Source organism: Lepidochelys olivacea (assembly GCF_965140295.1).
Source record: "Lepidochelys olivacea isolate rLepOli2 genome assembly, chromosome: 8".
NCBI lineage: Eukaryota > Metazoa > Chordata > Testudines > Cheloniidae > Lepidochelys > Lepidochelys olivacea.
The window spans coordinates 64,324,628-64,612,985 of NC_140418.1; the positions used below are offsets into that span (position 1 = coordinate 64,324,628).

Sequence of the window (288,358 nt, forward strand, 5' to 3'; positions counted from 1 at the left end):
TATTAGAGATGAACCGGAAGACCTGAAATTCAAGTCCCAGTGTAACTGACTAGGTCAGGACTTTGTCCCTAAGTATGGATAAGAGAGTGCAAAGTTAAATAAACAAATCTCATATTTCCCTCACCGGGGAAAAATAGGAAGCTCAGAAAGATACTGATTCAGCTACAAAACAGGTGCCTCTACTGGAGTCCTGAGGAGCTTTTTCACTGAACTGAGTTCAGCTCTCACCAGTAGATGGAGATTAATGCTGATGCTTTAGAATGCATTGGGAGAATTCACACAGATGAGAATAGTTGAAAACTTGTAAAATCCTTGACTTGGACACTTTTTCTTACCATGGGACTGTCTGTGACAATCAAAATACTGTAGACGTGGCCTACAGACAGACTGATACTGCGCGAAGAACAGAGTAGAACTGCGCTGGCTGGAGATATCAGAGTTGCTATTCTATTTGATAAATTTGGCATGGTTAACTGGTTTTTTTGTTGTTGATATGGAAGATGCTTGGTAATTTTGTATGTTTAAATAAGGCACCAATATTAGCCTTTCAAAAAGATCTTTGATATCAAGTGGTAAAGGATCTAAAAATGTGGCTAAATTTAAATTAATCAAACATAAACAACGAGGCTATATTTTAAGGTATTTAGGGTTCGAAAAGAAGGAAGACACAATAGTCAAAATACTGTAAACATTCTACTAATCACATCAGCAATATGCGAAGGATTTGACATTAGTGTGCAATCCTAACACATTCATGGCTATTGCAATAAAAAATGATTCAAAAAGTTGAATTTTACCAGCCATCTTTTAACTTTGTACTTTAGCAATTTCACTTATCAGATACATGAATATTACTTATAAAACAATGACCCATCAAGGCATCAATGTTGTACAATTCCCAAATCATTTTTTTCAGTGCTATACTCCTAATAATCATTAAAGGGACATTAGCAACCTGGTATGGCTTCCAAATTCTCCTCCACTGAAGTGCCTAAGGGAGTCAGGTGCCCAACTTGTATCAAGTCAGTGAAAGCTGATCCATTAGATGTTTTTGAAAACCCCATTCTTAAATCTCATGCTGCATTCCTGAAAGATGCTTTTATAGATTTAAAAGTAAACATCACTAAAATTTCTGATAAGCTTATTTTTTTCTCCGAGACAGAAACTGATAAGTCTATAAGATATAAAAGCATTTAATATATATTAAACATCTTACAAATGTGCATAGCGCATATTATCCTAGTAGATTCCTAATGTCTTTTCACATTATCTCATTCTGATTCCTCGTAGTTCTACCCAAGAATTCACTTCACCTACTATGATAGGGTGCGCGCACCACATCAGCCCTGATTGGGTTAATGAGGGCCTGAGAAGCTAATTAGGTCACTTGACATCACCTGAGAGAAGGAGGGCCAGGGTAACTGAGAGGGAAGTCCCGCTTGGGGAAGGGCTGGGCCAGCACTAAAAAACCAAGAGGCTGAAAGCAGCAGGCCGTGTAAGGAGTCTGGAAAGAGGCTAGGAGGGGTGAAGTAGCCACGGGAAGTAGAGTAGGCTCCAGTGGTAAACCGAGAACCAGGAAAGAGAAGATACAGAAGTTTGGTAGGAAGGAGACTGGGGAAACAGTGACAGGGAATGGGAATGAGGACCTGGATTGCTGGTTATAAGGTCCCTGAGCTGGAACGTGGTAAAACAAGTGGGTCCGGGTTCCCCTGCCAGCCTCTGGTATATGGAATTAAGGTTAGCAAAATGCAGTTACACAAATAAGAATGCAACTGAGCATTTCATGTTTCTAGTGTTATCAGAGTAACAATCAAACAAGAAGTGCTATGAGATTGGTAGGACTTTTCTTTTTCCTGTCTTATCCTAAACGCACCTAACAGCACAGCATAACCTACTTGGGTACTGATTTAGGACCAACAAAGCAGCATGCCACTTCCTGACTCCCTGAACCACCTCCTGCAACATCTTGTGTTTTCCTTGGAGCTCCCCCATCTAAACACTGTTCAGACCTGACACTTCCTATTTCTTGATATCTGATAACCCAGCTAAAATGTTTAATAGTTTATGGGTTAATAATAATTTTGGTCCTCAGTAACTCAAACACAGTTTTGCCAAGTGCCCCTTTTTGGGATAACACAAATAAAGATGCCACCTGAATCTCAGATACTATGGTGATATGTACTACAGAAAACCCTAAGGCAGATCAGGATGCAAATCTTACAATCATCCTCAGCACCAATAAGCTGCTGAGGTCCTCTTCAGAAATATATACTGAACACACCTATAAAAACTTTCCAAGGTCATTATATTATGAATTGTGAGTCCACAACCTGACCTTTTCCCTTGCACGTAAAACGGGGCACTTTGGTGAAGGGGCCTCATACCATTACCCAGTAATGTGGCCCATCCTCACCAGTGGTGTGGCTGAAATCTGCCTCCCCGCTCCTTTTCTCCTATTCAGAGTCTGTAGTTTGGGATACAAGACCTTCTTTTACAACGCCAGGGATATTGCCAACAAAGTTATGTGAAATGACAAGATAGTATTAGACACTAAATCTCATGGGCAGAGCATCAAACAGCCACCCCTCCCCCCACAACCTCCCTAAAGGGATCACACACGAATTCCCTTGAGCCACCTGACATAACCAATTGCCTGATGCTCGTGGTGATAAAACGGGAAAAGAAAAGCCAAATCGCTTTAGTCAAAAGGAAACTTCTTTTGTAAACCCAAACATGGCAACTGGTGTTAACCTGTGTAGTGATCCACTACCAAAGTACTGCAGCCCAACCTGCCTCAACCCCTGACTTCAACTTGCTCTCCCTGGTCTGTGCTGAGGATACCACTAAGCTGTCTTTGCCACAGAAGAAGATTCCTGCTGTTGGTGAGGAAGAGTGGGAGAGCATTCCTCGCAATGACAAATCCTGTTACTCCTTGCTTTGTGTTACACATGCCAATAGACAGTATTCAAAGTTGCCATTTTTGGCCTAGTGTGGTTCACCCCAGAATGTACTCATTCTGATCTACAGAGGGCAGGGGAAGAAGAGGGGTGGACAAGGAGAATGAATAGATGTGCTCTACTCAAAAAAATACTTTTTGAATTTTAAATACTGAAATATCCTCTAGGAATGCTATGTGCTCGAAAGGGGATAAATGTTTATGCCTAAATATAGTACATGCAGCATCCATTTAATTCCTTTCCTTGTAATTGCAAAAAGATTCTCTTGTATACATGAGGGTGGGGTATTTGTGTTCTTAATTGCTGAACCAATTACTTTAGATGTCTAGTGTTATAAGTAATCTTCATTCACTGCTCTTTAAAATACTGCACAGCTCAACAAAACAAAACTCCTAAGAAGCAAAGTGATAATTTAATGTTTCTTTTAAAGGTGGCTTGTAAAAATCAAATGGTCATGTTCAGCAGTGGCACAAATTAATGTTAGTACAGAATTATTAAATTGTAGAAATTTTAAAAACAGCAATAAAATCTATCAATTTCACTTACAGTTTCCTTTCTGAAAATTCCTAGATGAAAACATCTACATTGGGACACTGGATAATATGTCTTTAAAGTGCCTTAGTTGTAAACAGAAGTTAAGTAACTTCACATTATCATTCAGCACTTCACAAGAAAAAAGTATGCACCACCTTTTCAAGGTCTAGAAGACATGGCCACAGTTTCTGTTTATAACAAGCTCCCTATTATTCACAAGAGATCCTTTAGTTTAGAAAAGATCTTTTCCCCCTTTGCTCAAGCAGATACCTGCCATGGAAAATCATTATTACTCTTCTGAACGTTTGCAAGTCACCTTCTAAGATATATAAACCTTTCCCCCAAATGATTAAGGCAATTAACTCATTACAAACATCGATATTTGTAAGTTTCAGACAAATCTAAACTGTTTTGTTCATTTCACGCCCAACAGGATTAATACAGTACCTTCAGTATCTGGATATATGCAAAGATGATACACTTCCTGCTGCACAAAGGAACATTAGTAAGCACCATGCACCAGTTGTATATTCCACATACATACAAACTAGTACCTGATTTAAGAGTGCATTAGTATATTTAGTTCCATCTTGTAGACTTAAACACAGCCAACAAATTAACTGAGAAACATATAAGCAGATGTCTAAATCCATGTACTAATCAAAACACAAGGATTTTAAAACGTAAAAGTAATTATTCCTTTGGGATCTTTTGGTTATCATGTATTACATGGACTCCTGAGTAGTCTCTCTTTAACCTCCCATGGAAATAGTTTCAAAGTTCCTTTATGCTTTATTTCCACTGCTATTACTGGAGTAATTATCCTCTGAAATGTTTAAACTGTGGTGAAAAGCAGAGGTCACTTTACATAATGATACAACTTCATGAAGAAGCCCACTTTCTTCTGGGGTTTCCTTTCCTTCATCCCCGTCTTTTTGCCAAGGAATTAGAATGGATGGATGTTGACAAAGGTTCACAGGGAGCTGATCCTCTGAGGTATTGCTTAGTGTTTCATTCGGTTTTATCTTCCTATGGAAGGAGTCTTCTACTTGGGAAAATTCCAGAGAAGCAAGTTGTGCAACTGATCGTGTTGGAGAAGCTGACTTTACAAAATCTTTAGGGAAATCCACGTGGTCAGCACTAAGGGTTTTGTCACTGTTTTCTTCCTGCAGCACAGAGACAGATTCCATATGGTCACTAAAATCAACTTGCTTCCTTGGTGATGGAGGGAGCTGTTTCCCATGGAGAACACTATCATCCTGACCAAGATTCCACTCCACTGGGTCATTAGTACCACTACAGAGCAGAGCGAGGTTGCTCTCACTAGGTGCACTAGACTTGTTCTGAAACAAAGAACATGTGTTTTTACAGTTAATCTTACAAGAAGAACCCTTCCTCTCGCATCACTGAAATAAAAATCCTGTTTTCATGAAAGGATATACATCCCCTGAATTTCCCTAGATACAGAATGGCATAGCTGGGAAATTGCAATGCAAGCTTTTTGACACTGCCTCATCCCGACATTTAAAGATCACCTCTAGGAATGACAAAAGAGTTCAGTCTCCATTGCCCATTCAACCTTGACCACAAAGGTATAGCCTGTGTCAGTTGCAATTGTGGTTTTGCATTATGAGATAAGAAATTGAGATTCAGACCCCTGGCCACTGTTGGCAGTGTTGGTCCCAGGATATTAGAGAGACAAGTGGGTGAGATAATATCTTTTATTAGACCAATTTTTTGTTGGTGAAAGAGACAAGCTTTCAAGCTCCATGGAACTCTTCTCCAGGTTTGGGAAAGGTATTCCCAAGGTCACAGCTAAATGCAAGGTGGAACAGGTTGTTTAGCATAAGTAGTTAAAACACACTGTAATACCTTTCAAGGTGAAGTGGACAGTTAACTCCTCTCTAGTCATAGGACAAAAAAGGGGGGTTAGTGGGTTACAGATTGTTGTAATAAGCCATAAATCCAGTATTTTTATAAGACCATGATTTTTAGTGTCTAGCACAGCTATGACTTTAGATCCTGGGCTCATCTTTTGAAAGTGCTGTGCAGGTTTCCTTTTAGAATGAGGACTGACAGGTCAGATATAGAGTGATGACTTTGTGAAAAGTGTTTGCCCCTAGATGATAGGGTGTTTTTGTCTTTTATCACTTTTCTGTGTGAGTGCATTCGAGAGCGTAGTGACTGTCTGGTTTCACCTCATAATTGTTATTGAGCCATTTAGTGCACTGGATGAGGTACACCACATGTTGTGATAGGCATGTGTAGTACCCACAAATCTTGAAAGGTGTGTTGTGGGGGATATTGCTCATTTTAGCAGCAGAGATATGTCTACTGGTTTTGCATGATGTTCTGGCAGGTCTGGTGCTGCTTTGAATTGGTATGTCTGATCTCTGGAGAGCTTGCATCTGATGATGATGTTGGGGGTTGTTTGAAGGCCAGAAGAGGAGGTTTGGGAAATTCTTCTTTCAGGATGTGGTCCCCATGGAGTATGGGTTTTAATTGTTTAATGATACCTCACGTGGGTTTCAGAGTAAAGTGGTAGGTGACAACTAGGTGTGTGGTCAGAGGTTCTCTGCCCTGTACTGAAGCAGATTTTCCCACGGTATATCTACTTCCACCTTGTATTTAGCTGCGACAGTCTGAGTACATTTCTCGGATCTGAAGAAGAGCTCTGTGTAAGCTCAAAAGCTTGTCTCTTTCACCAGCAGAAGCTGATCCAATAAAAGATATCACCTCACCCACCTTGTCTCACCCATAATCACTGGGATTTCTATTCTTCGTTTCAGTAATCAGTTCCACACACATTTATTATTAATCTTTTAGTTCACAAACAAAATGGATATTTTATTAATGTAATCCTTGTATGGTGCTTATAACATCAATGTTGATCTGGATTAGCATCAGAGTTAATTGTTCCAGCAAAGGATCGCTAATATGGGAGTGCTTTTGACAACAGCAAATCTTAAGCACCAAACACAGAAGTTGAAACTTACAGATACAAAAGTCTTTTGACAGTGGTCACCAACACCAGGGAGCTGATCTAATGAAGATTTTAAAGATTTAGCAAAAGCTCTGATCCTGCAAAAGAATCTGTGCCCTGGGTCCAATGGGACCGTGAATTAGAAGCCTTGAGTGGACAGACCCATTTGTAGGGTGGAGCCTTAGACTGCTAAACTGAAAATGAAATCGTTTGTAAAGCAATGACTCCTTGGATCCCATGACTTAAACAAGCTGGGAAACTTCCCCAGAGTGATATACTTACCCCTATTTTCAATTGGGGAGTCCAAATTATTATCAACAGCCTCTAGAACGATAACTGAGACCAATTCCTGCCCAGGGGATAGAGGGAGAGAACATAAGACCCCCGTGCAGCAGCAGGGAGGATTCCCAACAAGCCCCAGATGTGGTTACCGCATCTAATGGCACACCACTGATAAACTGGAAAGGAGTATACCCAAATCCTCAGCTGAGGAGCATTCATACTGTGGCTAGCAGCATGAGTTTGTTAGAAAAACATGCTTCTGGTTTTTGGAGCAGCAGCAAGGCACAGTTGTGATGTGTGAACCATTCTTCCATATACTGGGCCATGCATGCAGTTTCCACCAGCGAATGCCAGCTTCTATTCTAAATTAATGAGGTTGTTTTACACATGAAAAAGATGACTAACCATAGCCTTATAATCAATATCATCTGTTGATCTAAAGAAATCCAGGCTCTTTGCTCCTGAGAGCTTTCCTTGATCTGAACTGTGTGTGCTCAGCGTGTCCAAAATCTCTCCCAGCAAGTCCATTTCTCCTGTGTGATAAGACATTACTCCTGTTTCACCAGAATCGTCACTATCATAAAAATAAGCGGAAGCTTCCTCGCTGTCTTCAGATGATAACCTAAAAACAATAAACTTTCCATCAGCTAAAAACGTAAAATATTTTATGATGTCAGAATGGCCACTTCTGTAAGTAAATAAGGATAGCTTATTCAGAGGCCATTTGAATTTGAAAGTGGACTTAACCTGGCGTTTGTTCCAACAATTTCACCGGCAAATAAGAACATGCGGACAGATGCAGGTGCAATCAGGGAGTAGGTATCTACATGCCCCAGTAACATACAGAAACAAAAAAGGAGGCCAGGTCTTGTAAAGCCAGCATTAAGTAGTGATGGATTTATTTTATGTGTAGCATTACGAAAATAAAGTCCACAGAGTACAAACAGCCTTTTCGAATATGGTCTACATATTAACAGTATTTGACTGGAAAATGATAACACAGACACCATTAATAAATAAGGAAAAAAATCATGTTGCTACTGGTAGCATGTAGATATTTTTTCTATTCATCAAAGTAAAGGAGATCAGCACTGACTGTAACTTCAGTCTCAATGCTTATTACCATTCTGGTTAAGAAGTACAGCAGGATGCAATAACTGTAGCCAAGCGGCTGGAAGGAGAGAATGAAAGTCAGCGACTCCCAGCAGCACAAATATAGGTCCCACATCTACTTTCCTCTTAATTTAGGTCCCACATTTACCCCAGTCCTAGCCCTCCCACCCTCTCCACCTCCCACCCTCATCACCACCACCATTTCTACACTCGTACTCATTCCCCTTCTTCCCCATTCCTTTGTTTCTCCTTTTCTCTTACCAACTCTGGAATGCTTACTCCATCTCTAAAAAGATCACAACTTCTTCATAGCTGGCTACCTCCAGCCCCTGACTCTCAGAGGGATCTGGATCCCTTCCTCTCACTTTGTCTTTGCAGCTCTCCTCTCTTATGGAGGCCTCTCCTCCTCACAAACTCCCTGCTTTGGATCGTGGCAGGGGTGTTGAGATTCTCCTCTCCTGTTCCTGACACTTCCTTCACCCTCCTCCTTCCCTTCTGGACAGCACTGCATGCAACCTTTCCCTCCTCTCCCCAACTCCCTTTGTTGCTCTCATCTATCATCCGCCCAACTCCTCCTCATCAGTCTTCCTCTCTGATTTTGTCTCCTGACTCTCTCTCTATTCTCCTCACAATCTCCCTCGGTGACTTCAACTTTGATGTTGATGTCCCACCTGACCCCTTAGGCACAAGTTTCAGTGCCCTCACATCAAACATATGCTGCCTGATTTCACTTCCATGACCCCTCATGATGTATCCCCATCCTATTTATCATCTTTCATTCACTATTGAGATGTTGACTTATGTCTCCGGTTAGCCCATGATGCCAGCCTTCATTGCCCACTCATCATTTTTCCAAACAAATACCTTTATGCTTTCTCCCATGATGTTCCTCCTGCTCGGAAAAAGCCCTTATAAACATAGAAATGCAGGGAGGCAAGGGACCTTGAAGGGAGATCACCCCTGACAGGTGTTTGTCTAACCTGTTCTTAAAAGCTTCCAGTAATGGGATTCCATAACCTCCCTTGGAAGCCTGTTCCAGTGCTTAACCGTCCTTATGATTAGAAAGTTTTTCCTCATATATAACCTACATTTCTGTTGCTGCAGATTAAGCCAATTACTTCTTGTCCTACTTCAATGGACATGGAGAACAATCAATCACCATCCTCTTTATAACAGTGCTTAGCATATTTGGAGACATTTATCAGGTCCCCCCTCAGTCTTCTTTTTTCAAGACTAAACATACCCAGTTTTTTTAACCTTTCCTCATAGATCAGGTTTTCTAAACTTTTATCATTTTTGTAGCTCTCTTCTGGACTCTGTCCAATTTGCCTTGCTTAAAATGTGGTGCCCGGAATTGGACACAGTACTTCAGCTCCTGGGGCCTCACCAGTGGAAACTAGAGCAGAACAACTACCTCCCAGGTCTTACATACAACACTTCTGTTAATACACCCCAGAATATTATTAGCCTTTTTTGCAATAGAATCACATTGCTGACTCATTCAATTCATGATCCACTATAATTCCCAGATCCTTTTCAGCAATACTATAGCCTAGCCAATTATTCTCATTTTGTAGATGTGCACTTGATTTTTTCCTTCCTATGTGTAGTACTTTGCAGTTATCTTTATTGACTTTCATCTTATTTGAGTTCAGATCAATTCTCCAATTTATCCAGGTTCTTTTGAATTCTAATTCTGTCCTCCAAAGTGCTTGCAACCCTCCAGCTTGGTGTCAACCGCAAATGTTATAAGAATACTCTCCACTCCATTATCCATCATTTATGAAAATATTGAATAATACTGGATCCACGACAGACTCCTGCTGGACCCCGCCAGATACATCCCATCACTTTGACAGTGAACCACTGATAACTACATATTGAGTAAAGTCTTTCAATCAGTTGTGACCTCCCCTTATAGTAATTTCATGAAGACCACATTTCCCTAGTCTGCTTATGAGAATGTTCATTCCCCATATGCCTTACATTTGTGTATAAAGATCCACAAAACTACCTCATTATTCTTCTTCAAAACCCTCCTAAAAGCTCTCCATTGCTGTGATGCCTTAAAAAGACTTGACAATGGTTAGGCTGGTTGTGCACTGAGATCACTGACTTTCATGCTGACCAATATTATCTCCTTGTTTCCTTGTCTCCTTGCCTCCTACCTCATCTACTTGTTTGTATCAGTCTGTTGTCTCGTCTTGCAGGTATATATAAGCTCTTTGGGAGAGGGACCATCTTTTTGTTGAGTGTACGGTGCCAAGCACAAAGGGGTCCTAGTCCATGACTAGGGCTCATTGGTGCTATAATAATACAAATAAATAAAATAATAATAATAATATGCTGCCCTTGTTTCTCTGCTACTAAAAGTAGGATTTTATTTCCATATTAGACACTAGAACATGTAGCAATTTTTAGGTCAGGAGTCACACTGGCAAAATATTCACTCACATGAACTCAACTGGTTTAAAAATCCATTTGTGGGACAGACTGACATACATATATTCTCTCTCTCTGTGTGTGTCTCTCTCTCTCTCTCTCTCACACACACACACACAGAGGTTGCTTACTTGCTTGTTCTGTCCATTTCATCATCATCGTCATCATCCAGGACAGAATCATGATTGCTGACATTGGCGAGGTGTTGGTTGAAACGCGTCTGGAGAGGAAAAATCAACACTGTGATCTTTCTTTATTTTCTTGCCTTCTGATCACTGTTCATTTGGGGTCAGACCACACTCTATTCATTTATTTCAATGAGAGCAGAGGCTCTGAGCACCTACAGGAATTGAGCCCTTGATGGGCAGCATTATGTATTGATAAGAGAGGTCCTTTAGGGATTCTCACAGGAGGACCAAAAGAACTCAAACATCACCGATAAAAGAGCAAACAGCACAGTACATTTTTCTTTATGGACATAGATAGCCGAATAATTCATGTAAACCCTTAACACCAGTTGAAGACTGACCATTGAAGATGAAGAAACTGCACTGGAGAGCACGGGCTATTTTTTCTTGCAAGCATCTTGGACAAAGAACTGTGGTTCAATGTCTCCAGACATGTATTTGTGTGAAGTTCTCAAGTTTAAGTGGCCAACTGTGTATGAGAATAACTCATTTCTGGGAATAGCGACTATTAAACGAAGCATGAGGCTCTTTATGTATCTTCTTTACCATGTAGAATGCAGTATTCTGTTGAAGTGTTTTACTCTACTTGAACAAATGTCTCAATTACCTTAATAAAAACTATGGGACAGAAATTTTGGTGGTTTGTACAATCGAAAGGGCAGAAACCTGCTTCAAAATTCTATGCAGCTTTAATATTTATGTGACAATTAACCTATGCAGAAGAGCCACAGAAAAGATCTTCACAAATCGGAAAACTGACCATTGTGAAATGTATGGAAAGCCAAAGTACCTATGTTAGCTAACTTAAAAAAAACAAAACCAAAATAAACCAACTATACACTACTATAGAGAAGTGCTACTGCCAGAAATCCATACATCATTATGGCAGATGGTTCAGGGAATGTCTAAGGGCTAGTCTACACTATGAGTTTATGTCAGATTTAGCAGCGTTAAATCGAATTAACCCTGCACCCGTCCACATAACAAAGCCATTTTTTTCGACATGAAGGGCTCTTAAAACGGATTTCTGTACTCCTCCACAACGAGGGGATTAGCGCTGAAATCTACATCACCGTTTCGAATTAGGGTTAGTGTGGATGCAATTCGAAGGTATTGACCTCTGGGAGCTATCCCACAGTGCACCATTGCAACCGCTCTGGACAGCGATCTGAACTCGGATGCACTGGCCAGGTGTACAGGAAAAGATCCAGGAACTTTTGAATCTCATTTCCTGTTTGGCCAGGCGAGCTCATCAGCACAGGAGACCATGCACTCCCAGAATCGAAAAAGAGCTCCAGCATGGACCTAATGAGAGGTACTGGATCTGATCACTGTATGGGGAGAGGAATCTGTGCTATCAGAACTCTGTTCCAAAAGACAAAATGCCAAAACATTTCAAAAAATCTCTGAGGCCAGGAGGGACAGAGGCTACAGCAGGGATGCAACACAGTGCCGCGTGAAACTTAAGGAGCTCACACAAGCGTACCAGAAAACCAAAGAATCAAACGGACGCTCCGGGACAGAGCCCCAGACATGCCGCTTCTATGCTGAGCTGCATGCAATTCTAGGGGGGGCCTCCACCACTACCCCACTCCTGTCCATGGACTCCGATGATGGTGTACTCTCCCCCATGCCTGAGAATTTTGCGGACGGGGAAGATGAGGAGGAAGAGGATGAGCTTGAGGACAGCACACAGCACACCATTCTCCCCAACAGCCAGGATCTTTTTATCACCCTGACTGAAATACCCTCCCAACCCAACAAAGCCTGGGAAGGGACCTCTGGTGAGTGTACCTTTTTAAAGATAATACATGTTATAAAAGCAAGCGTTTTTTAATGATTAAGTAGCCCTGAGGACTTGGGATGCATTCGTGGCCAGTACAGCTACTGGAAAAGTCTGTTAACGTGTCTGGGAGTGGAAATCCTCCAGGGACATCTCCATGAAGCTCTCTTGGAGGTACTCTAAAAGCCTTTGCAGAAGGTTTCTGGGGAGAGCGGCCTTATTCCATCCTCCATGGTAGGACACTTTACCACGCTTTGCTAGTAGCAAGTAATTTGGTATCATTGCGTGACAAAGGCTGGCAGCGTACGGTCCCGGTGTTAGCTGGCATTCAAGCAACATCCGTTCTTTATCTCTCTCTGTTATCCTCAAGAGAGTGATATCGTTCCTGGTACCGTGGTTGAAATAGGGGAATTTAATTAAGGGGACATTCAGAGGTGGCCGTTCCTACTGGGCTGTTGGCCTGTGGCTGAAAAGAAATCCTCCCCGCAGTTAGCCACGCCATTGGCGCTGAGCTGTTTGCGTTTGGCTAGCAGGGATCTTCCCTGATACCAGCCACACAGTGGGGTAAAGCGATCATCCCAGAGAATTGGATGGGCGGGGGGGGTTAGTTTGGTTTCTGCTGCTGCACGTTAACACGAAAACTGCAGCACTAAATGGCCAACTCAACGGGCTTTGCTTGGTATTGGAGAGGAGGGCGCTGCTGTTATGAAGGTTGCAGAAGCCAAAAGACTATGGCTTACCATTGCTGCCTGCAAGCTGAATTCTGTTGCCTGAGACTGCGTGTGTGATCTCTAATACCAAAGCCACAGGCACTCAATATAAGATGCAAAATGCGACCTTGTACCGAAATCATATGTGCTATGTAATGTGAATAGTGTTGTTCACCATGAAAGAGTATAGCCATTGTTCTGTAAAATGTATCTGTCAAAATACTTCACTCCCTTTTTTCCCTCCAGCAGCTGCAGATGTTTCAAGCCTCCCTCCTCTGTCCCAAAGGCTATCTCAGATAAGGCAGCGAAAAAACAGCACGCGTGATGAAATGTTCTCTGAGCTCATGCAATCGTCCGGCACTGACAGAGCTCAGCAGAATGTGTGGAGGGACACAGTAGCAGAGTACAGGAAAGTGGCCGATGAACGTGAGGAGAGGTGGCGGCAGGAAGATCAGAGGAGGCATGAGGCAACGCTGGGGCTACTGCGGGATCAAATGGACATGCTCTGGCGTCTGGTGGAGGTTCATGAACGGCAGCAGGATCAGAGACTGCTGCTGCAGCCCCTGTTTAACGGCCCTCCCTCCTCCCCAAGTTCCATAGCCTCCTCACCCAGATGCCCAAGAACGGGGGGGAGGGGTCTGGGGGGGAAGGCTCCGGGCACCCAACCACTCCATCCCAGTGGACAGCCCAAGCAACAGAAGGCTGGCATTCAAGAAGTTTTAAAGTGGCCTTTTCCTTCCCTCCTACCCTCCTCCACACCCCACCTGGGCTACCTTGTGAGTTATCTCCCTATTTTGTAATCAATTAATAAAGAATACATGTTTTTTAAACGATAGTGACTATTTCCTTTGCAAGCAAGCTGTGATAGAAGAGGGGAGGGCGGGTGGCTTACAGGGAATTTAGAAGCAACCAAGGGGGCGGGTTTTCATCAAGGAGAAACAAACAGAAGTGTCACACAGTACCCTGGCCAGTCATGAAACTGGTTTTCAAAGCTTCTCTGATGCACAGCGCTTCCTGCTGTGCTCTTCTAACCGCTCTGGTGTCTGGCTGCGCGTATTCCGCGGCCAGGCGATTTGCCTCAACCTCCCACCCCGCCATAAACATCTCCCCCTTACTCTCACAGAGATTGTGGAGCACACAGCAAGCAGCAATAACAATGGGAATATTGGTTTTGCTGAGGTCTAATCGAGTCAGTAAACTGCACCAGCAACCCTTTAAACGTCCAAATGCACACTCTACCACCATTCTGCACTTGCTCAGCCTATAGTTGAACAGTTCCTTACTACTGTCCAGGGTGCCTGTGTATGGCTTCATGAGCCAGGGCATTAAGGGGTAGGCTGGGTCCCCAAGGATAACTGTAGGCATTTCAACATCCCCAACAGTTATTTTCTGGCCTTCTTCTATTTCTAATATACCTTTTCTGAGGAGGTATTACTTATTACTGAGTTTTCTATTTTATGGGTGAAATCAGGCAAAGAACCCAGACTAAACTTTACAATGAAACCAATATTTGAGCGTGGAACAGAGTTCTGTACAGTCAATATCTAATGAAATAGTGGACAGCTGACTCGTCAGTGACTAATGCTACTGAACGTATCTTTTGAAACATATCCTCTTTATGGTTAGCAGCAGTGACACTCAGTTGTCTAAGCATTTATCTGTGTTGGGGCCATTAAAATACTTTGATTCCATAGGGAATGAACTAATTCTCAATGGAGATTCCCACTGATGTGTCGATTCTGGATAAATTTCTCATTTAATACAAATAAAGGCCCCTGTCCAGCAAGTGGCTCTGCAGAGCCCAGTCCTGTAGACACATCAGATTTAGTTGTTGCAACCATAAATCACCCCAGTGATGAAACAAGAAGTCTTCAAGAGAAGAAGGGCTATTTCAAAATGAAGAATTCATTCCATTTTTAAAAAATTTAGATGCTCTAGCTCACCAAAAATACAAATTAAAAAGAGCAACTGCAACAGGCTTTTTATACGGAAGCATTAATTCTATCAACAGAATAAACTGCCATGGGATTACACTGACTGGCTCCTAGAAACAAACAGTAAAAATAGTTGCAAACAGTGAATGCATCAGGTTAAAAAAAAAAAAAAGGTGTCTTTGGGAAATAGGAACTGAACAAACTGATTACAACTGGTAAATGCCACAGGGCTTAACAATTACCCTTGCCTGGGCTCTTTTGAGAGGTCTTCTGAAAGTATTACAGTTTGCCATTACTCTGCACATTAGTGGATAACAGCAGCAATAGAATAGTACATGAGTATGACACAACATATGCCGATGAAGTAAATAAAAATAAGAGAGACATTTCTGCCTTTCCCCTTGACTTTCACTCTCTCTTTGGAGATGGATTTTTGAATTTTTATGGGTGTGAGGAAAATTTTTTTTTACGTCCAATTGGTGAATGCTAACACAAATACAATGAGATGTACATAAACAATATTTAAAATCCTGATTAAAAATTTTAAAAGAAAGAAATATACTATAGGCACATTGCCAGGACTAAACAAGCACATTCACAATCATTTAAGGCACCATGAAATAGCCACTGAGACAAAATGCAACATATGTTTTTTTGAATAGATGATTTTCCTCTCAGAGTTGCAATAAAAATGACGAGGAGGGAGGAGTATGTCCAGACTGCTTTGCAAAAAAGAAAAAAACCCTCTTAATAAATTCTAAATGGAGAGCCATAAATCTTTTTCAAAGCTCCACTAGATGAAGTGACATAGTATGTGCACCTGCAAAAGCTGTCAAAGACATTTAAGAAAACCTTCCATTACTGATGAACCCTGCTGTTTGGAGTTATTTAAGCTTTTAATTTCTGTCTTTTCTGCATTTTGAAGTGTGCACACTTTTTATACCATTTCATAAAAAAAGGGACAGACCTTTGTTTCCTTCCTGATCCGAGTTCTAATAAACAGACCTCTTAAATTCATTACCACAAAAAACAAGATCGTAACCCTCCTTTCTTGCTGCACCAAAACTTTATAAAGACTTAATAAACTGCTGTCATAATTTGCTTTATAAAGTAAAACTTCCCACAATTACTAAACTCATATGGCTTCTTCCAGTTGGTACTGTTTATATAATAAATTTAATAATAAAATATTCATAAAATATATATATATACACACACACACACAAACACGTTTCATGAATTCTACATTTTTCTTAACTTACTTATAAGAGTAAAGTGAAGGTTTCTCTGATAGATATCCCCACCTCTTCTGGCTCACACAGATTATTAGCTATGTTATCTTTTCCTTGCTCTCTGTGAAATATAGTGTAAGTTCCACAAAGAAACAATTTAAGAAATGATTCGTTGGTGGACTCCATAAGCCATTTCACTGAACCACCCATCAAGCTTAACTGGCCTGTACAGGAGCTATGGGGAAGGTCTAATTGTAGCCAGCATGGGGATGAGTTCAGAGACCCATCTCCAACTCCCAGATGGCATCATGGTGCCAGCTGATGCCACGATAGCTTGAGCCATTCACCCATCCTGGAGCCTCTATGGAGCACTGGAATTGGTGGGCTGGTGACATATCTGTGATGTTGTTGCTTCTTCCCTACTGTCAAGACATGTTTCCTTTCATCAATAATGTATGTTATTTTAATAAAGTTATGACTGTTTAGCCATAATTTTCACAACTCTGTCTTTTCTGGTTTCTGCTTCTTTGGAAAACCTCCATCTTTACAAGGTTTGCTATCTAGAGGACTGAGGTGGATGCTGGCAACTGTGAATAAAGTGAAGATTATAGCAGAAACTATAAATATGGACAGAACCAAATAAAATGAGGAAAGTTACAAAAGGAAAAAGGTTCTCTTACATATGGCAGTGGTTTCATAAACTTGCTATGATGGCCCAAAAATCTCAAAAATGTAGGAGAAATACATAAATACTAAAGGATTTAAAAGTTAAATTGTTACGTTTTTGATTGGGCATGAAAGCCAATGTTTGAAATGTCAGCTTTTTAATTTAATATTTCAACTTTCAGGATCATAACTTTCAGGTAATGAGCCCTTGTTAATCAGTACAAACACAGGAAGTTTGATAAGGCTACTGCCATTAATTGTCCTCAACGTGAGAAACAAATAAACCTTTGAAAAATGGCAGCTCATATATAGTTTCACATTGACTAACTATTCAATACATCAGCATTTAAAGTTTTCAACTGTGTTTAAAATAAAATATGTGAAGTAAATTTCCTGCTGGTTTATGGTATGAAAGTTACTCATTTAATATGAGAAAGCTAGCTAAGGAAAACTCAGTCATCAGAAATTCTATTTCTCTGAGTCCCCTCCTTCTCCCATCCTATCCAATAGCAAGAATTACAGACAGAACGAAGGAGGCAAAAAAATCAGTTAGTTCAGGGTACTATGTAAGCACTAAGCTACCCACTCCTTTCCAGTTAGAGACTTCCAGGCTATAGTAAAGGACAATGAGATCATAGGGAAAATACTTTTAGTTACACTCCTCAACAGCAGACTAGAATGATGCAGGAAATGGGAGGAAAAGAGAGGACTATGACAAATAGGATTACAGTTGAGTAAATTTTCTCTCGTTCAGTGTTCCTCTTCCCCATTATACCAAGCAACCACAATTACAGGCAAATGATATCATAAGAAGTGAGCCAAAGGAGTTATGCTTACTTGACAATAGTGTTCAGAGCACCTAATAGCTAATACATTTCAGTAGGCAAGGACTGATCCAACTGGAAATGGCAGATGCAGAGGGGAGGAGATGAACAAATGGCCACTTCACAAATTTCAGTATCGTGTACTTCTGCTCTGAGAGTCTGGAACAGTCCAGGCTTCGTACAAAATGGCATTTGGCTGTTTGCTCTGGACATAAATTAATAGGATATAGTCTTTAATCAGCCAAAACACTGTAGTTTTGGTACCTTTTGCCACTTGTTATAACCATCACAAACAGGAAACTTCTAAAACTATGAGTGCAAGATAGAAAATGACTTCAAAGCTGTGGGAAAAGACACTTTCTCTGCAGCAGCAAATACAGATAAGGGCACAACCTAAGTAAACCAATAGGCTCGTTAACATACAACTCTGAATTAATCCCCAGAACAAACTCAGTGGGAAAGTCAGTGAACTGTCTGGTTTTGAAAGACGCAAACCACCGAAGGAGAAATAATCAGTAAGTTTAATTCCCCCCTCTCTGTGGGATATCTTGACAGCAACTGAAATGCTACCTTAAGAGAACCGTACTTATAATTTCAGGGATATGTCTCTCAAAGTTTGAATGTGGTTCCATGAACCACGGGAAATTTGAAAACTACTTGCTGGTATTTAGGTTTCTGTGAAGAAAGGGAATAAAGAAGCTTTGGGGCATAACGATGAGAATCAATTTCTCTACTTTTAATGGGACTATGAATAGTTCAGAAGGCTGAAGAATGGACCTGGAGAGAATCAATTTAAAGCAGATGTAAAGGTCTTACAGACCTTTCTTGAAATCAGACAGAATTAAAACAATACTAGTCTGGGAGCTGTAGCCCAGGTATTAACAAACCTTCTGAAAAACATGAGGACACAGGTTCCTTTCCCAGGGATGATTACTGTTATAGTTAATAGTGGCTCATGCTAAACTAGTTCTCTGTGATGATGTCCTTCCCTTAAAGGTAAACTACTCACCAAGTAGAGCAAGGAATTAAATAGAGTGAAGGATGTGTGTGCGCCAGGGAATGCGGGCGACAGGAGAGTGACACTGGTATGTGTGTAGGGAAACACGGGGAGGAAGACGAAATTTGGGGATGCGGAGGTCAGGAGATTGGGGAACCTGGGATATACAATCTGGCTGTTTTGTGCTACTCTGATGATACAAAACAGCTGTAAACCCAGTTTACATGGCCAGAACACTCGGGTTGCTTTGCACTGCTGCTAAGTAGGGTGAAGCAGCCAGAACATATCAGTTAATCTGATCCTAAAATGTTAAAGTAAAGAAAAATGAATTTCAAGTTGATACACCGTATCTTCAAATCATTAGAAATATCACATGATAACATTCTCTTTGGGATTTCTGTTAATAGTTCATATACAAAATTATTGCTAAAGGGGAAATTACCAAACCAAAACCTATGTGAAAATAGAGCTAAGGTTAAGGGTACATATGAGTAATTTGGAGTAAAAGAGATTACAGGGATGTTGTAATGATTCCCAGAAAAGCAAAGAGCCAAAGAGCCAAAGGGACCCTGTTGCCTCTGCTGGCTAGAATGTGGGAGGAGGAAGATAGCCTATCAGCTTCAAGCTCCCTCCATGAGGAGAAGAAGGACATCAACCCCAGGAGTGGGAATAACTCTTCCAGAAGGATCATTGCCATGAGAAGCTGGGCAACAGCCTGATGGTGGGAACAGATTTCATCCAGTATACATAAGCCCAAATTGGGAAGCATGGAGGCTCTGAAAACAAAGAGGGCTCATATGCTGGTAGTTTTGGCATTAATATTACCGATCCCAAACATACAAAAGTCATGATTTTTGGAGCCCAATGTTTGCAATTGGCTAAAAAACCATTAAGGTTGTTTCCCCCCCACAAATAATAAATGTTGAGTTCTTTTTATTTCCCCTCTGATTTTTGAAACCTGCAGAGGGTTCATGTTTTCAAGCTTTTCTATACAACCATGAGGACTATAAACTTTTTTAAAAATGAAAACTGAGATTTTCACATCAATCACAGGATCACAGCTTTAGGAACAGATTCAAATAAGACTCACAATAAACCAGGAGAGTTGACAACATTGCATCAGCTGCAACTCTGTCACACAGACCTACAGGCTCTGTTAGAGCCTATCCAAGTGAGGAATTCTCAGGCTGACTGTGCAATCTAAGAAGCAAATCTGTGTTGCGGGGCAATGGAGTTGAGCCTTAGGGGTGATTCCAACATCATCTCAGTTCAGAGTCCATGAGCAGAAGATTTAATCATGAGGAGGAAATCTTCCTGCTAGTTCCATGTACATTTATCCCTTCCAGCAGCCAACTCTACTAGCTGTAAGGTCTGGAAAGGATTTTTCCTGTTGCTCTTCTTCTCCCGGCTTTTTCCATCAGCCATATTCATTGTCCTATAACTGAATCACTTCTTTTTTTCATTGCTTCCCTCTAACGTACAGGAGGTTAGAGAATAGACAGAATGAGAGCTGAAGCTGGAGCCTTAAGGCTGCTCTCTCCGTGCTTCAAGGTCAGGAGGCAAAATTAAGTTGGAAAGGAAGCAGATGGATTGGTGTCTTGAACTGACGGAACTTTTGACTCCTTCCTTCTGCTAGGTGGAGCCATAACACTATCTGTAACTGCTGTTCTTAGGTAGGATGGGAGAAGAGGGCTGCATGGCAAATAAAAGTAAGATATAAATATCAATGTAATTTATCTCGATTAGTAGTCTACCCCTAGTTACTTCAGTTAATTATCAAATATTAAAGAGCTTCTTCTGATTCTCTACAGCATACTCAGCACAACAGTGTTTCTCTTTCAGACCCTTAAAAGAATCCTTTGTTTGTGCAACACTAAGGTTGTTTTTGTGACAGACTCACAGCTGAACTGCCTTTTCATTCATTAGTTCCAGAAGTAAAATAGATTGCATATGTCAAAAGAATCCACCTGCCAAGCTTTCACTTTCTAGGTTTCTCATTTGGATAAAGCTGATGCAGTATGTGTTGGTGCCTTTGCCATGAAAAGGCCAAATACTCATCTAAATGCCACAAAAGCCAGCAAGAGCTTCTGGACCAGCTTCCAGGCCCTCCTTTTTTTTGTTTGGAAACTTGATGACTGACAGAGATGGCTCTCAATTATGGTTTTCCACTGGGGAGGCAAAACCAGAGAAGGGCAGATGTCTTCGATGGAATACAATGAAATATAAGACTACAAGTCAACACTGAGTAAAGGAGAAACTTGCACCAGTAATGCAGCTAGTACCATAAGCGTTCTTTCTGTTTTGGTAAGACCTTAACAGGAAGAAAAAATGAATGGGCTGAGAATAGAAGAGAAACAATCAGAGATAAAAATAAAAAGCTTTATGATATCTGCATTGTCTCTTTTTTGTTTTAAATACATCAATTTGCTAAATAAATCACTGAAATGAGGTAGTCCCCCTTCAATATTTTTCATAATTAATTCAATAGTATGGTTATGCCAGAAATATTTTAAGTAAAATAAGGAAACTTATAGATTGTTACTGTTCAGAGAGTACATCTACAAAAGATTGTTCTGTTTGAAGGACATGGATATGACCAATGTCTATAAGTCTGGATACTCTTTTAGATAAGAATTCTATTGAGATAATGGTTACTGTTTTGTTTCTAAAAGATCTTTTGATGTAAAGAGCAAGCATTCACCATATGAGATTTGGCTACATATATGCTTGTAGTATATGGGAAGACATCAGGACCACCAGAGGGCAGTCTTGTAATCTATAATTTGAATTTTTTGTTCTCTAGGTTTTTCATTTTTAATTAAAAGAAAAGCTGAACAATTTGCAGAATGAAGAGATTTACTTGACATACAAAGACAAAAAACCTTCCCCATAAATTAAAAAAAACTAAAATTGCCCACAATATTTTCAAATTATGCCCTCTTTTGTTCAAAATACATCATTTACTAATTGACCAAACTTTATTGCAGAACAAATATTTTACAGGAAAATTTTCCCTAAAGATGAAGCACACTCTTATTTATGAATTCAAAACTGTTAATTGTTACTGTATATGACATCTGTCAATTGTAATATTTTATCTACATTAATTTAATTATTCAATGAGGATTAAAGCTACACAAGCTCCATGGAGGATTTTCAGTAGATATGAGGCATGTGGACAGAAGCTGCTATTCTGTTTCCCAAATGTGATCTCAAACATTTCAGCTGAATCCAAATAAAATAGAAAGCATAGAACCACAACTTTTATATTTTTTAAATTATGAAGATGTTTGGTTCGTGTTTGATAGTGGGACTCTTTTGCAGTATTTATATTCAGCAGCACTCCAATGGCCCAATTTTGCTCCAGTCTCCTCTTCTCCCATTTCCTTTCTATTCCCACCATGACCCGCCATAATCACCTTTTGCCAGTTTTGGAGGGTAGTCAGGCACTGGAGGCTCTTTGCAGCTAATATTTATGTCATTTTTTTGCTAGCCATTGGAGATGGTATTAATGTATGGGGCATTCGGTATTCTCCTGAAGATGCCAAATACTGCCTCCTCCAGCAAGACTTGCTATAGCTGTTGAGGACGAGCCGAAGTACACATTCTTTCACTTGAACTGTGTGTGTTCTATTTATTATGATATATTGTACTACGTATCTGAAATTCACCTCTATGTTCTGCTTTAAAAAGAAAAGAGGAAAATACTTTTATTTGGTCAATTCACTTATGGGGAAAGCAAGATAAAACGTTTAATCTCAACTGGTTTTAGTTATACTTGTTACATAAAGAAGTTTCAATTATAAATGAGATTTTTAAAACATTATATTTAAAATACTGCACAGTTGTGACAAGTAGTTCACCTGGTTGCTTCGATATATATGTAGTAAAGTAGCAGGGACACATTGGGATTCCCAGTAAATCCACACTTACAGTCCAAATTCCCTATTTTTTATTATGGCTACAAGTTACTGCATGCCTATAAGTCTTACGTCTATTTCCTTTGAGACAAGGGTGCATTGGTAGCTTATTAATTATCAAGTGAGCTCATAGCCATTACACAGTACTCTGCAAACCTGCTAGCATGTTTTATAAGCCACTGAATACATAAGGACTATTTAAACCCAGCAATGTTCCCTTTTAAATAAGCCACCAATCACCTGGGATAATGGTTACATATGGTAAAACTACATAGATCATATTCATGAAAACAAACAGATCTTCCTGGTATTCCTCCTTTATTCTTATTGAAACTCCTTTTTTGGGGGGGGGCGGAGGCGGGGGGGGTTGTATTTTAAGCAATATGGTAGAAAAATAGTTGGGTCTGTGTACACTCTCCCCCACCCAAAATCTGCACTGCATCAATGCATGTAAAGAAAAGGAATCAAAATGAATTCTGAAAAACTGAGTTCTCAGTAGTTTAATTCATGCATTACCAAAAAATGTTGGTAAATAGTAAAAAGACAGTCAACACAGTGTAATTTGCTAATAATATGTGGCACAATAATGTAAACATGGGCTGAAACAATCTCATGTTTTGCTTTAGTTTGTCGTTCAAAACATTTAACTAGAAATTTCTCATACTATCTCAGGTACCTTGTCCACTTAGAATATAGAAAATATCAGAGAAATGCTATTAGTTTAAGGCATGAAACAGTTAACAGCAGTGTACATGCCAAGGTTTTAATAAGGCTTAACAATAAAAAGCTTCAATCCTCTACTTTCACTAGATTTTGTTGTTGTGGTTTTCCCTTGCTTAGGGCAATCCATCTGTTAATGTTGACTTGCAATACAGCTAAGCTCACGCACACACAAAAAGCCCAGAATAGCTAACCTAAGCAAGAGTGGGCTCAAACATATATGAGAAAGAGAGAGAGAGAGAGAGAGAACAATTCTTCTAACACTATCTTACGTTAAGTTGAATTGTGGGGTTTTTTGTGTTTTGTTTTGCTTTCTTTGGGAAAGATTTTCCAAATGCTAATGAAAGGAAACCAATATAATCACTATAGTTTGTGATAACAGATTTAATTATTTACCCTCTGATTAAGCTTCAACGGCTATTTTACATATCATAATTCATTCTGATTTATTATTTTTTTAAAAGTCTAATTTTTTTTAAAAACAACCACAAGAGCAATGATAAAGATCAGTAAATATTCATGGTTAAAAATGGCTCTGCATTGTGACCAGTGCTGGTATTCTCACTGGGCCAAACTGGCCTTGTTTTCAATAAAACCAGAGAAGAATCCTTTCCCTGGAGCCCTGTTAGGCTGAGGCTGCAGTTGGAACTGTCATCTTCACACAAAAGCAGAGGGGCTGGGTTTTACAAACGCAAGGCCTAATTGGAAGATCTTCATGGCTGTACCCTTGACATTTATTTAAGCCTCATCAACAAAACAGGAAATAACCGTACTAATTAGTAGACCAGCATACAAACTACTATTTGTTGGAGTAAAAAGCAGATTCACATTCTATTGTACAAAATCTCCTGGTAATGAAACAGTCATTAAACTGATCACTAGAATCAAGAGAACTTCAGCATTATACACTATTTTATAAAAGTTTTTTTTAAATTATCAACAATATTTTTGAATTAATTTCAAATGACTAATTTGACATTTATGATTTACTGGAAAGCAGCAATGGGGAAATAAAAACTCCCATCCATAGGCCTGACATGAAACAGAAAGTGCAACATTAAATTCTTTATGTTGCAGTACTTTAAAAAGACTTACTGTGAGATGGTTAATAATGAGGGGGTTGGAGGTGGGGGAAGCCCACATTGTCTTGAGGTAAGAAGACGTAAAAATCTAAACTGTCTGGGATTTTAGAAGTATTCTGATAGTTGATTTTTCAATGAACCAATCTTTATCCATTATTTAAAATGTATATTTAAATGAATAAGCTACCGTATGACCATTAGCACTATCTTATTTTTCAGTTACTACACTGAGAGGACAGTGAGCGGTGCCATTTTAGAAACCTGGACAAAAAGATTTATCAGCAGGAAGGAAAGCTCCAGACAGACAAAGTCCTACAATTATGAAGTGTAGTTATGAATGCAATTCACTTGCTTTTAATAATAAGTAATATAATTTACATAGATGCAAGCTTTCAAAGCCAGCAGTTAGTTCAATGGATCTTGCATTATTGTTAGCTGATGCTAATAGCATCCATGTTTAAAAACCGCACCAGTTATAACACATAGGACAGCCTGAGACTCCATATAGATAATGATGTTTTGGGACCACAAAGCCCAGTTTGCATTTTTTGGAACTGTACAAGACCAAACTTCTTGGTCAGTGATTATAGCCTGTTGTTTCCTGCCCACTGAGTGCATGTGACATTCAGGGTGAGGATGGGGTGGGGACATAGGTCATGCTGCTCTTTCAGCTCGGCACAGATACGGAGCCCTTAGTAAGAGAGCTTGTCTTGTAAACAAACCCCTGCTTTTTAAAGCACATTAAGATTTTCCTTGCTCTATATAGGACAAAAAAATCTCTGCTGTTCTGACCTGATACACTGTATCATTCAGAAAGAAGTGTATGCTGTTTCAAAAATAAAAAGTTGGCTAGTTGGCAGAAAAGATGTACTAAATCTCAGTAGTATACGATTGTATGAATGAAAAATCAGATAAATGTTGAAGTATTCTGCAATAACACAGTCCTTCAGAAGAAACATTAATATCTAATAATAAAATTTACTTTGGTACAATTTATTGATGTAGACTCCAGTACTAAAATTAAACAGTTGAAGTGGAACAGCAGACAGACCTGACCATGAAGTAAATTAATAAACTCACAGTTTTTGTATATGTGCAGCATTTAAAAGCATCTGAATGTGCAGACACATATTTTAGCTACATTTGTGTTGTACATTTGCATAAAAGTTTAAGTGAACATATAAACAGATTTGGGTATGTGTTTCTACTGTGTCCTGAAAAAAGCAGTGTTATGCGACACAGATGTGGTTAAAGAAAAAGTTTCTGTATATTAGAATGACAGTTACCAATTAAAAATAAATATGTTAAGTATCAATTTCTGTTATAAATACTACATTTTTAAAATTCTAAATGTATCTGCATATCTTCTGTCTCAACAGTCAAGATAAGAAATTTAAACTATACAAGGTTCTTGAAAGAAAGGATGCACTGTGTTAGTCTAGGTGAAATACACTGCAGACTTTAGTATTACTGTATTTAAAAAGAAACCTGAAAAACATGTTACAGAAGAGAATCCGCCTGCATAATTAAAACAGATATGCCTAAATTATTTATACCACTGAAACAAATGGCTTTAGTGTTACCATATATTTTCTAACATTCTACTGAGCAAGTCATTGATCTACTCTAATTGTATATTAGTTTCCACAAACACTTTCTTTTTTATCATTCAAAAAACCTGAATGCATGGGCTTACAAAACTAGAATTTTATCATAACATTATTATTATTATATATAAAGTAAAATAATGTCAATAGTCAGGTAAATACAACTGTCAATTCGAAGAGGTACTCATTTGACCTACAGTACACCCATCTTATCTAAGGAAGAAACATTTGTGGTATCAAAAACAGGAGTCTGTATATATTATTAAAAATATATATTCTTATTCAAAAGAGATCACAAAACCCCGCAAACTGTTCATTACTCTATACAGAATAAAGCAATAATTCAAATAGAATTTGGACATTTGGGAATTAGTATTGGGTTAAAATTGAGATATTACACCTGTTACAGAGAATCAGACCCATTAAAGGAACTGAGAACAGAAAGACAAGACATCTGACACACTGTTAGCTAGTTGACTTAGTAGTAAATTCACTATATGATAATCAGCTTGAGCAAGGTCTGAATTAAAGGCATGCCCTCTCTCAAAATCAACTGGCTTTAGGTAAAGTATTAACACATGCCACTATATTTTAGGGCTGTAAAAAGATAGCTTAGCAGTGAAAATCGGCTTGGGTATATATGAATATACCAGAATTCCTTTATTCAAAAACTAATATTCAAGCCTGATCTGAAATGTGTGTTTTATGCCTATGAAATTATTTTATCTAATGGAAGTCCATAAAAGATACAGACTACTAAGTAAACTTTTCAACAGATCACACCGTCAATATGCCTAGCATTTATCTAACTGTTTAGTACTGATTCTTATAGTACTTTTAAACAGTAGTTATTAAATAATTTTAAATATTTTTTTGAAAATAGTCCTATTTCTAAGAATCAATTGAGATTTCTTTTCCTGGAGATGTACCTGGCAATCTCATCTCCCCTGTTGAATTTCCTATTTTTTTCCCTCCAGGAGGATGATATATGATAAGCCATTCTCTCTACGCTCAAAACAGCATATTATGCAAGCAATATTATTGTGAATACTACTTATCATATTTCCTGAATACAGATGGTAATAAAGGTATTTACCATAATATTTTAACACACTACTGTAACAGGAAAACAGTTTCCCCCCATATTTTAAGAAAGTGAGCACAGATTTCAGGTGACTTACCTGAGCAAGCCTTCGTTTTTCTGAGTTTCCTCTTTTCTGATTGTGTAATGTGTACACTGGCGCACACTGTAGTACACCAGAGCTACAAGTTCCATATTCTTCATCACTCTCCTACACAACAGAATAGATTTAAAATCCCATGTTTATAATATTTATCTACATACCCGGTGTATACTTAAGAGTACTAAAAATCATTGTTAACACAGATCATTTGTTATTAAATATCTGTCATAAGATCGTATCTATTAACAAAATGAAATACAGCATTCCAAAAAGTTAATAGTTACCAAATGCATCTTTCCCAGTGTGAAGTTTTCAAATTAAGCTTTTAGAATGTATATAAAACAATTTAAATCCATTCATGTTTATGACATATTTTTTAAAACTTTATATTTGAGAAAAGTATAAAATAACATTGTAGTTAGTTCCCCCTTCCCACAAGGAAAATCGTAAGTGAAGAAATAAAACTCATTAGGAAAACTGTCCTTAAATGCCTAAATCAAGCTTCATTCTGATATTTCTGTGTTACTTTTCAAAGTTGAAATGTTTCTCTATTTTAAAAATTAACATTGTGCTTGGATCTTATAAATCCTAAACAGACAACTACACCTTCTGAATTACATTGTACTGCAAGACTATCCTGTCTTAAATTCTCAGCTTGAAGCAAAGGCTTCAATTGTGATATCAAAGCAATCAACTTTATGAAAACATACATCCTGTTAATGTATCTTTGAAGAGCTCTGTTGTTCTATGATAAAATATGCAAACAATAAAGAGATTATTCAGTGGATGCATAGAATGACAGATAGTTGCCAGAGGGCTCGTTATGAAAAATGTATTCTTGAACAAAGGGCTAAGCATATTTCAAAAGTCATTAAAAACACAAATCTCATGTGATTTGTAAAGTATAAGCTTCAAACTGATACAAGAAGCAAGGTAAGAAAGTAAAATTGTATTACATACCTTGTGTTTTAACTTACTCCTCACTTCTTTTATTCCCTGCTTTGCATGACTTTTTGCCTAGAAAATTAAAACAAAAGGACTTAACTGGTGGTGCAAGAGATAGGCTTTGTTCAAAGAATATGCTGCGTAAGGCCTACTTAATGAGAAATTATTTTTTTTAATTCTATGTGATATAAGGATAATACTCTCTATCACTAATTTCACATGGGCTGTCCCAGTTAGCTATACTAATAACAGTCAGTTAGTAAGAGATGTACATACATGCCAATGTTGTGAAAACACATTAATTTAGCCAATGTATTCTCACCTATTGCTAAAAATGAACCGTCCTGCTGGTCTCTTGTGTCCATCCCCTTATTTGAGATGGTACTTTAAATCTGAAGTAGTATTTTAATAGCAACTCATGTTGGAAAACTGTTAAGATTTTCAAGCTCACTGCTGTAGTGTTCCAGTGTGGTAATTTGCAAGGCAACATCAATCTTAAAAGAAATGAAGTGGTTTTATATGCAGATGGAGAATTTCTCCAGCGCTGCTGAACAGCATAGTGTTGATAGGAGGAAACTGTGTGCATTAAAATAGACAGCCAAGTCCCATGATTGTTCATGACAATAATTTGCACAGAAAATGGACCCAAGGGCATCCCTCTATTTAGAGATGAATTACCATTCTAGATGACAAGTAATTATATTCTTAAGTTTTCTACATTTTATTTTTGCTAGAAAAAATGCTAACCGGTCTTAAGAGAAATAGGAAAGTTTTCCTTACACGAACCGAGTTAGACTCAAGTTAACTTTTAGAACCAAATTTTCAAAAGTAGCCTTGAAAATTATGCCCATGCCTTTTCACATTTAAGGGCCATATATAAAGAATTTCAGAATCTACCCATGAAAATCACAGACATACACATCTCAATTATTGATTTTGCACCCGAGGAGATGTAGTTTGTGGGGAGAGTTATGAGTGTTTCCATATACAACAACTTGGGACAGTTTTGAAGGCCAGATTAGGGAACTTTTGAAAATGTGACCCTGAAATCATAAACTCAGTAGCTCAATAACAAGCAACAGGGTGCCATGTAGTAGATGCATGCATGTATGGAAGGTGAAAGGAAAATAGAGGACATATAGACCTGCTCCTGCACTTTGTTCCATGCCTGAACATGCACAGATTCCCACTGAAATTAATAAGGCTTCTTGCACACAAAGGCGTCTGCCGATGCAGAAAAAGTTGTAGGATCAGGGACACAATGGGAAAAATGGGTGGCTGGGAGGAAATCATGAAACTTCATCTAAGATCATGAAAAACAGAGGAGGAGAATAATTTCCTGCTAGCCTGTTAATGAACCATTTTTAAATTATAAATGAGTGTGTTGATATATAGTACCTTTAATTTATTTACCTGTTTCTCTCCTCATGACTTTTGTGAGGGTTTGAATTGATGTATAATTAAAAATTCTCTTTTAAAGTTTTATTTAAAATCTACTAGCATCACACTGTAGCATTGATTTATTCAGAACTACTGTACTATGCATCAATCTAAAGAGCCCTTGGAAAAGCCAAAAGGAAGGCAGAGAAGATTCTTCCCCTGTGTGCTTTGAACCCAATCTTAAAATACTTAATCATTGTGTCATTTCTTATGAGCTACCACACTGTTTCTATACCCTGGATAATATAATGTAATTCACATTCTTTATAATCTAGGGATATTTAAAGATAATTTAAAAACTGGACTGCTTGTCAGACTGAAGACATAAAACTAGTTAAACAGCGTGTGGTGAGCTGGGGTGTAAATTTTCACTACACAAGCCTGCTGCGCACTGCCAGTGTGGACCCTGCTACCATGCACTAAAAGTTCCCTGGAACACTTGGATCCTATTCCTGTTTCAAAGCGGGCTAGATCAAAATGCATCAGGTAACTTTTACTGTAGCGTGGTTCATGTGGACAGTTGGCATGTGGCATGCTAGAGCAGTGCAGATTTACACCCCAGCTTCATCTAGATAAGCTGTAAATCAATGGCCAAGAGTGCAAGTCCATAACTTTTTGAATTAGTGCTATTTTATTAACACTATAGCAATAAGTTTAAAAGATGCTCACAACAAAATAAGTAATAGCTTGCTTATGGTGGAATTTTTGGACTGCAATCGTTCCCTGCACACAATATAAATGCTTCCAAACCTACTTTGGATAGGTTACTACTTAGTGTCAAAGTGGAGTTGTTAGGGTCTTATTGTTATTTATACAGAGACTCCTTTACACCACCTAGAACTGTAAACATTTATACTGACTTTTAATTTACACTGCCAGGGAGGAGTAAAGGGGCCTTAGTGTAAATGAGATTTAGTATTTTCAGAGTCCGTTTTTAGTATCATCAGCTAAGTAGAGGTTTTCAGCTGTATTTCAAATATGTAACAGGTATTCAAATAAGAATCTACTGTATATTTTGAATGAAGCCAGAAATAGCATACTGAACCACTCAAAACAGTAACATGGAGTGGTTACTGTTCTCCACAAGATAGGAATAAAAGCTGAAAACAATTTCTTAGGCTGTAATGTTTTTCTGTAATACATATCGGAAGGATACAGATTTTTCAGTTTTTGACAATAACTGGAGATTGTAGGTGGTTTCTGCAATTTTTTATGCACAGATTGTGTTGATCTTACAAATTTGTATGCTGTCTTCACAGCAGGGCTGGCTTTGGTCATCGCTGTGTTGATTAGTGCACCTCCTTTCTGAAACATACAAAAGCATATTTTAATAACCCTTATAACACAGGTTAAAAGTTAAAACATTAGCAAGAAAAATAGATGACAGGCTGACATAAAATAAAGTACAAAAATAATAGCCCTCTTTTTAAATTAGGAAAAATTTCCACAGCTGCATTCTATCTACAACCTACTGTCTACATCTACACAAGGGTTACAGTATGTCATTATCATGGCTGACACATATTTATCAATGCATTCTAACATAATGACGTATTCTCATACCCATGCATGAACCGTTACCATATTACATGTCATATTGGAAGTTTTCCTTGGCTTATTAATGTATATATTGTATCATTTTAAAAAATCTATTTCTATCACATTGAGGTAATCAGGTCCTATTTAATCACAAGAGTTTTGTCAACAGTACTATCTTTTACTAATCCTGCCTAGTAACAACGTTGTGCAACACAGGTCCTCTGTTTGTCAGACTATGTAAAAACATTAATATTAACCAAACTGCTGTTTACTAGAAGTGATAAAATTCCTATCAAATCCTAGTGCCACACCTAACTCACAGTTATGGAATTTAACACAATATAGCATACAGAAAAAACCTTGGCTAGATAAACAGAAAAACATTCTGTGCTTTCCAAAATTTGGCATTTATTTTGTGCATGAGACATTTTCTCATTTTTAAACTAATATAAACATATTGTCATGACAAAGACACTAGTTTATGACAAAAATATTTGGGTAAAAATAACTTCCTTACTAATGTAATATACTTTCTCTGTTACAATAATACAAGGAACACTGCAAAAATTTAGAGATTGCGGCTAATTGACCATATAAAGTCAAATATCCTTTTAAAGCTCGATGTTCAGTATGCTGACTTTTTCAAAGATAAATAAACTAGTCAAATAAAAATAAAATTGTTATACCTTTACTGTATGCACCCACTGCTGATAAGATCTTGAATTTCCTAAGATGTGAATGTAAAATAAAATAAAATAATCAGAAACACATTCAGCACATTTTTGGGTGTTCCTGCCCCCTCCACAATACAGTTTGTATTAAAAAAAAATCCCCATAGATTGTTAAACATGAGTTTGAGCCTTCCAATACTGTGAAGGAGGGAAATCCATGTACACAAAAAGCAAAAATGGGGCTACCCTATTATGAACCCCCTTGTTTTCTTTCTAATAGTGCTTCTTTTTCACCATACCCAATCGTTTTCTCTGAAGAAAACTGCTAACTCTGACTCAAGTATGATGAGAAATTAAAGTCGCCATCAAATATTCAGACTCACTAAAAACGAAAGGAAAAAATTATAAAAAAAAGTCTGAACGAGGGGTGTGTATATATTGTGCTAAGAATATATTTTGTATTGGATATGGTGATTTCCCCCTTTTTACCTAGAACTGGGTTCCTTCCCCTATTCCTCTGGGCAAAAAGAAAAACTTGCAGTGAGAAAATGAACTGTGCTACAGACACTACCATCTTAATATCAGAGGGAAAAGGACTAGCAACAGGCATAAGGACTTTAATATCGCTTCACATCTCCTTTGCAGGGAAACCCACTGTGATTGGAAATGTAAATTACATGTTCTTTCCTTCACAGTGTAGAAGGCAAGTGGATGAGTAAGACAACTAACAACATAGATAAAATCATTGGGTGCTATTATATTATTAAATTGGCTACAGAAGATATGCTAACATTTGATAAGGTGGTTGAGGTAGAACTGAAACATCAGTTTCAGAAGACACTTCAGTTGAACATGCAAGACTGACTTTCTTACCTTTGAGAAATGTTAAGAGTAGCTTAATCACTTGAATTTACTAATATTGTGAAGTACAACGACAGTTACTATGAACGAATGCTTCCAAGCAAAAAATCTGAGATCACAAAAATCATGTTGCTCAAAGAGAGAATTTATCAACTTTGCAAAGAACACACTGATATCCTTTGACAAAACATCAGCTTTTTAATAGGAGATTTCACAAGTTTAAGCTCTGAAATAAATCTAATAACTAGAACCTGGATTGGCTGGTGGAAAGCCAAAACACCAACAATCTAGCTCTCATAGAACATGTCTGAGGACTAACTGGATAATCGTAAAAGCTAATACAGCAATTTCTGAGGGAAACAAGTGAAGGGATTTAGCTGTTTGGACTTGTAGAAATGCTTTCATTTAAACGTTCCATACCATTGCACTAAATTCCTTGCAAGCAATTCTGCAATACCCAAGTTCTCAGAAACAGTGCAGTGAGTGAAAGGGATGCCAAGTTGGAAAAGAGAGCTTACTAGAGTTGACTGTGCACTTATCCACGGCACAAGTGCCTTAACCAATATGCTACATTCACAAAGACTGAACAGTTATCTTTTTAAGATTGACTAGGCTCACTAGTTTCAGAGTAGCAGCCGAGTTAGTCTGTATTCGCAAAAAGAAAAGGAGTACTTGTGGCACCTTAGAGACTAACAAATTTATTTGAGCATAAGCTTTCGTGAGCTACTCACTAGTGTTAGTGGAGGACACATAATATACATACAAAAACTATTTCCTCACCATAAAGTAGAATGTAGCCACTATTCATTCACTAATATAATGAACTTGAGAACGTAACAATTTATTGCTCAGGGTTATGGCAAAGTTAACCAAATAATGATTATGGGCTTGATCAAAAACCCATTGAAATAATGGACTACCATCGGCTCTTGCTTAAGAAAGAAATTTCCGCACTTGAAGTGTGTTTATCACGGCCCCTCTGAATTCCATTTGTTACAAGAGATTACAGTAGATGAGATTTTGTAATTTAATAAGAGGTTTATTAGACCAGTACACTGGTGGGGAGGCTTGCAGATCACAAAGTCTTCCGAGTTCTACCATTTACTTGTGAAGAAAAACAGATACATACTCAACCAGGGAAAACATGAAGCAAACACCATTTATGCTGAGCCAATATCTGAACTACCTCAAATTTAAATAGGAAAATGTTGAATTCTTATTATAAATCTCACATTCCCAACAGAGGTTCAAAGTCTCTTGACTTCTTTACTGTTAAGTAGAATCTTTTTCCACCAGTAGCTCCAAGGTTGTCACCACAACTAAAAAAATTAGTGTACTGATAAAATACGAATGTTTGCTGATATTTTCTTCACTAAATTTGCCAATACGTTTGGGTTATGAAAAAAACCCTCTCTGGATGAGTAAAATGCATCTGTCAAAATTATTACCAAGCCCCAGTCCAAGAAAAAAATAGCTGATAGGTGCAAAGGTGCAGATGGTTTGCTCTTATAGAAGCAGGAAAAATTCCTAGTTAAATTTCTTACTAATACTTATTTATGTATGAAGGCAATTTGCTGGGAATTACAAGACTTGTAGTTTGTATTTCTGAGCAGCCAGCTGTGACCAGGGGCAAACAAGTTTAAATAACTGTGCGTAAAGTTTTAATTGAACAGCAGCAATGCAACACAAACTGACACTGGGTTTTAGCCTGTTTTCCAATATGACCATATTAAAGAAAGCTCTACGGATGAAATTAATTTCATAGGTTTTGGGAATAAACATGAGATACTTTTTCCATCAATAAAAAATGTTTTTCCATTGTGAAAGGGAATGCAGTGAAGCATAGTGTGAAAGTGTGCAAGAGAAAAAAAAAGAAAAAGCAGACGGCCCAAAGGGAACATTAAGATGATTAGCAATCCTAATACCCCTGCAATTGGTAGGCTTCTGGGAAGTAGGGTGTTGAACACCTGATTCTCAACATTATTCCCAGGCCTTTGACTGCTATGGCATATCGTTCCCCATTCCCTGCCTCTACTTTACATTTACCTTGGAAAAAAATTGATTGAAAAAGGTTTTGCAGCAGGTGGGGATCAAACTTTCTACTAGCTAACAATTGTTTTTTCATGTGGCACACTTAGAAGGTACAATAAGGACTCAACAACTCTGCCCCTCCAGCAGAGCTAACACAGAGTAGAAGAAAAAGGCCACAGGGTGTACTATCAATAATCCTAGCAGTGCACTGAAAATTACATTCGCACTGATGATTCTTATATTTATCTTTGCAGGAGAATGCATGTGACGGAAGGTGTAAACTTGTGAAAAAGTTTTAATGGGAACGGTGCATGATACAGAATGCCATTTTGATATGGTAGACAATTTTTTTCCATCCTTCAGACTAAAAATTGTAGTTTCAAATCACTATATTTAAAGAAAACTCTATTTATAGATATAGAACGGATTAAATGCAAGCTTGCTTCAAATTTTCAGTTAAAATTTCTACATAGTTTAGCTATGTTTGTATTTGTTGGAAAATGCAATAAAATATTAACGAAAATGGAGAGGCTGAAAGAAAGTCCTTTCTTTTGACTCAATAGCATGAAAATCTTATCACTGTTCTTCATGATGTGTTCACCTGCCCCTTCAACAATGCATAGGTTACTTTGACTTTTAGTAACCTTTCTGAAAGCTGGTCTCCACCCAGTTGTGTAGTCTTCAACCAATGGCAAAGTTGATGGGATTTAACTATGAAAAATACCACAGTTCTATCCCATTACTGTCACAAAATGTCACCCTCAATTCCATACTTGTTGCTCTGCCTGCACCTCATAATGACGATGAGACAGCAGCTATGTAAATATTGAATATGTGCCCTAAGCAATTTGTCCACAATGTGGTACAGCTTGTCTGACTTGAAAAGTAAGGATACAATAAATTCTAACACAAAACTGCTAGTGAAGGTGAACATTCCCTCCTGAGCATAGCCAGATAAGACATGTAGTTGACAAAACATATCAATGTAGAGCCAAGAACCTAACTTTATCCAAGTTCTAATGTTATTTCACTGCACCCTTTTGACCTCTTAACTGCAAAGAGCAAAGGAACTTTAAGCACTGACATTACCTATCTGAATGGACATGTCCACTGCATAAAAGCTATTCATAAAGTTGTATGAGTAAGTTGCCCTGAAGGGCAGGAGTGAGAGGGGAACAGACTAAATCTTGTTGTTACTTCCATTCTCTCCTAACCTCTTCAGGAAAAAATAGACTGCAGGCCAGATCTCAGCAGAAGGCTAGGAAGATGGGAGAAAGCAGGGAGCAAGGCCACTTTATAGTCAGACTCTAGACAAGTAGGCTTCTATGTCGAGAGTCCAGGGGACATGGCACAGAATCTCTTACGGTGGCTCTCCAGGACAAATCCTCCATTGGCCAGATCTGCTAGCTTGAGGGTAGCTTTGTAGCAGAAGACTGTCACAAAGCTGCCCTAAGAGACATGATTTGGTTCAACTCACGCAATTCACATTTATACAAAAAACTGAGGTTCTGCTATGAAAATTGACTGTAAAAATGGCATTCTGGGGGATCACAATTATTGAAGGAAATAGAGCTGGTTTATAACTAAAAAGGTATAACTAACTTGCCATGGAAATGGTTAGACAATCCTGTTGGAAATGCAGAACATGGAATTGTATCCACCTTATGCTTTCTTATATGTACTGGCTTGGCAAGGCTAGCAGGAGTTAAAAGTAGTACAGGTAAAATTTATTTCAGTCACTGAAGTCAATGGATATGACTGAATACAAGCAGGAAATAGTAGATATGCTTAAGAAGAAGATATATTTTTATACTGTCACTTTTTAGACTCGAACTGCACATTAAGATTATTTATTTAAGCACAGTGCATTTTGCTTGAGATAGTAATTACTCATATTTTGGAGAAATTTGACTTCGGTATATTGCAGAACTACATGAGATACATGAAGGAATTTTTAAAAGAGACATTAGAAAATAACTAAATTAACCGTTATTAAAAAGGAAGGGAACTAGGGAACTAAAGTCTTCCAATTATTACAAAAAATATACTTTAGCCAGTAAATATCTAATCAGTTATTGAGCAAGCCAATATTTTAAAAACATCTAATAAAATCTCATCTGATCTTGATTTTATAAAAACTAGTTTATTACAGTAAAACAATTCCATTTATTTTCATTTAATGCACTGCAAATGTTTGGCTAAATAGCTAATTCGCTATTCTGCTACCGATATATAACAGACTGAAACCCTGCTAAGAATGAATCAGAGGCATTTAAACTGGATAAGTGCTTATCTGACTATGTTCAAGTCAATATGATATCGTCCTCAACAGCTCCTGTGGAAGAGGCAATGATATATCGAAACAAATGTTCCTAAAATAATTCTGTACCTCCACAGAAGCCTCCAGAAGTGATCTCTTCTTCAAAAACATCCGAGAACCCTCTTCCTGCATTTAGCTTTGATAGTCGACCATCAATAAACTGCAATATAAAAAACATGAGTCAAAACTATGTTGGCCTTCCTTAGGTTTCACAATATTAAATTAAAGTATATATACGTTATATGTAAAATATCTATGTCAACAAGAATATAACAGATCACAAGAATGCTGTAATAATTTTGGATAGATATTATAACAATGGATATACATACAAGTGGCAGAAATATTATCACCATTTTACGAGTGGTTTTAGTATTCTTTTCTAGTGTTGTTTGTTGTGTGTGTGAACAAATATAAAACTTAATATATTTTAAACTAACAAGGTTATTCCTGGAATGAAATTCCAAATAACTTGTTGCTTTGAAAGTATTTTAATTTGCTTTCTAGCTCATTCTTTTTCACAGGAGATGATGTGAAAGTTTATTAAATTTATTTCATAAGAAATGTTTAATTTCAAGTTTAAAATTATAATCACTTATGGATATTGAGACATTCACTCATGTCGTGTTTGAAAGATCATGAACTGGCCTCATGTCATGTCCCTGATGCCTTTCCAGATAAGTATCATTGAATCAGAAGAAAAAGCTAGTTGAAAAATGAGGAAGATTTGTAGTTGAAATTTGGACACATTTTGACCATCTCTAGTTCAAAGCAAGGCTGAGCTGGGATATCTGATGCCCACTGACTGTGCACTTGAGAATTCTGGCTGAGGATTGAAACTCTTCTGGGTGAGGAGTTATGCAAACTGAGAAGAGTTTGGATCACAATCATTTTATATGGATGGAGAGAAGCTGGTAGTTGCAGCCTTTAAGGAACAGTGGCAACAGCAACAAGAGGGATGGAAGGATATTTTATTTAAATGTAGGAAAACTCAATGCACTGAACTGCCAACATAGAAGCACTGTGTAATACAGAACCATATTTTAAGCTTGACCTCTGCCAGTCTACACCTGACTGTGTGCTCATACTGGTCCATACAGCCACACTTTTCAGGTGCAAACACATACATGCCTGCATGTTTGAAAATTCTAATACCTGCACGTTTGTGTGTATGTGCATGAATCCATGGAAGTGTCAGAATTTTCACCCACAAAACAACTTTCACTTAATGGGATTTGCAGATACAGATTCTAACACATGTCCATATTCAGGTGCATATGCCCAAACATGTCAGAAACCAAGAACGGTGAACATAAAATAAACGATCATCTACTATAACCTCCCAGAAGAAATGAACACATTCTTTTAAAGATTCAGTTTGCCTTTCAGGATTAAGACTAGTAATGCAGGCATTTCTAATATGCTTTCAAGAACTAATCTATGCATTTTAGTTTGAGTAAGCAAGCTCAAGTCTGTACAGAGATAAATTGAGAAAACATTTTACTGATTATTTGTTTTCTAGCAGGAGTTACTAGATATTCCCAGTTACTAAAATAGCACATAGAAGCTAACAGAAATTAATTATTTGGCTGAGTGTCATACAGTATCACAGATTATCCAAACAGTACTGTCAGTGACAATCTGATGCTTGTCAATGGATAGACTGATGACATGAAACAAACACCATTCTTCAAGTACAAAAAATTCCAGCAGCAATAATAATAGAGCACATGCTGTCGAAGATAATCATTCCATGTTCTTTCTTGGCTAAACTCTGTTTTATTTTTTCATTCTGACTCCAAGTAGGCTTCTTTCCAAATGGGTTTGGTTCATGGTCAGACCACTATGGGATCACTGGATTATTTCACAGTAAGAAAAAGAGATAAGAGCAATAAGAGCATCTTTAGCTACTGCTGTGCAGAAAACAGACTTTGAACTGCAAGACATTATCTCTTCGGGGAAAGTTATGAATTCATTCCATGCCATAAACCAACCCATGATTTATGGGCACTCTCATCATTTGGTAAAATATCAACAGAAAATGGAGAGGCTGGCTTTTAGTTTTCAGTGCACGGATTAGTCTAGCAAAACATTTAAAAGTAAATACTGCCAAATATAATTGTTAACAGAAATGATAGAAACTTATTTGAAGGAAGTAACAGTATTATTATTAATTATATCGAGTATCAGAAGTGAGAGTAAAGCCATTCCAGTTTTTGGGGTTTTTTTTGTTTTTTTAAAAGCAGTACATAGCGGAAAGCTTGGGTAACGTTAGTACAGCCCAAGTATAACCAGCATGGCTCTCTGTCCCCTTCTGTAGGATGGACCTCAGAAAGGCTTCTGATTCTGTCTGGTCTTTGAGCTATTAGATCACGGTCTTTTAGTTAAGGTAGTAGAAGCTCATGCTTTTAGATCCACAGAACCTGAGTTTGATACCCACTATTGACAAACCACTCAGTGGCACTGCATAATTAACTCAGAAGGAAAAATACTTATCTGCAATGTTGCTTCTCTGAAGACATCATTCTGATAGGATTCTTCCTTTGGGTCTTAGCTCCTCAGTAAAAGAATAGCAGGACTCCCAGAGTTCTTTAAGCATTTTGCCCTTTGAGGATAAAATATGAGCCAATTCCCTTGTGAAACTTTGTGTGCCACTGCCTGTAGCGAACAGGAGACGCCAGCCAATTCATTTGGTTGTGCAGAAGACAGAGCTCCCATGATAAGCCAATTCAAAATTAGGTAATGCAATCTAAAAGCATGCTTCAGAGGAGAAAACAATCAGGTATGAGAAAGAAATCACTTTAAAGAAAATAATTTCTGAAGTGATGTAGGAGAATGAATGAAAATCCTATCGTAAATCGAAAAGGAGGACTTGTGGCACCTTAGAGACTAACCAATTTATTGGAGCATGAGCTTTCGTGAGCTACAGCTCACTTCATCGGATGCATGCAGTGTGAGCTGTAGCTCACGAAAATTTATGCTCAAATAAATTGGTTAGTCTCTAAGGTGCCACAAGTCCTCCTGTTCTTTTTGCACATCCAGACTAACATGGCTGCTACTCTGAAACCTATCGTAAATTGTATCTTCAGGAAAGCAGAATTAAAGGTAAGTAATTTCCGCTTCTCTGTAGATATAATCTGTGAGTATTCTCATTTTCGAGGAGGAGGAAGCTTAAGGAGTGACTCATAACAAAAAAATAACCAAGGTTTAACAGCTTCTGCAAAATCTGGAGGAAACAGTTTCTTTTCTCATGAAGTTGCTGTCTTGGTGCCCCTTCAAAAGGATATGTATCTGAGTCCAGACAGCAGTCCTTATCACCCTGAACTTCTGCCTGCTCTGACTCAAGCAGCTAGAATTCTGTAAGTGAAGTGGGGGCCTGGAGCATCAACAGAACATCATAAAGCATTCACGCTGATTTTGCTAGAGCCGTTAGGGAGGGTGCTAGCACTGCGTTCCTGATGCTCACTGGTCTTGGCTGACTCAAGCTTTTTCTTTCAAGGGTTTACACTTTGCTCTAGCTGGGTCATTTCGTGGTAGACTTATAGGCGTTTTCCTGGGATGTTCCAAAGAGGCTTGAGAGGTGCTGCCCATGTTTCCTTATCAAATAGGGTGATATCTGAATGCAAATCTAACACGTGTGCACTGGGGTTGACTTCTAGGCACAGTGCAAAGAGTATGGTTGTCTATACTGAATATAGTTCTGCTGCATGGCTTTAAGCTGTGGAGCAGAGCTCTTTCCTCCTTTGAAGATGGGGTACATAAAGAGAAAAAAGATGCTGGAAACACTAAGAGGTTGCTGATGCAACGAGAAAGGAAAATGTACATTGGAACCCCAAAACAATAAACACCAACACACTAAAAAATGCATCTGAGTGCTCAGGCAAAGGTCTCACAATTCAGGCAACTTGCCAAGCCAGCTGGATGTTTGTAGAAAGAATGAGAAAGATATAAGCAGTGGGAAGAACTGGAGGAAGGCAGAGTTCAGCGAGGAAAAATACCAATATGTTATATAATGGGAATTTATAGTTAACAGTATGTACCTTAGAAAATCTCTATGCTGGTCCAGATATTCCTTATGAATGAGTTATTATTTTCACTGGACACCCATCAAAAATATTTAAGGTCCAAAATACAACGACTTATAGCTGGTGTTTGAAGCTGGGAACAAGCAGTAGCTAAACTCCAGACTTCTAACATGAGGTTTAACAACAGTAATATTACATCATCCTAATAAAAGGAGACTGGACTGGAAAAAAACCCAAAATTAATAAGTCATCCCAAAAGGCTGAAGAAAAGCTGGAAAAGGAGTAACACAGCCGTCAAATCTAAGGAAATACAAGCTGTTGAGCCTGAAGGAAAAATTGGCATATCTGACTTATTTAATTAAAATATGGACCTCTTCTCAGGCACAAAGCTTTATCTACTGAAATTAAATCTCCTCTCAGAACTAAAGAATAAGGCTATCTTGGTTTTAAACATGAAAAGTCTTGATCAGGGCTGAGGGAAACTCTAAAAATCCACAAATGGGTTATAAAAAAGGGCACCAAATGCCGCAGGGGTATAAACCCTGTTCCATATAACATGCTTTTAGTTAAAATATTGCCATGTCAATGGGGAAGTATAGCAGGAGGAAGGCCAGATTCTATGCTAAAATTATACAACTGAGAGGACTTTAATGATTTCGGTACGAAGGCAGCAGTCTTCTACGGATATAATAAAAAACATTCTAGTGGGTCTTTAAAAATAAATTTAATCTGATCTGGGACCACAAACCCTACTATGCATGAATCATAATTGTATTCTTACTGCATAGTGTCACTACAGGGCATAGTGAAGGTGGTTAGATTTCTTTTAAATTTAACCTAACCTGTGAATTTCCAGGATTTATTTATGCTTGATTTGGGTATCATTACAAGACTCCTGTAATGTGTACCCTAATCAAGCTTACTGTATTTTTGTCTTGAAAATATCAGTTTTTAAGCAGACAGACCAATTTCCACCTATGAAATTTTATCCTGGGATTTGAAATCTGTGTTATCTGTGGCTAATGCAACATCATCTGTAACACAGAATATGTCAGTCAAAGTCTGCCATCCATTACACCAATGCTACACTATTGACTTCAAGAGACTAATGCTAATGAGTCTGTGGGTAAAAGTTTGCCCTGCAATGGAGTGTAGTTAATGTCTCTGATGATGAAATAATCCAACTGCCTCTACAACAGATGCAAGGCCAACAGGAGGAAAAAATAGTTTAAAAAAATGTTTTTGTCACTAAAGTGAAAAGATCTGACTTTGGACATACATAAGGAGCAGATCTGCTGAGTAAGAATGTTAAATTTGTACACAGTCACTTCTTAGAGTCAAAGCAGTCAATACATTAATAATCTAAGAAGCTTTAGGAAAAGAAAAAAGGCAACTAAACACAGAATGCTTGCCCTTTTTAGTTTACTTAATTCCAATGGCTTCTTCTTTTACTTCCCCCTTCTTCCTTTTCTTTTCCACAAAACAAATATAGGTATGTCTTGAACTTGTTTACAGATTACTGGTTAAATGTCAGTGTTTGCGAAGTTATCCACTGCGGTAACATAATGTTCAGATACACTTTTGATATGAAGGAACTGCAGTATCTGAGACAGTTTATGTGCTAAACAAAAGAAAGAAACTAATTACAACAAAAGATAGCAGAGGTGTTAAGTGCAACATTACAGTCTATAGATTCTTCCCCAACCAACCTCAGAGATCTTGAAAAACACACTTCATAATCACTCAACAGTGGACAGGCCATCTTTGATAATAAATGTCTATTACAAAGCTTAATAATTCATATTATTATTCAAATAGTATGTGGGATATAGAATAAGTTTGGTCAAATACATAATAAAGTAAACAACAGACAATGAAGACAAGTGTTTGTTCTGGATAACAAGGAGCTACAGATAATTTAGGTCAGCTATCAGAAGATGAACTTTCCTGGGAGTTAGTATAGTCATGTAATGGTTCTTGATTTAGCTATTCCGTGGTGCAAATCCACCATTGAAAGTACTGCATCCATTGAGAAGTGTTGCAGAGTTTGGTGGTAAGAATGGACCTCAGTTGCAAAAACAAAAAAAGAATAAGTGCCAGGGCAGCACTTCTGAAAGTGGCAGACAAAGCTCATATGCAGCAAAAAAACTGCAGTTAAAACACCTCCAGGCAGACCAGCCTAGGTGTCTAGGCTGCTTTCAAGAATTATTTTCTGCTAAAAATAATGCTCCGTATCAGGAACCCAGTAAACTCATGTTAGCCTTTGAAAACACAAACAACCTTGAAAGCAGCCCAGTTGTCAGTGGGGAACTGCTGGAGATGAGGCAGCTGCGCTGTGGATTAATTAGAGAAGTGAGAGGAAACACAGCAGATCATAACTAAAGAAAAGGCAACATATTAGCTATTAAAAACATTTAAAATATAATAATTTTAAGATATTCTCATCTTCAAAGGTATATTACTTCCTCGGTATGAAGAAATGTCAGAAAAATAATAAAATTGTTAAGTGTTCTTTAAAATTACATATAAATTACAATTGAACAGCCAGATGGAAACTGACAGAGCTCTAATAACTTCAGTGGAACTACTCTAATTTACTCCATCTGAGGATCTGGCCACAATACTCATATCATAATTCAGACTCTTCGGCATGAGCAGTAGCCTTTTATTGACAAATATCCCTGATAGCTGAAGATACTCAGAAACATGTAACACTGGATCACAGCAATAAAAATAATGATGTTTCCATGTTATATTACTTTCTCTACCACCAATCTTAATCTGGTAAACACTTATAAATGTTTAAAATACCTCTTTTAACACTTCATATAAATGAAACCTTTGCCCCTGCAGATATAATACAGTTAAATAAAATAAACTGGATTCTAAGAGTTGATCCCTGGAGTACTCCATCTATTATTCTATTATTTTTAAAGTCTGTATTTATGTTATTTATTTGTAGGTATTTCCATAATGTTGTCCAATTAGAAAAGTGTCTACCTATGACTACTACAAGCTAGCATCCTTGTAGTTTATAAATCTCTACCTTAGCCATTAATCTTTGATACAGAAACTTGTCAAATGCTTTTTGAAAATCAAAGTATTCTACATCCAATGAATTTTCCTTATCTATTATGATAGTATATCTTCAAAGAACTCTAGCAGATTAGTTAAGCATTTACTCCCCTGCCTGAATTCATTCAGGCTAGCTTCAATCAAACCATGTTTTTTCTAGAAGTTTTCCCACCTTATCCCAGAAGATGTTTTCTCAGATTTGCGCGCAAACAAAGATAAGCTTACTGGTCTACAAGTTTATGGTCGGTCTCTTGACCCTCTTTCAAACAACTAAATTACATAAGGGAATCGAAAGGGAGGACAAAGAGAAAAGCCAGGAGAAAATAGCATGAAAAAAGTGTATCATGGATCGTGCTGAAGCCATGTTGTGTAATACTACAATAGTTATTACTGAGCTGTAAATCCTCCATAGGAAATGTTGTTTTGCGGTCAACCAAACTCAATACGGAGGAATTTTCATGAAACTATTAATTTATTTGTTTGGCTGAGGTCCTGATTTTGAAAAATTCTGTGTAACAAAGTGTTAAGTGCTTTGGTCCTTTGTCCGTTGACCAATAGAGCCTGACTATACTGAAGAGGCTGAAAAGTTCAGCTGCTAAAGTTCAGGGAGCTCCTTGCTTTTTCCTTTTCAAGGGAGTTCTTGATTGGCTCCAGAGGCAGACACAGCCAGTCATTTGCGGGTAAAAGTGGGGACTGTGTTTGTGCCTGCACTGAGATACAATGGGATTGGGAAGATTCTTTCCACACTTATAGGAGTTAAACATTTGCCATTCCCCCCTCTCTCCTATATTTCCTCTCAAAATGGTCTTCCTGAGAGCTTTCAAAAGCTGACAGGCAATGGATACAGAGGCAGAGAGGACAACATATACGTCTGATATCTGTTAGAAGGAAACTGTTAGATCACGAGGTCAATTGGCCTGTCATACCTGTTTAAAAAGTTGAAGATTCACTGCAGTTTCCAGGAACTGTTTGGTAGTACTTGAACGATGCTTCACAAAACTGTCCTCACAGAAAGTGATAGGCTCTCCCTAAATTTAAACAGAGCGAGTTAGAAGGTACTCCTAGCTATAACCAGTACTGGCACATTTAAAATTCTCCTTCATCAATTTTTCCCCCTTAAAAGTTAGCACGTACAGTTACTGCCCTTCAATCAAAGAGGTATTTACTGAATTCAAAAGGAAAGTAGGCAGAGACAGTGTAATAAAACACTGCAAACACTTTAAAGTTTTCACCAAAATGCATTTTGATGGTGACAATGTTCTGCTTGAGTTATGAATCTTAACTACTGTACAACATTACTCTGATTTAACTGCACTTAAACCAACGGCAGAAGCAAGCAGAAACTCTGAATGGACACCAACATGTTAAGATTATCACCAGATTATTTGTCTATTTGTTGTGCTAAATATAACATTAATGTGTGTGCAGCTAAATTTGATTAACCAGGAAATAATTAAGAAAACATAACTATTTTCTGTCACCAATTTCACTGTCAAATTAAAGACTCCTCCTGTCATTTCTGGGAGTTATTACATAGTCATACAAAAGGTTTAAAAGAGGTCAGATGAATTGTTAATGCAGTAAATCGTGCGGCTTGTGGAAAAGAAGGTAAGAATAATATGAAGAATACTGAGTAGACACGTCAAAAACATAAAGTGATGAGACAAGGTAAATATATATAGTCTTTACTGCAAGCTAATATATGCTAATCAAAGTAAATGAAAATAGTAAAATTATATTGTAACTCCTGTGTTATCCCTTAACTGCCTAAAAGAGTATCTGTCTCTACTGTATAGTGACCAAATCAAATTACAGGAAGAAGACTCCCTTAAATTATATTATTCTGCTGTTTAATTTCCATAAACTCCACTAGCACAGAGAAGGTTCTAAATATTTTAATACATCAATGTATATTCTGCATATTATTTCCATGATAATGATTCAGAGAGATATACTGCAGGGAGTATTGTCATGCAGGCAAAGGACCTACCCGTCAAGAGCATATGCCTTCATGGTTTAAAAAAAAAAAAAAATACACCAGGTTGGAGGAGTTTACCCTAGATTTAGGTAAATCAGACAATTTGAGGTCCTGCATAAAATATTAGAATGCACAACTGACTCAGCTAATAGAACATTTTACTACCATGGACTTTTACACATGGTAAAAGCCCAGAATGGGGTAAAAGATACCCCTTATGTGGATCCCTACCATAAAGAAACAGAGGAACCTTTCAAACACAAACTGCAGGCCACTTTGAAGACAAACATATTTCTGCCAATGATCACTGCCTCCTCCTGCTCCTATTCCTATTAACTCTGGCAACCTTAGGTGCTGCTTTACACAAATTGTCCTAAATTCTAGTTTACAATGTAATTCAATGCTTAAGGATTGAGAGAATGAGTTTCCCTCATGTGATCTGTCAGCACTTTATTGAGTTTGTCCAAAAGTATCCCTAAATCATCTTCAAATGATCTTTATGTTATATTTATTTGTAAATGGTAAGAGTATTATCTAAAGAGATGTTACATTAAAGCCACTGATGTCATTTTAAAACCTTGTTTTGATATTTCCAAGTGCTCCCTTCCATATTGATTTTTCAAAGACTAGATCTTGGATGCCTTAGGCTCCAGTTCATCAAAGCACATAAGAACATGGTTAAGTTCATCCCTATTCAGCACAGCACTAAAGTACATGCTTAATTTTTATTGTACAATCCTCCCTTCTTTATGGGATGTATGGAAGCTGTGGTGCACGATCCCTTTTCAATGCAGTACTTGGAAGCTCACCAGCTATACCACATCTCAGGGCAAACAATTTAAGTTGCCGTAGCTGCTAGGCTGTAGTACATATTAGATCTGAATAAGCGATCTACCAAATATCTTCAAAATGCCACCCTCCCCCCAGGCGCCCCCAATCATCTGCCTCTCTGACCAACTCATCACCAACCAGCCCCCCAATTCCACAGAACCTTTCTTTGTTCAGTAGATTTGTCACAAAAGATCACAACAGCTGAGATAGCAGAAATGCTTAAACTGAATCCTCAGATTTAAATGGCTGCAAACTGGAAGCATGATGTCTTTGAGAGAGCATTTCTCATCTAGAACTTACTTCCCCCATTTGTTCAATACATCACAAGTACACTGCAAGGTCCACCTCTTTACATAGGCCTTTACCTGAGGAACTGACCTGTGGCACACTTTTGGGAATGGAAAGTTGTTGATTCTTTTCGAGACATTGAGTCAGCTTGTAATGATTACTCTTTAAATACATACGTGCACCTAGAAATTTCAAAGAGGCTTATTTTATAAATAAAAAAAGCATCTAAAGCTGCATGTAGAGAACAGATAGACCCTCTGATGTTACCAACATATACCAGGGAAGTACCCTAGAACTTCAAACTCAGGGCATGACAGGTAAATAACGAAGAAAATTATTTTCAAATATTTTGATTTGAAAATATAAGGTCTAAACTATGCCCCCAATGTGTAAGAGTTCTGAAGAGAGGAAGTGAGCACAAATGAATTTTTCCCTTCCAGTGCATCCATATACAAGAGGCTAGTCCCAGTATGTGGCAGTGTAAAGCATGGATGGGGTGGCGGCGAGCAATACTAAAGGCATTAGCAGCCTAAGAGATGTTGGCTCTAAGGCACCATGTACCTTTGTGATGTGATGACCCCGTTGGGAGCGTGCTTCATCCATATTTTTAAAGCACAGAGAGGGATGTTCCCCAGCAGGCTTTTTCTAGCATCCACGGGGACATCATATTTCCAGTAAGCACTGTTCTATCTGCGCTCCCTTTGCAGTGCAACTCAGATTCACAAGCAGAACAACTGCATGTTAAATGTAATTTTATTTAGATCCATAAACAGTTTACATTCAAAAACAAAAGCCTTTAAGACTACATTAGTTTATTGTTATTCTTACCTGTATAAAGCAGGCTTGCTTGAAAAGTTTTACCGTTTGAAAGATTCTGCTCAGGAAATCAAAAATACAGAATAAGAATTCCTTTAGAACCAGCAGAATTTTTCAGATCAGTGCAATTTTTTCGGGGCATCCCTTGTACTTCTGAAACTCCATCTAGCAACTGAACTCACACCAAAGTTTTTCAAACCCTTATGTCTTATATTTTATTGGGTAAAATATTTTGATTAACATAAGATTGCATTAGGAATAACCCTGAAGTACTGTAATTATAAAAGGACTCTGAAATGCTTGATTACAAAAAGTAGAGTGAATTACCAATTATGAATAAAAATATTTATATCAGTTTTCTGATATGAACTGCACATTTCTAACAGATTTATTTTTACAAATACTATTAAATAAATTCAGAAACTTTGAGTTTTGGAGGAATGTTTCACTGATATTTAACTAGCACACAGTCCATTAGCCCCTTTAGTATTGATCTACAATGTACTTTCAAAGCAAGTTCGATCAAAACCCAGTAGGGATTCTATATTGAAAAGTAGACAGCTAATACTCAGACCAAACAATCTATGCCCATACAAGATATCTGTCCTTTTAACAACAGTTGCTATAGAATTTTTTTGCCCTTCTATGGGTTGCCGCACACAGCAGGAATCAGTTCCTCTAATTGCATTCACATTTTCATTAAGCTATTTATACAGACTCAGATGAAACATTCAAGTTAAACATAAAACATTAAACTAACCCTATATGATTATACTAAAATCAAAATCAATCTTGGTTAGCAGAGATATTGTTGCTTTCCAAATCTCGTAATATTTAACAACAGCAATAAACACATTTCAATTATTTCCATGCACAGAAGTAGTTCAGAAATTTCTTATTTGGTTTTCTTTTCCTACCAAAAAAGTCTGACACTTGTGTCAGTTACTCATTATTGTTAATATTAAAGTTTATTTAACATATTTAATTCCGTTTTGGTATACAGTAGCTCTATGCTGGTTGCATTATGAGAACAAGGGGAACTGTAGACTCCAACTCTGCATTGACCAAACTCTGAGTCTTTAAAAACCATCTCTACTTTTACATTAAACCATTGTGCTTTGTAACAAGAGTGCATCTAATAGTACCAGGATGAAAATACCACAATTTCTAGCATTCTTAGCAGATAAAGATCCAGATAGTAACCAAGAACAAAGCAGGACTTTATTGTTGTTTCCACTTACGATGGTGCCAATAAAATTTACAAACAAATGTCTGAGTTGAAAGTCCTCTGTCATCAATGTTATTTACCTAAAGCAAAATCTAGATTACCTGGCACCTCCTGGAATCACAACTAAGCCATACTGAAGACCCTACAGGCCCAAAGTATGTTTTCCCTGTAAATGAACTTGTGGCCCTTAATACACTCCTCAAGCTAAAAACCTTAGTGTGGTGTGTGAGAGTACTGCACCTAATCAAAAGGCCTATTCTTGCATCAGATTTTCTTTCCTCCAAAAGTGCCTTAGCTGCACCCACTGCCAAAGCCATGCCCAAATTCTGGGAGAAGGGTTAAGGCAAATCAGATCCCATTGCAAGGTACTCTTGCCCTCTAAACTATAACAATCAAATTCTGAAACTTAAGCCTAAATAAACCATAAGCAAATATTTCCCCACAGATAAGTGAACCTGTATGCCATGCTGAAGGTGTAACCAGATAACCTGGCTGCAGATCCTAACAGAATGCCATGGAAGAAGGCATGGTACACATACACTTTGCTGGTTAAAACCAGGGTATAAGAACAGGAATCACCAATCCCAAGCATTAAATATACCCTAATACCAGTCAGCTAATACCTCTTTTCAGGGTATACAAACTTCTTGCTTAACCAGGTATGCCTATCCCCAGTCTGTGTTCAGAACAGGAAAGGTTGTGTAAGCAAAACAGGTTGATCCTGGCAAAGAAGAGGGTGAATGTTTGTAATGAATGGGAGTGGAAGTCTATGCTTGTTAAAGACTAAACATGACATCATAAAAATAAGCAATGGAGAAAATCTGTTTACGAATTTGTTAAAAATATTGGAGGGGAATAAACACTTGTGTGATAAAAGTGTAATTCATCATGATAAAGTAGGGGGGGGATAATCTATTTTACATAAAATAACAAAACAAATCATCTTCCTTAAAAAACATATCTCATTAAAAAAAGAGTTAAGAGTATAAACTGGCATGATTTATTTTCCATGCTAAAAAAATTCTGGCTTTCTCTCAAAAAGTTAGGCAGCACAGAAAGATTAAGTCATACAAAAGAAAAAATATATTGAAGTTACCTCCCCTTTGGGCGGGGGTAGGAGTGGGGGGAGAATAAACCACCTAACATTAAAACAGAAAGGAAATTGACCCAAACAAAACTTTGAGTAATGATAAGGCTCAGACATCATTTGTGAAAAGCAAATTAAAAGAAAGGCTAACTGTTAGGCTATAGATATTCAGGCCTGTCTGTAAAGGCCTATACTCTAAGAATTTAGGTGTATTCTTATCACTTGGCTAGTGATAGAGGTATAAAAGAAAGAATCAAAATCACTGTCTGCTGGTGTAAGGGCCTTCTCTTACTGTGACAGTCTGAGGCCCTGTTCTTAGGCTAAGGCCTTTGGCTAAGCAGCAGAGGCAGCCATAAGCTGGAAAGCGACTGGTCCCCTCCTCACATTCCAAACTAGTCACATTGAAATAAGGTGCTATTGGGCTGTTAGGCACTATCAGGACAGGACTGTATTCCTATCACCTCCAGACAAAGGGAAGTGCCTAGAAAATGTAAAAGGAAACTTAGTTTGACAGCATCCTGTCTGGCAAGAACTCATTTATCAATAGCTGGGATGTGAAATCCTCACTTCTGTATTGTTTTGTCATTATAGTTCCCACTTTGCTGTTGTTTGTCTGTAGAATCTCTGTCTGGTTCTGTGATTGTTCCTGTCTGCTGTATAATTAATTTTGCTGGGTGTAAACTAATTAAGGTGGTGGGATATAATTGGTTACATAATCATGTTACAATATGTTAGGATTGGTTAGTTAAATTTCAGGAAAATGATTGGTTAAGGTATAGCTAAGCAGAACTCAAGTTTTACTATATAATCTGTAGTCAATGAGGAAGTGACTGGGTGTGGGTGGGGGTGGGCATGTGGGTGTGTGAGATGGGAACAGGGAATGTGGGTAAGAAAATTGGAATCATGTTTTGCTGAAGGCGGAGATGGGAACAGGGAATGGGGGTAAGAAAATTGGAATCATGTTTTGCTAAAGGGGGAAATGGGAGTAAGGAAAAGGGTAGGAATGGGAACAGGGACACAGGTGTAAGGCTCTGTGGTGTCAGAGCTGGGAAGGAGGATACTAAGGAAGGAAACTGGAATCATGCTTGCTGGAAGTTCACCCCAATAAACATCGAATTGTTTGCACCTTTGGACTTCGGGTATTGTTGCTCTCTGTTCATGTGAGAAGGACCAGGGAAGTAAGTGGGTGAAGGAATAAGCCCTCTAACACTAACAGATTGCTCAGTTTCTGAAGACTAGGTGTTACAATTCTTAAACTATACCTGTGTCCTAGTGCTGCCAAGGAGATAATTTGCAGCTTTGGAACAGGATATCTTGGCAAAAACTGAGACCTGGTCTAATTGGATACCACCCCATAGGAGTCTTTGGGTCAAATTCAGCAGTGGCATAAATAGTGACATCAACTACATATCTGATGCAAACAGTCTAGCAGTATGCATTGCATAAAGTAAGTTTCAAGTGTTGAGGGAAATGATTGCAATGTTCACAGGGTGGGATAAAAGGGCCTGTAGCATAAACACAACATAACAAGAAAGTGAAAATAAAGGGGAGAGAAAGAATACCAATTTTGCACACAAATTGAATGACAACACCTTTATGCTAATTACGCTCATATAACCTTTGCATCTGATGTGTAACTCTCATCTCAGTTTACGTAACTGCAATATTTGAACCATTATGTAAAGTTATGGATTGGTATTCCTAAAGGAATATATTCATAAATGATCTGGAAAAAGGGGTGAACAGTGAGATGGAAAAATTTGCAGATGACACAAAATTACTCCATATAGTTAAATCCAAAGCTGTTTGCTAAAAGTTACAAAGGGACCTTACTAAATTGAGTAACTGGACAACAAAATGGCAGATGAAATTCAATGTTGATAAATGCGAAATAATGCCCATAGGAAAGAATAATCCCAACTATACATACTAAATGATGGGGTCTAAATTAGCTGTTAACACTCAATAAAGCGATCTTGGAGTCATTGTGGACAGTTCTCTGAAAATATCCACTCCATGTGCAGCGGCAGTCAAAAAAGTTAACAGAATGTTAGGAACCATAAGGAAAGGGACAGATAATAAGACAGTGCCACTCTATAAATCCATGGAATGCCCACCCTTTGAATACTGCGTGCAGTTCAGGTTACCCCATCTCAAAAAAACTATGTTAGAGTTGGAAACGGTACAGAAAAAGGGCAACAAAAATGATCAGAGGTATGGAACAGCTTCCATACAAGGGGAGCTTTAAAAGACTGGGGTTGCTCATCTTAGAGAGGATATGATAGAGGTTTATAAAATCATGAATGGTGTTGAGAAAATGAACAGGGAAGTGTTATTAACCCCTTCATATAAATACACGAACTAAGGGGCACTCAATTAAATTAATAGGCAGACAGTTTTAAACAAACAAAAGAAAGTACTTCTTCATACAACACACAGTCAACCTGTGAAACTTGTTGCCATGGGAGGCTGAAAGGCCAGCAGCATAACTGGGTTCAAAAAAGAATTAGATAAATTCATGGAGGATAGGTCCATCAATGGCTATTACCCAAAATGGTCAGGGATGCAAACCCATGCTCCTAGTGTCCCTAAACCTCCGAATACCAGAAGCTGGGACTGGTGACAGGGAATGGATTACTTGAAATTGCCTTGTTCTGTTCATTCAAAAACATCTGGCACTTGCTACTGCTGGAAGACAGGATATTTGGCTATATGGACCACTGTTCTCATGATAAACGTTCAAATATTATGGAACCTAATCTGAAAAGGAAGACTTGAGAATGGAAGGCGGGAGTCTGGGTTACACCTGTACTGAATAACAAGTTGGGTTTGCATGTGCACAAGTGACTTAAAACTCACCTTCACAATCCCCCAATCCTAGCAATGTCTCTGGGCAGGGATGGTCTCCTGTGCTGAACTAGAGCAATACACCTGTCATAAATATAAAGGGAAGGGTAAACCCCTTTGAAATCCCTCCTGGCCAGAGGAAAGCTCCTCTCACCTGTAAAGGGTTAAGAAGCTAAAGGTAACCTCGCTGGCACCTGACCAAAATGACCAATGAGGAGACAAGATACTTTCAAAAGCTGGGAGGAGGGAGAGAAACAAAGGGTCTGTGTGTCTGTCTATATGCTGGTTTCTGCCGGGGATAGACCAGGAATGGAGTCTTCGAACTTTTAGTAAGTAATCTAGCTAGGTATGTGTTAGATTATGATTTCTTTAAATGGCTGAGAAAAGAATTGTGCTGAATAGAGTAACTATTTCTGTCTGTGTATCTTTTTTGTAACTTAAGGTTTTGCCTAGAGGGGTTCTCTATGTTTTTGAATCTAATTACCCTGTAAGATATCTACCATCCTGATTTTACAGGGGGGATTTCTTTATTTCTATTTACTTCTATTTTTTATTAAAAGTCTTCTTGTAAGAAAACTGAATGCTTTTTCATTGTTCTCAGATCCAAGGGTTTGGGTCTGTGGTCACCTATGCAAATTGGTGAGGCTTTTTATCCAACATTTCCCAGGAAAGGGGGGGTGCAAGTGTTGGGAGGATTGTTCATTGTTCTTAAGATCCAAGGGTCTGGGTCTGTAGTCACCTAGGCAAATTGGTGAGGCTGTTTACCAAACCTTGTCCAGGAAGTGGGGTGCAAGGTTTTGGGAAGTATTTTGGGGGGAAAGACGCGTCCAAACAGCTCTTCCGCAGTAACCAGTATTTGTTTGGTGCTGGTAGCGGCCAATCCAAGGACAAAGGGTGGAATATTTTGTACCTTGGGGAAGTTTTGACCTAAGATGGTAAAGATAAGCTTAGGAGGTTTTTCATGCAGGTCCCCACATCTGTACCCTAGAGTTCAGAGTGGGGGAGGAACCTTGACAACACCTCTACCCCGATATAACGTAGTCCTCGGGAGCCAAAAAAATCTTACCACGTTATATGTGAATCCGCATTGTATAGAACTTGCTTTGGCCTCAAGCATTTCCGTTATTAATAGTCACTTCCCGCCCCCTGACTGACCCCTCAGAACCCCCGACCCATCCAATCCCCCCCATTCCTTGTCCCCTGACTACCCTCTCCAGAGACCCCTGCCCCTAACTACCCCCCCAAGACCCCAGCCTCTATTTAAGCCCCCCTGCTCCCTGTCCCCTGACCACCTCCTCCAAAGACCCCCCAATCCCTAATCACCCCCATGACCCCACCCCCTACCCAACCACCCTGCTCCCTGTCCCCTGACTGCCTTGACCCCTATCCACACCCCTGCCCCCTGACAGGCCCCCCGGGACTCCCAAGCCCCTGTTCCCCTTCCCCTGACCGTCCTGCCCCCAAACCTCCGAAACATCCAACCCCCTCACTCCCTGTCCCCTGACCACCCCCCAAGACCCTCTGCCCCTTATCCAATCCCTCAGCCCCAGCCCGGCACCCTTAACACGCCGCTCAGAGCGGCATCTCTGAGCCAGACACGCTGACCCGCCGAAGTGTGCAGCCCCACCCCCCAGAGCGCTGCTTTACCATGTTATATCTGAATTCGTGTTATATCGGGTCGTGTTATATCAGGGTAGAGGTGTATATGGGTATTTCTAGCTTACAACAGTTGCAAACAGCCCAAAGGGTCAAAAATTAACAGCTGAGAATTGGCATGGCACAGGGATATCCCAGCCACCCCCTTTTCTTCTTATGATGGTTGTTTTCATGGCAGCAAAAAGGGGGAGTGGCCTAACTTCCCCTACATCAGCTCTACTCTAGTAGAGAATCACCCTTATAGTGGGGTAATTCCTGATGGGCCAGGTAAGTAAATTTTATGGCCAAATTCCTCTGGCATAAAGAATCTGACTCAAATCTTGCTTGTGCAGGAGTTGTGTACAAACTCATCATTATTCAGTGAGCCAATTAAGAGGTTTAGTTTTGATTTCATTTCCCATTTTCATAGCCATTTACCCAATAATAGGGAAGAAATAAAGAGAAATTAAGAACAAAATCAATTTTATTATTTTCTCTTAGGGTCATAGAATCATAGAATATCAGGGTTGGAAGGGACCTCAGGAGGTCATCTAGTCCAATCCCCAACTAAATCATCCCAGCCAGGGCTTTGTCAACCCTGACGTTAAAAATATTTAAGGAAGGAGATTCCACCACCTCCCTAGGTAAAGCATTCCAGTGTTTCACCACCCTCCTAGTGAAAAAGTTTTTCCTAATATCCAAACTAAACCTCCCGCACTGTAACTCGAGACCATTACTCTTTGTTCTGTCATCAGCTACCACTGAGAACAGTCTAGAGCCATCCTCTTTGGAACCCCCCTTTCAGGTAGTTGAAAGCAGCTATCAGATCCCCCCTTATCCTCCACTTCATTGGAAATATTGGAAAGGCAATGGTAAATATGGGGAAGTTGTAGGTTTTAAAGTTGTAGGGTTACAGAGAGAGAGAGAGAGAGAGAGTCTGTCTGTCTGTCTTTTTACCGTTACTGAAATTACCAATGTTTGGAGCAGTATCAATGTGATTGTTTTATATTAGTTTGTTGTAGTACTGTATTAAGTGAGAGCAATGGATTATTATTGCTTTTACAAGGAATAACACCAAAGTAAACTTTTATGAGCAAGAGTGTATTTCTTACAATTATTCTTTTCAAATGATATGAACTATCACCTTTATAGATGTCCTGCCTTTAACAGGACGGTCCCAAGTTTTCATATGATGTGCTGGTGTCCCAGAACTTCTTTCAGTATTCCACTTTTCCATTTCATCAATCTATTTTTTTTAATAACCATAATATGTATGTTCAAGGCATACTGTTATGCTGAGGAAACTTTGTTCTCTGTTTACTAGAAACAAACAGTCCCATGAAATAAGCGTTTACTGTGAAGAACAGTGTTTGGAGTGAACGGGAAAGTTGAATGAGTGCAAACCCAACAAAGCTGTTCTTTTACCCAAAGTGAATATTCCATGTTTCAAGCTAAACTCATTCAGTGCATTAGGATATTGGAAAAAAATCCACCAAACTGAAAAATATGCTTTTGAGTCAAAAGCAAACAGTAGTAACCCCAACATACAATTAAAAAAGTGTACTTTTGTATGGCTGTTTTGTGACCATAAAAATGGTGCCACAAAAGCACTCCAGGTTTTGATTCTGAAAATATGGTCAATTTATATCATTATAATTGTTTTAAAATTATAGAGTGAAGCTTCTCTTTTAAGTATATCCCTTTAAAATGCCAATGTGAAACATTATATGAACCCCAGTATGAAAGTAGATACTGTCTGTGACTCATATTTGAGTTTTCATACTGCACCCATCACTATGGTTTTCTGGAATGAGAGAGAGTACGTTCTCTATACCCATTCAGTACAGGACACATCTCTTCTGAGAATACTCCCAAATGGTGCCAATTAATTGTGATGAGGTTTTTTTGTGATATAGATCCACATCCACTAGCTTTTGAACTGATATCAACTCATTTCATGTAGGTCTTTGATCAATCATTAGACAACAACTCTCAGTCACTATTAACCTGGACAAAGTTCAAATTGGTAATCCAGAGATAAAACCTGTGACAGACCCAGACCAGGTACAGGAGTCTGGTCAAAGGCAAATATACTGGCCACTGGATGAATAGTTTTCTGTTCCCTGAGTAACCAGAGCAGGGGCTGCCCGAGAGCAATCAGGAACTTGCTAGAACCAATTAAGACAGGCAAGCTAATCAAGACACCTGGAGCCAATTAAGAACTTTCCAGAATCAATTATGGCAGGCAGGCTAATCAGGACACCGGGTTTAAAAAGGACCTCCCATCAGTTAGGAGGGCATGTAAGGAGCTGAGAATGAGAGGATGTGCTGCTGGAGGACTGAGGAGTACAAGCGTTATCAGACACCAGGAGGAAGGTCCTGTGGTGAGGATAAAGAAGGTGTTGGGAGGACGCCACAGGGGATGTAGCCCAGGGAGTTGTAGCTGTCACGCAGCTATTACAGGAGGCACTTTAGACAGCTGCAATCCACAGGGCCCTGAGCTGGAACCCGGAGCAGTGGTTGGGCCTGGGTTCCCCCCAAACCTCCCAACTCCTGATCAGACACAGGAGGAGTTGACCTGGACTGTGGGTTTCACCAGAGGGGAGGTCTCTGTTCCCCAACCTACACGGTGGATCAGCAGAGACTGTGGGGGTTGTTCTTCTCTTTTTCCCCATGAGGGCCAGTGATGAGGTTATCTGAGCGAACGGCAGATTTGAGCCACAAAAGTGCTTATAGCTTAGGTTGTTTAGGCCAAACTGATCGCTGCCGTAAATCTCTGAGGCAAGCAAATCCACCAATAAGCACAGGACCCACCAAGGTAGAGGAGGAACTTTGTCACAACTGTAACAACATACTAAGAATCCTGTAAATCAGAAACCTAAAGAAATAATATATGAATTTCATAAATAAATACTGTGTACTGCATTTCTATCTTATACAGCAATTTAGAAGAGGTCAGATTTATCTCCAAGGAAAAATAGCTTCTGGGCATGGTGGGACCTATATTAGTTAAAACAATATGAACAGCAACTGACATCGAATATTAACACTTGGAAAAAATGTTAAGTTTTAGCTATATTAGGTATTTCTTAAGTTATATTTTTTCATTTTTAACTGGTATCTGCCGACCTAAGACAGGCTGACAATGGCCAGCAGGCTGAGAAATTCCAAAATGGTGCCCCTAATTAGACCCTTTTCCATAGTGATTCCACAAATACATTTCTCTTATATATGACCACTGGATTAAAAAAAAAAGGGGGGGGAGGGGCAAAAGCAAATAATCTTGAAAGGAGGAGCTACACAGGTTATTATTAAAAAATGTTTGCCAACTTGTATTACAATTTCATATTATCAGTACAATGGAAAACATGGGTTTCTCAAATTGCAATGGAGCAACTGATGAAAAATTGTAAACTGAAAATTGAAAAATTGTTACTTTTTAAAACCACCAAAGTAAAAAGGGACCTCGTGCAGCATCTTGAAGACAGTTATAGATGAACTCCAACAGACTTACTGAACCAAAAAGGACCTGTTCCTTGGTCATTTCCAGGACCAAACATCAGGTCAGAACGTAAGGAGAGCCTCCTCCACCTCAACAACACTGTCTTAATCTACATCTGATATATGTGAACGAGACACTGAAATTTAGTTGTTTGCTCACCAACAGTCAATGCAAACTGCAGAGAATCAACGCTAAAGACTCCCTTAAAGGCCACTCTTATACCAATGAGCAGATGGGCAACCCCATTCTGCAACGGCTGCAGCTTCCAAAGCAATTTCATATAAATCTCATTTGGAACAAATTACATCATTCTATCATGGAGACAGCAAAAATAAATAACTGTGAAGGTCTGTAATGGGGAGAACTTTGGGTGTCTGAAATGCACTCATAACTCGAGTCCTGCACTGGATTCTACAGGATCTTGAAATTTTGCATAGCCATTTTAGATACTATTGCAACGTGGACTTTCAGGTCAAATAGCAATTACTTTAACTCTAAAATTCTGTAGTTGCCAGAGGCCAGCCACTGAAAAAAATAGCGCATTCACACATTCCTTAAAATTGCTTATCTCGATTGCTTATACCTGGTACACCATTTCAGTCTTATATGGGTTCAACTTAGTCAGTTGTCTTTCATCTAAAGAAAAATGCCTGCCAGTCAGAATGCAGTGTAGTTGTAGTTATGTCGGTCCCAGGACAGTAGAGAGACAAGGTGGTTGAGGTAATATCTTTTATTGGACCAATGTCCGGTTGGCGAGAGAGACAAGCTTTCGAGCCACACAGAAAACCTGAAGAAGAGCTCTGTGTGGCTCGAAAGCTTGTCTGTCTCACCAACAGAACTTGGTCCAATAAAAGATATTCCCTCACTTGCCTTGTCTCTGCCAGTCAGAATGACAGTGAGGGGTCAATACGAAAAAGGTCAACAACAAACAAGACAGCCTGCAACAAGAAGGCACCCATCATTACTTCTGATATGTCACATCCCAGAATGAGTGTAATCAGAGGTCAACAAACAATTCTGCCTATTAGTATCATGAACCACAGCCTACCCTCTTACATCTAGTGATCATCTGAATCGGAGATTGTCAGATTTCAAAGGACAGATCCCTCATGTCTATCATAAGATCACTAACAATTCTGTTAACTAGAGCTGAATCCAGGACATCAAGCAGGCAGAATTTAGACAGAAGTGTCAGAAATATCAGATCATGATAATACTGGAGTTACCAAACCAACATGATCTCACTATCCTTCCCCAAACGGAGAGACCAATCAGTAGTTTGCAAATAAGTCAGTGTTAGAGGAAAGTATTTTAAGTAGGCTGCTTCTCTGAAGATCTACTTGCAGCTGTGAAAGTGCCATCTTTTGATAGGCATTAACCACATCTGTCAGCAATAGGCTCAGCATTATTCCACTAGCATTAACAAAACAGAAAAGACAAAGATCCATGCTAGCTCCAGTCTATGAAGCACCAATTGAGCCTCAGAAACACACACATTCTGAAATTTTGCTAAGACAGACTGGGCTTTCATCCCTTCCTGCTCTATTACTGATATCAAAGCAGGAATGTCACAGGTCATGAGCATGCTAGATTCACCAAACAGCCTGTCAGTGACCAGGGCATGGGCGGTTGTACCGAGTGGTTAGAGCAGGAGCTGGTAGTCAGGAATTGGAGCCCGGTGTCAAAGACCGAAGCAGAGGCCAGATGCCAGAGAAGAGAATCAGGAACTGAAGCCAAGAATCAGGAGCAGGTTATCTGGAGTTAGGGAAGGCGGGCACAAGGCTGGGGCCATTGGCAGGCACTAACACAAGCCCATGGCAAATATTTTGAGCAACTGCTGAAGGGCTTCTGCTGCAGAGCTGAAGAGCTGGTGTGCTTCCTCTTCTAACCAATCAGTCAGTGTAGCCAATCAGGCAGCCTACTATCGGCCAGCTGTGCTCCTTAATTTGCCAGGAGACTGGCTCTTCTGCAGGCCCTGCTTCCTGACACAGCCAGACCTAAAACAGTTCCACTAGATGATTCCAAGCCTTTGCTAGGAGGTAGTAAAAGATTCTTGGCTTCCACCAAGCTCACTTTTGGTGGATTCTAAGTAGAGAAAATGACCAACCTCCAAATTAGCCAGCCCCTTTCCCAACTTTGTCAGTTCCTGCAGTCCATCAATAATCCTAAGTGAGTCATACAAGTAGTTTCTTTATTAGAGCTCCATTTAGTTGTTTCAATGAATGAGACAAAGGGAAAGTAGTTTGCTGGCGGGCAAGTACCTACTGTAAGTAAAACACAGATCATTCAGATGCTCAAGGTTCAAAAGTCAAAGAAGCAACTTCTAGATTACCACCTTATTATCAAGTTTAAGATAACATTTAGGACATTTTATTTTTTGAAACCCTTAAGATTGTGATAAGACTTTAGTACTTTTCTTCCAGATAGCAAAATAATGAGTTTCTGTTCTTATGAATAAAGGAAAACAAATTAAAATAATAAAAAGCCTTACAGGTTTGTATCTTAGTGCATCTCTGTAGGATCCAAACAATGCTGCCTGTGTCCTAAGGAAGGCCCTAGCTACTCCATCACCTGTAGCTGTAGACTGCTTCTTCAGTTTATTTTTCAAGGCTGAGACCTGTATGACAGAGAGGAACAGTTAAATTAACACCTCAGAAATTGGTACAGCAAGGTATGAACCCAATCAGCAGGCAAACCACAGTGTCTACAGGTCAGCCAAAAATTCATCCTCCTCCTCGATAGCTTATCTTTTTAACTGCAAAGAGCACCTGCTGGTCTGTTAATTGAAACGAAAGCAGGGGATGATGGTAAAGTGCTAATGTAAATTGGTTTATGCTCTCTTTTTTTTTTTCCCAAGGCCTCTTGACATAAATAAGCTTTAATTATTTTACAGTAAACTGCTTGTGAGCCACTTTTCTGCAGATTTTTTGCAATCATAACATGTGTCTGCTTGTCTGAGATGAAGCCAGTTGGGCATCTTTCATTTATGCTGTGGAGGGTTATTTTTTAAGGGCACTTCCAGCTCACTTACCTCTCAATTTTAGTTTTTTTGTTGCCAACTTATTAGCATGCATCATTTTTCATGCATCATGGGAGCTGTTGCCACTATTGTTTGCTAGTTGGGGAAAGCCTGTATAAATTCAATAGTGCAGTGTCTTTAGAATTGGCCTAAGGAATAAAACATCTGAATGGGGTGGAGGGGGTGAAAGGGATGGAGAAGGAAGGGGATAGCACCCTTTTATTAGTGATGAGGCACCTGCATTAAGAAAAACATTAATTCCAGCATCTGATTTCTGAAGATCTACCCTGTTTTATGTGGTAAACAAGTTCTGATTGTACAATTCTGGAAGGCATGAGTAACATTAGATTAAAAGGCCATTCTTTAGTTAAGGAAGCTTTGGAGCAAGATCATATATTTTGGAATTATTCTGATATTCCTAAAAACAAGAAAGATGTGTGAATGCAGTTAATAAGAGCAGTTCTTCCACTCTTGTTTTAAGAAGCTGAATACCAGACAGTTGGAGAAAAAAATCTATTGCAATTATTATGAAGATGTATTTCCATATTAATTTTTATTGCAAAGTGCCTTGCAAAACAATACATAAGTTATCAGATTCTGTCCAAAGCATCATTTATTTTCAGTTGGGTTACTCTTTAACCAGAACATTTAGGCTACCCTTATAAGCACAAAGTATCACCAAAACAGGTTTCATTCTTTTATAAATGTATGCAAGAATGAATATCTTTTTGTTTCTTTATGCAAGCAGTCATGACTGTTCTTGTAGATGATGATTGTAATTGAAGTGTCAACCTAATTAACAACTAAACTTTGAATAATGCTAATGAGAACTGAACATGGCATCAGAGAAAAGACCAGCTCTACAGGTGATAAACCTTCACAGTAGTGACATTTTCCACTGTAAAGTCACAGTTACTATGATCTGATCAAAGAGAGAGACCCCCATTGGGTCCAATTATAACTATAGTTTTGAAAAAAAATTATTGAGTTCTGATGTTCATAATCTATGCAGAAAGGCCTTTACAGTATAGGTCTTCTCCCCATAGCTGTGATCTTTTCAATTTATATCCAAGCTCCATAGATCCAGATAAAAGTTTAGAGTCTGATTCAGTTAGCCCATGGAGAGCACACACCAATGCTCATTTAAGTATTTTTACTTACACCTCAAAAGAAAAAAAAAAGGAGCGAGTACAAGAAACAGTTACACAGTTCAAGGCTGCAAAAATAAATGCTTGTCATTTCACTTTCTTTGTTCTGTAGTTTGATTATTTTGAAAGTTATTAAAATTGAAGCTTATTTAATTCAAGGGTAAAAACATGCATAAGTTCTTTTAAACGGAGAGATGTGTCAGCAATTACAGTTATATTTCACTAATGTTGAAATAAGAGAGCAGGGGTCAGTGTATAGAAACCTGGTTTGTCAAAAATGAAAACCAGATTTCCACTTTTTTAAATCCAGTAGAACATTTCCTAAATGCAAGAGACAGAAGTTTACCCCCTTTCCTCCTTAAAAAGAAAAATTTGCATTCATGTAAATTATATATTATAAATAGGGCTGTGAAAAAAATTGTGAAAAAATGTTCATGTGATTCCAAGCCATCTTTGGACAGCAAAATTTTGCATATTGAATTTAATTTTTTTTTGTATAATGTCATGTCTTGTGTGTTTTCATATGAAAGCTGATCCTCATCAAATTGAAATTTCACTCTTTAAAACAGAGTATTTGGTCTAATTTTTTAAACAAATCTTAGGGGTTCATTTTTTGAGCAAAAGCAATAACAGAAAATAAACACAATAAAAATCTGGCAGGTTTTCACAAAATGGAAACGTATTACAAAAAGCTCAGACATTTTAAAATGTAATTGAAAATATTTCTCACCTCCCAAATAATGAATTAGGAGACTTTTGTTTTCAACATAATTATGTCAACTGAATTCATTGGTTTATGGTAAAAATGGTTATTGAGACAGGACCTTTTTAAAGAATGCATTCTATTACATACTGGTGAGAAAGGTGTAATTTACCTTACTGCTTGAAATCAATAGAACTATGCATGGTTTTAAGCTATTTATGTGCTAAAATGTTTTACTGGATAAGTGCCAGAATGCTGAGCACCTTTCGGGCTCAAGCTGCCATATACAAGAACCAGGAGTGTTTAGTGCTGGCAGTGAACTTGACGATCAGAGGAAATAAGACCTCAGGCTTACTCCCTATACATCAGCCTGCAAAGAAAGGTCAACAATGGAGGACCTTATGCTGCACCCATCTGAAATGGTGTTACAGCTCCCTTTCTGTCACATATGCCTCTCATCTCTCTGAGGCATTCTGGGTGGTGAGCCAGAATCCCTTTGTGGACTGCCACTTAGGCAACTCCTTCCTCATCCCAATGTAAGATCCAGCTATCCAAACTAAAGGACAACCCTTAATGTTCTAATGTAGCTTCTGATGGACTGATACTTATTTTTTGCCCAGAGTCCTAAAGAAGTATTGCTGCAAGAAAAAATTGAGCCACATGGAACAATTAGCACCTGACACAAGTGTCTACCTCACTGATGAAAAAGGGATAAACCACACTCTGTTGATGCATCACCAGCTTCACCACAAGGTTAACCAAGTAATAAATTTATCTTAAATATGATTATTACTTCTGCAGTGCCACGGGTGTGCTCTACAGACATTTAAAAATAATAGACCACTCCCCTGAAGCGCTTACTATCTAAGGCCCCCATCTTGCAAACATAGTATAGTTACATGCATAAGCACTTGCATAATCAAGCTCCAAGTTTAAAGATCACTAATGATTAAATTAAGCAATGGAAATGTCAGAAGAAGGGAGAGCATGGATTATTAAAAGGGAGGGCATGTTGCTTTGGCATGACATACATGGATCTTGATGTCTCTATTTATTTTTTCATATGGATGGATGGGAGAGCTAGAGATTACCGATATATGTTGATGATTCACCCACCCAACTATCTTTGTAAGCAAGGACAAAACATAGAGTCAGCAATGACAGACTGAAGAGCACGGGAAGGTACATTTTCTGTTGAGAGGAGAGACAACGTTGCAGTGAGTACAGGAGAAAGAGTTGGATGGGAGATAAGGGAGCTTGTGGGAAGAGAAGATGTGTAAGGGTAGAGGTGAGGGAGGAGAAAGGATGTAAGGATTAAATAAAGCTTGGTGAGGGAGGGACCAGCCTGTATGTTCAGTCAATCAGAGACATTAAAGATAAGCAATCAACATGGTCAAAGCCTTGTATGGTAAGAAGTAAGCTAGTAAGCTATACACATGGGAGAACTTCACCATCTCGTGGATCTATCTGGTATAAATAAGAGCAGGGTGTGTCAGCATAAAGGCAAAGGTACTCCCCTATAAAATATGGTAAGAATTCTACTCACTCCAAGACAAACTGTGCTCTAGCCGTAAGAGTTGGGTTAACAGCTCCCATACAGACTGCTAATGAAGGCAAATCTATCCTCCAAAAGATTATTTTATAGTTCAAGGGAAGCTCCCACAAGTTCCCACCTTCCCCAAGAACACTGGGCTACAGGCAAGGGGTAGCTCCACCAGATCATAATGGACTTCCCACTCTTGGCAATTATGGTTTGCCAGTAGTTCAGGTCTTTCCCACAGACCATATGCAGTGGCAAGAGCTTCTTTAGCAGTGTCCCCACAAGAACTGTGTCATTGGTGTGGTATCGGCACAAGGTTCTCCAAAAAGAACCTAGCTAAAGAAAGCAGTGGTTAAAACAAAGGAGAAGCTTGAAAGTAAGCCAGACTGAACTAGGATAGATCAGTACTTGTGGAGTGATTCAAGTGTGAACAGAGGAGGGGAAAGGTGCTGTGAAGTGCTCCTGAAAGGATTAATTTCAATTACTTGGCTGTGGGGTGGAATCTTGGAGCATGTTAACAGGGAAAGGTGGAAAAATAATTTGCGAGAGGTGGTAAGCCAAAGAGGGGAAATGTGAATCACCTGGGGTGACATGATAGTGGCAATATTAGTAACACAAATGGATAAAACAAAGATTAACAAATTTCAAATGTATATTTATACAATGTCAGTAACAAAATCAAACATGTTATAAGGTTGAAAGTGAATTGTTATGTAGCTTGTATGGCAGTTGGTGCTCAGGAAGCCACAAAAGCTAAAACTGGAATCAAGCAATTCACAGGAGGCAGGAATAACAGTCAAGTTTGCTTCCAGGAGACACTAGTGATCCATTAGGACAGTCAGAGATGGGGTTCTTAAACTGCACTGAAAGCAAAATGTTTATCTTTATCTTGCCCTGACCATTCTTGGATGCTCTTGGGAAGGTCACTTCACTGACTGTTAAACACTAGCAAGCAAGGGTAAAGCAGAGATGTGGAAAAGTTGGAACTAATAGGATATCATCAAGAGACTGTCGGGGTTTCTGGTTGGTTGGCTGGTGCTTTTTACCACATGCTGGGACATTCTGAAACGTAAAATCTAGACATATTAAAGAGGTAAGCAAAGAATGTGTCACAACTTTGGAAATAATCACTGTATTTCCCTGAAGATTTTAAACTTTCAAAAATGCAACTGACTCAGGATAAAATATCATCAGTTTAAATACATGTGACTTGTACCCTGATTGCTTGATATATGTCAATGAACCCTGTAAAGGTGACTGAAGCCAAAATTCACCCTTCATAAGAAGAATAAATAAATATTTTATGATCAATATAAATAATCATTTATATTTAATATTCCAATGGAAACATTTTGGGAGGATTTTTAATTGAAACATTCCCTTGGGGTTCTTGCAACCCACATACTTTGGGCTACATAGTGCATGAGGGCAAAAAAGTAAAGATGACAAGAAACTGACTAGAAATAAAAGTGAAACAGATTAGTTTTTTTTTATTGCCCAAGTAGAAAGAAATATAAAAGTAAAAACAGAATGAATGATGCAAAATAAATTCATAAAATTTTCTCAGTTTTCATCATTTAAATTGTTAACATAGTTTAAAACGCTTATTTTTAATCTCACTGTGGACCCAGTCCTGCACCAAAATTTACAAAAGTTTTCACAAGTTTACTTTAGAGAATTTACAAACAAACTTTAAAAGAATACGGGATCCAATCTTTGTAGTCTGTAAAACTTCAATCCTGCAGGCCAAATTCATGCAAGTGGTCACTCTGAAATCAATGGGATTACTCACCCAGGCCTTGATCCTGCAAACACTTATACATGTGCATAGCCCCTACTCCATAGTACCTAAGTAAACCAAGTGCTCAAATGTTTACAGAATCAAAGTTGGGTGAATAGTCCCACTGATTTCAGAAACCACCTGCATGAATTTGGCCTGCAGGATTAGAGCTTCGGAGACTGCCGGACTGGATCCAGTATTCCTTTAAAGTTTGATTGTAAATTCTCTAAAATAAACTTGTCACAGGCCTCTTGACACAAATCACATGTTTGTTTCTCTACAAACCTAAGCACAGAGTTCTCAAATCTCCCAGGTGGATATTCAAGATATTATTCCAGTATGAGTGGGAATTGCTTATGTTTCAATCAGCATTCCTATTAAATCAGGCCACTGTAAGAATAAGACAAGTGACGAGCAGTGAGAAAGTGGATTGGCTAAAGAACAGAAGTGGAGGGCAGATTAAAACAAATTTACTTAAACAAAAGATAACCTCAGAATATGGAGATCATTATTTTAATTAAGAGTTTCTCTACGCACAGACTTTGGACATCTCAGCCCTTCATCATCAAACATTAAATATCCACTTATTTTTAACAATGACAGGTATCTGCTTAAATGTAGATATTTCCAAAACCAAATAGGGTTCAAAGAATGCTGTAATTTTTAACCTAATATTCTAAATTCTAAACGTATACCAAGGTTCACTGTGATGCCAAATGACTGTAAAAATCTCTGCACGTAAGCAACTGGCTCTCACAATATTGCCTACTTTGCTAGCCAGCCATTCTGAATTTCTAATGGATTAATAATTATTTTTATAATACATTTTTCTACTCACACTTCATAAGTAAAAAAATTTAAATATTCTGACTAATGCAATCAGTGTCACAGTTAGGAACTAATCACACTTTATTTTACAACAGAACTAACTTGTACTTTGAGGAACAACATTCACAAGAACTACTATTCAAAGCAAATACTCAGTTTTCTGAATAAATTAGCGTCTACTTATCAAATATGGAGTGGATTTACGGTGTTGAAACAGGTTTACGTATCTAAAATATAATTCTTGATGAAAAGGACACATATAGGTACTGTTCTGCATTGTAGTTTCTAAATGCTATACAGACCATCTCTCTTTCAGTTGCTCTATAGTTTTTTAGTACTTGACACCATTATTTAACAAAATGCAGAAAATATTAAAGAAATCATAATTTTCCACAAGTCATATAAATATTTCGCAAAGCATTGACACACAGCAAGACAAGCAGAGGGCCCAATCCTGAGGTCAATGGAACTGCTCATGGTATTAAACACATGACATCAGTCTTGCAAGTCTTTATGAACATGCTTAGAACATGCTTAGTACATGAGTAGTCCCACTGACAAAGTTAAGCATGTGTGTAAGTCACTGCTGGATTGGGCACAGCATTTATAATTTTGAGGTTCTTGGAGTCTCAACCACCACTGAAAACTTATAAGGCCTTACAAGAAGAAAAAATGGTGTTCTAAGGACTATTGTATTAGAAAATTTACTCTTACTGAAATAGCTGCTTATTTTTCTTTAAAGAAATGAGACAAATCTATAGTGAAATGATGAAATCTAAAAACAAGTGTTCTTGTTAGAAGACAGGAAGAAGGCTTTTTCCCCCCTTAAGGAAAACAAAGGATTCCTGAAAGTCTTGCATTGATTTATTTTTCCAATTTTAAATACCTTAGGAATAGCGGAACTGCTACTGGCATGGTAGTATTTCTAACAGTCAATAAATCTAGAATATTATGTGTGAATATTGGAATGAAGCCATTAAGAAGATTACAGCATGCAACGCAGCAGAGGGTCCACATGAAAAAAGGACTGGTAATTCAGGACAACTGTGACCGCTGACCTTTGAACAGTCAAGACCACTGGTCAATCTGACAAAATAATAGAGTTCACATGCACAGAAAGTTATTTAGCCTGTAAGTATAATTTAAATGCTTAAGTGAATGATTTTAAAAGGTCCTTTAAATCTCAGTTAATTATAATGAATTAGACATAATATCAAATAGTAATTTTTTTAGATTTCATATTATATTTTTTTAAGAAATCCATTCACAATACAAGAAATATTAACATTTTAATAGTTGTATTACTAGACTTTGCTAAACTGTTATATGCCTCGCCACTGAAAACATTATCTTCAGGCTTATTGATTAAGAAAGCTGTTATCCAATTTCCTTTTAGACACAAGAGACAGTTTTAGAACATCCTTTGAAAATGTTAAATTTATTATGGTGGCTTGTTAATTTGTCTGAAATCAGTTTTTGGAGGGGGATGGTAAACTTAAAGCTGCCTTTATACTTTCAGCAGTTTGTTCTGGTTTAACACTCTTAATTGCTATTCCTGATTATATATTTTTTCATCAAAAGGTTTATTATCCTTGTCTGTACATTTGTGGGTTTTATTTATATGTATTTATATGTTTACATCTGCAAATATATGCTGTGATCTTTTCAATTTGATCTATCATTTTTGTTCTATATTGTTTATAATATACTTGAAATATCAAAATCCATATATTAGCAATTGTAATTTCTCTTACGAATGAAAGACAGTTTGCTCTCCCCGGTCATGTTATATGCCAAATCTGTATACTGTCTGTACCCTTTGTTTAGGATTTTTCACTCACATTTGTACGTGTTTTTAATTAACAAATTAGTTCCACACAGAAAACTGTTTCACTGCTCAAGTCAGAAAGAGATGGGGAGACTCAAACAAAATATAAAGTAACCTACTAAAACTTGTTTCATCCAGAAAAATATGTTCCAATAAAATCTGGCAAGTGAGACATCTATAAAAACACAGTTTCCCTGTTTTGTTCCATACTGTATATGGAATGTTGTATTTTATAAAAAGTCCATTGTGCACTCTATGTGCCTGGGTAACCCTTATTAACATTAACAGCACTTACACGCACACATCCTGGGGGACAGCATACCTCTAAAAGTATGGGAGTTTGTGTTCACTAATTTTATTTTAATCCAGCCTGCCTAATCAGAGTATTTTGATAAGCATGTTTAAAAACAAACAGATTTCCTTCAATGTGTGCACTCCTTTTTTACAATTTGAAATCGTTGTCACTTACAATACTGGTCTATAACTGAAGATTACGCTTAATTCTGAATTTCACATCTAACTATCACGTCACAAAGGACATATGCTTTATGGCATATATTCTAACCTCAACAAAATAACATTTTTCACTTAATGCAAAGTCAGCCAGACTTACTGACACAACAACGAATGACTGGTAGTTTTTGATTTAACTTGTTATTCTTATAAAAAATACAATACATTTTAAATGACTGACAAATATACCACAATCAGATTAAATATAAACAATATCAAATTCTTTTATTAGATCTTGGAGATTGCTGTATTTGACACTTTATCTGGTCAAACTATGCCTTCATTATCTCAAAAAAGTTAAGAAAGTAATATTAAAATAAACTATCTGTGACCATTAATGTATGCATCGGGATTTTGCTTTCTGTTACATTTGTACTCAGACAAATTACCACTGAGAGAAAGATAGGGCTCATCAGTCACTGTAGTGCCTTAGTTTGGTTAAAATACTGAGTTTTAAAAAGATTGCTATTTTGGAAACAGGCTACTATTTGATTTCACTCCTTTCTATAAAATACTTTTTGTTGACACACATTTAAAATAGCATACTACTATTATATCTTGAATATCTAAAACCTGAAATACACACATTGGTATCAAAAGGGTATCCTTTCAGCACTATATTAAGGAAAAGCAAGGTAAGTGTAATGCATTTTTGAGAGTATTTAACATGAAATACAGAATATGTTCCATTATAAGCAGCAGGGGAAAAAAAAATCTTTGCAAGATCAAAGTCCAAAAAGAACTGGCACTTAATTTATCATCCTTTACAGACAAAAGACAGTTTTCGTCATTTCAAAAGGATCAGATGTCTTTTATGACAAACTGGGTTAGCAGTTTAATTTACAAATAGAATTCTAAGTAAGCAGTCTTTGCTCTGCCAGAGCAAATGACAAACAGTGTAGGTTTTCATTCATGCGACCCTCAGCAGGATAGAAGAGATTAAAATAAAACTGAAATAATTTAGAGAAAACAAATAAATGTTTCAGAAAGTTGAAGTTGATCAAAGCCTGAATTTTCTGACCCCAACTGTACAAGCATTTCTTATTATATTGACCAGTGCCATCAGATCATTAATTAAAAGGAAAAGTGCTGGCAGGTGGCAGGGAAGCAGAAGCCGATAATTGGCCCCCTTCTTCTTTTTGCCTTCAAAAACTCTCTCGTTCTTTTGCAAGACATGCCACTAGGCAGACAGAAATGCCTACTTTGTAATATAATGATTAAGATGAGATGAAGAGACTCTTGCGTTTAAAGCAGCAATGCCTAATGAATGCAGCTAGCTTTATAATTATGATCCTGCTTTTACAATAAGGAATATGATGTTCCATTCAACATCTCCTCAACTGTCAAAAAAAGTTAAAATCTTAAATATGGGGCCACAGCTGGTACTTTTTTTCCTTATTCCTTTTATTTCAGTTAGCAAAAGCAGGCAAAAATCACTATTAGTAATTCAAGCTACTAGAAAAGAAAAAAACAACAACAACATGAAATACCCATCAGACTTACCACTTCACTAGGTAGGTTGTTCAGGTCATTAAATGGGTTTTCTAGAGTGTTTGTGTCAACATTTAGCATAACCACATCCTCCAGTGATCTATTTTTTACTCTCTGTTCAAGAAAAAATGCAAGAGGGTATTCGTATTTTAATACATTGTCCTCAAAAATTACACAATTTTCTATGCTTAACTGAGGATTATATGAGGATTATAACAATTTACAAATAAATGAAAAAGTAACATTTTCATGTTTTGGATCAAGGATATCATTATATGAAGTTTTAAAAAGTACTTTCCTCTTCAGTGAACAGCAACAGTGCAAAAACTGCATACACTTTGAAATAGCAGAATGTACTGTATGGAACCTCAAAATTAAAATCCGTAAGTTTATTCAGATATTTTTCTAAACAATTTCTGTCCTCAATTTACATCCACGCAATCCTGTTGCTGGCAATGGGGTTGCAGAGATATAACTGAAGGTGCGATTGGATCCTTCATGCTGAAACTGTTTGGATAAATATTAATCAGTTCAAAGAGTTTTCATTTGTTTATTTTCACCCCAGTACTAAAATAATGTGGGATGAAACTATGAATGGGCACTTAGGGGACACAGCATTATACTTTAACAATTGGTTGATGATATTTACGCCTAGTACCTATCTTTATGTGTTTCAAAGTTTTCAAAATCACAAATGAATTATGTAGCCCCAAGTAGTATGGAGATTGTGAAAGTGGCAAAATTGGGTTTAAAAAACAGTACACAGTCACCATTTAATTTCAGGGAAATTATAAAAGGTAAAATGAATATCCTGTAATCTGTGACATAATATATGCACCCAGTTTGCCTTTTATTTTTAAAGAAAAAAATTAAGCTTACAATGAGGACAAAATGTGAAGATTTGCCTAATAAACTCTATCACGGGAGCCGAACAAATGATTTGGGTGACCATAATGCTACAGCAGTTCGACGTCTTTTACATCAGTATGTCAGAATAGCATTGTCTGCCAGCCAGCCAAAGAGCATGACGATTGGTGAGACAGCTGCAGCTACAATTCATTTACTACTGAAACAAAGGAAGGTGCTGAATAGCATTTGAACTATAGATGGGAAGGGCATGGCATAAAATATAAAGAAGAGGAAAGCAAATGATCTCAAAATCCTTACTGTGAAAGGACTAGTCAACAGGTTCAGCACTAACTAAATATCAAATTAAACTGTTAGCATTCTTTTAAAGTAAAATCAAAAACGTTAGGTATCATCATTATTTGAAATCTATAAATGACAGGAAGCAGATCAGGTGAACTTGTAGTTGTTTCTATCATCAGGAGCGATGGAACAGGGAAGTCAACGAGGCACTAGTGCCACCACAATGGAAATATTGTAGGGGCTGATGTATGTTTCTGTCCTGCCATGTCTTCTGCCACACAATACCTCATAGAGGCAAGAGCAGAATCCCGGTGTGTTTCTAACCCCTTGCACACAACAGGAAGGAAGGGGGAAATAAGAGTGGGCCTGGAAGAAGAGCTGGACTGGCTGCCATGGGGCATGGGATCAGGCCCACCACCTGTTGGGGAGTATGTAGGAACAATTATCCTCTTCCTCTTTTATTTCACTTGACTAGCTGTAGAGGCTGTGGCATCCAGGGTTGGTGGGCAGCGACCACACAGGGGTGATACAGCTTATGCCCTGAGCTGGCTGGGGGAGCTGGCTGCTCATGTGACTCCCTGGCCAAGCCAGGTCAGTCTTTGGGCCATCAAGGGTCCTAGAGGAGACACTAGGCCCAGGAGCACATGTGTGTGCCACCAGGATGGAGTGGGAGACAGGGCACCAGCATCTAGGCAGGGCGCATCAGCATACAGGAGACCAGCCGCCGATGGAATGTGGAAACACAGGGCACCAGCGACCAAGGAACTGCCATAGGACCAGAAATAAAAACTCTTCCCCTATCCAGTCTGGAGTAGGCTATGGAACTGCCCTTGCTCCCCCTCTCATCCCTTTGCCCCAATTCTCAGCGAGTGTCTGCCCTCCCCACTGCCTCCTGACATTGCTTTCCTTAAACAGTTGATCTTGTTGGTAAAACAGTACAACTTAGGTTTTCCAATGTCTTCTGCCCCAATTAACTACACTGACAGACAGTGTCTGAAACCAGAGATTTGTCTGCTGTTCATTTTACTAAATGTACACAACCTAGCATGTGACCCTATTATTAAATACTTTAGGACATGAATCTGCCTCTTTATTTTTTACTTATTTTCACAAACTCCATTATTATGCAAGAATATGGGAGAGAGAAGCTGGTCCAATAAAAGTTATTACCCCATTCACTTTGTCTCAGAAAGATACACATTCGGAGAATTCTTGTCTCACAGATTAGCAAACAGGGAACATTATGAGGTGAGCTAATGAAGGTTACTTAAGGAAAAGTAAATGTGAGATTGCACTATCAAAATTCTCCTTCGAATCAATGCACTAATGTCTCCACAAAGTATGCCTAGAACTCTGCAAATTTACTCAAATGGAACATGAAGTTCCATTCTACATTAATTCTACATTAACCATCCTAAAATTAACCTGAATCTTCCATGACTACTGAATGACAGTTTAATTTACTATTATCATTATTTTTGTTATCAGAAAAAACTTAAGCATTCAGGCACATTTGCAATGTCTACAGCACTAGTGAACCAGTTTTTCTAAGTTTTTTTAAAGGTTAGAGATTCCATAATAGTTTATGGGATGACAACTGTATACAAGGAGATGAAAAGCAGCAGTTTCTTCAACCTTTTTTCTCATTCTATTAAATGAAGTATTGTAGCCTGAGGGTATGTCTACACTGCAACAAAATATTTGTGGCTGGTCTATGTGATCTGACTTGGTTTGCAGGGCTATAAAATTGCAGCATAGACATTCAGATTTGGGCTGGAGTCCAGGTTCATGGGCAGGGACTCCATGAGGGGGGAGGGCCCCAGAGCCCAGGCTACGGCCAAAATGTCTACACTACAAATTTATAGCTCTGCAGCCCGAGTCCCGCAAGCCTGAGTCAGCTGACACTGGCCAGCCATGGGTGTTTTAGGCAGTGTAGACATATGTTAATTAAGTTGACTTTCCACTAAAGACTAGTAAAGCAGGTATACTCTATTTTACACAGGAGGTCAAATACACCTAACATAATGCACAAGAAAATTCATACAAAGATAGTTAAACTAAGTATAAGCAAAAGCACATAATGCAAGCCCTGAATATCCACATAGCACATTTGAAAACACAACTTTTACCAAGGACATTTCTACTTCCATGCTGCTTCCAGTGTTTGAAGTCAGTCATTTCATTATGCTAATTAAACTGGTAATCATTCTCTAAGGAACTTCATTAAAATTATTCTCTATAATATGTATGTTCTTAATAAAACAATTGACAAAATGCTCACCAATCCTTTCTCCATGAGGAGAAAAATAATGCCCCCTGTAATCTTTTCCATTCTCACACACACATATGAAATATAAAGGTTAGTTTGAAAATTACTCACCTCTATTAAGCTTAAGTGGACTCCAATTAGATACGGCATTGGTGCACTGAAATAAAAAATGGAAAAAAATCATTTTTTCTTGAAATACAAACCACCAGTATCTTCATCATCATAATATGATAAACAAATATAGAAAAGCTCTACATAAAGCAGACTCCAACTGGTTTTCACCATTTAAAGCGGTACTGAGCATACACATCTTTAGTCTAAATTAAGCAGAGGAATTTATTCTGTTTTTAAATCTCCAACAGAAGCGGACTCTGTAGAACTCAAGACACAGTACCCAACTATGGGAATTAAGACAGATAAAATCAGATGTGTAAGGCTGGCTGAGCAGCTTGGCGGGACATACATTCTAGCCAGCCTGAATCAGATCTCTTTGACTTGGCTTGAACTTAACCTGAGTAGCGCAAGTTCAGGTTCAGCAGACACAGCTGTAGTGCTAACCTGAGGGAGCCCATACTCCATAAGTTTGGCTCCAGAGTGAGAGTTGCATGAGGAAAGCTGATTTAAGAAGACTTATCTGCCATTCTGGAGAATGTGTTCCTCTTGGCTGATATAATGGGAATGATTACATCACCATATTGTACCATAAATATCATAAAGATGTGATGCCAGTTTGGGTTCTCTATGCTTTGTGGCTACAATCCAGGCCTTACCCCTTTACATTAGCCCAGATCCTAATGCCTATCTTTGTTATTGGGAGTTTTAAACTCTATACCGTAAGTCTCTCATTCCATATCATAAGTCTGTCATTTCAATGGTGAACTAAGACAAGAAACTATACGCTGTCCAACAACCACCCAAAATAGAACATGAAATGATGCATTCCAATTCAGGTGAAGCCACCAGATTTAGACCTCTGAGAGTACAGTATCAGTAAGATATTGTAGTCAAGTTGAGATGATAAAAGGGTTTATCACCATTTCTATATCTTTCCAAACCAGTAGCTTATTCAGTCTCACAAGTAAACTGATTATCAAAAGAAAGATTGGATGCATACTAAGACTTCATGCTCAAAGAAAAAGTTAAAGCAATGCTATCATTGGGAATTAGAGAAAGGAGCATCACTTAAAGAGTACATATGACCCATTGTACTAATTAATAACATCGTTTTACTTGAATTTAATTTCCATAGGACTACAGCCAATGCTTGATATCAGGGGAAAATATTGACAAAACTAATGGGGAGAAATTAATTAGAGTTAGCTACACTGACAATATCCATATCTGTAAGAAAACAACTATAAATGGTGGAAAAAAGATCCAAGAACCAGCATGCAAACGCTGAACAGCAAGGTAACTACCAAAGGCGTACAGCATAATAGCACGTTAACTTAGATATATGAAACAAACTTGTGCACGGTGATCATTAGAGAATAGTTGAATAAATATAAAACAAGCTAGGGATGTACTTCAAAGAACCACATTTTGCACATAACCGTATAATAAAGAAAGTTTAAGGTTGTGAATTTTTTCATAAAGATAATATTCTGTCAAATAGTCTTCCAAATGTGCTTTCCAGCATTCTTTTCCATTGATGCTATGTGACAACTAGAATTATTCTCATCACGGGGAGGCCTATCCCAGTTATGGAGGTATCAAACCCTGCTTAAGAATATTATGAAAAAAAACCCAGATTACAATGAGGTCCTGATAAAAATCAGAATTAATGGACACAAAATATAAATTCTCCTTAATCACTATTGCAGAGTTTGGGATCAAATGTTACATGGGTCATAGCCTGAGGACAAGATGACAAGTTTTTAAGTTGAAATAAATAAGCATATATCACTTTTGAACATAAACTTTCAGCAATGAGTAAACAAACCAAATGTTATGGTAGCATGTTCGTTCACATGAAAAAGTCACAGAATATTAAAACCTAGTTTTAGCTAATAAAAACAATGCAGTTCAAAGTTATGGCTGAACAACTCTGTGCTTAGCACACTCCACACTGATATGTTGTAAATTCCCCCCATTTTCTAAGACCTCCCTGATTCAAAGCTAAATTAACAATAGCATTATGGCATAATGCTGATTTTCCAATAATCTAAATCAGACTTTTATTATTACATTTTGTAGTCTGTGTGTATGAATTTCTTCTATTTTTCCTAATTCAGGTCAGCCCTCCAGCTGTTTTGCCAGGTGTGTGAGGAAGGATAAAGGGAAACAGTAGCCCAGTAACTTTACAGGGGTCAAGGTATGGGAAACAGCAGTGACATTTCAGACTGACCAGCCTGCCACATTTGCCTACTCATAAAGGGCTGTCATGCTATGATGGAGAACCTAGTTCTCTTGTCCCCTCCCTTCACCCATGATGGTCAACACTGTTTCTATGGGATACCTGTTTCTAGGCATTTTGAAATGCAACTGCAGAAAGTGGCAGTATCACTAGAGCCTTCAGCAACCATACAAGTAGTACCACAGTGCTCCCTACTCCTTGGCAGCGCTGGTTAGCTGTGGGAATAGATGAACTACCATAGTGCCTACAGGACCCAAATAAGACTGGATCCCCACTGTTCTAGGCACAGTACAGCAGAGAAACAGTCCCTGCCTAGCAGAGCTTACAGAGTAAACAGGTAACGTAGGAGGAGGACTGAGTGTGAATGTGTAAAAGCAGACATAAAAACATCTAACATACAAGCAAAATGAACAATATGATGATTTGCAAACATTCTATTAGTTCCATTTTTTAAAAACATTGTTTAATTTATTCTTAAGTCTCATGCTTAGAGTGCTAAAAGGGTAGGTAGATGAGAAAGTCTTAAGACAGGTATAAAGATTCAGCAACCTCTGGCATTAACAAGCACTCTTGACAGCATATGGGGAAGACAAGATATGTGAGGTAGTATCTTTTATTGGATCAACTTCAGTTGATGATTCACATGAAAGAGACAAGCTTTCGAGCCACACAGAGCTCTTCTTCAGGGCTGGGAAAGGTACTCCAAGTATCACAGCTAAATGCAAAATGGAACAGATTGTTTAGCATAAGTAGTTAGCACATATTCTAAGGGCCTGGCCCACGGTCACCTCTGCAGTCATAGAACAAAAGGGAGGTGTAGTGGGTTACAGATTGTTGTAATAAGCCATAAATCAAGAATCTCTGTTTGGTCCATGATTTTTAGTGTCTAGCAAAGTTATGACTTTAAGCTCCCAGGCTTGTCTATTGAAAGTGTTGTACCCGTTTCTTTTGAGGATGAAGACTGACAGGCCAGATATAGAATAATCGCATTGTGAATATGCCTGTTTCTCTCACCAATAGAAATTGGTCCTATAAAAGATACTACCTCACCCAACTTACCTCTCTAATATTCTGGGACCAACATGCCTACAACTACACTGCATACAGTGTATGAGGTAGGCATGCTGGCCCAAGCGTAGCCAGGAAAATGGCACTGAGATTCGCTCTAATTCAGATTGGACTGTGTGATGGATCTGCCCATGGACAGACTACTTCGTGGGCAAGCACAGATCATGGGAGGGCAATTGCCCAAAGACAGCATGAGGAAGAGCCAGAATGAAACTTCTGTTTAGAACTCTATTGCTCCACTGAGTAGGCTTTACCTGCTCTTGAACATTCTCTGCAGGACCTCCTCTCTTGTGGTGAGAATGAAAAGCACTCTTCCATTTATGCTGCTACAACAGTCACCACAGGCTTACAGATGAGGCTCTTACAAGGTACTGCTTGGGCCCTTCCTCCATATACTTTTGACTCATACCTCACACTTCCTTCCTAGTATTTTCCAGAATTGGTACCACTCTGACATTACTGATATTGGTCAGGGGTAAAATTTTTGAAAGACTTTTAAGTGATTTAGGAGATTGAGTCCTATTTTCAAAAGTGACTTGAGATCTTAGGAGGCTAAGTCTCGTTGGTTTCACTCCAAGCCACTTTTAAGTGATTCTGAAAATGTTACTTTCTGGGCTCATGGGTTCAGATACAAATGGCTGGCAAAATCCAGGCAACGGGGGAGGGGTATCCTAGCAGGGATTCCACAGGGAAACAGTCTGGATCACCAGGGAAGATGTGCCAGGTTACGTGTCTCATGCAAGATATACAATGTAGGCACAGATGACCTGACACCAGATTCCCCTGGGAGGCAATAATGTGTAATCAAGGGCCAGCATGGGACTGTTGGTCAAGGTGAACAGGGCAGAACTGCACTGTAGCAGATGTTTCCAAAAAACAGACTGGTTTGGTAGAAACATCTCCCAGGTTCTCCTCAGCACTCTATTGCTCAACTAGTGTTGAACAAGAATATGGGGTCCTTCTGATAAAGGCATTGGGGATAAACGATAAGTAGCATGATGCTCCCCAAACTCAGCTTGTAAGGACTTACTTCCCTAAAGTATTAATTATAGTAACTGACGTAAACCCAAATTCATCTCTTTTCAGTTAATCTATCTGTGTGCCCTTTTAATATGCATAAGTATAGCAAACATTAGCTTAAAAATAATGGAAACCCATAACTTCATGTCTTTAAAACACCCTATAAACATTTTCAAATTGCCTGACAAAGTATTTAACCAAGACTACCAGAATGACTAACAAATGGATTTGAAGATTTTCAGAACACACTGAGTTCAGTTGTTGTGTAAACCCTTAAGCAGCTTCTTGAATAGTATATGAAGACATTGTTAAAAAGGGAAATTCTGCAAAATAATTCCCTCAGTTCATCATGTCAAGCAATTTAAATGTTAATGATGATGTGAGCTGAAAAAGCTACTAGGGAAAAAGTTACCTATGTCTAGTAGTCAGTTTACACACACAGATTCTCATCTGGAGTAAACTGACATAGCTCTATTGGCTTCAAAGGAACTACTCTGACTGATAACAGCTGAGGATCTGCTCCATTAACAACTGTGCTATTTTAAAAAAGTAGAGCAGTGGTCAGCAACCTTCAGCATGCGGCCCACCAGGGTAATCCGCTGGCAGGCCACGAGATATTTTGTTTATGTTGATCCTCCACAGGCACAGCCCCCCGCAGCTCACTGTGGCTGCGATTCACCATTCCCAGCCAATGGGGAAGAAGAGCTAATGACAGATGACATCAAGAAGGCTGACGAGTTTAATGCCTATTTTGCTTCATTCTTCACTAAAAGTGTTAATTGTGAACAGATGCTTAATGTAATTAATATTAACAAAGAGGAGGAGGGCATACAAGTCAGAAGAAGGAAAAGACAGGTTAAAGAATATTTAGACAAGTTAGATGTATTCAAGTTGGCAGGGCCTGATGAAACTCACTCTAAAGTTCTTAAGGAAATAGCTGAAGCAGTCTGGGAACAATTAGTGATTTACTTTGAGAACTGATGGAGGACGGGTGAAGTCCCAGAGGACTAGAGAAAGGCAAACATATTACCTATCTTTAAAACAGATTAGGAGGAGGACCTGGGGACTTACAGACCATTCAGCCTAACTTTGACACCTGGAAAAATACTGGCTAGGCTGGGTAAGTGGTGTAGGGTGGAGAGTTTTGGTTTTGTGGAACATTGGTCCCCCTTCTGTGCAGAGAGGGGGCTGTATAGCTTGGAAGGCATCCACCTCAGTAGAAGGGGAACCAATCTTCTTGGGGACAGGCTGACTAGAGTAGTCAGGAAGGAGTTAAATTAATAGTGAAAGGGGAGGGTAAAAGATGGAAGATATGAGCACTCAGCACAAAATCAAGATGTTGAGAAAAAAATTATTCAAGGAATTAAAAGACATGAAGAGAAAAAAATCCTGAATTGCTTATACACCAATGCTAGGATCCTGGGTAACAAGCAAGAGGAACTGGAATTGCTCTAGTTTGTATTACTGAAACCTGATGTGATGATTCACGTGAATGGAATGTTAAAAAAAATCAACCTATTTAGGAAGGATCCAGTGTGAGCAAAAGGCGTGGGGGAGTGGCACTCTAAGTTAAAAATGGCAGTAAGTGTTTCTGAGTCACTGATAACTCTGAAGAAAATCATCTTGAATATTTATGCATAAATGCCCTAACAGATAAAGCCCAAGATGGGGTATTAGTTGGTGTCTGCTACACCACAACTAAATCACACTAGGGAACAGGATGACCACCTCCTTATACCTCTACCTATAATGTGTAGGCAAAAAACCTGCATGATCATGGAGGACTTCAATTTAAGTGACATATTCTCACATAGTCACACAGTCAGTACTACAACATCCTTGGAATTTCTGAACATTATAGATGACTATGTATGATCTCAAAGTGTTGTAGCCAACACAGGTGAATTCTTTAGTAGACCTTGTCCTAACAGATGAAGAGGAACTAATCAGAAAACTAAAAATTAATGGTCGCTTAGGTACAAGTGATCATGACCTGATCACATTTATAATGTGCAAGCAAAAAAAAGTCCAGACTAGTAATATCTATACATACACACATACTTGGTACTTAAATAGGACCAACTGCACAAAGCTGAGAACAGTTACAAGCCAAATCAGCTGTGAGGAAGAGTTTAGTCAGGAAATTGTGAGTGATAATTGGGAATCAGTTAAGAATATCTTATTAGATGCCCCAAAAGCCATAATCAGCCACAAACCAGCTGTGCTGGTTAAAAAAAATAACCTGGGTCAGAAGGGAAGTGAAAGCATAAAATATAAAATATATATTATTTAGAATGGAAGAAATGTAAGAAAGCAGCAGTTGATAGTAATGAACATAAATCAGAAGTTAGAAATTGTAGAAAATTGATAAGAGAAGCAAAGGGATACAAGTACAAATCTATGGCTAGCAGAGCTAAGAAGGAGTTTTTTAAAATATATGAGGAAAAAACAGAATCCTGACAATGCTATTGATCCACTACTAAATGGAGATGGTAGAATTATCAATAATAATGCAGAAAAGAAATGTTCAAGAAATATTTCTGTTATGTATTTGGGTGGGGGGAAACAGATGACACAGTCTCATCACAAATTGTTGATACACTCTTTCCATTCCACTAGTACACTGGAGGATATGAAACAAAAGCTACTAAAGTTAGACATTTTTCAATAAGCAGATCCAGGTAACTTGCATCCAAGAATCTTAAGAGCCAGCTGCGGAACACACTGGACCACTAATGTTGATTTTTCAATAAGTCTTAGAACAGTGGGAACGTTCCAGGAGACTGAAAGAAAGCAAATGGTTTGCCAATTTTTAAAAAGGATAAATGGGATGACCTGGGAAATTATGGCCTGTCAGTCTAACATCAATCCCAAGCAAGAGATATGGGACTTGATTCATAAATACTTAAAAGAGGGTGTGTAATTAATGTAAATCAAAATAGCTATCACATGACATTTGATTAAAAAACTAGAATGATATAAAATTAACATGGCACACATAAAATGGATGAAAACTGGCTGATAGGTTTCAGAATGTAATTGTAAACAGGGAATCGTCATAAAGCAGTTTTTTTTCGAGTGGGGTCCAGCAGGGATAGGTTCTTGGGCCTACGCTATTTACCATTTTATCAATGACCTGGAAGACAACATACTACCATAATTAATAAAGTTTTCAGATGCTACAAACATTGAAAGAGTGGTAAATAATGAAGAGAACATATCATTGATTCACAGTGATCTGGATTACTTAGTAAACTGGGCACAAGCAAACAATGTGCCTTTAAATACAGCTAAATATAAATGTACATATCTAAGAACAGAGAATGTAGGCCATATTTCGAAAATGGGGAGCTCTAACCTGGGAAGCAGTGACTCTGAAAAAGATTTGGGGATTGTGGTGGGTAATCAGCAGCACGTGAGCTCCCACTGTGACGTTCTGGCCAAAAAAGCTAATGTGACCCTGGGATGTATAAGCAGGACATCTAACGTAGGAGCAAAGATGTTATTTTACCTCTGTGTTTGGCAATGGTGCGACCATTGCCAGAAAACTGCGTCCAGTTCAGGTGCACACAAGTCAAGAAGGATATGGATAAATTGGAGCAGGCTCAGAGAAGAGCCATGAAAATGATTAAAGGGTTAGAAAACATGTCTTACAACAATAGACTTAAGTAGTTCAGTCTATTTAGCTTAACAAAGGGGTGACTTGATTACAATCTAAGTACCTACATGGGGAAAAACATTTAATAATGAGCTCTTCAATCCAGGCTGGAAGTCAAAGCCAACAAATTTAGACTGAAAAAAAGGCATGCATTTTTTGACAGCGAGGGTAATTAACCATTGGAACAATTTACCAAAGGGGGTGGTGATGTTCCATCATGGACAATTTTTAAATCAAGACTGGATGATTTCTAAAAGATATGCTGTAGGAACTATTTTGGGGGAGTTATAAGGTCTATGCTGTAAAGGAGGTCAGACTGGATGATCACAATGGTCCTTTCTGCAACTGGAATCTATGAAATGATTAAACAATCAATTTGTAAGCACCTAATTGATAACTGGGTTGTAGATAATAGTCAACATGGATTTGTCAACAACAAATCATGCCAAACCAACCTAATTTCCTTCTTTGAGAAGGTTACCAGTGTACTAGTTACGGGGAAAGTTGTAGATGCGATATATCTTGATATTAGGCTTTTGACATGGGCCCATATTAGTCTCATAAGCAACCTAGGGAAATATGGTCTAAAAATTAAATTACTATAAAAAGGTGCAAAAGTGGTTGAAAGACTGTCCTCAGAGTAGTTATCAGTTCACTGTCAAACTGGGAAGACATATCTAGTGGGGACTCACAGGGGTCTGTTCAAGGTCCAGTATTATTCGATATTTTCATTCATGACTTGGCAACAGAGTGGAAAGCATTCTTATAAAATTAGTGGAGGACACCAAGCTGGGAGAGTTTGCAAGCACTCTGGAGGACAGTATTAGAATCCAAAATGACCTTGACGAATTAGAGAATTGATGGGAAATCAACAAGATGAAATTCAATAAAGACAAATGCAAAGTACTACACTTAGGAAAGTAAATTCAAATGCATAACTACAAAATGGGGGAAAATTGGTAGTACCACTGAAAAGGATCTGGGGGTTATAACGGATCACAAACTGAATATGAGTCACCTGCGTGATGCAGTTGTTAAAAGGCTAATACCATTTGCGGTTTATTAATAGGAGTGTCATATGTAAGACCTGTGAGGTAATTGTCCTGCTCTACAGGTCACTGGTGAGACTTTAGCTGGAATAAAAACCAGATTATGAGAAAATGTTAAAAAAAAACGGATATGTTTAGACCTGAGAAAGGAAGACTGGAGGGGAGGGGGAATTTCATAAGAGTCTTCAAACATGTTAAGGGCTGTTATAAAGAGGATAGTGATCAATTGTTTTCCATGCCTACTCAGGATGGGACAAGTAGTAATAGAATTAATCAGCAGGAAGGGAGATTTAGGTTAGAATTAGAAAAAACATTTATTCTAACTATAAGGATAGTTAAGTACTGGAATAGGTTCCAGTGGAGGTTGTGGTGGTTTTTAGGAACAGGTTGGACAAAGGGATGATCTAGGCATACTTGGTCCTGCCTCAGCCCAGGATGCTGGAGTAGATGATCTCTTGAGTTTCCTTCCAGCCCTATATTGTATGATTTCTATTTGGTTTGATGGGGTTACTCACATGTGTAAGTGTTTGCAAGATCAGGGCCTACATCCTTTAAGTAGACTAAATCATCTTAGTTATTTTGGGGTTTTTAACTATCATTTTAAAACAGCCAAACCTCTCTGGCACAAACAAGTTTTGTGGCAAGCTGCTAATACCTCTGTTTCTTGAATTGAGTTTCATGTTACAATGATGCTGTGACAATGTGACTAAGTCTATGGGAGACATCATAATTAAGACCAAGTGAAATAATATTGATGCAATCTCTGGTTAGGACATGACATTTTGAGCCAATCGGAAATAACGGCAACACTGTAAAAATAAAAACAATATTTTTATGTCAAGACAATGGCAACATAATAACAATGCACAAGAAAGTCTATGAAGGTCATTTTACTCGTTCTGAATTGTGGCAGCACCCATAGATTGTTCTCATTACATTTAGGCCCTGAAATCATACAGTATGGTCCTACATCTAACTAGTGTTCCTCAACACTGAGTCATGTTTTATGCCTAAGGGGAAAATATTTACTTTGCTAATAAGAGCCAAGAACTGGGGGAAGGAGAAGTATTTCATGTAACCCTTATTGTAATACTTCTATCTGGCTAAAAAGAACACAGCCCTGTATTAGAAGCACTCAGACAGAGAAACATATATATGCAACAAAAAGTTGAATCATAATTGCTGTGGTAATTTTCCCTATCATACTGTTGCTTTTGTGATTTTTATGTTGTAACTTGAATACTTTATAAACTTGTTTTCCTCTATAGTGCTAAAGAAAAAAAGAAAGAGGATATAAACAAGTCTTACAGGTTTAGAAACCTTTTGCTTCTTTAGTGAGTGAATCAAATGTTTGGATCATGCCATAAAGACCTAGAATCTCAACTATTAACATGACAATCAACTGTGTACAGGACCTGCCACTACAATGTCTGGGTATACTATCCACAGCTTAGTAGTGAGAAATAAAAGCCCTGCGGTACAAGATAAATATCATAGGGTACCAGGTGAAGAAAACGGTGAGAATTGAGGTTCACAAATCTGCCTTCTTTCTGAGAAGAGAAAAAATGGATGATATTGAAGACGAGTCAGGAGTTCTGATGCTAAGTTCAAGTGACACAAAAACTAAAAGAACCGTGTCGAAACTATACTCCTGTCTTGAATCATTTTCTCAAATGCTGAAGAGAAAGCAAACAGGAATGAGTTTCTCCAAAAGAAATGTATCATTTGAAATGAAAGGCTTGGGTATGCTTTGAAGGGAAAAAAAGAGAAAAGATAATTTACTAATAAAGTAAAGATACTACCATGGAAAGAAAAAACAATCCACAAAGATCAACCATCTGCTTAAGAAGACAGCAACCAAGAAGCCTTAAGCAAAAATATTTAGAACTTCTTTAGAAATCAAGAAGTTACTGATGTATTGAACAAAACTCAATGAAACAAACACCAATACTCATAGGTTCTATAGAAAATCCAGCAACCTATCAAACACGTAAACATTATTTCAAATGTGGGAAATACAGGAAACATTAACTAAATATAGGAAAGGCGGCAGATATTGTTGTTAAGGCACTCAGGATATCTGGGCTCTATTCCTGGCTCTATCACACACTTCCTGTCTGAACTTGGACAAGTTACTCTACATGTCTAGGCTGCAGTTCCCTATCTGTAAAATGGGCATAATCATTCTTTCTCCCATTCTTTTCTGAATTGTCTGTTTAAATTATATGCTCTTTTGGGCAGGGACTATCTCTTGCTATGTGTATGTATAGCCCAATGAAGCCTCTGTTTCAGTTGCATCACTAAGGACTATGGTAATAGAAATAAATGAATAATAAATCATTTGTACTCCTAAGTCTTAAAGCCCCAGCCTTTTTGAATAGTAAATTACTTCTGAAAATACTCTGACAATCCTAATAATTCGTGGCCACCAAATATGTATAACTGGAGCCACTTTCTCTTCAATGACTATGAGAAGTGGCCATAGAGACCAAAAGCACAACTTTCAACTCTAACTTGCCAAGAATACAAAGTCTGCCATATGATCAGCACACTGCAGTTTGGCTCAATTCTTTAACAGCAGTATTTGTTGACAAAAATTTTCCTCCCCAAAGATATTGGGATACCAAAAAGAAGACTAAGTTCTTTGGGGCAGAAACTGGAGGGGGTCCTGATGGTGACAGTTTAAGGTCACAATATAGGAAAACACTTAACCACATGCTTAAGTTCATCTTTGTTCCGGCTTAAGTGCCTTCCTGAATTGGGGCATGCATCATTATTAGTGTATTCATTCACAGAATTTATTAGTGTTTTCATGAGTTACTTAGATTGACAAAGCTAGGCATTATTATGGCTAAGTATCTCAGAATTAAACATTATATAATATATTAGCTATCTTACCAGCAGTAATCCAAAAGGTGTGGAGGAAGCACTGGGATGTATATGTGTTGCCAATACATTGGATATAACAATGCCGCTGACCCATGAACACAAGCAGTTAACTGAAAATAAAAATATATACACAGAATTGACAACAAAAAATTTTTAACACGAAGAAAGTACAAAATTTAAAATAAAATGTTTATATCCTTAAAGTCTCAATTGCATGAAAAAAATAAATGTTGAAATGTAGCATTGTTAATATTATTTTTAATTGTTAAGATGTCAGAGTTTAGGGCTAGAACTGACCACCAGATCATCTAGTCTGGCCTCCTGTATATCACAGGCCATCAACACCAGCCAGTACCCACACACTAAACCCAACAACCAAAGTAAAGTATTACAGACCATCATAACCTCCGGACACAGACTCATAGACCTTAAGGCAAGAAGGACCATCATGATCACCTAGTCTGATCCCCTGCACATTGCACACTACAGAACCTCACCCACCCACTTCTACAGTAGGCCTTTAACCTCTGGCTGGGCTACTGACATCCTCAAATCTGGATTTAAAGACTTCAAGTGTACAAACATTTATAAAATGATGAACTGACACAATTTGAAAAGGATGCCCCTCATAGTTATCCTTCCTCAGCCATACTCCCTCAAAAAGAAAAAAAAAAGAAAAAGAAAAAGCCTGAGCAAACAGATGTACTTGCATCATGCCTGCAAAGTCAACAAACTCAGATATGTCGGAGTAACATCAGAAATGAATCCTACAATTTATTTATTTTAATTTTTTTTAAAATCCCCATTAACAGGCCATACAAAGGATAGCCACCCAATAGCGTAACAAGCCTATCACACGCCCCAAAACTGAAATAGTTTCCCAGCCAATAATTTAAAGAGCCAAATACCCAAACCTTCAGCTTTCCACAAAAATCTTAGCAAACAAATAGTCTTTGTCTTTGGGGAAATGATGCAAATTCCTGCAAATCACCCTTGGTAATCTTGGATAAAAGACCTGAGCCACAAAAGAGAAGCTCCCTCTACTCCTGTAACTCAACACCACGTCATAATCAACAGAAAGGTAGAAGACAGATCGGGTATCATCATCGTGGACATTTGGGACTCAAGTGAACTTGCACAACAGTCAATTCATCTGAGAAGGAGCATAAGTAACTTTCAGGCGGTATTCCTAAGGGCTGAACTAAATTCTCCTTAGTCTTTCTCTGTCTTCATCTCTAAACACTTTTTGAGAAAAAGAGTCCAGTAAATCAGGATACTCCAAATGATATGAGACCAGCTTTGTCACCTTTTCAAATAACCCCTCCCAAAAAACTCATGGTGAGAGACAGGACAGAAGTTGACAAGAAATGGTTCCCTGACCAGTAAGTGAACAACTTCTTGTATGAGGCAAGCTAGCACCTTGGTATCCTGTAATGAGAGGTTAGTCTCTACTAATATTGGTCCCAGCAGCCCAGTTTGTTTTACCATTCATGAGGTGCTATCTTGCGGGCTGTATGCCACAGATCCTTACCTGGAGGACATACCTCTACACACTATTGTGAATAAAATCATTTGAAACAACCAATAATTACTTTGCATTTGCTCTCCCATACAGGGCCCTCCTACCATGAAGACAGATAAACTGGACTGAATCTGGTTGATTTTATTCATAAAATAGGTGAGAAATTGCACAGAATGAGAAAATATCAACACTGTTTCCAAACAGAGGTAGCCCAGATCCAGCACATGAGGCATCACCAAGAACACAATCCTACTGATCTACAGTTCTCAGATGGAGTAAAAGAAGGGGGGGGGGGGGGGGAAGACATCTTTCCTATGCAGAGGATTTCAGAAACCCAGACATAATAGGACTCAAAATCTTATCTCTTTAGTTCCACTACTGGTGCTACAATTGCCTTCCCTGGTACTTGATTTGCCACAGATAATCCAATGGAGATCTATGATAATAGCATAGACAGAAGGAGGTTTAGAAGCCACCTTGTTTATGGAAGAAAAAAGATGGTTATAATGTTTTATTAGGTCATCGATAAAGTGACTATCCAATATTGACTTAATTAGTACTGGTCTTTATAAAGCATGCATTTCTACTGTAGCAAATGTAAGAGCTAAAAAAATGTGGATCCTGCTAGTACAGTGCTGAAATGTTATGGATTTTATAGGGGAAATCTCTTCATGGAACAAAGCAGCAATTAAAGCTTTAGCATCCTGGGTATCTTGGACAGTTATACTTGTTTATAAAAATTATAGAACAATTTTGCATATACATTTTTATAATAAAAATGGAAAAAATAATTATAAGAGCATCTTGGCAGAAATCATAGACAATTACAATTTGTGCAGCACAGTTTGCTCATCACTCAGATTAATATAATACGATTAAGTATGGAAAAAAAGAGGGTCTGAAAGCTCCTGAGGGATATCATTAGGGCAAATTGCCAAAGAATGAAACATGAGCCAGTCAGGAGAGTCTGGAAACTGCAATACCACCAAGGGACTTGAATGTTCGACAGTTGGAGCTTCAGTAATGTGTGAACTGCAGGTTACGGTATCAAGAGACTCTGTTCACTGACACATAGAATGTCACTATTGACCAACGAACTGCCCAAGCTTGACAGCTATACTACAGGAAGCCAAGTATATCATAATTCCATATTTAAACTGTTCATTTCAGATTAACATTTTGTTTCTTAGCTTTATGTTAAACAACTACAATTGTACTGTTTTTGGCATTAAGGTAATGTCCAATTTAATAATTATTGCTTTGTTACAAAGAGTTAATTATTCATTTATCTTTTGGCAAATGAACATCCTTTCTCTCTTGCACTCATTATTATTTGTTGGATTTACCTAGGATTGTTTTCCTTTACACTTTAAGTAATATTCTTGAAGCTGTACAACCAATTCAGTACTATTTTTAAGTATTTTATACAAACCAGATGTGGATTCACAAATTAAAATATATTATATTATATTTTGTACTTCAAGCCAAACTATCCATTAAGAATTATTGTTGCAGACATTTCAATCACAGACTGAAATAAAGCGAAGTGCTCATTAGAAGATTCCCAAAATTTAGATAAAGATCTCTTTATCTAGTTAATGAAGTTGTGTTATTCAAGATTCTAAAATTGTATATCTTATGTTTACACATACACAAAAAATAGATACATGCACAAGCATTTCTATTTCTAGTTATGCAAAAAATTGAAAAATGTGCATTATGTTTTGGTTCGCGCTCATTACCAAAACAATCTAGGAAATGAATAATTACATTGCACAAGATATTTAAAGTTTTATAATTGGTCTTTACTACTTTGTGATCCATGTTTTGGGCTGACATTCAGAAGATAAAAATGTTAAATTAATGTTCATGTTAAATTAATGCATAACATGACAATTTTAATCTTTTCTAGCAGTGAAAGTATGGACTTAACTGGTTTATTCATTTAACAAAGTTCATTATATTTCTCCTTACATTTTGTACTTAATACACCAAAAGTGTACTGTTTTAACATTTCTATCTGTTCTTTAAACAAGACTAAGTGGATTTATAAACATACCATTGGGAGGTATATAAAAATTTAGTGTGCATTCTAACTTCTAATGAAATTTGGTAATTTAAGCATATATGGAACAAAGATGCTTATCAGCTGAATGACTCTGAATACTGTGTCAACTCTACATTACAACATTTGTAAAGTGATAACTGTGGCCTTTGTGTATGAAAGGATTTTGCACTTTTATCTTGGTATTTTATTTTGCTTTTGGTTTACCTTGTGATTTTACTTTTTTAAAAAAGTTACAAACTGTAATGTTATATCCCAAATTCATCATCCATCTAAATAACTGCATTTCAATATTCGTAGTATTCCCCCCACTAGGTACAGGAAAATATAGGGAATTCTGTAGATATTGGGATAAAACTATCTTTACCTTTAAATAACCAGATATTTAAGGAAAAATTGAAAAATATTTAAGGGACATTCTATACTTGACCATTTGACCTCTTATGAGCTTAGCAGTTTATAAGTCCACCATTGCATTCAGTGGGATACAGGAGAAACCGCTGAAAGTCTGAGAGGGGAGTGGACGACCTGACTCTAGGTTCCGGTGGTGACTGCTAAGGGAGCAATTAATTGGGTATCGAAGAGTTGTTGTTCACAGGACTGCAAGGAATGGTAATATATGACCACCAGAGTGCAGTATTTAGCATGCTGTGGGGAACTGAGTAATGAAGACATGGGGCAGAAAGCAGAGTCTGAGTCCCATGGTGCTGATGCAGAGAAAAGTGGTATAGGAAACAATGATTGTGGTTGAAACAAGTTGTGAACAGTGCGGTTTATGTGAGTCCCTGGCAGAATGCAGGACTGTTTTTGCTATCTGAGGAGAAGAGTGCATTTAACTGGAGACTGCATCCAGACTGAATTCCATTTCAACCGGGATGATTAAGAATTACGAAAGAGAGTGTGGTTTAACCGGGATGATTAAGAATTACGAAAGAGAGTGTGGTTTAGATATTTTTCAGGGCAGAAAGCATCTTTAGTAAATTGTCTTGGAGTTGTCTTCAAGGTTGTGGCCAGTCCTACCCATCCTGTCAGTTGCTACTGGAGATTACATCAACTGCAAAATCTGATCAATTTCTGCATAATTATTTCTAAAGATATGAAAATGATGCATGCAGAACTTCCCTATTAAACATGTTGGATTGTTGAGGCAACAATCCAACACGTTTAATAGGGATTACTTAGTTTCAGAGTCAGAATAGTCCAATGTAATATGTTGAAACTGGTATTCCATTCCCCTGCAAAAACTTGTGGCTTACATTCTTGTCTGGCAAAATTCCTTTTGTAACATGAGATGTTTTGATTGGCACATAATTCTATGGTTTTAAAGAAGATGGAGAAAGTTTGTTGCATGAACTTTGCTAGACCTGACTGTTTGGTATTTCTATACCAGTATTTGATTTTCTAGGTCTTGAAAGTGGTGGCAAAACAGCTATAAAAGCATCTAGACAGAAATGTTTGATAACTTTTTGTCTGTTTTCAGGCAGGGAGCTGAAATATGGTGCTGAGATAGCCTTTGTCAGTCACAAATAACATGAAAGAAAAGGCCTGCCTTTGTTGGTATTATTATGACTGTCAGAATCATTTGATACTGTCAATAGATTCTATTGCATTTTCAAGTATGACTGGGAATGTTTACATCTGTTTCCGGTGCTACCTGACAAAGGATTCTAGTCAGTATTATCAACATCAATCGTAGGTGCTGGAACTAAAGGTCCATGGGGTGCTGTAGCACCCCCTGACTTGAAGTGGTTTCCATCATATATGGGATTTACAGTTTGGTTCAATGGCTCACAGCACCCCCACTATAAAAATTGTTCCAGCACCCCTGAAATCTTGTGTTGTGTTCCCATGAGATGTATAATAATAACTCTAGTGCTCTTTAATTCTATCTGCTACCTCTTTGAAAAGTGTGTAGGAAGTAGGTGCTTACGGATAATACCAAGCTACATATGCTACTTTCTCCAGACACTTAGGGGATTTCATTGTTTAAGAAATTTCCTTAGTGAAATTAATGACAATATGGCACTAAATTAGCAGAGACTGAATCCCAACAAGATTGAAATTATGCTGAGCAAGTTGGGCAAGAAACGTGAGGCAAGTCAGAGTTTCCTTACATCTTCCTATTTCAGGTAAGTAGTCTCTTCAGAAGCCTGACAATGTTCAAAAACAGAGGCACCCTTGAAGAGCGACTATTGCTAGGTGGTGCTAGGTCAGATGTGGTCAAGGCAAGTTTATTCTTTCCCTAAGAACATCAAAAGACTATAGTTTTCTTTCTCTCACACACACATGAGAACTTGACAATTCTGATATGTGCCTTTGGTACTCTAATGCTCAACCCTATCAATGAACCTTTACTATGAGCTTTCAAAATAACTGGTCAACTGCCTGCAGCTAGGGCAAACAACTGTCTATGGTGTCAACAGAGAGGATTCTGCCTGCTCGTGGTTATACTCTGTACTGGTCGCCTGCTTGGGTACAGATTATGTTTCAGATTTTGATCTTAATATTTAAAGCTCATGGTGGACAACAAGTATGTTATTGAGGGTCTGGGGTTCTATATATCTTCTTGTCTTCTAAGATTCCATTATAACTGGGCATGGAACTGAATTTGGAACTGTGTTTAAAACCAGCTTAAACAAGTCTCCAGTTAAACTATTTTCTTATATGGTTTGTCAAGCCAGAAAGAATGGTATTAAACTGTATTAGAATCATGTTTTAAAATCATGTTTATAATTGGCAACCAAATCATGTCAGAATCATGTTCGAAATCAATTTAAAGAGTTCCTAAACTCATTTCCTAGTCCAAAATGTTTATATTTATTGAATATCCACATACTATATAGGAGGCGTTGGAACCCAGTGGAAAAAGTAGTGGACAGACTCAGGAGACCTGGGTTCTATTTCTGGTGCTGGGCAAGTCACTGCACCTTTGTGCCTCGGTTTCCCCATTTGTAAAATGAGGATGATTATAGTTAACTTCTTTGTAAAGTGTTTTAATACCTACAGACAAAAAGAACTATATAAAAGCTAGATATTATTATTATTATTAAGAAGGTGATTATGGCTGCAAGAGAAGTATATAATTTAAAAAATGTTTCCAGTTCTGCTTGTGTGTTACCTTTTTGGAAAGATTCAATACAATAATATGTTTTAAAAGGTCATTTGTCAATTCCAGACTGTGAAATGCATGAGTCTTTATATGGCATAAAGGAACATATCCTTAAAACAAACCAACAAACAAAACTTGACTACACTTTCAGAAGTTTGTATGACCTGTACACATTAAAGTCAATGCTCTGTCAGGAACTGTGGGAAAACTGTAACCTAATCATCTGACTTTGCACACAGGGGACACACATTTAATACTGTATGCTCTCTCAGCAGTAGTACATGCTCAAACATGTCAGATTTATCTCTAAAAAACATTGACTAGCTGAGAACTGTCAGTCAGTAAAGTATCCTCGGGAAATCTTTACATTTGAACCTCTATTTTGATTTTATATTATTTCTATTTAGGTTCTTACAACAATACCCAGCACCATGGCATCTGAGCACTAGTTAACAATATTTAATGCACAACAATGCAAGTTTACACGCTAAACCTTTTGACAAGCCAGAAGGATTTGCCTTTTGGAATTACACTTCTCTAGTAAACTAATTTATTTAAAAGTAGCAATAGAGACTGACTTAAGTTTATACCTTTTTGTAGTCTGGAGTCTATGTCAACAAGAAAAGCAATTTTCTACAATATTTAAAGTTACATTTTTTTAATTTCTGCAGAAACACTGCTATCTGTTTGAAACAATGCTATTTTGAGTTGAAAGCTTTTTGTTAACTGATTTCTACAATATATTTATTTGATAGCTATATGCAGATTCATCTAATTCAAGTGAATGATCTGAAAACAATAACTCCATATATCACACAAACCATTTTTCTTATCTGACAGTTAACATTCTATCAGGATAAATTACTTTGTTCAAAGCACTTTCCGCAACCTCCAGTGAAACCAAAACTGAGAGAATACAAATGACAAGATTTACAATCATGACAATATGAAAAATAAGAATTTATGAAAATTTACTAGCAGAATGTTATCTGCAAGCCAAACACAGTGACTCAAATTAGACAAAATGTGCAAGTAAAATGAACCTGTGGTGCCATGCAATCACCTTTAAAAAAATCTACCATATGAGCTACAGCATTAAAAATTAATTCCCCAAAACATTTTCTAATGTTGTCAGTGGCTTTGAATGTCATGTCTGGAAATGAGCACTGGCATACTCTTTCTCAAAGTCCCATAGGCCTAATGGTTTGTCTCCCTCCCAATCCCACCTCAAGGATGATGATCAGACCCCTCTATTTAAATTCACCTTTTCAACCAAGGAAATAAAATGAAATGTTGGACTTTGAATAAATTACATGAAAACATTAAGTTTAAACTTGTAGGCATATTTTAAAAACAACCTCCTGTTTTTCAAATTTTGTCCTCTTTTTATCTGTATTTTCAATATGTTTATTCTGTGCATTTGACAGCATTTTGTTTACAGTCATTTCATTGTATTGCTGATGGGCAGTTGCTATTTCTCTCATGATGCAGCATGGTGATATCACCCTTGTATACTACCTTGGAAGGGAGAAGAGCTCACACAATTCTTGCCGAGCCTTATGAGCTCAAGAAAGGGATGTTTCCCAGTAATAGCAGCAGAGCAGAAAATGAAATTGAAGAGGCAGTGTGCAGGTGAGTGCCCAGAAAGGAGCAGGTGGAAGGAGAAAAATGAGCTTATTTGCCTGCACAAAACACCATTCTAGGCATAAGTGGAGGTGGAGGCATAAGGGGTAGCAGAGACCAGCTCTTTGTAAATTTTTTAAAATGTTTTTCCTCCAAAACAAGCTAGAACATATTTTAAAGGGTGCTCTAGAAAAGAGTGTTTTGAAAAATATTAGTCAAGTTTAACACAAGTTCAAGTTCAAACTGAGTGTCCCCTTAAGTGTTAGACTAAATAAAGAATGTCTCTCCATTCTGGTGCTGCTTTAATCTTGAAAAAGCTAACTCCGCTTACCACTTCTTTCTTCTCACTTTTTTGTCTTTTCTAATGTTCACTTTCAGTCTCCCTGTACTCTTTCCACTTCCATGTGCTATCCTTCCTTCCCCTCTTGCTCACTTATACCCTACTTTCTAAATCGCTCCCTAATTTTTCCCGGCTCCCCTAACCTCTCTTTCTCCCACACACAGGATTCCTCACCCATTTCCCGCCTCTTACTACCTTCTGTCTCACCGATAATCCTGTCTCTCCCTCTTCCTTTCTCCCCCTCCCCCTGCACTACTTCCCCTCTCTATGCAAAAGGAGTGGCTCTACCGTAAAACAAGGGGGGTCTGCATATGTTTCTCCCCTCTGAAGGGGGAATTCCCAAGAATAATTTTTGTATCCTCCCTCAAAAAGTAGAGGAACTCCATGGCATGCTCTCCTGCTGTCCACTAATTAAGGAGCAGCAGGGAACAACGATCATTGTGAATAGTTGACAAGTGACTTATTTACTGCAAGCAAGACCAGAGAGCATCATTGGCTATGTTGTAATTCATCTTTTCAATAGTGAATATGAGGAAGAGAAGTGATGGGATGGGTGAGGAGCTGTGCTAAGTAGGAAAAAGCAGATAGCTAAATACTGCTGGTATGGTATGCGGGCAAAAAGTGCCAGTGTGATATACCAGTTCAGTTCAGGCACTGATCAAATCTCCTACTTTTACGCAGCCACTGATCAACTGAGTAATAGTTTTTTCAAGGGACCTGATTGCTCTGGCAATTCATAATGGAATCTGGGGCATTCCACTTTTAGGTCACCAGTCCAAATATGGCCCAGCTAAATAGTGACTCAGCATCTGAAGAGGAGTTGTTTTTTCACTGACCTTCAGCCCAGGTCCACAAAAACCGCCATTATATCTGGCACTTACTGGTGCTCTTGTTTGGCAGTCCTGACTGAATTGCCAGGGATTACTGGACATGGAAAGTGAGGAGGAGTCCCAGTCAGACGAGGAATTTTTTCTTTTTGTCTTAGTGTTAAACTGCAGATGGTGGTTTTTTTTTAAAAAAAAGGTAATTTGCTGATCCACCTTTGAATCATGACCTTTTCTTGAAACAAAAACAAGCTCTTATTTTTAGGCACAATAGTACTATTATTTATGTTTCTATACAGATGGCAGGTAATGGGAGAAAAACTACAATACTGTTATGCAACTTCAACCTAGTCAGATAAAACCAGAATTGTCAAAAGCATAATTCCTGATCACAGGCTTCACTGCTTTTCCCCAATTCATCTCTAGTGTCATTCATCTTCCTATTGTATCATAGGTTCAATTCCCTCCTCTGCCCAGGTCTTTTGACGTCACCTTAGGCAAGTCACTTAGCCTCTGTGTGTGTCAGTTCCCCACCTGTAAAATGACATTTGTTTTTGTAATGCTGCTGTTCATCATTTTTTGCAGGCACCAACAGTGGTAATAATGGGGTGTGTGTGTGTGTTTTAATGAGATTTCTGGGCATTCGCTTAATATCAGTTAAATCTTTGCAATGCTTTATGAATGGGATAACAACTTAATATCACTTTCCTACTTTCCAGAGCTAAATTCAGCCCTCAGCTATGTCCACACACACCCTACTGACCTTATTGGAATTTTGTGCATATATCTGAGAGCAGAGTTTCATCCTAAATCTGTATTTTGCATAGAATTATCAGGATAACTCTTCTCAACATGATTGCTGCTATAAAGTTTACAATCAGTTTCTCAGATGAAGAGCAGCCATATTGCACTGCGTCACCAGCAGAATCTGCTTAAAGAGCTGGTATAACTAGCCATGGGAGGATCACCCCAGTGCAGGGGGATCACTCTGCAGGCACAGAGCCATCATAGCAATTCCTATGCCAATGCCTTCCCCCAGCATATGGGCACAACTGAAGCTGACCCCCAGGTACTGTTTTGGCTCCTTCAGTTTACTCCTTAAAGGAGTCTTGTCGTCTTGTCTTCCTAGTCCCTGGTTGACTATAGATACCATGACTGTCAAGGCAAGGGAACTGAATAGAATTTAATGGGTAACAGTAATCCATATGGACTCAACAAGATTCTAAAGACCCCATTCAATCCAACTAACTATACTGTATTCAGTAACTGAGTGGGGCTGCTCTCTTTGCATAAAAGCAAGGAAAAGCCCACAGTCAAATACCTACAAAAAACAGTTACATCTATTGTTAACATAATGAAAGAATTCCTAGTGCATTCCTTTATATGTGAGCTTCTCCAGAAAGGGCTCACAGACAGTGAAGTCAAAACTTTAACTACAGCGCTTACAGACTGATCAGGCTGGTATTAGCTAAAACAAATATTGGTCAAAATGGAGATAACATTTAGACATCTGCTTTAAAGTGAAGCTTCCTTTCCACCTGCCACATAGGCCACAAAAGATACACTCTAGTTAACATATTACTGACAGCATGATGAGAAAGCTCCTGTCAGACGCTGGCCAGCCGGGTGTTTGAGACAAAATGCACAGCCCCAGCTGACTAGTTAGAGAAAGTCTGGTGAGGTACAATTATAGAGGCATATGACAGGCCTTCATGCTTGACTGACTTGAGAACCGATGACATGGCTTTAAACAGCAATCCTTCCTACCTCTGGTCACAAAACAGCAATAAGTCAACTGATGCACTGTTGTAAAATCATGATTTATTCCTTTGCTTTGAATACATGAGACTATGGTATGATGTTCTGGTAGACTACCACAGCAGGTTCACTTGGGGCCTAAACATCTAGGGCCTGCCTACAGCATGCATAAAATCAATGTTCTCGCTCAGCCTTAATAGAAAAGCTTTCCACTCTAGCTTAATAATTTATGGAAAGATTGAATAAAAAATAAACTGCATTAAAACTATTATATCCCCATTTAATTAATAAAACAATTCATACAAATATAACAGTGGATGCCAAAATACTAATATACAAAAATACTCAATATTTTAACATGACATCTTAAACCAGTCCTCCTTATTCAGTAAAAGTGAAACAACAAAAATCACCTCTGAATATATCCCACGCATTGTTTCGTTCACTCATTCCAAAGCGTAATTTGCTTTTCTTTTATAGATACCTGTTCAAAAGCTACAAATTGTAGTTTTTGCTACAAACAGATCTTACAGAACATGATCCTCAGGCTAGGTGAATCTAGCCCACTCTAATACTAAACCCCAAGCAAGCTGCAAGGTTGATAACAACCATATTATTAAAGGGAGCTGGAAAGCTGTACCAGTAAAAGAGTCAACAGCTAGGGCAAATAATGACCATGAAGCTATAATAGAATTGAGTACAGGGAAGTTTCCACCTACACCTTTTTGTGCTCACCATGCAGATTGCTATTAAAATTCAAGCAGAGGGAGTTTTTAAAAATAGAGGAATAACCCTTGCAAATCAGTTTATAGAAACATGCAAAAGATTAAACAGAGTTGCAATTATGAAAAGATGCATACAAAACAGAAGCCTGCTTGGTTGGGAATGAAATGCAAGCGTCTCACTGCATTAAACCTATTTGAACAAATTAGATTAAAAATGCAAGTGGTACAATCACCAATTAAAAAGGCTAATTGATAACTTAATGATTCAACCTTCTCTTCTGTATACTCCCTCCCTCAAAGTAAACCTTCTTTATAAATGCAATATCGTATTTTTCTCTTGCTTTCATGTCAGGGCCAGTCCTTTATCTTGAATACAACAAACACATCAAATTTATAGCAGAGAAGTCCTAGACTTAAAAGAATTTTTTTACAGATATATTCAAGTAATTTTGCATCCCCCACAAAAGAAGGGTAAGGAGAGATTGAGCGAAGCCTTGAATTATGCCTTTTGTTATCCGTCCCTACTGCCCTGAGATAGTGAACCGAAACAGAGCTGATAACTCGAAAGTGACATCACAACCCAGTCTTCATGAACTGTCATAAACACTTGGTATTAAGTTAACCCCCAAAATAAGGGACAACTCCCTTAACAATAAAATGCATCTGATATCACTACCTTTGAAAGATAAATTTGCTTAAGAATCAAACTTTAATTTAGAAATATCAAAAGGATACCTTTTCAGCACAGTCAACAAAATACTATTTTATACATGCAATAGCCAAGAGAACTAAATCTAGCATACACATCACTCAAATAGAGACTGTTTGTTTATTTGGAATATTTTTATTAAGACACATGCATATTTAAATCCAGCAGTCAATCATTTTAATGAAGCAATGTATTAATCATACCAAAAAGCAAATTTAATCATTCTTAACTATTGAAAATAGTTTTGATAGAATAATTTAGAAGAGTGATTATATATATATAAAAAAAAAACAGTAAAGTACAGCAGTAAGTAATTCTACCAGCAGTCCTGTTCAATTTGTACGAGAGGCTGTTATGGGAGATGGGGAGGCAATGTGTACTGAAGTCTTATGTCAGTGACCCTCAACTCTACATCTCTATTTTATCAGACCTCACTAGTGCAGTTGACCAATTTACCAAGTCCTTTGCCCAACATTCCCTGGAAACTGCACATATGCACAGCCAAGCAACTGTTTTGTATCCACCATATATCACATTGCTGGAAGCACAGGTGGTGTAGCGGCACAAACTGCTCCCTGCCATGATTTGCTACTTTGCTGTTATTGATCCTGGTTGGGCAATCTGAGCATGCTCAGTAACATCTGCTGAAGCCACTGCTGACTCTTCCCTCACTCAGAACTAAAATTGGCTCCCTGATATTAATGGGGGATACCAGAGTGCAGAGAGAGCAAATTGGAAGGGAGGGATGGCCTGAATTTATGTAGGGAAGTCAGATTGTATGTGCAGGGGAGTCAAACAGGTGCAAGCAGAGAAAAGAGAGAGGCAGATAGGTAAAATCAGGGACAGGGTAGGAGCCACGGTTAAGAAAGAGGGAGATGTGCTGCCTGAGAGTGGCAGAGGGGAAAATCCCAGGACAGCGAGGGACAGCAAGAAAGAAAAGTTACCCCCAATGAGCAGCACTTGCAGAAATAGGATGTAGGTAGCAGATGGGCTTACCCCCCCCCCCCTTGGCAGGACAGGGCATCTCAGCACCCACTTCTCAGCGCAACAGGGAGGGATAAGGAGTTGGGTTGGGGGAGATAGGGGCTCCTAGGAGGAGATGGTAAGATGGCTCTCTCGAGGGCTGAGGCTCCTGAACGTGACACAGATGTTCCTAAAATATCTTAGGTAACAATTACAGTAGCCAATTTTCAAATATCAGTTATGAGACTGTTTTCCTTTCTTGTATTATTATTAATTACTGCTTGAAGATGGCAAAAATCAATTTTGTTTGTGAGTACAGTTATCCAGAGTACCAACAAATGCCAAATGTGGTATTTTTAGTTTCATCTATGATCCTAAGTTTAATGATTAAATTTAAGAATCCTGAACAAAATTATTATTAGCAACAGCTCATAACTTAATCATGGGTGTCATTGCTACTAGATGTGAAAGAAGGTCTCAAGCATTCCAACTGAATGTCCAACTATTGGCACACTACTCCACAATAATACATGTCTTTAAAACTTCCTGGACACACATATACATGATACCCTATCGTAGTACACATGTTTTCAAGTCCTTAACTACATATTTACATAATCCATACTTTAAACAGTCCTGAAATACTCACTTATACACTAGAATGTAATCTTTCTAAAAAGCAATTGCCATCCATTTTGTATACTCTCACATAGTTCTGTGAGGGATTTCTCTCTCTCTCTCTCTTTTTTTTTTTTTGTCCTTAATAATAAATTGTAAGCTTGCCCAAAGACAAAAATGTAACACTCAATGGAGTTTATAGCCCACTCAATACAAAGAAAATTTAGAGGGAACATTGTCTTTGCCAGTACTATGCCTTGGAAATGGGCTAGCTGACTAAAATTTAATCCAGTTAAGACTCTGATATTGTTGGTAGGTTGGGAAAAATAACCAGAAGAAACTGAGGAAGTGATATCAGCTCCATCATTCATGGGAATTTGTCTGCGATCTGTTATTCGGGTTGACACCTTGTGGATTTTATTGTATCTTAAGCTGTTTTGGGATGGTCTCAATTACTATCTGGACATGAATATCTTTTCACCTATAGTTGGTTGAGAGATTGCAACATTTTCTTTCTGGTGAAGATTCCACCATAGTATCTATGTCACTTCACTAGTGGATTATTGCAACGCAATTTTTATGGGGCTGCATCTTAAAACTGATCAGAAACTTCAGATAGTTCAGAATACAGCTGCCCAGCCCTTCCAGACCCCCACAGGCCTTGTTCTCCCTGTACAGGTAGCAACGGGCATACACCAATCCCTGAGGGTTCATCCACTAAACACTCACAAAATTATCAGGCCTGCAAGTTCCCCAAGGAATAGTACACCAGCATGCAAGTTTCAACTCAGAATCATCACTTAGTACCAAAGCACTTAAATACATTTATAATGAAAACAAGAATAAGTTTATTATAAGAAAACGGAGATCCAAGTGATAGAGAGTAAAAATATTAGAAACAAATGATTACATATAAAACAAAATCATGATTCATTTTCTAGAAACTAAATTCAAAGTAACAGGTTAACCTACTGTCTAAAGAAGTTTATTTCACCCAAAGTTCCCTACAGTGTTTTCAACCAATTCTGGCTGAGACCCCTTTGTCATGAAGCAAACTCATTGCACATTTAGTTTCTCAGTGAAGGACGACAGGGGTGTTTTCTTTGCCCCCCAAATATAATACAGCAAACCTTTGAAGAGCACCTCAAGATAAGGTTCTCTCCCCCTCTACCTCAGTTAGTTTCTTTCTGAAGTGCTCACAATCCTTCATTTGCATTCAGTTCAGACTGGTGATAGGAGACCCATTGTGAACAAGACCATACTCAATTTACATGTAAAAAGATAGATGGAAATACATCTGTTGTCTGACAGAGAATCTGTTTCTCACCTCTGCTGCTGACCAGTTCCTAGACACAGACATTAAGAACATATTTTCTGTATATATACACATACATTTCTTGCACAACATTTGCACATGCATTTCACAATGATACTGATGATGCACGTGACACTGGCTTTTATTTGAGACCTCACATGACATTCTTTGGTGAACTAGAATGTTCATATCAAACTCAGGAGATTCCTGTAGCTCCTACGTGCCCCTTGCCAGTTGGCACTAAGAGGTTCCTTGGTCACAGTGTCTTACTATGCCGTTGAGATCAACTGAGATACTAAGGCTAACAGCCCTGGTCTTAAACGGGAGGGAGCTAGAAGCAAAAACAGGTCCGATTATACATCCCATTAAGCTTTCCAGGACAAAGCAGACTTAAACCTGGCTTAACTGACTAATACAGGATTCTTATAGGGGCATAAGGAACACCACACATCCTACACATCTCTTCTCCTACAGCAGCACTGGGGCTATTTACTGGACCCTTATGGCTATTATATCTCTTATCAGGGACCAAGCATGCAGCTGGATTGGTGAGTTGCAAAGATGGCTTAATGCTACCTATTGCCCAACCCCTCTGGACTTCAGAATATAGGTCAGAGTTTGGCCAGCCTAGAAGGTGAGGATCAAGATGTTTTCTGTGAAGGAGCCATCATTTTAGAATTCTCTTCCCTCACAGTTTGACAAAGTCCAAATTTGTTGTTCATGGTGTGATGCTCGTCTATTCTCCTAGGCTTTTTCAGGGAGGAAGGATGCGTGAAGTGATGGGAAGCTGATGATGTGAAATGTTGGTTTAGGGTAGGGGAGGCTGGGAGGACTTCTGCATTTGAACATCAGTTTAAACTGTTTATTGCTTATCTTTTATTGATAAGTTTTGTACATGCACTACTCTTGATGGATGCATTTTAGATAAACTGAAATAACTATTGGACTGTATGCGTGAAATGGGTGATTCTAGCCTAGTCTGAATTTAACGGAGAAGATCTAGCTTTTAAAAGTCAAAGGCACTGGGATTTAAATAGAAGAATCTTTTTTTGCAAGCTTACAGTACTTACATCATCAACTGCTTTCTAAAAGCTGCACATCACTCATTCAAGATCAAACTATTTATGGGTTATTTAGCTTGGCTCTGCTCCTGCACCTTGTGGCATGCGAACTGATGTGCTTGCATTAAGACCCACTAAAGTCATGTGGGACTCTGCACAATGCAGCAGCCACACAAATTGTATATTTGGGGACTTGTGATGTTTTCTTTTTCTTTTTTAATTGTAGGAACTGCTGCTACTTACTAGCATCCTTTGGCAACACAGGGTTTTTCCCACACAACATTTTTGGCTCAATGGAATTTAAATTACTCTTTATATACCATATATTCTCTGAGTTCTCAAAAAATATTACATAATATAGAAATTTGTTTTTAGAAACATAATAGTACATCTATATCCCTCTGAAAAGTTGCTCCAAATTGTGTTTTTAAAATTGCATCTAAATCCTACTCCCAAACAAAACTGTTCGTTTACTCTTCAGTAAAGTTAGTAATGTTGAATTACTACTATGGAAAATGTGTCAGACAAAAGGCTTTATACAGCACTACTTAAAAGAAATAAAAGGATTTTCTGTGATTGAGTTTTAACAAAAGATTAAAGCTACTAAATGACAAATATATACTATGACACAAATTGGTTTGTAAAATTATAGTCACTTGCAACCTGAGTTAACCTCTCAAGCTTGCATCAAACTATAAGAAAATCTCAAAGTTTAAAACAAAAGAATATCTGAATATTTAGATATGTTTTTGTAACCAAATATAGACATTCTTTCATTTTCCCATTGACATAAGGAAAAACAGTTCAATGTGGGCAGTACCCTAAAACCTGTAATAAAAATGCTATTTTGAGTTGTAAATTATTATCAGCCACAAGAGCTGTTCCAAATCAGAGCTATTACAGTATATACCCCAAACCACTACTCTGCAACAAAGATGAATCTACCTATTACCTGGTTAGGATAGCAGCTATTATCATGGCCCCTTGATTTCCTTCAAGTAGCTCCAATGGAATAAGCCACAAGTGAATAATAAAGATCTTATAATAGCCCTTAAGAATTCTTTATAGGGAGCAGGCACAGAAATGAACTCTGGAGAGTTAAAGAACTCTCATCTCCTGATAAGAAAAAATAATTAACCTGACTTAATGTATCTGAGTAGGTCTTATATAAATCAGACTTTGGTACTTCAAGAGCCAGATTAAAACCATATATCAAAAAAGTATGTAGATATTGTCTTACAAGTACACATGGAACATATCTAAATCTGCAGAGGTCTGTAGGTCTTTTTATGAAGTGCTCAATATATTCTACTTAAAAGGAGATGTGTGAAGTACTTACAGTGCTTAGTTTGCTAGAGGTAATAATGATTCGTCTCTCATGCAACATACTGGCATAAAGTTGCATCATGTTGTTCACATCCACAGCAACAAAATATTCAGTAAGATTTCTCTGTTTAAATAAAAATGTTAACATATATTAACAACAGTAATTGATTGGAACATTTTTACATTATTTATAAAATTTCTTACAATACAAATGAAAATCAATCCTGCCAGAGAAACGTGTCTGTTCATTAAATATCTGCATTCATACAATTCCTTGCCATTTTAAACACAAAGTAAAATTAACTTTAAGATCATCTCTTCATTTTGTATGTTTAATTATCCTTCTAGGTGGAGGGGAACTTTGTATTTTCAATAAATTTGGAAACATGGAAACTTTGGAATAATATGTGCTAGTTCTGTTTAAAACAGCTATTCATTTTTATTTATATTTTGGGTTTTTAGTATGAATGCATCATGGGCCCTAGGTGACTATACATTACAATTTTTTAAAATGCATTACTTTGTAAAATATATACAAAAGCATTCACAAAGACTTAATACCAACCCTAATAAATTTAACTAGTAAATTCCTCGTTGTATGCAGTGTTGTTGTAGCCATCTTGGTCCCAGGATATTAGAGAGAAAAGGTGGGGGAGGTAATATCTTTTATTAGACCAATTTCTGTACGCTTGAAAGCTTGTCTCTCTCACCAACAGAAGTTGGCCCAGTAAAAGAGATAACCTCACTCACTTTGTCTCGTTAGTAAATTCCTCCTCATTAATGCATAAACCAAGAAGTTTAATCCGTATAAGAAGATTCCAGATATGTCACTCTATATGTCACTCTGAAGCCTAAAATGTCTGTTGAGTCGGTGTGAAGCACTGGGAACAGCTACCAGTGTTGCTAAGGGCACTTCTTGTTCAGAATATCACCAGGTTCATTCATCACTGGGATTCTTGGTCTGTTATTGTCAAATTTTTAAGTTCTCAGCCATTTTGACTTGACAAATTATTCCCATGTGGCATCCAGCTGGTAAGGCATGTACGTATACTATGCCAAGATTCCTAGACCAGGGGTTCTCAAACTGGGTGTCGGGACACCTCAGGCGGTCATGAGGTTATTACATGGGGGGTCGGGAGCTATCAACCTCCACCCCAAACCCCGCTTTGCCTCCAACATTTATAATAGTGTTAAATAGATTAAGAAGTGTTTTTAATTTATAAGGGGGGGGGAGGGTTGCACTCGGAGGCTTGCTATGTGAAAGGGGTCACCAGTACAAAAGTTTGAGAACCTCTGTCCTAGACCATTGTGATATCAGTGGTAACTCAACCAATCATCAGCCTTACTCTACAGCTAATATGCACACAACAATATCTTTGGTTGTCTGAAGGAGACTACACAGATGGTGGATTATTTGACCCAGATGCCATTGTTCTGTAGAATAACGCACACAACAACAGAACCAGCACATACAGTAACTACAAATATATATAACCCCTCACTGTAGTACACACTTCTGATCTGCCAGCTGCACGAAACAACACAAATCTCCAGCACAACCCCACCCCCACCAAATGAAAATCAACACAATCACACACACCACCACTACCTGGGATTTGTGGTCTGTCACTGTTGACGTTCTCAGAAATTTTCAGCTTTTATATGCATGACTTTATGTATTACACCTTTGTAACAGCACGGGCTTTCAGCTACTAGTATTTTTATTAATGTGAAATGGTAGAATGGATCTGACTAGACAGCTGCCCATTGGCAGTACCTATACAGGGTAACCATTTACTCCATAATGGGCTGAATCCCACGGTTTAGGGTACGCCATGTTTGGTGGGGACAAGGAACCCAAATGGGACTCACAGCTGTCAGTTAGGTTTCTCCAGCCTCTACGGATAGTGTGGCCCAGCGTCTGACCTCATGGTTCACTAATTACGGAGGGAGAGGGGGAGTCTCAGATTGCATGGTCAGGGATGATGAGTCTTAATTTCATAGGTCCTAAACTGAACAGGAAAGCAGCTATCACTGGCCAGCCAGGGGGCTCAGAGTGCAGGTAGAGTTTCTTCCTAAAGTCCATCTCACATTCCATCACCACCAACCAATTGTATGGTCAAACCTTCCCCCCTACTCCAGGTTTCCTGCAATTCCACACCTGTAGAATTTGTCCCTTGGTCTAGCTATGACATCAGAGTGTGCTACCCTGCCAGGTTCTCACAATGCCAAAAAGAGCAGGGGCATGATGATTAATGTTACTCTCAGCTCTACTGGTTGGCCCACAGGTCCTGTGCCCTCAATATCCTGGGGCGTTTAGAGAAGATGCTGAGTCCCTCTGCCATTACCTCCCTTCATATGACAAAGATGCCAAACACAATCACCTCCTCTAAGGGGTAGCAGGAACAAGATTACTTCCAGACTGCACCGGGCTGGAAAGAGAGAGGGGAAATTCCTGTTCACCAGAACTGGGCTAATACTACAAATAAACCTTAAATAAATAAATATTTGTTTACATTTTGCTTGGGTAAGAATGGTCACCTTCTCCCTTGTGATTGTACTTTGGGGCATGGGGTAGAGAAAGGAGAGTGAGTAAAAATTGCAAGGTGAAGCCTTGACATTTTCAAAGCATGTGGATGCAACTGTGTAGGGCCCAATTTCACATAAATTGGGGCATACTGCATAAATGCCAGGAGAAGGCCTACAAAGTAATCCCTGGCCCTGGGGCATCAGGGCTCAGAGCTGATGAACGAGATGAAGGTAGGGGCTGCTAGGACCCAAATTGTTGTGTGGAGAAAGGAACCGTGGCTCTTTGAACAGCATGTTAATATCCCATCTGAGAGATGTGTGCCATAACAACTGGATTGATTCTAAATTACGAAGGACGCATAGCATCTTATTTATATCGCGGTTCTGTGTTGCTAAAGCTGCAGAAAAGTCAAAAGGTACATCTAGCTCTTCACTTCAGTAAAGCACTCTACATTGCTATGTAGATTTATTTATTTTTGCTAAAAATGTCAGATTTATTTATATTTTAAAAGTAAGTGTTCATTGCAATATTTTAAGCTTCACAGCAAAGAATTAGTGGACTACAGTTTATTATTAATTTACTACGGTTTGCCCCCATCTATTTACTCCCCATGTAAAATCACAGCATCTTATTACTTCTTCTCAGACTGAAAGGATGGGACACACAGTTACAAATGGAATCAGTGGGAAAGAGATGGTAGAGACAGGCACCTCTACTTCCATTTCCTTTCCTTCCTGTGAACTGTATAAAAGTATACCGCATCACTTTCACAACAACCACAGCATCTATCAACCACAGGCACAGATCTGAATACTTCAGTGAATCAATATTCTGCTATGTGCATCACATAATTTCTTCATGCCACCATGCAGACTTAATTTTCTGGGCAGGAGGGGAAGATGATATAATTTCAAAACTGTAGCAAATGGCCAGCTATAGCATGAATGCCCTTGATCCCACATTTAAATGCAAGATTTAAAGAAGGTGGGCTATTTAAATAAGCTACGCTTTCAATGGCTAGCTATTAAACATGTAGTCAAGCACACACTTGAAGATCACAGACACTACATTTGCAGCCTGCTTAATGTATTTATCTGGCCTCCATCACATATTTGAATTCTGTATAATGCAAACCTTCATTTAAACTAAGAAAAATCTTTTAACCATTAGAGCTGTCAAGATGACCTTCCAAATGTGAACCCGTGTGTGTTAGGTAGCTTGCAACAACAGCACTCAGAAAAATAAATTGCTTCCATTCATCTCAATGGGATGTTAATTCTGGAACTTAAATATGCAATTCTGGGGGGCCAGATATTCAAATAACTCAGGTGCATAAGTGGCAGGCATGATTTCTATACATAATTACCATAAATGCACACACAAATTGAGTAACTGAATGTGCAAATGATCAAACAATGTACAGAAATGGTAGCCATAAAAATACCTTGTATAATTTTTTATCACTGGATGATGCTCAGTGCAGTAGTTCTTTCACTAACTAAAGATTCTGTAATTAGACAAAGGCTGTATTCTCCCCTCATTCTTTGTAAAAACCTCCGATTGACACCAGTATGAGATCTGCTGTGGAAAGCAGTATATGGCTCTAACTTTGTAGGCCCAGCTATAGACCATAATTACTAATTGAATTCAGCCACACCCATCGAATAAGGTTAACACTGCTGGTTAGATATTTAAAAACAAACAAACATACTTACACTTTCTGGGATTGTTGGCAATCCAGTTACATCAGGAGTAATGAAGTACGAATGCTAATCAATGGGGTGGAGGGAAAACAAAATTAATATTTTGTGTGGAAAGAGACTAAGAGAGAGAGAGAGAGTGTGTGTGAGAGATAAAATAAAGCAGACCAAAACAACCTTCTACAACTTTATATATTTAAAGGTTAAGCATGAGTCAGGATTTAAATACAGACCAGATTAAACTCAGTACAGATGTAATTCACTAATTTACATTAATCCAGTGACTTCAATACTTAGACAAGGAATGAATTTGGTTCAATTAGTTTAACATATCATTAGTGTCCTAGCCTAAATCTTGTAGGAGAAAAAACTTTATTTATCCCATTTTCTTAGTGAGCATGTACTCTACAATTTAAAATAACTGCCTCTGTTTATATCGATCTATAGATTTATATCTATACCTAGATATAGATATTTGAACCACCAATATAAAAATCAAATGTATCTCTCATCAAACTTTAAAAAGATTAACTAGAACATGATGAAGTATATAAAAGTATATAAAAATTTTAGTATAGCTAATGTAATTTATTATTGCTATTTACTATATGCATGTAGGAAGATCTTACTGCACCAGATTGATGGACTTAAAGAACATTTTCCCCTTAACAATAATTAGTTTATTTCACATGAGCTAAAAAGTCCAAACACTAGCTATACAAAAAACAATGCATTACATGAACACTGTGCCCTGTGCATAATAAATAAACCAAGGTACAGATGTGCATTAATATATTTATGAAAGACAAAGAAAATTATTTTTCCAATTGCTAAGACCAAGAATACACCCAGATCAATGAAAAAGTCCTCTGTTTTCTGTTTATACCAAACATTGAATTCTTTTCTCCTCCCTCACTGCCACACGCACACACAGTATTTAAGGCCACAGAATATTATTCAGTAGTAACTTAGAAGTGAAACAATCAATGATTTTCTAACTGTTCATAATTTTAACAGAGAAATAATCAGTTCAATGATCAGAACAGCAGAGATGTGCTATGGGAAGCCATCACCCACTACTGCCAGACACCAGAGCCATGATTTGCTACAGCAGAACCTCAGAGTTATGGACACCAGAGTTATGTACTGACCAGTCAACCACACACCTCATTTGGAACCGGGAGTACAAAATCAGGCAGCAGAGACAAAAAAAAAAAAAAAAAAAAAAAGCAAATACCGTACAGTATAGTGTTAAATGTACACTACTAAAAAAAATAAAGGGAAAGTTTAAAAAAATAGATTTGACAAGGTAAGTAAACGGTTTCTGTGCTTGTTTCATTTAAATTAAGATGGTTAAAAACAGCATTTTTTCTTCAGCATAGTAAAGTTTCAAAGCTGTATTGAGCCAATGTTCAGTTGTAAACCTTTGAAAGAACCACCATACCGTTTTGTTCAGAGTTATGAACAACCTCCATTCCTGAGGTGTTGGTAACTCTGAGGTTTTACTGTATTTCCAGTGGAAATAATTTATACTCCAAGTACTGCAACGTATTATGAGGTCTCTTAGGGAGACACACAAGATCTTGTAATAGGTATGAAATTAACCAGTACTGGCCACTGTCATGCTTCTACTATTTAAAAAGTGGCAGTGAGATTAAATGTAGGATATTTATTCCATTTTAAATTGTGTTTTGCTTTTGTAGTCGGATTATAATTCACACATACTGCAGTTTTAAAATAAGGTTAGTATAAACAGAAATATATTAATAAAGATTGGGTTTTTAAGACTAGAAAACCACAGAATAATCATTTTCCAAAAGACCATATATGAACATCCTGAAATCAACAGAGACATCATCTGGCAAGTAATTATTTCTTTCATCGGTAGGATTTAGGTAGCCAGTTCTTTTAAACTCACCGATACTAGGTACGGCTGATTTTTCAGAACTTGCTCACTTGCAAAAAACATCTCTTGATTCTTATGCAACATGAGAGAAAAATCGAACATTTTGTTTTTTAAACCAAAAAATTACATCTGATTCATAACATTTTAACTATAAATGGAACTGGGGCAAAGATTTCATATGCGATAATCTTTTTAGAAGAATGAAAATGCTGAATGACTTAATCAGTAGAATTTCAGGTTCTGACCTTCTACATAACAATGCAAGACTCATTTGTTGAATATAATTAGCTAGAATAATATAACAGATCAACAGAGAATGCATAATAGCCATGAATAAAATGGCAGGGCATAAAATGTATCTGCAGGGTGATTAAGCAAAGTTAAAGATTGGGGGTTTTTGTATTTTTGTTGGTTGATGGAGTAGAAAATCTCATTATGTTGTGTGCTATATCTACCTAGGAGTTAGACTTTAGTTTTTTAACAATTAATGATGACATCACCCATGCCTGGGTTCCATATATTGAAACAAATTTCCTTGGTTGGACAGTTCTGATTTCACCTCCTTAGCATCAAAGCAGTCACACTGTGATATAAAAGCATCTCAGTGCAGTTGAAGTATAGGTATCAGTAAGAGTCCATAACTTTCTACCACCCCCCGAATAAAGCTCTATCTAGAGGTGCAGCTTTATGACTCACACACTCCAATGTACATGTAATCAGGGGAATGGACAGGCTTGAAGTGTGGTAATAATCAGACGGGTAACTCACTCATCAGATTTGTTACCCGTGTATATTCAGACCACAACTGGCTAACATTTCTGACAAAAGTGAACCATTATTACTTTTTATTCCTGTTAGCTACACAGGGCCAAAACATCAAAGGGCTTGTCTACACGGCACCACAGTGACAAACAGAGTGTGAACTGCAGAGCTCACGAAGCGTGACGTGCTAGCTGCCTTGTGTAGATGCTGCCGGTGCAAACTAAAAGATGTTTACTTCACAGTAATGTAGTGCTTCCAAAACAGGATGTTAACACAAACTAGGTACTTTTTAGTTTGCACCAGTAGCATCCATGTGGAGCAGTTTGCATGCCGTGTTTTAGTGAGCTCTGCAGCTGACACCTCAGCAGTACGGCTGAAGGGCGTTGTAAACAGAGTCTGAGAGTGTGTGACCTGGATTCCAGTATGGCTCACATATCAACAGAATGCTTTGATATGGTAAGTGCCATCTGAAGAATCTTTTTTTTTTTTTTTAACTAGTGCTGATGTGCGAGACGGAAAGACCACAGTTTGGCTTCCACATCCCAGGATGAGTTTGTGGAGTTTTTTCCAACTGTCAGCATCTTTTTACTTCTGCACCAAGAAATTTGATCTAGACCCACTCAGGGACAGTCAACAGGGAATTCCATAGTGCCATTTTTATAGTCATTTTTCAGACTATAACTTAACTTTAAATCTATTAGCATCCACAGTTTAAGACCTTGCCACTTACAATATGGGAGAAAGGGACATAACAAACAGACATAAAAATTTAAGCCAGGCTGCAGACTAAAACAGTTTCTGGAGTCCTGCAACAGTGCCAGTTACTAGGGCACATGGCTCTAGATCAAGTTCAGCAAGAACTTCTCACACAGTTTGACTGATTTAGTCCATATGTTTATTTGTTAAAGGTCCTAAAATTTGGTTCCACACCACTTCCTGTCTTTATTTGCAGCCCAACACTTGGCATTGGGTCTGCATTTATATAAGTACCTTTCATCTAAATGGATTCCAAAGCAAAAATTGTTTAGCACAGTACTCTCTCCTTCCCCCAGACACGCAGGGGATGATGGCCAAAGGAACAGCTTCCCTTCCAGTCAGCCCACAGTTTAGCTAATCCCACCTCTTCCCTCCATCCTCTTAACCCAAAGGAGAGGGGAACCCATAGGAGAAGCCATGATCCCTTTCTTGCTGCTGGCCAGACAAAGCCCCATCCCCTTTAAAGTATCATGGAACATATTTTAACACTGGCAATCTCTCTAAGATGAAATGCAACAACTGTAAAGGAGAACAGTAGCAATTCTCAAGAGGTAAGAGAGGCAATGAAGAAGTTTGCTATATCCAATTGTGACTACAGTAGAAATTTTAAATAGGAAGAATGTAAATTGCAATACTTTTGCAATACAATACTACAAAAAAATATATTCCACTTGGTTGTTCTCTTTAAAATAATTTGAAATATTTTGACGATGTTGAAACATTTGAGAGCCATAAAAATTATTTGAGGGCTGGATAAAATGAAAGACAAAGAGCTCAATCTCTTTAGTTTAGGGGCAGGAAGAAGAGTGAGAGGTAACTTGATTACAGTATGGGCAGAAATACTAGGTACTAAATTACTTCAATCTATCAGAGAAAGATATAACAAGAACCAACAGCTGGAAGCTCAAGCCAGACAAATTCAAATTAGAAATTTGGCACAAATTTTCAACAGTAAGGTTGATTAACCATTGGCACAAATACTAAGTGGTAGATTCTCTATCTCTCAGTGACTCTAAATCAAGACTGGATGTCCTTTTAGAAGATTAATATAAATCATAAAATAGGAACTGTAGAAAACTGATAAGGGAAGCAAAGGGAGCAAGGTGAAATCTATGGTCAATAGAGTAAAGGACAACTTTTTCAAGTACAACAGGAAGAAAAAGAATCCTAATAACAGAACCAGTTCATTAGTAGATGGAAATAGTTGAAATATCAATAATAATACAGAAGAGGCTTAAGTATTCAATACATATTTCTATTTTGGTACTTGGGAAAAAACAGATTATGCAGTCATATCATACAACAACTCTCTTTCCACTCCACTAATATCTCAGAAGAATGTTAAAAAGCAGCCACTAAAGTTAGATAGTTCTAAATCAGCAGGTCCAAATACCTTCCATCCAAGAGTTTTAAAAGAGCTGGCTCAGGAGCTCACTGGACCGTTAGTTTATTTTCAATAAATCTTGGAACACTGGGAAAGGTCCAGAAGACTAGAAGAAAGCTAATGTTGTGCCAATTTTTAAAAAGGGTAAACAGGATGACATCAATCCTGGGCAAAATAATGGATCAGCCAATATGGGTCTCAATTAATACAGAATGAATTGGTACTGGAATTAATGCAAATCAACATGGTTATATGGGAAAAAAGATAGTGTCAAAGTAACTTGATTTTTTTTGGATGATATTACAAGTTTGGTTGATGTAATATATTTAGACTTCTGTAAGGCGCTTGACTGGGTATCACATGACATTTTGATGAAAAATTATACAGATATAAAATTAACATGGCACACATGAAATGGATTAAGAGCTGGCTACTGATAGGTCACAAATGTAACTGAAAAGACTAAATCATTATCAAATGGAGGTGTTTCTAGGACCCACAGGATCAGTTCTTGACCCTATGCTCTTTAATGTTTTTATTAATAATCTGGAAGAATGCATAAAATCGTCACTGATAAAGTTTGCAGATGACACAAAATTTGGGGGAGTGGTAAATAAAGAAGAGGATAGGTCAATACCATAGAGCAATCTGGATCACTTTGTCAGCAAGCAAGCAAACAATATGCATTTTAATATCACTAAATGTAAATGTATACATCTAGGACCTAAGAATGTAGGCCACACTTACAAGACAGGGGACTCCACCCTGGGAAGCAATGACTTTGAAAAAGATTGGGGGCATGGTCAATAATCAGCTGAACATGAGCTGCCAGTGTGGCCAAAAGGGCTAATATAATCATTGGATGCACAAACAGGGGAAACTCATGTAGGAGTAGAGAGGTTATTTTACCTCCGTATTTGGCACTGGTGTGACTATTGCTGGAACACTGTGTCCAGTTCTGGTGTCCACAATTAAGAAGGATGTAGATAAATTGGACAGGGTTCAGAGAGGAGCCACAAGAATGATTAAGTGAGCTGTAGCTCACAAAAGCTTATGCTCAAATAAATTTGTTAGTCTCTAAGGTGCCACAAGTACTCCTTTTCTTTTTAAGAATGATTAAAGGATTAGAAAACATGCCTTATGGGGTAGACTCAAGGAGCTCAATCTAGTTAGCTTAACAAAGAGAAGGTTATGTGGTGATTTTATTACAGTCTACAAGTATTTACATAAGGAACAAATATTTAATAATGGGATATACAATCTAGCAGAGAAAGATATAACACAACCCAATTGCTGGAAGCCAAAGCTAAACAAATTCAGACTGGAAGTAAGGTGAAAATTTTTAACTGTGAGAGTAATTAACCACTGGAACAACATACCAAGAGTCATGGTAGACTGTCCATCACTGATAATTTTTAAATCAAGATTGGATGTTGGATGTAAATCAAGGAAGACCCCAATACTGTTAATCCAGATGCAGTCAGCAACCAGATTCCAATCATTTTAAGGACAGTTCACATTTTGAGTCAATTGAAAATATTACCCCAAACAATTCTAAACACAAATCGGAAATACTATATATTATATGCAAAAAACTTACAACCTAATGCTTCATTAATATTAAAAATTCAAAAGACAAAAAAGGTCAAGAACTGCAAAAATTTTGGTTCTCATATTAACATTAACTTGCCCACATTTGGCATGCTTCTTTATTTTTCTACCCAGCCAGTATATATTTTAGCATGCCATTCAAAAATACCATTTCACCCAGAAAAAATATTAATTATGAAAGGTGCAAGTGTCAAAAATCGGATGGGGTGGGGTGTAATAGGCACCTATATAAGACAAAGCCCCAAATATCGTGACTGTCCCTATAAAATCAGGATATCTGGTCACCCTATCTAAGGGAGTTGTACTCTTTGAAAAGCAAATCCAGTATGATAGCAGTAAGTGATGAGTACAACAGTTTGCTGTTCCTGTGGGAGCCATAATCCTCTACAATTTTAGGACACATTCCCACATCAGCTTACATGTGTGCAAGTTCATTGGTCTGGACCTGCAGAAATCTTTACACAGTTCAGTAAAACCCTCCCTACCCTTTTCCACACTCCACCCTGGCATGATCAAGCACAAATGGGAAAAGGTGCAACTGCAGGCAGGCAGTAGAAAAGCCAAGCTCAGACTGACATATGACATACCCTTCCCTACTCAGGTGTTCAGAGGCCATGGAGCGGATCTTGATCCACAGCAGGAGGAACTAAAGATACTCATCTGAGACAGCTGGCAATGAACAAGATAGGGAGTAGCATTGCCAGTTGCTATGGTAGCTTGCCCTCTTACCCATGCAGCAAACCTCAATTTCTGCTAGGTTAGGACTGGAGTCTGCATAGACACACACACACACATTTTACATAGTAAGTGAATACAGTATGGTAAGCCATTTTACAATAGGAGGCAATATGATGAGATGATAATAATTTAGCACCAATACCACAAGAAACTGAGTACATTTTTACAATAGAGAGACATTACACAGGATACCTACCACGTTTAAACTGACAGGAGTGTTTGCCTTTGGCACAGGGTGGCTATACAGTGATTTTAACATATCATTCAAGTCATTTTCCTACAGGAAATATTTAAAAAGAAATACTTAATAATCATATACAAAGAATACATATTCCACTTTAACAAATATATTTTCATTTCATCACAGATAATCTCATAGTGCAACTGCCATATATTAAAGTACAAGCACAATCTATTTTTATGGCTCAAAGAATGATCATCACTTGCAAGTTCTGAAGTCAGTTTTTTTAACATTTATTTTCTTTCTCTACAATTCCTGATATACACATGTAATTTAACCATGTTACTTGAACCCCTTCAAAACGGTTCAAGCTAAAAATGGTATTAACACAGTTTATCTGGCCTGACAACACCTTTCTAAAATTGTATTAGCCTTTGGACCTCTCTATACAACATTTAACTGAATTTATAATCAAGCAAAGATATGGTGGACTCTACATATGGCTTGGATCTGTACACAACATGGTTAGCACAAGTTTAATCACCATGGCAGTTAATGTGCCTAGGCTGCCACATGGTTGTCTTTCTGTGACCTGAACGGGTCACTATACTTATGTTGCTTCAAAGACAATTCTCCCTAATCATATCTGTGTTACTGAGTTGCCTGGGTCTTCTTTCCTCCCAGCTCTACATATAATAGGGTCTCCCAGGATGCATTTCCCTTTGGATTGCTTGTGGCGCTCCATGTATATGTCCTACAGGCACTCTAACCCCTACTTAGACGATGCGGTAGCACCTCTGAATTTCCCAAAATGCATTAACGCAAACATCATTAGGCAAAGCGGTACATGTGAATGCATACAGATGTCATACGGTAGTACAGTAAATAAAGTTGCTGTGGAAACACAACTCAAATGTGTTTTTTGTTACTGGGTCTGTTTAAGGTGTCACAACCTGGTTTCCAAACGGAATTGTACTTAGGAGTGATAATGGAACCTAGATCATGATTTTTATATTCATAAACTCGGTCCTAAATGGAACAGGCAAGCACAACAGTTTGAAATATTATAAAACAGTTTGGCTAATGAGATCAGGCTAAATGTGGAGAAAGGTTCAGCATGTCAGCAGAACTGTACATTCAACTTTCATATAAACTGAACCAATTTGTCTGAAGAGGGCTGCCATCTCTCTATGCAAAGATGGGTGGAATTACTCAGGTATTAGCAAATAAGGCCTTAGGTTTAGATCTTTGACTGGGTCAGGGAGACAAGAAGGAGCTCTCTGATAGATTTATTAGTCCAAGAGACAGGGGACAAGGCAGTACACCAAATCGAATACTTTCACTTTGTACAGTGCCAGAAAGAACTTCTGGCCCACTAAAACGTAGAGTTCTTTAACATATACTATAATAAAGTTGCAGCTTTGTCAGCTATACATTGAACTACTATTTATTTGTTTAGTGCCAACAAGCAATGAGAAAGACCCAAAGGTAAAGACGGTCCTTGCCCTGCATGAGCCTCGTCTTTCAAGCATAACCTCAATAAAAAGTCCCGACTATTACAATTAAATAGTAAGATTAAGACAAAACAAAATTTAATATGATTTAATATGCTAACAACGGGAGTTCAGTGACCATTACAATCCGTTTTACTTAAGTTAATGCAACTGGGCTATTATATTTTCTTTATACATAAAATTTTATTGTTTTCTTTAGTCTGTTTCCAATAGATATAATTATTGCATGTATATTCTTTCAATCTCAACATCTGCAGCCAACAGCATATGGCTAACTTTTTTCTCTTTTGAAAACGACCATCTAGTATACCTAGATACTTGAAGCAGGAAAGTTTATCTTTAATACTTTTAATAAAGACAGATGCCAGTATTTTCTTTCCTGAGTAATCCTGTGAATGTATCTAATTGCTCATGAATATGCAAACTAAACTATCATGATTCTTCACTGAGTGCTGCAAGCAGTTTCCCCCTTCTAGTCAAGATGACAGTATGACGAAGTAGTTTTTAGTTAATATGAAGGGCAAAGTAGTACATCAAATCTAATGCAGTTCAGAAAAAGTGTTTGTATCTGATAGTTCCTGAGATTTGGGGTTTATCTGGTTAACAATCAACATATCATAGAGTTCTCCAGTGGCTTGACACTCTGCTCACACTTAGCCCAGGATTTGTTTACAGAAGGACTCTGACACTTTGCTGTAGTATGTTCTCAGCAGCTTTTAAAAATTAATACATGACATCCACATAATAGTGGCAGCAGCATATCCAATTTTTTTTTAATTCCATTGGGATATGTCAAACTTCTGACAACTTACAAAATTAAAATGCATACATTTTTTATTTTGTTGCAAATTTTAAATACATTGTTCAAACATGCAGACAGTATGAAACAGCTTTGTAGGATTTAAAATTATTACGATTAATTTCAAGTAAAATAGTTTATTAGATGTAAACAAGTATCTAAAAGTACCTGTTCTTTAGCCAAATAATCTGCCAGAGTATTTAACAACTTGTAGTATACCTCAAACCATGGCAGGTAACTGTAAAATAGAAATATGTATATTGTTACTATTTTTACCAAATATAATAAGAAAATTATTGTCTATTTTCCAGTGTCCCATAATATTATTGCAGATTAACTTTAATCATACTTCCATCATAAACATTTTGAGCAAATGCTAACTTGCGTATTTTTTTATTTATGACAGTATATTATTTCCAGGAAGCATACTAATTACATTTCTTAAAGTTGTGCTTGTTATACAAAACTATACTTTTAAACATCCAGTTCAGCAGTACCATTAATGCTTATATTTCAGCACTTCATAGGAAAAATGCAATAGGTAAGCCATTTCTGGTTATACAGTAAGACAAACAAGCATTACAGACACAAAAGTGAAGAAAGATCTCAAAACTGTTTGATTTTTCTAACTATATTTTAAGACCAAAAGCATTTCAAACATTCCTGAGTGGATATAAATGTAATTCATCATGTGCTTAGTGGCTATCGTTCCATGCACTCATGCGACTTCTTTTTGTGAAAATTAGATTTGCCTTAGACCTCAGTCCTATATTGTGTAGTTCATGAGCAGACTGCCATAACTGTATGGAACCCCCATGAAGTCTCTAGGGCTTTCTGTGGACAAAACAGCCCACACACACAATACCCCATGCAAGATTGGGTCCCTAAAGCACTATTATAGATTCAAAAATATTTCAAATAAATATTGGTCTCTCTGCAAAATAATCTCTACATAGAGACTTGAGAAGCCATGTTCATGTACAGATATTAGGCATGTACATGTACAAATATATGAACATAAAGAATATTTAATAATCTTCAAACCCAAGTCTGCAGATCGCATGCATGCGGCATTCTCAGACCTCAAGGTAGTTATCAGATAACAAACGTGGTCCCGATCTTTCCAGTCCTTACACATATCGGTAACTTTGCATCAGCAAATTATTGTGTGTCCAGATGGTGGGCTTTTATCTCTGACGTCACTAATGACTGGACATTAATTCTTTTAAAATGTAAAAAAAAAAAAAAAAAAAAAAAATTTCATGCACACAATTTAAATTTAGTCAATCTTACCATTATTACCCAGAACAATACCAAAATAAATTACATATGTACAAGCTACTATGTACGTTTTCTTCTGTTTTAGTATTTCATCACAAACATAATGGTACCAGCAGAATACTGCCAATTGAATACTACAAATTCTATAATTGGTTTAAAAGTTTTGGGAGGAAGCCTTTTTTTAAGGCTTATTTCATTAGCAAAATATTGTAATGTAATTTTATCACATAGAAACCCACAGATGTACATTGTACAGGATATTAAGAAATACTGTGAAATACTGCATTTATAACAGCCAATACCTGTTTTGGATATATTTGTGAAGTTTAAAGGCTATGCATCAGAGAGTATTATGCTAGCTGCATGCCAATTGCCAAAGAAAACACCCAGGATAAAGATTCTAGAAGCTTTTCCTCAGAGGAAAGGGAAACCTGTTAAAGTAGTTTTCATGGAGATCTGAGTTGGTGTGGAAGCCAGTCTTGTCCAATGAGTGGACTGAAGAGTTAAGATTTTTTCATAAAAGCTCAGGTGACCAAGCCAAGTAAATAGAGGGCCAGGCGGAAGAAACAGAATCTCCAGTTTTCAAGTCAGGGAATGGTATGAATTTATTATTTTAGTTTGAGTTTGGGACATGATGATTGTTTACATTACAAAGTAATCTTAAGGAGGACTTGTGGCACCTTAGAGACTAACCAATTTATTAGACCATAAGTTTTTGTGAGCTGTACCTGTAGCTGTAGCTCACGAAAGCTTATGCTCTAATAAATTGGTTAGTCTCTAAGGTGCCACAAGTCCTCCTGTTCTTTGTACGGATACAGACTAACACGGCTGCTACTCTGAAAAAAATAATTTTAGTTTGCTATTCTTATAGTTACTTCACTGTTGGTTCTTATAGTAATTCCTCTTTTGCCTGATTCAGTTTTCCTTTTCTATCTTTGTATGTTTGGGAATAGCCCATTACTAAAGTTATAGTCTGAGAATCAATGTTATCTTCTAATCTATTTTCCCACATCTTATGGAGAATGTTTTATTAAAAATAATAGTAGCAGTGTTCAAAAGGGATGAAATAGCAGCTGATTTTACTGCCTTTGCAGCACACTACTAAATACTGTAAGAGAAATCCAGAAAGAAGATTATTAAGCCATGGAAATAAACAACATTATTAGTATTAATTACATGCCTACAGAGTGTTTGGAGCTGCATAAGACAAGTATAAAAACAGTCCCTGCCTCATGGAATTTAAATTGTAGAAGGCTGACATAGAGGAGACGGGAAACATTGGAAGCCAAAGCTAACGTGCAATGTTTTTCTTTTTCTTAAATATTATTTTGCATTTGCTTCCTTTAGGCAGGGTTTAAAAATAAGACTTTTGGAGGAATAAAGGAAAGGATGGTTTGCTTGGAGAATCAGAAATAGGAATCAGAGTAGCAGCCGTATTAGTCTGTATTTGCAAAAAGAAAAGTACTTGTGGCACCTTAGAGACTAACCAATTTATTTGAGCATAAGAAATAGGAAGTTATTCCATGTCAAAGAGGCAGTGCAGAAAAATGCACAAAGATAGCGGACCAGCAGAAGGAAATAAATGGTGTTGTCTGTATCTGCACTTCTGAAGAATGACAATTCATGATCCATGGGTCAGGTGAAACCCAGAGGAAACTGTAAGGTGTTCAATTTATCTACCTAAGAAAAACTTCATTGATTCTGACTGACTTTTATCCAAGGATTTTACTCCAAGGAGTTTCAGGATTTAAAATCTGATCTTTGACCACTAGAAAGCTTTCCACAGAATATAAAAGCCCATCCTATGTTTTCCATGTGTCTAACCAGACATGTCTGTAAGAATAAATTAATGGAGGGTTGTGAGGGGTTGATTGTTTCCACAAATGGAGACAGAAAAAACAATATTTTCCATTTGGCATATTATGCCAGTTCCAAATATCTCACCATTATTTGTTTGTTAGTTTTTTTAAAAAGCACACACTATTCTGCAAGTATGACTATGCAATACACATAAAATATGGCATCTATACCATCTGATTTAAAACTGCCTGGTTTCATAATTCTAACATTTATTTATGAAAGGCTATAACCCAAAAAAGGGTCAATAATATGCAAATTTTCAGAGGCAAGCATGCAAAAGGGAGCATTTATTTTGAAAACTTTCCTATTTAAAAAGATTTTTAAATGTATATGTCAAATATTACCTCTCCCCCACATTGCAATTTTATCAAACTCAAGGTTTTAAAATGTGAACTGGTTTTTAAAAAGTGGGATAAACTGACTGATGGTAGTTCTGTACCAAGTGTATCTAGCATACAGTAGAACCTCAGAGTTACGAACTGACCAAACACACATCTCATTTGGAACCAGAAGTACACAATCAGGCAGCGGCAGAGACAACAAACAAACAAACAAAACCAGATATGTTACAGAACTGTGATAAATGTAAACTACTAGAAAAATAAAGGGAAAGTTTAAAAAAAGATTTGACAAGGTAAGGAAACTGTTTCTGTGCTTGTTTCATTTAAATTAAAATGGTTAAAAGCAGCATTTTCTTCTGTATAGTAAAGTTTCAAAGCTGTATTAAGTCAATGTTCAGTTGTAAACTTTTGAAAGAACAACCATAACGTTCTGTTCAGAGTTATGAACATTTCAGATTTCAGAGTAGCAGCCATGTTAGTCTGTATTCGCAAAAAGAAAAGGAGTACTTGTGGCACCTTAGAGACTAACAAATGTATTTGAGCATTAGCTTTCGTGAGCTACAGCATCCGATGAAGTGTGCTGTAGCTCACAAAAGCTTATGCTCAAATACATTTGTTAGTCTCTAAGGTGCCACAAGTACTCCTTTTCTTTTTGCGAACATTTCAGAGTTACAAACAGCCTCCATTCCCGAGGTGTTCATAACTCTGAGGTTCTACTGTATCTTTAAAATGGCAGAGTTTGAAACGACTTAGCTATTTTAGCTGTTCATATATCAATATGCTCACAAAAACAAGTGGCAATGTGTTAACATCTCTCATTATTTCAGCTGAGGCTGATTAGCTTTGACTTTGAATGAAAATATTTTTCCCTGAAGCAGCTTTTGGGAAATATATGCCTGCACCCTAGCTAATTCACAAGAGTAGATAGTCCCAGTTCTGTGTAGTTCAGAGACACTGACCTGTCCAAGAGAGTTGACAAATTTGAACTAGTATTTATTTTTTTATATAGATGATGGGTAAGGTTTAAAATATTGGAAAATTTGATGGGATAAAAAATAAAAATAAAGATTTCAAGAATCTGCTTCTGTCTGAAGAAACACACATCTCCCCAAACTGTGACGACTTCAGATGTCTTGCCCAATATGTGACTGCAGCTCACACTGAAGCAGATGTCTTTCTGAAATCTGCTAGAGGCTTTAGGCTCCTGCAGAGAGTCCGCAAGTCAGCAGAGTTTGGGCTGAAGCAGCCTGTTTCCTGAAAGCTGCTACAGACACACACTAGACAGTTAGCCTTTTTTAAAAGGCTTTAATGCACATTGTGCCGTCTGTTAACTACATCTGAGTCCATATCTCAGTGCTTTAACAGACGTTTATGCTACCTGGTAGTATTTATGGTAGTTAAAGTGTGACTTTACTGCATAACTTGATTACAGTATTTGCTCTTCAATACCCTAGGATATAATTGTTCAGTGTACCCCACCACACTTAACTAAAGGGCACTCAGTGAATGTTGTGTGTTATGGTGAAACACGGACTATAAAATTCCACAAAATGATTGCTTCTGGAAGTTTCTTCCTGATAGATTATCTTTCCTGTTATCTTTTGGAAATATGTTAATAGTAGAGTTTATTGGGTGACTGAAATGCAACATATATGTCTAATGGGGAAATTGTGAACTGCAAAACCCAACACATATCAAACACTGTACCATATAGCAAATAAAAAGTGACTTTCTCAGTCTAATATAGTGATGTAGATTCGTGTTTTGTTCTAAGTATATATCTACAAAATCATCGTACAATTTATAAATTACAGAATCATTTTTCATACTGGTCACGTGGTGTTAGTTTAGACTATCCATCAATTTTCCTGTGTTGTGCCATGTAGCAACATCTCAGCAGTAGTACTACAGTATCTTTTCCTACTGAAGTGAGCTGTAGCTGACGAAAACTTATGCTCAAATAAATTTGTTAGTGTCTAAGGTGCCACTAGTACTCCTTTTCTTTTTGCGAATACAGACTAACACGGCTACTACTCTGAACCCTTTTCCTACTATGTTTCTCTTTTCAGTAGAAAACACAAAGCTCTAAAATATATGTCCCTTGACTTCTGAGTCTTCATTTTTCATTATCAAGAGCACACTGTAAAAACAAGTGTTCCCATTTTAATCTCACATAATGCTTATATTTATCTCTAACAATCCATGAACTTAGCTCCCACTTACTACAAAAACACAAATTGATACAATATTAAAATAGATGCAGAGAGAAAGGTCATATTCATATTCTGAAACTAGTGATGCTTAGCACACAGCTAAGACAGGTTTTCCTTCCTTATAAGTAGGCATACTTACTGTGCTTCAAATATTTCTTCCTTTAAGAAAAAATAAACTAATTTTATATGCCCACATTCTAGCTGCTAACAAAAATTTGAATTATAAAAAATAAAGTGAAGGAAAACAAAGTAAAAATCTTAGTTGAATACAATGTTTTAAATACTACAGTAGAAAGCCTTTTACTTCATAGTTGGAATACTAAAACAATAATTACCTTTAGCTTAAAAACTGTTAAAACCATAGAAAATTAGGTTAAAATAATTTTAAGCATGCCACTTATAACCAAAAGAGCAAGGGAAGCAAAACTTAATTCACACAGTTGCAGAAAACAAAAAGAACAAAATATACACATCATCCTGACAGCACAAAACTAATTAAAAAAAAAAAAACAACCTCAGAGTGGTTTTTAAGCAAATCTTTTTTTCAGGTATCCAATAGTGCAAATTAAGTCCAGTGTTTCTGCCCAGATTTTTAACTTTATTTTCTTTAAAATACTCCAACAGTGCACTGCAAAGAGGGGAAAAGAAGGCAATTGGACCTCCTGAATATTTTTTTTTCTTGGGTGTGATTATCTAATAGGTGCTAGTAATTATATGAGAATTTTATTCTTAAAACAAATGCTTAACTGATCGTTTCTCTTTATATTGAAAAAGAAAATATATGTAAAAGCAGCACTGCATTCATATGCACCACTGCAAAAAAAGTCAGCATGTGTGCATAACAGAAAAAATATCAGTGAGGAAATGTGTCAGTTTCAAGCTCACAGAGACGACTGTACGTGTTTAAAAATTACTTTAAAAGTGATGTGATACAGTATTATTTGTCACTGGACAATAGAGGCTCTTGTCGAGCAACGGTAGCCTAATATCAAAGCCTGAGCTTGCAAACACTTATTCCCATTAATAATCTCATTGATTTGAACAGGATTACTTGTGAAAGTATTTGCAGGATTCGGACAATCTTGATAGAAAATGAGCCTTAATGCTTTTATTAAAAATAAATATGGGCTCCAAACTGCCACACTGATTTATTTTGAGTGCAATTAAAAAGAAAAGTCTCTAAATAAGGAAGCACTTGCTACCCAAGTTTGAACTCATACAAATATGTATGATCAATTTATTATATTATTATTTCACTGCCTTACAATAACAACAAAAGGCTTGAAGCCCCATTGTGGTAGCCACTGTAGAAACACAAAGGAAGATATGCAATGGAGTTTTCATAAGTACCTAAGTGACTTAGGCTGCTAAGTCTCCTCTCCAGAGAGGGCTCAGGGTGAGATAATGCACGCTATGGGGGAGTGATTTCCAAAGCATACTCATGTGTTGTGCATTATCGGTCCATGAAGACCCTGTTGGTGCATACATCTACACAGACCAACTAATTTGTGCACTTCAGGAATCACACTCCCACAGCGTGCAACTCCCTACCATGCAGACAAGCCCTCAGACTCTTGGGAGCCTAAATCTCATTGATTTGCAATGAGATGTGAGCTTCTAAATGTCTAAATTACCTTTGAAAATAGGACTTCAGCTCCTATCACTTTTGAAAACTTTACTCATGGTCTCTGCCCTGAAGAGTTTACTATGTATAAGCTTCTGAAAAGCAAATATGGAAAAACTTGACAATCTATTCATTCACTGGCATATGAGGTGCTATGACCAATTTTTCTTGGAATGAAAAGAATAAATCCTATAACTCAACTTCTGCAACACAGATCATGAAAATGAAAATTTAATGCTTTTAAAATCCAGGAGATTGTATCTAAAAATGTGCACATTGCGGTCATGAAAAAAACACTACCACAAGATATTTCATGGGTAATTTAAAAAGCGTATTTAGCATTTTTTTCTAATCCAAAGTAGCAACAAGGCAGGAGCTCAAACTTTTATTCAAAGTCATGCATCATCTTTGTTGCAGTAAGTAGACTTCCACCTCACTTATACTTCTACAATAGCTCTGATAAAACTTTTACATTCATGAGTCAAAGGTTAAATAAAGGAAAGGAAATGTTTTCTGTCAAATAGTCAGGTAACCACTAACAGTCCTGAACTAGCAGCAGGAATCTAACTTCTAGTAATCAAATAAAACTAAGGAAACCGCCTTTCCGTAGCTAAATGTCTAATGTCTAGGGGCTACTTTTCTGTCTGGAAAATTGACACAAAATGTGCAAAATTGAAACATTCTGCTTCTAAGGGATTTGCCTAAAGGAAGAGTGAGAAAGCTTCAAGCATGGTCTGAGTTGAAGAACTACAAAGGCTTACCATATAAACCTGTCTTCCTTATTAGAGCATTTCATTTGGAAATGTAGGTGACAATTTTACAGTCATAAAATTTCATTAATCAAATCTAAGGCAGAAAATTTTTAATGATGTCTTGCATTTCTCAGTGTACATAAGGTCAATATTAGAAGCAGTCAGCAACTGCAAAATTTTAACAAAATGAATCACAGCTGTAATAGTTGGCCTTTCTATTCAAACAATGTAGTTGTAGACAATAAAACATTAATTTAGTATTGCTCAATATCTGTAGTACATGTTTTTTCTAAATATTATCAAAATATTTAGTAATAAAATATAAAAGAATCACATTTCCCCCCATGATAACAGAAGAATACTTAAAATTTACAAACATATTACAGGATATCAATCAAATCTGAATTTGCAAACATTTGCCATTATTCATATAAAGAAGTGAATTGGAAAAAAGACCCAATCTAGCACACAGACACAACAGGGTATATTTAAAAAACACTCTGAAGGGGCACCCCATTGTGCTTACATACTAGAGGGCATGTTAGCTGAAAAGTTCGGAGGGGACCACGCACACAGCAGGAGTCTACATTGTGAGCTTCACAAAGCAGTCTTAAAGAGTCCTGCAAAGAATCATGCACAACTAATGGACGTGAATCCAACAGATTTTTTTTCTGGATTCACTATATGGTTGGTTTCCCACTTATTTCTAATGGGCTTTGGGTTTGGTAGCTGGAATCAGAATCTGCACAATCATTTAAGGTACATTGTATCAATGTCTCTTTCTTTAAAATTAAAAGATGTTAAATCTATATACTGGGTTATTTTTCTTTCACTGTGTCAACATAAACAAAATATACTTACACTACATGCCACCTTATAGAAAACTTTGAAAAAAACCTTCTATCTTAGAGACAATTCTCCCTGTATACACCCACCCACCTACAGTCTGCATTTTTCTTCCTCTTCTTTTATTACTGTAAGCATTTTCATGAGTACAAGAAGAGTACATCTTGTGGTATTTATTCTCCTGTGGCTACAATGTCAAAACTGGTTTCCTCATATTAAAGTTTCGAGTGAAGAATAAACTACAAGAGAAGTGAACCCATTAACTACAAGACGGGCAGTATTTCACAGCCAGCTGGAAGCCGCCACTTAATGACATCATGTTTACCTCAGCAGGACTGCCACCGATCAAATCTATTTCTTTAGAGGTCTGGCACTGACTAGCACATAGCAAGGTGCCATCCATAAAAGGAAGCTACAGGTGAAAGGAAGGATCCCTGCTTTTGTTCTGCTTTCCACCTGCGCACTCAACAACCCACCCAATCTCTTTACTTTCCTCTCTCCTTTCTGCTTGGCCTGCTCCTGCTTCCCCATACAACCTTCACAGGCTGTACTGAATTTAGTTACATGTAACTGTGGCATTATGCCCCATATTCTTCATAGAGATATTGTTATGATATGATTAGGGCATAACTATGATGTATCTTATACACGATAGGTCATGTGACATATCATTGAAAAGTTATGATTTACTGAATATGATTATCCTATTTGTATGCATGTATCATTTTTGTATCTGAAGTTAGGAATATTGTCTATGCATCTATTACAAATGTGTTTACACCTGGGGAATGCCCATAGGCAGAATGCAATCAGTCTAGATGGCAGGTTGGGAAGGACCAGTAGGGAGAACAATAGGTCTTTGAAGATTCTAAGCTCTCACCGGGAAGCCTTCCTGGGGATGCTGCAAACAGCCTCTGAGTCATGGCTGCGGTGGCCCTACAGGGACATATGACCAAGTCACCTGGTACTGGACTCCATCATAACGCTAGTGTTTTTCCACTGATGGGAGTGGGAATCAAACTGCGAGACAAAGGGTTTCCAACATACGCAAAAGCTATTTAAGGCAGAGGAGTGACATCATCATGGTTCGCTCTTCACTGACTCCCTGCCCAAGAAAGAGGACTGCTGGAAACACCTGAGAAACAAAAAGACTGAACTGGGGGAAAAGGGCTCAACCCAGACTAGATGGTTGTCTAGTCTGTGAAAGGAATTACTGGAGTTTTAAGCTGCAACAAGTGTAGCTTGCCTTCAAGAATCTGGCTAAAACATTACGGGTGAGAATTTACTACACATATCCAATTTCTTTAGTATATTAAACTTAGATTGCATGTTTGTTTTATTTGCTAGGTAATCCTCTTTGATCTGTTTGCTATCCCTTATAATCACCTAAAATCTATCTTTTGTAGTTAATAAACTTGTTTTGTTTTGTCTAAAACCAGCGTGTGGAAATCATAAATGTGGGACAGAAAACTGTATATTCCTCTCCACATTGAGGGAGGGGGTGAATTTCATGAGTTTATGCTCTACAGATCTCTGCACAGCACAAGATGGTACAATTTTGGGTTTGCCCTATGGATGGGTGTACTTGAGTACCGGGCAGTTCCTTAGCTGAGCCTTTCCATTCAGAGCCAAGCTCAGCATCTGTGTGAAGCTGCAGCTGGATATGTCCCTACCTCTATGTGTGGTGGTAAAGTGCAGTCTGAAGCCTGAAGGAGGGCTCGGCAGACTGCACAGCAGTACAGTGTAAAGCGAACCTAGGCTGGTGGATCAGGCAGACTCAGTGGTACCCCTGTTCCAAGTGGCATCCCGGGGGGAATCCATCACAGTTACCATTTCAGTTTGCTAAATGGGGCCCTCTTCATCTTCTGCCCTTGATCTTCCCCCAATTTGCCTTTATTAAAGCTACAGGAAACAATCTTAAGCAATCCTTAAAAGAACAGATAATGTTGATGCAATCAAAAATTAATCTTTTGTTCAAGAACTTGCATCAATTTAAGATTTCCTTTGTATGTGGTGAATCTTTAAAATAAAAAAAAGCATACACTGTGGATACTCAGATGCAATTCTAGCACAAATCTGTGTGTGAATACTAACACATTTGGCCACTGCTAATGAATTTTGGATGCACAGTACAGACCATATTGGATCCGAATATGTATCTATCAGAAATACATACATTCTATCAGCAAAGTTTCAATGCAATCTCAAACAGCCAGCTGCTAAAGCAAATGAAATCTCATATTTGTAAACTGCGCATTTTCAGTATTAAGGACTACTTAATACAATCACCTTACAGTACTTGATGCTTTTATATTGTACTCCATTTGTACAAAGAAAACAGTGGAAAAACAATACTCATCCTGTTGGAGATAAAGATTTAACGTGTTACAAAGTAACAGCATGATCTTTTTGAAAACCAAAAGGCAGCATTCTACTCCTGAAAAGATTTCTTTGCACTCAGAGTTAACGATGTTTTTCCACACCCTCCCTCTCGAGTTAAAGATGAATATTTTACCAATCCAGAAGTACAGTTTTATAAAAGTTGGTACAACTATGTATTCGGCATTGCATTGTAAATTTGAAATTGTCACAACAGAAGCAATAAAGGCAATGTTTTTATTATGACTCAGTGAAAAATTATAGCTTGCCACTTTTCATTTCACTAGTTATTTCTACAAAGTAGCAGACCATCAGCCAGATCCTCAGCTGATTCATATTAACGTAGGTTCCACTGATTACAGTCCAGCTATGCCAATTTACACCAGCTTAGGATCTGGCTCCAGTACTTATTTTTAAGTAGACAGAACTACAGTGTGTGGAACTGATGAAGCATTTATTATGACAACATTAGAGATAAGTCAGACAACGTTAGAAGAACAAGTAGAAAACGTTATTTCTTCATCTGATGTGGAAAGGAAGGGTTGTGGGCAAAGGGAGTGAGCTAAAACAGTCACTCTCAGTCTTTCTAGACTACTGTACCCCTTTCAGAAGTCTGATTTGTCTTGCATACCCCCAAGTTACACCTCACTTAAAAACTATTTCCTTACAAAATCAGACATAAAAATACAGAAGTATCACAGCACACTAGTACTGAAAAATTGCTTACTTTCTCATTTTTACTATATAATTATGAAATAAATCAATTGGACTATAAATATACTAAAAGGTAAGTATAATATAGTATATAGAGCAGTATAAACAAGTCATTGTCTGTATGAAAATTTAGTTTGTACTGACTTCGCTAGTGCTTTTTATGTAGCCTGTTGTACAACTAGGCAAATATCTAGATGAGTTGATGTACCCCCTGGAAGACCTTTACCTATCCCAGGGATATATGTACCCCTGGTTGAGAACCACTAAGCTAAAGCACATGAATAAATCTTCCCTGAGCATAAACAAGACATGCCAGCAAAAGGTATAACAAAGAAAATGGTTCAGTATCCTCACGCTCCACAAAAGCCAAGATGGATATATTTTTCAAGTGTTTTTATTAAATAGTTATCATCATTACTGTAAGAAAGCCAATTAATATACATAAGAAAATACAGACTTTCACATTCATATCCAATTCCTTATTCACTGGTTTGGACAAAGCAAAAAGTGAACACCAGACAGTTTGTCATTAATATATTGATTTTTTAATCACTCCAAAAACCCTGCCTGCAAGGCAATGTCATTACATTAGAGGCTGCTGAATATCCCAGTAAAGACTTGATTGGGCATTTTCAGCAACAACAAAAATGCTCTTTCTACAAACTTCTTTGCTGCCTGTTCCCTTTCTCCCTTTGTATCCAGCCTACTTATGCCCATCTTCCCTATACATGGTGCTAGGCCTTTTCCTGAGCACATCACCTAACCTCCTGATGCCCTTCACCAGCTCCTCTAGACCAGTGTTTTTCAAATCGTGGGTCAAGACTTGGTATTGGGTCATGGCATTCCAGGCACTGGGTTGCCTTGCTCTGGTCAGCACTGCCAACCGGGTTGTTAAAAGTTCTGTTGGCAGCGCTGCCCAACTAAGGCAGGCTAGTGCCCACCTGCTCCAACACTGCGCTGCACCCCGGAAGCGGCCAGCAGCGGGTCCGGATTCTAGGCAGTGGGGCCACAGGGCTCCGCACACTGCCCCCACCTCAAGCACCAGCTCTACACTCCCATTGGCCAGCAACCGGCCAATGGGATCAGGGGGGTGGCGGTGCCTGCAGGCGAGAATCGCGCAAAGTACTGCTGCTGGCTCTCATTTTGAGACCAACTTCTGTTTCCTGTCCTTGTACTTCACTGCAGCTAGACTGGCTCCTCCAATTTTTTCCTAGTTGGTTTTACAAGCAGCCAGGCTCCTTTTTAAAGAGGATGATCCTTGTTTTGCTCTACTTTTAATTAAGTAGTTTGCTGCATTCTTGTTCTTTAGGTTTTGTCAGCTTTTGAGCTGCTTGTTAAAACTTGTCAGGAATTTTCAGTCAGAATCATTTTTCAATGGAAAATGAAGTTTCTGTAAAATTAAAATTTCCCATGAGAAAATTTTAACTGGCCTTTTTAAAAATTATTTTCCATAAGGAAAACCAAAACAAAATATTTAGCTCTGGTCAGTTTGAAATATTTGGTACAAGAACTACATCTCCTATGATGCAATGCAGTCTCTCCTGTAACCAAGCAGCATGGTGCATTGTAAGAATCACCTATCTGCAGGTGCCTTATACCAGGTGTTGTCCAGCTAAGGAGCTCAGACCACAGGAGAAAATGGCGGCATCAGGCACCCAAAACTACACAGCCCAGAAGACAATTCGCCACCACACAGCAATGCAATTTAATGTCAAACTAACATGAAAGGGCACATCTCAGGTCAGTATAACAAACCAAATCAAAACATTTTGATTCAGGAATATCAAAACGTTTTTAATTGAAAATGCTGAAACAAAATGTTTTGTCATTTCTGAATCAAAATTTTTCAAAATGTTTTGATCCGCAAATGTTTGATATTTTAACTTTCGTTTTTGGTGAAAATTATGCACACATAAGGGAATGTATATAGAAATGTTGCTGTGATGCAATGATCTTCAGGACTCAAGAATTCCTACTGATTACTCTGGAATATAGCATCAGAATTAATACAACTAATAATAATAAATATTGAACTACTTGAAACATCTGTATCAATATTAGCACACATGTAACATTTCAGGCCAGAAAAGCTACATAATATTCTCAAATATCTCTTTAAAGCAGATCTTTCCTATTATTTATGTAGGAATATTTAGCTTATCCCTCGGTTCAATTTTATAAAAATCATTTAACTTTGTCAAAAATTAATTGTTAATATTATTATGGACAAAGGAAACACAGTGGTATGTGAGTATACATCATCATTTAGAAGATTTTTGAGCTATTAAAAAAGTCTCTATGCATTTTAAAGCACAACAGACTATAACCCTAAAAATAACAAGTCCATGGAGTAAGAAACTCCAGTTTCTCTTATATTCACTCACCTTACAATACAGAGGCAGACTTTGCCTCCTGATGTTAACCGGCAAAATCCAAACTTTTGTTTACTTTCAATGTCTGTAAGCACAAAGGTAAAGTGCTGTCCTACTTGATTTTGGGACACCCTAAAAAAAATTAAAAACAGATTGTAAAATGGCTAAATCATATATGACAATACACTGAAAAAGAAAACAACAGTTTTAAAATTTTACAAATATTTAAATCAGTTAGCAGCATGGACAATACTTTTTCTAGGAAAAAACAGTATTTTAAACTATGAAAAATGAGAACACAGTGATAAGTTTTCACAAATCCTGTAATCAAAACTAAGCAAGTTTTGATCCTAATCTTCAAGGTGCTCAATGGCTTAGGTCCTGAATACCTAAGATCACATAATATTCCAAGATGAGGACTGATCCACCATACCACACCTCATGCACAGTGGAACATTCTACCACAAAGGGAAAGCTTGTCTGTGCAGGAGACAGAGCTTTCTAATTTATTACAAACACACACACGTTAAAGTTATGTTAATATTGCAAAGTCAAGCACTCAAAAGTCACTAAGTGCCTGTGAAAAAAATAGTGTGAGGTAATTTAATTAAAGACTGCATCATAATGCATACACACAAGGAGGCCGAGTTAAGGTTGTATAGCAGTAACCCTCCCCAAGCTTCTCATTTCTCTCACCCCGAAACTCCTTGCCCAAGTCTTCTTGCCCAGCAAGTCCCAGTCTCTACCCCTGGGGTTCCCATTCCTGTCAGCCCCACACCCTCCCAGGCTCCTTGTCCCAATCTACTTCTTTAAGTAACACAAGTAACATCTTAGAGAGACAAGGTAGGTGAGGTAATATATTTTATTGGACCAACTTCTGTTGGTGAAAGACACAAGCTTTTGAGCTTACACAGAGCTCTTCTTCAGGTCTAGAAAACTTACTCAGAGTTGGTCCAACAAAAGATATTCCCTGACTCATCTTGTCTCTCTAATATCCTGGGACTGACATGGCTAAAACAACACTGCATTCAGTGAATAACATCTATCACGTGTGGTTTGCTCCCTCTCAGAGGCCTGTCTGAGACTATGGAATGAACTCCCATAGGAACAAAGGACCACTACAAGCTTTACCACCTTCCACTCCAAATGCAAGATACACTTCTGTAAGCTGCCTTCTGTCACATAGCAACATTAACATATAAAGGGGGGGAGGAGGAAATGACCTCTATAGTGCACACACAATTCTCTTCCTGTGAGAAGATGAGAGAAAGAATGAACTACATTCAATGAATGTTAGTCACATTGTTTAATCCACATCTGGAAGGTGCTCAGATTCTACAGCACCAAGCCCATATAAAAAAACAATACAGAACAAGCAACAACATGTCCGGTTTGGCATTCATAACAAATTGGTCCTCCAAAGGACCAATTGGATTAGGTCCTATCTGCACATAAATTGGCTGTACTGAAACATGAGCCCTATTTGAGTATGCAGGTAAATAATCAACTACTTGTCTTTACTTTCAAGGCCCTTTCTCACAGCTTAGAACCTCTAATATGGTATATAGCTGTCAACCACATCTTTGCTCTGCCAACATCATCAACCTTCATTGCCTATCAGTTAACTTTTCCAGTGAACACCTCTGTGCTTTCTCCTACACCTTGCCCCTTTGCAACAGAGGATGTCCCTATAAAAATCTGCACTGCACTTCTTTCAAATCTCTTCCTGAACTCACAGCTTCTTTGATACCCATAATTCACTCAGCAATGGCTGGTCTGTAGTTACACATGATCACAGCATATTTAGCATAATCATCTCACTTACCTTGTGCTTTCCCTATTTGCTTGTTGTATCCTATTGTCCAAAGTCTTATACTGCAAATTGAAGCATTTCAGGGCAGAAATTTTCTTTTTGTTGTATGAGTATACAATGCCTAGCACAGTGGGGGTGCAGCCACTAGGCAGTATAGCAATACAAATAAATAAAATTAATAATTTCTCCTATACATAGTAATATGTGTTTCTAATTTACTGTTTCAGTAGGAGGTTACATTAAAGGACCACCTCAGCATCTTTGATCCACCATACCATCTACACTTGTCTGAGCCAAAAGAGCTTTATGCTGGAGATAAGACATTCTCAGTAGCAGGCCACTATCTCTGGAAATTGCTTCCCAAAGAAAAACACTTACGCTCAGATCTAGCACATTAAGAAAAAAAAGTGCAAGAAGATGAAGGCTTTGACGCTGCAATCAAATCTGTGCAAGCAAACCTTCAAGCTTATGTGGGGCTCTATTTGCTTCTACGCAGCTGCACATAGACATGAGTGTCCCCCAACCTGGATCAGATTGCAGGATCAAAGCCTAAACTATAGTATTAATTCCTGGGTTCCTAACTGAATAAGGAGCGCTTGGTGTTTTCTCCTCTTATTTAGAGCACAGGCTGATCCAATTCAAGCCTCATAACAAAATTCTGAGATACTATGGTGATAGGAGTCTTCTGAATATAAATAATAATTCAACTTAACCATATATTGTAAATTTTATGAAAATTCAGCAGATGTTACCAATACAAACAAATGTTGACACTTCCAATTCGTGTACCTACAGTATACATTATGCTGTGATAAATTCTCTGACTACAGAGATTTTGAGTGATGTCATTTAAATCCAATTAGTTTAATATTATCAGCTTCTTTGGACCCAAGTCTCTCTTACAGAAATACTTAACAGTCCTTTATGCAATTACCAGAGAACAAGAAAGATGGCTGCTGCAAGCTTTCCTCATTGTGAAAATTCCCCTCAGATCTTTGACATATATAAATTATTATATATAGTTCCACATTTCATTACAGAGCACAGAATTAATTGGTCTAGTTCTGGTTGAAAAAATATTTTCTAAAGTGCTGGTCAAAAGCAGATAATTTTAACTGAATGTAGTCCACTCTTCTTGAGCAAAATGAACAGATGCAAATTGTTACATATTCTGTTACTGACCTTTTACTCACTCTCTCATTCCTCTTTTCTGCCTTTCTTTTTATACGCAACTCCTGCAATGCATGCTTATATATAATTTTAGTTTAACAGTAATAAATCATAAAATAGTGAAGAATGTGTATAAACACCTATTAACTACAGACTACAAAGGGCTCTTTCAGGGTCACTATAATCTATCACATAAATAAATCAAGTTTTTTAAATTGTCTACATCCATTTTTACATAATACTGAAACAGCTCTTTGGATTATACAGTAGATAGGGAGTACTTTTAAATATCCTTATTCATATTATAGAGACATAAATTTAAGGCTTCCTTGAGATCTTTGGGTAACGTTGGAATTAAATCCCTTCCTCGCATATAGAAATTAGTGTGCATCATCCCCAAGCTTACACCACTTACTCTAAGAGACATAACTATTTTTCTGTGATTATATGCAAATCTGTTTAACAGTTTAGGAGACTGAAAACATTAAAACTGACTCCTTGTTGAAGTTTTAGGATCCCTCTAAATGGCTTTGTTTTCATCTGTGAAACTTAAGAAAGATATGTAACACAGTTAAACAAATTTTCATACTTGGGCTAGGATTTGAGGATATATTTAAAGAAAATGTGAAATAAAATATAATACCATTATTCATCCTAACCATGTCTATTATGACAAGGAAAACTGATGGCTATGGCACTATTCTGCTTACAGCTCAGCCAGTTAGATTTTGAAACACTTAAAGTTCTAAACACAAAAATCTTTCAGCAGTTCAGCATTTATCTGGATGAACTGTAAGGAAGGCCAATTTCCGCAGACACTCGAAGGAGCTGTTCTAACTGAGGTTTGGGAGATGAGGCTAGAAACAGGTTGAGGGAATGGTGAGATAAAGACCTCTGGCAATCTCCAGCTTTGGGTCCTCAGTCCCCCAACGAATTCCTTTCCATGACTCCGGATCCAGGCCCCTGTCCCGCCTCCCCAGTTCCAATCCATATTCTATAACTCTAGCACTCAGGCACACTTTTCTAAGATTTGACTCTAGCTCCAGCCAACTCAGAGTAGCTGTTTTCCAGCTTCCCTGATCTCTTATGCCTCCAACAGAAACAGGCAGCAGCCTGAAAGCAAAGAAAGATTTAAACAGCTCAAATTATAAAAAGTTTCCAATCTAGGAAACTCCCACATTAAAAAAATAGTTAACAGAGTTAAGGTTGCTAAAATGTCTTTTTCAATCAACATAAAAACTGAAAGAAACAAAATTGGACAGGATACAGTGATTCCATTGTTCATTTGATAATATATCCACATCTATATGATCAGTTTGCACAAAATAACTAAATGACCCATTTGGATCACAACCTTAATTCTAACCTTTCTTTGCCAAATTAGTTACTTGACCAAAAAAGTCTCAACACAAAATGTAATAGAATAGCCATTTTCAATAGATATTTGAATACAACCTTATAAACACAAGTATTCAACAACAAGCTAACATTTGTTTTCCATAGCCCAGAAAATTTATATAATCTTCCATCCAAAGACCATCTATGTATAAGCAAATATGGACTGAATCTTTAATAAACATGGTCTTTATTAATAAAGTATGCAGTAACAGACTAGATAACTGGTATATATTATGGTCACAGCTAAGATTGTACATTGATCTGGGATGAACAAAGTATAAAGGGAATGCTGTATATAGTGGAATCACTTTAACTCTACATTTCCCTTATTTTCAGTGTTTGCCTGGATTAAAAATGCACTTTCATTACTTACTTCTAAAGCAAAGTTTTCTGTATGTGATAAATTACATAGGTACTTTTGGTGAGGACTGTAGATCCAGTGACCTCCCACTTCCACTGACTACCATGCTTTCAGATCACACCTGGCTTCTGCACCTAGCAATTCCCCTAGACACATCAACAAAAACAGCAGAGTGAAAATGACATCATCCCCACCGTTTTCACTTGTTGATCCTACTTGGTCACTGGGGAAATGCTGTGCACAGGAGCCCAGGTGTGATCCAAAAGCATAGGAGTGATCCTCCATTGCTAGATTTCTTCCTTCTCCTCACGTACCAGCAGGGGTAGTAGGACTCCGGCACATAATGCTTCCAAAGTGACACCACAAGACCAACAGGTGAAATTAATGAGGTACCTATCAGCGTCACTTCGCTACTCTTTGTGATACTTCTGGGAACGTGCTACCTGCAAGCGCATATTTACTGTACTCTCTTCTTCTGGGAGGTGCTCTGCAGAAGGATCACAAGCTGAAGGGGGGAAAAGAGATAAACAGAAGATAGGAAGAAAGGATTAGAGGGCAGAGACAAATGAAAGGAGAGGAGATTCAAAGCAGAAAGAGGACTGAGTCATCTAGGGGTTACATATTGCAGTTAGGGACTGACTTTGATCCTTCACACCCTGGGCTACAAATACTATGAAGGCAGCCACAGGAGAGATGACACAGCTTGCATGGCACTTTAGTGACCCTCTGACCAATTAAAGGGATCTGCAGTCATGGACTCTATAGGGAGCCACAGCTCAGACTCTTTGGCTGGAGGGAGGATAACCACAATGAACAGAGGTTGATGGAGAAAATGGGGAATGTGAGGCCCCTGAAGAAACAGGAGAGACAGACAGACACAGAGACTAGCAGTTACAGGCAAAGAACACGAAGACATGGAGAAGGAGGAGAAACAGAACTGATTAGTTTAATTTGGTGAAGGAAGGAAGGAAGGAAGAAGCAAGCTGTGTTAGAGTTGTTTTGCCAAACAATACAAAAGAAATGCGGAAATACCCTGTACCCTGAATGGTAGAATCCATCTGCCCCAGACAAAAAGGAGAGGAGAAGGGAATCCCCATGACAAACAGAAGTGAAATTAGCCACCCATTAATGGCACCAAAGGAGCTATTACAACTATTATACAACTGAGTGTCATTTATTAAAGTATGAAATTATTTATTTACACACCAGACCTAGAACTCTTAGCACCAACTGAGTAAACTTATAAGCACTTATATGTATGGGTTTTATTTTTCCCTTAAAAAAAAATCAACCACAATCATCACTAATGAAATTCAGGGTCTGAGTTAAATCACCAATAGTACAGAAATTGAAGTTAAAAAGTAAAATCCTGATATGCACTTTATACAACCGTGTCCTCCTCTGGTTTGCTTTTCAGCCTTTATTTATTGTACAGTGGCTAAATTAAGTACTGATCACAGATTTTTAGCCTCCAGTCATATTATTTACTTTTGAAAATTAGAAGGAATAATGTCTTAAGTATTTACCACATCTGCCCCGCTTCACCTAGCCTTATTTATGTGTTTATGGTTTTGGTTGTTTTTTTTTTTTAAGTTTTCATCCCAAAAGAGCATTCTATACAAAAACAAATACATTAAAGAGGCAAAGATTATGGTATCAGAATACCCTGGCTGTAGCAGAATTGATGCAGTTCCACCGCAAAGTGGACCACTGCAAAGATTCTGGACCACGTAACCCACCACCTTGCGCCCCAGCACTCAGAAATTTTACATAGTGAGCTGATGAAATAGCTGGGCAAGGGAGCTGGTCCCTAACTACAGTCATCCACCGGCTATTCCTCAACCCTGCAAGAGTTGGAAGTAAGAGTACCTGGGGCTACTGCAGCCTCAAGCTGCTGCAGAGTTGCCCTACTGATGCTTAGTGGCCTGATGAAGACTCTGCACCCACGCCCCTCCCTCCACACAGATCTTCCCTCTAAATCTGGGGTATCCAGAAGCTGTGTACTAGATGTAGGATTTGGCCCAAAGGCAATAGTCCAGTACTTTTGAGTAACTGGATGACAACAATCTGGTGTACGCATGCAGTGCTGGATAACAGATCTGATAATGCATTCATTTTTGGCACATGACATACACAAATGAGATATTTCATGCACCTACACAAACTCCTTTTGTTATCTGCAAACTGAGCCATTTGGTTCCCAATGCTAGTGACCAAGCAAAATACCACATTCACAAACATGTTGAGAAATTCCCTAATTCCACCTATTGTGAGTGTGCTGAATCCGAAAGCAGCTCTAGTTCCTGCTTCTGCCTACGTGGGTGAGTGGGAGACCTTAACAACAGCCCTGTGTTTACCCTTCCGGGCCCAGGAAGGAGGTATCAGATCTTTCTGTGGGAAGCTACTGCCACTGGCTCAAAAAAGTAATCTTCTATCACCTTCTTCCCTCAAGACTAGTATCTCTGAGGTACACTTAGTTACACTGGCCTACACAGTAAAAGTCCATGGGATGCTCTCAAAACATTAACAGTGACCTTTCTTTGAGGTGACTAGGTCAGTATGTAAAAGTTTACAATGTGGAGTTTCTGTCCAGGAAAACAACATTATATAGTAAATACAAAAATGTTGCATCAAATGAACATTAAGGTTGAAGCACACAACCTTTTATAGGCTTTCCCAGGGTTCTCATCAAGTATCTGAGAGCCTCACACACCTTGAATAATTTATCTTCACATCACTACAGGCTTTATGTCAACAGGCTGACAAATATTATCACCACTTTACAAATCCCAGTCTGAGGAACAAAGAGTAAGTTCAAGATCATACAGGAAACCTGTGGCAGAGGCAGAAACAGAACCCACAATAGATCCCAGTCTATTACCTTTATCTTCCCTTTCTTGCAGGCTCTTACCTCATTTGTGACAAACCATACAACTAGTATGGTGAATAAGGCAAGACTCAGCCCAATTCACTACATAGCCTTGCCTCATTCACTATCCAGTTTGTGCACAGAATTAGGAAGGTGTCCTGTGGAAAGATGTAATATGTGATTACACAATTAAGACTTCATCGTAACATTTAGGATGTGCAGGGTACCTTGTCATTTAAAAATTTTAACTTTAAAAATTATTAATCTACTCTTTTTATGGAATTTCCACTTTTAATATAAACAAAGAAGAAAGAATTTAATTCCATCATATCATACAAGAGAGTCACAGAACTCTCTATAATGTGCAATATGGAGAATCAATGAGACAAGAGCTCTTGCCTCAAATTATTTGTATCTTTCTATTTTATATGTATAACGGCAGGACTCCTTCAGAGCCATGCCTCCGTTCATATGTTCCTTCAAGAACTGTTTTCCAGAATGTTCTAACTATAAAGCCTGAGATTCCATTCTACTTATTTAAACACACAAAAAAGCACACCCAATGGCACTCTGAGAGGTCACCTTTTCAATGAAAATTTTTACTACATGTATATAATCATGTGTGTACATTGTCAGAAGAAAGTTTGGGAGTTTCTTAGTTTTCTGGTTAGAATAAACCAGTATGCACAAAATGAACATTTTAAATCTTTATAACTTGTCCAAATTAAATCCACCAAACCAATGACTGGCACATCTATGACCTAGGGAATATGTCCCTGACAAATTTCAATTTTCCATTATCTTGTATTTGGGCACTACAGCCATTTAAAAAAAAACAGTTCACAACAAAATTTTCTTAGCAAAAATAAATGCTTCTTTTCCTCACTCCTGCACAGAGCACACCTACCAAACCTCAGCCCAACAGGTAAAACTTTGAGAAAACAGTAAACTGAACAAGAGCCTTTAAAATGGAAATGCTAGGTAACCTAAACTACAGACATTGGTTTGCCTGTTAATAGCTAACAATCACACACAGCAATTTGTGGAAATCATTTATTTACTGCTACTGGCTAAGTTTTTGCCACTGGATGGCAGCAACAGAACCTCACCCGCTTCTGTCATCTCCAAAGTTGATTTCCATGCCACACCTTCACTATTAACTTGAAACAGATACTCGTACATACTGTAAGCTCAAGAACGTACAGGCTTTAATGCACGAATACAAAATATCATCAACAGTGTTGCGTGAGTCATAAAACTTGTGTAAGGGATTGCGTGTTTAACCAGTTCAAAAGCCAAACAACTCAACTGAAGCGCAACATCTAAGAGATTAGGTGACCAAGTTTACTATCACATAACATGTATTTGTAAGGTTCTATGTTGCACCTGTCTTCTCTTCCAAGCCCTTCTTCGCTCCCATATACACATTAGTTTTACTGTCTTCTGTTTCCTAAATTGTAACACCTTTGGGGACCCTTCTCTTTGAATCCCATCATGCAACTGATGCTAATACCATTGAGACCAGCGAAATCTGAAGGCTACTTGGGTGCACATTCATTAATTGTACAAACCAAGCTTCTACTGGTAACACAGTATCAACTGACTCACAGACAGACACAATGTGAATTTCCCAAACTACAAATCTACACAATTGGTTAAATTAATAATCATTAAACTCATGATCAAACATTTTGATGAAGTAGAATAAATATTTGGTGCTTATAAAAAATATCTTGTACAAACATTTGAAATGAGTGGCAACTGGCATGTGGAAGCCACACTAAAACCGATATAAGGAAGGTGAACTACCATTTACAAACAAAGGTCTTGAATCTACCCTCAGAAAAATCCATTGCTGACCGTGCACATTCAGTTACTGGCATGTAATTGAAGTTCTTTTAATTCTTATATAAGGTGAAACACAAACCATGGGTTATTTTTAAAACTGCAAGTGAGTTTTTATATTTCAGTATATTGCACCATTTCTTTATTGGGAGGAAATTATCTTGTATAGTTATATTACACAGATGGTGTTTACAATTGGGCTAGAGGAAGTTGGGAGCCAGGATGCAGCTCTATATCAAAAGAGAATTCTTAAAATCCTAGCAAGGGTGTATTATACTGTGATATTTTTCTACTAGTGCCTAAATACATACTTCGAGAACAAAGGAGAAAATGTTTAGTCTTTATTCTTTTCACCTCCAGGTGCAAGACTAGAGGATGCAGTGCATTTTATTTTGTTCTTATTTCTTTAAGTCTAGACTTTCAAAAAGTTATTTTCATCTTCACTAAATAGATATATAATTTAGAATACACTGAGTTAAATATTTTTAAATAAATGATCACTGTACTACAAACCTTTCAACGTCAAAGGGAAAGCAGAACTTCGGCACACTCTGCAGCACCTCCTGTAAATACAGATTAAAGAAATAATGTTAGGATTTTAAAATGACATTTTATTTAAGTATTTCTGTTATACTGTTTGCTAGAAAAAACATTTTAAAGAAATATTTGGTTGTAAGAAATATAGCACACGTTCCTGGACTGAAATAATTGATTATTAAAAAGGAATTAAGTTTGTGCTTTGGCAGATTGCAAAGACAATGCCATAGAAGCCCCAGGAGGGAAAGGCCTGGCCTGAAGGGTATTAACACCCTTCACATCCCCGCTGGGATTCCCTTCAACAAGGCCATATGGATTTTACAAGAAGCACTGCACCATATGGGTAAGCCACGTCTGCTGCTACTTGTACCACAGACTAGCCACAGGGACTTCTGACAGATCCTGGCTCAAAAATACAAATGTTGTTTCAATTAAAATGCAGGCAGAGAAAAGGGAATGAAGTTGGCAGCAGAATGAATTACTGAGAGGTATAACAACTCTATATGTGTTTCATAGTCAAATGCTGAAAACGATGAAAATCTTCTGTTGGTATAAAGTAGAAATTTATGCAGTTATCCCTTCAGTAGAGCAGTAAGGCATTCACAAGCAAACCTCATTATTAATTAATTAGAAGTAAGACCATCCCTGCAGTGTTCAGATCATCATGTAATGGATACTGTGTTTCTTTTCTGGACATTTTTATTTAAGAAGCTGTTTAGTGGCAAATAAAATGTGTTAATTCAAATATAAAAATGTCCTAATGTTTTTAAGAAGTACAAGATCTCTCTCTAGAAAAATCAGAGCTAACAGATCAGCTGTCAGCAAATCTGAATAAATGTATAATACTGATCATATAAGATCCAAAAAACCGTATTTATTTTCTTGCTTACAACAAACCAGTTGGGAAAACAAGTCCTGTGTGAAATGTTTAAACTTAGGGGGAAGGTTGTTGATGATGAAATGTAGTTGGGTCAGCGATGTGCAGCACTTGCTTACTATACCAAACCTGCCAGCATTTATGTACATAAAGGTACCTGTATCAGTCATCCCGCTAAGTGAGTGTTTGCAGGACTGAGTGTGTAGGTTCCAAACTTCCAGTGCCAAGGGTCAGGATTTAGGTGCTTGACCTACAAGGTGCTGAGAACCCTCAAAACTCACTCAAGTGAAAGAATGCTGAGCACTTTGCAGGATGGGACAGCAACTCCCATATCCTGAAAGTCATGCAGTTAAATTCCTGTGCACTGTACTGAATTATACTGAATTGTACTGCCTTATCTTAAGTATTTGCCTGGTTTTACACAGTGTAAAACACCCATAGAAAAATATTAATATATTAACCAGCAAGGTCTGTATATTTTAAAACTCTGTAAACATTGCATGAGTGAAATGTGTACAGCTTTTTTCAAGGCTATAGCGTGTGCCCTGGTAGACCACTACATTAGTGCATACAGTAAGAATGAAAAAGCCTATGAGTTCTGGAGCAGCTATGAGACTTTCACTCTGTGTGATAACAGAGATAAAGAATAGGATGAAAGTAATATGCTGTGTTTTGGGGAAGGATACTAACTCTCTTGATTATGGAAAATCTCTTTCTGTGTAGTAGCACATATAATATTCTCCGAAGAGACTGCTGTTCAGTCTCTGTTTCGGCTGGCAGCAAGGGGCCAATGTGGAAATTGCAGGGAATAAAACACACACACACACACACACACAAAGCAGAAAACAAGCAATAAAACAAAACCAAAAAACACAAACTAAAGAAAAAACAGTCCAAACTTGTAATATATTAATTTTCAAATAGATCATTCTTTCAGGTTCACAAAATTTTAATTTTCTTTTTTCAAAGAAATAATTTCATTTTTAAATTTGCGGTCCTCAGGTAATAAAGCTCAACACAGGTACCTTCAATCATTTTCACTTTTAATATACATCTTAGTTTAAAGCATCATTTTTGTCTTACTATCAACAATATTAATTGCTGCTTGGTGACTATAGGGCTTATTTAAAATAGGGAAGGAAATGCATTTCCAATATTCATCTAAGTTTCCCATTGGAGCTTTTTTTAAAAAAATAAATTACTGCATAAAGAAGGAAACAAAAGAAAGATATTAGCACAACATAAAAATCATCAGTACATTTTGCAACATTTTTGAGACTCAGATGAACTACAGTACTTTCCCATTGCGCTGCCTCCCACCCCTCCCCCACCCTGAGCAGCACACACATACACACACACAACTTCTGCAAAACACAGCCTCAGCTCGCTTCCCAACTGGCAGGAGCATCCCTCAGGGGACAAGTCTTTAAACCTCCGCACTCTTTAAAATTCAACCAGCCAGCAGGTCTATAGACTGGTGTATAAACAGTATAGACAAAAAAATCCTCTCTCAGCTTATGTCAGTGACAAAGCAGCTCAGCAGTTGACTGCTTCTCCCCTGACAGTGTAAGCTGGGTTTACACAGATCAATAGCTGGAAGTCCTACCTAGCTTCCAGGGCTCAGTTTTCTCCCTTAATTACAGGTACTATTCAGATTTTTAAAAAGTGGGAAAATAAGATGCATCTAAGATGCTTTCTAGGTGTCTTCTAAACACTGTTGGGGTGTATTAATTGTAAATAATCATGTTATACATGTATTCATACATATTAAGTATTAAAACATATTTAAAGAGGGATAGCTCAGTGGTTTGAGCATTGCCTGCTAAACCCAGGGTTGTGAGTTCAATCCTTGAGGGGGCCAGTTAGGGATCTGGGGCAAAAATTGGGGACTGGTCCTGCTTTGAGCAGGGGGTTGGACTAGATGACCTCCTGAGGTCCCTTCCAACCCTGATATTCTATGATTCAAAATTGACACTTATTGTACAGTGACCCTTTCTCCTGAATGAAACTTGAACTCAGTTTTCTAATCGATCTTCATTTCCACGGGCCTGCACCTAAGACATACCTGCTTATTGGACAGAAAGAGGTGTACTCATTAGAAAAAGAGCACTACACTAATTTATATCCCCTTTTATTTTAAAGGTTTAATAAAAATATTTATTCTTCTTTGATGAAAAAGTTACATGAATCTTCAAACACTAAGAAATATCCTTAATTCTAGCTTCTAGTGGATTATTTTCATTTATGGAAACTGTAATGTTAGATTTGCGTGCTTCCAGAAGAGTATTGACTGTTTAACGTGGGAAATAAAATTATTTTGCAACGTATTAGCTAATGCTAAAAGCAGTAACATTGTTGCCTTTAAAAATAGGAATTTTTGTTAATATTTGCGTAAACAAATTAACTTTGTTGTTAAAACAGGCAACTACCTCACTCTTTAGAAAACTTTCTGTATATACATATAAACATTAACAAAACCATTAGTGCAGTTATGCAAGCTTCAAAAATCCCTCAACTACAAAAAGGGTAGATTTATTTTCCTGAAATATCACACTCTGTGGGCGAAAGCCCAGTCCCCTGTGCAAAGCCCAAGTAGAAGGGGAATGGAAGTCACTTTCTCATTCCAGAGGCAGGGCATGAAGCATCTCAGCATAGTCTATTTATTTATATAATGTTGTAGCAGATATTGCACCTCCCATGGGGATTACAGTCCAGTAGTTCCTGGCAGTTCACAATTTCACTGACCACACCTTACCATTCCTCCAGCTTTCCCACAAACAGAGATCTCTTCTGTGGAGAAAGCCACTGCAGGCACCCGAAATATAAGAATAATTTTCTTTTTCTTGCTTACCTGTACGTCTATCTATCTGGGTTATTATTATATGGCATCCATCACCATGGTATATGCATCATCCAAAGCAAGTAGAGCTGAGGAATATAAGAATGATGCTTAATGTACAGGTGATGATGACCATCTGTTGTAGGAAATTCTCCTGCCAACTCACAGCATTGCCTTTGGAAAATATTACTGGTCTGCCCTTTCAGTTAGACGACTGGCATAACATTCATTACTAAGGTTCTGTGACCTCTGTGACTTCTGCAGCAGCTGGTGCAGCAGCAGCAGTTTGGGTGTGGGAGGGCACTCAGGGCTGGCACAGAGGGTTGAGGTACGGGGCAGCGGTTAGCTTGGGGGGCTCCCCGAAACCGGCTGGTATATCCCTGCACCTCCTAGTGGAGGGACCAGGAGGCTCTGCGTGCTGCTCCTTCCTGCAGGCATTACCCCTGCAGCTCTCATTGGCTGCAGTTCCCGGCCAATGGGAGCTGTGAAGCCGGCGCTCACTGCGGGGGCAGTGCCTGGAGCCCCCCATCCCTCCCTCCCACTAGGAGCTGTAGGAACATGCCAGCCACTTCTGAGGAGCTCCCAGCCCTGCCAACCCTCCCCATCCAGCACCAGCAGGGGTCCCGGGCCACGCACCACCTCTGCCCATTTCCCCCCCCCCCCCACCAGCATCAACGAAGCTCCTGGGCTGTGCGCCGCTGCCCACCTCCCCCCAGCACCCGCGGCGCCCCCGGACTGCCCTCCCAGAGCATCTGCAGCCCTCCAGCCCAACTTTTAGTTAGGGGTATATAGTACAAGTCATGTTTACTGCTCGTGACCTGCCCATGACTTTTACTAAAAATACCTGTGACTAAAATGTAGCTTTATTCATTACTAGCTAGGAAGGAAAAGGCTGGAATTTTAATAATGGAAGTCATCAGCAAAGAGAAGAGGATCTTCATTAACTTACACAAATCAATACTCAGAAATGCAAAATCCTTTAATTAATCTTCGTTTTGTGCAAAAACAATCATCAAGAGTGAGATCAATCAGATTTTCTCTTAGTCAGACACTAAAAGTACTAAAACCCTTCCCAACCAGACCACCACAAATGGCTAAAAATATAGGGTGAAATCCTGGCCTTATTTAAGTCAATGGCAAGACTCCTATGGACTTCAACAGAGCCAGGATTTCACTCATAATGTCTATACAATACATTTTCATAAAGGTTTTGTAAGATATATTCTTTGCTCACCCCAATGTTATCCTAAAAAGCAGATTTATGATCCACTATAAACAAAGAAGTTCAAATTGTGTCATATTCAGAAAGTTGGAGTCTGAAATGCATAATGGAATTTTGATAGTTGATTTACCAACTTGAAAGGAGAGACTATTACATTAAACAATAAAGCATGTATAACAAACAGAAAGGTGTGCAGACTGATGGGAAAGGTAACTTGGAAATGTACAAATTTATATTTTTCTTTAAACAAAAAACACTGGCACCTAACTATAAATGAATGGAGACTAAGGTGTTGTCTACATGGGAAAGTTATACCAATGTAGCTTAGGTGTGAATTTAGTTATACCAGCAAAACCCACTATTTAAACACTCTCATTCCAATATAAGAGTGCCTTTTTCCAGCTTAGTTTATGACACTTTGGAAGGAGTTTAAGTACACCAGTAGAACTGACAAAATTTTCCCACACAGACAAGGCCTAATACTACACCAAATTTGAGTGTGGTGAACTTGCTAGAATTCTTTGTTCTTGATTCTTTAAAACTATAGTAAACATGTTACTTGGTACAAGCACACTGTTTGAACTGATTAACTTTTAAAATGTGTTGGGTGGGGATTTGCAGGTATACCATCAGAGAAATTTATTTATTTTTCTTTTTATAATATATGCTGCCAGTATGCACTATCTGTTGTATTTTAATGGGATGGATGAGGGTTGGGGGCATTGGCGACTGGCTTTTTCAAAGCACCTCTATCTTTCCTAGCAGGGATGCTTTATGTATCCAGAACTGAACTTTATCAGAGGCAGGAAAATCCATTTTCCCATTCAATTCAAAAATTCAAACATTTTTTTTTCTTTTTAAGAAAAGGAACAGTACCATTCCAACTGGTTCTGTGTTGAATCCACAACACAATACTGGGCCTTAAGAAAACAAGCAGACCCTCAACGAGGTGACCACCCTAATCATAAAAAGAAAAGGAGTACTTGTGGCACCTCAGAGACTAACCAATTTATTTGAGCATAAGCTTTCGTGAGCTACAGCTCACTTCATCGGATGCATACTGTGGAAAGTGTAGAAGATCTTTTATACACACAAAGCATGAAAAAATACCTCCCCCCACCCCACTCCCCTGCTGGCAATAGCTTATCTAAAGTGATCACGCTCCTTACAATGTGAATGATAATCAAGTTGGGCCATTTCCAGCCCAAATCCAGGTTTTCTCACCCCCCCCCCCCCACACACACACACAAACCCACTCTCCTGCTGGTAATAGCTTATCTAAAGTGATAAGACATGAAAGTTGCAATTCTTCAACAAAAAAACTTCAAAAAAAACTTCAAATCCAGACTCCAGCGAGAAACTGTTGAATTGGAATTCATTTGCAAATTGGATACAGTTAACTTAGGCTTGAATAGAGACTGGGAGTGGCTAAGTCATTATGCAAGGTAACCTATTTCCCCTATTTCCTATTTGCATCTGATGAAGTGAGCTGTAGCTCACGAAAGCTCATGCTCAAATAAATTGGTTAGTCTCTAAGGTGCCACAAGTACTCCTTTTCTTTTTGCGAATACAGACTAACACGGCTGTTACTCTGAAACCTATTTCCCCTTGTTTTTTCCTAACACCACCCCCCCCGGACGTTCCTGTTAAACCCTGGATTTGTGCTGGAAATGGCCCACCTTGATTATCACACACATTGTAAGGAGAGTCGTCACTTTAGATAAGCTATTACCTAGCAAGAGAGTGGGTTTGTGTGTGGGGGTGGGGGGGAGAAAACCTGGATTTGGGCTGGAAATGGCCCAACTAGATTATCATTCACATTATAAGGAGAGTGATCACTTTAGATAAGCTATTGCCAGCAGGAGAGTGGGGTGGGGGGAGGTATTTTTTCATGCTTTGTGTGTATAAAAGATCTTCTACACTTTCCACAGTATGCATCCGATGAAGTGAGCTGTAGCTCACGAAAGCTTAAGCTCAAATAAATTGGTTAGTCTCTAAGGTGCCACAAGTACTCCTTTTCTTTTTGAGAATACAGACTAACACGGCTGTTACTCTGAACCCTAATTATAAGCAAAGAAATAGAAAAGAGAATGTGTCCCTTTAGGAAGAAGGGATTAATCCTACACCAAGAGACAGGTACACTAGGTCCACTCCAGAAACATTTCAGAATTGCCCAGGGGAGAGGGGGAAAATATTTTTTTTAAAAAGTAGCAACCATGACAACACCAATTATTTAACTACAGAACTGAGATGAGATAGCAAACAATATTCATATAACAGGTGCTCAAAATAACTAACCATCTCCATAAACTTGCAGAGAGACAGGACATCTGCTAGGGAAATATTATCACATATAGGAGCATAAATAAAAATCACTAACTTAGAAGTGACAGGTTTTTACATCTTCTTTCCTCACTACCCCCTCACTTATTCTATTTCGTTATTTCCTTTTTCTTTCTCACCATGTTATTTTTCCTTTTCTCATTTCTGCCTAAGGCTTTTTTCCCCCTCAGTCTTTTTTTTTAAACTCTCCTTCATTTTTCTGTACTTCCTTTTCTCTTTTTTGAAAGAAAGCAACTCCTCTTCTCTCAATTGTTTACCTCTTACACATCCACCCCATTCTATTTTGTACCTCCTTGCTTTTTCCCATGTTGCTGAATACAGCTGCTGCTGCTCAGGTCCTGCTCTTTGTTCTCTCCTGTATTCCAGGACATCTCACCTATTTCTCTCTCAACTCTTCCTTTCTTCCTCCTTGCACTCCCTGTTTCTCTCTTTCTCCACTGTAAAATGCCCTGTTTGGGTGTCATCCTGGTAGTGTTTCCTTTGGTCTTCCTGCCCCCGAGCTCTTTCCCCTCTTGGAACTCCCTCATGTCTCTTTCCCTCCAACTCTCAACTTTCTTGTTTCTTGGGACCCACCCAGCTTTATTCCAACCTTTCCCCTCTCCACAGCAATTCCTTTCTTCAGAGTTCCTACCATTTTTTTATTCCTCCTTTGTCCATTAAAAAAGCCACACTAAAGGCTGTTATTGTGCTGAGCACCTAGGCCTGATCCGGTGACATCAGTGAAATTATTCAGATGCTTAAAGTTAAGCACATGCTTAAGTTCTTTGCTGGATCAAGGCCAAACTTCTCACGTTTGAGTCCTTCACCATTAAGCCCCTAGCAGTGTGAAACCCTGATACTGCCACGTAAGATGGCCAATGCAAAGCCAGGCAGCTCAGTCCTCTCTCTGATCTTCCTCTGCTGGCTTCTCGGTCACCCCCTCTGTATGAGACACACACAGAGGAGCATGAACCTAACAGAAGGAGAGCAGAGAAGAGGGAATCATAAAATTATCCCCTAGCAGTGGAGAGATGAAGGAAGAGAGCTATTTAGCCCAGCCTGACAATTCTCGCATGCAAGAGAAATGCACTGGTCAGACCACTGCACTGTTCTATGGAAGCAGGATAGATAGCAACACTGTTAATAGTACAGAGATAAGGTCTCAGTACACCTTATCAGGCAATTCCCAGGAAAAAAAACTGTTAAATGTCAAAGACATTATCATTTACTTCTGCTAAAAACATCAGAACATTAAAAAATCCAAATTAAATCCATGAAAGCCAGGAAATTCCAGACTTTAGATTACATTTATGGAAAAACCAAAAGGTCTGAAATCTGGAAATTCAGAGTTAGGGTTCCACATCCTGGCTCCTCTCTTTGCTTTGCAGAGCATTGGGGCACAGCCTAGTCAGGAAACCAGCAGGAAGGAGGAGTCCCAGCTGCCTAGCCAAAAGGAAGACAACAGCCTCGAGTGACACAGAGGATGCCACAAAAGAAAGTTGTCAGTACAGAGGTGGGACTTCGGAGCCAAAAATCAACCACCACTAACCTGCCACGAAACATACAAACAGCAGCTGCAGCACTGTCCAGAAGTAATAATGTACCAAGTTTACTCCAAAAGCTCATACATTTTAAGGTTTTTTAAAAAATAAATGTCATTCTTTGGATGGATTGTTTAATATATTAAAAAAAAACAGAAAAAAGGGAAACAAACTTTTGCTCATACTTTCAAATGATTTGATTTGCATTTTTAAGTTTGGTACAATGCTACCAAACACAGAATGATTCATAACATTGTCCTTTAACAATCATCTGTGTGAATCTCGGCAAAAGATACATGAAAAAAACTAAGTGATTGCTTTTTCTACAGATCCAACCCTAAAAAGGGATAATTTTACCTCAAAAGGAAATGTTTTTATTGAAATAGTAATTTATTTTAAAAACAAAAAAAGAACAAGAACAGCCCAGTGAAATTTTGAGAAAAATAAAAATAACTTAATCACTCTTGTCATACCACCAAATTGTGAGCCTCAGAAAAATCTCAGTTTTTACATGGCCAGTAGAGATTTGTTAGACTCTGGAAGCTAAATTCCACAAAGACTCCATCTACACTGAGTATGCTCCAGCCCAGGCTGCAAGGGCGGAACTGCACTTGTCCTACAATTGCTCCTCCCAGCGGTCAGGAGCTGCTGTGGTACCAGGCACAAGATATTAAAGCAGACTATCTCTCCTGAACTCTCAATGCTCTCCCTATTGGGAGCGGAATCATGGAGGAAACAGAAGGAATTAACAGACTAGAATGCAGGGTGGATAAAAATCAATGATTTAAAAAAAATTGATTTTTATTTAAATCGGATTTTTTTGATAAAATGCTTTTTGAGGAAAAAACCTATTGAAAGATAGTTTTAATTAAGATACATTATAGCTCAAAGATATCTCATCATGGAATAGGGATTATATATTCTAATTCTATAGTATGAGACAATATATTCTTGTAATGTTTAAGAAAATTTTGTAAATGAGTTCCAATAGTTCATGGATTAGGGACCCAATCTTATGTGGTTCCAGGGGCTTCTGTATAGATTAGTTAGGTTAATCTTTCCATTTACCCAATGGGACTCAGTGCTCAGTCTGGAAGATGCCATCAGAAATGCTTAGTTTTGCAGTTCTCAAACTGTGGATTTGTGTCTCCAGAGATAACATGCTTTTTAACAGCAAAAATGTTTTAAATAAATAAATATAGAGAGAGGTGAGAAATAACAGACCTCAACCCTACTGTCCCGCTGCAAAATTGTGTACACAAAGTCAATCCCTTACCTCTCTCTAAAAGTGCAAAGTTTCAAAAAGTTCAATGAACAGAAGATTGTTGGGGGCAGAATAGATCTGAACAAGGAGAAGAAGTCTGTAGATAAATGTGAGAAGGGAGGGACAGGCAGTAGAAAAAAAAGTGAAACTGTTTGAGCAGCATATTCCAGAAGTCTTGAGGTCCTTCTGAGTGTAGCCTTCATTGATTTGAGGTCTACCATACCATTCTCTCACTAGAAGGGAAAACTTATAATGGCAGCAGGCCATAAAAGAGACCCAGTTTGGGAATAAGAACCATTCAAGAAATATATGTTTGCTGATGATGTTTTAAAGCAGGGGTGGGCAAACGTTTTGGCCTAAGGGCCATATTGGGATGCAAAACTGTATGGAGGGCTGGTTAGGGAAGGCTGTGCCTCCCCAAACAGCCTGGCCCCTGCCCCCATCCGACCCCCCCACTTCCTGCCCCCCTCAGGACCCCCACCCATCCAATCCCCCCCCACTCCTTGTCCCCTGACCACCCCCTCCTGGGACCCCCGCCCCTAACCGCCCCCAGGACCCCACCCCCTATCCAACCCCCCCTGTTCCCCATCCCCTGTCCCCCCAAGAACCTCTGCCCTATCAAACCAGCCTCTGCTTCCTGTCCCGACTGCCCCCCGGAACCCCCAGCCCCTTACCCAACCCCCCAGCTCCAGCCCCCTTACCATGCCACTCAGAGCAGCATGTCTGGCACCTGTGCCACCCAGCCGGAGCCAGACATGCTGCTGCGCTGCCCTGCATGAGCACACAGCCCCGCCGCCCAGAGCGCTGCCCACACAGTGGCATGGCTGCGGGGGAGGGGGGACAGCAAGGGAGGGGCTGGGGGCTAGCCTCCCCAGACGGGAGCTCAGGGGCCAGGCAGGATGGGTTTTTTGGGTTTTTTAGGAATTTGGTTTTTTTCCACTTTTTTTTTTTAATAGATCTGTTAAATTACATATAAAAAACTACATTAAAAGAATGTTAAGGTTGCAGAGTCAAGCACTCAAAATTTAGGTAATGCTAGAATTAAGGCTGCCTGTGCGACTGCCACCTGATTTTATTAACACTTCATAGCACTTTATTTGTTCAGAGCGCAATCATCAGGGCTCGAAACGTACTCTTCTTAAACTCTGGAATTCTCATGTAATCAACTGAGTCAAGCAGCTGGGGCTTTGAGGAAAAAAAGCTCCAAATACCATGGAACTCATGATAAAACCATGAGAGTCAGCAACGCTGCATTCCACAAAGGACTTCTCCATGAGAGCATGTTCAGACAGAGTTAAATAACTGTTGTAACTATTGGTGAACAAACATGAGTATGATAAAGACCACTGGGTTACTGCAGGGCTAGTATAGTAAAGTCTGAAGTCTGTCTCTTACATCATGCATCCACAAGCAACTTCTACTGATGTTTTTTTTCCTTGATTCTGGCTTGTGAGATTCTTATTCCCTGAGCAATATGGGAGGTCTGGGGATTGTCGGGCGGGGGGGGGGGGGTACTCCCTTCCATCAAATGCCACTTGTATAGATTATTATGTGGACAATAATTATCTTCTAAGATAGAAAATTTCCATGTTGCTTGCTGGTTCATAAAAACTCTGGGCTCTCCACTTGCTAAAAGATAATAAACATTCCTCTATTATCATCCAGTAAACGAAAAGGGGTGTCTTCACCAGTATACAGCTTCAATGACAGCATCTCTGGCTTTATTCACAAACTGATCTGAAAAGCAGTTGAAACTAAAGATAAAAAGGTAATTATTGTCTGCAGAATGTTTCATGAAGTAAAACATAACTAACATGTAGTTACAATCCTTTCACCATTCTCCACAAGCAGAGAGGGTACTAATGTACCACATCACATAAGTCTAGTCAAAATGTCCCACTGTTGCTAATACTGATATAGCTCCATTCTAGTATAGATAGCCACACACATTTTAAGCATTGTGTCATCTAATCTGTCTTAGAGCAGACATAATTGACGTGATCGACCCTTCTATAAGGCGCCAGTGTCCAGACTACAGGGGTGTGATTTGCGGAGCGCGCTAAACTGTCCCATGTAGACACTACTGGCAGGAACTAAAAGGTACCTTGTTCTCATGATCACACAGGTCTACAGTAACGCAAACTAGGTATCTTATTGTTTGCCCCAGCAGGATCTACATGGGGCAGTTAGAGTACCACACTTTAGAGCGCTCTACAAATCACACTGAACTGGACTGCAGCATTGCATACACAAGCCTCGAGGTTCCCAAAGCTGAGACTAGTAGAGCTTAACCAGCATTAACAAAGTAGGATTTTTTGCAAAGCTCTCCTTTGCCTCTTCAGTGGTGTATATATAATGAATACACATAGAAGAGCACAAAGTTCAATTAATTAGTTCCTATATGATTATTGGTTTACACTGGTAATGTTTGTAATCTCTTTTACAAGATTTCAAGTTAGTGGCTCAGAGTAAGTATCCACAAATCTTATTACCTTCTTTAAATATTCAGAACTCCATCTTAAAGCAGTGGTTTCACTTTGAAAAGTGATTGTAAGAATAGCATCAAGGGATTCCACACTTATGAACCCACAATGACTTTCAGGTGAAAACTGCTCAGGTTTACAAGTACAAAGACTTCTTATCCCCTCATCCTGACATCAGAAATTCAGGCTGGGTTCTTTCAGGGCCCAAATGATGGTGATGATGATAAAGAATCTTTCTTAACTATTCTGTTTATGATGCAAAAGAAGGAACAGAATCCAGCCAACTCTCCCATATCTGTATTGGTTCTGCAAAGAGTACACACAGTAAACACTTACTTTAGCCAGTAAAGGAGATATTACTTTGAATACGCTCAAAAAACAGGTCAGTAATAATGTGCCAGTTTCACAGAGTCACTTTTCAGAGTACAACTGAACTACAAAGTAAAAGTATACTATGTTTAACAGTACAGATCATCTGCAAAAAAAACTGAGCCGCATCAATATTTTTGATTTAACACTGGTAAAAAAAAATGTAGAAAACAGCCAGAGTTTTAGTAGTAACTAATCACTATACATTTTAATAAGCTACTGTAGAAGGTACATTTTTGAAATAAGATCAGAATCTAACATTTAAAGTATTGTTTTCATTACTTTATATATTTGAAACCACTATTTTAAATAATCCCAAACATGTTTATTTTTCTTTGTCTCAAGTTAAATGATAAATTTGAATTTTAGTTTTTACTTGTTAATGAGTCCTAGTCTCACTTCCTAGTGAACAGTAATATATAGTAGTGAGAGTCAAAAATGGATCATACCCCCACTATGTCTGGTTACTGTCCCATAAAAGGGCCTAATACTAAAAACAGCAGAGCACCTGCAATTCCCATTGAAAGAAAGAGCTGAAAGGACACATCATTATTCAGGATTAGGTCGAAAATAAAAAATCAAGCGAAAAAGACGAAGGGGACTCCCTGGGGTGGAAGGTACAGGACTGTTAAACTTATTTTCTTTGCAAATCAGACACTGTTTCCCCCCCTGTAAATAGTATTTCTCCAATGGAGTACCTCAAGAGCACTAAGCGTTTTGGCTATGCAACCAATGAAACAGATTTTTGACAACCAATGCAAGTTGTTTCAAGGCTCCTGTCAAGCATTACCAGCACAAAAGCCATAGTGCTTAACGTAACATGCATGTTATTACAGGCAGATAGATGAGACAGATCTGGTCACAATGAAATTACAATAGTTAAAAAATAAGGACGTTTCCCTTAAGTTTTAAAGGAAATTAACTTTTATCCAGGAACATTTTAGCAGCAGAACAACAGCAAACAAACAACATTACTAATGTAACACACAAAATTAGAACAGCAGTTATGGGTGGAGGATTCTAATTACTTTTTACAGACAATGTAGGCCATGCATAATTTTATTATGGCATAGCATAATTAGAATCATACAACTTAATTAGAATCACTAACTGGGGAGAACCAGTGTTCTTCAGTGCAAAATACTGCTATCATAGTTGAAGTTGAAAAAAGGACAAAAGAAATTAAATGAAGATGAGAGGACCACCAAGTGGGAATGGGAAGCAAGTGGGGAAAGACATTTCATGAGCATAGCTTAAAACCTGTTACACTTTGCCCTAGTGATAGCAAAAGCAATTAGATGACCTTACTTTCTCACTGCCCATCCCAGAAAAGTACAATAGTAGAGTCACAACTATGCATCCAAGTGATGCAGAGTATTCCATTCAATGTCAAATATCCAGGGAGGCGGAGCTAATTGGAACACACACACGCACGCACACACCCCCACCCACCCCAGTGGATGGCCTGAAGCAGAGGGAGACAGAATTGCCAGTGGAGGGACAAAATATGTCAATACAATGAAAGCTAAAATGGAAAGAATGACTTGAAAAGGGAGGGAAGACAGTGTAGCAGAAGAGTAGAATGAAGGGAAAAGTAAGCAGTAAACTGGAATGGAGTGAGAGCAATAGAAGTCTACTAAGAATGACACCAGGTAACTATTTTCGGCATTCTTGCTCAAAATGATGATCTAAAAGATTCATCATCACTGATCCAACACCTGACCATGGACTACATTTTTCCCTCTTTGGATTGTACATTACTGAGGGTTATAGGGATAGGTCAAACCACTAACATAATTAAATTTTGAAGGCTGTATCTGAAGGACTGTCAAATATTAAGCTAATACTGTACTTACTTGAACACACACAGAAGAGAACATTTTTACAAAATGTAGTCCCTAATATTACAGCTGTATGATAAAAAAGCTGCTAACATATGCATACAGTCTAGTAAAATGCACACAGTCTATTAAAATGCACATAATTTATTTGACTCAAAATGAAAACATATCTAACAAGTAATTCCATTCATCTGGCCCTTTTTCACCCAGCCTTAAGATATACAAATGCATGTCTTTTCACCAGAAACAGCAGCTGCGAATGAAAAGGAAGGCATTCAAATGATCATTTTCACATCATATTCCATCGTCTTTTCACCAGCTTCTCCTCCGTCTTTCTTTGAGCCCCATTCTATTACAAGAGAGCTGCTTTTTAAATCAATTCATATTTCCATAATCCACACTGCTGTTTCTCCCTCTTCTCCCCAGGGTGGACTAACCCCTACATCCAGAACTATGGCTTACAACTGTCATTAAGACCTATAACAATAACAAGATAACAAAAGAGCTGGTAGAGATGAGGCTAGCTGGTACCATATGCTGATCAAGTTCAGCATTTTTAACTCATGAAAAAGCTCTATAAAACAAAACCATCACAATCCTAACAATAAGTATACTTGCAGTTGCCACCTGTCCCCAAAAGTGCAGGAAAGTCCTGATTTTGAACATCAGTGCTGCATTCACTTTGTTAAAAATGGTGCCCTCATATAATTGATTTATTGTGTGTTTTGGGGTGAAAGAAAGGATAAAAGACATTGCTTAGATTGCATCTTGGAACATTTTAAATCCTGAATGTTATGGGAGTCTTTAGTGACCTTCACTGCTTTTAAAACATTTAAACAAATAATTGTCCTAAAGCAAGTTTTCCAAAGCAAAGTGGAAACCTTCTGTTCAAACAACTCAGTGTAGCAACTAACATTTATAAAATGGCTAAAAATAACTGTTGTTTGCGCATGAAACAATTTGCAATTTGCGCATGAAAGAAAAATAAAAGCATTCCTTACTTACACACACAGAGTTTCTTAATTATTTTTTCCTTAAGTCCTTTTGACTTAATAAATATTAGATGCTTTTCAGCCATAAAGGAAGTTAAAGAGCCAGCAATTCATAGGAAATTATCTACCTTAACCTCAGCAGGGTTTAGCTAGCAGGCAGAACATTGCTATTGTGTGAGTTAGACCAAGAATTTTCCTGGATGTCACTTAAGGCTATAAGTTAGAACATAAGAATGGCCATACTGGGTCAGACCAAAGGTCCATATAGCCCAGTATCCTGACTTCCGACAGTGGCCAATGCCAGGTGCACCAGAGGGAATGAACAGAAAGGTAATCAGCAAGTGATCCATCCTCTGTAGCCCATTCCCAGCTTCTGGCAAACAGAGGCTAGGGACACCATCCCAGTCCATCCTGGCTAATAGCCATTGATGGACCTATCCTCCATGACCTTATCTAGTTCTTTTTAAAATCCTGCCATAGTCTTGGCCTTCACAACATCCTCTGGCAAGGAGTTCCACAGGCTGACCGTGTGTTGTGTGAAGAAATACTTCCTTTTGTTTGTTTTAAACCTGCTGCCGATTAATTTCATTTGGTGACCCATAGTTCTTGTGCTATGAGAAGGCGTAAATAACACTTCCTTATTTACTTTCTCTATACCAGTCATGATTCTCCCCAGGGTGGACTAACACCTGCATCCAGTACTATGGCTTACAACTGTCATTAAGACCTATAACAATAATGAAAGAGCTGGTAGAAATGAGGCTAGCTGGTACTATATGCTGATCAAGTTCAGCAAGTTCCTAAATTTCCCTAAACAATGCAGTGACAGTACCATTTAAATAAAAGAATACTTTCAAGGTTAGCAGAGACCCATGTTTGACACATTCAGGGTACCTCTACACAGCAAAGAAAAATCCACAGCTGACCCGTGCTAGCTGACTCAGACTCACAGGGCTCATGCTGCAGGCCTGTTTCATTGCTGTGTTTGGGCTTGAACCAGAGCTTTGTTACCCTCACACCCTGCAGGGCCCAAGAGCCCAGGCTCCAACCCAAGCCCAGAATTCTACACAGCAATTAAACAGCCCCACAGCCTGGGCCCCGCGAGTCCAAGTCGGCTGGCATGGGCCAACTATGGGTTTTTCTTTGCTGTGTATACATACCCTTAATCTCAAATACATAAACACAAATATTCTCCAGATAACAAAAACACCATCAACTCACCAGCATAAGAGCAGCACCAATATCTTAAATTCCCCTTTCAGATTGGTTGACCAAAGTAACAAAACCAAAGATTTGTTGCATCCCTGATGCAAACACCCTTGTATTTCCCATGAGCATGTGAAAGGAGCATTTAATGCCCCATCAGTGCAGAAGAACGAACCTATCAAGAAGGGAAGAAAGATGGTGAGATGCATGTCCTCATATCATCGCTGCAGCCTTGATAGAAGTACAAACTACCTGATATCCTGGGCTTGTATTGGTCTCACAGGTGAGGAGCTGGGATTTCAAGCCTATTACAGCTGTCTTTTATAAATTATTGTTTGCAGTGTTCTTGTAGGAGTGTTGGTCCCAGGATATTAGAGAGACAAGGTGGGTGCAGTAAAATGTTTTATCTTTTATCTAATGGTGAAAGAAACAAGCTTTCAAGCTTATACAGACCTGAAGAAGAGCTCAGTGTAAGCTCAAAAACTTGTCTCTTTCACCAACAGAAATTGATCCAATAAAAGATAGTACCTCACCCACCCTGTCTCTCTTTTATACTTCATTGAATTTCACATGACTCAGTGTTCATTGTCCAGAACACAAGTTTGTCTTCTGAAAACCAAATCCAGCTTTTTATAGCGCTTGTACTTTTATAGAGCTTGTATTATTATTTAAGTCAGAAAACAATATTTTCTCCTCCACATTGCTCTGGTCTCTATTACTGCTGACTTCACTGATACTTCCAGACACCAAGCACTCGATGCAAGATGCAGAGCAATCTGGCTGTGATCCAGCAGCACACTTAAGCATGTGCTCAATTTTCAACACAAATGTCATCCCATTAACCTCAATGGAACTACTCACATGTCCAAAGTTAAGCATGAGTTTAAGTGCTTTGCTGGATCAGGATCAGAATGTTCAGCACTTGGTAGGATCGAACCACGAGAGCAGACATCTGTTATACCACAAAAATCAGACCTTGCCTAAATGGTTCACAACTGGAAAGGATGTTAGGACACCTAAGAAATGGGACAGTCAATAACCAGGGACTATTAGAATTCCTTTACGTAAATCAGTTGTGCAGCCTCATATAGAATAGAGTGCATATTACTGGTCACCCCATCTCAAAAAAGATATTAGAATTAGAGAGGTTTTTGTGAATGACAACAAGAATGAGCATGGGCATGGAAAAGCTCTCACATGAAGAGACTGAAATGGCTGGAATTGTTTACCTTAGAAAGGACATAAATAAGAGAGGACATGATAAAACTACACAGTATAATTAAGAAGGTCTAGAGAAGGCAGATCAGAAACGTCTCCCTGTCTTGCAACAAGGGGAGCAATAAATTAAATTAAAAGGTAACAAACTAAAGACTGATCAAATGAAATACTTCTTCACACAACACATATATTATACCACGGACCAAGAACTTAGGAAGATTCAAAAAGGGATCAGTTGTTCATACGGATACCAAGAATATCTAGAGTTATCATAATTGATTATGATAAAAACTTTGGAAGGGATATTAAACCCTACTCTTCAGGGCTTATACCAACCTCTTAGGCCAACCATTATTTAAAAAGCATGCATTATAATGGTCTGAAATTTGATTAAAAAATCTGTCATCCTTCTGCTATTTGGCTGACTAGTTATACTGAATACTTATCAATTCTCTATTTCATCGGTGCCATATTGTTGTTTCTAATATTCCTAGGGAGAACTGAACTGTAACTCCCAAAATGACCTGAAAGAAGCTCCACATCTTTGCCAGGGTAAATTGTTATTTGATGATATTATGAAGGGAGCACTCTCAATGAGTTTTCAGTTTATTAAAGGGACAACCAGGAATAAAGCTGCTTGGGGAAAAGCTTGAGAATTAAATCCTGACCCCATTGATATCAATAATAGTTTTTTGCCAGTGACTTCAGTGGAACCAAAATTTCCTCCATAGTCTGTCAAGTTACTGCGGTTCAGTGCTGCATCACGGCATTACTACATTTTCTGCCAGAGATAACTTTTTTGTTTTTAAACAATTATACAGGATTTGGGGGGTTTGGTTTGTTTTGCTGGAGTTATTTTGGCTTGTTTTATTTTAAAATTACTTTGAAATATAACTATTGTATTTTTTTCAACAAAAGTGTTCAAACAAAACAGAAGAGGTTACTCACCTTGCAGTAACTGAGATTCTTCAAGATGTGTGTCCCTGTGAGTGCTCCACTCCAGGTGATGGTGCATCCTGACGCCGTTGATTGGTGATCTTCGGTAGCAGTGCCTGGTCGGGACACATGCACTCAGCTGTTGTCTCGCTGCATTGTTAGAGTCTGTCTGCATAGGTGTCCCGCACCCCCTCAGTTCCTTCTCTACCGTAGAGTCGTCTGATTCATACTCCAAAGTAGAGGGGAGGAGGATGGGTAGTGGAACACCCACAGGACACACATCTCAAAGAACCTCAGTTACTGCAAGGTGAGTAATCTTCTCTTCTTCGAGTGCTGTCCCTGTGGGTGCTCCACTCCAGGTGAATGTGAAGCAGTACCCACTATGGTTGGTGGGACTTTGGAGTTGCGTCGTTGATAACGATAGACAGTACTGTGTGGCCTACTGTCATAAATATAAAGGGAAGGGTAAACCCTTTTAAAATCCCTCCTGGCCAGAGGAAAAATCCACTCACCTGTAAAGGGTTAAGAAGCTAAAGGTAACCTCGCTGGCACCTGACCAAAATGACCAATGAGGAGACAAGATACTTTCAAAAGCTGGGAGGAGGGAGAGAAACAAAGGGTCTGGGTCTGTCTACATGCTGCTTTTGCTGGGGATAGACCAGGAATGGAGTCTTAGAACTTTAGTAAGTAATCTAGCTAGGTATGCGTTAGATTATGATTTCTTTAAATGGCTGAGAAAAGAATTGTGCTGAATAGAATGACTATTTCTGTCTGTGTGTCTTTTTTTGTAATTTAAGGTTTTGCCTAGAGGGATTCTCTATGTTTTGAATCTAATTACCCTGTAAGGTATCTACCATCCTGATTTTACAGGGGTGATTCCTTTACTTCTATCTACTTCTATTTCTATTAGAAGTCTTCTTGTAAGAAAACTGAATGCTTTTTCATTGTTCTCAGATCCAAGGGTTTGGGTCTGTGGTCACCTATGCAAATTGGTGAGGATTTTTACCAAATCTTTCCCAGGAAGTGGGGTGCAAGGGTTGGGAGGATTTGGGGGGGAAAGACGTGTCCAAACTGCGTTTCCCAGTAAACCCAGTTAGAGTTTGGTGGTGGCAGTGGATATTCCAAGGACAAAGGATAAAATTAATTTGTACCTTGGGGAAGTTTTAACCTAAGCTGGTAAAAGTAAACTTAGGAGGTTTTCATGCAGGTCCCCACATCTGTACCCTAGAGTTCAGAGTGGGGGCGGAACCTTGACACCTACTATGGTGTCTGCCATAGTGTCCTGCGTGATAGCATAATGTTTGGTGAACGTGTGGTCTGATGCCCATATGGCCGTCTTGCATATGTTGGTAATAGGTATGTTTTGCAGGAATGCAATGGATGTTGACATCACTCTAGTACAGTGTGTTCTGATACCCTCGGGGGGGTTAAGCATTCTGCAGGACCTAATGCATTCAGATATCCATTTGGAGAGTCGTTGCTTGGAAATCTCCCAGGTGAGTTCCCCAGCCTATCAGGGAAGCGTCTGCATGAAATAGGCTGACAGAGAATTATGATTGGATAATTCAGGGAAAGGTTTGTAGCCCACTTCTTTGAGAGGGGGCTCAGTAGCTGTGGATGGAGCTGGATATAGAGGTGCAGACCGGGCCTGTGGTCTGATGGAGGGTCCGCGAGAATGACTGGCATCATAGGCAGACCATGGATACCACTGTGGCCACTGCATACAGTATGAAATGTGAGGCCCTGCCCCTGGGGGGACAAAACAGGGAAATTGAAGCTGGTTCTTGTGGGGAACCACGCCTTGAAATAGGTGTGGCTCTGGTGGTGGAGGACAGTCAGGTGGGGAAAACTCTGCCTGCTGTGGTATGTCATTCTCACGGTCAGTGAGCGTGGCCAGGTCAGGTGGTGAGAGCAGCTGATCAAAGAGCGTACGCTCGGTGGAGAGGAGAGGAGAGGACAGTCAGGCTCTGGGGTCATGGAGATGTCAGCATGGTTTTGGAATTGTTGGTGCTCCATGGGCTGTGGTGCTGCGGGTCTTGGAGTGTGAGCTGATGTCCACAGAGATTTCTGTTTAGCCCTGAAGGGCGCCGGTAGCTGCATATAGGTGCCCTCCGTTGGTGGCGCATCTGCAGTGGGGGTTACTGTTGGTTTCAGTGCTGACGGTCTTGTTGGCACCGGGGTGAACCACACAGCTGGTACCGAGTCCGTCTGCGGTGCCAATAGCTTCAGTGCTGAGGAAAGCTACCCGCTGTGGGGGGTCAAGTGCTTGTTTCTGCGCCCCATGTGCGCTGTGCCTGAGGTGCTCGGGTGGTCATCTGTGCCGGTCTTTGGTGCTGTCAGCACAGGGGGAAGTGACTTCGCCGGAGACCTTTTTCGTTTATTTAGGTCCCTATGTGGAAAGGTTGGGGCTTCCTGCCTCTTCGCATGAGAGGGTGAAGCCGTGTTCCTGGTCAGTTCCGACCTGGCAGGGAAGCATGAGGGAGAGGGTTTACTCATGCCCCTCTCTGTTGGTGGCTGCAGGGATTTCTCCATAAGAAGCATTTTCAGCTGCAGGTCTCTGTCGCAGCTAGCCCTGGATTTCAGGCTATTGCAATGGACACACTTTGCAGGAATGTGTATCAAGCCTAGACACTTCACACACAGTGAGTGTCCATCAGACCGCAGCACAACTCATTGCAGGAGCCGCATTCTTTTAATCCAGGGAACCCCGGCATCATGAAGCTATGACTGCCTGGGCAGGAAGTCTCAGCGGGAGAGAAACTTGAGAAAAAAAAAAGTGTGTGTGTTTATTTTTTAAACTAACAAATAATGAACGACTATTCTAAAGGAAGGGAAAGAACTGGGATACTTCTAGCTAACTATTTCTACTTGTTTCCTTCAGTGTCCAGGGGAAGAGGTTCAGCACTGCCCCAAGTCCTGTCTTCAGCCGAAGACATTAAGAAGGAACTAAGGAGGTGCGGGACGCACGCGCACAGACAGAACCTAACGACGCCGCGAGACAACAGCTGAGCACGTGCGTCCTGACCAGGCACTGCTAGCAAAGATCTCCGATCAACAGCACCAGGACGCACCATCACCTGGAGTGGAGCACCCACAGAAACAGCACTCGAAGAAGTGTGGATTCTAATGGCTAAAACACAGACCTAAATATTCAGTGTCTTGTCACAAAACTGCCACTGAATTCAAATGGGAGTTTTGAATGTAATTGGACTTCAGAAAGGGGTGTGCAGGCATAGATGTACAAAATATATTATCCATCTAAAATTTAAGATTACCTGCCCACCAGCTGCCATTCACATAGATCTGAGTTTGTAGAGGTTACCAGGCAACCATACAAAGAGAGTGTTTCTACAATGAGCAGATTAATTAGCCATTAGAGGCTATTCTACCTAAAAGTACAACTGAAGACCAGATTCTGCCTAACCTGACCCTTGCATGGGTGCACAGCATGTACAAAGGTAGTGATGACAGCATAAGAAGTCTTAATTTTAAAGATTAACAAAATTAAGATACTGTGCAAGATCCTCAACTAGCGTAGATCAGTGATTTACATCAGCTGAAGATCTGGCCTGTTGTCCTTGTTTCAAAAAAATGTCAAACAAAATGTGCTGTCACTGATTTTTTTTCCTACGTTTTAAAGCAGTGGCTTTCAAATTGTGGGTCAGGACCACAAAGTGGGTCGCAACCCCATTTTAATGGCATCACAAGGGCTGGAGTTAGATTTGCGGGGGCCCAGAGCCAAAGCCTGAGCCCAAGCCCAAAAGCTTCAGCTCTGTGTGTCGGGGCTCAGGTTACAGGACCCCACCTTGGGCTGAAGCCCTTTGGCCTTCCCACCTGAGGTAGTGGGGCTCAGGCAGGGTCAGACTTTGGGCCCCCCCCTCGGGGCCATATAGTAATTTTTGTTGTCAGAATGGGGTCATAGTGCAAAATACAAGAGAAAAACTTTCAATACTACACATTCGATTGAAAGAAGTTTGGTTTTCTCTCAAGAGATAACTAAATGAACAAATTTATTAATCGGTGAAAGGTTGTAGTAGACAAAAATAATGTGTTTGCAAACATCATTGTACTTCTGAAAGTGATGACATCTTTCACCAAACCTCCCTCATCAAACAGATATGGAAATACTATTGCAAAAGGGGTATCAGAGCATTCTTCCTAAATGAATAAACTTAACTGCAAATTGTGTTTTCATCCCACAATACATTTTCTATCTACAGGTCCCAAAACGTAAAGACAACTGTTTCCTCGGTTGATGGTACCTTACTCCTACTTCAGTCAGTGAATTGGTCATGATCTTTCTAGTTTAACTTCAGTATTAGATTAATCAATGAACTTTTTAATTGCCATTTCTGTATTGATTACTAGAGCGTCCCAACTTAAGCATTTGTGACTTCTATTGGCTTGCTATTTTAAATGATTTCATCTTTCTACACTGATGTTGAGACTTTTGTCATCTCACTCCAGGTTCTGAAAAATTCCTTTACTGTGTTTTGTGACCATGTTTGTTGCATGGAAGAATAATATACAATTGATGCTGATGTGCCATTGTTTTAATGAAGGGCTTTTCAATGCCCTACTTTTCCAGGTATCTTATAATAGAATTTCTCCAACTCTGTCAAACTACATTTCCATAGCAGAAATTCCAGCATAATGGTAAGTTGTACAGTTGTCTGACATCTCAATGATATGATTAGTTTCTTCATACAGAGGTCTTTATTGCAGTGCACTCTGTACAACTTGCTTGTGGCTCAGCTTCACTGTATGGTATACAGCCAATCTCTAGGTGAAAATCATACCAAGCTAACCAAATTTCCTTCTCTGACAGGGTTACTGACCTAGTAGACATGAGGAAGCATAAATGATTTATGTAGATTTTATTAATGCTTTTGACATTCTCATAAGCAAAATAGGGAAATGTGGTCTAGATGAAACTACTATAAAATGGATGCACAAACTGGTTGAAAAAAACACACTCAAAAAATAGTTATCAGTGGTTCACTGTCAAACTGGAAGGACATATTGAGTGGTGCCACACAAGAATCTGTCAGGGTCCAGTACTATATTTTCATTAACTTGGATAACGGGGTGGACAGTATGCCGATAAAATCTTCAGATGACACCAAGCTGGGAAGTTGTTGCAAGCACTTTGGAGGACAAGATTAGAATTCAAAAGACCTGGAAAAATTAGAGAATTGGTCTGAAATTGACAAGATGAAATATCATTAGAGACAAGTGCAAAATACTACACTTAGAAAGAAAAAATTAAATGCACAACTACAAAATGGGGAATAACCAGCTAGGTCATAGCACTGCTGAAAAGGATCTGGGGATTACAGTGGATAACAAATTGAATATGAGCCAACAATGTGATGCAGTTGCTAAAAAGGCTAATATCATTTCAGGATGTATTAATAGGACTGTTGTATGTAAGACCCAGAAAGTAACTGTCCCCCCCTACTGGTAAGGCCTCAGTTGGAGTACTATGTCCAGTTTTGGGAACCATACTTTAAGAAAGATATGGGGAAACTGAAGAGCATCTAATGAAAATAGTTAAGGCTGGAATAGGGTAGGTGTATTTGGTCCTGCCACTGAGCAAGGCACTGGGCCAGATGACTTCTGGCAGTCCCTTCCAGCTCTTCATTTCTATGATTCTGTGTTGAGATCCATATTGTAAAAGTATCAGGAAAAGCATTTTTCCACATTTCAATGGGGGAGGGGTTGTGTTGTTTTGTTTTTGCCTCGTCTGCCATGCCACATGAATAGCTTTGCAGGCATTTAAACAATTAGCACAGAGAAACTGATTTGTTCACAGTCACACAGGAAGTCTGTGGCAGAGTGAGTCCTGGGCTGGCACCCTAATCATTGGACCATCTTCCTCCCACATATGCAAACTGTGATTATAATTAACCAGTTTACTCTGACAGAACATTTTTCAGATTGTGTGCCTATTATTTCCCCAGCGCCCTAAATGTGCAGAATGCTTGACAAAATAAATAAGATGACAAAATTCCTGCCTCAAAGAAATGACCTTTTAATCAAACCAAAACCAAATAGTTCTGGTGCAAAGTGACCTAGAGACAACTTTGGTGAGATCTGTCCAGGAAGAATTTGCAAAAGTGGCCAGATATGAAAGAGCAAACGTCTCTTGGGAAACAAGAGATAGGAAAATGTTCCTAGGGCTAGTAGGAAAAAAATGTGAAGCCAAGAGGATGAAAAAGATATAAGGAAGCAGTAAAGATTAGGAAGAGCATAAGAAGAGAAGGAGGAGGAGAAAATCAGAGCAAGTGAAATAAGCAGGAAAAAGGTTTTGCTGAACCACGAAAGTGAAGGCAAGAGAAGGCAATAAGCTGTCAAGCCATTCAACATGGGAGAAAAGCAATTCTGTGTTACTCTCTGTAACTGCAACCAATTCACTATTATCACAAGTGCCTAGGGATTTTAGGAAAGATGATTCCTTGGCATACATTCAAAATTGAACACATTTTACTTTTAAAGCAGAGCTGACTGGAAAATGGGGAGAGAAACATGCATGATTTTCTTTTGTGAATCCCCCCTCAAACACAAATACACAAAACATTAATTTAAGTTTAATTATTTCATTACAAATGCTCTGACTAGATCTAAATAGAAATGTGCAAGAGGACTTTATTTAGATCCTCCAAGTCTCCTTTTCTGTTGCTTCATCCAAAGCCTACTGAAGTAAATGAAAGCTCCCACTAACTGCAATGTGTTGGTTGGATCAAGCCCTTCATGCAGAAGCAAAGCCCAGCGGTTTGTTCTTTTCAAAACCTATTGATCAATTTACATTTTAAAGGCAACTTCTCCATGAAAGGGGATTTGAAATTTACTTTTTTCCATGAAAGCTGACATAATACCAGAATATTAGTTTCCCCAAATTGTGGAACAGGTGTGAATGCAGGTTGTGCAGAGCCCAAAGCCAGGTTCCAGACAGATGCCTTTAAAATTCGGTTGGCCACGTCCATTCCAGCATTACATGTTTCCCTCCCGTCTTCAGTAGACTTCATCTTCTAGTCATATTTCAACATCCAATGTTCACTGACTAACCCTCAACCTATTGATTAAATTCCAACTTGTCCTCATACTTCATTTCTAACCTCTTTTGAGTGAGTCCTTCCTAAAACCTCTGAATTTAAACCAGAAAAGAGACAATCATTCTTTCCTCAGAAAGGTATTATCAAAGCTTGCAGAATATATGATTAAGAAGGTATGACGGTGTACTTTGCTCATATTCTATTTATCCCTTACTTATAACCTCCAGATCCTTGACTGGTAATAATCTCCCAACCAGATAAAGTCACAAATATAAAGTGTGAGCTAACTATTCCTTTAAATCCTGAACCATCTTATTTCTATCTTTATAGAAACTCATGTTATTAATTTCAGACTGTTTCTCCAATTTAACAAAATCTACTCTTCAGACATTTCTAAGCAACTATTGTGGTGACACTATCAATGCTTGGTTGACTCAATATGGATATAAGAAAGCAAGCAAAGGAAGGTGATCTCTGGCATCAGAAACACTTCTTCTATTAAATGTGTCTACATAAGCTTTTTTTATGCAAATACAAAATGGTGTCAATAGAATAGATACATCTAAATAATAGTGAAATACTAAAAAACAGTTACAAATAAAATATTCTCTCCATCTAAGCAGACTACCTAATTAATAAACTTGCTATTAATGCTATCAAGTATGGATATAACCCTTTAGATACAGTGGACTTAAGTTTACCTTTGAGAACAATTCATAATAAGAAACTAGAGCTTCAGTGTTTGCACAATCAGTAGGTTTACCCCCTTTGTCCATTACTAGCATGTGCAAATCAACAGTCCTACAAAGCACAATGTAGAGTAATTTTATAAAACAATACAAAATGTTGAGCTGTAAACTACTATGGCAACATTATTTATAAAGGTTCCAATATTAAAAATAGATATCAGGATGTTTTTGTTTATTTATATATCTTTTGAGACAAATGTTTGTCTCATTAAGATTTTTTGTAAAGCTTTGTTGAGAAATGTACCTTTTTTTCAACCCTAAACACCACAAAAATTGAACTGCATAAAAACTCATTGAATACATTATAGTTCATATAATAGAAAGAATGTGAAATCTATTAAAGACACTACTATGGATAAAATGCTTCAAAACTACTATTTCATATTCTTCTCACAAATGCATTCTAATTACCAATCCATCAGTTGGTGAAGACTTGCTCACCGATATCATTAGCATCTGCCTTTCCACAGCTGAGTAGGAGAGCTTTTTTTATTATTATTCTAACATTAAAAAAAAGTTCAATCTCATGTTTCCAACCTGGTCTCCGAAGTCCTCCGGGAACTTCCACAGTACCACCGGATCTGTAAATAATTGACAGACAGCATTAATCAGAGGCAAAGGAACAGAGTAGTACAGTCAGAGTACATTAATATTAAAGAGAGGGTCAGCATAGCTTCAAGCTCCCTGGCAAGTCAAAAATGTATCTCAAAACTGAGGAAGACAGTGGATTATTAAAAATATTCTTTTATTTCATATTTATGGAACTGCAAGTATATTTTTATGTAACAATGGTAGGTTACAATGTATTGAGATATTTTCAGATTTAAATATTCTTTTAAACTTTGAGTACTTCAACCTTTTTTTAAGGAGTAAATCCAATATTCAAAATTCTATTTCAGTTATGGCATCAAGTGAACAGAGCCTTTTTTCCAGCCACTGCAGGTAAGATGGCAAGATCATAGACTATTTGTAAACACACTCTACATGAATACAAAAATGGTCATTATTTTCAGGGATTCTTGTTTATCCATTTTCCTTTCAGACTCATATCGATGCCATTTAAGCTATGGATTAGAAAACTGATTGTTATGTACTTATGACGTGCAAGCATCATAACTTAACTTTGAGCAACAGTCAAAACAGGATGACATACCTCCTTTTATTTTGGAGCTTTTAACCCCTCTTACTAAAATGAAATACTTCTTTAGTTTCTTATATCCAATTATTCCAAACTGTTTCACAAATATTAATAAACCCTTAAATGCCCCTATGAGGTAGGTCTGGCAAGTATTATTATAATTTTACAGATGGGGAAACGGAGACTGATGTTTTATTACAGGTTGTGGAGTAAATCAACAATAGTAATAAATCGCCAGAACCAGATGGTATTCACCCAAGAGTTCTGACGGAACTCAAATGTGAAATTGCAGAACTATTAACTATAGTCTGTAACCTATTTAAATCAGCTTCTGTACTAAATGACTGGAGGATAGCTAATGTGACACCAATTTTTTAAAAGGACTCCAGAGATGATCCTGGCAATTACAGGCCTGTAAGCCTGACTTCAGTACCAGGCAAACTGGTTGAAACTACAGTAAAGAACAAATTTGTCAGACACATAGATGAACATAATTTTTTGAGGAAGAGTCAACATGGTTTTCGTAAAGGGAAATCATGCCTCACTGATCTACCAGAATTCTTTGCCTGGGGCGGGGGGGGGAGGGGAGTCAACAAGCATGTGGACAAAGAGGATCCAGCGGATATAGTGGGCCAAGTTTTTCAGAAAGCCTGTGACAAGATCCCTCACCAATGGCTCTTAAGCAAAGTAAGCTGTCATGGCATAAGAGGGAAGGTTCTCTCATGAACTGGTAACTAGTTAAAAGATAAGAAACAAAGGCTAGGAATAAATGGTCAGTTTTCAGAATGGAGAAAGGTAAATAGTGGTGTCCCACAGGGGTCTGTATTGGGACCAGTCCTATTCAAAATATTCATAAATGATCTAGAAAAAGGGGTAAACAGTGAGGTGGCAAAACTGCAGATGATACAAAACTACTTAAGATAGTTAAGTCCCACGCAGACTGCAAAGAGCTACAAAAGGATCTCTCAAAACTGGATGACTTGGCAACAAAATGGCAGATGAAATTCAATGTTGATAAATGCAAAGTAATGCACACTGGAAAACATAATCCCAACTATACATATAAAATGATGGGGTCTAAATTAACTGTTACCACCCAAGAAAGATCTTGGAGTCATTGTGGATAGTTCTCTAAAACATTCACTCAATGTGTATCGGCAGTCAAAAAAAAGCAAACAGAATGTTGGGAATCATTAAGAAAGGGATAGATAATAAGACAGAAAATATCATACTACCTCTATATAAATACATGGTATGCCCACATCTTGAATACTATGTGCAGATGTGGTTGCCCCGTCTAAAAAAAGATATGTTGGAATGGGAAAAGGTACAGAAAAGGGAAACAAAAATTATTAGGGGTATGGAACGGCTTCCGTATGAGGAGAGATTAAGACTGGGACTTTTCAGCTTGGAAAAGAGACGACTAAGGGGGGATATGATTGAGGTCTACAAAATCATAACTGGTGTGGAGAAAGTAAATAAGGAAGTGTTATTTACACCTTCTCATAACACAAGAACTTGGGGTCACCAAATGAAATTAATAGGCAGCAGGTTTAAAACAAACAAAAGGAAGTATTTTTTCCACACAAAGCCGAGTCAACCTGTGGAACTCCTTGCCAGAGGAATATTGTGAAGACCAAGACTATAACAAGGTATCTAGAAAAGAACTAGATAAATTCTATTAGCCAGGATGGGGAGGGATGGTGTCCCTAGCCTTTGTTTGCCAGAAGCTGGGAATAGCAACAGGGGATGGATCACTTGATGATTTCCTGTTCTGTTCATTCCCTCTGGAGCACCTGCCATTGGAGCACTGTCAGAAGACAGGATAGTGGGCTTTTTGGACCTTTGGTCTGACCCAGTATGGCCGTTCTTATGTTCTTGGATAAGAATCCAAGTTCCCAAGTACCATTCCCACACTCCAACCTAGGGATAGAAAAATCTTTCAGATGTCTACTAAACCAGGGGCTAAAGGCCTAATTAGGAGAGGCAAATACATCAGATGGGGAAGCCCATGAGTAAAATCCTGGGCAAATGCCCAGATGAGAAGTCCAGCGCCCCTGCTCCCCCTAGGTGCTGAGATTCCTACCTGCACAAAGGCTGAGATTATTGGAACAGCTCAGCCTCTGGCTACCTCTGTCTGATAAATCTGAAGCCCCACACCCTTCACTGGCTGAAAGGGGAAAAAGAATTTTTTTTTCCCCATTCTCCTGCCAGAAGCTATTGACTTTTGATGAGATTGAGAGGGTGTGTCGACGCTGCTCTGCTGCTCCTCAAGCCTGCTGGTTGTTGAGAGTAGGGAGTTGTGAATGAGTTCATGAAATCCAACTCACTATTAAATCTAACCCTAATCAGGTCCTCTTTTGTTCAGTTGACCAAGAACATTTAGGTGACCTGTTTTTGTTCATGTGAACACTTGGGAGAAGTTATTATTCATCTGAATACAGCTATTCGTAAGTGAGTTTGCATATTTGCACTCGAAGTGCTAGCCCACCTGCCCAAGTTCTCAATACATACCCAATACGTACTATTGTGTATGTTTGGAAGCAAGAATGTTAGGAGGCAGGTAGGAAACGAGAGAGAGAGAATGCTATTTTTTCACTGAACATAAGCCCAATAAGGAGAGAGTAGAGGGAGCAGGGGATCAGATACTTCTGAAAGGTCCTTTGCCTGCAGCCAGTTGACACCTGTGCCAGCTTCAGAACATACAGCAAGATATCTGTGGTGTTGCCAGATACTAACACAAGGATGGCGGGGTCAATGTCCAGGAACAATTGTTCCTCTCCATGCTGCATGGCCCACATACATTTATTGAAATTTACTGAAACAACTATAAGCAATCAGAGTTCTCCTGGTAAACTGTGTAGTCTGGCTTTATAATTACTAATTACAATTATCTATCCACCTGTAAACAATAATGAACCTCCTCACCTATCAGCCTAACCCCATGAAAAAGATGTATTTTGCAGTGAATCTGTGCTGTCGTGAACCAAGCTGACTGGGAAGCAAAATTTCAAGAAGAGGACCTCAGACCCCGATAGAGAATTCCTCCTGTTTAAATAGAAGATGCTCCAGTTCAAGCACATCTGCTGTTTCCAACCTAGGCTGTTTCATTCTCAAACCATCTAGTGGTTTAAAGGTCAAAACAAACAATTTCAATTCCACCCAGGTGCTCACAGTTGCATTCTATATAGGTTCTTAGACTTAGTGCCTTCCAGCAGAGCATTAGCGATAGGACTAATATCTGAAACATGTGGCTTCTTCTCTCATCCTCTCCCCAGGGCTAGAATTGTGTGCGGGGTGGAGTGTTTTGTTTTCCAGTTGTTTCCTTAGTCTACCATTACCTAGGTATTACCTGGAGTAAGCCTCAGACAGAAAGCCTTGTCCTACACACATTGGGCCACCCATTCCACTGCATCAGTAGGATTATACATGATGGCGTTGCAAAAATGGGTATTCTCAGAATACTCAAGGCACTGCAGGCCAAGTCTCCTTAACCCTTCTAGGGGACAGCAAAAGATTTTCTAGGTCTACTTAACTCATTTATCTATCTCCCTGAAGTACTCCCAACCTCTCCTTGAGTGATTCAGTATCTGAGTGATTTTTTTTTCCAAGCACCATGGCTCTTTTCATAAAGGTTAAATAATCAATTCAGAGAACAGAAGTCATATCAGGTGACTTAGGTGACCTATAACACAGACCAAATTCTGACTCTCACTACGAACAGTTCTCATAATACAGAGGACATGCATACACTTCTAAGATATGCTAGAAATCATACATATTGGTTACTGCATTACTAAGTATTTACTATTTACTAAGTATTTACCGTAAGACATATTTTAAAAAAAAATTTAAGTACTGTTAATCTAGATAGAAATTTCCCACAATCGTAAAATTACTCTCCATTAAAAAAAAAGTCATCTTGCCATATTCTAACTATAGTTAAATTATTATTCAGAACCATTCTGTAAACTAGAAATTATGCGAAAAGCACTATTTTTATTATTTATTAGCAGCTACTTTTCCTTAGTCATTAGAAAAATGAACCATACTTATCTATCAATGATAATATAGAAATGGACTTGAATGGCATCCTGCAACAGTGCCCTATAGATTGTAAACTACAAGATAAACAAGATAATACAAACTCCTTTTTGTTTCCATAGTACCTTAACCAATATAAATCCTACAACTACAGTTCAGTTCAGTGCAGGTACTCAATAGGGAATGGATACAGTGACCAGATAAATGGCTTGGTAAAGGACTTAAAAAGGAGGTGTTTGTTGAAGGAGCAGGACCGAGGGGGCAGGATTCAGGTTTCCTATGACTGGCACTGCAGGGAGTAAACCCCCTTTCCTTATCGCCCACCTTAACCCTCATTCGGGGGAGGGGGGGAGGGAGGGCAAGGGGGACAGATAGTAAGGTCCTAGTGATGGGTTGGCTGGGGGACCTGGATGGAAAAAGGGGGGGCTGGCTGAAGTCCCCATGTAAATATTGAATGATCATGGAGTTACCTGCACTGTACACTTTTATCTGTCAGGTAGTCCCAGACATGTAATAATAAAGTTGTGGCCTGATTAAAACCATATCAAGTGTCTCCTGTCCTTTTTTCGGTACAGCCAGACAAAAAGCCTTATGTGTCTGCCTCATTACATAATATTTATTTTATACCAGCTCTCTCTTATTTTCACCTGGTTTTATCATACTCTCGCTTTCATGTTCCAACAACTGTAAGTGATTTACAATTATATGTACTGCAGTGTGATTTCTCTCTTTACTTATTTCCAGTTAAACACATTAAAAAGACAAAAGACACACCTATCCTCCAGCTCTATGGACTCTGACAGATCTCTAAAACTATACAGTCCAATACAGCAATGGCAGGCCATTAGCCAATCCCTCCCAAAAACGAAACAGCCCATAAAAAAAAATCCCCATCTTAATTCGAACAAAAGCATCCGACCCCACAAATGGGGGGGGGGAACATACCTCTCAATCTCCTCCAAATGTTCAAAGAGACAGGCTTCACAGAACTGTAGTTACTAATATTTATGTGGTTGTGTTCATCTGTTATTAATAGTTTTATGGATGTAGTAAAGTTATTTCATAATATCTAAAAGAAAAATATCTGTATTGCTTATGCCACAGAAAGAAAGTTTACTAGTTTTCTTTTCTTTTTTTTCATTGTTTCACTGAAACCAACCAACACTACCCAAAAAAAGTCCACCCTACCCTTCTTTCTTTGGATTTTATTCTAATCATCTGAGTCCATTTTTGTTTTTTTAATAAAAGATTATGCTTGTTTCGGCTTTGGGGGTTAGACTCAGACTACATCTGACATATCTTTGTAGCAACTTCTCACAAGTGCTGCAGAAGAAACAAAAGGGCACTGAATTTAAAAATAGAAAGATACAGAATAATCCGATTCTGCAACTTTATGCACTTTATCTTCAGATTCACAAAGACCGATTTTTCTTTTCCCCTGAGGATTACTTTCCAGATACTCCATCTGATCTAGCAATGTTAGGTCAATTTTATGCTGATTTTATGGGTGAGAGGATGGGAATTGCTAGCAGGAATAGCTGTTACCATAGTTGGCTGATGAACCATTGGGTGTCTCTGAGTTTCCTAATTCTAACCAACCTGTCGTGGCACACATGCCTTGCCTTAATTCTAAGTAAATGTGTCGGTGAGAAGAAACCCTCAATTAAATATATAAAGAGACTTCTTTCCACATCTACTGAATCCATGGTACACATTTCTTAAACAAGAACGTGCTCAACATTGGGCCAAGAATACTTTACAATTAAAATCTTAATCATCTTATCAGGGAAATAATATTAAGTATTGGAAAATACACCTCACATGTATCTAAGAAAAACCAAGTATTATAAAGTGGCCTCCCAGTCTATGTTACCTGATTTAATAAAACTATAGCTACAAATACGCCTCTACAGCAATTACTAGTCTCTTGTTTCTTCCTCAGCTGTGAGCACCCAAAGCAACCATATTTTATTTTAAAAATTAAAAATAAATAACCCAGACATCTTATTTTAAAAAATTAGATGGATCTGTATTACATTACAGCTCCTACAATCCTGCATGGAACAGATCCTACATTCCAAAAATGAACAGTAAACTGCTTACACTAAATCAAAATTTGTTAGATGAAAATATTGCTAGAATGCTATTTATTGTGTAGGGTAACTAGAGTAACAGTGTATGTTGGGTTAAAAAAAACACCACACGCACAGCTGATTGTCATGATCCAATTTTGATTGGAAAACCCTGCAGTAATAATGCTTTGGCTAGTAAGAAAACATTTCATTTTAAACCTTACTAGACACATTGTATTACTGTGACTAGCTGTAAGATTAATTTGAAAATCCAGTTTGAGGGAAACAATATTGTCTTGGAAAAGAAATTCTAAAGTCATTACAAAACTAGAAATAAATTATTAATGTAACTATCACTTTCACTTTGAAAATACAATAATACCATATAAGCTGTACTTAAAAATTCCTTTACAGAAATTCCTTTGCTGCTTGTAGCTAAGAAAGAAACTTCCTCCGAACAAACATATGTTCCACAAAAAAGAAATGGGTGAGAACTACACCCAAAGCACACTTTAATAGATAGCTAGGAGAAGTATTTAATTTGCCATGGAAACCTTAAGAATAATAAACTATAGAAAAAACCTGTCTAGAGCAATACCTAGAAACACAAGTACAGTAAGTCAGAAAGTAGCAGTCTCTAGAAAAACTCAGTTAAGCCTCAATTATTCAAACATCTATCTACCTGCATAACTTTATCACTTAATACATGATGTTTGCTGAATAAGAGGCTTCAGCTTTATGTTAAAAGGAACTCAGTCAGTACATCATTTCCTAAAAGTTGCTTAATTTAAACTAGAAGCAGATGATGTTATAACACGATGAATATATGATCAACAAATTATCCCAAGTGTGTCCTTCAGAAGCTTCAAAATAGAGCTCTAAGTCTGTAAAAAATGTATTTTTTTTGTTTGCTAAATGACAAACAGTGCACTCAGTTGCGTATGGGACATCAGTGTTGCATGCTCTCATGATTTTATCGTGAGCAATGGGATTTGGGCATGAGAAGCAGCAATCCTTCACATAAATTTCAGAGTGCCAAGGGGAAACCTCCTCTGATTGGCTGCCTTCCTCAGTTCCCTGCCTCCTGGTAGAAAACAGCCAATCAGACATGCTGCAGCATGCAGGTTGAGCTGTCCACGTCCCTTCAGGAGCTGAGAGAATTTTTGGATAGGGGAAGAAGGAGTAGCTGATACTATTTTCAGAGGAGAAGAGAGTGGAGGAGGAGGAGGAAGAAATAACCTAGCAGCTCAAAGCAGCTCCTGTCCTCTTCGCTCTTGAGAAAAAATGGGTCAGCTCCTCTCTGCTTCTCCTCCCCTCTCTATGTTGAGACACTGTGCATGGAAAGGACGAGGAGAGGAACCCCATTGGAACTGCTTCCCACATGAGGCTTTGGGGTGAAAGGAGGAGATTGTGAAATGAAGACCCTGGAGCTATTGGCCTCCCCAGACCTGAAAGTGGGGGTGAAATGCCTCTACAGCTACATGAGAAATGGAGGCATTCTGGGGGAAAAGAGGCAGCCAAAGGGTTGGAGGAGGTGCAGAACTGATTGCGGGTCTGAGGGGTGCATAAATCATGTAGGGATGTGGGGGCCAAAAATTGTATCATACACTATAAATGTGAAATAGATGACAATGCTGTCATTATATATTTAAAATCTTATGTTTTGAGCCAAACTCATGATATTTTGGGGTGCTCATGCACGATCTTTGAACTTCTGGGGGTAGCAATTCCTAAACACAGAAAACAACAGTCTCTGTCTCAGGAGTCTAGAATCTCAACAGGCAATGAAATGTGCATGGGGAGTCCCCAATGGATATCCTATCTTCTAACATTTTTTCTACAATATTGATTATGTCAATGAGGGGGAAATGATAAAGTTCATGGCAAGTGGTGAGGGTTAGCATTTGTGGGCCTTGCAAAAGAAATGGGTCTAAAGGATGAACTATAAAAGGGGGGGGGCACCTAAAGCATGGAATTGGAACATATTTCTATCACTTTCCTTTTTATAAAGACACCCATTGGTCGGTAACTGAGTAGCTAAATCAGCTTTAAGTTTTTTTAAAAGTGTAGTATATAAATGTTACAAGCAAAACTGATTGAAATGATGGGCCCACATTGGATCCAGGACAGTCAGAGGTTTCCACAGCATCATCTTTCAGCCTTTATTTAAGCCATGTCTACTCTTAAAAGGTTTGCAGGTATAATAACAAACTCTCATAGTGTAAATGCAGTTTATAACACCATAAATGGGGGGGGGGGATTTTTAACCAGAAAAACTAGTTCCTGCAGCAAAATAAGATATACCAGCAAAAATATTTTTTGCTAGTATAATTGCATTTACCCTAGGGCTTTAACAGGCATAGCTTTGCTAGTAAGATATCACACCCCTAACCAAAATATCTATGCCAGCAAAATTTTAAGTGTAGACCAGGCCTTACAAGACCAGGCCTTTAATCATCAGGCTATTGGGTATCTGAAGCAAGTGGGAGGGCATCTCTAGCCTTTTTTCCTGACGAAGTCATATAGATGTTTTCCACATTTTCTGCCCCACTGGCCTAATGAAAACAGGAGATTCACAATGTCCCCATTCCCCTTCTCTAAAAGCACCTTTTCCCTCTCTTCCTATTTTACATTATTCCCGTAGGTTCAAGCCTGGCTGCTTCAGTGGGAGGGAGAGGGAATGCATTCATCTAGCCAATAATTTAGCATTGGTGAGTACATATTTTGAAAGTTGATTGTATCCGTTATGTCTTTATAGTAACGGAGTAGGTGTTTCCCTAGTACAGGTCATCTTAAACTATTACTTTAGTTTCATTGCAAAAATGCTGTGTTCAAATCAGAATGATACAGTCCATTAGCCGTTCTCTACAAGTATGATGGCTATAGAGAACAATGTCATTTCAGTGATATGAGTAGTAGTACAATCACAGACTGGCCTCAACCTCTGCTCCTTCAGGTTTGTGGAGAGCACAGCACAAGGACTCAACTTTTATGAGTCACTACTAGCTAACACTCATTTTTCAAGGCTTAATGTGAGCCTCATACCTGTGTGCATTCCAGGAGTGCGTGGGGAAATGACCACCTCCTCTGAATCGAATAAAGGATGCTGTTGGAGACAAAGTGCAAGACTAGCTAGATCAATGGTGTGTGCCACTATAGCAATTCCTCAGAAAAATGTGGAGACATTTTTTGAGTTCTGACAGAAAAAACTGAGAACATAACCTTGGGCAGAGGAAGGAAAAAAAGGTTAGGCTGCTAATTAAACCATTAATAAACTGGTGACACTGGACACTAACTAAGCCTTGATCTACACTAGGAGTTGAGGTCGAATTTAGCAGTGTTAAATCGATTTAACCCTGCACCTGTCCACACGACGAAGCCCTTTTTTTCCCCGACTTAAAGGGCTCTTAAAATCAATTTCCTTACTCCACCCCCGACAAGGGGATTAGCGCTGAAATCGGCCTTGCTGGGTCAAATTTGGGGTACTGTGGACACAATTAGACGGTATTGGCCTCCGTGAGCTATCCCAGAGTGCTCCATTGTGACCGCTCTGGACAGCACTCTCAACTCAGATGCACTGGCCAGGTAGATAGGAAAAGGCTCGCGAACTTTTGAATTTCAATTTCCTGTTTGGCCAGCGTGGCAAGCTGCAGGTGACCATGCAGAGCTCATCAGCACAGGTGACCATGATGGAGTCCCAGAATCGCAAAAGAGCTCCAGCATGGACCGAACGGGAGGTAAGGGATCTGATCGCTGTATGGGGAGAGGAATCCATGCTATCAGAACTCCGTTCCAGTTTTCAAAATGCCAAAACATTTGTCAAAATCTCCAAGGGCATGAAGGACAGAGGCCATAACAGGGACCAGAAGCAGTGCCGCGTGAAAATTAAGGAGCTGAGGCAAGCCTACCAGAAAACCAGAGAGGCAAATGGCCGCTCCGGGTCAGAGCCCCAAACATGCCGCTTCTATGATGAGCTGCATGCCATCTTAGGGAGTTCAGCCACCATTATCCCAGCCGTGTTGTTTTGACTCCTTCAATGGAGATGGAGGCAACACGGAAACAGGTTTTGGGGACGAGGAAGATGATGATGATGAGGTTGTAGATAGCTCACAGCAAGCAAGCGGAGAAACCGGTTTTCCCGACAGCCAGGAACTGTTTCTCACCCTGGACCTGGAGCCAGTACCCCCCGAACCCACCCAAGGCTGCCTCCCAGACCCGCTAGGCAGAGAAGGGACCTCTGGTGAGTGTTCCTTTTAAAATACTATACATGGTTTAAAAGCAAGCATGTTTAATGATTAATTTGCCCTTGCATTCACGGCTCTCCTGGATGTACTCCCAAAACCTTTGCAAAAGGTTTCTGGGGAGGGCAGCCTTATTCCGTCCACCAAGGTAGGACACTTTACCACTCCAGGCCAGTAGCACATACTCGGAAATCATTGTAGAACAAAGCATTGCAGTGTATGTTTGCTGGCATTCAAACAACATCCGTTCTTTCTCTCTCTGTGTTATCCTCAGGAGAGTGATATCATTCATGGTCACCTGGTTGAAATAGGGTGCTTTTCTTAAGGGGACATTCAGAGGTGCCCGTTCCTGCTGGGCTGTTTGCCTGTGGCTGAACAGAAATGTTCCCGCTGTTAGCCACGGGGAGGGGAGGGGGGGAGGGACTAGCCACGTGCTGGGGGGAGGCAAAATGCAACCTTGGAACGAAAGCACATGTGCTATGTATGTAATGTTAACAGCAAGGTTTACCGTGAAAGAGTGCACGCACTTTTCCTTAAAATGTGTCTTTTTAAATACCACTGTCCCTTTTTTTTTCTCCACCAGCTGCATGTGTTTCAAGGATCACAGGATCTTCTCCTTCCCAGAAGCTAGCGAAGATTAGAAGGCAAAAAAAACGCACTCGCGATGAAATGTTCTCTGAGCTCATGCTGTCCTCCCACACTGACAGAGCACATACGAATTCGTGGAGGCAGACAATGTCAGAGTGCAGGAAAGCACAAAATGACTGGGAGGAGAGGTGGCGGGCTGAAGAGCGTAAGTGGAGGGCTGAAGAGAGGGCTGAAGCTGAAAGGTGGCAGCAGCGTGATGAGAGGAGGCAGGATTCAATGCTGAGGCTGCTGGAGGGTCAACCTAATATGCTCCAGCATATGGTTGAGCTGCAGGAAAGGCAGCAGGAGCACAGCCCCTACAGCCCCTGTGTAACCAACTGCCCTCCTCCCCAAGTTCCATAGCCTCCTCACCCAGATGCCCAAGAACGCAGTGGGGGGGGCCTCCGGCCACCCAGCCACTCCACCCCAGAGGACTGCCCAAGCAACAGAAGGCTGACATTCAATAAGTTTTAAAGTTTTAAACTTTTAAAGTGCTGTGTGGCCTTGTCCTTCCCTCCTCCACCACCCCTCCTGGGCTACCTTGGTAGTTATCCCCCTATTTGTGTGATGAATTAATAAAGAATGCATGAATATGAAGCAACAATGACTTTATTGCCTCTGCAAGCAGTGATCGAAGAGAGGAGGGGAGGATGGTTCGCTTACAGGGAAGTAGAGTGAACCAAGAGGTGGGGGGGGGGTTTCATCAAGGAGAAACAAACAGAACTATCACACCGTAGCCTGACCAGTCATGAAACTGGTTTTCAAAGCTTCTCTGATGCGTACCGCGCCCTCCTGTGCTCTTCTAACCGCCCTGGTGTCTGGCTGTGCGTAACCAGCAGCCAGGCGATTTGCCTCAACCTCCCACCCCACCATAAACATCTCCCCCTTACTCTCACAGATATTGTGGAGCACACAGCAAGCAGTAATAACAGTGGGAATATTGGTTTCGCTGAGGTCTAAGCGAGTCAGTAAACTGCGCCAGCGCGCTTTTAAATGTCCAAATGCACATTCTACCACCATTCTGCATTTGCTCAGCCTGTAGTTGAACAGCTCCTGATTACTGTCCAGGCTGCCTGTGTACGGCTTCATGAGCCATGGCATTAAGGGGTAGGTTGGGTCCCCAAGGATAACTATAGGCATTTCAACATCCCCAACGGTTATTTTCTGGTTTGGGAATAAAGTCCCTTCCTGCAGCTTTTGAAACAGACCAGAGTTCCTGAAGATGCGAGCGTCATGTACCTTTCCCAGCCATCCCACGTTGATGTTGGTGAAAAGTCCCTTGTGATCCACCAGTGTTTGCAGCACTATTGAAAAGTACCCCTTGCGGTTTATGTATTCGTCGGCTTGGTGCTCCGATGCCAATATAGGGATATGAATTCCGCCTATGACCCCTCCACAGTTAGGGAATCCCATTGCAGCAAAGCCATCCACTATGACCTGCACATTTCCCAGGGTCACTACCCTTGATATCAGCAGATCTTTGATTGCGTTGGCTACTTGCATCACAGCAACCCCCACAGTAGATTTGCCCACTCCAAATTGATTCCCGACTGACCAGTAGCTGTCTGGCGTTGCAAGCTTCCACAGGGCTATTGCCACTCGCTTCTCAACTGTGAGGGCTGCTCTCATCTTGGTATTATTGCGCCTCAGGGCAGGGGAAAGCAAGTCACAAAGTTCCATGAAAGTTTTGCAGCCACTGGGAATCATCCCAGACCTGCAACACTATGCGGTCCCACCTGTCTGTGCTTGTTTCCCGTGCCCAGAATCGGCGTTCCACCACATGAACGTGCCCCATTAGCACCATGATGCCCACATTGCCAGGGCCCATGCTTTGAGAGAAGTCTGTGTCCATGTCCTCATCACTCTTGTCACTGTGCTGATGTCGCCTACTCGCCTGGTTTCGCTTTGCCAAGATCTGGTGCTGCATATACTGCTGGATAATGCGTGTGGTGTTTAATGTGCTCCTAATTGCCAAAGTGATCTGAGCGGGCTCCATGTTTGCCATCTACACAGAAAAAAGGCACTGAATGATTTCTCCCATTGCCCTGACGGACGGAGGGGCGACTGATGACATGGCTTACAGGGTTGACTTACAGGGAATTAAAAACAACAAAGGAGGTGGCTTTGCGAGAAACTGAATGGCCCCCTCAAGGAGAGAACTCAAAACCTCAAGGATAGAACTCAAAACTGGGTTTAGCAGGCCGTTGATTTCACAAAGGAAGGGAGGAGAAAAAAAACAACACAACACAAATTTGGTCTATTTCTTGTTTTGAACCACTTCATCTATCTTTATACATCTTGCTGGCAGCAGTCTGTGCAGTACGACCGCTAGCCATCGTTATCTGCTGCGTGCTCGGCAGAAGACGGTGCAGTATGACTGCTGGCCATCATCTTCTTCTGGCTGCTGATTAAAAGACAGTGCACTGCCGGTAGGACTCAATCGCCATGAGACGAAACTTAAAAGTGAAATGACCTGGCTGAGTCACTCCCATATTTGCCCAGGTGCCTCGACCTCACGAAGGTCAGTTAAAAGAGCACCCAGGACTACGTCGACGATGGCTACCAGTCATACTGCACTGTCTGCTGCCAAAAGGCAATAACTGCTGCTGTTTAGCAATGCAGTACCATGATGCCAGCACCCAGGAGACATATGGTGATGGTTAGCTGAGCGGGCTCCATGCTTGCCATGGTATGGCATCTGCACAGGTAACTCAAGAAAAAAGGTGCAAAACGATTGTCTGCCTTTGCTTTCAAGGAAGGAGGGAGGGAAGGGGGGCCTGATGATATGTACCCAGAACCACCCATGACAATGTTTTAGCCCCATCAGGCACTGGGATTTCTACCCAGAATTCAAATGGGCGGTGGAGACTGCGGGAAGGTTGGGATAGCTACTCACAGTGCAATGCTCCAGAAGTCAACGGTTGCCTCAGTACTGTGGACACACTCCGCCGACTACATGCACTTAGAGCATTTGTGTGTGGGGACACACACAATTGACTGTATAAAAACGCTTTCTACAAAACCAACTTCTATAAATTCGACCTAATTTCGTAGTATAGACATACCCTTAAGATTTCCAAAGGGGTCCACAACTCCATTCAAAAAAATTTGGGGGTCCACAAGTGGAAAAATATTGAAAACCACTGCTGCAGAGGCTCTTAATAAAAGTCCCAAACAGGGTAGCATGGGAGAGGCCTCTTGAGGGGAAAAAAGGATCCATATTTACATGGATACAGTGAGCAAAAATAAGCACACAGGGTGCAAAGAGGATCTAGAGTCTAGCCCATAGTCTGGAACAGAAGCTGTGCAGGGGATATACGGTCGCTCTGCACCTCACCCACTGATTACAGGGAGAAATTGGTATTTGAAACCCGATTGTTCAGGACTTCTGTGGAGACAGGTTGGGTCAACTTCAGCCTAAAATAATAGAAAAGTTCAAGAAAGAAATACAAATCTAAGTCTCAAGAAATGTAGAGTAGAACCTCAGCATTACAAACACCTCAGGTATGGATGTTTAGTAACTCTGAAACGTTTGTAACTCTGAACAGAATGTTGTGGTTGTTCCTTCAAAAGTTTAGAACTGTACATTGACTTAATACAGCTTTGAAACTATACTCTGCAGATGAAAAATGCTGCTTTCCCTTTTTTTTTTTTTTTGTTAGTAGTTTACATTTAAACACAGTACTGTACTGTGTTTGCTTTTTTTTTTTCCCCTCCCCTTTTCTTTTTGTCTCTGTTGCTGCCTGATTGTGCACTTCTTGTAACAAGAAGTGAGGTGTGTGGTTGACTGGTCAGTTTGTAACTCTGGTGTTCGTAACTCTTAGGTTCTACTGTATAGTGTCACGAGTCACAATACTTTCTCCCTGGGTAACACTGAACACAAAAACTTAGTCTTCATGCAACACTTAATAAATGGTTCAAAAGTGTTTTAAACTTGTGCTTAGTTTAGAAAAAAAATACAGAGAAGTAGGATACAGGTTAAAAGAGAAAGAATATTCCTCTCAGTGGAAGCAACTCATCTAGAAAATCTTTTCTTTACAGTGATAACAGTACAGCATGTATAACTGTATATTTGGTGAAAGCATTTTTAATACATTTTAGCCTCTGTAGCTATATTTGTAACAAAACCAAGAGAAAAATAAAAGTAATAGATTTTATCACAAACAGTATTTATTATAATTTGTGTTTTCAAACATGTAAAAATGGAAACGATTGAGTACAAAATATTGGGATCTAATTTTTCAGATATTTCACTAGGAAATAAATGTTATGCAAAAATCATTGTTTCACTGTCAAACTCACAGATCACTAACACTCCCATAAAATCAATATAACCTAATTAGCACAGACACTTAATCTGGCAGTTCAATAAAAGCTATAAGTGTGCCTTTACAGACTTGATTTCAAGCAAACTGTCTCTCCTGTGGGCAGAGTTCTACATATAGAATAATACACATATTGAAAAAAATCCCTGTTTGAGGTTAAAAGTTTATTCCAGACAGTCCTGCTTTATATATAATATAAAAGAATGCAATGAATAAATCTAACTTGTCAACCCATTCCCTCAGGAGAAAATGATAAAGCAGCTCACCTACTTAAATGTTAAGTATATTTGGTTTTGTTAGCATAAAATTTTATTTCACTGCACAAAAAACAGTACCTAAAGCCTAGTTTTTAAAGTATTCCTCAACTCTCAAATAAGCATGAGAGTTATATACTTTCAGCTGCCATAACTAAATAGAGAATCTCAATCTTAACTATATTGGTGCTGTCACTCTAATATAATATCTTGCTACTGTTATAGTTATTTATAAACAAAACAAGAGAAAAGACCAACCATAATGTACAATGTAAGTATTTTCAAAGATGAATTAATCTGGTGATGAAACAGCATTCATATAAATATAAAAGTTACTGTTAGCAAAGATGACTTCTATATATCACATTAAAATCTCTTTGTCAACAGTTTCACTCAGTATATGCAAGGGTGCACTAGTACGTGATATAATGTTGTCAGGAAGATTGAGTTTAGGAGTGGTCTCAGGCTCCTAGGTTCTGGAGGATGAAAGTGGAACATATTCTAGTAGTTGGATGGAGAGGCGAGCAGAGTAGAGTGGGAGGGGAAGGAAGTTACAGTATTTGCCAGGCATCGGTAATCGAAAGAAAGAACAAACACAGAATAGAGTGGAGAAACTTCATAAAAAAGAGAAACTAAGAAACACTTGCTAACTTTTCTGGCACTTAAAAATGTCAGATTAAAGACAATATGCAAATGAGAGTGCCACTTTAGGAAATACATGAAAGCACATTTGTATGCAAATTATGCACTCAATGCATTTTTGCTCATCAAAGTATGAATATTAAAAAAAAAACTTTTACTGAAATGTTAAGAGTCTGTTCTTACTGTAGTATTTCATAGGAGAGCAACAACAGAAAGCAGGTACCCAGTTAGAGAGGGTTCCTTCACAAAAAAGTGTAAGAAAACATATTTACAAAATTAAATCCAATTTCAATAACCTGGACAAAGGAAAAAGGACAGAGTAGGATTGATTACAAATACTGTGTTCTAAACAGTGATATACTGTAAACTTACCATCTACTAAACCTGGCTTCATTATAAGTAGTCCCAGAGGAGATGGATTAAGAGTGTAACGTGCAAATGAGGGAAGAAAACTTTCAAGTTTAATTGAATTTATATATCCTTATCACATGATTTTTTTAAAATTACAATAATTACATATGATATATCTTATGTGGATGTGTATACAGATTGGGTGTATATTTTCAAAAGTGCACAAGACCCACTTTCAAAAGTGATTTAGGCAGTCAGGAACCTAATGTAATTGAAAGGCAATGGGCTTAGGCACCAAAGTGCATAAATTGCTTTTGAAAATGGGTCTTGGGCGCTTTTGAAAATTTTACCTGTTCACTCACTCCCTTGTTGCTGTGTGAAAGGCTTACACAAACTAAAAAGGGAAAATGACTGATCATAGAGTCAGTGAAACTGACTGCACTAAGTACTGTCAAATACACAAAGTAAATAAAGTGGAAAAAGAGAAAATAATTTGTTTAGTAGTCTTTTTCAATTATAGTAATCTTAAGTGTTTCTTGTAATAATGGTCGGTAACACGTCAAGATAAAGATGTGATTCCATTACCTCTAAGGTTCAATGAACAATCAGTACCAGGAGGAATGAGAGACTTGTACCACTGTAGAGCTAGAAATCCCTTTTCCCCCAGTTAAACACAGAAATTGTTTCTAAACATGGGAGGTCATCAGTTAATGAAGCTTAAAATTATGACGTTAAGAGTTATAACAAAAACTATGATAGATCATTTTTAAGGTTTTTTTTTAATGTATGAGTCATACTGTATGAGTCTTAAATGTATGTGTTTCTATTCCTTCACTTGTAACTTGGACCCAGGGTACTGTGATATAACCAGTTTATCTTTTTAGAGACGTATGATTCAGTTGTAAGAAAAAATGGTTTCACGACACCAGTGTGCATCATTCATGTTTCAGAAATGGACATTTTTAAGAGACAGTGAGGGAAAGTAACAAATTTGCCAATTCAAAAGTAATTCACCGGAAAAATGTTTCAAGAACAATAGACCAAATTAAACTATGGCCTAAGTAGCCCAACTCACATTTGAAGTCAGTGAACCAAATTCTGCTCTCACTCACATTACTAAAATTCCTCAATAACTTCAGTGACTCCAAATGTGTGTCATGACTAAATTATTTACTACAGGTCTGAATTTGGCACAGTCTCTACTTAAGTGTGTGAATTTGATGTATATGTACATGACACAGTAAAGGCACTGCCTAGAGCCAATGGCGACATAATTTCATAGATTTGTATCGAAGTACCTCTGTCTTAACCTGTATCATAAAGGTTCTTCAAAGAACTTAGCAAATCTACATTGTTAAAAAAAATGCAAAAAACTAACTACTCCCACGAATACCTTGTAGGATTCAACATACTGCATTCTGGATCCAGTGTTTCAGCTGACAGCACTATGAGCATTTGTGATCATTCTGAGAAATAGTTGTCAAGGTGCCATGTGTGTATGCAACTCACAGAAACCAGGAAATATGTACTTTTTTCCTTCTTACAGATAGTGTAAAAACTTCTAGCCACAACTTGCCATTTCCGTTCGAGTTATAGGTCAATCCCTTTACCCAAGAATTTGTTACCATTGAAGGACAGAGCAATAAGTCATTTTCAGCTAACTAGGGACATAAAGAAAGGGTCTTTTTCATTGCAATGCTATTAGCCACGCTTCTGGGTAAAACCTTAATCAGGGTGAAGGTTCACTGCACAGAAAGTGTACAGATGAAATGAGTATGTCCAACCTTTACTTGGTCTTTCTGCAAGATAAGATGGAGTTGCTTTTCCTTTAGCTACCAACTCATTAGAGCGGACTTGTAAACAGCTATCGGCCTGCAGCATTACTTATTACTTTTTATTTTTCATCTGTGAGTGAATTTACTGACCATGAAAATTAGGGTCTAAAATCAGCAACTGAAGGACAAGCAACTGAAGGACAGGGAGGCAGGCACTGTGCAAGCTTCCACACACATCACTGCTAATGCACATCACTTAATACCTACAATACAACTGTTATCCTTGTCCCAAGATTCTCTTGCGCAAACACTAAATGAGCAAAGTTGTCCAATGATTTTGTGAACTGAACAATTGTTGAACAGGATAAGGCTACCAAACCCATTTACACTTATTTATAACCAAATACAAGTTTTGCATCCTGTTGAAGGTGAAAAGCTACCTAGACTGCTGTTGAAAAACACAGCATGTAGTTATCTTTCAAGATTCAAGTGTGGTATTCAGGATCCTTAAAGACACTGTGCAGAGCATCCCCTTCCGGAGATCAACCAGATATTTTGCTAGATTGCTCTTGCAAGCTTGATTTTGAGAAAGATCCAGATGATTTCAACCCAATTATTATTAAACAATATATGCTGAGTAAATTAGGAACAAGCATACCTCCGATGCATCTAAATGTACCTGATATATCCTATTGCTTAATATGCCCCCTTCCAGTGGGGAGTCTGACTGGAAAAAGACATTGAGCAAGAAGCATTTTATTTCAGTAGTGAAGAGGCTATGTTTACTTTGTGAAAACTATAGACTTCATATGGAAAAATCTAAAGAGCTTTTTGAATCTAATAGACACTAGATCTCTAGTATCTTCTTGGATATATGTGCTATACTCTTTTCTATGACAGGTTTCAGAGTAACAGCCGTGTTAGTCTGTATTCGCAAAAAGAAAAGGAGTACTTGTGGCACCTTAGAGTCTAACCAATTTATTTGAGCATGAGCTTTCGTGAGCTACAGCTCACTTCCGATGAAGTGAGCTGTAGCTCACGAAAGCTCATGCTCAAATAAATTGGTTAGTCTCTAAGGTGCCACAAGTACTCCTACTCTTTTCTATCTAATTCCTTTTAGGAAATGCCAGCTCATCTATAGGTTCTAACATGAAGTTAGAGAGGGCCAGATCCAGGGACCTGCATATACAAAAATAGTCAAGGTTCTCTAAAGCAAAATGCCTGGCTTGAAAATTGGCGCAAAAGAGTATCAATAAATATTCACCATTTTCTAGCAGACTGCTGTTGGAAAAGATTCAAAAACAATGCTATGCTGTAGTCTAGATCCTTCACATGCAAGAAAAAAAAGTCCAAATAAAATAGGCAAAAACAAATCAAAACACTGATGCTTCTGTATAAAATTAAAAACAGAGTTAAAAAGATGTTAAAAATTAAAAACAGAGTTAAACTGAAAGCTAGCTTTCTTGTACCTTTTCAGTGAAAGAAGAAAGCTAATGTAATGCTCACATGGTTGGAGAAGAGAGACATATTGAACAAGGCAATATTTTAGATATTGAGTTGTCATAAATATAAAGGGAAGGGTAAACACCTTTAAAATCCCTCCTGGCCAGAGGAAAAACCCTTTCACCTGTAAAGGATTAAGAAGCTAGGATAACCTCACTGGCACCTGACCAAAATGACCAATGAGGAGACAAGATACTTTGAAAGCTGGAGGGAGGGAGAAACAAAGGTTCTCTCGGTCTGTGTGAGGCTTTTGCCAGGAACAGAAAAGGAATGGAGTCTTAGAACTTATAAGTAATCTAGTTAGATATGCGTTAGATTCTGTTTTGTTTAAATGGCTGATAAAATAAGTTGCGCTGAATGAAATGTATATTTCTGTTTTTGTGTCTTTGTGTAACTTAAGGTTTTGCCTAGAGGGATTCTCTATGTTTTGAATCTCATTACCCTGTAAGGTATTTACCATCCTGATTTTACAGAGGTGATTCTTTTACTTTTTCTTCAATTAAAATTCTTCTTTTAAGAACCTGATTGCTTTTTCATTGTTCTTAAGATCCAAGGGTTTGGGCCTGTGTTCACCTATGCAAATTGGTGAGGATTTTTATCAGGCCTTCCCCAGGAAAGGGAGTTTAGGGTTTGGGAGGATTTGGGGGGGAAAGATGTTTCCAAGCAGGCTCTTTCCCTGTTATATATTTGTTAGATGCTTGGTGGTGGCAGCAATAAAGTCCAAGGGCAAAAGGTAAAATAATTTGTACCTTGGGTAAGTTTTAACCTAAGCTGGTAAAAATAAGCTTAGGGGGTTTTCATGCAGGTCCCCACATCTGTACCCTAGAGTTCAGAGTGGGGAAGGAACCTTGACATGAGTAGATACGCCTGATAATTTACAGTACCTTTTACTGAATTACTGCAGCATCTACCCAACCTCTTAAATAGTGGGGTACCACATAGCTCTGTGATGACCAGGCTCTGTTTGATATCTGCATATTAGACCTTCCTCTAAATCATGGCACATAGCTGGTGTGCCAAGAACTGCAAAACAGTGAAAATGGATGAATCCATTAAATAGAATTCAGCTGTAGTGCAAGATGTAGTGTTTGTAACACAACTCCAGAAAATAAAGATTTCATCTGTATAATGCATCATTAGACAAAACATTTTATTGTGGTTCTCTGTCACTCATTGATTACCTTATCACCATCCAAAGGCCTTAGGGTGTTGTTATTTTCACCATCTAGTCCCTCTTCACTGCCACAAGCAGTGGCTGGCATTAAGTAAAAGCAGAGGCTGGCATTACCAGTCTTGAAATGGGCTGCCTACAACATTTTAAGGAGCTCCAGCAAGAATGTAACTATCATCAACACGTCTATACCATGATATAGCATCCTTTTAGTCCTGAGTATATTGTGAATACAAGACACAGTGAAACCATGACGTAGTTACTATCTGTCCTTGTGAATATTAATTTACTACAAACCTGCTCAGAGGCAGAGTACCTTCAGGCAGCCTAATAAAACTAAGTCTCCTCAAATCAGCAAACACCTGAATGATCCTCAGCCCAATCACCTTCCTTCCCCTATTGGTTGTGATCATGAGGCCCAAGCTTTCAGTCAGCCTTGCAAACCCAGCCCCATTGATACTGAAACTGCAACACAGTACGTGCAGAAGCAATGGTGTGATGAATGGGGTTGCATGATGCATGTACTTAGGAACAGTAGGTTTGCAGCTGAGGATCTGGGTTCTACATTACTTTTATTAAGTTTAAGCCAATTAAAGAAACAGATTCACATTTCAATGTAAGTACAATTCAACAACAATGCGAGACAGGGATGGGATATTTCTAATTATGACCAGGCTTGTATGTGAAAGAGTACGGTGAATGGAATTGTTTGTTTTTACAAAAAGACTCAATTTGAAATGCTTTCCCCCTCCTCCTCACCCTGAATTGCCCCAATCAAGATGTATATTTTGTACTTATGAAATTTAAGTCCTTTGTTTTTCCCCCACGGATAATGGTAGGGAAGCACCAGGAAAGCTAGTGTGACACAACCCAAACCTGATCTGATAGGCCAATTCCAACTCTGGGGAGTCTCTAAAATAGCATAATCAGAAACTTCTCTAACTGTGAATGTGCCAACTGTATTAGATTACATTTTGTAGTTTTGTGATGTGAATAGTAGTCCACAAGGAATTTAACTTGAGAACACTATTTTTTTCCTTATTTACACAAAGAGGACTAAATATCATCACTACCACCACCACCACAGGTTAGTTGTATAGTCTATACATCTAGTTTACTGAAGAACTTACATGAAGAACATCTAAGAATCCTTAATATTGTATGTTTAAAAATATCTTTTCTAGCTACTTTTGATTCAGTATTCATTGTATCATTTGTTCATAATGTATCAAGCGACTACACAAATGAAGACTGCTGTACAGATCAATAAGAATAAATCTCCTTTTGCCTTTCCTTTCCATTATATACCAGATCTATTTTAATAACATGGGGGAAAATAAACTCATCAGTCACCTGATGAAGTAATTCAAAACTTAACCAAACAGGGCTAATGGGTGAGAATTGAATTGAAAACACCTTGACAAAGAAAGCAATTTCTTTTCTTCGCACTCCTCTGAAGCTGTGGGTGATCACTGTAATCGAACCATCAACAGTGAGGGGCCATCTGTCCCAAGGGCTCTCCATGTGAGCAAGAATCAACAACAACAAAAATTTAAAATGCCGCACCACATACATTCAGCCTTGATTCATCTGTGACAGGCAGCATGCAGCTGAAAAATCAATGTTCTGAGGTTCTTCACATACCAATCTTTAAAAGTCAACACTAAAGTTTTGATAAGAACAAAGCAAGAAAAACAGGTTAATAGGTTGCTTATAGAAAGATCAGTGTTACTTCAACAGCTAATAAACCTTTTAATCAGCTGAGATTCTCACGATATCATGAAGCATTACTTTCTTACAACTCAGTGTCTCACACACATACTCTACATGGGAACAAAGGGGGAAAGAAAATATTTAAATTAGTATCTATGTTGAGGGCTGCCACTAGAATAAGTAAAAAAGATTATTTGTCTAATCTAGATATGCAGTTCCTCCACCGTTTATAATATTCTATGAATTGTTCCATCTGTGGATTTAAAAAAAAATTATTTACAAAGAAAGAGCCAAGTCATACCCTTCTGCAGAAAAAATCATGGAAGGAGAGAATATCTCCACAAAAAGTTCCAAGTCAGTGACTACACAGATGTGACATAGTCTTCTAAGGAGAGGAAGATTAGGAACAGCACAGAAGAGGCACAGGCTATAACCGTAACATCATATGGAGTCCAAGTATCAACATGGAATCAGCATGCCATATCTGTGGATCTCTCAGGAAACCTACATAGGCTGTATGTCTCTGCTAGCAATATCCTGGGCTCTCTATTTCCAGTTTGGTGCCTACATGGAAATTGTTCACCTGTTTTTGACACACTTAATGCTCCAAGGTGGGGACAAACTACATGGTGCAAATTGGTACTGCTTATTGCTGCAGTGTTTTCCTACTGGAAAATATGCAAATTTACTAGTAGAGCAAATTGCCTAGAGTAGCTATGCCCCCACATTGCCCCTCTTGAGCTGGTCACATGTTCAAATGCCTTTGAGCCACAAAGAAAGAGAGAGGTCATGAAGGAATAGCCACCAGCTAAGAAGAAAAGAGAAGGTGCCCCATAGTCACTATTCCATTCTTTCCATGCTCTGCCGCCACAGTTGGTCCATATTCACATACATTTGCTCCTTTCTGATCTATAACAAACAGAACAGTCGAACATAGGCTGTCAGAGGAGACACCATAGTTCAGTAGCAAACTGTGTACTGGACTGGGGATCACAAGTGAAGGTCCCATTTCCAGCTCTGCCAGTAACCTGCAGGGTAGCCTTCGGTAGGTCACTTTACGTGTCTGAACCTCATTTTCCCCATCCGTAAAATGAGCACAGATACTTGTCCTCTGTAAAGTGGTTTGAGAACTATACATGTAAAGCACTAGATAAGAGATAATTGTTATTTTTAAATAAGTAGACCCAATGCTAAATGTTATAGGCAATTATTTGACTGGACTAATGAGATAAAAGCATTTTGACTTTTAAGGAATAGACTCTTCCTCAGACAGTGCCCAAGAAAAAGGCACAGATGAAATCATAGAATATTAGGGTTGGAAGAGACCTTCGGAGGTCATCTAGTCAAATCCCCTGCTCAAAGCAGGGCCAATCCCAACTAAATCATCCCAGCCAAGGCTTTGTCAAGCCAGGCCTTAAAAACCTCTAAGGATGGAGATTCCACCACCTCCCTAGGTAACCCATTCCAGTGCTTCACCACCCTCCTAGTGAAATAGAAGTCAACCTTCTATAACAACTTCAGTTGGTAGGTTTAAAAAAGGACTTAATGTTACATTATAAAAAGTCAATAGAAATAATAATCTCACACAACAAAAAACAAATACACCTAACAGTTAATGTCCTTATTCTCATTTAATGTGGATCATCAAAATATTTAATTGTACAATGTACAAAAGTAATGACAGCATATTTGTAAAAGAATATTTTGTCTGTTTCAAAACACAGCTAAGAAGAATGCTTTGAACCTTTGCACTGCAGCACAGGGGAGTAACACTTGTCCTGTAAATCTACCCAAATCTTTGTCTCAGGTTTAGTGTGGAAGCAGAGCATAAGCAAGTGAGTGGGATGCTGGGCAAAAAGAGGGGGTAAACAATGAGAACATAGTTGTGTTCCCACCAACTTGCCAGCCAGCACAGCTGAGAGAGCTGTGAGAGGGGAACTAGCCACACCCTATAAAGGGGCATAAATTTTTATTTCTCTCTGAAGGAGGAGGGAAGCACAGATGGAACTGTGACATTCTGAGTCATAATTTATTCTTGGAGCTCCTGTTGGGGAAGTACATCTATATGTCACTTCATACAGCTCAATCTTTCCCAAACCATATATAGTAAAATAGGAAATGAATCTACCAAAAATGCGCTGCATGTACTTACAAACACTAATCCTTCAGCAATAAAATAAAGTTTACTTTCTTCTCTTATTAATGATTAAAGCACTGAATTTTCAGAATAGCAAACAAAGGCCGGGTGGAAGTATCACTCCAATTTACCTTAAATGATGTGATAATATGATAATTGCACTGTATGAAAGTTATAAAAAATGCCTTCCTGTAAAGAATATGCATCTTATAAGGCCTATATTTTTTTTTAAAAAAAAAAATCTTTTCTTCATTTACTACGGAGGATTATAGACAGAATTTGACACAAGGTACTGAACATCAGTTTGATAATGCAGTTAAATATATTCTTAAACTGCAGAAGTGCATTTGCCTCAACACCTCCTGTCCCCCTCTAAAATACACATACATGCTCCATTTGTAATTCTATTGGTAAAACTATATGAATGGATAGTATAATTCACCATCAATAGAACCAAGCTTATGCAGAGCTCAAAATGATACATTTGCCCTCATATTTCCAATGATAATATGAGCTTAGAGTTTTACGTACCCTTTATGAATTGAGCGTTTTCTTAATGCACCATTAGGAGGAGCTTAGTTCTCCTCTAAATTACCGCAGTAGTATGGTTGCATTGAAACAGCCAGTCCTAAAACATAAAAGACCTGTGTCTCAGGAGAAACCAATTAAATGAAAGCATGCTACATGATCTCTCTCCATTTAAGGTTTTACTATGGTGATTATCACCATGGAACAGTGGTAACTAAACAGAAATATCAAGCTCCTAATACTGAATTTTGAAAAGGCTCCAGTGGATAAAATAGAGATCATGAGTAACTATACATTCACATACATGTGCCAGATTTCTAAATTCACACAATTCTAGGGAAATAATTTTGGAGGTAATTATTATTGCTATGAAATATCAGGAAATGTTTACCAGTAATGAAATAATTGTATAAATTAAGGTTACGTCTCATGTGAGAATGTGTTACCTTGACAAATACATCTGCCTTAAATGTTCTAGACTGTATACAATTTTGCGTAAGTTTCTACTGTCAATATGTAGAACACACTAGGAACTAACTTTTCCTTTTGTTTACATGTAACTATATTGTCTATATGTTTTTAAACATAGAAGTCTTTCCTGGACCACTGCCTTTTCCAACCCTAATACCATAATTTATCTGCATTCAATGGTTACATGTAAAGATTAGACAATATTAAGGAGACAAGACAAACACACTTTTTCAATTAACGGGCCCAGCTGTCTGGTTACGGCACTCTTTTTGTATTTGTGCTGTTGACATCTTCTCCCTTGATGTCCATCTTACATGTATTCTGATTGCCTGCAGCCCCTAGCATTCTAATCTCTTTGGGTCACTTCGCTTCTGTCCACCTGTATGTTTACTACCCCTCTAATTTAATGCTGTCAGTAAATAAGATCATGGTTGAATGTATACCAAAGAAACTCCCAACAAAGGAAAACATGAAGCAACAGTGCAGGGTGCAAACTGGTGTGTGCGCACATGCATTTGCTTGTTAATTTTAGCCAGTCACAGCATTAGGACAGCCAAAGGAAGACCTGGGCTGGTTTTCAAATAGCAACAGGCATCATTCTTGAAGACTAGGAGAGCTATTTAGACCAGCAATACACCACAGATCACAGTTTAAGAACCACTGTGCTACCAGGTAATGAACAAAGAAAGTAAAATATTCCATTTTGTTATTTGTTTTTTAAAATAATGTACACAGATAATTTCTTATCTACACATATGTTGGTATCTACTAAATCAATTGATAAATTGCTACTTTCATTTTCACTCAGAGTACTTACAAGCAGAAAACAAGACTTTTGGTGGCTTCGGATTTACAGTCATAATCACGTGGAACCTAGGGATTTACTACAGCTGATAATTTTTTAGATGGGTGGAAAATCTCCTCTGACTAATTGGAGAAAATATGAAGAATTAACCCTGGATGATCCCTTCCTAGACTGGTGTATGAGACATGAGGAACAAACACATTTTCAGTAAGAATTTTAATCTCTGTGTCTTTAGACAAGTTAGCTTTTATTATTAAGAAGTGCTGCAGCAGATGTGAATGAAGTACTATCCATATGAGTGAATGATGATGAACTACCTACCATACACAATCAGATGCAGGAGAATCTGACTTGTTTCAATGCCATGTTGCTTAATTTATTATCCAAACACAGTAGAACATTCTAACACACACTAAATACGAAACCCAATTGTAAGTGAACACAATTTTTAAAAAAGGACAAATCATCAAGGTGAGTCTCACTCATTCATTTTTGACAAATGTAATTCAACTGTTTAACTTCATGATGTGCTAGTAAAAGTAATGTTGTACATTTTGAAAAAGGTACTGTGTAATCAGAGACTTTCCCTATGGTGCTCTTTTGTTAAATCCTGAGAAGCAGTGAGAAAAAGTATTCTTTTCATTTTAAGGTATGCCAACTAGTGAGGCTCTACTATACTTTTCTTAGAGTAGAAAAATTTGCTTAGAAGAGAAGAACTGAATACTAATCCTAGATTTGTTGTCTTCTCTCTTCTTTTGTTTCACTACTATATTAAGAAACTGGAAATAAAATGTTTGAACACTCCCTGGAGAGATAAATAAAGCACTGTACCTAGGTTTAACTACAATGTTCACAACTCCCACCATCCTGATGAACAAAATCAGCAACCTGGCCACACCAGGGAAACGTGCTCAATTCTGAAAACAGAGACGGGACCAAAGACAACACTAATTATTACAATGTGAACAGATATTTTCTTGCTAAGAAGTTCTCCTGGATTACTTGTGATCTATATGTTCATCTTTTCTACCAACGTGATTAACCTTTCTAAATCAAAAGGGAGGAGATATGCCAGTGAGCATCTTGACAATTATTCAACAGAGAATATAGAGCGCAGTCCTGGAACCTAAAATTTCCCCATGTCTGCAGATGATTTCCTGTCCAGGTGGATGCACTCCACTGATTAATATTGAGCTCCTATTTTAAAAACAGGATAAAACAAACCACAAACACTTTCGTTTCTCCAGGACAAATGGAATTTTAAGATTCCAGGAGTGAAATCCTGACTCATTTAAGTCAGTGGGGTCAGGATTTCATCCCAGAATTATATATGTTTTGAAACTTTGCTACTTAAAACAGACCATGTTCTAACTTTGTTCACATATCTTCCACTATTCCAACGTGGAACAGAAAGAACACTAGACAATTATATGGTGGACTTGAACTCTGCAGTAGATTCTATAGCCTCCTTATACTGCCTCAAAAATTCATTGGTATTTTTAGACCTTTCTTCTTTAGACACAGAAATGTTCTATACTAAGGAACCAGTCTAGAACATGAGGATGTTATTTCGTCTTGAGCAAGGTAGCGAAGAGGTTTAGATTGCTATAAAGATTTTCAAAAGGAACAGTTACAGGTAAATCTGTGTCTCCTTGGTTCAAAATGCAAGTAAAATCTACTGAAGTGTTGTCTATACTAATAAAGCTTGAGATCGCTTTTAGCTTCTGGTTTAATGCTTCCTAAAGGGCAAAATTATCAGTCATCCTGGAGGAAGTTCACTTTATCCACAACAAATTCACAAAGCCCATAAGGACACAACAGTGCCTGTCCTACAGCAAGCTGACCTCTGAAAGGGAGTTAAGAACTAGACTATTAATAAGTAGTAGTATCTGGATTACACTAAATCACTTGTTTCACTTCCACTAAAGAACCATGGGAATGTTCCCTCAAAACAAAGTAATTTCTTACAGTTTTTCCAAGAAGGTCCAGGCTACATAAGCTATATTTGGAAATGTCCACCTGAGATTACGAACACATAAAGCATTCTCTCAGGATCCCCACCAACTTCTTTTCTAGAAAATCCTGAGTACAGACATTTCCTTCAGTGGACATAAAAATGCAGAAGGCAACATACAGGTCCATCTTTGAAGAGCCCCCACATAAAAATCATTTCTCTTTCAGCGGTTTGCTCCAGTTGAAAAGGATTTGGCTACAGTGGAACTCAGATTGCAAACGGGAGGAAATGAAATATTTAACTGAAGAACAGACTGTCCAGGCTTGTCCAACGAAGGAACAGATTCCTGAATCTTTCATTTAAAACTGACTCAGTTGGCAGCCCCATGTTTCCGACAAGCTGTTCATAGAGGTGCTGCATTTTGACAAAAGTAATCTTGAATCTAAAGAGAATAAGGGGGCTTCTCCCCCAGCTAAGAAAGTGCCAGACCACCGAGTTACACGTAGTAGTGTCTTTGTGAGAAATGTACCTCTATTGTAATTGAAGAGAAGAAATAACCCTACATACTGAGGGGGTAAAAGGATTAAGCTTTGGTAAGAGATAAAGGAAGCAGAAGTCAGAGATTGTACTAAGTCTGAACACAAACTAAAATCAAGCATCTACCCTCTCTGTCCTCCTCCCTCCCCCCCCCCCACAAAAAAAAAGTGTATTAAGTACCACTAAGGAGGCAATGAGGCTGGCTGGGTAAAGAGGGATCGTGCTTGCAGACCAATTCTCTTAAGTTAGAGTGATGAGAACATCCTGGTCATAAGAAAATAACTTCTGTTCATTCCTGACACACCTTAAAAACATTTGACAGGAGTAGACAATGAGCTCTAGCTTTGATTCTTTCATAAAATGTGGGTGGGTGGGGTTCCTCAATACAAAAAGGCCTGCAATGGTCAGCAGGAGTCGAAAATTTGCAGTGGTACATTAACAAAGCTTTATGTCTTCTTCTTTTTCCCTCTTTTCCATGCTAAGGAAAAGAAAATACAAAGCAAAGCAAAGCTGTTACTGTGGATCTACTGTAGTGAAGCACACAGTATACTAGTGTTCCAGGCAGGTAGTCCAATGGCATCACGTATATTATTTACTATTTGGATCTACTGACTGACTGAAGGGAAGGATGGTAACCGATTAGTCAGACTGGTGTTAGAGTGTAGAAGGCACAACTATTAACTAACAACATAACTTCCATCATTTTTAATTGGATTGTGACTAAATTCTCAGCACTGATAATACCAAAATGAGATCAGAGGGAAAAAAGTCTCCATATTCCCCTTGCACTAAGATTTAGAACAGCTCTCCCCTGGTGTTGTACAATAGCAGTGACCACCCAAAGATCTATGTCATTAACTTAAGAGACCCATCTCACTGCCTGCTGAACAAGAGTGAGGAGGTTATAACATGCACATGAGATGCTTCTAGCTTTTGCACTTCTTTACCACCCTCAGCAAGAATGAGATTTACTATGGAAGAACAGAACTGAGGAGAGAAAACAGTTAAGGGAATTGGGAAGGAAGGTTGACTGGTTTATCTATAAAAAGCAAGATCAGAAATATCCTGATCTTAGGAAAAAACTTACATATGAGACTTAAAAAAAGAAGCAGAAGGTAAGATTTCTGTATTGCCTCTCGCTTTGTTTACCAGTATCTGAGAAAAGAGATCTCAGAAGGTTTCAAATTAAGCACTAATATGCAACTAAGAAAATTAAGTCAGTGGATACTTTAGGAATCCCACATGTCCTATCAGAACTCATGTAACCATTCCTGACAGTCATCTCTTGACCCATTTTTGATAAACAAAGCATAGAGTACTTGAAGTATTTTTCCCCCTTGTTCATCCCATTTTTCATTGGTCTCTTATTTTATGGTCAGAGGTTAAACTGCTGACCTCTCACCTTCCAGGCAAGTTTTTCCCTCTTCTATAAAAGGTTTTTCACAGTGTGCAGCATTTGGATTAGCCCCTCTCCTCTGGAACAAAAGCTGTGTCTTTGTACCGCTGGTTTGAGCATGGAGTCTGTACATCAGAGTAAGCTGCTCCTACTTAACATTCACAATAACTATATTGTGAGGCCCCACTAAAGCCTAGCCTCTCAATGTCTAGACTTTCATCCAACCAACCAGCAAAGAGAAAATCCTGTCAAGCATTCAACTGAAAATTAACTAAGGTATCCTGTTGTGAACCTGATGAAGATGTTATTTGAACATACGGTAAAACTTTCTATTGTTTAACATAAAGATAAGAGAAAAACTTTTAGAGCCCAAAGCTTTAAACAATCATTGGCATTAATTCAATCATGGGTCAGTAAATTTATTTTACTAGCAGGCAGCTATTGCCCTATGCGCGCCTATAAAACAACACACAGATTATTAAATGACATTTAAACCCCAAGTATTTGGAAATGTATTCAGCCTCAATTTTTATATAATCCAAGGAAAGACTAAGGCAAATTACAATGCAGGATAAAAATGTTTATTTCTTACTATTTTAAACAAAGAGCACTGCATCAGTATCAACTTGGAATATTGTATTACTATTACCTTTAGCAACTGCTACAGTTTGTGCAAAAACTAGAAATATGGCAGCCAAGGTTTTTGAAGTTTTCATCTACATATCTCTTGGTCTATACAAGTGACATCTGTTCAACACTAAACACCATCTAAAGAGAAATATGTGGGGGGAAAACCTGTAAACCTGGGGTACAAAGAAATCCTGGAATTCTAAAAAATGTTGTGATGATTTAATTATGTTTCATTGTAAAACCATTATACTGTAAAAAATATGCATTTTCTACAGTATAAATCATGCCCAGAAGACAGAATATTATTTAATTGGATAACTGGCAATACTAATGTAGTCTTCCTTGTTGAGATACTTAAAGCAGACCAGGGGGGAAAAAAAGATCAAGAATGCTTTTGAAAGTAAAGTAAAAAGAACACTATTCACTCTGCATAAATATATGCATCTATCATAGATAGATTGGCCCGGGGCTTTGGACAATAACAGCTTTGTGGCCTGACAAACAGGGTCTGAGGGATCAGTGGCCATTTCCAGGTACACTAGCTGGTGAACTACCAGAAGAAAAACTATTATTTTTATTATTTATTGATATAGATCCTAATTCAAAGCCCATTTAACTCAGTGGGAGCCTGTTGGCTTCAATGGGCTTGTACCCACCTTGATCATAATTTTGTTGAGGTTGGGGTGTTCATTTATTAATAAATTAGAAACTTGTTTTGTGATTGTCATTCAGCACCCAAAGCAAATAACATTATTATTATTATTACTACTACTATTACTATTTAATCAGGCCTATAATGCCCCTATGATCTTGGTGCTTTACAAACATGTAAGACAACAATTCCCTGTCCTGAAGTAATAGATAAAAACTAAATGAGGAAGAGATGCAAATATTCAAGCAGAATGACTGAACTGAAGTTTGGCACACCACCTGTGTCCCCAGAATTTTTGTAATGCTATGTAGCACCTTTTTCTAGTTCTGAAGGGTCACAAGATGTCAGACTTTAAATTAATTTTAACTGATGTTTATTAAATTTTCTCTGGTTTCAGACAGAATTAGTGATTACCATTTTGCCTCCCACAACACCACTAACCACAAGTACACTCAATAGTGTCCATTATCTCAAGAACTGTTAGAACGAGAAATAAGGCTGTATACTGTACCATGCAAAACTGTGATCCCAGTTGCTCTTGGACTTTATGAGGATATGTGAAGTTGAAAGAGAGTCTGGAGTTGACATGAGGGAATAAAACAAAGCTGTATTCAGGATGACCTGATTTTAACTACGAGTGTCACATAAAGTATTAGGTTCGAGTACAAGCAGCTGCTGACCTCAGAACCAGTTCCACTTTCATGTTCAAGAAGTGCTACAATAACCCAATGAAGTTAACTGGATATAATATTGGGCGCTGAAAAAAATAAAATTGACTGCTTTCTCGTTTCTTGTACATCCTCTGGAATATGGATATTGGAACTGCTTGTGAAGTCAGCTATAGCAGCATGAGACTCAACGAGCTCCTCAGGCTTTGCAGGGAGAGAGCTACACAGCCGAGGGTCAAACATTAACTTTTCTTTGTAAAAGAGACAGTCAGGATGTCTCAAAGGAAAGGACAGAGTCACCTGCAACTCAGCATCGATGGGATTTTGTTGGTTTAATTTTAAAATGTTGGAGTGAGTTGGGAGCCTTCCTTCCACTAACAGGAATAAGTTCCACCCACTCACTGATCCTTAGCCCGTGGCTCCCTCGTGGCAGCAGCATGTGGGAGGTGCCATGAAAGAGCCCAGCTACTGAAAAGAGAAACCCTCCAACAGCTATGGAGAGACAGGCAGGGACATTTGTTATTAGATAAAACAGAAGTTTCCCACAACAGCCAGCAAGGATGATAATTATGGGAGGCCCTTCATCAGTGGAAAATGGAAGACAAATACCCACAAGAGACTCAGTAAAGATGGAGCAGGCACCACACACACACCACCATCTCCCTGCTTCACAAAAGATATGCAGGCCCATAATAGACTATAAATGAGCATGTCAACATCATTTTTTTTTAAAAGGGAGAGTCACAGGAAACATGACAACCAACCTTTACATCTTCTGTAACTATTCAAGTTTTACACACTCAACATCCAATAAAAACATAATAATAAAATAACACATCAGGCAACACCCATGTCTTAAGGCCTAAAGAGAAACATTTTTGTGGTCAAGTGGAAATGTTTTCATAACCCACTGGAGAGTGTGTGTTGTAGGTCTCACTCTGTGACCAGTCCAAAGAAGATGATAGTCTGTTGCAGTGGTAAGCGTTGACTCTCTGGTTCATGCTGAAGTAGTTAATGCTTGTACCTCTGGAGGTCACCATTTCAATCTCTGGTGTGTCAGTCAGGATGATAAGCTGTCACAATTTCAGGACCAGTGAATTTTCCCAAGCACAAATATAAGACCAATTATTAGAAAGACATATTTCCCACCCATGAGTGATTTCTGCCTCCTGCTTTCTGCCAAGAGTACCTGTACCTTCAAACTCACACAAACAAAACTCAACGTACCTGCACCATAAAGGTACAATTCCCACCACGCTATCACTCATCAACATCCAGGAGTAGTACTAAAGGTGAATTGAGGGAGAACAGCAGGGGAGGAAAAAGGACAATGGTTGGCTGCGCAAGCTAGGATGAGACATATACTGTCTGTCCTCTGCTTGATGTCCATAGCATCCTGACCTCTTACCCTACCCTTCCACCCCAGATACATATAGAATCTCCATACAATAATTTAGGAATAAGCTCACTAAGAACATTATATATCAATAAGATCTGTAATTTATTTCAAACCCATTCACTCTTTGATGCAACACAAAATAACCTAAAGAACATTTCTACACAGACTGGCCAAGTCACTAACAACAAGGTAGATTTCTCAAATCAGAACTGACAGCAGTAAAATCAGACCTGCAGTATTACCACACTAGATTGTTCTCTCAAACTGAGGAGCACTGCATTCAATGTCATGTACCTTAACCCCTAGACCAAGTGTACATTCACATACTAGACATGAAAGTGTCAACATTTAGGGAAGGGAAAATTGAGGAGACCCTCTTCAGTAGTCACCAGTTCTATGCTAATGTGAGGACTTTCCAAATTTGTGGACTCTCACCAAGTGTATGATCTAAAATCAAGGGAATTCAGACCTACAAATGAAATATGTTTTCATACATATCTAGGTTTCCATGGGTGGGCATAACCACATTGGTTTCAGACAGGCATAAATGCGAGAGAGAGAAAACAAGCAAATCTAGAGCACTGATCCAAGAATAAGGCAGTGGAGGCTAAGCAATTTTTAAATTCTTCCCTCCTAGTTATAGTTGTAAGTAGGACTACAAAAAGAAAAGAGAACATTAACATGGCCTCAGACTTTGAAAGCAAAATATATAGTAGCTTTTCCCCAATACTTTAAGTTAACCCCAAAATTCTGTTTCCTATGAAAACCAATTAACAGTATATGTAGTTCAAAAATATAATGTTGGGCAATGTTTCATTCTGATCCCTTGCTTCATCACCACTCCAGGAACATAAGAAGGGTTCTATAAAACTGGACTACACCTGACCAAGGCAGATGGACTACTGGTTTTAGTCTTAAAATGGGTAGAAGGTTGGTTTTGTTTTCGTAGTGACATATCTATGAGAGGAAGTTGAGTAAGGATACATATTTACAATAAGAGTTTGCACTCTGGATAGGGATATGGTTATGCAGGTGGGCCTGTGATAGAGAATGAGCCCTTTGGAAGGGACTTTGTTGCTAGTGGTGGATTTGCTTGCAGCTCTTAGTGGCCATCAGTCAATATCGTTTCACTTGGGGAAAAAAAAAAATAGATATAGAGCCTTTTCCAAATCTGACACTTACCCTGATCCTCTCAGGGGAATACAATATTAGGCTGCTTTCCCCACTCCTTGCCCAGCTGTGCTAGAGGGGTGAGAGTAGAGATATGGTGTGTGCAGATTTTAATTATAATGCCATTAGTTGTTATACAAGGAAAGTGGAGAGAAGAAAGATGTAAAAGAGGGTGCTCTGAACAGCATGGAGGTTCTGATGTTGGCATTGGAACCATGTGTGACATTTCCCAGGGTACAATCTGAACCACTGAACTGCTGTGTCACCTTAATTCTCCAGACCACGATGTCTCTTACACTGCTCCGCTAGTGAAAAGCAACTGCACAAGGGTCTGCTCATAAAGCCATTAGCATGGAAAGGCACACCCAGCAAAGTTACATGAATGTTCTCCCAGCCACTCATGAGCAGATAGAGGGCAACACCAGCATATCCCTCAGTCCCAGCCTTGCACCCCAGAAATGTGCATCTTACACTGTTCAAGACCACCCCCCCAAACAGTGTAAGCTCCTTAAAAGTTTGTCAGTCCATCAAAGGGACACTTCAACCAAAAGCACACTGGTTTAGATAAAAAATTAAACAAGTTTATTAATGAGACAGGGAGGGAGATTTTAAGTGATTGTAACAGATAAAGGCATAAAAGTCAGAATTGATCAAAACATTTTAACAGGACAGTGATGCTCAGCAGATTATGGGCTTTCAAATGATACCTCACAAGGCATATTTTGTACAACATATATCATAACTATATAAAAGTGGTGAACATAGGGTACAAAATCTCATATGTGATATAGGATGTCACAACGGTATATACAGGCTTCAGTTATAATGCCATCAGTTGTTATAAAAGGAAGGTGGAGAGAGGAAAATTGTAGGAGGGGGTGCTCCGAATATCCCGGAGATTCTGATGTTGGCATTGGAACCATTTGTGATGTACTGATGTCCTTGGCTGCATTTGATGTAGGAAAGAATGGCAGCTATTTATAACTCTTATTGTTATTCTTTTTTATCCTGTTTTACCAACCAAGTCTCACTGATAGGAGATGGGGGAGACATGGGCAGGAAGGGTAACAAATTTCTAACATAGTTAGGATTGAACTAAGTATTTTGAAGCATTCTCTGAATTTTGTTTTATCAACCTGGTCGAAGAGCAGGTGAAGTAGGTGGGAGCCATTCTGGCGAAGGCCATGGATCTGATGGTTTGGGAGTTCCTTATCCAGATTTATTCAGAAGTACCTATCCCAGACTGTCCCCACTTGGAGGCAGAGTTGAGTACGTCTCTCAAGAAGTTTTCCAGCTATTTCAGTCAGATTCAGACCAGACTATCCATTTTTGTCAAAGAGAGCAAATGTGATATCTAACCTGGTTAAACTTCAGCTGGTTTTACAAAACGGTTTTAATGGTGCTGGGGGAGTGTTGGTCTGCAGCCTGGATACATGTCCCTCAGAGGGAGAAAGATCATGTACATATCTTTGTGATCAAAGAAATGCAGATATAGTTATTGTATCAAAAGAAGGAAAATATACTTCTGAAGAAAATCAGATTTGATTTGGCTTCTGACTCTCACTCACAAATGTACAACAATAAATTTTCAATCACAAAATTCTACTTTTAGCATACAGATTTCTGTTGCTCCTCAAACAATACAGCATCTCTTTAAGAAAAGGTCTCAGTCACAATTTCCTCCCACATACACCCACACCCAAAGTTACAACAAAAAACACTAAGACAGCAGAAAATAGAGCTGGTTCAGCTACACTACAAAGATATTCACTGAGGTACAGAACAAAATAAAGAAACCTCATTTGTAACATGTTAAACATGTCTTCAGTAAAAAAGTTAGACAAAAATAGTAGAAAACTATACAGGAGAGAACAATCTTGCAGTAGCAAAAGGCTGGTTTGGTTGACCTACTAAGTCTTTTCCCCTGAGTTGCTCTATCATAACTAGGACCCTAACAAATTTACAGCCATGAAAAACACATCACAGACCGTGAAATCTAGTTTCCCCTTGAAATCTGCTGGGGAGGGCTTGGGGCGCGCCTGCCGGGGCTCCTACCATACACTGGGCTCCAGCTGCTAGTCCTGGCAGGATGGGGGAGAGACAGAACTTCCTATTTCCTGCAGGGTCCACTCTTGGGGTTGGATCAGCCCCACCTCCGGGAATCTCCCAGGGCTGCAAGAAGCTCCATGGCTGCTCCCTGTACAGTGACCCCCTCCTCCCTTGGTTGGGGGGAATGGGGGGGGAAAGTGTTTGTAGGAGATGTCAAAAGTAGGATTCTAGGTCACCTCAGAGCTGTATCATGTTCGTGGGGGTGGTGGGCAGAAGGAGAGACCCAGAGATAGGACAGACTCTTCTGCAGGACTAAGAGTATAGCTGGACAAATTAACAATATTGTTGGGTGAGTTAAGGGAACCCCTGTTGTAGCCCCTTGTGGCATGTCGGAGTTTAGATAGTTTAGTATCCTTTTTCCTCTCGAGAGAAGCAAAGTGAGGTGCTGTCATCATCATGAATAGGTCGGAATATGAACGAGAGGCTGCTAGACAACTCTCTGACACCCCATTCTACAGGCCATTACCCTCTGATCCCACTGAGGGTTACCAAAAGAAACTACACCATCTGCTCAAGAAACTCCCTGAAAAAGCACAGGAACAAATCTACACAGACACACCAACCAGGGGTATTCTATCTGCTATCCAAGATCCATAACCTAGGAATCCTGGACATCCCATCATCTCAGGCATTGGCACCCTGACAGCAGGATTCTCTGGCTAGGTAGACTTCCTCCTCAGGACCTACGCTATCAGCACTCCCAGCTATCTTCAAGACCCCACTGACTTCCTGAGGAAACTACAATCCACTGGTGATCTTCCAGAAACATCATCCCAACCACTATGGATGTAGAACCTCTCTACACCAACATTCCACACAAAGATGGACTACAAGCTGTCAAGAACACTATCCCCAATAATGTCACAGAAAACCTGGTGGCTGAACTTTGTGACTTTGTCCTCACCCACAACTATTTCATATTTGGGGACAATGTATACCTTCAAGTCAGCATTGCTGCTATGGGTGCCCACATGGCCCCAAGTATGCCAACATTTTTATGGCTGACTTAGAACAACGCTTCCTCAGCTCTTGTCCCCTAACTCCCATACTCTACTGGTGCTACATTGATGACATCTTCATCATCTGGACCAATGGGAAAGAGGCCCTTGAGGAATTCCACCATGATTTCAACAGTTTCCACCCCACCATCAACCTCAGCCCACAAAAGAGGTCCATTTCCTGGACACTACAGTGCAAATAGGCGATGGTCACATAAACACCACCCTATACTGGAAATCGACTGACCGCTATACTTACCTACATGCCTCCAGCTTTCATCCAGACCAGATCACACGATCCATTGTCTACAGCCAAGCTCTAAGATACTACTGCATTTGCTCCAATCCCTTAAACACAGACAAACACCTACAGAATCTCTATCAAGCATTCTTAAAACTACAATACCCACCTGCTGAAGTGAAGAAAGATTGACAGAGCCAGAAGGGTACCCAGAAGTCACCTACTACAAGACAGGCCCAACAAAGAAAGTAACAGAACGCCACTAGCCATCACCTTCAGCCCCCAACTAAAACCTCTCCAGCGCATCTTCAAGGATCTACAACCTATCCTGAAGGACTATCCATCACTCTCACAGGCCTTGGGAGACAGGCCAGTCCTCGCTTACAGACAGCCCCCCAACCTGAAGCAAAATACTCACCAGCAACTACACACCACACAACAAAAACACTAACCCAGGAACCTATCCCTGCAATAAACCCCACTGCCAACTCTGTCCACATATCTATTCAAGGGACACCATCATAGGACCTAACCACATCAGCCACACCATCAGGGGCTTGTTCACCTGCACATCTACCAATGTGATATATACCATCATGTGCCAGCAATGCCCCTCTGCCACGTACACTCGCCAAACCGGACAGTCTCTATGCAAAAGAATAAATGGATACAAATCAGACGTCAAGAATTATAACATTCAAAAACCAGTCGTAGAACACTTCAATCTCCCTGGACACTCAACAACAGACTTAAAAGTGGCAATTCTTCAACAAAAAAAACTTCAAAAATAGACTCAACGAGGAACTGCAGAACTGGAATTGGCCTGAATAAAGACTGGGAGTGGATGAGTCACTACAAAAATTAAAAACTAAATTTCCCAATGCTAATTTCCCCCTACTGTTACTCACACCTTTTTGTCAACAGTTTGAAATGGGCCACCCCAATTACATTGGCCTCATTACAACTACAAAAGTGATTTTTCCTCATGTTGATAATAGCCCACTTCTACTTAAATTGAATTATCTCATTAGCACTGAACCCCCACTTGGTAAGGCAACTATTTTCATGGACTGTCTGTAGTGTGTGTGTGTGTGTGTGTGTGTGTGTGTGTGTGTGTGTGTGTGTGTGTGTGTGTGTGTGTGTGTGTGTGTGTGTGTGTGTGTGTGTGTGTGTGTGTGTGTGTGTGTGTGTGTGTGTGTGCGCGTGCGCGCACCTACTGTATTTTCCACTCCATGCATCTGATGAAGTGGCTTTTAGCCCACAAAAGCCTACGCCCAAATAAATTTGTTAGTCTCTAAGGTGTCACAAGTACTCCTCGTCATTTTTGCTGATACAGACTAACGCAGCTACCACTCTGAAACCTGTCTATCTGATAAGTTTCAGCATGAATTTATAAGGCCACACAGGGGGAAGGGACTAGGCAGCACAGTAATTTAGCATACTAGCTCTCTTTGAGAAAAGACAGTGCAAATCCCAGTTTAGGTCACAAGTAAACATTAGTTCCACAATGTCCTTCAACCCTCCTTTTGAGTACATCATGAGCAGTCTCATGATTTGTCACAATTGGCTGTATCCGTTCACAAGACAGCCAGGTCAGGAATGGCACAGGTGTTTCAGGTCAAAACTAAGCCATATTAGCAGGGCTGCACAGGGAATCTTACACAGTACACTTGGCTGCAGAAGAACATTTATTTTTAAGAAATTCACAGTTCTTTCTCTAACAGCAGATCTTTATTTATAAATCTCATGATGCACTCCTAGGGCAGTGATTACAGAACACACTGGAATGGATTCCTTACAATGATAAATGGTTCAGTCCACCCCTTCAGAATGCTGCAAGTTTATATGGTAACTTATTTCGTGTACATATCCACCAAACACAGATCATTGGCGGTGAAGAGCTCTCTTAACCTCACATTCCGCCCACACTACTTCCTGCCTGAAAGGGAATTCTTACTAAACTGCTTAACTACATATAAATATTATCATGCAAATTAATGTTTAATCACTGACAGCTAAATGTATATAGGTGAAAATCTGGCAATTTTATGAATGACTTTATAAAAATATTTACTTTGGAGGCAGGAGAAGTTTGGTCGCTGTGTTAACAGTGAAAATAAATTAACAAATAAGAAGGGAACTAGGATCTGATTCTGCTCCTATTGAAGTCAGTTGCAAAAGTCCCATTCACTTCAGAGGTGCAGGATTAAGTTCTTAATGAAAGGTGAAATAACTGATAAACTATTCTAGTGAGGCAGGAAAAATTTTATTTATCAAAATGTGAAACAACTAGTAACTCCTAACTCTGGAAAATATAGAATATCTTTTAGTGCATGTATTGTTCAGATTTCTGGTAAGAGAACAAGAATGCAGACTGCAGGCACTCTGTGCTTCTGAGGTGAAAGAGTTGGGGTTGTTGTTGTTTTTAATCCACTCTCCCTGATGCTGCTCCGGCTAACAGGATCCAGGTGAAGCGTTTTCCTTTTTTCAAGTCCAACAAAGAGTTCAAAAACACTAGTGTGTGACCTGCATCTCTTATTTTTGAAATGCTTACCAGAATGAAACTGCAATTATAGGATATCAGGTGAAGATGAGGCACTCTCACTACTGTTATACAGAGATCAACAGCTATTGCTTCTCTGACCCTTTCTGAGATAGACTGGAGCTATGGTGTAAAAGGGTTGAAAAACTGGCGAGCGCTCTTAACACACTCTTTGTAAAATGCTTTATTTTCATCATTTGACTTGGTTTTTATTTGTATTATTGTAGCACTCAGGAGCCTTAAAATATCTGATTGTATTGTGATTAATTATTATGGATATACTTATTCTAAGATCTAAAATAGTGTTCATTCCACATTTAGAGAAGCGGGGGTGGACGAAGGGTGGAAAATGGAATTAGCAACAGAGTCAGCTGAATTATTTTTAGATTAATCGAAAACTGGCATACATATTTTCACTTTTAGTTGCACAGTGTTTATGGGCAACAAAATAGTTAATTTATTCCTCAGTTTTTTTCAAATGCTGAAACTGCTTAGTCTGACATAGGGCATAGTGATGCCATTTCTCTTCTTTAAGAAAAAAATTTTAAGTCTGAAAAACAGGATATTCATACAGCTTGTTAACCATCATTACCATCATTTTATACCTGAAACCAAGAAACCTAACTGACCATTTCTTTAAAACAGCAAGTCAATGGAAGAACCAGGATTAAAACTAGAGTCTCCCGATTCCCAGTCCAATGCCAATTCAAAAGTACAGTGCCCATCAGACAAGTCATTAAATCCCTTTGAGCATCACAAAATTGATGAGAGGGAGCAAAAAGGTAAAAAGAGAGAGGTGGTATTTACTGTTCCCCTGTCTGCCACTGGCTTCTCATTAAGTGTTTTTGTTCTGCCTGTTGGTCTGTTTAAAAAAATAACATCCTTGGTAGGCCCAAACAAACAGTAATCAATATTAATAGAAATGAGGGATGTAGGACTCAAAGGATCTCCAAATAATTCACCAGAAAATTAATTCCTACATGCATTCTACCCCAACCCATGTTTACAAAGTAGGCATTACAGATCCAAGTTAGTGTTAGAAAAGTGAAGTATTCCCCCATCTCACTTCTACAAACGTCATGGACTTGTCCAAAAATTAAGTGCTTTTGGAAGAATTTAAGAATTAATGGAGTCTACCACCTGTTTCATGAAATGGATATTCTTGCAACAATTTCATATCCCAATTTAACTACAATCCTTGAATTGCCAGACAATAACTGTTTTTGAACGTTTTTTTCCTGTTTTGATTTGAATGAAACTTAACAGTTCTTACAGACCCATAAATATTCCTAGCTTATCTGATTTTTAATATAACCCTACAAATGTTCTTCCAAGATCTAATACATGCCACAGTTTGTCATTTGTCATTCTGAGATTAATTTCACTCCAAAGTAGCAATTTATGAACTGGACTAAAATAAAGGAAGTGTGAAAACAAATGCAAATAAAGTAGCATTCAAAATGGAAAATATTCATTTGCTGATGTCTCATTTTGTTATTACCTAGTAAAATTTAAACAAAAGTTAATATACCTTAATATTTTTGCTCCTAATGTTGCTTTCAGTGAGATGATGATGAGAAGACATCATGAGTAATAAAAAGAAAAGACATAGGATAGTTTAACATTAGCTCCAAGTAACTACATTCAGTACTGGGAAACTGCTTACAAAAATATACTATATGAGGTGTTACTCATGCATTTCCAGCATTAATCATCCATTTCCAGTAAAGTGCTATTCAACTTGCAAATAACAACACAAACAAAAAAACAGTTTTTGAAGAGATAATCAATGCTTATGGATCTGGCCTATAACTTACTATACTGTACTACTGATAGCACAGGGAAGTGGGTGCTCAGAAATTCAACCCAGCAGAGTGCATGCAGTATTACTGATGCCTCCCTTCATCAGCATTTCAGGGAAATCCTAACCATGCTTCTGCCCAGAATCATTCCATTTTGAGTTTCTCTGGACCCTGCTGTCCCCCCTAGCCCAGCAAAAGTAAGGTTATGCTCACTTTGTGCAGCCATACCCTCCCTCCCTCGTTGCCTTTCTGTCTGCTTCAACATGACTTAAAGTGAGCATAGATCCAGGAGTGACTCTGGCCCTCAGTTTGCCCTCCCGCACCCCACCACATCATGCATAAAGCTAGTGTAGCCAAGACAAAATGTAAATACGTACGAGGCAAAGAGGCTGGGTTAGATCAGAACAATCACAGGATAATAATCAGGGTTAGATTTGAAAACATGACCTTGGGCTGAAAGTTTTTGTATCCTAGCTCTAATTACTAAGCCATCCAGCCTCCTAAATTAGGAAGATATTTCATCTATTGTTTTTAAAACTCTTTTCCTTGTTGACTTATTGTGATCCAAAACTGACTTCCATACTTCCTGCTGATATTATATTGCAGCCTAAATATAAAATACCTTGTACTACAATGTTTCTACTATCTCCAATGGATTCCCTGAGTACTGTATTAGAATTACCCTTTCTTTTCTGTGGATGAGGATTACTATTTGCTATAATTAAACTATATTTTATCCATCCAGCTGTTCAGTACTTTATCTTCCATAACTTCGTTGCATCTCCTAATTTATGTAATCACATCATTTATATTTTGGTTTTTGTTATAACTTAATTTTACCAAGTGCCTTCTCCTGATTTCATTTTCAAACATCTATGCAGATATTTTACTGGGTGTTTTGTACATACCTATCCTTCAAAGCTTTCCATTAGTGCTACTCAGTGTGGTCTTTCTACCATTCAATAGCAGTTCAGGAGCTTGAAATATATCTATTTCAAACATATGTCTCATATTTCTTAGTGTTCCACGTGTTCAAAGCAGAAAAAATATGGCCTTCTCTCTATATATTGGTACAAATGCAATACTACCATCATCCTAGCATCTAGGCACTGTATAGTTAATTTAAAAGCATAAATTATGTAAGAATATTTTATATACCTAATTCTACATGTCGAATATTATAACGTTGTTTAACTTTAGGTCTATTGATTTATATTCCAACTGTGGTTTCTAAGTGGTATTACTTTATTGCAACTCCCAGTAATGGATTGGTTTTGTTCTGTCATAGAGCATGAGCTTAATTTAGTTAATTTTTTTAGAGCTGCAAAGAGTTAAATCTATTTTTTCCTTTTTGTTGCTCTATATGTTATAACTTTTTATATTCACATGACATAGACTGTTGGAATGTGCATTGCAAAGACTTGAACAAATAATATTGGGGTGAACGTAAGTCAGCAGGAAGGTACTTCCTTACTTCCCATAATCCTGTGAGTGTTAAATAGTCACTTGTTTAATCTCCAAGTAGGTTGTCAGTGTTTCTTCCAGGATTTGGATTAACGTCTAGTCTCCAAGTACAGATGTATCGTAGTAATAGTACATAGCATATATAGTATATAGTGCTCTGTATATTCAAATGCTGAACAAATATTAACTAAATGAAACTGATGCATCCTATACAAACTAACGAGTGTTCATTTGTTATTGGGTCCTAGGTATGACTGCAAACTGCATCCAACTGGAGACCCTGGTGCCAGCGTGGCGGGGCTACTTGTGGCAGGGTAGCTCTTGTAAAATGCCACAATGTTGCAACTTTCAGCATAAGGTGAATATAGGGTGCCTCAAAACCCTAGCCCCCACTGCCTTGTGATTATTCCTTGGTTGGAGTAAGGCTAACGGACGTCACCCTGACAGAAACGCGGCCTCGTATTAAGCAGTGAGCAGCAGCTCTAATCTGTTGCTCTCTGGCAGAAGCTACAACCCTTGAGGCACTGAACGTCTGGCCTTCAGACACTATCTCAGTGGTCTAAAGGGAGGATGGTAGGTCTAGGGCAGCCTCCACTCCTCCATACTCTTGCCTAGGCATATGCATCAAAGGTCTTGACCACATGGATCTACTAAATTTGTAAAAACTGTGTCGCTCTTGAATTGGGCTTGTCAGCCATACGTGGAGTCATCAGGCATCGGATTAGACCTCTTATGCATACACCATGATCCAGTTTGGATCAATGGTTGTCAATCAATCATTTGTCAAAGAAGTTTTATTTGGTTTATGTTTACATATAGTAACAATTCTATAGCAGCATAAGCATTCTATAACTTTGACCGCAATATGAAAACCCAGTAAAAAATCCAGATGCACCATCCTTTAATTAAAATGTAGCCAGGAGTGTATGTTATGGGATGTGAAGTAAAAAATAAAGCTCCTTCCCTGATTTATACAATCTCCATATGTGTTTAGGTTAGGGTTTGGGTAGATCTGGTTTGCTCCTAGAGGTGGGCCAGATTCCTACGTAAGTGTAAATGGGAAACAAAACAATACACATTAACACAAATTTTCACCTTACAGCAGGCTCTAACTTCAGACTGAAGTCCAGCATTAAGACAAATCATGACTCACCTAAACGGTCAAATTCATTTAGTCTTTAATTTTACTGAAGTCACTAGTGACGAAGTTGATATTCAGGTATACTAATAATTTTAAAATTCCAAGTCATGACTTTTGGGGGGCTCACTGCATATACAGCCTAATTTTGAGCCTGGATACAGCTTTCTCCTTCTGCTATATGTTTAAATGGGCTATCAAGCATTTGAAAAATAGGACAGTATACATCAAGTACAGTGCCTGGTCTGTCCAATCACAAATCAAAATTCCTATTACATATTCTATTTGAAGACAAGTGTCTGGTAAAATAAAAAATCTGGATTATTTACAGAAGTTTTTTCCCTCTGATTAAGTAACTGCTTCAGACATTAACATTCATGTAATTACTTTTAACCTGTTTGCCTAAGCACCAAATGCTTTTCTGTTTCCCCCTAGTCTGGCTCCAGCAGGAGTCGTTCAGCCATAGGATGCACGTACTCCACCCCAGTTCCCAAAAGAGGTGTGCAGTAGATATCTCAGAAAGGGAGTAAGGATATGTCTACACTTACAGAGTTTTTTCACTGTAAGTTTCACTGGTGATAGCGAACCGGTGAAAGTAAAGCGCTGGTTTGTGTACTCACTCAATTCCTCAGGCAACAGAGAGTGTTTACATTACCAGCACTTCCATCGGGGATGAGAGCAGTGCTGTAGGCCAGCTATCCCACAGCCTGCAGCTCTCCAAGAGGGTCTTGTGGGAAGGGGGAGGGGGAGCGGAAGGCATTCTGGGTCCCTGCTCAGTGCCCCACGCTGCCCTGCTTCATGTCTCAGGAGCCCCATTACTTCCTGGTTTCTTCCAGTGGCATTTTTTTTAAAACCCTCCTGCTGTCTGGCTGCTTTCCCCACCACATCTACAAAGGGAAAGGCAGCTTTAAACTTCCCAGGGCTTACAGGGGGAGGGGCGGACATCTGTGTGTCAGAGCAGCAGTGATGCTGGCCAGAGTGGTAGCTTTTGGAACTGTATGATATCCTCCAGAGGCCAAAGGGTGTTTACACTGCTAGAACGTGTCTTCACTTTCACAGCAGCGCAAAAAGAACAGCAGTAAGAGCTGTATACCTCTCGTGAAGGTGGTTTTCTTTTTGCGGTGAAACTTTTGAGTTTCACTGCAAAAGTCATTAACAAGTGACTTTTTAACAATTAACAAGTAGATGCTCCCATGGTTTTAGTGCAAAAAAAGGGACTTTTTGCGCTTTAAATGGTAAGTGTAGACATACCCTTTGTGAGAGCTAATGCTGCTACTTAGAGATTCCAACTCAGAAATCCACAGAGTGCTACTGTTCCAGAGTGCAACTACTTTCCTGTTCCATCCCAGCTCTGAAAAAAATCTATCCAGTCTGGACAGCATACAGAGGAAATTCTGTAAGTTTTGAGGAAGTAGGATGGAGGCTTTGGCTCTACATCCTCCTTCACTTGGCTTCAGAGAACTTTGCAGGTTTCCAGCATTCCCACTTGTTTGCTCTAAACCTGCAGAGTAGACCACATAACAAGAAAGCAAAGGGAACCCTGATTCTCCAGCCACATACACAGCAAGTATTTGGGTTTTCTGTGGGTGGACTGGCAAGGTGAACTCTACTAGTTCCAATCCAGAGCATGTAACTGCAGCAACAGCCCCTGTGCAGAAACTGAATGAGATGTTGGAGCTATTGGCCCTCTCCAGCTTTCCATGTCAATCTATCCAGAGACCTTTCCCAACCACATCAGAGATGTAAATGCAACCCTGTCAGGCCTTTCTGCCAAGACTCCCCTTGCACAGCTCTAATGCAGGGTTTAAGTGGCATGGTTGGCTAGCGCAAAACACACCACATGACAGGTGAATTTCACCCTCAGTGGACATAAAATGAAATGTTTTTTTGCAGGAGGAGGAAGGATTTGAACAATGGGAGAAAGAGGCAGAGTTACAAAGCAATCCAAATTTTTCTAAAGAGCTTGTAATATCCCATTTGTTGTCTACAGTCACAGAATGGACAGATTTTTTTTTTTTTTTTTTTTTTTTTTTTAGGTAAATGAACTTTACAGCCCATTCAACTACTTTAGAATATAAATCAGACTATGGGACTGTATGATTCATATCAGAAAGTATCTACTAATCCAGACTTATTTTTGTGGAGTTAAGTGAAGATGATGTAGCAATAGTAACAAGGAGCAGAGAAGAAAGTAAAATAAGATGATCAAATCTGCTTGTCTTACCAATGTTTAGCAATAGCCATGATTCAACAAGTAGAAAATTAAGGAAAATTAATATCACTCAGTAAGGCTAAACCTTCAGCTTTTTCTCTACTGTTCTCCAGCATTCTATCAGTACCAAGATCATTATTTAGAATATAATTTATTCAACAGATAAATGTCCCTATGTTTCACATAGCACAGAATTGTAGTTTATAAAAAAACTGATCAGTTAATACATTGAAGCAAGGCTTTTCCCCAACTTTACTCATGCTTTGGATCTCACTAGCACATTTTACATTACAGATCTCCAAACTGTTATTCTATACGTAGGATCAAGACTGTAATTGATATTACTTCTACTTCAACTGAATACTCTTCCTTTTATTCCAAGAAATTGCCTTGGTATGCTCGATGACATGACTGGACTTTACAAAGGTGAAATGCATCTGGACTTTACAAAGTAACTACGGCTAATCTGAAATAAAGAACAGTTTATTTTCGATGCAAAAATAATATGCACTATTTTTTAAATAAGTTTTCATGAGTCTATGTTCATGCTGTCTAAAGACCTATATAAACGTAAATGCATTCAGCTTCCACTTCACCCACCCAAATTATTATTTTAAACTGAAACTATGGTAGGAAGTGGAATGTCCGTTACTGAGAGTCAAATTCTGTCAGAGAGCTATGTAACTCCAGTTAACTGGAATCATTCCAATTTTCTACTGATGTGGCTGAAATTAGGATCTGCTTAACAGACTATACGGTTCAACAGAATTTCTTGTTTTTATGACACTGAAAGTCCAATATGAAAAGTGAAACCCAACTAAAAATTGACTAGTTACTGGTCATCTGATTAAATCCAATAAAATCATAGGGAGTTAAGTTTTTTTTCCATTAAGATGACAGCCCATCAGTAACTGTGAAAAAGTTAGACTTCTAGGCAGCCTTTTTTGATACAATGCTGCCTTTATGGAATTTGCTTGACAATCATTCACTACATAGTATTATATTGTATTTTATAAACACATGAAACAGCTAAAAAGGGAAGTGCTGTGATATAACTTTTGCCATCTGAATTTGGAAAGACCAGATCAAGCAAGTACAAAGTTCATTTATGAAAGATCAGTTCACATAAACATGAACTTCCAGTGTCTTCATGGGCCCCGATTCTCCTCTCACTTAAACTGGTTCAAAAATAGTTTATCTCCAGTAATTTCAAAAGAGTTACTCCCCATTTGAGTTTCTGGACCAAACATTTAATCCTATATTTTTGTGAGTGAGCTTTGGATGCCCATTTTGGTAAAATCTTACCAAAACTGATCATTAGAATTGAAAGATTTATTTTATTTTTTCATTGTTCAAATACAAAATGTAACAGCGAATGTCCTATGAGGACTGTGAAGGCAGTAGCAATTATAATACAAGACAAAGGAGTTCACTAGCTCTTACACAGGGGTTTCCTAATTCAGTATCACACAACTGCTTATTTAAAAGGAAGATAGTCATCATCAGCAGTAGCCTGAGAAATTCCTGCTGTAAGTGCAAACTTTGTTTTTCAAACAACATTTCAGTTTATTCACAGAGGGAAGTGGCTTTTTTACCTTTGGTGTTCACTCCGACAAAATTAAATTTTGAATATTTTTCCTTTATTCTGAATAAGTAATACTGTTTCTTTGATTACATTTTGGAATGCTTCACAGTGACTTTTTTGGCCCTACTACTTTTTTGGTACCACTAATGTAATGAAGAGTACTAGAGTCTCAGTAGAATCCAAATAAAGCTTTTATCAGTTCGGTTTACAACTATTCTTTTCAGTCAAAGAATCTCTCACATTCATGAGCAGCTAATTATGCAAGCTGCTGACCCTTAGCCATGTTTTGATCACCTCACACATTTTTTTTTAAATCTTTATGGCCTCCTGATAGTTATTTGTAAGCTACAATACGTCCAGAACCCATGAGCCTACATTTCAATTTATTCTAAGTAGAATACAATGCATCAGGCCAGAACTGAGAAAACAAGTGGGAGGGGAAAAAATAGCAAGAATTCTTTATTTACTACACGTACTAGTTCAGTTGTATTTCCTAATTACTGGTTTTTACTACTAGCATGGACATTTAGATGTTGTGAATATTTTTGGACTTGATCCTCCAGGGTGCAGAGCACTCAGTCCTTGATCCAAAGCACAGCACTTAAGCACTTTTAGCATGTGAGTAGTCCCACTAACTGCAGTGAGACCACTTATGATTAAAGTTAAGCACATGCTTAAATACTTGGGTGGATCATGGCCACAGTGCTCAGCACCTTTCAGAATTAAGCCCCTAGATCAGAAGGCTTCATCAGCTGTTAATCACTACAAGAAAATTAACATGTAACTATGAAGTGACAGACAAAGCACACTGAATTCAGCTGAGGAATAAGCAGCAGCCAATGAATTGCTAACGCACTAAAATTCTGTTTACATGGAAGCGTTCTTGAGGGAGAAGAAATCCTGAAAATATACCCCCAGCAAAACTGCCCCTATACAAGAGTATTTTTCAGAGTTTCCCACAAACGGTCATATTTTTAACTACTATTCTCAACTCTAAATGCTAGGAACAATACTGCCTGATATAGATCACCACAACTATATCACTTAATCACTTTCTTTGTTCCCATTAAGTGAAAGGCATCTATTAGTTTAGGAACAAAATGTGATCTGCCATAAAGTGGCTATGAATCACTGGATACTAGCCTCTGAATACAAAGCTTTAAAAAAGGGAAAAATAGTTATTCTTTATACAGGATGCACAATATTTTGTACTTCACTATTTACTCCTGAGAGCATTCTGCACCAAAAAATTAAAAATTCTACCACACAAGATTTTAAATTTCTGTAAAATTCTGCAAATGTTACTTGTCAAATAAACATGGAGGCTCCAGCATGGCACTGGGGAGCACAGGCCACTGGCTGCACAGAGATGGGAGTTCACTGTACAGCTGCCCCCAGAGACATGGACTCAGCAGTGAGGCTGCACACAACTTCTGACACAGTGCAAGGACCAGGCCTGCCCCAGAAACACCCCAGGGCCCTGCCCCTCAATGCCAGGTGCGGGCAGGCTGGATCCAAGAGTGGAGGGGCTTAGTGGGAAATCCAAGTGTGGGTCGAAAGGGTTCTATGTGGAGCAATCTGGGTATGGATAGCTCATGGGGGATCCACATGCAGGGCGATCTGGATGCACAGGGGCTTGTTGGGGGGTTCTGGGTACAACAGTAATGGGACTCTGCATGGCGGTCCAGGTGAAGGTGGTCTGGGCTCCGTGGGGCAGGAGGCGGTGTCTGGGTGTGGAGGGGAATAGAGCTCGGCAGGGGAGTCTGGGTGTTGGGGGTTCAGATGCTGGGGGTGTGGGGCGGGGATCCAGGTGCAGCTAGTTGGGGCTCGCTGGGGTAGAGATCCCAGTGCGGGTGGCTCATTGGAGTAGTCCAGATGCAGGGGGAGTGGGGCTCATAGGGGGAGTTCTAAGTGTGAGGGGGGGATTAAGGCTCAGCAAGAGGGTCTGGGTATGACAGGGTCTGGAGGCACAGGGGTTGGGCAGATGGTGAAGCAACTCCTTGTACAAGGATCCCTCACCCTGCAGCTGAGGAATGATGAGCACAGAAAGCGGGCTGTGAGGGAGTTTGCAGAGCTTCCTGCAGCCTGGAGAAAAATCTGGAGGTGGGTCTGACCCAGCACGCACGCTGTGCAGGGAAAAAGAAGTCCCATCTTCCGCAGCCCAGATGGTACTAGCTCAGGATAGGAACCGCCAGCTAAGTCTTCCCCTGTCCCACTTCCTGCCTCACAGTGATTTACCTCTCGCCAGCTGCCCTGGGCAAATGAAACATACTGCTAGGGAGGACTGCATGAGTGCTCTTATGGCTTCCCTTTGCTTCTCCATCAGAAAACTATTTTTCTGAGGTGAAGCAAAGAAATCTGTGGGGAGACATACATTCTGCACAGGCACAGTGGTGCAAAATTCCCCCAGGAACCATCTTATAAACTGGCTTATAAACCTCATTTACTCCTATTATTGATCACAAAGGCAAGTAAATTAATGTATTTTTGTATGAAGGGAGGAAAAACCAAACAGTGACAACAGAATAAGAAAAATACAAAGATAATTATAAAATTATAATTATATAATAATTGCGCTGGAAATGGCCCACCTTGATTATCATGCACATTGTAGGGAGAGTGGTCACATTGGATAAGCTATTACCAGCAGGAGAGTGAGTCTGTGTGTGTGTGTGTTTGGGGGGGGGGAGGTGAGAAAACCTGGATTTGTGCTGGAAATGGCCCACCCTGATTATCATACACATTGTAAAGAGAGGTTTCAGAGTAACAGCCGTGTTAGTCTGTATTCGCAAAAAGAAAAGGAGTACTTGTGGTACCTTAGAGACCAACCAATTTATTTGAGCATAAGCTTTCGTGAGCTACAGCTCACTTCATCGGATGCATACTGTGGAAACTGCAGAAGACAGGTATTGTTTCATGGTCTCTGTGTATATAATGTCTTCTGCAGTTTCCACAGTATGCATCCGATGAAGTGAGCTGTAGCCCACGAAAGCTCATGCTCAAATAAATTGGTTGGTCTCTAAGGTACCACAAGTCCTCCTTTTCTTTTTGCGAATACAGACTAACACGGCTGTTACTCTGAAACCTGTAATTATAAAATAGTCACTATAACATAAAACAGTATTTTACACTGTTCTTTGTTTTATGCTGTAAGAAAACTCAGAAAAACAATGCAAAGACAAACAGTCTTAGGGAGCAAAGGAAAGAGGACAAAGACCACACAGAATGTCGATCCAGTACACGGCAATGGCCAGAGCCAGATTAGGTCATAGGCACTATAGGCCCATTCTAGGGCCCCAGATCTAGAGGCAGATGAGATCAGAAGCTCAGTATTCATTTTAAAAACATCATGTTTTTAGCTCTCATGGATGCATAAAAAAGCTTGAAAATGTGAAACAAGTGTAACTGATCCCTGTCAGAGTCTGCTCACAACCTAAAAACAATATTTCAAAGAGATGAGAACTGCCCCGTTCATCTTAACTCTAAACTTGTGCCACCTCAAGGAAGGGCAGGCCCATGGCATAAGGACAGGGACCCTGGGCACAACATCTGAAGTGTGCCAAGAGCCCTGAATTGCCTTAATTTGGCCCTGGCAATGACACCCATCCGTAACTATCTCCAGCACTGGACCAGCAGCACACGCAACCATCAACAAGCAGTGGACTGGTAACCCCACTGTGTGATTTGCCTATCAGTAGGGACCTAATAAGGAGCTTAGCCTGTAGGACATGAAGAGGTTCTAGTCTGAAGAATGGTAGCAATAGACAAACCAGATATGCATCATATCAACATTCTTTAGCATTTGTGAATTCCTCCTCTGGAAGAAGAGTATAGAAAGAGGTATTTAAAATGTTGCTGTTTCCTTTCCTTTCCTTGACGGACTACGTTCCTGTGCTTTATAATAGATTTATGCTCCGTTTCCACATTCCAGTTTTAATTCCTATATCACAGCAAAGTTATTTTGGTATTCAGGTGCATCACGCTGAGCAGGCCTATATCATCAACATGTTGTACATTGTGAAAAAGAAAAACAAATAAACATGAACATCTCTGCCCTTTTTCAAAGGCAAAATTCTGATGCTATATCTAACAGCAGTGGGGGTTTGCAAAATATGGGTTAGTTTTAACAGAGATTCAACCAGTAGAACAAACAGAGTAAACAAATGCTCTTGGTTTGGGTAACATCTAGGGTCAGATGCAAAACACATTTAGAATTCTGAGTCTAGAAGAATGAAAGCAGGATCAGAACTGTTAATCATCCTTTATGTCTAGTGCCAGTCACCCCTGAACTGAATTGCAGTACAATAAACCAAACTATAATGGTTAACATTTACTAACAGTTATTTTCTATTTTGAATGTCGGGGAAAACTGCTGTACCGCAGCTATCACTATGTGGTAACTCAACCTATTGTCTGACTTTCTCATGGTTATGATCTTTAGTGAAACATCCTACTTATGATGATCAGTGCAGACCTGCCTTACCTAAGGAAAGTTCACAAGAATGTAATCTAAATAACAGATAACTGCCCAAACCAAAGTGCCATTTTCAGACAGAAGTTTGCAACCTGAGCTTCTCTTCATAATGGGCTGAATCTAGGTAACTTTGGAAAAATCTGATTCACAGCCAAATTTTGAAGCCCTAAATTCAAGTATGCATGCTGAGATCCAGAGTTTTGGATTAGGCCCATCTTCACTAAGTACAGGGTATTAATATCACCACTTTTCAACAGAGCATCATGAAGTTGTTTACAAAAGCAGGCAATGTGTGTATAAGCTGCTTGCCTGCCTCTCCAGTCTAGGAAGGACTGATGTAACGCTGACAGACCCTGGTTGTCAGTGGGCGGGATCGAACCTAGGTACCGCATGAGCTAAAAGGCAACTGACTCCTAGTTAAGGCTGTACAGCAGACTCATTTAACTCTCTCTGAGTGGTCTCACTACCACTAGATGGGATAGAACACTATCCCAGAAGGTGTGTGGGTTACACTGACACCATACCTAAAATCTGGGTCAGGCTCTTTCACAATGCTTCAGCTTTATTTCTTCATAATAAAACAATTCAATGCAAGTTCCACATATAAACCCCTTCTTTTCCCTGAACAAGGATCTTCTGAAGGGAGCTATATATCCCTTCATTTTTGGTTTTTAAAATTTCACAGGAATTTAAAAATGTTTATTTAAAAAAATTTTAGATGGGTGAAAACTGTAAAAAAACAAAAACAAAAGGGCAGAGGGCAAGGAGATTGGGGTGCCCTGTACTCACAGGAGGGAGCAGGCAGAGGAGTGAGGGGATCCTTCTGCTTCCTGCGGGCATGTCACTGCAGTGGTTGGGTGGTCTCTGCTGCTGCAACCCAGCTCCCTGCCCATCTCACTACCCCTTTGCGTAGGGGGAAAAGGTGAGGCCACATGATGGTCCAGGGTCAGAAGGTGGCTATGCCCAGCAGGGAAAGTAAACAGGGTCTATTGCCTGGTTTCCCGCCCATCTCACTCCCCCACTGTGCAGTGGGGAAGCAAGACAGACAGGGAGGCAGGTGATAGGGAAGCAAGATGGGCAGGGACCCCCTTAGCTACCAGGACCTGGCTCCCTGCCCCGTTGCTCCCTACATTGCAGCAGCAGCGGCCTACCAGCAGTTACCCGCCTCTATGCAGCAGGAACTCTGCAGGGAGGTACCTGGTTGGGGAGTTCCAGCTCTTGCAAAATCCAGGTAAAAACTTAGTAATCTGAATATTTTTTTCAAAACCCAGGAATTTCTCAGGAAAGTTGGGTAGAAAACAAAAACGAAGCTCTTCCCTCTTGCCCACAGGTTCACACTTATCAGCTGCTCTCTTGAGAGTGACCCTGCTTCAGTGCCTGCCACAGGAGCCAACCCGCTTTCTGCAGCTCTCCACCCCAACTAAGCCACTTGCTGGCTTTTATCACCACCTTAGCGATCTCCTAGCTCAGACTTCTTATCAGTCACAGTTGAGGCCAGGCCCAGCTTCCCTTAAAGGGTCAGATGCCCTGTAAAAAAAATGCCCATTCCAGCAGGGACCATCTTTTGTTCTGTGTTTGTACAGCATCTAACACAGTGGGGTCCTGGTTCATAACTAGGGCTCCAAGTCATTACAGTAATACAAATAAGAAATGAAATAGTAATATCACAGATAAGGAAACTATGACACAGAAAAATCAAGTGCCTTACTCAAGTCAGTGGCAGAGGCAGGAATAAAATCCACACCACCTAACTCCCACTGCTTGAGTCCCAGTACAAGAATATGTTGCCTCCCTAAGAACACCCATCACTTCAAGCTTAGTGAAACTCACTTGAAGCTTCCATGGGCATAATATACATATATACATACTTAACACCTTTTCAAAGTTATTTTTATATATAGCATCTAGGAGGCTTTAACCAAGACCAAAGTCCCAATGAGCTAGGCAGTATGCAAACTCATAGTGAGATAGAGTCCCTCCCACTCAAAGAGCTTACTAAATTCCTTACTAAATTAAAGAGTTACTAAAGTTAACTTCAGAATCTTTGCCTTTTCATCCAATTCCAGAATTCTCTATTTCAAATGTCAATGCAAAGGGGCAAAAGTTTATAGCCAATAATTTAGTGTTAGAGCAGTTGTTTACTTTGAGTGTGGAGACCTAAGCTTCTAAAAACGAACATTATTTACATCAGAGAATCCTGACTCTTCGTATCAAGGGGTTATCACAAGACAAGGTCTCTTATGCAAAAAGAGACTACTTTATACATTGATCTTCAAGTGTAAGTATGCACAAGTTGCTCTTAATATACATAAAGTTCTTTAAGAACTAATTTGCTTTGACAAAAAAATTAAAGAAAAAACACCACCCTTCAGTACTTTGTACTGGCAAAATAGCTTATATAGTAGTCTCTTGTGACTTTTAGAATGCAAAAGCATAATTTTATTTATATTTTGGATTTATATATAGAACTACCTATCCCAACAAAATTCTACAATAGGCACACCTAGGACATCACCAGACATTATCAGAGCTGGGAAAGAAACAAATTAAAATAACACTTCTGTCAATCAGAGACGAAACATGGCATTCCACTCTCTTCAATGAGTGGGGAGACAGAGGGAGATGGCTTATGACTGCAGACAGGATTTGTAAAGCTTAAAATCATCATAAATTGTTAGAGTAAAATACATTTTAAGTCCATACCAAAAGTGGAAGAGAGGCCTTTAAAGTTACACTTTAACAGCAAATGTACTGTACTATCAGCGTAACAACTCTCCTCTAAGAATGAAGTCCAACTTAGAGAAGACTATCTTTCTAAGATTGACTGCGCAGTGTGTGGGAGGGGAGAAGTATGCTGACACTAGCTGAGAAAAATATGCAGTCAGACTCTTTAATGCTTCTGAACACAGAAGTTTAAAAGCTAGCTAATGAACAGAGTCACCTCAGATATCCAAGTACTAAAATGAGACAAATTCAACTTCAGTAAAAAAGCAAGAACTGCCATGTTTTACACAGGTTGACCCTACTTATAAAAGTTTGCTATCTTTGGCTCACACATTTATATTAGTATTGATGTACTTAAATACATACTGGCAATCCTATTAAAAATCTACAATATAGTTCTTTTCATGGCAAATTAACATTTATGCTTCCTAACCCATCAGATATTTTTCTTGTATTCCACTGCCTACAAACTGGTCACATATCTATAAATAGCATATGGCATTAGCAGAAACTGATACAGCCAGGCAATAGCAAATGTCTTCAGGTAATAATTCATCTCCATCAACATCATGTCAGACAGCCTGCTCCCAACATCTGCTATGGCTGGTGCCTGTGAGGTACAGCTGGGCCTCCCACAACTGCTGAAACATTGAGTCAACCCTCCCCCAAAGACCTCTTCTCCAAAGTGGAGAATGAGGGCTGGGTACGATAAATAGCTTCTCTAGCCTATGTCTCCTCCCAGCTCCCCCACTCCCACCATGACACACACATCCAAGAATAATCTTGGCTGAGGGAAGAGCGCTGTAGAAAATAAGAGAGCACAGTAGCAATTTTCCATCCCCTTGATTACTCCTGATGAAGAAGAGAGGGTGGGCCCTACAAACTTCCTCCCTTCTCCAAACTCCTGTCAAAGGGAAAGGAAAGGGTGAAAGGGGCCAAGCCACCAATCTGTGTCCTAAAAGATAAATTGAAAAAAAAATTCAATTATTTGTATTCCCATAGCACCCACAATGTGGTAGGTACTGTCCAAACATATGGGAAGACTTAGTTCCTACCCTTAAAAACTTTCAGACTAAATAAATGAAAATTCAGTAAAATAAATATTAACCCACTTAGATGTCACTGGAATTTAAAAAAAATACTCATGAGATCATTATGATTTGTAACCTGCTGACAGCATACCTGGTGGTGTACATGAGACAAATATTAAGACCACCTCTGGTCTGTATTCTTGAGATTATTCAATATGGATATCATTCTTTGGTTTTAGAAAATACTGCACAATCTCAGACACAATTCATCTGCTTTTGCCCTCAAAATGTTTGTGTAATACTTCATTAAACAAAGGATTTGTTAACTATCCTCCTAATCTGTTAAGAACAACTGTAAAGGAACCAGGTTACAAGTAAATACTTTTTTTTTTTTTTTCAAGTCACATTATGTTTGTAAAATTCAATAATGGAAATTAAAAGAAACCCTTAAAGGGAAGTGGAACTCATCTTAGATATGGCTATAATTACACTGTCAATAAATTACAGGTAAAGGTGTAGGTTTCAGAGTAGCAGCCATGTTAGTCTGTATTCGCAAAAAGAAAAGGAGTACTTGTGGCACCTAGAGACTAACAAATTTATTTGAGCATAAGCTTTCGTGAGCTACAGCTCACTTCATCGGATGCATGCAGTGGAAAAGGTACCTTCACTTTAAACTATAGTAACGAATGACTCATATGAATCTGCTAGAATATTAAGTCCTGATATAAATATTCATAATGATAGATCCACAATTAAATAACCCTTTTTATTTGTTGTAACTAAAGTGAATTTTCAACATGCACTTACAGTTATGTCAATGTTGCAGCAAATATTGCATATTTTGGGTAAACATTTTTACAGATAATCACATTCAGCTTACTGCTTCTTCTGTAACAAGTCCAAACATGCACACCTAAACTCCATATACAAAAATGCTTTGTTGCCATTGTCTATAGCACCCTGCTACCACAAGCAGCATCACAATACTGTATTCACAATACCACAAACATCATCATACATTTTAATTAAGGACTAACTATGAAAAAATCTCAACTCCTCCATATTACTAAAAACAATTTTTAAGAAAACCTAAAGACAAACTTCAAAAACTTGTGAAAGGGATACAAGTTTTAAAAAGCAAACCTGTCATACACCTAAATGCTGGTATCCAATTACAGTACTTAAAGCAAGAATCATAAAGATTACACAAGTCTAGAAGAGGGATGTACCACATAATACAACTTTAGGCCTGTGTGCAACAGAACATTTTCTCCAACATCATATTGGGGCAAACAAAGCCTTAATTTTTTTTTAATAAAACACTATGTATTTAATCTTTATTTGAAGCACCTATTATGTTTATATTGATAGCCATTTGGTTAAGTCTTATAATAACCTATACATTCAAGTAATTACACTGCTAAGAAAGTGTTCAAATACATTTTTCAACAGTAAACTTATTTCAAATTAATTGATAGCAGTGGACAAGCGTGTGGCTGCTTTTTATTCATCTTTCTGCCACAGACAATTTTAAAAATGTAGAGATCAGTACTTTTGAAGGTAAACGTCTCTTTAGTACCCCACCACTTGAAAACCAGCAGTTAAAAATATCCGTATTGAAGAATAACGGGGTATTCTACTGAATTTTTCAAGTATTTTGAAAAAACAAAATTACTACAGATTGCTTGGTGCATTACATTGATCTAACTAGCTTTTTTATCAGACTTCAGTCATGCTCTGAAAAGGAAGAGGAAAACAGTTATCTGATCAGCACGTTACACCCACAGAGTGTTTGTGGTTAATGAAGAGCTCTGTGCAGTGGGAGGAAGACAACATACCAACAAACAGAGCACGCAGACCCCAATCCTGCAAGCAGCTCCATGAACATAGACTCTGGTGCAGAACCCCACTGAATTCAATAGGGATTTCCACCTGCATTTCACTGCTTGCAGGATTGGGATCTCAGTCTATGTCTACACTTAAAACAATACAGCAGCACAGCTGAATTGCTCAGTGTAGCCACTCACTACAACGATATAGTTAACCAACCTCCCTGAGAGGTGGTAGTTAGATCAACAGTATAGGAAGTATTCGTCCATCAACCTAGAGCTGTCTACAACAGGGACTAGGTCAGCTTAACTATGTCATTCAGGGATGTGAATTTTTCAAAAAATCATAGAAGATTAGGGTTGGAAGAGACCTCAGGAGGTCATCTAGTCCAAACCCCTGCTCAAAGCAGGACCAACACCAACTAAATCATCACAGCCAGGAATTTGTCACTCCTCTGAACCACATAGTTCAATTTAACTTTTTGGTGTAGACCTGACCATAGTGAAACTAACCATTTCACTTAATATTAAAATTCATTTTAATTAGAGATTTGCACAATTTCATTATTTTTGAATGTGTCTTTTCCAAGCAAACATCACTTGGAATAAAGAGTACACAAATCTCCTGGGTTTACTAACATTATTTGTATTTATTACGTGTATTATTGTAGTGCCTAAATCAGTCCAAAATACACTGTGCTAGGTGCTGTACAAACAATGAACAAAAGACAGTCAGCATTTAACACTGTTCAGTGGATCCCAACTGATTCTTAAGACAGGAAAAGAAACATTTAAGGATATCCTTTGAGGATATAACCTTTGGACATAGCTCCCTACTAAAAGAAGTTATGTTACTGGAATTAATAATGCTAAACTAAGTAATCTATACTGTTAAAGCAACTTCTTCTAAAAATCGCATACTCCTAGACCTATTTCAGTTTATAGAAGATTTTTGAATGGTTAAAACAGCATATCGTCAGGAGCCTCATGCCCCTAAAGGACTCTGGGCCCCTTTTACCATCTCAAACTTAGCATACAGGGTGAGAGAACCAGGGTGGAAATTAGTTTACTGTCACCTGAACAGAAAAGGGTCAACTTGAGTCACATTCTTCTCAAGGAGTGAGAGAAGAATGGTTTAGAGACCATATCTACTAGAGATATATATGCTGGAGGTCAAGTTCAAGGAATTTATTTGCTATGCAACAGTTCAAAGCTTATCATGTCCATAGAACTTGTGTGGCCTGCTGACTTTCCAATTCAAAATAGCATATTTTTATTGCCTATTGTGCTACATTTCAGTAAAATTAATATAGTGAAAAATCTGTTTGTCTTTAATAATAAAATGATGTGAACAAATAGACAGCTTCAATTAAGCTATGAGCAAACCTCTACACTAAGGTATGACAGTAAAAGGTGCTTCTGCAGCATATAACCTTCAAATGAAGGAAGGTCTCCAGGGAGAGAGAGAAAGTTTGTTTCAATGTAGCAGCACAGCTATAACTAAACAACAGCCATGTGCAAGTTACCACTGTGAGGAAGTTGCAGAAGGACACACTGCATGCCACTTTTACCAGATAGAAGACCAAAAAACACTGGAATATAAGTTAAAAAAATAAAATTCTGAAGACTGACACCATTACTTAGAATAATATAACGAACAAACCAGATTCTACAATATTAATGACAGGTTTCGAACTGTGCCTTGTTTCTACAAGTGATAACTGAATGTAGAATGCCAGCTGAAAAATGTTTCTTCTACTGCCATATGCTTTTTTTTTTTAAATGTGCCAAATAAATCAAGGTATGACATGCTGACAGAAATAATCAATCTTGCAGTTTTCTAAGAAATAAAGTAAACATGTCTACTCTATTTACTGCAGAACCATGTTCACACTGCACTTCAAACATGCAAGCAACAGCCTCATTGCTGCTAGAGTGTGTTAGCACTGTTCTCTTGGCCCATGCAGAAAATCATGCTGCACATAAACTAGTCTAATTTTTATGAACTCTGTCTTAACATGTATCTTGGGGGGAGGGGAAATGCCCATCCACAGTGATCAGCTAACATGTGCTAATCGAGCTACCCCTAGTTGATGCTAACACAGTTTTGACCCCATTATGAGGCCATCAAACTTTTCCCATTGGCTAGGTAGACCTAGATTTAACAGAGCTTCTTACCTGTGGATGATCTACTAGAATTTATCTCAATCTGATAAATTTAACATTTAGTTTCAAATGCAATTATATACTGTAAAGTCCTTTATCACTTTTTTGAGTTATTGGGCAAAAGCAAGAGTGTTAGCCCTGCTGAAAGTGTAACATGCAACATACTCCAACTTAGCTAAGGCCTTTTTTCTGTGTCTGTATTCTTACATCATCAGAAAATACATTGTCCCCCTAACAAAATAAATACTAGAAGTATTTCCTGAAGTGAAATGATGAAGGTTGAAACAAAGGTCCATAGTCAATCAAATACTGCTATTTTGAGTTTCTCAATTGTACAGTAGACCCTCAGTTTCGAACACCTCGAGAATGGAGGTTGTTAGTAACTCTTAACAAAATGCTGTGGTTGTTCTTTCAAAAGTTTACAACTGACATTGACTTAATACAGCTCTCAAACTTTACTATGCAGAAGAAAAAAGCTGTTTATTTTTTAGTATTTATGTTTAACACAGTACTGTACTGTATTTGCTTTTTTTTTGGTCTCTGTTGCTGCCTAATTGCATACTTCCGGTTCCAAATGAGGTGTGTGGTTGACTGGTCAGTTCATAACTCTGAGTTTCTATTGTATTAATTGAATTAAGTTTTCAATTAATTAAAATAGCATGCATTTGGATTTTATTTATTTATTGGATTTTACTCTTGGCTATAGAAGCAATAAATTTTAATCATTCAACTACTCCTCAAAGCCAATCTCACAGTTTATTTAAATCCGATGACACTGTTTGTGTATTTGCTCAGCTATATCTGAAAAAAAACACTTTCAAGGTTGTCAGGCCTGTTTCCAAAAAAAGATGTTATATTTTAGGGGTTATTTAAAAATGTTCAGCTGTCAAAACTCATCTTTGGAAAGTGCTAATTTCTGTGTGTCACATCACAAACAAACTGGTACAGGTGTGCAGCATCCTATTTAAAAATACTAGCTTATTTATAGTCAGACACAGCAGGGATATACTAGTTTTTACTTGTTTGTTTGAACTGTAGCACAGCCAACAAAGGGTGGTTAAACAAAATGCAGAAAAATCTAAAAGAGGAGCTCACTCTAGGACAAACTTGAAATGAAAACCTTAAAAGATATATGGGTCAAATTAAGGTCTTTCTCCCTCCTCACTCAACTTCTCCTGCTGCTCACTCATGCAGGGAGATCATAATTCTGTGCTTGTGATACTTCCACAGTAACAGTGATGACAGTGATGCCACAGATTCAACCATGACTTCACTGCAGGATCAAGTACAAGAAGCAGATGGGATGCGAGAAAGTCCCTATTTAAACACAATTCTCTTTCATGGGAAAGAAAGGGGCAAGAGCAAAGAAACAGGTGAATGGACCTTGTTTTGATATATTATATATTCAAAACATTATCATAGCATGAAAATCTGTTTAAAGGCAAGTCTTCCAATACAGTGTAACTGTCAAATTTATTAGCCTTATAATAAACCGACCTGGAAAGCTCCCTGTTTAGTAAAACAAACCTGTGCTCAGTTTTTAAAGCTGTGTTAGAGAAATTACACATTCATCTCTTGTTACATGTACAATAATTCCTTAAATAAATCCAATCTTAATACTCAGATGTATTTATTTGACACACTACTATTGTACTCACCGTGCTACAGGCAAACACAATGACAGGTCCCTGCCCCGAGGCGTTTTTGATCTAATGTGATGCCCAGAGTATGGAAAGATGAAAATTATAATATACAGGTGACACCCTAAGAATGGTGATGGGAACTGCACCTCAGCCACTAGACCTTTCACTTGTGATATTTCAGAAGGCTCATTTCTCTCTCCAGTCCTATTCAAGATCAACATGCAGCCACTGGGTGAACTGGTACGAAACTAGAGACTTACATGCCAGCAATACATAGATGACACAGCTCTACCTATACATCACCATACAGGACCATACCACTCAACATCAAACATCTCATCCAAGCACTGGACTCCGCTCATGGATTAAAAACAGCTGGCTGAAATTCAACCCATGCAAGACAGAGGTGGGCAGAAGAAAGCACTCTGAAGAGTCTGCACCCAAAGTGCAGTCTCCTTTGGTGGAAGGCGCACACCACCACATCATTCATCAGTTCAGCTGGGAGTTTTGCGGTGGTTCCTGGATTGCTCATTGATGCTAAGAGCTCACATAGCATCATCCACAAGTGATGCTTTCCAACATCTCTAGCTGTCTAGAAGACTCCATCCCATCATAGTGGATGGTGCCCTGACCTCATTTATTCATATCTTTTTCATCTCCTATCTGGACAATAGCAATACAATATAGCTGGGCATGAAGTCTTCAGCACATAGGAAATCCCAGCTTGTACAGAACACTGTAGCACATCACCACCTCACCACACAGGCTACTGTGAGCACAACAAACCTGTCCTCTGCTCTTTACGAAAGTTTCCTCATAAAATAGTGAGTCAAATTCAAAGTCTCTGTCTTTTGCTTCCCGGCATTAAGGCCTGGGCCAAGCATATCTAAAAGACCGCCACAACAGGTACAACAAAACTTGGGACCATACAGATAAAACTCATCTGTGCAAGGGATCAAGCTTTCTTAGGGACTGCTCCGAGAATGTGAAATGAACTCTGTCAGGAACAATGGATAATCACATCTACCAAACCCTACCAAAAAGCCCCACTACACTGGACACACAATTCTCCTCCTGGGGAGAGGGAGACTGAACCACACAGATGTTAGTCATGTTGCTTAATGCACCACTTGTCAAATGTTCATATTCTATGGTGATGAGGGTGATATATGAACCTATATGGAATAGAAATCAAAATATATACTTGGTAAGAACCCATCTAGTTGCTTCCTTTTAAAAAAAAACTTAATGTGTGAAGATTTGGGAGTGAGGACAGGAATAGAAGAGTAACCAAAATATGTTTTGAGGAGTGTTTTGAGAAGATGAGAAGAGCAAAACAGCCTGGCACACAGGGCCATGAGCATACTCCATATATAAGAGGCTCATGAGAAAAGGCACACAGTCTCTTGTAGCAGAAGACAACCAAAGGAGCATTAAGATGAACTGAAATAGCACACACAGTGAGAGCTGGGGAAGTGCCAAGAAACTAGTGTTGAGATGTAAGCAGAAGCCAAGCCTTGCAGTCCTGAAGGGGAGTATAAGGAGTTTGAATTTGATGCAAAAGGGGACTGAACACCAATGTATGATTTGACCATGCAGATATCACAGAGCTGTAGGTGAGGCAAACATTTCTGGTAACAGCACACTGGGTAAACTTAAAGGATACAACATGAGAATCATGGTCAGAAATGAAGACGCTGTAGTAATCAAAGCAAGAGATGACAAGAGCATGGATCAAGCTTCTGGCAGTAGGAATAGAGAAGGGACAGATTTTAAAGATATCAGAGAGGAAGCACCAGACGGATTAATTGGCAGACTATATGTTGGGGAGAAAGAAACTGAATATGACATGAAAGTTGCAAGCCCGGATGAAGGGGAAGATGAGTTGAAATATGGCTGGACATCCAAAAAAAGATGTCAAATAGACAGTCACAAAGCAAAGACAGATCATGGGAGACAGATCAGGTGTGGAGAGAGAGATCTGGGTCTCATTATCATACAGGATATGAGAATGGACAGAGGGTTACCAAGGGAGAGAGTATAGCGAAAGAGGAAGAGAATGGGAGATGACCAGAAAGTTGCCACTATGGGAATTGCTAAGAGGAGCAATTAAGAGAGCAAGAAAAGCCAAACCCACAGAGAACCATAAAAGCACTGAGAGCAAGTCAAGGAGCGAGCGTAGCCAACTGTGTGAAGGAAACTGATCGGTCAAGGAAGATAAAAATAAAGAAGTCACCCAAGAACTTGACCAGGAACGGAATATAATATCCTGCCTCGATGAAGGTAATTGCATGAGAGTGAAATGGATGGAAACTACCATGCAGAGAGGATCCAGGAGGAAGTCAGAGTAGAGGAGCTGTGGCATTGGCAACAGACAATAAATTCAAGAAGCCTGGGTATGAATGGGAGGAAGAATATACACTGGCAGTTAGAGAGGCTGGAAGGGTTAAGGAAAATTATTAGAATAGGGAATACAGCAGTGTGCTTGAAAGAAGAGGATGTGATGGAGAATAAGTGAACAAGGAAAAATATGGGAAGCAAGAAAATTCAATAGGAAATAAACTCAAGGGGGCATACTGATGTCCTAAAAGATGTAAAACTAGTCATATGCCATCATTCTTGTTGAGTCAGTCCCTCATTAGAAATTCCACACAATTCTAGTCAGCACTTTAACTTCAACCTGAGAAGTTACATGTTTTCCTACATGCAAGTTGCAACCAAAAGACTTGCTCAGATAACTGATTAGGATTGTGATCTTGTTAGTATTCCTGCAGCACCATATCTCTTTCACCAGAGTGCTTGTAGGAGTGTGAAACTAATTGCTAATACCAATTCAAGTCAGCTCACAATAACATTTGCACCATTCCAAAATTGCTACAGTAAAAGTTATTTTCTGCTACTTAGTTTTTTTTTCTTTGTTTCTTTCAACAGTGATTGTTAAGAGAAAAGCTCCAAAGAGACAAAAGGAGAAATCAAAGTACTCAAGGCCCAGTTCTGAGACATACCACTAAAATGACATGACTTATTAAATCTACATTTTATGGAATGAAAGATTATAGGAATTAAAATGGTATAAGTATGTAACACAAACCACAATATCAACAATAAACTGCTGAAAATGCTTGCCCCTTCTATCATCAGAATATTAATAACTGAAAAAATTAATTGGAATAATAGCAGTGAGCACTAACAGAATTTCACATTATCAACATTTCAAAGCATGAGCTGACAAAATAGAGGGTACGTGGACTAAATAATTGAATAAGATCATTTGTGTCCCTAGTTTCTATAAATAAATGCCAACAGTTGGAGTACATTACCTTCATTTTCAGAAGCCTGGCATTTTACCTTGAGTACCAAATCAAATGTACTTTCTGGATTTTCCCTGGAAATAAAAAACAAGTCAATTGATTAGTCATACATATGTCACAAACCGAAAAACACTGATCTAGATTATCAAGCCTTCTCTACAGTGTCCATAATGTTATATCCTATCCACTCCATTTGACACTAGAAAATGAGAAAAAGAATCTCAATTATTTGGATGTTTTGTAAGATTTCAGAAGTCATATTTTTCTTCACATCCTTTAATATATTCACACACTTTTCAAAAAAGAATAGGCAACAGAAACAAGAATTGAGGATAATTAGATGATAGTTAAAACAATCAAAATTCTGTGATTACACTGATAAATCGCAGTCTTATATGTTTGAGAGCTCTTCAGTTATTTCATTGTGTCATTACCCCATTTTAGAAAGTCATGTTGAAGTAAATACAATTTTAAACTTGCTGACAGTTTGCTTTACAAAACTGAACTTTACAGACGGAAAAAATGCTGCTAGTTTCTCTATTATCTATCAGTTTGGGCCTCTCTGATAGCCTTTTTTACTTCGCCAGTTTGAACCACTTCTGTTTTTAAATTATGAAGAGAGTGAACCAGGATTAGGCTTCCATCTTAATTCCTGCAAACTGAGCCATTAACACATTTATCTTTTTTAATATATTTGGTCACCAACTGAAACTTGACAGTCACCGTACCATCTCCTTCAGAAGTTACTGCCATTGGCACGTTTAAGGATTGAATCCTGTACACAACAATTCAACTAGTGAGAAAATATTAATCCAGTAATTATGAATTATATTTGCATATGTTGTCTGATAGCTCATTACCCAACCCTAGCCTAAATGTAAATAATTATTTGAACCGAACAGCCACACGTGAGTACCATTATTATACAACATTCTCTGACCAAGAATAAACTCATACATTTCAGTAATTTCTTGATCTATTATGTTACGTTCAGAAGAAACCCTTAATTTATTTTTACCATTCTGAGTTATTTAAATTCTCATTCTGATGAGCAATCTGCCATTTATAGTAAAAGCAAATATTATAACCTCCACCATAACAATTATTTATCTAAGTAACCACATAAAGGGCCCAGGTTTGAACTCTTTTCTTGAGTAAAATGCCTACAGAAGTCAGCAGTTTTTCACAAGTAAGGAATTCAAGAGTGGGCCCCAGGTTTCTAAAATGATGCATATAAACCTAAAATGATGCATATATCACATATTGATAGTTCAATACAAGTTTTTTTAAAAAAGTTTTAGAGGGATTTTGGACTGGAAGGAAACTTTCACAGGTCACCAGTTACTTAATGAGTTTTCTATCATTTATTTTGTCACCAAGTATTGATGATATGCATTTATATTAAGACTGAGATATCGCATTTCTGAGCAACAGTCACATATCTTCCCACATCATATTCCTTCCCTGCATCACTTTTCAAATTATTCAATTGGAAAATCTTGAAGGAGGATCCTGAATGAGCTAGTTCTGCTCTTATGGGGTTTTTAGTTTTGTTTTTGTCTAAGTTTTGCTCTCAGTTACACTAGTGTAAATCCAGACTACTAGAAATTTACTGGAGTGTAACAGAAAAGAAAATGATCCATTTTTTCTCCCCTCAGCTAGCAAGATCAGAATGAATCTAATCAGAGTTGCACTCGTTTAAATGAGGACAAAATTGAGCTGTAAGAACCCAGCCTGTAGTGAGAAGAGTGGAATCCCTCTACCATAAAAGGGTTAAATGAAATTTAAACCTAGGTATGTGTTTGCTCTTTTGGCTCATTTTCCCCCTTCCTTAAAGAAGGAGTGGAAAATCAGAATGCTGGATTTAACATGTTCATTTCCATTAAAACCGTGTCTCAAATACAGGATTAGGACTTCAGAGCTCAACTTCTTGAATTTACGTGTGAAAACGTGTTTGCTTCCTTCAGTACACCACCACAAAGTCTGCTTCCACAGAAAAGTTCTAGGTTTACTCTTCACCTCCCACACAAAAGGTGTTACTTAGACTTAGAAGTGTCAAGAAATATGTCTAACTAGTCTGATATATGTCAGGCTGGCTTTCATTTCTATTATAACTATTAAATAGCAGCACACTTATTCATCATAAATATAGATTACTGTCAGTTTACAAAATACAGATTTAACCTCTCGTCAATTACTGAATTAAGGAAATCAATGGGACTCCTTACAATGGGCAAGTAGCCTCAAACCATCACAGAAAATTTACTTCATCAAAGTTTGTCAACACATCTGGGTTACACTAACATTCTCGCGAGGTAGAATTAGTCTCTTAACGTCTTGAAAAACAGTAATTTTCTTCAATAATCAAATAAAGAGATGTTGTTAGATTCCTTAGAAGAAATGTTTATAAACAACCTCTGTTTTGATGTTACTAGTTTTACACACTATTTTTGTAGCTGTTCCTCAAAACCAGGATTCATTTGCCTGTAATTTTCTCAAATATGACAGTCAAGTAAAATAGCTGGAATATTTTTTAAAAATCACCATTTATTGGCAATAGATCCAAAGAGGCAATAAATAGACAAAAAGAAGAAGTGTAAAAGTTTGTTCAGAATTGGTTTTGTAATCCACCTAACACCCAAACAAGTCATCATGGCCATTCTTCTGAGATGTTTAGTAGGTACCAAACCTTAGGCTGGCACTGTCTTCCGTGAAGACTAGTTATGATGTGTATGAGCCCAGAGACAGAAACAATGGCCTGTCAATTCTCCCACTTGTGGGGCACTCCCTTACTGGGATGAAGATTATTATAAATCTCTGTGTACCTTTATCTCACTCTGGTGATGAAGGATTTAGCCAGTGGGGCTCACTTTAAGGTGCAGGTAGACAGTCTCTGATGATTGAAGGGGGGTCATTTTGACAGAGACAGAGTGTGGGTTCTACAGTCTCTCCCTGGGAATAAAGGATGATAAGGCAGAGAGGGTGGACAAGCTCCCCTTGTGGGGCGGGCTGCAGGATTCATGGCAGGGCGTCTCCACGGGGGGATGGAGAACTGGGTGGGGAGCCACCAGCTGTTCACTCTGAGGCTGCCAGTGTCACACCTGCGGGGAAGGGGCGGTTTTGCCGTGTGGGCTGCCGTGCCAGCCCCGCTCCTGTCGTGCCAAGGGTCTCTGCTCAGCCGCCCCCTGTACGTGCCCAGCGCAGAGCCAGGCCCCTGCCCCACACCCCGCCAGGCTGGGGGAGGCTTTGAGGCCTAGTCCCTCCTCCCCTCTCCCTCCAGCGCAGCCCCCAGAGCCGCCTCGGCCGCCCCGCTCCGCTCCCCCTGCCTGCCCCGCCGCCGGCACTCACTTGATCCTGCTGTCCATGGTCACATCTCGGGCCCCGGGCGGCCGCTCCGCGCCCCCGCGGGGAAACACCTCGCCCGGCCGGCAGGGAAAGGAGGGACGCGCCGGCCCCGGGGGAGGTTACAGCGGCTGCTGGCGGTGGCCCATGGCTGCTCCGCTCCCCCGGCTCGGGCCGTGAGCGCGGCGGGGAGCGGCGGCACCGCCTCCTCCCAGCCTCAGTTCCTGTTGCCGCGGCGCCGGCACCTTCTGGGAAGCAGGAAGCTCGGCGGTGGCCGGAGCAGCGCCAGTGTCACCTGCGCGGGGCCCGGGGGCGGCTCTGCCGCGGGGGGACGGGACTGAACGGCTCCGCGGACACGCTGCGGGGTGTAGGCTGCCCGGTCCCCGCACCGGCCCCGGGCCTGCTGCAGTAGCCTCTGCCCTAGGGGCCCGGCCCCAAGCCCGCGCTGACGGCGCTCGGAGGCACAGGGCAGGGGCCCGGCTCCAAAAGCTCTGACTCGTTGTGTCCCCCATGGGGGCTGTCCAGTTCCCGTCCAGCACAGCCCTGCACGTTTCCTCTAAACACCCCGAGAGGCGCCTCAACTTCTCCTTTCGTTATAATTAACGCTTCCCTAGACCGAGGGGGAAAAAAAACCCAAAACCCACCACTGGGCACTGTTCCTCCATCAGGCGTTTAGAAAGAAAAACATGCAGACAGCTAAATTGTTGGTTTTTTTCACCTCATTGCCCCAAAGCCTTCATGCTGGGTTCTCAGGTTGTTACAGGTTTAGAGGAGTGGAGTTCCCATTTACACACACACCAAAGGAAGAGGGAAAGGGAAATAAAATGTTGTGTCAGAGATTTAAAATATCTCATTACTAAAGCACATTGCAAAATCCTTCATCCCCACAGAAAGGGGGACTTTTTAGAAATGCCTTCATTAATCCAGAGTAAAGCAGAGGTGGCTGCTCTACTCTCTCCCAACCAGAAAGCTGGCTCCCTAAGCCAAAGATTCATCCTATTGGCTCCAGTCATGCAAAGATTTAAGTATATTCCTACCTTTACTCACTGCAAATATTCCCATTTGAAAGAGTCTGGTGTCAATGCAACTCTTCACAGCGCACAACGTTAAACATGTCTTGCAGTATTTGGTCTTTACAGATTAGGAAGGCCCAGATCCTGCAAGCAGATCCATGGGTCTGCTCATTTGGTTCAGCTTTCAGGATCTAGGCCTTCACACCAGGAAGAGCCTTCAGAGGAAAAGAACAACAGAAAAGGCATACACAAGAACCTAATCCTGCAAACAGTTATGCATGCCTGTAGTCCCATTGAACTCAATGCAGCTATTCACAAAGTTATTCCTGTGTATTTTCAAAATTAGGGCCTTCCTACTTTCTAAGGGACAGATTCCTTTGACTTCAGATGGAGCAGCAAGCATGTAGGTAAAAGCAGAATTTGAATCAGAGTCTTTTGTTGGGCTATAGATAGCCCTTCCATAAACAGGTGCAACTGGCATTTGCTTCCAGGGGAGATCTTATGCCAGAGATGAATTTGGTCCATTCTGTTTACAAATAGTGCAGTCATTTTGGCAACAGTCATGTCATCTCCACTTTATACCATCACAGATGCACATCAGATGTTTCTATTTAATATATTTAGACACTTTTACCTAACAGTTTTATTACCGCTATGTATAGGTTAGTTCTATAGTGGAAAAAGTAATGGTTTTAAGATTATTTTAAAGTTAAGAATTTTATTTTAGCCTATAATGCTGTTAGTTCAGCTTTGTTTTGTATTGTGTCTTAAACAAACTACCCCAAAATTCTTAACAAGTAATCCAAAGGAAGAAATTATAAAATAAATCATCAATCCTGCAAACACTTATACACAAATAACTTTATGGACGGTAGTAGTCCCATTGAGGTTTGGCATGGGATAAAAACAAAAGCTGGCCCTAAGAATGCACCAAGTCCCATTCGCATTAGGTGGTCTGTGCAGCAAAATTCCCACCAATACCAAATTTCCTTTACCTCATAATATAATCGCAATGAAAAATGCATAAAGCAGAAATTTTACAATACTGGGCCAAATAAAAAATGTCCTTCACTGCTCCCTCTGAAATCAATCATAATATCAGCACTTGATGAGTGGAATACATTCAAGCCAATGATCTATTAAACACATAAAACAGCACTAGTACATTACTGAAGTTGAAGAATCAAGCACTCAAAGAAGTCAGGAAATGATAAACAACCGTTTTCCTGCTGCGACATTAACTTGGCCATGTTGCACATCCAATTCACCGTATGGTATATAAATTAATAATAAAACATATACCATGTGCATTAAAACCAATTTGATGTTGAAGCAGAAACATTAGCTTTTGGATTTTCTTGACTTTTGAGTGCTTACTTTCTCAAACTTAATGATGCGTTAATTTGTGGGTGTAGTTTCAGAAGCACTGAGCATATGCAACTCCCACTCCCACTGAAGTCAATGGGAGCTGTGGGGAGTTCAGGATCTCTATAAACCCAGACCATCCTTTTTTTTAAATGAAAAATAAATGAATTGATTTTGTGGTAATTGAGGCTCCTAAGAGGAGCACTGAAACCTGCTACCCTTAACTGACCAACTACTTAAACTGGGCTCCTCTTTGAGGATTGAATGGAGGAAGTGGGGAAAGTCGTCCAAGTTCTGGCCTCAAAATAAGCAGTAGGCTGTGCAGGTGCTCAAAAAGCCTCATTTGGAATATGTGCACAGTACTAGTCGCTTCATCTAAAAAAAAAAAATCTTATGGGACATTGCAGGCTTTCGGTCATCTCTTAGGGCTAAATACTAGTCTCATTGGAAGTTTTGCTGTTGATTTTACTGAGACTACCATTTATTTCAGTTTCTCTGTCGTTATTCCAAGTTGTAAATGCAGTACAATTATAATATGACAGTTCCTATTCAAAATTCTCCAAACAAGAACACAAGCATGAATTTCCTAATTAGGGTGCCCAGCCTATGATATTTACCTCAAGTTAATATTAAAAAAATAGATCCTTAATGGCCCATCCCCTAAACCAATCTTAACCCTTAAAAGATTTGGCCTTTAGAGAAGAAAGGTAAAGACTCAGTCACTGATTCAATATAGATCCATTTCTAGAACGCCATGAAGATCACTAGCAAGACATTAGTAAATAAATGTCTAAAGTATTTCAAATCATTCCATTCACCGTCAGTTGTCCTCAGGATGTGCTTAGTTGGGTAAACTGTTCTTCATCTTTACAATGACTCTGTACATGGTCTTACCCCTTTACTACCTCATTTTTTAATATTATGTATCCAATTATGTGGATTATTTCTTTTAATGGTAAAAAATTTAATTTTTGTTTTAGGGACAAATGTGAGTACCAAAGACATCTTGTGAGGGTGTGTGTTTGGTTCAATAAAAGTCTTACATGCAAATTGCACTGTGCTATCATTAATGCTCAGGAATGCAACAAACTGGTAGCTGTCACTACTCATTTGATAATGCTGTGTCTGAACACCATGCATGTGCCACATGACAACTGTATTTTACATAAACATGCACACACCTCTGTAAATAAGCAGGTAGACATCCATATTAATGAGTGAACTCCCAGGGAGAGGTCAGTACTAAGGTAGGAATGAAGATTTCCAGGCTTCCTAATCAATGTGCCCTACCAATTGGGCTAAAAAACCAGCTCCACTTAAGCAGGACAGCTGATAGATTCACCTACAATTCATCACTTCATTAGTGAGTGCCAAGTATTTCAATACATCAGTTCAATATGGACATTTTTATCATTTATGTCTTGTTTAGTGTATGGTAACTGTTGGATACTAACAGAATACGTGTCTCACCTTACCTAAGATCGTGAGCACCATAGTGCCATTGCTGCATACCTACATATGTGTCAGTTAAAAAGCAAAATATTTTCTATATAAATCTGGTGACTATCCATTGTTCTGCTTCTGAGAACATAAGTTTAAGCAGGTCTGCATTCCATATTAAATCCTGTTTGTTCTAAACTTAAAATTGTAAAATTAATTGGGGAGATCAGAAGAATTTACATTAATGTCATATTCAGAGTGCACAGTTTAAAAAGACAGGAAATTGAAATGTTAAAATTGTTACAGCAATATTAACTAGGAACATAATATTTTTAAGCAGTATTTTTCAAGCCTTATTTTTCTTCTAAATGGTTAACTTAGGGCCCGATTGTGAAATCCGCTATGAGTTACCAATGAGAGCAATAGATTCACAATCTGGCCCTTAATGTATTAGTTTGTTACATGTGCACCATAAATTGCAGAAGATGTGTGACATGCCCAGGTGAATTATATTGTATAAGCCTTCAGGGGGAATCTCTTACCTTATTTTTTAAGCTGTGCCATTTTAACATTACACTAGTGTTTTGCAATTAATTTCATTTTTTAAATGAAAGACAAAAAATGCATTCCCAATGCTTTCCAATTTCTATATTTAATTGTACTGTCATGTACAAAACAAGTTGGGAAAAGTAGAAAAGCATTGTGAAGAATTTCTGCTTTCTACAAATATAGCAGCACAAGGAACTGATAGTGGAATAAAGAACTGTTTACCTACTAGGCTTTGAAACCAGCCCAGCTCAGTAGCTACCACCAGTTCTTACTAGCTGTTGATTGTTCAGTGCAGTATTTGAAATGGATTGATGATTATAGTCCAATTCCTATTACATATGTCCATATCACAACTGCCACCCTTGTTAGCATACTCAAAAAAAAAAAAAAATCAAAGAATGAGCAGAGAAACTCCCCCCTTCATTCCCCACTTGAGATAGTCTCTCCATGCAAGGTTTGAGAGACATTGACAGCAATAGTGTGAAAGCATGCACTGCTCCTGCTCATATGCAGTGATTATTAGGAAAAACTTTTCAGTCCACTGGACATTTTTCACAAATACTAATTTCCTTTTAAAACAGAAGCCAGTTTATGACTCCCTTCTTTGTGTTGGTAGTAATTTACTATGTGCATAGTTTGAATGGAGGATAGGACAGGTTGAATCCAATAATGCTGAATGAATTCAGTTTTTCTGTTTAGATTGAGGAATCATATTTCTAAATGATAGCAAAGTCCAGAAATGTATTCTGCATTTTATGTTTACCAGGCTAATCTGGTTGTCAGTAAAACTATGATGGAGCAAAGATTTCTGTGTCATTTTTGGAGCAAGAGAAAAGCTTTATTCAGTCAGCAAGAGAACAATTTTTACTACCAGCAGTGTGAAATTCTTGAGGTTATTGTTCACTGAAGTGTACTTGCTGTGGTGAAACCGAAAGCGCATAGAATTAGGAACTGATCTGTATTAAAATAAGGATGTGCTTAGGACTTGCAAATCATTGTGGAAATTGTCTTGCTATTTCTAACCAAAATACAGCACTAGCTTTGTAACTACAGTTTTTAGGGGATGGTTCAGGGTGAATTACAGTCTTTCATTAAGGTGTCAGTACATAAAGGGACTGTTTACTGGTGGAAGTTATATATGGAAATTAGCTGCACAACACAAACCTGTTTCTCAGCTCTACACAGGTAGTTTTCATTTTACAAATATAGAGGGAGTTGCCATTACCATTACATGTATTTGCATACCAAAGGCTTACAAACATCTCAAGTGTCTAGCTTTTATCTGAGCATCCTGATGCTCATAGTACTTACCCATCTCAATTCTAGTTGACACATAACTGAGTGGAGTCCAGCATTCTGACCTGGTCCAATAACATAAAAAGATATTAGGCCAATAACTGGCTCCATTTGGCTTCTTGGTCATTATACCACCAGTACTTCCCCAATCACATTGCACTGCTAATCAATCCCAACATTTCTCCCTTTCTACAGAAAGCTGCCTTTATATAAGACAAAATCTATGAACCAGTATTTTTCCACAACCTAAAAAAGGTACCATTATGCATTGTCTTAACCCCGAATGCAAATAAAAAGTATTTCTATGCTTTTGCTGTAATAACTGCTTGGTATGCATGAGGATCTCAAGATGTTCTTAAAACAAAATGCAGTTTTACACTCTTCTTTACTCTAAGATAGTAGGGCAATCTACTTAGTTACCTTTGTGTGATTGTTTTGTCTCAATGCATGTGCTGGCCACCATTTAACTCTCTATTGGGCCTGATACTGCAAGGTGTTGAGCAGCTTTTGAGAGATGTGGAACTGCTCTGTAATAATTTGAATACTGGATATTGACGCAGTTATTGGAATGTTTCCTGTATGGCTAGATTGATTTAGTTCAGTGGTCTTAAACTTTTTTTTTTTTTTTTTTTTTTGCAGACCACTTGAAAATTGCTGAGGGTCTTGGTAGACCACTTAATGATCTTTCCAAATGTTGTTTGTACCATTAGCTAACTATTGTAAAGCACTTTGGATAAAAGCACTATATAAAAAAAACCCTCCTTAATAATAATGAACTTTTTTGTTCTACAAATAAAAGCACACAACTCATATTTTAATATCAGTAGTCTTACCTTTCTAATGCAGTAGATGTGCCCTTTCTCCCCTGCCATGGCAGCCCCGAGCTGGGGCTGGGGCTGGGGCTGGGAAGGAGGGGGGGTCTCTCCTCAGCAGCCGCAGCCCTGGATCTGGGGAAAGTCATCTCTTTCTCTGGCTGCCACAGCCTTGCACATCCCAAATTCCCTCCACCCCCTCTTCTCACCCCACTTCCTCCTCCCACCTACCCCCATTCTCCCCAGGGCACCTCACCTTACATGTGTGTCTTCTCCAGGGTCCAGCACCTAATTAGTGGAGCCATGCCTGCACAGCTCCACTAATTAGGTGGGTGGCCCTTCATTCTCTCACGTGCAGCCACCCAGGCGCACATCTTAGAGGGAACTATCCTCAGACCGCCTGAATAGAGCCCAGTGGTCTGCGGACCACAGTTTGAGAACCTCTGGTTTAGTTTAATAACTGGCTGTAAGGAAACAGGCAGGAAGGAATCAATAGATCAAGTTAAGCCACTCCTCAGTAAACACTTCAGGGTTGTTAAGAGACACTGCCCAAACCATTACCTCTTAAGATTTTAGCTCCTGGCTCCCGCCATCTTATAGAACTGATTTGGAGAAGCAAGGAAAAACCCCAGGAACTGATAAGAATAAAGGAGCCCTAGCTGGATTGAAAAAGACTCCCTATACAGGGGAGGCTGTTATTGGGGGGTGTTAGATAAAATGGACAGGTGTGTGCACGGTTTGTTGGTTTAAACTTCCTCCCATTCTTTCTTCTTCTTCTTCTTTTTCTTAGGTTTCAGAGTAGAAGCCGTGTTAGTCTGTATCCGCAAAAAGAAAAGGAGTACTTGTGGCACCTTAGAGACTAACCAATTTATTTGAGCATAAGCTTTCGTGAGCATCCGATGAAGTGAGCTGTAGCTCACAAAAGCTTATGCTCAAATCAATTTGTTAGGCTCTAAGGTGCCACAAGTACTCCTTTTCTTTTTCTTATGCTCTCTTCCTACTGTAAAAATAAATGATACTTTGGTTTAAGGAGGCTATCTGGTCAGCCTAGTAGTCATAGACTCCTGGAAGAGAAGAACCCAGTTGGACCTGCTGGATAAGCATGGTTGATAAAGGCACTATAGCCCAGGGCCCAGTCTAAGGTGGGTGAATCACAGGGTGCCACCTCAGGAGAGGTAAAGACAAAACTCTGACACCTGAGGGGCTGCTCTCAGAGAGGGGATCAAGGCGCACCTAGATAAGCAACCATGACATGGGATAGCCTCAGCACCCATTGATTTCAGTGGAAACTAAGGGTACTCAGTACCTCTCAAGAGCGGCTTAATACATTGCAGCAGTATCAGGTCCCTATTGTCCTTAGGGACTTGCACAGAAAGTTGTGGAAAGTCATCATTCCTGTGTAAAGTCTGTTTTGCTCAGTACTCTCAATCTCTTACTTTGCTCTTCAATAGGAAATGGTCAGGAAGTTGGTTCTTCCAGCAAAACAGTGCCCTCTAGCATTATTCTGAGTCACTAGTTCAGTCCTACATCTGAGGATGTAGTGTTACCTACAAAATCACTAGCACCACTTTTGAAAACAGCTGATTCTTGGGTGTCTCCTATCCAAATACTGGCATTAGCAAAGGTGACAGTTCTGATGGGATATGTTAAAATAGAATAATCTGGTTTTACTCCATCTCTGAGTATCAGTGTTTTATTTTTCTTGCAACCTCAGAGAATTTCTGGTCACAGCGTATGTTAACATGTAATTACAGTGTTTTGGTTTTTGTGGTTGTTTTATAATGGTCCTCCATGGACATGTTCTTTATGCTTTAACATCTTCTACGTCCATTTTATGTCAACCATTAAAAGTGATGCCTTGTTCCCAACAGCTTTGTTATCCATGTAACAAAGCACCAATAACACTGATTTCAAAAGCAATGTAAAAAGTGTACTACAATTCAGCTCTTCATGGCCTGTTCTTGTCTTAGCTGGCATTGGTTTTTACATATTAATTACATTGGACAGGGTACAAACTACTTAGTTCAGTTAACCCAAAGTTTGCCATGTCAAAATGTTTTCACTGTATTAATAGTTATTGCTGGCACCAATATTTAAACGTATCTGCTATTGAAACATAATATCTTGATCCATTTTAGTCATTTGTTCTGCTTCTTCTCTTAAAGTACAAAGTGTTTTGCACATGTCATTCCCCCTCCCCGCCCTCCTCCCCATAATACATAGTAAGCTTGGCAACAGAAGAAGTCCAGGGACTAGTTTCACAAAATAAAATATTATTTTACTTTTCCACAGAACATATGTCTGCCATTACCATACTCATAAGATGTAACCCATAGGAAAGTCCTTCAAATATATATTTTGAAAAACCAATCAGAAGCTTCCCTTTGCAGGACTCTTCCTTCAATATATAAATTTGGGGTCAGAATGGGACCTATTCTATAATCCAATGTAGATAGTAAAAATAGGTTTAGAATAAACAATTACTTTATCTCCTTCTGTTAGCAAAACAAATGGATGTTGCAAGGTACTTGCTGTGTGAATAAAGCATATTTTGATTTGGCCAAGACTTTAATAAGATATCCCAGTTTAGTCTGACACATTATTTATAATGGTCTTCTGATGTGATACAATGTATTTGTCCAATCTGGTAGTTTGAAATACATATTACAATTGTAAGTGTTGTACTACGTTCCCTTATTAGCCTATTCAGTATGAAGGAGCTATGGTTAAAGATGTTTGTAATATTCTAATCATAGTGTGTGTAAATTGACCCAAATGTTTCATGATTCCCCCATTGGTATCTTTGCAAGGCTGTCTCCATTAACCAGCTGTTAATTAAGTTAAATTTCCTACATGGTCTTCTGAACTTGAAACAGCAATAGCCTTATTTTGCCCTCCATGGTCTGGAACACAAGTAGAGTCCAAGAGAAATAATTTGCTGAAGTACCAGCAAACTCTGTTCTTCAGGTTTCCAATTGTTTGCTGATCTATAACCTGTTTAACAAGTCACCCAACAACATTTTCAACAAATATAGCCATTATGCTTTGCCACAGCAAGTCTCCTTTAGTCACTTATTTACACAATAGCAGGATCCAATCAGCCACTGCTATTAAATATACAAAAGATGTAGTTTGTCTTTCTTCAGCTTCACTTTTTTCCTTTAAACATCACTCAGGTCCATTCACTCATCGAAACAAAACAATCAGCATGACTCACCTTAAACTGATGCAGCCAGTTAGCATCTCCCAAGTCCACCCACTTGAATTCTGTTCCATACAGAATCCTTATGGCTCAAATTAACCCATCACTCTCTGCAATACTGTGTTCTACTACACATTCTCTTTCATTCTTTTCTTAAACTAATCCTCAGTTTATACAACTGCTTCTTACAATAAAAGAAGGCAAGTTAACCAGGGAACCAAGTATTATTCAGACAACTGGATACTTTTGTTTCATTGTCTCTGGAGAATTACTCTCTTGTTATTGTGTATGTTTAGTAGTAACAACTATGCTGAAGTTTGGGAAACAGTTTCAGCTATAAACACCCTCTATTCAGTTGCATTGGATTTTAGTAGTTCTCCATTTGGGATGAAATTTTGACAGCTTCATCTTTGAAAAAAAAAAAGATTTGTGTGTGTGTATATATATATGAGAAAATCCTTTTAGTCATCTTAAGTTGTGTATGTTTATTTAAAACCAAAACCACCATTTTCCCTAATGTAAAACAATCATGGCAAAATCCCCTCCTTGTTTCATAAATTAATAACACAAGAGAGCTGAACTTTGAAACTTGAGCCCAATCCTGCAAACACTTGTATTTTATGTTATTCAAATGAAGAATCCCACTAACTTCTATAGGACTATATAGGAAAGGAAAATTAAACATGCATATAAGTGTTTGCAGGACACTAAGCTCTGAAGTTTCAGAATTACATAGTGATCATTCACAGTAGAAAAAAAAATCACCAAGTCTGAGAGAATTTGCATTTGTGAAGAAATGCACTGTTGAATGTGGGTGAAATTCACCCTAAAGCAAAGGCCTGCAAAAATTCCTCCATAGCATGGCCTGCAAAAATTCCTCCATAGCACCTATGTCCTACTGAAGCCCTTAATGTGGGCCTTGTGAGGGTTTGGAGCAGTGTGTGAATTTCACCCATGTATACTTTTTGTTTTCCATTTTACTAAGAAAAAATTATGCACCACTGTGGCCAACATCTAATAGCTGCCTGAGTGTTCTGCGAGCATTTTTGTTCATTTTTTTGTTTACCTTATTTGTTTCCATTTATTCATTCCTATTCCTCCCTATCCCTCCCCCTTTCAAAAACAACCTAGGAAATTAAGTCTCAGATGATCAATTGGTATAAATCAGCATCACCCAGCTAAAGCCACAAGAACTCTACCAGTTTATATCAGCTGAAGATCTTGCACTAAATGCCAAAAGCTATGTTAAGGTTACACAGGTAAAAGTCGGGAAACGACCCACAGCAACATCAATTCAACCTTGTTTCATTATATAATATTTTCTCATCTTGTTTTCCTTCTAGGTAGCTTTTCATAAAATGTAGCTTAACATACTGCTGTTCATGTCATTACACAGTTACTATAAAACATACAGAACGTAAATTAGAAGTACTGTAAACCACCTCCTACAGTTCTCCACCTGATCACTTTTCAGACTCAGGTAGCTTCATTGGCTCCAATTTTACTAAAGATTTAGTCTGTTGCTGACACCTTATAATTAAGGCCTGATGCTTAGGAGCCTGGTATTTAGGAGAAAGGTATTTACTTCCGGCACCCAAATACATGACTGGGGGTTCCATATGGCAATGCCCTTGTCACATGGCGGAGGTTGGTATCCACTTAAGGTATTCATCAGCACAAACTGCTTTATGTGTAGTCATTGATTCATCCAGTGCAGACAGAAAGGAAGTAAACTGAAAAGAGAAATGAGGAAACAGGAATACAAGCAGCACAACGGAACCAGAAAGTTCTAATCCACTCCAATTTAGCTTGCTCAAGAAGTATAATGCAGATCGAAACTACATATAGTCTCAACATCTTGACTTATTGTCTGGTCAAATCACACAAGCTAAACAGGTGCTGCAGGAAGTTTGTGTTGGTGGCCTTTGTGGATTATGTAGCTATGTAACCAACAAGCCATATCATTCTGTTGTCTGTGCACTATGCCTTCAGATGCAGAGGAGTTTTCTTGCCTGCTACAGGTGCAGCACTGAGGAAGCTATCATTTTGGGTTCTGAACAGATGCAGAATGTTAGAGTGAGAACCTGCGTTCACTCTTTCACATCTGAGAGCCTGGTGAATATATTTGTTCATTTGTGTTGTTGTTTTCCTTAATGTGAAACAACTTGTCTAGAGCCTGAAGAATGCATATTTTGTTTGTTGGGTGTGAAAACACATAACAGCTCTCCTTCTGCTGAGTCAATGCTCAGCCAATGCCACAACTTGGTACAGGGGAGACTGCACTGCTATTTGTCAGATGCCATTTGTCAGACAGAGGTCCTGCTGCTTGTTGTCATTAAGGAATCCAGGCACCTTTTGCAAGGCTAGGGATATTAGAGTCATAGAGTTTAAGGCCAGAAGAGATCACTAGATCATCACAGGCCACCAACATCACACAGCACCCACACACTAAACTCAACAACAGAAATTAGACCAAAGTAAATGAGAAACACCCCACCCTCCCCCAGAAGACTAGACTACTCTGGGCCACTGGCAGAGAATAGGAAGGACCAAGGCAGACCAGTGCCTGTGGCCTCTGCAATGACAGGAAAATGATTAAATGAAACGTACCCACATAATCCTGGCAAGTAACCCGCACCCACACGCTGCAGAGGAAGGTGAAAAAACAGCAAGGTCACTGCCAATTTGACCTGAGGGAAAATTCCTTCCCAACTCCACATATGGTGATCAGTTAGACCATGAGCATATGAGCAAGAACCAGCCAGCCAAGCACCTGAGAGCGAGAGAATGCTCAGTGCCCTGGCCCACCCTACCCACTGTCCTATCTCCAGCTCGGGCCATCTGGGATGCTTCAGAGGAAGGAGATAAAACCTCTCAGAATACATTGGCAGGAGGAGAGAGTCCCTCCCTGACCAGCCGGCCATTGGCAGGGAAGACTGAAGCATGAGCTTTAGGAACATAAGATATAACTGGAGCAAGCCCCATCACCATTAACCTTGAGGCACTGGCCACATTCCAATATAGCTAATTCCATCTTGTTTACTTAAATGCTCCCAGCACTTTTAATTAACTGCAATATTTCTCTTGTCTTCCTGTCCTCAGTTGTTTTGTAGCATTGCTGTGTACTGTCAGAGAGTTGGTGAGTTCCACCCTAGAGATGGCTGCATTTCCCTGATGTGGGAAGAGACTCCTCCATGTGTGTGTGTGTTACATTTGTAAAGTTATCTGGGATGGAAGGCAACACAAACATAAATTATTAATTTGTGAAATGCAATAATGCTTTTTCATATCTCTCTTCTTTGAGGATGTCTCCCATTCACACTTCTTTTTTCCAAGGGGAAGTTTGCTGGCAATGCCTGTGAAATCTCACTTCTAGTTCCTCACACAGAATAGTCAAGATGTGATGAAGCTGAAGATTTTGTTCCAAAACCACATCTGAAGGTTTTTTGGATTTCCCTTTGCAAATTTTACAGTCAAAGAGCAACCAGTAGGACTTGGTGACTCCTGTTCATCAGTAATTGTAACATCTGGAAATTTAAGACAACTTTGCCAAACTTAACATGTGAAATTCCAGTGCATATATGGCCCTTGATATATTACCTAAGATGCAGCAAAAGCTTCTGTGGCATCCAAGAGTGAGCAGATTGTTGAGGCAGTTCTTCAATACAAGAATATAAAATAACAAGTTCCTCTGTATGTATCAAAGGAGAACAACTTAGTGGTGCCAAATAATTATTAAAACTACACATTGCCTTACTTGCTTCAAAGAAGGGTTTGCACTTTGCTGGTGTTTGAAATCCACATTGAAGTCTAAGCTCAGCTAAACCCTACTATGTTGCTGGTATTGCTTGGTTGGTGATTTAGCGCTGAAGTCTTTGAATAGATTCCAATCTGGGGTAATTATGGTACCTTTTTGCTTACCTCAAATCCTCCTTGTAGTTCCAGTTGAATAAGATATTCTTCACTTCTTGTTCCAGAATTCTTGTGTAGTAGTGTGTGAAGTTAAAAAGTTTCCAAGTATCAACCTAGAAATGGCTGCAAAAACAGTGTAATGGAGAATGAAATGATGGCTATGTAGTTTGGTAAACTCTTCAGAATGGAAGGTGTTGTGTAATTTATGATTTTTTTTCTGAAATGCCATACATTTTCTTCAGAACTCCATCTCTCTTCCTGCTACAAGTCTTTCTATTTGGCTAGAGGGAAAAATGTGTAGATGACTGAGCAACAAAAGGTAATAGAATGAAAGATGCTACTTTAAGGCCCTTATCCTACAAACATTTACTCCCAGGATTACTGATGGTAGTAAAATTAAACAGCTGCATAAATGTTTGGAGGATAAAGGCCTTAGATTGTAAACTCTTGGAATCAGGGATTGTCTGAGTTATATGTTTGTACAGTACCTTGCACAATAGGGTCAGAGCCTATAGACACGACTGAAATAATAATGTTAACTCAGCCAAAGCCTGTGTACATTTTTAAAAAAGGGAAAAACATACTCACAGGCCCCCTACAAGGGCCTCTTTATCCCCCCACTTCTGTAAGAACTAGTCTCTTTGGAAATTCATTTTGATTCGGATAATTGCCCGAGAGTTTGCATGCTTCTCCAAAGACTATTCCACCTCTCAAACCCTCTCGAATCTGAAAGATTGAGAAGAAATCTCAGCAGAAATTATATTATATGAGATTCCCTGTTACTCCCAGCTTCTGGTCAAGTAGAGATTGTTCATGAAAAGCTTTTCTTAAGAGACTGTTGCACTTCGCTGTCCTTTCCCAGCAGAGGCTCATGATAAAGAAAAAATAATAGAAACAAAAAAGTAAAAAAACTGTATAAACCTTTGAATAAAATTGGGTTCTGAGCAAAGGCTCAGTGCAATTCTTAGATTACTCATACTAACCTATTCATCTTCAAACACCTCTGATAAAGTAGGGCAGGGAGAGAGCACTACATTTTGGCTGCTCCCGGATGGATGTGCTGGAGGGAGAGATCAGAAGAGGGCTCAAAAAGCCTTTCTACTGTAGTGCATCTTAGAAGGGTACACATATTTTGGCTGCAGGTATTTGGGAGCACAAGGATGGGCAACCATTATTATCTTCCATGACAGCTACAGTCCACTGGAACAATGCAACAATTGACCAATACAGAAAGTGTGGAAGATAGAACTTTCACAGGAGCTGGGTCAAGTCTACGGAACTCACTCCCACAAGAGTTAAGAATGACTCATTAATTCAACTTAGCTTACCATCAGTAAGTACTTTGTACACGCATACACACCACACTCACAAATTATGTTTTAAACAATATTACAACAATATTAAACGACACGATAAGCTAATTAACCTATTTCTCCTGCAGGCTGGGAAGGAAGAAAAAGAAAGAGCACATTATTATTATTTCTATTTTAAAATACTACTTGTGAAGGCCTCACATGCTATTGTCACAGGGGTCATATAAGAACCCCAGCCCTAATCCTGCAGACTTAAGCACATGCTTATCTTTGGGCACCGTCAAGTGCCTACTCATTTGGGGGATGAAATTAGTATATTATCCAGCTTTTCTCCACATCTTGAAATCCAAGACAGTAGTCTATATTCCCTGTACAGCCAAAAAGTCTGCAGAAAATTAAGGATGGAAGTCTTTGCAGTACATAGGTAAGTCTGCCAATGAGAGGCGTTTTTCTGCCTAGGATAAAGGCAGAGCTACAACCTTCCCATAGGTGTCACTACATAAGAAATGTTGGAGAAACCTAGAGAGAAGATCTGAGTCTTGGAGCCATACTGGAAAGGACACAAATGGAATACTAATGAATCGAGGGAGCACTGGCCAGTAACACCTTCTGAACTTCCAGGGATTCATAGATTTGTATATTTGTATATTCCAAGGCCAGAAGGGACCATTGTGAACATGTAGTCTGACCTCCTGTATAGCACAGGCCATAGAACATCTCCAAAATAATTCCTAGACCATGTCTTTTGGACAAACTTCCTATTTTGATTTTAAAATTGTCAGTGATGGAGAGTCCACCACACCTCTTGGTAAGTTGTTCCAGTGGTTAATTACTCTCACTGTTAAAAATGTGCACCTTATTTCCAGTCTGAATTTGTCTAGCTTCAACTTCCAGCCATTGGATCATGTTATATCTTTCTCTAATACACTGAAGAATCCATTATTAAATACTATAGTTGTTCCTCATGTGGGTACTTATATACTAATCTCCTTTTTTAAACCAAATAGATTGAGCTTCTTGAATCTATCCCTATAAGGCATGTTTTCTAATTCTTTAACCATGCTCATAGCTCTTGTCTGAACCATCTCCAGTTTATCAACGTCCTTCTTGAATTGTGGACACCAGAACTGGACACAGAATTCCAGTAGTGGTCACATCAGCGCCATTACAGACATAAAATAACTTCCCTACTCCTACACAAGATTCCCTCTTCATGCATCCAGTGATTGCATTAGCTCTTTTGGCCACAGCATTGCACTGGGAACACATGTTCAGTTGGTTATCCACCATGACCCCCAAATCTCTTTGAAACATTGCTTCCTAAGATGGAGTCCCCATCATGTAAGTAGTCCCTGCTTTGTTTTTTCCTAAATATATCCATTTACATTTAGCCATATTAAAACACGTATTTTTTGCTTGCACCCAGTTTACCAAGCAATTCAGATTTGCTTTATATCAGTGACTTGTCCTCTTCTTTTCTGACCACTCTCCCAATATTTATGTCATCTGCAAGCTTTATCAGTGATGATTTTATGTTTTCTTCCAGGTAACTAATAAAAATGTTAAATAGTGTAGGTCAAGAACCAACCCCTGTGGGACATCACTAGATATACACCCATTCGATGATGATTCCCCATGTACAATAACATTTTGAGATCTATCAGTTAGCCAATTTTTAGTCCATTTAGTGTGTGCCATTAGCCATTTCACTGTATGGACTGCTCTCCTCTTGGTGTTTCTCCTACATTATGTTTTAGCCACAGTGCCCTTAGTGCCTGATCCTGCAAAGACTTACACAGATGTGACTTTACTTATGAGATTAGTTCTTTTGAAACAAATGGGTCTCCTCTTATCAGTAAAATTATCTGTGTGCTTACATCTTTACTGGACTGGGGCCTTAGATTGTCAGAGTTAGGGTTAGTCTATGGGAATCCTTGCGGGTGCAGTCATCACAGCGTACACTATCAATGGCAGCATCAAGTCCTAAGCTTTTGTTTCAGGAGTCTTACTGGTTTGTTTCCCTAGTATCAACATATTGAAAAATCTAAAGGCCAAACTACTCTACTTGTTTGCTTGTATATAGCTCTCTAATCTGAACTTGTTATGTGTGTCATTCTTTTCTGTGTAGTGCATCTTTAAACACAGAGTAACCATCCTTGGTGCTTCAACAGGAAACTCAATTTGTTTAATTTCATATGCAGAACATTACAGAAGGAGTTACTGGGTTTTCTTGCTTCGATGGAGACTTTATATGTGTTCCTCCTTGGTTTTCGGTAATCTGAAAATAATTTCTTACATCCATTTGAAAAGTGCAGGGTTATGTTCATAATGTGTTTCTATTTTTCAAAACAATTGCTTCAATGCCATGTCTTTTAAAATCCGTTCCAGCTGTGCAGCACCCATGAGCAACTCTACACATTAAAAACAATAGCCTGTGCTTGAAAGGGAGAGAAGAGAATGGTTGGGAAGAAAACAGATTTTGGCTCAGATCTGCAGCTGGTGTAAATCAGCATAGCTCCATGAAAGTCAGCTGATTTCTACCAGCTGAGGATCTTGTCCTTCATTTTAAGTTTCCAATAAGAAACTATAAAATTACATTGTCTTAATGCTTAAGATTCATGAAAAATACAGAGTATTCTTTTAATATTTCATTAATATATTCAAAAGACCAAAATCTTTACTAATAAGGCTGAGGCATATGTTTATGCAGGAGTCATGAAACTAGTGTTGAAGAATTTGGCAAAAATAGTTCTCTCATAAGAGTCAGATTCTGAGCTCTATACTAATTTACTGCCAGAATGCTCAGTCATTTTCCAAGAAATCTATATTTCTTGGATGCATTATCCAAGCTGGTCTATTGATTTCATGGTTCTCCATTCCAAATCACAGTTCCAGCTCATTTATGATTCTATCCAGGACTAGTTACATGAGGTGTTGTTGAAAGCCATCTTTCCTTTGAAGAAGCATGTGTTTCCCTGACAGATGCATTGAGCCAATCTGATAGTCTCCAAACTTCCTACTTCTGGGTTTTGCCTGCAGGAGGAGGCAAGCTGTTTTCTGCAATAAACTTTTCTCCTTCAGCCCACACTGATGGCCACAATCCATGTTCTAAATCACTGTCTTCATGAGCTTTAAGTAAATCCTCCTTCAAATTCCCTTCTAATTCAATGGCATGTTGTAAATCAAATACAGACCATTATAACTGTCTTGAGACTATACTGAGCTCTTCAAAGATATTCTTAGAAAGCATCAAGCATATGGGAAGCTTTGGGTACATTTTCAGCATGATATAAAAGGATTTAGTCATAGGATAGACCTTAGCAAGCTTAGAAGCTTGATAGCTTGAGCTTTTGCAAACATTCAGATGCTTAACTTTTTAAGCATAGGAGTTGTCCCATTAAAGTCAATGAGACTCTTACCTTTTGTAATTCTTACCTTTAGTAACTGGTTTGTATTTGCCTCTTTCACAAAGCACCCAAAGGCTTTTTGGTGGCTGGCAGGGTCTTACGGCTAACAAAACATAAAATCTTCTAAAAGACCCCACTGTCACAGATCACCAAGAGACTGGAGCCAAGCAGGCACAGTTATTAAATGTTTTTCTAACAAATAAAGCATAGGCAGTATAGCCAGACATAAACACTGTACAAGATCAAAAGCTTAGGGCCATCTAGATTTGTTCACACAAGTCACAAGATGACATACCTACAGAATTACATACAGAGATAGACTGAGCAAAATAGCACACAGGCTATGATACAGGATCTGTTTCTTTCCGGGGGAAAATCCAGCTTTTCTTTTCCGAACCATTGACAAAATTGAAAAGCCCATTTTGCCAGAGAGCCTTGGAGTGTTTTCTCCTCTCCCCTTATACATATGCTTTTGGTAAACACTGCACAGCTACGCAGTGAGACTAGAAAGGATATAGAGATGACAGCCGCAACTATGAAAACTAGGAACAACATGAGTAATTGTTCTGATGTTTGGATACAAATCACCATTTATGGTAGAAGTTTTCTGGGAGATTTGTACCAGTAAATATTGGTTTAAAATTTGAACCTGAACCCAACCCTAGATATATGGCTGCCTGATTGTACGTGGAGTATAATGCTGATCATCAATTCCCATTTAGAACCCTGACTTTCTGATTGTTTTGTCATTAGTAATGAAACCTTTATAGAGCACTTTACATGTTCAAAGTGCTAAGCAAATCGTAACTCATTCACTGGTTCTCAGCTCTTTTCCATACCATGACCACAGTTAATACAGAAAAATGTTTCAGGACCCTACCTCCCCTGCCCCCCTTTTCCATCTAATCCTAAAAAAAGGGACGGTAGTCACCCTTCTCCTTGATCTCTCTTTCAGGAGTTGCAACTCTCATGTTTTGAACCCCTGAACTAATTAATCCTCTTAGATGCTGAGTTCTGTCACCTGTGGAGACTAATCCCAGTAGGCTACCCTTGTGAGTTAGGTATCTATTAATCCCCATTTGTGGAGGTAGACAGGTGAAATATTTTGCCCAAGCTTACAGAGGTAGGGATGTGATTAGAACACTGGATCAGGCAAATGCCATTCCCACACAGTATTCCAGCTCACTGTCTCCTGACAAATCCAAACCAATGGACACCTGCTTATTTTCTTTAACCATCCTTGGTTTTGCCTGCTTTAACAGAAAAACAAATAGCCAAGCACCTTTCTTCAGTCATTGTTTTGCTTGACAGGCCTATCAATAAGGTCGGTGCTATTAAAGTACTTGCCCTTTGATGCATTTGTGGATGGCTTTCCAATGGAGAGATAGCAATTTTAGGTGCATCTTCCTTATTCTAAATACCCTAATGAATAAATTCATTCCCTGTTCAGTACCAGACTGTGTATTCTTCAGGGAAAATAATAATCAGCCTCTTCTTTGGATCTCTACCAGAGCCAGGGACTGCAGCCATGCCATTTGGATTAAAAGAGCTTTATTCTTGCCCAGTTTTCTAGCGTGGAACCACAGTGACTGACTGTGTTGGCATCCAATCTGTTCTCTAAGTCCAACAGGCCTGGTAGTTCTGGACTGTGACTTTTTTATACTACAGTACTTACATCTGGGTAGCAGACTCTCTTCATTGGTGAGTTCTGAAATATTATTTCCCACCACAAAATAATGCACTGACCTTTTTAGATTCATCTTTCTCATTGTCATATGCATCTGCTGGCCTCTTTATTCCTATGTTCACTGAACTGGCTTATAAACTGTTTTCCTCTTTTATTCCTCTCCTTCCCTGACTTGTACAAATTGGTCTGAAGAATCACTTCATCTGTTTCAGACACCTCTGCTTTTGGAAAGAAATTCTCCAATATCCATTTCTTAATCCTATTCCTAAACAATCATAACTACAAAAATGTGAATATAAATATGCCAATATGAAGCCAGTTTGCCAAATGTTGATGATACTGACTTCATACAGCACACTCTGAATACTGCACAAGGTTTTAGCAGTTGCATAGTCACTTAGGGCTCAACAGGGTGGATCAAGATTCTGTAGTGAGCCAACTTATTCAGTAGGGAGATCAGTCTCTAGAAATGAAAAATAAAGCGTGACTCTTATGTAGCACCAAGTTGGAACACAGAGAAGGAGGTGCCCCACAACTTCAAACTCTTTCCTCTCTTTTCCCCCTCCACAGCCGTGCAGAGAATTTTAAAGCCAGGAGTAAATCTCCTATGAACCTGTAGAAGGGATTTAGGTTTACTTTGTACTAATTCTCCTTTAATTTAATACAATCAAATGATGTGGGGAGGTTTCTGCACCATTTTTAGAGCTTCAGTGTCTTAAAAAGAAAATCTTGGGCCTTTTTCCCTTTCAGTGTTTCCTTGGCTGACTGACTATTTGTTCTTAACATCAGCCAGGGGAAATATATTTTGGCCTCCGCTTTCTCATCGATAGTGGAAGAAAATGTTCAGCTGGTATACGTAGCAATCCCTGGAGGAAGAAGCTTATCACTCAGGCCACCAAACAGCAGGAACATTTTAAATTTGGCCTAGCAAACTGGGATTAGTCTCCACAGCCTCCAGCACTCAGCAGCTTCAAGGCTAAATATGGTTGGACAGACCACTTACTGTAAGTTGCAACCATTTAGAGTGAGACCCTGGCCTCACTGAAGGCAGTGGAAGTCTTGCCATTGTCTTCAATGGAGCCAGGATTTCACCCTGAATATTCTCAAAGATCCTTCTCACATACGCACTCTTCAACACAGTGTCCATTAAGCACTGGCCCTTATGTCAAGAAAACCCAAGTTGCACCTTGTGGGATGGTCCTAGCTTGTCTTGGAGAAAGGACAGTTTTGCTAAGTACCACAGGATATTTTCCAAAGATCTCCCCATTTAGGATACAGCCAGACCTGAACTTAAGGCCATATTTTCAAAAGCCTGCATATGCATCAGTCTGGCTAGGCAATCAGAATATAGGTATGCACAGAATTACAAAATGTTCAAAGTGGAGTGTCTGGGCATGTGAAGAACCTCTGCTTCCCAAAATGTAAGCATGCACTAATGGGTGCAGCTACAGAGACTGGCATACACTACCCCTTCTTAGAATTATGCAGGGCCACATCAGGCACATACAAGGTAGGTATGGCTTTGGCAGGTATAAAATATCTAGCCCAGGGAGAGGCCATCTCCATGCATTGGAATTAGAGTGGGTGACCCAGCAACCAAAGAAGAGCCAGTATCTGAGGCAGAGAACAAACACTTGACTTTGAAAGAGAAATGGCCAACATTAGCTCCACCCACATGGACCAGTTTCAAGCATATGCAATAATAGAATTCCCCAATGATTCAATAGGGTAAACTCTCTCCTTAACAGAAAGCCTGAGGCTTCCCCCTTGTGGAAATGGCTAAAGGCTTCCTCATCTCCAGTCCCTTCAGAGGGAAATTACAACATGGACTTAAGGGCCACCAGGTCTCTCAGAGAAAGCCTTTGTCTCACTTTCTCAGCATCACCCCCACCCCTAATGGACAAGGCTATCCTTTCAGTTTGGAAGCCCCAACATGCTGAATGACCCTGGCTTATTGCCATACCTAATATCATTTTGCACATGTTAATGCTACATTAACACAAGTTAATGCGACAGGTTGGCCATGGCTTCAGAGGCTTCCATATACCGGAATATCAATGAGTAGGTTTTTAAAGGTAGCCTACTGAGTGTCCACAAAGGAGTTTGTCGAGCAGTGTGAGCACGCAGCACTCTGCGCAATGTTAGCTGAAGGGGTGGAGACCTATACTTTTGATGCTAAAGGTCCCAGGTTCAATCCCCATTTACAACCCATGATGGTGGGTCATTACAAAATTGTGGCCACTACAAGGATTTGAGTTCCTGTGGAGCATCAGAAGCTGGAGGAACCAGGCTTGCCAAATGAAAGAAAACAAGAATAGTAAAGAAATACCTTTTATTTTTAAGCTTTCAAGAAAGTGTTACAAACAAAAAGTACCTTATAACAAACACAGACATCACTTGAGCAGGGGCATCATGTGCTATGGGTTAAGAGGGGCAGTTGCCCACCCCAGTTCTCGGTTTGCCCCTCCCGAATTTTCATAGGTCTATATTCTTCATTATATTTTCTACTTTGTGCTTCCCATATAAATATATTTCAGGAATATAATATAATCACATATAATGTTCTATATGCTGACACAACTTTGCCCCCCAACCCCCATATATTTTTTTCCCAAAATTATGCCCCTGACCTGGAGGACACTTGGAAAAGCAGATGGGGATCCTCAACAGAGTAGCCTTATTTGTGGAATTCAGCTTCCCTTGGCAGTCTGCCCCATTTCAGGTTCACTGACTGTCAGAGCATGGTGTCGGGCAAGTTTATATTATCTGGCCATAGCTGGAGATGGGACATTGTACGGGGTGTGCTCGTGCTCTGATGTGATACTGAGCATTCTCTCTCTCTCGGGTGCTTTGCTGCCTGGTTCTTGCTCATATGCTCAGGGTCTAACTGATTGCCATGTGTGAGGTCAGGAAGGAATTTTTCCTCAGATCAGATTGGCAGTGACCTTCTGGGGGCTTCATCTTCCTCTGCAGCCTGGTGTGCAAGTTGTTTGCCATGATCATCTTGGAATAGCTCAGTTCCCTGCCATTGCCTTGAGCATTGGTCCATCTGGGTCCCTTCTATTCTCTGCCTGTGACGTGTATTGGTTTGGTCTCCTGAGGACTGTTAATATCTTGATCTAATTTCAGTTGCTGGATTCAGTGTGCAGCTGCTGGGTGGAGGTGGTGGCCAGTGATATACAGGCAGTCAGATTAAATTATCTGCTGGTCCCTTCTGGCCTAAAATTCTATGACTCCATGGCTTTTAAAGAACCTAAATATGGCTGCTTTAGGATGCAGATTTATGCCAAGCAACAGTCATAGCACCAATGGGCCACTAAGCTACCTTTGTGGGTAGTTTCCATATATAATTTTTGTGTGTTTCTTTTAATACTGTAGGGTGCCAATAGATCCTGGAAGAATGCCCTGCCTCCCTACTAGTCATTTCAAAATCCTCTATCTTTGGTTGTCACATGCAGTCTGTAGATTGCACTTCAGCTTCCATGCTGTTAAGGCTGTTGGTTGGGGGCATTCACATCAAGCTTAACTCGTGTTATTAGCATAAACTGTTGCTTTTCTAAGTGTTATTTTTAACGTGACAGTGAGAGAATTAGCTGCTTTTCCAGGCATGAGATGAGGGAAAATTTGTGGCACAGGAGAAATAAGGGCCAAATTTTATGCTGATTTACACCCATATAACCCCTGTGAGATCCTGTGGCTGCAAGACAATGCAAAATGTGGCCTGTGTCTATCTTTAGTGTAATGCAGAGACATAAGTGTTGCTAAAACTATGGGTTTTCCTTGTATGTTATTCAATTTATGTCCCCATATGAAACTTTCTCTTGCCTTAGGGGTATATATATTGATTCATCACCCAGGGAGCTCTACTTCAGGATTACTATCTTCAGTGTTTAGATGAGATAAATTATCAGTATTTAAAAGTCCTTATTAAAAACTTTTTACAATAAAACGTTCTCTAAGATCTTTTCCAAGATGTTGACACAACATAGTTTTTTCTTGAAGCTTTTTTCTTCTTTAATTTTAATATTTTGTTGCCTCCAGAGAATAAAACAAAGAAATTGACACGAATCAGGAGAGAACAGGAGAACTTACAGTTAACCATTCCCAACAAAAACACACTCACACAAAATAAGTTCATCGGGTAAAGAATTGTGAAAGGACCTGCTGGCTCCCGTGCTATGAAGAGGTCTTGATCATGTTAGAAGTTTTCAATTACAGAATAAGTACATATTTCAAAATATAAAATATTGGTAAAACTGAATAATCAGAGTCTTCTGTGGTAACTGCAAACTGAAACCAAAGTACTAGACCTCTGTATCACCAGGCAGAGAAAGATGGGTGCTTGCTAGTCTGCGCAACGGAAATTTTCAAAACAAACCATTTACATTGTACAAATCTCAACTTGTGATCTTGTCAGATAACATATGCTAAGGGCCAGATCCTGCAAATACTTCAGCAGGTGAGAAACTGTACTCAGTGAGTAAAGTTACACATGTGCTTAAGTGTTTACAGGACTGGAGCTTAGGTGAGACTGGTCTGTATGTGGCAAGAAAGCCTAAAATAACAGAAGAAAGAAAGAAACCTTAAGTGCTGCAGAAAGCAAGTCTGATGATCATGTAGACAACAGTCTCCCCCAATGGGTCAGTTTGGATGAGCTATTACCAGCAGGAGAGTGAGTTTGTGTGTGTATGGGGGTGGGGGGATGTGAGAACCTGGATTTATGCAGGAAATAGCCCAGCTTGATTGTCATGCACATTGTGTAAAGAGTTGTCACTTTGGATGGGCTATCACCAGCAGGAGAGTGAATTTGTGTGGGGGGGTGGAGGGTGAGAAAACCTGGATTTGTGCTGGAAATCACTTTAGATAAGCTATTACCAGCAGGACAGTGGGGTGGGAATAGGTATTGTTTCATATTCTCTGTGTATATATAAAGCCTGCTGCAGTCTCCACGATATGCATCTGAGGAAGTGAGCTGTAGCTCACGAAAGCTTATGCTCTAATAAATTGGTTAGTCTCTAAGGTGCCACAAGTCCTCCTTTTCTTTTTGCGAATACAGACTAACACGGCTGCTACTCTGAAACCCAATGGGTCTGTTATTGAACTAGTGCCCACAGTGTGCTGTTGGGAAAGGAAGTTTATTTTTATCATACAGGATTTGAGGCATTTGTGGTCATAGTGGTACTTGCAAGATTATGGCCTCATCCCTCGTGCCTTAGATAAATTCCAGTTTGGGTAGCTGTGTCTTGTTTCTCCACAATTCCACCACCAGTTGCAACAAGGAGATTTCAAACTCTCTCGAGATAGACATGCATTGAAGTCAGTGGAGTTACACCAGCAGAGAATCTAGCCCAACAACCTTCTCATCATAAACTGTTATTTCACTTCAGAAGTGGCTGAAAAGATTACCTGTGCAATTTAAAAAAGGAAATGGGAGAAATCTGGTCAGAAAGTCATCTGGATAATTCAAAGGAAGGTTTACTTTCAAATGCAATTATTCCCAAATGCAAATGATCTTTCTTTTAGATTTTCTTGGTAAACATATAGCTTTGGAACAGTAACTGGGACATAAGCATTCTTTACTGACTGGGTTTCTGTTATCATATACTTTAATATTTGATGTTCTGATCTTCACAATTTTTTAAATTTGGCCTCTAGGAAAAGCTGCTCTGTAATTTCTGATCTTTCTAACGCTAGGAATGAGAATTTTGTTTAGTGTGTTGACTGACAATATGTATAATTCATGTTTCTGAGCCAAAGTGTTTTTTAACTTTAACAACAGCTTTGCATTGACTGTAGTATTTCTCCCCACCTTATTAGATTTTATCATATTACCAGTATCATTATTTCTAAAGCAAAAAATAAAATGTATATCATCAAGATGTTAATTCTAACAGGAAGTCTTACTTGAAGGCTTAAATTCAAACCTTTTATTAAAATTTCCCAACACAAGAAATCCTCCCTTATGTGTATCTCTCTTTTTCCCCAATATATCTGTTCTGTGGTCAGATAAATTATGTTGGTGGTTGGTTCTGCTAAAAACCCTTCCAATAACCTTTGTTGCCAGAACACCGAGCTATAAAAATCAGTTTTAGCTCCCATAGTTCCAGTAGGCGCACATATATTAAGTTTGAAGTATTTGAAGATTCCCTGCAATTATCATTCTCCTTTTAATAGTGCAATATATAATGGAAATGCTGTGAAAGAGTGGCACTCTGGTCTATTTGGATTACCTGCAGCTACAGGAGTGAGTGCTTTCTAATGTATAATGAATGCTGAGGCTGTGCTTAGATTTGCCCAAGGCTTGTTTTGCCTTAAAATGCTGCATTTTGTTTGGGGGTTGTTTGTTTCAGGGAAAACTGTTGTTGTACCTTAAAAGGGTTTAACAATAGTCCCTGGAGAATTTTGGGGTTAGTGTTCCACATGTCTATATTTTCAATACTGGTTGGTGAAAGCAAGCACCGAACGTTTTGCACAGCTGATCTTTTATATGCTGGTCGAAAGATTGTCCTTGAAGAAAACCCCTATTGCAGTAGCAGCATAGCCAAGACTATAACTGGGCAGAGAGGTAGTCTACTCTGCTGTTACACCAGGACATTCAAAGGGAGGAGTTGGGAACTCAACAGTCTACATCTAATAGAGATGAGACTGTTAAAGAGGCCATAGGAAACCAATGAATATTCTTGTCTACAACCTGTTTTTCTGGAGGAGTGACTATATCTGAGCAAGTAAATATGTATTTATTTTTAACATTCTAGTCCTGAGATAAGAACCATGCACAGAAAGTGTATCAAGTGCGCCAGGAGTCAGTATGTAGGCCCAAGATCTCCACATCCATGACTCTGTCCTCCAGTGGTTCCCCTTAGACACACAGGTTCTGCAAGCCAACCCCTCTACTATTTCTGCAGGGAAGCAGAGAACAACTCCTAATTCAAACCCAATGGATGATACAGGTGGTAACTGAGTGCAAACTCACTGCATTTCCTCTACGTGGGAAGTGCCAGACTTAATTCTAAATTTCCTTCGTTAGATTAAAGTTAGGGTCCTTAACCCTCTTGTTATAACACAGGCTTTGTAGTCTGTTTGCTATAACACTAAGTATTTCTATAGCACTTTTTATCCAGGAATCTGAAAAAAACTTTACTAGTATTAGCTCACCCTCAAAAAACTCCTATTTCTTCAAGTGTTATTTTACAGAGGGACAGACTGGGGCAAAGAGAGGTTACAAGATGTGCCAAAGACACACAGCAGCCCTGGTGTAGCCAGGAACAACGTTCAGGAATCTTGGCTTACAGATTCCTGTTCAAACCACTAGACCACACTGCTATCCTAATTAATGATATGGGCATAGCATTGGACTTTTCAAACTTGCATGCTTTCTCTTGTCTATTTGTGACAATTTTATGTTAAAGTAAAATTATTGGATCAGAATAGTGGGTTTTTTTTATTACTATGGTACAAAATCCATTTTTAGGCCTACTTTTCTTGCATTAGCAATATAGCCTGGTAAAAATATTTTCTACATTTATGTCCAAATCTTAGACAAATTATTCCATTATAAAATGAAAAATATATATTTTCTGACATGCCTTTTGGCCATTTAAAATGTTCCTATTCTTATGGGATTCAACAACTGTTCCTTAAAGCATGCCACGGGCATGTGAATGATAATGCAATCATAAGCCCAGGTCTGAAAAGACTCACATACAAACATTGTCTTGGATTTCCAACAACTTTAAAAAACAAGGTTTGGCAACTGCAAACAAAACTCTTGTAGCCTTTCGCTGTTCACCCATTACACATGCAGAGCCCAGCACTGAAACAGATTTGCCATTATGATTCCTCTTGCAACTTTTGGTCATCAAAATTACCTACAGTTTAAGTATCACTAATAAATAGCATAATGACATTTTTTCTCAGTTATTTTGAAAAAGGCCCATATATGGACCCTGGTCCCTGGAGAATGTAGCAAATTCAGCACAGGCAAAGCCAAATCCTGCAGACTTGGGAGTAAGTGCTAGTTTTTTCTTGAAAGATTGAGCCCAGAGAGTCCTTCCAGATTCAGAAGACAAACTGGTTTAGTGATGGTCCCCAGGAAGTCAGCTCACTTATTTTTCTGGGTCAGCCACTGGCAGGAATACTGTCACCCTGGAATGACTGAAAGATCAAAATGTCTAAAGAGGGAGAAAACTCGCTCGCTTGTTGAGAACTATCTTACAAATAAGAAAACAGCAGCATGAGAAATGGGGGAGACAGGGGAATAGGTAAAAGGATTAGGGGACAAGATGAAATGTGACCCAACACTTGAAAGATTTCAATATATGAAATCGTTTGTTTTCCAGTTGCCACTCTCCCAGAAGTCCCTACTGTAATCAGCCAGTTAACTAGTTACATGTGTAATCCACACTAGGAGAGTGTAGTTCTTTGTCCTGTTCTAGTGGCTGGTTCATATATGGGATAAAATCCTACTCCAACTACCAGCTAGAAGAGTTACTACTTTAGCTCAAGCTTGTTTTTAGCACTGAAGGTCAAACCTCAATGATGGCCCTAGTGTGGGTCGGTCTCTCTCTCCCTCTCTACTTAAATATATTGTAATGGGCTTCTCTCCCTCCACTAGCTGGGTTGCAGGTGGGTGTGGTTCAAGAGAGAGACTCAGGAGGCTGGATGGGGAAACAGGTGCTGCTGACAACTTTGGCAGCATTTAAGTTTGTTCAATTTTTTTGGACAACTTGGTCTTGCCTCATTCTTTCAGACAACCCTGATGCTACAATATCTGTCCATAGCACTCCAACGAATTATCCTTAGATGGTTGTGGGTGGTGGCTACCACTCAACCATTTGTCTGCATCCAGGTCATGCTGAGGGCCACATGTCTGCTGTCAGGTCAATTGGAGAAGATCCATTGAAGCTAATGGTGCTCCACCAATTTACATCAACAGAGAAATTTGAACAAAGTCTTCACAGGTCTGGGGCTTCCTGATCTCCAGAAAATGATCCCATGAAGGGGTGGCAATGAATATAGGGACAGTTCTTCCAGAACAGGCAGAATGATGTCAGGGACACACAGCTCACCAAGGTCAATCCTGATGAACCGCGGCATTCACAGATGAGGAAATCGTGTAACCAAAACACTGTTCCCGAATTCACACTCTCATTGCAGCAGCCTCCCTCTGAGATAACTGTGAGGGGAAACTGTAACCAGAAACTCTCCTAACACCTCTCAGAGCTCTGACAGGGCTCTTGTTATATGATTAGACTTCCACAGAGGCAAACAAACTGCAAAACTAGTTCTCTTCAAGAGGCTCAACACTGCTGTTCAAGGACTATGTTTTCTCTTGGCTGAAGAGACATCTCTCCATAGATCCAGGGTCTTACTTCTGCACTAAAGCCTCAAAGAAGTTGCTGCTGTTCTGTTTCCTCTCTCTCCTCCAGCCCTCACCTCCCTTGACCCACAAAGCCACAGTCAGGAGAATGCTTGCCCATTTTAGTATAATTCTTTTGACCAGTTTTGGTGCCTCTTGCGGCCCAAAGTTACAACCTGACCTATAGTACTATCTCAGTAAATATATTGGAGATAAACTAATTGCACATGAATTAGTGAAGAACCAGATAGACAATCAAAGTCAGAGGGGAATTTGTAAGTGAAACATATATATTTACCAGCATCACAGAAAGAGCTACCTATGTCCTGTATTTCTTTGTCACCCTAGTTTTCCTAGTCCACACAGGACCCCAGCAGATGTGCATTCACTCTGGGATGGATTTACATTTTGGCAAAGCTTGAAGGGAGTTGTATTGTCATCTACGTCTGTTGTGACTACAAAAAAATAAGATAATTGCATGTATAATTTCCATATGCAAATTATTGCCTGGATTCAGTTAATTTGTTACTGAAAATGCTTCCAAGGTGGTGGGAGGTCTGTCAAAGGAAAGATACTAAAGGATAAATTAATTGTCGTTTAATAATACAATTTTCTCTACGTATTAAAATAAAGAGTATGAAGACAAAATAACCACTATGCACCATTACCAGATGAAATACCATCTAATCACATTATCAGATTATACTATATTTTTATATGAATCAACAAATGTTTAATGTGTTTTTTTCTCTAAAGGCAAAAAGAATCATATTACAGAGGATTAAAACTATGTAAAAATATCTAGATTAATATTGCATCACTTAGGAATAAAGAACATGATGGGTAATGGGTAGATGACCCAGTTACAAAAATGTGGTGATTTAAATACAAAAATTCAACATGAAGTATTTTTAAACCTCACACCATTTAAAAGTCTTTGACTATACTTCAACAAAGGAGCCTTCTGTTATGCAAAGAAGTTGTACATCCTGGCACAGAAAAAAACATGAATTTGATTTTAATTGAAAGAAACCTTGACACCATCTCACCTAAGAAGCAGGTTTGTTTTTATTTCACAATGAAGCTATCATTCAAAATATGAATGGGCAATGTTCCCTCCTAGGTACATTGGTTTGTAATCCAGCAGTGAGCAAAGATGCTGTGGGCATGGCCAAAAAAGTAAACTGCATTAACCCAGCATAGCCAAAGCCCCCTTGTCTTTGTACCACACAGTTGAACAAAATAGGCACAGTCACTAGTAGGAATAGTTGCGGGGGGGGGGGGGGAATAAAAGAAGATGAGCCACTGTAAGAGCAAGATTGTGTAGTAGCCATTCCATAATTAAGGTTGAAGCTGACTTCCCATTATAAGCCTGATTTTCAAGTCTTGAAACTCTCTCCTCCTCCCAAAAAAACAGTCCCTCTGAAATTTTTCATGCCACATCTCAATCCAGGGTGGAAGTTTCTGGAAAGTTTGGGACAAGCCAGGATTTTTAAATTATGTTATCTGAAATTTTTCCTTCTGAAGTTTTGAAAAATGTCTTGACTTTTTGGCTCATCCTCTCTCCAAATGGCTCAAACTCATAGAAAGTAATATTCTGCCTCTACCCTGCACCCCTTTAGTCATCACTTATGAGCTTTCCTTAAATAGGTAAGTCATCATTCTCTCTATATTAAAACAGATGGAGTACCAAACCTTAGGTTTTATGTTGGGATTCTTCAACAATTTATTAACAGCTTGAACTACATTCTCTTGAGGGTTTATCCTGCCTGTTGAATCTGATTACATTAAAGTCCTTTGTTCATCAAGGGACACATTTGATCTACATATGATATTAAAAATGAAACAACCCATGCCTGAACAATATGTTTGTGACACAAACTGAAGAAGCCTGGAAGTTCAAATTTCCATCATGTAATCTTTTCCTAATGATATCAACCTTGAACACACATTTGCCTGTTTCTCCCATAAAAGCTCCCACTTCCATCTTTCATGCATGGAATGCCCTCTCCAAACTAACCCATTAGACCAGTACCCTCTTCTCCTTCACATCCCTTCTCAAGATCCACTTCCACTGCGACACCTACAGAAATCAACTAGCTGATGATGACTAGATTGCAGGCTACGTCATCCTCAAGGAATCTTCTCCGCAGAAAATTAGATTCCTTAAAATCTGACTTCAGTTAGCTTTACCCAAGAGAAAGAAAAGTGCTCTCTGAGATAGAATTTATATTTTCATCCCCTGGCCAACTTCCTGGTTGAGTCGGGCTGGAGGACATTGCTCCAACGACAATGTGGTAGGGAACAGAAAAGCAGTGCTACTCACTTTCCTTCTAACCTTGTTTATTCTAGGAAATGATGTCATGTTATTTTAAAACATGTTACCAAACATTTTTTAATGAACATGATTTTAAACAGGACTTGCATAAAAATAATAATATGGAGACCGGGCAAGTCATGTTTAAAAAAAAAAGGCTGACCATGATCAGCTAGCATGTTTTTTGAGCACAAGTTGTCCTGTCCTGTCAGCTGACACATTTTAAAACACCACCTATATTTCCAGTCTCGACATGACCATAGAAGACTGAAAAAGTCACAGCCATTATTCTTTTCTATAGAGACAGCAGTCTGCGCACACTCATTGTTTAGTGGGACAAGGCACTCCCTGCACTTGACTATAAAAGTAGTTCAATGTTAGGGGCCCAATCCTGTTCCCACTGAAGTCAACGGACGTTTTGCCACTAGTTATAATGAAGCCAAAACTGGGCCCAAATTTTGTAGTTAGGTCATCAGGGGACAGGACTAAAACTTGCTTTTTAAAGCAGTACATTGTGGGTGTTCCCCACATGCAGTTCCACAGGGGAGTATTTTACAGCCCAAGTCTGACGTCACTCTTCAGAGACCAAAGGGCAGCCCATCTATTTTCTCAATCTTTTCCCTCTCGGAATTGAGTGAGAGCTATCCACGCAGGCGGGTTCATGAGGCAGGTGTAGGAAGTTTTCTCCAGTACCTTTTGGTCTCTTTCCTTTTCCCCTCTATTATTAAAAAAATTGTCTCATGCTAGCCAGTTGTTCCATTTCATTTTTCCCTTTAGATTATTGAAACTTGTTATATTTTGCAGGTGTGTTGGTTGTTGCATTATGCATGTATCTGGTTCAAAATCAATCGCTGACTGCAGCTAAGCCCTTTGATCTGAGGGCCTCTGTCCACTGGACAGTTTCTTCCGTGGATGTCAATCCCTTGTGTGACTGAGTTGCCATGGTAGTTTCTGATACAGAAGCTCTCCTGCCAAAACTGATGTTTAGATCTGGAGGGAAAGTTTTGCTCATTGCACTGGAGAAAATATGCTGATGACTTAGGCTATGTCTACACTATGGACCTTGCAGGGGCACAGCTGAACCGCTGAAGCTGCGCTGCTGTAAGGTCTCCTGTGTAGCTGCTCTATGCCGGCAGCAGAAAGCTCTCTCACTGGCATAAGTAAACCACCCCCAATGAGTGGTGGTAGCTATGTCAGTGGCAGACCGTCTCCTGCCGACATAGCGCTGTCCACACTGGCGCTTTTGTCTGTGAAACTTATGTTGGTCAAGGGTGTGTTTTTTCAAGGGTGTGTTTGCCGAAAAAAGTGCTAGTGTAGACAAAGCCTTAGTTCCCCTCTCTTTTCATCTGCATCTTGTTAAGTACTTGACCTCATCTACTCCTAACAGACTGGCAGAGAGGATTGCAGGCGTTCCTTCCCCAAACCATCAATCCCTCCAAGTCTGTCAGCAGACACACAGAATCAATGAAATGAAGGACTGGGAGGGACCTTGAGAGGTCATCTAGTTCGGTCCCCTGCACTGAGACAGGACTAAATATTATCTAGACCATCCCTGATAGGTGTTTGTCTAACCTGTTCTTAAAAACCTCCACTGAGAGGGATTCCACAATCTTCCTAGGTAATTTGTTCCAATGCTTAACTACCCTTACCATTGGGAAGTTTTTCATAATGTCTAACTTAACTCTCCCTTGCTGCAATTTAAGCCCACTGCTTCTACTCCTGTCCTCAGTGGATAAGGAGAACAATTTATCACCTGCTCTTTACAACAACTTTTCATCTACTTGAAGACAGTGATCATGTCCCCCCTAAATCTTCTCTTCCCCAGACTAAACAAACTGTTTTTCAATTTTTCCTCATAGGTCATCTTTTCTAGACCTTTAATCATTTTTGTGGCTCTTCTCTGGACTTTCTCCAATTTGTCCACATCTTTCCTGAAGTGTGGTGCCCAGAACTGGACACAAAACTCCAGCTGAGCCTTATCAGTGCTGGGTACAGTGGAAGAATTATTTATCGTCTTGTTCACCACACTGCTGCTAATACACCTGTCACGGTTCCTCCCCCACTCTGAACTCTAGGGTACAGATGTGGGGACCTGCATGAAAAACCTCCTAAGCTTATCTTTACCAGCTTAGGTCAAAACTTCCCCAAGGTACAAAATATTACACCTTGGGCTGGCCGCTACCACCACCAAACTAATACTGGTTACTGGGGAAGAGCTGTTTGGACGCGTCCTTCCCCCCAAAATACTTCCCAAAACCTTGCACCCCACTTCCTGGACAAGGTTTGGTAAAAAGCCTCACCAATTTGCCTAGGTGACTACAGACCCAGACCCTTGGATCTTAAGAACAATGAACAATCCTCCCAACACTTGCACCCCCCCTTTCCTGGGAAATGTTGGATAAAAAGCCTCACCAATTTGCATAGGTGACCACAGACCCAAACCCTTGGATCTGAGAACAATGAAAAAGCATTCAGTGTTTTACAAGAAGACTTTTAATAAAAAATAGAAGTAAATAGAAATAAAGAAATCCCCCCTGTAAAATCAGGATGGTAGATATCTTACAGGGTAATTAGATTCAAAAACATAGAGAACCCCTCTAGGCAAAACCTTAAGTTACAAAAAAGATACACAGACAGAAATAGTTATTCTATTCAGCACAATTCTTTTCTCAGCCATTTAAAGAAATCATAATCTAACACATACCTAGCTAGATTACTTACTAAAAGTTCTAAGACTCCATTCCTGTTCTGTCCCCGGCCAAGACGACTACAGACAGACACAGACCCTTTGTTTCTCTCCCTCCTCCCAGCTTTTGAAAGTATCTTGTCTCCTCATTGGTCATTTTGGTCAGGTGCCAGCGAGGTTACCTTTAGCTTCTTAACCCTTTACAGGTGAGAGGAGCTTTCCCCTGGCCAGGAGGGATTTCAAAGGGGTTTACCCTTCCCTTTATATTTATGACAACACCCTAGAATGACGTTCACTTTGTTTGCAACAGCGTTACACTGTTGACTCATATTTAGCTTGTGAACAACTATAACCCCCAGATCCTTTACTGCAGTACTCCTTCTTAGGCAGCCATTTCCATTTTGTATTTGTTCAATTGATTTACTCCTTCTTAAAGGAAGGAATGAGGAGGTTCTTCATGAGATTACCTCTAATTTATGTAGAAATGGGGTAGTTAATTAAGAACCCTCTTTCTCCCAAAATGTTCACGTTTCAGAACCTTAGGGAGTTGGTTATAGAAATGATCAACCAAGTCCCTAGACAACCCTCTGCACAGCAGAAGTGCCAAAATCTCCAGAAAAACCCCACCCATCTCTCACATTTCCTGCCATGCTTTAGTGTGTGGGAATGCTAGAAATCTCACATGAAAGCTTGTTCACTGAGACTGAGTCCAATTTTAAGATGCAAAAAGCTTGGATAGTTCAGATACAAATGTCAGAATAACATCCAAACTCCTAAGAGTCTCCCATCCCTGGTCTCATATTTTAGGGTGACCAGATGTCCCGATTTTATAGGGATAGTCCCAATTTTGGGGACTTTTTCTTTTATAGGCTCCTATTACCACCCACTGTCCCTGTCCCAATTTTTCACATTTGCTGTCTGGTCACCCCACGTATTCTCCTGACTTTGGAAAAGTCACGTTCACACCTGACGTTTTTCATTGGGTATTATTCTGCTTTGGTACTAGGTAACCACACAATAGAAAGAGATAGAAAGGATATGCAGAGCAGAAGTGACACCAACTTAATTTTTAAGTATGTAGCAAACCTTTCAGTGTGTTTGTGGCCTGCTAACTACATTCAATACATTGCCATCTTCTACGCAGGAACCAGTCATGATGGCAAGGAAAACAGTGAGAGAGAGAGAGAGAGAGAGAGCGAGCGCAAGTTCTGAGACTGATCTACTTTCACTATCATTTTAACAATTACTGGAGTGCAGCTCAAAAATCCCCTTTCTGCAGGGGGAAAAGCAGTTCATGGCACAGACACTAGGTGTAAAAGCACTACACTATCATATAAATATTCTGTTTTGTTTCTCTTTCAGAGACAGAGTTTATAAAATATGCACATTCACATAAGCCAACAGCTTTATCGGTACAAACACAACAACAACAACTAGAGGGCTAGATTCAAGATTATTCCAACCCAACTTTGGTGTATTTTCACTCTTTTGTAACCTTTTGCAAACGTTGTAATTCTTTGTTATTTTTAAATGCTCCGGGGCTAGTTTTTTTTTCCTGAATGAATATTCTATATAAACAAAAAAGCCTTAGCACTCATGAACAATCCTGCAATATCAAACTAGTGAACATACCTAACAAGACTTAGTAACTAAGTGGTACTCAATGGGCTTTACTAACTTTAACTTATTTTCCCAACATACCTGTGAGGTGGATACAGCAGCACTATTCCTACCAGACAGATAAGGAATTAAAAGACAGACTCACCCAAAATCACATAGGAAGTCTTTGGCAGAGCAGAAAATGGACCCCAGGTATCCTGACTCAGCTGTGTGTCTTAGCTATAAGGCCTCCTTTCTCACACAAGGACTGATCCAAAGCCCACCAAGGTCAATGGGCGTCTTGCCACTGACTTTAATGGACTCTGTGTTAGGCTTAATCATGGGAAATTAACAAAATTTGTGTTAGGGAACAAGTGTGAACATTATGCTTCCGACCCAACAGGCAAAAAAAGCAGGGAATCAATAAGTGACCATTTTTTTTAAACCCTTGGTAGCATCTTTTTTGTGGCTACAGAATTAAAAAATATTTAAAATGTGAATAATAATTTCAACTGAGTAGTAACTTTTCTTATAAATTATAAATGAAGGCAGCACAAAAATCCCAGATCAGTGTCTAGTTATCAAGTCCTAAACGAAACGCTGTTCCTTATTGGCCATCCAATCCATGCAATGGAGTTTAAATTTTTCCCTCATCTTAAAGGACTTTGTCAAATAGGTATAAAAATGTATCTAACAATGGACATAAGGAGAAGGGGTGGGGACAAAAAGAAGGTATTAAGTGTTTTGTGCTCCTTGGGAAAACAGGAGCATGGATTTTGCAGTGAAACAGTGCAGTGAAACAGGCAAACATGCAGTGAAACAGTGAAGACTATTTTCTTCTTAAGCTCTATGACAAAAATTCTGGGCTGCTCATTAACACATGCAATAAGGGATCTTATGCTGCACATGGATTTATCCAGGCAAATCCATTAAAATTAATTGGAGATGTTGAGTAAATGCCTATTCACCACACCAAAATATTCCCCCTATGAAAAAAAACAGGAAAGAGATCCTGTATCAGGCTAGCAATGTTCACTTGAAACGCCTCACACTGGTAGAAAGTGTTGGTCCTGCTGAGAAAGAGTTAAGTGAATTCCACTGACTCACTAAAGCAGGTGACTCAGTATCCCACTTGGATAGGTGAGAGTGTCTCTTTGGACACAGAGGATCTAGGATGTGAGCTGAGCAGTTTAGGAGAAGGAGCCCCAGGAGCATCCAACTCATGAGGAGAAGGCTGGGGTTGAAACTTATCTCATTGTTCATTTTGAGTTGATAAAGCCAAACCCCAGAAAAGGGGCACTTTTTTTATTCTACCATGTACCAACTGTGTGCAAAAGCAGGTTGGAAAAGGCACTAACAGCACTACCCAGGAAGCAGTGAGGAGAAATCAATGAACCACAAAAGCATTCCTTCCAAGACTAAGCTACTCTTCACTTTAACACTAACAGATGACCCAGGGCTCCTAAGAAAAGGCCCAAACAAACCTCCAGTATTCTCTTCTCAATCTGAGGTGGTCAAGAACATATTTGAACCAAGCACAACTCTTCCTTCTCAAGAGCTTCTCACAGTATCCCTCAGTGCCAGCAAACACTTAAATAGTCAATTTGTCCAACCTGTGTGGCAATGTTCATCCTAATAAATCAATTATTTCAGCTCACATGGAGGGGTTGGTGTTTACAATACAGTATCACAAGCATTGTAAACAAACACAAAAAGGAAACTGTGCTCCCCCAGGTACAATAGATGTAGGAGCTTTTGATTATCCTGTGATGCCGGGAAAGTGATAAAAACACTGTGCTTCCGTGCATTTCTACAGCTTTGACAGTAATGTTCTCCTTGACCACTGTGTGGATGGATCAGATCATGGCACCGAGGCCTCAAACTGGGGCAGCTTGTGCCAGGTTAGCAACCCAACACTTTTTTTTTTTTTTAGGATGCCGTCTTGTTCTCTGGGACCCAATTTCTTTTTTTTAAAAAGTCTCTAACCCTTATGGATGCAGAGAAAAATCAAGGAAACATGAAACAAATGTCAATTGATGTAGCAATGTCTGCAGCAAGCCTGAAACAACAGATCTGAGAGGTGTGAACTGCACCATTCATCCAATTACCTGATGGTGAGAAACTCAGATGTCCAATGATGATTTAAATGTCAACATTTGTAACTATTTCAGTGATATCACAGCATGGAAGAAAAGAGAGGAAGGATCACAGATCTGCACAATCTACAGTCAGCGTAGGCAGATCATTCGTCGGATTTTAAGATGGACAGTGTTGCTTTTCTAAGGTCTGTCCTCCATCTGATACTGAGAAAAAATATGGGTGTGGTTTTGTCTGATATCAGATGGGGTTCCATTTTGAAGAGCACCTGATCCCATCCACTGCAAGGTCATGCTGATAGAGTGGGATCACCCAGGCTGGGATGGGCTTTGGCCCATACCATTCGCAGAGGTACCGGAACGTTTGGTATTCTGGGAATCCATGAGTGGTCACCCTATGTCATTAGCATCTTATTTTGGTGCCAATAACAGATGGTGTTTGGGAGAGCAGCAGCATTTCTTGTACCTAATGTGCCCCATGGAGCTAAGTGGCCTAAGGGGCTGAGTAGAACCCAAGTGCGGCCTCTAAGTCACACCAAGGAGAAGGCAATCCCACAGAGCCCAAAGGCCATCCAAGCCCCACCGGAGGGGAAACAATTCCATGGAAGACATAAAAAGGGCCAAGTCTGCACTGAAGGTGTGCGGGCTTCCTCCCTGACCCTAGTGACTGCTGCTCCTCCCTCTGCTGGAGGCTGCCTGCAGATTCAGGCAGACAGCACTGCATCACTTACACTCAGTTCACATTTTTCAAGCTTTTTCTTTGCAACCATGAGGGCTGGAAACTTTTTTTTTAAATGAATCTTAGATTCTGATGTCATCACAAGACTCTGGGATCCAGAGATTAGCATGTGCCTATTGTGTCTCGGGAGTATCCTAACATCACTCAGAGAGCCCAGCACAACCCGCGGGATCACAGTTTCAACATCTGCAGAATCTGCTGTGAGTGGGGGGCAGAGCTCAGTTAGGGAGTAGAGCCTAGCATTTGGGTGGAGCTTGAGAGGGGTACCACCATCTCTCCCTCCCCTAGTTCAGCTCTGATAGCACCTCTGGTAGTTTGATGTTCTGCCAACTGCCACAGTCCTTTTTAACTGGCTATCTACTGTAGGTTTAAGGTACCCATTTTTTGTGGGGGAGGATATGTATGCAGGCCTGGCGACAACAATTCTGGGCCTCAGGGCAGAACAGTCAAAGGGCCCCCCAGGCCCAGCACGGCGTGGCCACGTGGGCACAGAGCTGGACCATGTGCGGCGGCTGGTGCACACAGGCACGCACAAGCCGCGCCTGCATGGAAGCGGTCCGCCTGACGTTTGGGCAATGCTGCGCCTGCTGGTGCCCAGTGAGCTGCTGCTGGCTGCGCTGTGGGGCACGCTCTTCCGGCACAGCCAAGGCTTCCACGTGTCCGCCCGGCGGCCTTTGCTTCCGCCGGTACCACCCCCTGCATGCCTAGGAGTGGTAGCGGTGGCAGCTAGGGGTCCCCAGGCCCTTTTAAATCACCTGGGGCCCTGGGCAATTATCCCCTTTGCCAGCTCACCCCCCGGGGCGTCACAGCCAAGGCTTCCACGTGTCCGCCCGGCGGCCTTTGCTTCCGCCGGTACCACCCCCTGCATGCCTAGGAGTGGTAGCGGTGGCAGCTAGGGGTCCCCAGGCCCTTTTAAATCACCTGGGGCCCTGGGCAATTATCCCCTTTGCCATCTCACCCCCCGGGGCGTCAGCGGGCCTGTATGTATGTGACTGTAGTGCTCATGATAGGTGTCAGAATATCAGCACTGGAACCTAAACGCTGCTCTCTAGATACCTAGGTACTCAGATGACCCTTATAACTGTAGTATCTGAATCCAGCAGAAACATTAATGGATTTTATCCTCACAGCAGTCCTATGGGGTAGGGAGGGATTAACCTCATTTTACAGATGGGGACTATGGCATAGGGTAGATTAAGTGACTTGCCAAAAGTCACAAGTCATTGACAGAGCCAGGTCCAGTGCCTGAATCATGAGATCATGCTTCCTACCCACCTTATCCACTAAAGAGTGTCAGTGTGAATGGTTGTAGTACGCCATACTACCCTGCCAGTATACCTCAGCCCTGGGTGGATGCAATCACCAAGGGATGAAGCCGGATCCTTGGCCCTTCTGCTGAGACAGCCAAGGAAGGAGCCACATCTGGGAGTTCTGTGATGCAGATGTTTGTCTTCCAAGAACTGGGCTACGACCAGCAACTCCTTTTAACCAGATCACTGAACAGCCTTCAGGTAGCGTTTGTGTGCCAGTTTTAAATGTTTTTTTCTGGACCATAGCCCTCTCAATTCACCTTTTTGTCAACAGACGTGAAAGAAATTACCTGAAATGATAAAACTGTTATTTTTTCCAGGCATTTTCCAAGACCTTCTGGAAAGAACAAGTACACACACCCGCACTCCCGCCACTTTGCTCCTCTCCACATACTGTGGTTTCTCTCATATACTATAACATTTACAGTAACTTTACTAGAAGGCAGCTGGATTCAGCTCCCTCAGGAAACAATCAATTCCACTATTTAGCATCCCTCAAAGTGCATTTTCAGCAGGTAAAGAGAAATTTTCTGCCTCCATTCAAGGGCAGAGCCAAACTCAGGCCCCAAACTTGGATCTGCCCCCGGCAACATTATTCTCTGCCATCACCAGGCTGCCTAACTAGCTCTGCTCTTTTTTGATATTCTTCAGTCAGGGGAAACAGGAAAGGTGTTAACGATACAAACAACTGCCCATTCCCCACTTAATATTTGTGTTTTGTTTTTAAGTCCTTTTGCTTCTGCCTCTGTCAACAGCTCTGATTGTATATAAACTTGGTTTTGTGCATCCAAACACACAGTGTAAAACCCTCGTAGCAGCCAATCCAGCATCCCTTAGTTATGTCAGCAAGGCCTGCAGATTGGGGCCCATAATGAAGTCATTATTTCCATAGACAAAAGTCACTAGAAGTGGAGCGTCTTTCTCACCGAACTGTAGTATGTACACTTCAATGTACTGAAAAAATCTGGGACTTCCATTCCACCTGACCCTAAGAGTTGATGAAGGCAAATCCTAATGAAGTGACTTCCAAAAACAACATTGGTTTTATTTTAAATACATAGGAACTGGAGTAAAGTCCTAATTCGTAAGATGTTCCAGCCCTGCAGGACTCTCTCAAAGAGCATTTACACAGCTAAACAGATGTGCATGTATCTAGATTCTAAAGGTAACTTTTCCACTCTTGTATTGAAATCTCTGTACTGGATCAGGTTACCATATTAGTAGGGGTCCTGTGCTCTAAAACCATCAGTCATTCTCTTCTGTGGATAACCAGCCCTTGTATGCAAATATTCTGTTCTTATTCTGTACTCAGCACAAAGTTACACACATTTGTCTGCATCATTTTAGACTCCTAACGCATTTGATATTGCTTCATATGTTCTCAAGTGAAAAAAATAACAGATTTCATTGCTATGCACCAGTGTTTTACTTTACTATCCCAAGTGTGACTAACTTGTGTCTATTCCTTAGATGTACACATTTTTAACTATATACTTGTTGTTATGTCTGCTAATGGAAAATTTTCAAACTTCTCATATAAAGGGAAAGATTGCTGTTGCACCATGGCTGCTCCCTTCCATCTTCTCTGCACTAGAGAATTGCACCTTTACAATTTGTATTTCAAACAAATGTTGATAACAGGCAATAGTACATGTCCATCTTTGCAACACCAGTTCATTGTGGGTACCTATCCCCCAGTTCTCAACACAAAGTTCTTGAAGCAGGTATTTGTTGGTATAGCCATTCACAGCTGAGAAATACCGTGCCCACATTCCTTTTAGACGTGAATTTTCCATGTATTAAAATCACATGTATTTTGTAAAATTAAACGACAAAATAGTCTTATTTTTAAATAACAAAAGGCTCAGGATTGCTGCTTTGCACCTCATAAACCAAGACCTGTACACCTAGAATTCCAAAACCAATTATGCAAAATGATTCTGTGGTGGACAAGATAGTGGTGAACTTCGCTCTGAAAAAAATGGAGTTGCAGTGATATCAGCAATTCTTGTGCACCATTGCTAGCCCTTGCGTGGGTGGAGCTGAAAAGGAATGGAATGATAATGCAACAGGGCTTTGTAATGCCAACATTCTCTAGCGCAAACAAGGTTAGGAAGTAGACTAAACATAAAGAAATAATGCAGGATCATTCAGCTCTATTTGCCTGATACTGCTGAAGGGTCTGAAATGAATTTGCCCTCAATGGCCTTCTCTATGCTACAATATTTTTAAATGGTCCTCCATTGCACAAGCACTGGTACATAGCTCCACTGGTGATAGCAACAGTGAGGGCACTAGTGTAAACGGGCTCTGAAAGAGGTTAGATGACAAAGAGGAAAAAAAAACCTGTGCCCTGTCTACACTAGAGCTCACCCTATTGGTATCACTAGTGGAGGTGCACAAGTGCTAGAGCTATACTGGTATATTCCCCTACATTTTTCAGTGTACGTAAAGCCTAACAGAAGAACACTATGAACTGATCATTACAAAAATTTGATTCCTACCTCAATAAGGAGCAAAGGGACAAGCTGGCAGCCAGCTTTTCCAAGCAAGAAACTGTAGGGGACTCAGATTTCATGGTGCACCAATTGGGCTGCCGCAACTAATCTTGTGTAGGTTACACACATCGCTTACAACAGTCACCAGTAAAATATGACATGTAAAGCTTCTAATAAATCAACCTGCCCCTGATGTTTTGCTGTATCCCCCTACACCATGAACACTAGAATAAGATTAATTACTTTATTAATAATAATCATTATTATTTGCATTACCACCTAGGAGCCCAAGCCATGGACCAACGCCCCACTGTGCTAAGTGTTATTCAAACAGATAGAACAAACAGTTTACAAATAGGTATAAAATAAGAGAGGACTATTTGCCCATGTGGTATATAGCAATCTTTTTATACTGACCACCGTTTCACATCACGGATTAGGAGATTCCTCTTAGTTCATCTCTTCTTACCCAGAGTGACTGGGCAGTATTTTTGCAACAGTATAGAGGAAAAAACAGTACTAAGACAATAAAGAGTCAGAATCCAATTTGAAGCAGACTGAAGAGCAATGCAAGTGATCTCTGCTCACCTTAACTCCTAGCAAACATTACTAAATGCATTTAATAATGCTTATTTTCCTTATTGAAATTAAAGTAGCATGATAACTCTACTAAGTCTATAAACATTCATATGCATTGCAGTTAACTTGTAAAGCGCTGTTTACTTTCTGTTTTCTCACTTTGTAATTCTTTAATACTTTTGGTTTCTTATAACCTGACTTGAATTGAACTATTCTGCATGGGACACATTCACTGTACCATCCTTCAAAAGGAAGGTAACAACACATGCCTTCCCAAGAGGAAGTCTTCCTAAAGAGTACAAGCAAAAGAAGGCAAAGCAAAGGAAAGAGTTGTAATAGCCCAGGTCTGTATAGAAAGGTCTGCTAGAGATGGAATAATGGATTAGAGAACCAACCCCATAAAAATTGTCAAGATACAGGGGGGCTGGAACAACTTGTATAGTGGGGGTGTTGAGAGTCACTGAACCAAACTGTATATGATGGAAACCACTCCAAGCCGGGGGGGGGGGGGGTGCGGCAAAATCACAGGCATCCCTAGTTCAACACCTATGTCCAGATACAATGCTAGGCACTCAAAGAAGGGACAGGGCACTTGCCAGCTACTCCTCCCACACCAGGTACTTATCATATATAGCACTGTAATTAGTCCATGTCACTAACATGGCAACATTGTAATACCAGAGGTGATCTCACATGCAATATGTAATAGCAAATTACAGCAGTCACCAACTATCAAATTGGTGTTCCGTATTCATTAATTACCCTCAGATCTTAAAGTGACTTTTCCTATTAATAGTCAACTGTCACAAAATTTTGTATTAATTTAAATGGCAGAGGAGATGAGCTTATATAACATGTGCAACTACAGGGGAAGGAAGAAGGGATAACAGTAAGGAATAGCATACTTAATATTGGTCTCCCCATTCTGCACATGCCTTCTCCTTGATCTGCCTCTGTAACAAGCACACTGGATATTACTCCTAATAAGATTCTGAGCATTACAATGACAATTCTTAGGATCTCCCCGGAGACCATCCAGACTCTGATTAGTTTCTCAAACTGCTCCCACTTCCTAATCTATTTTCAATAGATGAAAACATTTCTGGGCCCAAATTTTTTTGGAGACACTGTACATCCCCATCTGTTACTTAAAAGTAAAATGTTGAACTCTCTACTCCGTTCTCTAGAAGAACGCCAAACATGAAAATCAAAGCCTGATTCTCATCTACACTCAGGGTATGGCTATGCTGCAGTTTGAATAGCATGTGTAGGCATACCCGAGCTTTGATTGGGTTAGCTTGCTAAAAATATCAGTGTCCTCACAGCAGTACAGGTAGCACAATGAACTAGCTGCCTCAGTATGTCCCTCGGCAGGACTGTACTTGGGCTGCTAGCCCATGCCACAGCAGCTACATGTCTATTTTTATCAAGCTAGCCTGATCAAAGCTAGTGTGGGTATGGCTACGCATGCTGCAATTGTGTCCCCCAAAGTATAGTACAGACATATGCTAAGACTGCTTTACTCTACTCTGGCGGTGTAGGATAAAGCAACCCCAGTGTAAATGAGAATCAGGCACTTGTATTCTGCAAACTGCCTGAGTTTCACGTGGTAGATATATAGTGGTATTATGGAAATCATGCACAGAGAACTCAGGATCAAATTATAGTAAGGCGTCACAGCAAAGATAATAAAACAGTTTGGGGCTTAAATAATGCTGATCTATATTTTATTAGTAGTACTACTATTTATTTATATGAGAGTAGTGCTCAATAGCGCAAATCTCCCCACTGTGCTAAGCACTGTGCAAATGCATAGACACAGTCCCAATTCCAAAGAGTTTAAAGCGGGAAGAATTGCTGGCTGTAAAATAAACCGATGAAAAGGATCCTCAACCAGAGCATAACTGCATTTGCTGCAGCAGAAGAACCTGATGTGTAGCAAACAGAAACATATTAGAAATGGCTGGAGAGGGAGAGGGAAATAATCACTTGCTGAGGCCACGTGAGTATGGCTGGCTACAAAAACACTAAGGGTAGATATAGTCCATTTAGCATCATAAAATGACTTTGCTACATACCAACTAATAGCAACTGAAAGGCTGTTTTCATTTCTGAACTCACAAATGTGTGGCATTTCTAGGCTCCCATTTGAGTGTGCTATGAAGCTTAGAGAGCTGAAAATGCAAAAGAGCTCACTGAACAGCATTTCAGAAAAACTGTCTTCTTCCCACTCAAAGAAAGGTTAGCTCGTACCAGAAAAGCAGAGTCTGCTAAAAGACACACTCACTAGGATACACACTATCATTTCCAAATGTCCCTCACAGATGGCTCTCTGTCTGGAAGTGTGATTTTGAAGATACTGATTGCTCTTCCTCAAAACACAGTAAGAAATACAAAGACAAATTACTGTCACGCATTTAAAGGGACAAATATATTTCTCTGCTAGATGAGTAGTAAATCTACAGGAAGAGCTTCTCTTACTCATAGCTAAAAAGCTTCTAACCGTCTGGGGAGGAGAGAGCTGAAACATGGACACATATAGGGACTGCTGTGCTGGTAAAAAGAAAAGGAGTACTTGTGGCACCTTAGAGACTAACCCATTTATTTGAGCATGAGCTTTCGTGAGCTACAGCTCACTTCATCGGATGCATACCGTGGAAACTGCAGCAGACTTTATATACACACAGAGAATATGAAACCATATTCTCTGTGTGTATATAAAGTCTGCTGCAGTTTCCACGGTATGCATCCGATGAAGTGAGCTGTAGCTCACGAAAGCTCATGCTCAAATAAATGGGTTAGTCTCTAAGGTGCCACAAGTACTCCTTTTCTTTTTGCGAATACAGACTAACACGGCTGTTACTCTGAAACCTGTCATTGTGCTGGTAAGGGAGCCTGAACAAAGAAGAAGCAATTGTACAAGAAAAGTAGGTAAGAATGTGCTTTGTACCACATATTACAGCTTACAAGTTTCACGCAAGGAAGCCTTATAAACACTGTGAAATATGGAGTAAAACTACGAAATCTGGTGATTGTGTAATATATACTAGCAGTGCCCTGCACAATTATAACAGCTACAAGTTCAATAAAGTACGACTGATTTGCCAGACTGCTTCTGCTTGTTGCTCAGGATGGTTAGGTGCATGTGCAGAGGCATCACTTCACAAATCAGGAAGGTGGGTGCCCCTCTTCTTACGACACTGGAAAGACCATACCTAGGACACTGCGTTCAGCCTGGGGCCTACATAAAACCAGGTGCTACAGTATCAGTGACCTCTGCAGCGTCTAAGAGCCCACATATTTGAATCAACCAAAACTTAACCACATGTATTCAGAGATCTCCCCACACAACTCAGAGATTTCCACAGACTGCAATTTAAAGTCCGCAGCTCTGGTGACCTCCTGCTCTTGGCCATACAAATGATCAATACGAGTTCTGTATGTGAGCCCAGGGGCCTGGTCCTCCATTGCCCTGCACCATATGGAGTCATTTACATCAATACAAAAGCCAAACATAAAATGCTATACCGAATCAGAATGGTAGCATTTCACATTCACTTTACACTGGTAGAAACGTCTACTCTAGGGGCAGGGCCTGTTAATCGGGCCCCAGGTGTTATGCTCACAGCTGTCCCATCTTGATGCCCTGCCTTGGATATTCAGGTGAGGACTTTGACACTAACTCTAATAGATGGGCAGTGAAAAGGCACAAGACAAGCTTGTATCTCAAGAACCTGTTGCAGGTTATTTACTGAGAGTAAGGCAATATCCCTATACTGTCGCTGGCCTCTGTCCCAATAGGTCCTACATGCCAGTCTCTTTCTACTGCACCCATTCCCATTGCTGAGTCAAACAGCAGTTGTTGAAGAAGTGTGACATCCAGTGGCAAAGGCTTTAAAACTAGAACCAGTAAGGAATTTTTCAACTAAACTTTTTTGACCAAAACTGCTGATTCAGAGAAACTGGAACTGTTCAAAGGAAAGAGTCAGTTTTGATGAATTTCCCACTTCAAAACATTGTTGAACAATACAGCTTCAGAAAAGCTCCCTTTTTGACTTTCATTTTTAAATTAAAGTTAATTTAAGGTTAAAAATAAAAAAGACAAAGTCAAAACAAAATGCTTTGATTTACCTGATCTGAAAAAATAAACAAACCGCAGGTTTTAGGTTTGCAAAAATTTTAAAGATTTGATTTTTCATTCAGATTTGAGATGGGAACATTTTTTAAACTCTTTTCTAGTCCTTTCTGCCCCGCTCTATTTAAAATCTCAAACTAGTGCCGGAGATCTGACACTACTAATATTCTGGGCATTCAAAGTCCCCATCCTATATGACACAGCCACAATCAGAAATTGTACTGACATCAAACTCTTATGGAAAGCCAGGCCTCCCCATCCACAAATGTTAAAGCAAGGGGCACCTTCCTGCGCTAGGAGTGAAGGCTTCAGTAACCAGCTTTCCCTCATCTCCCCTGGTACAGTGAGAGCTCCCCCCTGCTTCTTTCAATCTACTTTAGCCACTGCCAATCCCCCATTCTTATTGTCTTTTAGCATGGCTTTATCTCCTCCTCCCACCTACCTTGATTACCAAAAAGTCAGTGACTAATGTCCTTCCACACTATACTCCCACACCGTTCCCAGACGATAGTTCAAAG

At 39.0% G+C, this 288,358-nt stretch overlaps 1 protein-coding gene across 2 annotated transcripts; it reads right to left on the reverse strand.

The window, feature by feature from the left end:
- Positions 1-3,510: 3,510 nt before the first annotated feature.
- Positions 3,511-240,943, reverse strand: DENND1B (DENN domain containing 1B). 2 transcript variants are annotated; one of them, XM_084637445.1, is made up of 23 exons: positions 240,534-240,943; positions 237,195-237,259; positions 170,251-170,294; positions 142,776-142,825; positions 132,819-132,938; positions 118,593-118,662; positions 116,127-116,207; positions 110,692-110,751; positions 108,789-108,842; positions 104,557-104,667; positions 86,595-86,695; positions 74,657-74,702; positions 71,140-71,241; positions 60,769-60,894; positions 44,992-45,093; positions 37,035-37,125; positions 31,769-31,809; positions 30,780-30,848; positions 28,119-28,175; positions 27,156-27,266; positions 10,443-10,531; positions 7,162-7,378; positions 3,511-4,834 (listed from the first exon to the last, which is right to left on the reverse strand). In XM_084637445.1, exons 1-23 carry the CDS (start codon positions 240,548-240,550, stop codon positions 4,277-4,279), a joined length of 2,382 nt encoding a protein of 793 aa, XP_084493571.1. In that variant the 5' UTR covers positions 240,551-240,943; the 3' UTR covers positions 3,511-4,276. The 2 variants fall into 2 exon arrangements, with proteins under 2 accessions (XP_084493571.1, XP_084493572.1); XM_084637446.1 differs by lacking the exon at positions 110,692-110,751 and having other exon boundaries at positions 240,534-240,942.
- Between the last annotated feature and the right edge of the window lie 47,415 nt (positions 240,944-288,358).

Bases quoted from the DNA above. Each gene is read 5' to 3' on its own strand.
- DENND1B (XM_084637445.1), bottom strand. The intron at 28,176-30,779 runs GTAAGATCAACA...TTAATTTTCTAG, and splicing joins TGAAGACAGCATACAAATTT to GCAAAAAGTCATGCAAAGCA. The intron at 10,532-27,155 runs GTAAGTCACCTG...TTTCCTCTCCAG, and splicing joins AAAAACGAAGGCTTGCTCAG to ACGCGTTTCAACCAACACCT.